General features: G+C 40.7%; 1 protein-coding gene and 2 long non-coding RNA genes across 6 annotated transcripts; 2 read left to right on the top strand and 1 right to left on the bottom strand.

Moving 5' to 3' along the window:
* The first annotated feature begins 72,371 nt into the window (after positions 1 to 72,371).
* LCLAT1 (lysocardiolipin acyltransferase 1) lies at positions 72,372 to 235,220 on the top strand. Of its 4 annotated transcripts, XM_064494635.1 has the most exons (7): positions 109,603 to 109,742; positions 135,852 to 136,020; positions 142,664 to 142,862; positions 165,705 to 165,851; positions 170,995 to 171,111; positions 179,465 to 179,609; positions 231,162 to 231,295. In XM_064494635.1, exons 1-7 carry the CDS (start codon positions 109,633 to 109,635, stop codon positions 231,163 to 231,165), a joined length of 891 nt encoding a protein of 296 aa, XP_064350705.1. In that variant the 5' UTR covers positions 109,603 to 109,632; the 3' UTR covers positions 231,166 to 231,295. The 4 variants fall into 4 exon arrangements, with proteins under 4 accessions (XP_010986062.1, XP_064350704.1, XP_064350705.1 ...); XM_010987760.3 differs by lacking the exons at positions 109,603 to 109,742; positions 179,465 to 179,609 and adding an exon at positions 72,372 to 72,536 and having other exon boundaries at positions 231,162 to 235,220; XM_064494634.1 differs by lacking the exons at positions 179,465 to 179,609; positions 231,162 to 231,295 and adding an exon at positions 176,041 to 176,946 and having other exon boundaries at positions 109,591 to 109,742.
* Positions 235,221 to 248,311: 13,091 nt separating this feature from the next.
* LOC116157437 (uncharacterized) lies at positions 248,312 to 264,911 on the top strand. Its single transcript, XR_010384240.1, has 7 exons — positions 248,312 to 248,551; positions 256,707 to 256,782; positions 257,113 to 257,174; positions 261,384 to 261,483; positions 262,988 to 263,165; positions 264,631 to 264,700; positions 264,854 to 264,911. It is a non-coding gene; the product is annotated as an uncharacterized LOC116157437 (long non-coding RNA).
* An 888-nt stretch (positions 264,912 to 265,799) lies between these two features.
* On the bottom strand, positions 265,800 to 277,502 carry LOC105095588 (uncharacterized). Its single transcript, XR_004141492.2, has 3 exons — positions 276,731 to 277,502; positions 275,191 to 275,332; positions 265,800 to 266,611 (listed from the first exon to the last, which is right to left on the bottom strand). It is a non-coding gene; the product is annotated as an uncharacterized LOC105095588 (long non-coding RNA).
* Positions 277,503 to 288,358: the final 10,856 nt, after the last annotated feature.

Raw genomic sequence — 288,358 nt, 5'->3', positions numbered from 1 at the left:
AGAGGGCTGTGCGTGGGCCGTGGCGGTGGGACAAGACTGAGGTGGGGTGAGGAGGGGCCGTGGAGTGGTCTGCCCACCTGGGAGACCCACAGGGACAGGAGCTGGTGTAGAAAACATGGTGGGAAAATCTTAAGAACCAAGTTTTCTCAGCTCATCACTTGGCTGCACTGGGACCCCATGTGAGTCAGGTCCTCTCCTTGGGCCCCAGTTTCCTTATTGGCAAAATGGAAGGGATTGGACAAAACGATCACTAAGGTTCCTGTTTGGGACTATAAATTCCCGTTTTCTTGCAAGGCTCACAGTTCTCCCATTAACAGGAGCCATAGGTCAGCATGTTGAAGTGGATGGGGGCAGGGGGAGGGGCAGATGGAGAGAGGTGTAGCAAGAGGTAAAGGCAGACGAGTTGGTTTTTCCAAGCAGAAGACTGGTGTGTACAATGCGATTTTCTTCATTTTTCTGTAAGTGGATTTATTTTCTATCTCAAGCCCCCTTTCTGGCTGTTGCAGAAATAGTAGTGTCATTACTTCCAGGAAACTCAGTCCCTTGAGTCATTCTCTCAATCATTTCAGCACTCAGCTCTATTAAATTCAGGATTTCCATCCTCATTCCCTCCCTGGAGTTGATGCCAGGAACAGGATCCACCGTATCTGTGGAGAGAGGGAGGCTACACCTCTGCTCAATCTGCCCCGAGTCCTCCTTTGAGATAGAATGTGCCCATGTCTGGTCCTCAAACATGCCCCCCACCCCAAGCTGGTATACACGCCTCTCCTGCCCCAGTCGGGTGCTCTGTCCTACTACATCCTCCCTCGCTCCTGCCAAAGGCCCCCCTTGCAGACCTGCAGCTTCCTTGTGGTTACTCTCCAGGCTCGTTTCCACTCTCCGTGCAGGAGACTCAAGGAATTTGTGTGTGCAGGGAATGGGGAACAGGGTGTGGGATGAGAGGGGGTCGGGGGTGTTCTCTGCCTAGACACACCACACTGGGCTTCTCTGTAGCTCACCAGGGTGGCTGAGAGGACTCCCTGAGGCTCACCAGCCTTCCTGGTCTCCTGGAGAAGTGAGGCACGGGTGCTCACTATGCCTGGACTCCATCCTTTAGACTGGTCTGTCATCTCTCCCACCCCAGGACTCGGGAAAGGACTGGCCCCTGGAGGTGTATCTAACTCTCCAAACTCTCTTCCTCTTCTCCAGGTTAGAGGGTATTGGTCTCAGGGTAGGAGGTAGGGAGGAATATTAAAAAAGAGAAGATTTTACATATCTCATATCCCCTCTTCTTTTTGTGTTTCCTCTTTCATACCTGGATCGAGGCCTCGGGCCTCTAAAGTCAAGCACTGGGTATCTTGGTTGTCTGGTTCCTTGAAGACTACTAGCCATTTAGTGTCTGAGTGGGAAAGAATGAACACTCCACATATCAAAGTCCCCGGAAAGGCTGGGCAAAGGGTCAGAACTGGTCCTAGGCTATGAAATGCCTTTGACAGTCATATGGAATTGTTGGTATCCTAAAAGAAATCAAATAATCAAAACCCTCTAAAGTAAGTACAAAGTACAAACCCTTCACCTGGGCTTTCAAGTCTTCCTTTGGACGGCCCGCCCCAACTTTCTTCTTCCATCACTCTCCTACATGTAACTTCACGGGCCTGTGGGCAAATTTCCATCATCTCTCTGAGCCTCAGTTTCTTCATCTCTAAAATAGAGTCAATCATTCATTTCTTATTGTGCTGTGGTACGAATTCTAAGAAGTACTATGAGCATATCAATTTTGATTTTAAAAAAAAGTAACTACAAGTGAATGCTTGCACAAGATCTGGCGCATAGCAGGTTTAACAGGTCTTAGTCCCCGCCTAGCCCCACCTCCAGCCAACGGAGCACAGCCTTGTCTTCATGGCTCAACTCTGCTGACTTGCCTTCCCCTCCAACCTCCGCTGGGCAAACTTTATCTAACCTCCACCCCTGAGGCTCCTTGAAAATGCTACCACCTTCTGAAAAGCTCCCCCAAACCAAGATGGTGCTCCTCAGATCTTATATGACTGCTTATGCCCACAACTCTTCTTCCACCCATGATGGTTCAAGCTTGTTGAGAGCATGAACTTTGTCCTGTTTGATACACCTTGCCGGTAGCCAATGAAACCAGCCTGATCCACCCAGGAGCACACCCCTACTGGCTTGCCAAGTGCTACTTGGTGTTCCAGGCAGCCGTCCAGGCCACAGGGGCCTTACCTCTGGCCTTCAAGCGGTGTTTATTCTCTCCAGCCTGGCTCAAACCTTTGGCTGCTAGCTGTCCCCACTCCTAGTGTTTATCCCAAAGACCCCAATCCCTGCCCTGGTGTCACATGGCCCTACTGTCCAGGCCTTTGTAACCAATACCATAGTGAACATTCATAAGTGTGTGTGTGTATGTGTGTGTGTGAATATAGATTCCAAAGATAGTGAGGTGTCCCCAAGTAACTATGGCAGAGAAATGAAACTCCACTAAAACCAACGTCTCCCGGCTTATAGTCACCATTTCCTGCCAAACAAATGTGATTGCCCACTGGCTGGGAGAAAAGAAGACAAGAGTTGTACTTTTGGTCCAAACAGGTCAAAAATGAGATACTGGGGGAGGGGCTTGCCAATATTTTGGGAAGATGGATACCAGCTGGAGTCCCTGAACTCAACAGGCTGTGACCAGTCCACAGATCTAAAGATTCATGATTAATTCTGAAAACTAATAGAGGGTTGGTTACAGGGTGAGCCAATGGCTGGGCTGTGAGATGCCCAAAGCCTTGACATATCCAGGCTCAGGGAAGACTAGTCTGGTACTCCGGAAGCCACAGGGTATGGAGAAGTGTGTTGTCACCATCCTGAATTCAAAGTGCGTAAGATAAAAGTGGAGGCTTCCTCCAAAGCAGGATGGGTCATGAAGTGAGCTGCTACAGAGCCTGCCTCCATCTGCCCTGGAGGAAGGTTTTTTCCCTCCTTCAGGACATCTTTATTGGGTCCCTTTTATGCCAGCCAGGCACTGCACTGGATACTGAAAGTACAGTGATGACTGAGACAGATGCAGGCCCCGCCCTCACAGAGCTTGCCAGAGTTACAGACAATGAAACACAAGCAACAACGATGGAGTATGATGGATGCTGTGACCTGGGGAGCATATGGGTGTCTAGGAATGCAGGGCAGGGTGGGCAGGTAGGGAGAGAGGCAGTTAGGGTTAGTCAAGGAAGACTGTCTGGAAAAGGTGACACTTTAGGGGGGACTGGTGTTTTAAGCCAGGAAACAGCAAGTATGAATGATCAGTGACCAGAGAGAGGACATCACCTGCTGGGAAATGAGAGCAGTTGATGGTTGGAGCACAGGGGGCAATGGGGTGGAGGAAGTTGAGGCTTGAGAGGTAGGAGGGTGCCAGCAGCTGGTGAGTGAATGCGCCTGGTTTGCTGCAGTCAACTGCTTAGTGTTCGTTTGCTTACTCCTTTCCAATCTCAACTCCTAAGAGAAGGCGTCTGCCTTTTTCACGCCTTCTACCGTATCTATACATAGATATGGCTTTGCATACAGTAAGTGCCCAACGAGTACTTGTAAGTAATTGACCAAGGATAGGGGTAAAGGAAAGGTTTAGGAACTTAGTTCTACACAGAGACCCTGAGAAAATTAGAGCAGGCACTGCCAATCACGTGATCGGTAAGTTTATGGTCCCCACAGTTGCAATTTTATAGCTAAGACAAAATACTTGTTAAAAACTAATAGGAATGTGTAAAATCAGCACTGGCAAATCTCACTTGGCAAGCAGGAAAACCTGGCTCCTTGAAGCCTGCCTGGTTCCATGGTCCAAACATGCCTTGGGGAGTGATCCAGAGGTGAAAAGTCATTCACTTCTGGGAGCAAGGAACTTACTCAAATCCCAAGTAACAGGTTTCAGCTCTCCAGGGCAAAGTGACATCGCATGCCTCAAATCATTAAAGATTGCCAGTTGAAATTATTTTGCAAACGTGCTCACTGCAATGGGAACTCGTAAGAGTCTGCCAGGCTCAGCCAGAGTCTTTAGGAGAAATGTGTAAACCCTGTGCTGTGATTGGGCCTCAGCCAGGTCAGAGGAGACTAAGGCTTCCCAGAGCCTGTCTGTCCTCCAGAAATCCACTGGCCTCCCAGCCCTTCCCCCAGCCTCCCTCTTCTGCCTGGGCCCCAGCACTTAGCTGGCATGCTTCCTCACTACACATTTGCTCTCACCTCGACACACACACATGGGCTATCTCCAAGCCACACACTTGCTCCTGTACCAAACACCTTTGTCAATTGATTTCTCAGCAATTTAGAAATACTGAAGGCAGAAAATCTTGTTTTCTGGTTAAACAACATCCTCAAATATTTTCTTCTCTCACCCCAGTTCTCCTCTCCAGCCCGTTCTCCCAGCCCTCAAATCCTCCATCCCTCCATTATTTGATTTAGGAGTTGAATGAGTTTTCTAGAAATGCACCATGGAAATAAATTCCTCAGAGACAAGGCAATAAATTATCTGAGATAGGCATGAGTGATGGGGCCAGTGAAGAATGCTGATCATGGAAAAACAAAAATCAGGAGGCCAAATTTTACAGGGAGCAATTCGTATTAAATGAGAACATGTCAGAGACACTGGGGGCATTGGAAACTGGCTGTCTCTGCCTCCTTTTGTAAATTGGGTTTACTAAATGGAACATAATAATATGTAACCAAAATACTGGAAGACCATTTCTTTGCTAGGGGACCCAGCCAGCAAACACAGTGAAAAAATAGGAGACATACCTTTCACTCTGAGAGTTTTTTGGTTTTGAGGGAGAGAGAGTAGTTTGTTTTATTTTTTAAACTTCCCTGAGTGTTAGAACAGACTGTAGAGCCTTGGAAAATCCTCACCAGTTGAAGGATTCAGTGGGAAGAGTTCTTTGACTCTCCTGCACTGGGTACAGATAAAAATGTCACTTTTAAAGAAAGAAAGCTAGTCATTGTTTGGTTAAACATTTGCATTTGCAAACCTTCTGGCCCATGTTAAGGGGATTTTTTTTTTTTTAATAAAAATATGTGTTGTCATCTCAATGATTGGCTGGTCTGTGCCCTCCTGGGGAGCCTAAAGAGAAAAACTATTTGGGGTTACTAAATGGGAAAAATTAGTCACCAGTGATTCACAGAGACTATAAATATGTGACTATATTGTTCTCTTGTTTATGATCCAGCTGGGATGAGCTGTTTGGGAGGAAGCAGGAAGAGACACAAACAGTGCCAAAGGGGAGCGGCTGCTCGGCTCCAGGTTTCGTGGAGTGAGCGCGTCCCCTGAACCTCCCCAACAGAGCCTCATTACTCTGTCTCAGTACTGGCTGAGAAGCACCAGCCCCTGGAGGGCTGTCCTGGAACTTCTGCGGGGACAGGAGAGAGAACAGGCGAGCACAACCCTTGTGTCTTTCCTGAGACTCTGAGCTGCCACAGGGCGACTCCAGGGTAAAGCTCATGTCCTGTGGGGGATTACTGGCTTTAAATAAAAGGAAGGATGAGGGGGACTGTCTGCTGGCAGAATTTCTCAGAATTATGGAAACTCACACCCGGAGTCCTCACACACACACACACACACACACACACACACACACACACGCAAACGCACACGCACACGCATACGCATATATGCATACATGCAGTTCATTCGTCTAAAAGTACACTGAGCCCCCATATGTGGAGTGCTGGGGAAATGATGGTGAGACGGACACTCCCTGGCCCTGCCTTTGAGCTGCTTTCAGCCTAGTGGAGAAGAAGCATATTTGCCCAGGGATTACAATGGAGACTGATGTGAGTGAGGTCAGGGAAGTTCTGCTGACGTGGAAGCACACAGTAGGTGCATCCAATCCTGTTACCGGTCAGGAATGGTTCTGCAGAGCAAGGAATGTTTAAGCTGACCCACGTGAGGGAAAGCTCAGACCCAGGCAGGGCAAACCTAGAGGTGCAGAAGAAAGCAGGTCTACAGAGCAGGTAAAGCAGATGCAGAAAGTGTTGCCTCATCAGTGTTGAAGCGCCAGGGTACAAATCAGTCCAAAAGTGCTCAGAAAGGGAGGGATGATGGCCCCAAGGTGAGGAAGATGAGGCAGCAGTGGTAACCTTCCCAGGGTCCCATCTTGGTGCTCTCCTAACAACTGGGGAACAAGTGTCTAGTATCTGTGGGCTTCTAGATCTGTATTTTTTCCTAAACCTTTTCACTCTGAGATGCTCTTGCAGGCCACTGGGAGTCCTGCATTCAGCACTCACGTGACACCTAAATGGGTCCACGCAGGAAGGCTTGCGCGCAGGAGTCAGGTTAGATCCTGATGGTGGCTGGCAGGTGGGGACGGGCTCAGGAAGTAGGCCTGAGACTGGGAGGTCAACTCAAGTGAATTTTTCCAGTTGTCATTACCATCTGCTCATCCTGAAACTGCTCCTAGGAACCCAAGCCCATGCCTTGAGGGGGCTAAGGCCAACCTGATTCTGACAGGTAGAGGGTCCAGGTCAGAGGGACACAAGGACAAAGCAGCCCCAAAGCTGAGTCTGAGAATTACTGGATTCAAGTCTTATCTCTATTGACAAGTGTGGCATAGAGCTTCACCTTCAGCTAAGGATTGGCTTGGCTTGTCCTCAGGGCTGAGAGGACTGTGGAACAAGGGATGAGGAAACCGTGACCCCCTCAGCTGACACCTCACTCACAGTCTCCCTCTTTGCCCCAATTCCTGCCCCAATCCTGGCTGATTTCTGCACCCCTACGGTTGACTTTCATAATTCCCTGGTCTCCCAGTTGATTGACACCATCCTCTCCACTTCAGGCATCCAAGTCTACCCCTATACTTCAGCATCGCGATTCACAGTGTGCGTTCAGGAGCCAGTCTGCCTGAATTTGAATCCTGGTTCTGCCATTTGCAAGTTGTATAACCTTGAGCAAGTCAAATCTCCACTCTGTGCCTCCATATGCAATAATATTAGAACCTGTATCGTTGTGTGCTATGGGATTAAAGAGCTAATACAACACATGGCACATAGACAGGACTCCATACATAGTATTATTAATAGAATGGAATATTAGCTCCAAGAAGGCAGTGCTGTGTCCCCAACTAAGTACAGTGTCTGGCGAAGCATATAGACTTAATCTTTGTAGAATGAATGAATTTTGTTATTTTGAGCTGCTCCACTCCCAGAATTAAAATAAAAACATCCACCTCTTCAACCACACCTTTTATTCTTCCCACCAGGCTATCTTTTAATCTCCCCCTACCTCCACCGTATTCAGTCCTGATCCAGCCCAGACCCTAGGAACTAGACTCTCAGCAGCCATCCTCACACACCGCCTCCTCCACACGCCCTACAGAGTCCCTTCCTGGATAGACCCTGACATCAGCCTTCCTCGCCCCTACTCTGCCCTGCCACTCACAGCTGCCCTCTCTCCGCCCTGCCATCTCCTTCCTCACTTTAGTTCTCAGGAGGTGACCTCTCCTCCTCTTTCACTGAGAAAAGAAATGTCACCAAACACAAAATCCCTCTACTTCCAGTCTTTTCCTCGCCTGTAAACTGGCCCACATCTGCCCTGTGTCTGCCTTTTATAGGAGACTTTCTCCATCAAGATCCCTTTTCTATCAACTGCAGCTTCCATTTTCCATCTCTTTTGGGTTCTGCTCCTCAGTGTACAAATTTAAGATTCCTGGGTAGAAGACAATCGCTCAGTGGTAGAATGCATGTTTAGCATGCACAAGGTCCTGGGTTCAATCCCTAGTACCTCCCTTAAAAAAATTTTTTTTAATGAATTCATTAAATTTTTAAAAATTTGGTTTAAAAACGAGGCATTTAGGTCAATGGGGGAGAGAGAGTTCTCTTAGAAGTCCTTTTTGTATAATTCTGACTCTTAGAACCAAGGCCATGCTCCACATGCCTTCCAGTAATACAGAAATAATATCAACCAGGATGTAGATAGAACCACAAATGGAATACAGACAACAATGAATGAATCTAACTATTAAAAATGAATATATAACCATGTTGAAGGGGGTGGGGAAGAAAATAACCAACCTAAGTAGATGGAAAACCAACATTTGACTATATACTCTAGGGCTAAAGGCAAGAAGAACTGTATACAGGTGTCCTCTAGTGTATACATTTCCCATGGGAGCATGGGTAGCAATTCTGAAACTCCTTTACACGTACGCTGGAAGTGAGCGGCATAAATAGAGTGCAGATCCTGAGAGCTAGGCTCCTCGCTCCTGGAGAGAAGAGTTACAGAAAAGGGCAAAGGCCAGAATGAACCCTGTGGTGTTAGAGTGGAACTGAAGGTATTAGCATGAACTTCTGGTTTTGACTATACATATGGGTAGATATAGAAATCCAAAAGTATTTCAGGATACATTTTTTTTAAAAGACTTTCCCATTCTTTAAAAAATAAAAGCCTCCATTCACCCCACATCTCTACCTATTTCTCCATCTCTTTCCTTCCCTTCCGGGTCGAATTTCTTGAAAGACTGGTCCACGTACATTGTATCCACTTTCTTTTCCCAATTGACTGCTCTTCTGGGTACGACTGGGCTTCCCGCTGCCCCTCGTGCAACCTGCAAAGGTCCCCAAGGACCTCCGGACTGCCGGTACAAAGAGTACCCTTCAGCGATGATTTCTCTCTCTGGGTCACCTCTCTTTCTCTCATCATTTTTTGTTTCCCCTTCATCTCTGTTTTTTGGTACTAAGTGTTCCCCAGGATCCTGATTCTGGCTCTCTCCTCTTCCCACTCTACGCTCACTTCTGGGAAATTTTCAGCTATTGCCAGAATTTTTACCCCACCTCAACACTTATGACTCCATCATCTTTATTTCTGATTCAAGCCCCTCTCAAGTTCCAGAGCCGAGGCTCTCCCAGGCCCTCAGACACAGCACAATCAATTTTAAACTCACCATCTTTTCCTCCGGATCTGACCCCTCGCTTAATTGATGGACCACCATTCCCCGAAGCTCAAAGCCAGAAACCTGCATTCCTCCCTGTCCCTCTCTTTACACATCTGACCACCCTTAGGCTTGCTGATTCTAGCTCTGGAATACTTCCCCACTCCTCTCATCCTCTGCCACCACCCAAGCTGAAGCCTTCCTCACCTCTGACGGGAATAGAGGGACAGCCTTCTATAGTGATGTTCCTGCATCTGGTGTCACCCACCAGCATGTCCCATCCACTGGGCCAAAGTTAACCACACACTGCCTTTCTCAAAAGCCTTCATTGGCTCTCTGGAGAAAGTCAAAACATCTTTATGTGACAAACAATGTTTTCCATAATGTGAACACTGGCCCCAACCCAATTTCTAGCCCCATCTCCCACCATTCTTCTCTTGATTTTGATTCTCTTAGCATACCCTTACACAACACATTGACTACGCAAAAATAAACTCCCCTAGCCACTCTGTCTTATTCCTCTGTTGTTGTTTATTCTCTATTGCATTTATCATAATCTGTAATGATTGGGTCTCTTATTTGTTTATGGTCTGTCTCCTCTAATGGAATACAAAGTCTATGAAAACAGGAATCCTTTTTAAAAACTTGTGATAAAATACACATAACATAAAATATACCATGTTAGTCATTTTTAAGGGTACAATTCAGTGGCATTAAATGCATTCATATTGTTGTGCAACTATCACCACTATACATTTCCAGAACTTTCTCATCATCTTGAACAGAAACTCTGTACCTGTTAAATACTAACTTCCCATATCTCCTCCCCTCAGCACCTGGACATCCCTGTTACACTTTCTGTCTTTAGGAACTTGACTGTTCTAAGTACTTCATATAAGTGGAATAGTGAGCAATGTTTGTCCTGGGGCCTGAGGAGTCTTGTTATGATTAACATCCTTTGAACCCTTTTCCATGAGCTCCATTCTCAGCCATCCCCATCCCCCACAAACCTCAGCCTTTCACCTGGCTACACGGTTCTTCCTTCCCAGGCCCGTTCCACCTTCCCCAGCTGTCAGGGCGGGGCTGAGTCACTAGTAGACTGGAGCAGACCTGGATCTGAGTGGCTGAGGCCTCCTGTTGGTCATGCCTGCACCCTGGACTCCAGTGCCTTTCCGGGTTTTCTAATCAGATGCTGCTGTGTCAAAATCCAATATCAGCTCAGTAGCATTCTGATGACTCACTCCAGAATCTGACTACAAGTGTCCACCTCTTTATCCATCCCACCAGGACCAGAGGCTGTGGGAATGGTCAGAGGAGAGGAAACTGCTGTTTCTCGGGTGCCCACTTAATATGTCACGGGCTCCCTGTGAGTATGGCCTGACAACAATCGTAAGAAGTAAATAAAGATTTTTATCTGCAGTAAAAGAAAGGAATGATCATTATAGAAATTTCAAAAAATATGAAAAAAAGAAAAACATCACTGGTAATTCTACCATCCAGAAACTATGTTCATATTGAAGTGGTGGTTTTTTGGCCTGGCTCTTTTTCCATGTGTATCCAATTGAAATCACACTCAGTGAAATCCTTTCCACTCAATATTAAAATAGAAACTTATCTGTCATGTTACTTCATACTCTGTGAATGTTAGGGCAGAAATGCTGGCCTCTGGCTTGTGCATTTTATGTGGTGGAGTTGGAGGATCTACCTGCTTCCTGAGGGACAGGCACTTTGGGAGGGAGTAATTCCAGCAAAGTGAAGTTGAGAAAAGATGCAGTGTGGGACCTAGTCTCTTTCTGGCCTCTTTTTCTGAGTTTAAAAAAATCAAGAAGTAACAATAAAATCTTACTATTTAGATATAGTAAAGAAAATGCCAAATAGTCAACTAAAGGAGTCAAAAACAGTTGCCTCTGGGAAGTGAGAATGAATGGGGAGACTTATTTTTCCTAGCCTTTTGCCATTTTTGTTGAACTGTTTGTTTGAACCGTTAGCCTCTTTAATCATCTTTGTGTAACTTTGATGAAAAATGCAACAACCGCCTCAAAGAGGGAGATAAGGCATGATTTATTGACGTTAACAGTAAATGGTTTTTGTCATAAACTTCATGAACGTCATTTTGATGGCTGTATGTTGTTCCATCACTTGGCTATACTACAACTTATTTATCTATTTCCCTGTTGTTGAATGCATCATTGGTTTTCAAATTAAGTTTAGGTAATAATATTGTGATGAGTGACCCCGTGCCTAAAGTGTTTTCTGTATTTGAGATTTTCTTTGTAGGAAAATAAGAGAGCTCTTTGTATGAGAGTTCTCATCTTCCCATCCCCTAACCAGCTTTGATTAAATGCCTCTCAAGAAGTCTCAAGTTATGAATGAAAAAATTATTTTCCCCTTTACCACTGTTGATAAAATGGAAGCTTCGAGATCTCCAACCTGCCTCAACATGTGCAAGGTTGGAAAGTGGTGGAGCCGGCTTTTCAGCCTGATCTGTCTGACTGCCAAGCCCTTGTCCACACCACATCTGGTAGAAAGAACTCATTGTCAGGAGAGTTGGATCCTAGGCCAGCCTTCTCCATTGACTAGCTGATGCTCTTTTAGTCTCAAATGCCTTGTCTGTAAAACATGGCTGCCCTGCCTACCCAGCCACCTTCACAGAGCTATCAGGACCACATGAGATCATGACTAGGAAGACTGGAGATTCTAGAAAGTTCCACTTGATTATAAACTTCAAAAAGGCATGGTCCCTGCATTCTTTTTCCTCCCAAACATATATCTAGATCTTGCCATTCACATAGGATGGTTACTGTAGATTAAGTGCTTTATATGGATTATCTCATTTAATCCTCCTAACATCTCGACAAGTTAGATATGATTGTTTCTGTTGTAGAGATGAAAACTTAAGGCTGTGTTTTGTAGCCACTAAATGATGGAGATGAGTTTGAATCTAGGAGACCTGACTTCAAAGTTTGAGCTCTTGTTTTTAAAATGTAGGTTTTACTATTCAGATATGATGGGGTCAACCAGACCAGGAGACTATTGCTATTGAAATGATAGTTTGTGACAGCTCTTGGGAGGAGGGGCACTCCACGCCATGCAGGGCCACATGGGGAGGCCCCAGGACTGCTCAGAAGGCAGGAGGAGTGAGGGGAAAGCATGGGCAAGAGGCTTTATTGCAATTTTCCTGGGAAGGAATGCATGAGACAGGTAAGCAGGTCTCACAAGTGTAGGATTGGCTAGTTTGAATAATTTCAGGGGGCCCCTGGGGAATACGGCTGCCCTAGGTGCCTAGGACCTGACCCTGGGGGATTAGGCAGGAGATAGGGGCTCAACCTGTGAGAACCCCATAAAGGAGGCAGTGGGCTGCTCTGGGCTCTGGATTGGTAGGTTTGCATATGAAAGACATACACACACAGGGGAATTAACTAGTCCTCCTGAAAGGCAGTCTCTCTTGGATCAGCATAGCCCCATATGCCAGAGCATCAGGAATAGAGAAAATAAGAAAATACAGTTAATACATGTGTGCACAAAACTGGGCTGCCTTGTGCAGCGCTCTCGCCATAGCTGGGATGATTATTTATCATCATCTTTAGGAACCATCATCACACCAGCAATGATGTCCCATTCTTTTCCTAACAAAGGGGCCATGTAGGACAGGGACCACATGGCATGCAGCACACAGCAGCTCTCGGGAGGGATTTGTTGAATGAGTGACTGAATGGTCCCCTGCCTGCCAAGCCCGGAGCTTCATGTACTGCAGGGGATGCATAGGTATAGGTGCTCAGTAAATATCGTATTTTCTTCATCAGGTAAGAAAGACAGTAGAACGCCAGGGGAAGGAGACTCTTAGCAGCCTTATTAGCCAAGATCTAGAACTATGTGCTTGTGGTGAGTTCTTCCTAGAGGAATCTAGGGAGTTTCCAGGTTTTGTCCAGTGAAGATCTCATGAATGCCATAGGAACTCCTGACTATGTCTTCAGAAGACATATGCTGACTCCTCACCTGACTAGTAATCTGATTTTAATCCTCTCTCCAGGGGCCAAATGTCTGCCTTACTCAGGCAGGCGCCTGGAGAACACACTCAGGAGGTTTTCATCCTCACATTCCTGCCCTCATCACCAACGTTATTCTGAGCATCTTTAGTCATTTACATTGATTCAGATGCTTAAGGATGTTTATTGTGTACAATGATTTGGAGTGGTCTCATTTATCATTTACAATTATCTTCAAGGAGGGCCTTACAACGGAGTCCTGCTTAACACATTTCAACCATCTGTCAGAACTGAGGATTCTGAGAGGTGACTGGTGGAGAGCTAAATACAGCTCTGGGGTAGCCGTCTGAGTCCTAAGAGAGTTTTATGCTGCTGTATCATGCAAGCAACACTGACAGATTGAAGGAGTGTTTTAGTGTATGAGGGGAATTAGAAAGGGGACTCCCTGCCCACAAAATGTTTACAAAGGATCAAAAGCAATAGAAACAAAGACAGACTCGGAGCATGTAATACAGGTAACATGAAGTAACAAGCACATTGTACGGGGATCATTGACAAAGGAAATATGCAAACAGCAAAACAGTATTGCATACATTAGATTCTGAGCCCAAGCAGCTTGGCCTGCCATCCCACCTCTTCATGTCAGTGGGATGCCTGACCCTACTCCCCATCTCCTCTCCCTGTCCAGCCCATGGGATAGGCACTAACTATGGATGCTATTTCTTCAGAGGGGATAAGAACCGATGACTGTGCAAAATTAGAAGGGCTGGGAAGTAAGAAAGAAAGATGAAGCTGCAGCTCAGGGGAGGAACAGAAAAGCTCACTTCTTACCCGGAGGCTGTCACATCCACTTCCTTTCCCAGCCCCATTCCAAAAACATCGCTACACATTTATTCAGGGATTCCTGTTGCCATGGCTACCAGATGACAGATGCTTTTTGAGTCTGGTATGTGAAGAGCTCTTCCAATTTGGAATCCAACCTGGAACAGGTGGCTATTTTTAGCCACATGCTGCTAATACATGCTTTAGAAAAGTCAGCTCTTTGCCTTGTACTTAAACATCACCTTTTCTTCACATTGCCTTATTTCTCTGCCCAAGTGGCTTGAGGCACTTGCAGGAGTTTTTATTTACCATTACTACAAGGTGATAGACGCAAAAGAGACCCCACGATTCAGGTCATAAATGCTATAGTTCAGACTCAGGACACTCATCAGAAAGCCAACACAAGCCCTGGGCAGCGTGTGTCAGTTTTCTCTTTGAGATGGAGAGCTGCCCTCTCCAAGGCAACCCTTGGAGTGTTGATTCCCTGTATGATGCTCAGAATGGCTGACACCACCTTGCTCAGGGATGTTTGTGCTTACCTCATCCTCTGTGATGGGGAAGTTCTCCATTTCACGTGCCTGAATCTGTACTATTATTTATAAAATGGCACTTCGGATTCTGTGTTTATCCCATGTATGTGTGTGGCAGCCTGGTCTAATGATAAGAGTTACAGACTTCCCCTCTCCCATCTCCAAGCTGGTTGGACATTGAAGTCCTTACATGATGTGGCCTAAGTTAACTCCCTAAAGTTACTTACTTCTCAACTCTCTCAACCTCCCAGCTTGAAATCCCCAGGGCATTCTTCAAACATGCAATGTCCTCCCACTGGAAATGCTTACTTGATTTCCAATGCCTAAATAGAACTCGACTTCCTCAAGAATTCCTTCCTGTCCATCTCTCCTTACCTCCTGGTTCAAAGCGTACAAGCATTCCCTCTTTCTTGTAGGTTCTCCTATTTCATAAGTAAATATATGAGAGCTTGAAGCACTGCACACACCACCCGGTGCTGTGTTATTTGGGCATTTCTTAACTTCTTCATGACCCCTGGAAGGTTCATGAATCCAGAGAGTGTGGTTTTTCTCCATGTTTCTATCTCTGGTGGCTGATTCAATGCTTTGTTCATAGTAGAGACTCAGGAAGTATTTGTGGGATTGAATTGTTAACTAAAAGTCTTCAGACCATGTTTCTAATATTGCTTCTGCCACTGACCTTGAACATAAAGTTTTCCAGATCTGTTTCCATGTAAAAAACAGAATGATGATACATTTTTCACTTCTCTAACAACTTCATCATTAGCACCAAACTGGCTTTGTCTTATAAATGGCACCTTCCCAGATGAAAACACATGTCCCCCAGAAATGATAAGAAAGAGAAGAGTGAGGAAATACTGTAGCAATACTGGAACTACTTAAACTGGACAAGAGAGCTATAGGGAACACCAGAGAAATTCAAGTAGGCTACTCTGTAAGAGGAATAATAAAAAGTGGGGGTGAGGCAGAGGGCGATGAGGAGGAACAGGAGAGGATAGGAAAGCATAGTGTGGCCACAGGCCATATACAGTCCACAGAGGGCAGAGTGTGGCCAAGCAGAAACAGCTACTGATAGGAGTGACAGTGTGGGGTCCTGAGAGGCAGAGCTCAGATCCAGTTTCTTGCATGCTGGCCAGGACTTTGTTGGAGATGGGGGTTTCCTAGTCAATAAGAAAGGAAGCCAGAAGGAGATGGGCCCCAGGCCAAGGCAGAAGAATCAGCCAGGAATGGAGCCCAGAAATCTAAATGTTAGTGATGACCACAGAGAATTTTGACTCACATAGACTCTAGCCATTCTTTGATAAACACTGAGCCAAATAAGACAAATTAAAACTAAGAAGCATATTGGTTAACTATTGCTGGAACCAAAAACCCAGAAGTTGGAAATGGCAATAGAAGTAAAGCATTGCATAAATCCTGAGAGGGAAGGAAGAGATAAACAAGGCAAAATTAAGAGAAAAACAAGAGTTGAAGGAGAAAAGACATTAACACAAGTATCGGTAAAATAAGACTGAAAGCAGATACCCATGGAACAAATGGCATAAATATGACGCAGGCTAAAGAGAAAAATTGCATGCAGGTTGAGTTTCACTTTTCAAGGATGAAGATGAATAGAAAAATTCATTATTTCTCGAGGACCTGGGTTTGATCCTGGATTCAAGGACAGCAATCTTACAGGGAAAAGTTTTCCTGGAGCATATATGGAGCTCTGGACCCATAGACACTGCTGACTGTGAAACTTGCAGAAATAATAACCAAGGAGAGAAATAGAGGCAATGTGAGACAGAATAGACAATGAGATTCAAAGAGTAAGTGGTGTAATAGTGGACAAGTAATGAAAAAGTCAGTGGGCAAGAGCCTAAGGGGTCAGCATGGGCTCAGAACAGAGGTCTCAGGACCATGGATAGCTCTGGGCCTGCCCTGTGTCTGGGACAAGGGTGGCCCTTAACCCAATGTTACCTTGATTGGCCTCACTGCCTGGGTCCCATTTTGGATGTTAAAAAGATCTTCTGGTGAGGAGTCTGTGGAGGTGGGTGGTGTGGAGGGTATAGCTCAGTTGTAGAGTGCATGCTTAGGATGCATGAGGTCCTACATTCAATTTCCCAGTACCTCCATTAGAAAAAAAAGTAAGTAAATAAATAAACCTTAAAAAAAAAAAAAAGATCTGCTCAGTCAATTAAGGTATGTCTTTCGATCTAGGGAATAGTTGTTATCTAGCTGGTGGCCTTTAATAACTATACCAAGATGTTATAGGATGTAAAAAGAAAGAGTGACTTAGAATCATGTTTGGAATCAAGAGCTTGGAATCAGGAGCCCTGGGTTTTCGTCCCATCATTGCCACTTGCTAGATGTGTGGTTTTAGTGAAGTCAAATTTGATGAAATTCAGTTTTCTTTTCTGCAAAATGGGGTTTATAAGGTTTTCCCTACTTCCTATAAAGATCTACTGGGAAAATAAAATATGATTTATTTGCATATGAAATTGTGCACATGAGAGCAATTTTAAGCTGTAAAATCCTAGTTAAATATATGTAGTTGTTCTAATTAGCTTCTTACAAAATGAATAAAAGTGTTCTATAGAAACTCTGCAGGGTCAGGAGACAGGGGTGATAGACCAAAGGTGTGTCAGAGTCCAACATCTCCAAAATTAGAGGGAAGGCCTCAGGAGAAATGTGGATTTTCAAAAGCTATGGAAGCTGGTTGGAAAGATAAATGAATATGAAAGAAAAAATAAAAGAGTGAAAGGGAAAGTAAAAGGACAGGCTTGCACATATTCATGACTTTCCCCCAAAAAAGCAAATGGAAAAGATGAGTTATTTTATGTCAATTTGTGAGTAATACCTGAAACAAGCTAAAATATCAAATAGGTGAACAAAAATTCTTGGAAATTCAAACCCATTTCTGTAATATTAAATCGAAAAGCCTCTGTAGTGAAACTGGAACTCTTTATTATTATTTTTTTTAAAAACCTTTTTTCTAATATATGATCATTATAGAAAAAAATCAGAAGAAATAAATAAGCCAAAAAGATAGTACTGAAAATACTCTCAATCCCACAAACCCAAAGACAATCTTCCAAACATCCTTCTAACTCTTCTGTGTGTATAGAAAAAACTAAGTTCACTCACCTTTTTAAAAAAATAAATATGGATTCATCTTCATGCTGTTTTGCAATATGTCTTATTAAAGAACCAATATGTCAGGACTATCTTGTAGATAACAATAAATAAATTTGAGCAACACAAATTTAATCGTTACATATAACAATATTTATTGTAATAAGTATATCATATTTATATAACCATTCATTTTTTGTTGCATAGTTAGGCTATTTTCAACATTTCTTTATTGCATACCGTGTTATAAGGAGTTCACGTAAAGGTTAAGCCTATGGGTTCTGGTGATAAACTTTCTAAGTTCAGCTCCCAGATTTCTTGCATGTTGACTGTCCATCTTTAGGAGAGTTAACCTCTTTAAGGTTCAGTTTCTTCATTTGTGGAATGAGTTTAATAATAGTACCTACACTAAAAGCTGTTGTTAGAATTAAGTAAAATGATATATTTTAAACACTTTATACAATGTCTGGCACATAGTAGACACTTACTAATGATGATGATAATTTTGTTAAAGTCCTTATAGCTGAACTCTGTCATCCTTAATTATTTCTAAGAGATAAATTTACAGAATTATGTTTTTATCAAAAGAAGGACATATCCAGCAAGACTCCCATTCAGATTTGAAGGAGAAATCAAAAACAGATAAACAAAAGCTAAAATAATTCAGCACCACCAACAAATGCTTTACAACAAATGTTAAAGGAACTTCTCTAGTCATCAAACTGTAAGAAAAGAGAACAATAAGAAGACAAAAAAAATGATCTACAAAAAATTGCTTTGGTAATTTGGGGTCTTTTGTGGTTTCATATAAATTTTGGAATTGTTTGTTCTAGCTCTGCGAAAAATGGTATGAGTATTTTGACAGGGGTTGCATTGGATCTGTAGGTTGCTTTGCGTAGTACAGCCATTTTGATAATGTGGATTCTTCCAATCTGGAGCACAAGGTATCTTTCCATTTCTTTGTATCATCTTCAGTTTCCTTCATCAGTGTTTCATGGCTTTCAGAGTATAGGTAACCTCCTTCGTTAGGTTTATTTCTAGGTATTTTGTTGTTTTTGATGCAATGGAAATGTTTATGCCAGTTACAAAATTCTAGTTTTTGAAGTGAAAAAAAAGTGAATGAAGGACTGCAAATGGCAAAATATTCTTCCTTTTAATGGGTGAGTTGTGTTCCATTGTATATATGTACTACATCTTCTTTATCCATTCATCTGTTGATGTGCACTTGGGATGCTTTCATGTCTTGGCAATTCTAAGTGGCGTTGCTGTAAATAGTAGGGTGTATGTATCTTTTTGAATTAATGTTTTCGTTTTTCTCGGATGTGTGCCCAGGAGTGGGATTGTTGGGGGAAAATGGTGGCTCTATTTTGGGGCTTTTGAGAAACCTCCATATTGTTTTCCATGGTGGCTTGGCCAATTTGCATTCCCACCAACAGTGTATAGGGGTTCCCTTTTTTCCACATCCTTGCCAACACTTGTTATTTGTATTCTTTTTGATGATGGCCATTCTGACAGGTGTGAGATGATGTCTCATTTTTATTTCAATTTGCATTTCCCTGATATTAGTGATTTTGAGCAACTTTTCATGTTCCTGCATTTTCTCTTTTGGAGAAGTGTCTGTTCAATTCTTCTGCCAATATTTTAAATGGGTTGGTTGGTTGGTTGTTGCTTTTTAGTTGAAGTACAGTTGATTTAAAATGTTGTATTAGTTTCTGGTATATAGCATGGATGGACCTGGAGGGCATTATGCTAAGTGAAATAAGTCAGACAGAGAAAGGCAAATAATGGAAGATAACACTTATGTGTGGAATCTAAAAAAAAAACCAAACTAGTAAATATAACAGAAAATAAAAAGACTCACAGATGTAGAGAAGGAAGTAGTGGTTACTAGAGGGGAGAGGGAAAGGGGAGGGGCAAGATGGAGGTGGAGGATTAAGAGGTACAAACTATCAGGTATAAAATAAACTACGAGGATGTATTGTGCAGCATGGGGAATGTAGCCAATGTTTTGTGTGACTATAAATGGCGTATAACCTTTGGAAGTTGTGAATTACTGTGTTGTATACCTGTAACATGTACTGTAGTACACCAACTATACTTCAGTTTAAAAATATGATATTGTAAAATAAATACATGAATAAATTTTGAAAATGAAAAAATAAACATAAAAAACAAAAAAAAACAAAAAACCTTTTATATGCATTGGGAAACCAAAAAAAAAAAAAAAAAAAAAGGAAAGACATATCTATCCGGACAATACCATATTTTAAATAGAGAAGAATTCAGTTGTCATAAGGAAGAGGGATAGCCAGATGTTAAAAAGTTATATATAGATGCAAGGATTTTGGACTCATTGCTATTAAACTAAGAGTGAGCATATCCTAGAAGCAGTAATCCTACATCTCGGAAAATATCCTACAGAAATAATTGCATGGATATTTATGTACAAGTACATTCATTGGAGTGTTATTTATGATAGCAAAAAAAAAAAAAACCCTGAAAACAATCTAATTATCTCATTTTTAGGAAATTTATTAGATATATTATGGTACATCCATACAGTTGAATATTATGCAGCCATTAAAAAGAATAAGGTAAAGATACACATGTTAACTTTGCAATGAGTTCCTGATATAATGTTATGGGGGAAAGTGGAGTGACAGAGATAGCCTAGCATGATCATAACTGACGTGATAATTTTTAAGGGTACAGAATGTAAGGCTCATTAATTACGTGTATTAGCAATGGGACAAAGCTAGATAATGCATGTGAAAAGTATTTGAACACTGTAAATGCTACACAAACTTCATTATCCCAATAATCTGACATAAATTTACTAAATGAAAAAAGAGATAATTGCTAATAAAAAGGACAGGATAATCACAAGATAAAGGTTATTACAAAACAAATGCTATCTCTTTTCCGATCATAGAAGTCTGGGTGTTAAAGCAGTAAGGGTGCTCGAGTAGTTACCTCACCCATCACTTTGCCTTTTGATAAAGTATGTTTATCCTTTTATGTAAATGAAAAGCAGAGGCGCACAGAGCCAAGTGATTGACCCAAAGTCACACAGCGCAAGGAAGTAGAGTAATGACCAAGATTCTCTCTCCTGATCAAAAATGGAATTCTCAAAATCATGGAAACTTGGCAAGATCAAATAGAGAATATGCAAATTCCTACTGGAACAGGAAGAAACTATAGAACTATAAAAGGGATCATTAAGGGGAGAGGAGACTTGCTCCCTTTTCAAGATGCCATGAAGAAGTAGGACATGTTAAAAAATATATTAAAAGGTATTCAAAGGGAGGCAGCAAGCCAAGGACTTTAAATAACAGAATAGCTCTCCCCTTGCTCAGGAGCGATCAATGCAGAGCATTTTTTCCCCTATAAAGATGAAGAAAGAGGAAATAGCAAAAATCAAAGAACAATGATGAAAGTTTCCATAAACAGAGTCATGAAGATGAGTGAAGACAGAGATTCTTAATCAAGAAAGGACAATACCTATGGATACCTGAGAGGACAAAGAGAAAGAGAGAGCATGGCACATGGGAGGGAGAGGTCCAGAATGTAGTCTGCCTTCTAAGAGCCACTCAAGGATCAGCCATGTAAGTGATCACAACAGATATCACCACTGAAGAAAGCAGCAACCATCAGGCTGATGAGAGGGGCTATGTGCCAGAATCCTGTAACCTCACTGCTGAGGACCACACAATTTCCCACAAATGTAGTGAATTATGGAAAAATGGTAAAATGACCAACGGGTGCAGCCAAGTGGTGTTAATTTAATTTAATGTACAGCTGTTGGGAAGGAAATCAACGGTCAAGAACGCTTGTGAGAACTCGAGGTGAACTCAGAATTTCTGCAGCCTTCCTTCCTAACCTCACAGTTTCCACATCTCTGTTCCAGCTCCACTGGCTCCTCCCTACTTCTTTGCCTGGGAGATCCATTAGCAGCACCATGCCTCTCTTCAGAGCATGGATTTTTCTCTTTGTGCAAAGAGAAACAGGCACTTTTCAAGTGAAGCCTATAAAGAAGACTAAGAATATATGGGAAAAGAAAACTCAATCCTCATTCCTCCAGTACTCACAAGTGCAGGAATTATCAACACAGGTAACTAAAGTTTAGTTTAATGAGCATGCATTATCCTATATCTAGAGCTCAACTTAACTCCATCTTGTCAAATCTTTCTGAAGTACCAGTAGGAGTTGGCCAGTCCCAGTCTTATTCTGCTAATCCATTGTTCTACACTGGTGTCTTAAGCACAGTCTCTAAAGGGTCATGTTGGCCATCTTCCAAGGAGCCTCTTGTCCTCAATTAACTCTTGCATGAGAGACAAACTTCTAATAGTCTTCTAAAGCTCATAGCCCCTTGGGAAACATAATGATCTCTGTTTTGGGTCCAGAACTACTGTTCAAATAGCCAACTCTTCCCATATCCCCAAGTGCCTCAAGGGTCCCCATTCTCAGGGAATAGTTATTAAATTAAAAATTGTTTAATACCCCTGCTCTTATATAACCACAATAAATAGCAAAAAACATTAAGAAAGCCAACTATGGCTTAAACAAATAGGAGATTCCCATTTCAGGTAGTGGAGATGTGGGAAGGGCAGGGGAAGAAGTTGCTCAGTCATTCCACTAGGGACTTGGGCATGTTCTTTCCTCTCCTCCATCTTTGGCCTCCTGGCTCTCATCTTCTTGCTTGTCGCCTAATGGTAGCTCCATGAGGGTGTAGCCTTGCATCCATGCTTAAGGCAGGGAGAAGGGAAAAGGATCAAGGGCTTTCTCCCTACAAGTCTTGTACCTTTACTCAGGAAGCTAAGACTTCTCCAGCGGACTTTCACCTACATTTCATTGACCAGGCTGTGGTACATGTCACCCCTAGCAGCAAGGAAGCTGGGAAATGGAGAGCTGTGTCTTCACCTCTACACTGGGAAAGGCAGAGAAGAAGGGAATTTAAAATGAAAACTGATAAGCTATTGAATGGTATCTGTCACAATTTCCCCTTCGGCTCTTTGGCACCCATGGGCTCCTTCTCACTCTCCATCACCAAGAAAGAAAACCCAAAATCTTGTCCAAAGTCCAGGATCTCTGGTTACTGTGCAGAGCTACCCATCAGCTCTGTGTGTGCCTCTCAGGACCACAATCTGTAAGTTGAAAAGACAGCTCGTCTGCCCCCATATACCTGCTAGCCAAAGGTAAGGAAGAAATCAATAACTGCAGTAAAGACTCGAACTCAACTCTAAGAAAGGGAAAGTAGGAAATGCACATTGGACCACAGAGCATGTCAAATCCTACGGATCATAAAGAGAGAAAACTTCCTGCCCTGGAAGTAAAGGAAAGTTCCTAGCCAACCAATCTGGCAAGCCCTAGATCTGCTTTCTGGGAGGAAATTCCTTATCGAATATTCTCAATTGCTATATCCTCACAAAAACTCTCTGTGGTAAAGATGATTGATATTATTATACCCATTATAAGGATAAGAAAATTGAGGCACAGAGAGTACCTTTGACCACAGTCATACAGAGCCAGGATCCAAACTCAGAAAATCAGACTACAGAGTCCCTGGCTCTTTTCCATCAAAGTTCCTCCAGCAGGATAGGAGTTCTACTCTAAGGGCCCAGGGAGAGTTCCTGGAGCTCACTTTGAAGAGGAGGCAAAAAGAAGTCAAAAACTAAAAATCAGAGGCATCAAAAAAAGGATCATCTAAAACTGATCTTAGAAAATAAGGCATCTGAACCAACATTTTCTGGCTGAGGTTTCCTCTTACAGGAGCTCGTCAGGGTCCCACCAGTGGAGCAAGAACTTTAAAGAGGAGGAGAGTTCAGAATGAAAGAGAAGCTGTTACTCGAGGATGCTCCAGCTCCTGGACCAAAGAAGGGATAGGCCTAGGGCTTGGGCCAGCCAGGATTCATTTAAACCATCCCAGGGTATAATGACTTATTTTTACAATAAGAAAGCAGAATAGATAACACTGGTAGCCAAATTCAAGTTCTGTTGTTGCAAAGGTATCAGGAAGGGAGAGTTTCCCTGAAAACAGTCTCCAGATGGCACAGGAGGGAATCCCACGATGAGGACACCACTGTGGGCCCATCTCTAGGCAAAATAGCTCCTTTTTATTTTTTTTAACTTGAAGTATAGTCAATTACAATGTATCAATTTCTGGTGTACAGCATAACGTCCCAGTCATGCATATACAGTTCGTGACTTTAAAACGTCGTCTGCTGGCTGCCCCAGCAGCAGCTCAAGGACCCCCACCTCAGCCTGGAGAGCTGAAGAAGGAAACCTCAACAAGAAAACAGACCTTTCCACAGCAGGCGCTGGTGTTCTACAGATAAGGACATTTAAAATGTTCCCTAAATCAGTTTCTTAGGATAAAAAAGTCCTGGAGCTTGGTTGCACAACAATGTGAATATACTTAACACTACTCAATGTACACTTAAAAATGATTGAGCAGTAAATTTTATATTTGTATTTTCTTGCTATTAAAAAAAAACAAACTCCTTAGGAAGCTACAGGAAATCTCTAAAAGTAGGACAAAATAGTACTATCTTAAGAGTATCTTATCAGTGATAACTTGTCAGTTTATTGCGTTTTAGTTTGGAAGGCACTTTCATACTCTTTCCATTTGATCCTTACGACCGGGTTGACTGATGAGTACAGAAGGTTCTCATTATCCCCATTTTAAGCACGTGCAAAATGAGACGGGAATGAGACGTCTGTCCCAAGAGACAAAAGCTGGAATTAAACGTAGGTCTTGTGATTCCACTGGCGAGCATTCTGCTCGTGATACTGCACTCCAAGTGAGTGAGAAAAGAGGGGAAAGGGCAATGGAGATCTTAGGAACTGACGTGTCCAGGCACCCACACCATGCCAGGCACGGGGCTCTGTGGTTTCATTACCTCTTTAAGGCTCAACCATAAGCCTATGAGGTCAGTTCTCCCAGGATCCTGATTTACAGTTGAGGGAACTGAAGCTCAGAGAGGTTAAGTAACTTTCTCAAGGTCACCTGGCCAGTGAAGGAAGCAGCAGATTCAAGACAATATAATACCTTGGAACAGAAGGCGGCTGCGGGGAGAGGAAGTAAGGAGGAGGACCTAATTCTGTGCCTCTAATTGTCCTCTGGTCATGAAAGAATTCGAAGACAGTTGGCTAAACAAACAGAGGAGGGGGAGGGAAGGGGGCCAGCCACAGGTGCAAAGAACAGAACTTCTTCTGAAGGTAAGTGGAAAAGGGAACAAAGGATTACAATCTTGGAGATGTTGACAGGAAGGCAAGATTGCAAAACCGTGTAATTACGGCATCAAGAGAACTGGCCAGAGGAGGAAAGACTGCTTTAGGAAAGGTGGAGAAAAAGGTGAAGGGATTTTTTTTTTTTTTTTTTGCATGTGCTGCATTTATTAGAAAGTGATAGACAATGTTTATGGAAAATATGTGTGTTGGGTGAGGAAAATTATAAATACATTCGACGTTAGCTAATTTTTAAACAGTTTTAAATGCTGAGGGCTTCAATGAGATAATGCGTGGGAAATGCTTAAATTATAAAGTGTTATACAAAAGTAGAGTGGTACTTATTTTTATGTGAGTGTATTTATAATAAAACTGGAAAGACGAAGGAAAGCCAGGCCAGGGGCCTGCGCTGATGCTCCGCTGGGCTCCGCTGGGCTCTCGTGGTACGTGTCTTGCCCGGGGCTGGGGGGCTCCTCTTTCTCTCATTGAATTACAGCTCTGCTCCTCCTCTGGCACAAGTGCGGACGCGGTCCAGCTGTTCAACAGCTGTCCAACACATTTACCCCAGGTGGTGGTATCTGAGGAATCAGTTGAGCAGTGGCTCCACTGTGTGTTGTTTGGGGTTTGCAAAACCCCTCTCAATCCTGAAAGACGGAAGTCATCTCACAGGACTCCCCAAGGTGGGTGGAAGAAACTACCTACTCGCGTCGCGTGTTAGAGAAGTGGATTCTGGGAGTGAAGGAGGGAGTGGAGAGAAGACCCGGGAAAGAGGAGGAAACTTAGGTTTGTAGGAAAGGCACTGTGTCCTTTCCTGAGGGATTTTTAAGGGTACCATTAGCTTTGTGGCCATGTCTCTCTCCCAGATCTGATTGTTTTCCAGGGAGCACTGATCATATGCCATCCAGACTCCTCTCCTGCTCCCTTGAGAGTCAGGCTGTGTGAGCAGAGACCAGGGGAGCAGGAGAGCTTTTTGCAGGAGCCATTCAATGATCACTTCCTTAAAATAAAACCCATCAGTCTCCCTCCAGGAGAGCCTTCCGGGAGCCCCAAGCTGGGAAGGACAGACCTGCAGCGAGGGTGTATGTTTTCTGCTCAGTCTCATCTAATGTGCTCAGAACTGCTTGCTCCTGGCTCTGGGATGGGCTGCTTTTGAAGAGGCTAGTTGTCCCAGAGACTGCAGGTTTAAAGGAATGATTCTCAATATTTTTGCTTCCAAGAGCCTTTCCTTAAACATTTGCTTTTGAAAGATTTGGTCTCCAAGCAATTAAATGACTTTTTTTTAATGACCCATTAAGGTGACTTTGTTTCTCCGTGTTCTAATTAATCATGGATGAGTGTGTTTGCTAGTCAGGCTTCTGAGGAGCACAGCACTCGGTGTCCTCACACGAGCAGGTGCAATGCAGCCCCACGCCACTCTAGTTGACATTTCAATTGACCTTTGAGGTCTGATGACTGATAAATGTATTTCTCCCCCTTGGCTTCCCGAAACGTTTGAACACCCTTGGAGACACCAAGACACCCAATCTGCCTTCCTGGAGAGCTTTGCTTTGAGCTGCAAAAGATGATGATTAAGGTGATGAACAAGGGGGACACTTAGGACCAAGAAACCTGGCATTTGAAGGGGCACGTTGGGAAAAATACAGTTATACTGGGGAGGTTAGGAGTGAAACAGTCCCAGGTTTCCACCTCAACTTGGTTACTTATTAACTGTATGGCACTGGGGCAAGATTTGTATATTTTCTGCAAAGCCTTATATGAGAATAGGAACAATAATAATATTCATATGGTTGTTTTGAGAATTAAATAAGACAATAACTGGAAGGGCATGTGCAGACATGTAGTAAACACAAACAACCTGGCACATACGTCTCTGCACAACTGTGCGAGTATTTCTGTGATATTAAGTTCACGAATTGCAACTGTTGAGACTGTGGATTTGCCTATTTAAGTTTTTCATAGGCATTGCCAGTTGCCTTCCAAGTGTGGGGTGGGGTGCACCACTTCAAATTCCCACCAGTGGTAAATAGATGTTTTCCCATCTACGTATTAACACTAGGTACTATCAATATTTTACACTCTTTCCATGAGGGCTTTATTGGAACAGAAAGGAACAAGAGCAAGCCCAAAGAGGGAGGTAGGGAGGCATAAGAAAGTACATCAAAGGGTTTAAGAAGTCCAAGGAAGGAGGAGGAAGGTGATGGCAGAGAGCCAACTGGCCCGTGTGCAAAGACACCTGTCTCTGCTCTGGTCCCTGCAGAAGGAAGGTGCTCCAAGGTCAAACCCCAGGAGTCTGCCCCTCTGCTCTGGGTACTGGGTTGCCAGGATGATGGGCAGTACCGGCGTAATTCCAGAAGCATTCATTGCCCAGGGTCTTATGATCTGAGTCCATGACACTAGGCCACACTGCCTTCCTTTTGAGGGAGTCCCACAGCATTTGAGTCTTCCCCAAACCTCTGAAGTTTCAGCCTTGGGCCCTAGCTGACGAACCAGTGATTTCCAAGCCACATTTTGAGAATACCAGCCTGTGGCACAGTTTTCTTCTGAGGGGTTTCCTGAATAGTAGACAAGTTCAACATCAGAGTTCAGAAATTTTTCTGGAACAGCTCCCATGCCGTCGTTTGCCCTCAGATGGCAGGAGAAGTTGCTATGGACAGAATGCCCGTGGATTCATATAGACGTGCATTAAAATCTCCAGTTCTGCCACTTACTGGCTAGATGACTCCATTTTATCTTACTTGTTTATTTTTTTAGCTGGGTGACTTTAAATTCAGTTGCTTCATCTGAAAAATGGGGATAACACCCTCCTCTAGAAGGAGATCATCTTTTGAAGATTACACAACAAAATCTGTATTGTCAAGGGCTGGGCTTATTAAGGAATGTGTATTCCCTTTCCCCCTAATCCAGGGTTTATGTTTGTGCCTGCAAACACAGCTGGACTGGATTTTATGTGGGACAGCATAATGTGTTTGAGTTAGACATTTTGTAGAATTAAAAATATATATATCGTTGCCCCAGTATCTACTCTCCTAAAGCATTGCTTGTATTGCAGGATTACTTGTGACAACTCTGTGAATATGATAAAAACAAATATTCAGTAGTTTCACTTTAAATGAGTGAGTTATAGGTGAAAAACATCACAACAAAATTGTTACAAAAAGGAAAGATGATCTGTGGAGGTTAGTTTTCTGCTACCAGATTGTCTGGCTGCAAAGAACCAGTGAGAATGAAATGTAATTACACATCGAAATCTTTTTGTGCTTTTCTCTGCTGCACTTTCTGTCTTAATTCTCAAGAGATCCATATCATTTGGGGAATGATTAGGATTGCTCAAACAAGAATGCAAAGGGAAAAATGCCAATTTTTGAAAAAAAATTTAAATTGAAAATTTTTTAAAAACCAAAATTTTAAGTTTATCTTCTTTGTTGAAAGAAGAAAAGGGGGCAGCCTTGAAGGAAACAATATTGACTGGGAAGAACATAGGGGAAGACCAGACCACCCCACTTCAGCCCCCGCCCCCAGGAAAATCAGTAAAGGTCCCCTGGGTTGGCAGCTGGCTGGGAGGGGGATGGAGCAGGAGAAGCCTGGTGAACTGGGGTGGTGTGAGGTGGGGGTGGAGAAGTGGTCCTGGGGGATTCATGGAGAAAGGTGGAGTCAGCAGTGACCCAGGGGGTGTCCTCCATTGATGGGAGCTACATGCTCCCAAAGCCCATGCCTGTAGGCCACCATCTCTATCGGGGTGTGCACGGCCAATTGAATGTACTGAAGAACAGTATGTGTGCATGTCACTGCTCCGTCAGGGCCTCTTCTCCAGAGCTGCCTGCTTGTCACCTGTGGATGTGATAAGCAACACTTGTCCAGACCTCAAGATTTTGCTGAGCCCCATCCCAACTGCCCTAATTACCTGATGGCATCACTCCCATTTCAAAGGCCCTAGGCCCAGAGAGGTGATTCTGTAGGCACTGACTGAGCACATCCTGCAGGCAGAGCCCTGCCCTGTAGGTCTTCCAGCAGCAACTAAAGATCCACTGTCATGCATGGCCCCCCACTGAGCACTTTTCTTAAGTACTTTGTGTGGGAGTCCTGAGCTAAGGTTGGGTTCTTTTTATCTTTTTTTTTTTTTTTTTCAGCTCAACTCCTACCCTGTCCAATTCTTGCATCAGCCACTGCTCTGCTCCCTGGCACCAAATGTGAAGCATGAAGAACCCATTCAGCTCACTTTCTGAATCATTTGACGCTTTCCAGACTCTAGCCTAGGGGTAGCCAAGAGTAGGAGGAGACACAGGAGTGAGACCCACATATGATTTGTCACCTCTGAATTTACTTTGTCAGGAAAGTTTCCAGCTCAAAGAGTGAAAGAGTTGAAAGGGAGGACAGAGAAGGACAAGATTCTTGTTTTCCAAAAAGAGGAAGGCAGTGTGCCCGGGGGCAGGGGAGATGAAGTCACTGAGCCTCTCCGAGAAGCCCCGCTCCCAAAAGGTACCCCTCTCCCAAAAAGCCTTCACAAGAGTGTGTTGAGATTAAGATCAGGGAAGATAAACAACTCAGCAGGGATTCAGGCTGAGCTGAGTTCGGTGCTGGCATTGACGTCCAAATCAGACCCTGGCTTACCAAGCTGAGCCAAGCCTTGAATTTTAAAATTATGGTGAGGCTAAGTTGTGATTATTTCCAGAGAAAGAGAAAGATGAACAGAGGCAAGATTGCTTAAAATGTTCTTTCTTCACCCCAGAAAATGCCCCCTGATGTTGGAAAGGGACTGAGCTAAAAGCAACATCCTGAATCTACCACACCCCAGCTGAGAAAGGGTAGGGATGGGATACCTTGATGACAGTTCATGTGCAGAGGACTGGGGTGGGGCATTGCCTGAGTGTCCAGGAGAAGTGTTGAAGCTTCAGAAGGGCATGTGTGGTTCAGACCTGGGTTTCTGTTAAAGGATGGGACCTGGAATGTGGAGATGGCCCCTTTGCGCCCCCTCACTAGTTGTGTCACATCTGAAGTGCTGGGCCAGGTTTTGATGAGAGGAAGTCTTCCAACTGGCAGATTCCCTCAACTCATTGCCGCAGCCAGCTCTTCTCAATGCCCCACCTTGGGCCTGGTGAGATCCAGAGCCAGTTTGGAGTGAGGCAGAGTGGTGGAGGTCCACCAGCTGCGCTTCCCCAGATCTACTCTCCTTTTCTTCCAGGAAGCCACTGCTCCATCATTCTCTGCCTTTCATGGTTAGACATCCACTTCTTTCCAGAAATGTGCACATGACCTAGCTCTGGTAACTTTTATTAGAATTCTTAAAAAATATAAGTTCATTTTCAGATGAATTTGAAACTGGGAGTTTGTGAATGAAAGTGGCTAGAAGCTACCCCTTGGAAACATCTGCCTGAGAGGAACATCAACTTGGAACTGAGAGGCAGAGTCACCTGAGGCCAACAGTTCCTGAAGCAGGAGCTACCCTCAGTACCAGTACTTTGCAGCTATATGAACCTTTGTGCTTAAGACAAATTCCTTGTGAGCAAAGGAATCCTGATAATACAGACAAGGGAGACGTCAACAGCTTTAGCCCTACCTTCTGTTGAAGCTTAGAATTAAAAAAACTATTATTGACTTTACTGCTCCTCCAGCTTCTTCTCTGAGCTTCCCTCATGTCAGTCAAATCCAGGACCCAGTATCTCCTAGGCGTGTGGCTTAGGAACTTGAGTAACCTCATGTTGCAGGTGACACCTTCCTCCTTTCACTTTATCCCAGTTGGTATCTCTGGACCTTTTCCTTGATTCTAACTCTGTGGCCTAGACTCCCAGGTTGTTCTGGACTCCCTGGTCTGGGGCACTGTCCACCTGTTGGGACTTCCCAGAGTTGGCCTTGATGCTGCCAGGGTCTAAACTTACTGTGAACCTTGAGACTGAAGTGCCTCTCTAAAGCCAGATCCATTCTTTATCATGGGAAGAAGGGTCCTGAGCCACAAAGACTTAGATCTACCCCTAAGGATGCTTCTTGATTCCAGTGTGAGTCAGACACACACCCAAATGGGAACCCCATAGGAGACCCACAAGGAAGGCAATGAGTATGGAAACAAGGTCTTTAAAGTCATATGTGGTGAAGTCATGGCATTTGGCCTGAAAAGAGAATGTTAAAGGAAAGGATGTCTTTCTGCAAATGTTTAGAGGACTGTTGTGTAGGACTAGGGCCAATGGATGAATGTCCCAGGGAGATGACTCTGGGAGGATTCATTGGAAGAAATTGCTTCAGATTATTTTTATGAACTTGAGAATTGCCCTTGACTTTAGCAGCAACATCCTTGTCATCTCCCAAATGCCAATCCCTGTGTAGGTGAGTGAACACTCATGGATGAATTCTGGGGAACAGCATCTGGGAAGAGCCTGGAGAAGGTAGAGAGAACTTGGTGAGCTTTATGAAGAACACCCACTTCCCAGAGCTGAAGCAAACTCCTGGACCTCAGGATTCTGGGAGTGAGAACCTCTGCCCGTGAGCCAAGCTAAGTTCCAGGGAGCTGAAGTATTTCCTCACTGAGGGACAAAGAGGGAGAGCCCCCCGTGTTAAGTCAGGAGGCAGCTATCTTCATAAGGCTGGTGGGAAATGGGGGACCAACGTTAATAACGGTAAATCTATCAAAACCAAACATAGCTCACATCCTGTGGGCAATAAACATCCACAGGTGAAATTTTATGAGGTTTTAAAGGGAACTTTATGAGTTTTGAGGGAGCCTTAGTATAAACTGAAACCAGCCATGGAAAAACAATATAATGTGAACTGTGGAAAGCAATATCTGAAAATTCTGTCACTATTACCAAACCAAAGAAACTATTTGGGGGAAGGAGAAAGACATGCTAGACTTCATGTCTCTCCCATGATTTCTGGTGAGGTAGACTGTCTTACCAGCTTGATTTGTAACTCTTTGAAAGAAAGGCTATTAAAGATCTCCCATTTCCCATACAGCGCCTCATACAACACAGGTGTGCGTATGTTCACATACAAACACAAGAAATGTTTTTGAGATGTCGGCAATAACCTTTGTGAATACTTCCACTGGAAGTCCCCACTGTTCTGGGGACTTTTTGAATCACAGGTAGGAAATTTGAACTCTGAGTGTTAAGAAGCTTTCCCAAGGTCACACAGTGAGTAAGTGGCTGAACCCTGATTTCAGTTCATGTCTCTCTGTCCCCAGAGCCCACAGCCTTTCAACCCACAGCCATGGTTGCCAGGCTTTGGGATTTCATCAACCACTGCAGTTTCAAAAACACTCAAGAGAACCCTGATTGGGTTGCCAACATTTTATTGAGAGGATATTGTTAAGAACTGAGAAAGTTATATTAACAATGGGCAAAAAGACAGGACATGATCTCAGAATAAAAAGGATAAATTGAGTATTATGAAATACTCCATGTCTTAATGTGCGTGTGTGCATTTTGTGTGTGGGGGTATGTGTGTGTATCTGTAAAAACATTGTCATTGAGAGGCACCAGACTGGGTCTTGGAACCACTACCTTCTTTATTCCTAAAGCACCTGGCACAATGTTCTATACAAAATAGGTACTGAAGACTTGCTATTGAATGACTAATATTATTTGCTCTTTTCTGTTTGATCCTCTGGAAAAAACCTCAATGATACAGGTTCTTAGCAGGATCCCAGACCTAGACAACTTGCTTCATCTTGTTTAACTTTGTATTTATGGCTTAGTAAAAGCTAGACTTTGCCACCACCTCCTCATCCTCTGCCCTCTACCACAGCAAGAATCCTCCTTTGGGCAGACTCTCAATACAGCTTCATTTGTTTTCACTAGAGAGTCCATCACTACCCCTGTAGCCTAGACTCCCATCCTCAGGTGTTCTTTTAGGAATGGGGTCAAGGAGGTCTGTGCAACCCTCAGAGGTGAGTGAGCACCTCGGCCTGGGGGATTCTGTGGTTCAAGAGCCCCATCCTCTTGTCTGAGTTCTTCCACTAGGTGACCTTAGGAAATTGTCTTCTTTTCCTTGGACCTCAGTTTTTCCATGTACAAAAGGAGGAGGATTGGGCCAAAACATCTCAAAGGGTGCTTCCAGTCTTGGCAATCTGCCTCTCTCCTCCATCTGGCTGATTACAGCTCCTTCCACATCAGGGCTCCTTTTGTTTGAGAAAATCTGGAATTTGGAGATGGATTCAATGACAAGTTGGCTCTTGAAGAAGTTTCTGTAATATGATCATGCAGCTGTTTAGTGATTCTACATGAGTGTACGATCTCTTTGGGGTGGAATGTCAAAGTTTACCAGACAATATCTTGGACAAATTCTCCTTTTTCCATGAGACCAAATCATTATCCTCAAAAGCATTACTAATTGTGCACATCCACCAGATGCTGGAAGGCCCTAGCTGGGATGCAGAGGACCCGTGCTGGGGGTCAGCCACCTCACTCGGGTTTCTCCTTGGCCAGGCTCACTCTGGAGGGCCTGGCAGGAAGCCAGGCTGTGCCCTGGAATAAATGACTTGTCAAGTCACCAGCCCCAGCCCCAGGAGGTGCTCTCACACCTACTTGGCCTTTCATTTATCTTTACAGCCATAAAACCAGCTATCCTAGAAGCCTGCCTCACTGAGGGAAAGGTTAAGTTACAGGGCCCAAGTTTAAAAAAAAAAAATTTTTTTAAGAAGACTTCTTTGCCCTTTAATTTTAGAATAGTTACTCTCTGACACCCATCAGAACAGGACTATTTGGATGTCATCTAGAAACAGAGAAGAAAAGGAGAGAGTAGCAGACTCAGCTGCCTGCTGGATTGACTTTGGTTGCTTTTTCACATGCAGATCAAAAGTCTCCTGAGCAGTTAACCCTCAGCAAGGGAGCAACTCCTACAGATGGAGAGGATTTAGCGAAAGCACCGAATGCAAAGGCATTGCATTGATCAGCACTGGAGATTCCTGGTCGCCTCTATAAATATCCTGAAGATGAGCTTTGACTCCACTCTGGAAACATCTCTGCGATCTATTAGCCATCTTAACCTGTCAGAGGTAAGGTTTCCCAGACTCTTGGGATTATGCTGTAACCCTTTCCATTCTGATAACTGTGCGGGAAGAGGGTTCAGGTCTGCGTGATTTCTTTCTCTCTGATGGTACCTCAGTGATGCTCTATATTTTCATCTCTGGTGATCAGTGTAAAAGGTAGAGTAAAAATAGAAAATGAAAGTCCTGGGAGAAGGGGCAAGATCAAAAAGGCAGAGATACAATGAGTCATATGTCCAAACAGGAATATTGGGAAGGGAAGTTTGAGAATGAGTTGATTCAGGAGAGGACTTCAGGGAGTGGCCACAGAAGAAGTTTGGAGAGCAAGCAAGGGCACAGAGGGCCTCAGAGAAACTGGCTTGGGGAAGAGATGTCCCAAACTAGGAACACATCTCTAAGAAGTGCCTGTGAGAGGGAGGTCGAGGAAGAGCTCAAGGGTCATGAGGACCTTCTGAAGTCAGGTCTGACCTGACCTCTATTGAAGGCCCAGAGAATCCAGAGAGAAGGCTCCCCACTTACTCAGCAGCCATGGCGGTCAGCGGGAAGCTAGTCTCAGGGCAGCTGGGCAGAGAAGCGGGAGGGAGGGAGACCTGTAAGGTGTTGGCTAGAATTTAAAGGGGATCTTACCACCAAGATGGAGGCCAGGTCCCCCAAGAATGAGTGCTTTTGACTCATCACAAAAAGTTATGGAGGAAGAACCAAGGAATTGAAAAGACAGAAGAAAGCCTTCTACTTAGGAACCTCCCACCACCAACCAGGTGAGCCACAGAGCCGTCTTTCACTGCCAGCTCAGGAGCCTCTCCTGGCCTTTGCTCTCAGGCCCATGTGGTCCCCACCTCCTTCCAGGACAGGCGTGTATGTGATTCCTGGGGAGGGATCAGTGTGTGGACGTGCAGGGAGAAGGGAAGCATGCAGGCAGCCACTAAGACCTGTCCCCAGGTCCCTGCACATTTGCAGACCCCCAGATGGGAGAGATGATCACATGCGGGTCTATGGGTAACCCGTGTCTGGGTGCTGGCTACATTCTGCCCTCGTCCAGCAATGAACAATGAAAATCTCTTGTTACTGAGAAATGTGAATTTCCTAGGTGCCTGATTGTGGGTTTACTGCTTAAGCCCAAAGTTTCTGTTATATTGTTTGAGAATCGGTGAAAGGTTAAGAGGATCTTAGGATCAACAGGGGGTCAAAAAGGTCATTTAAAACAGGTTCCATTAACCAAGGCTCCGTACAGATCCACGCAGAAAATTTGCAGTGAGACTTGGGGACCAGAGGAGAGGCTTCGCAGGAGGAGCTGGTTTCTGTCTGAAGGGAGTGAGCTGTCAAATCTTTGCTCTGGAGAATCACAGGCTCCCAGGCGGCACTGAGCTAGGATGGACTTGAGGCTGGAAGTTAGGCTCTGGGAAGGGAGCTCTCGAGGCCTCTTGTGTGGGCTTGGCCAGAATCTCCAGATACCAGAGGCCCTGACTCTGTTCCATCGAAGGTAAATGACTCTAGTTCTCCCCCTGAGAGCCTCTAGGCATTGCTTATTTCTTCCAAACCAAAAAGAACTCATCGAACACCTGTTCTGAGCCAGACACTGTGGTTGGGTTTCTGGGGATACAAAGACAAGCAGGATCTATGGCCTCACGGGGCTCAGAACAAGGTCAAGAGAAGTCTGACTGCCTTTAATTTTGGAAGTTTTAAAATGTGTTTCCGAAAGTGCTTTCCCTGCCTTGCTGAGAAGCCTGCTCCCCCCTGGGTCTGGGTGTAGGCGGCTCTCTGATGAAAGCAGGTAGCTATGAAGTCATCTGGGTCCCTTTCACTTTCCTTTCTACGGTCCCTACTGAGTGGCGACCTGAGCCAAGGGCTGGGCTGAGGCTGCTCCTGACCTCAGGGTGGGGGAGGGGGGCATTGCCAGCCTGGCATCTTTTAGTGGAGTCAGGGTGAGGACCCGTCTGTGCCTGAGCACGTCCCTAGCATCCCCTGGGGAGGTGCAGGATGCTTCTCTCCATTTCTATCCACAACTTTCCTTAATGTCAGTGAGAGGGGTGTTGAATGGACCCCCAGGGAGGCTTTAAAGATTGAAAGCCAGTCCCGACCAGGGCCCCCACCGGATGGTGAGAGAGCACAGGAGGAAGCAAAAGTGCTTGTGTTAACAGAATGTCATTTCCCAACATGATTCAGACCCCGACGCTGAGGCAGGAAAAGGAGAGCAAATGCCTTCCCATTCATCACTTTGGACACGGTTATTTTTAGAGCGCACACCAGCTCGCTGCTGGGCTCCAAGGGCCCTGCCGTGGAAGGAAATGAGGCTGGGCTGATAGAGTCAGTCAAGAGTAGAGATCTTGCAGGCATGCGTCGTGCGTGCGTGTGCGTGTACGTGTGCGTGTGCATGTGTAGGAAAAAGGAGGGGTGTGCAGGCAACCTTCTTCCCAAATTGCATCCCTGAGCCGGGCCCCTTATGTGAGCATGAAGAAGGAAACTGAGCATGGTGGTAATCGTGGGGAGATTGTTAAACAATGAGAAAGGCCCTGGGCTCAGAAAGCACCCCTGCCCAGCCCCGTGGGGTCTGACCTGCCCTTCCAGAGGCACACAGGAAACCCCTGGGTGAAGGGCAAAGCAGCCCACATCCTAGACTCAGCAGGATGTTGGGAGCCTGTAGGTGCCCTTGGCTTTGCTATTATAGCCTTGAGAACATCTGGCCAATGTGAAGTCCTCCTTGCCCAGATGAAGAAGGACGGGCCACCTGGACCCTCTGCGCTGGCATCTAGGAAATGGACTCTGCCCCAGCCAGCATTTACGCACCCATTTTTCAATATCACAAACTTTCACCTGGGCACACAGAGAGACTCCTTTCGGCAAGGGGCAGAATAGAGGTTTCCCTTCCTTTTCACCCATTTCTGGCCCTCTCCCTCTAGCTGAAGGGAAGGGGAGCCTGCCTTGAACTCAGCCCTGAGGCAAGATCTTAAATACCCTGCCCTCCTGATTTCTCTGCAGAGCTCTCAGCCCTGAAAGCGGTGCACAAGCTGGCCATCCTGATCCTAACGTGAACAGCCCAGGATGAGGCTAACGTCTCCCTTCCTTTTTTCCACAAGGCTCTCCAGATGTACTGCATGGTCCACGGAAATGTCGTTTATACTACGTGGGCCTCAGAGTTGATTCACTTTCCATTAATAGCTCAGCTGTCCCGGTGGTTCTGGCCAGTTTTGAACCTTCTTAGTGGCAGGGAGGGTTTAGATGACTTCCTCCATGGCCACTGGGTGGCTTCCCACAAGCCAAGGCTACTGGACAAAGCATCCCACTGTGGCAGGTCCCTGTTGCTGTGTCCTCCCAGGAACGGAGGAAAAGTGCATGTGAAGGCTTGAGGGAGTCACCAGCACATTGTACCCAGGAGTCTCTGTAGAACCCAAGAGATGGGGGAGGGTTATCTGCTTAGCATCACGACCTGGGGAAGTAAGAGGACAAGGGAGGAATAAGGGGGGGGACAGCTGGCTCATTTATTTTTACCTGTATCTTTTCCTCTGAAGAGTTATCACAAAGATGTACTGTCCACTTGATAATTTAGCAGGAAAAATGCACTTGACTGTGTTCAAGGACAACTAGCATCACCTGTACAAACAGGCAGGCAGGTGAGGAGGTAGCAGAGCTGCCTGGGAGCCAGGTGCCCCAGTCCCAGCTCTGTCACCAGTTTACATCCATTGCAACCCGTACTTCATTCTTCCTGTCAATAAAATTATTTATTATAGAAGAGCTGCAATGCTACCCACCTCAAGCTGTACTGGGAAAAGCAAGGAAGAATGTTGTTAAAGCACCTGGCCCCATATGCCACCAAGTCAGTCTTTTACAAGAGATGCTCAGATGATCTCATCTGAAAGCTTCTGTGTGAGCTGGGTGCTTGCAGTGTAGGATGAGTCAGATGCCAGCCCACTTCTTTTCCAAGGATGTGAAACCAACCAACTTCTGCTTTTCTTTCCTTTGAAGCTCTATGTTTGGTCATGCTTGAAAGTCCTCGGGAGGGTTAGGCCATTTGTCCAGCTCCGTCACGAGCTTTGTGATGTGGGAGGCACAGGCACCTCTGTATGTTCTCATCTCTCTGTTAAACCTTTTCCCCTTTTCCCTTTGACTTTCCCCGTTGCTTTCAAAACCCATTACCTACCTCCCCATTATGTTTGTTTCCATCTTTCTTTTTTTCATCTTTCCAGTCCCTCTCCCCAGTCACTCTTTGACTTCCCTCTGATCTCTTCAACTTCTCATTCTTTCTTCTCCTTGATAATCGGGTGACTAGCAAAACTGGGGGGACTCACAGCGTTATACACACAGCAGCTTGGAATCACCTTCCCACAACTGCAGCGATCTTCATGATACTGTGGTGCCAGGTGTGGGGGTCCTGGGGGGCTGACAAAGGAGACATTCCACTTGATGCTCAGCAGGGTCTGGAGCTGAAAGAACTACATCATTAAGAAATTGACACACAAATTGCAGTTGCTAGGCAGAGCCTTCAACAGGAGGAGAGACCTCAGCCTGCAGTGGTGACTGTGAGAGTTCTTATTTCTGCTCTTTCTCTTTCCTCCTCACATATCTGAGTTAGCCTTGGGGTTCTTTGGTCATGAGGACAGCAGAGGAGTCCCAGAGACACGAGACATTGGCAGCATTCCAGAATAATCTGGCACTCTCCTCTTGCTTCCATTCACAATAAGGTTTACTTTGGAGGAAACTTTCAAAGAGGCCCCAGCCTCCAAGACTGGTACCACTTTCCTCTGGGAGAAAGAAACTCTCCAGGATGAGAAACCAATGACATTGGCATGCTTTACTGCATGCTCAGCTCAGATAATTTCTTCCTGGTACGGGGGTGAATGCAATCATAAAGGATTGTTGGAAAAGGTAGAGGCAATATCTAGATACATTGATCTGTGGGTTAAAAGGCTCTCATCTTATTTCCAGTTCCACCTCTGACTCTCCACATGATCCTAAACATTCTTTTTTTTTTTTTTTTTTTTTTGTTCCTCTGTCTTGGTTTCCATATTTATAAGATAGGCTTGCAACAAGGAGAAACCAATACATAAGTGAAAAAAAAAAAAAAAAGAAAATGCTCTGTAAATAATATTAGAGATTCCCCTGCTGTTTGCTTGACAGCGGTTCACTTAGAAGGTTCAAGATCCTTTTGATCTGAGATGAGAGGGACCAGCTGCTGAGAGACAGAGTCTGATTTAATCCAGAGTTAACTTTCCAGAGGATCTTTGTAGATAATTTGTGATGCTTCTTTGTAGTCTAAATGCAGGACAAAGGTGGAGAATATGATTTGTGGCATGGCTAATAACCATAAACTGTAATTTTTTATCAAACCATGTTCTTCTTTCTGTCTCAGTTATGTTTCTCACGTCGGTTGTTCTGTAAAGACTCAGGTGATCATTCCCTCTGAACAGGTACTTCTGACTTTACAGAGACCATGCATCCTACATCTCTAAGGAAAAGTAAGATGTGGTAGCTCAGTATATCAGAAGCTAGACAAAATTCAGCATGGAAAGTATTTCCAGCATTTTTGACTCCCTACTTCAAGGGATGTTAAGATAATGTGGCTCAAGAACCAAGATAGAGAAGGGCTAGTTGAGGGGGTGGGGTGGGGGTCACCCAACGTACTTACTGGACCACATACAACTGTCTCCTGGCAATCCTCCCTCACTTCTCCACAGCCAGATTGGAGCAGCCTGTGGAAAAAATTCCTGTCTATTTTCAGAAACAGATAAAAGCATTCAGATTATGCAGTGCAAATCTCAGCCTGAAAGCGGCTGGAAAAATCTGTTCCTTGCCACTGTCACTAACCCCCCTGACCTCTCCAAATAATGACATTCAGGCCCGCTTCCCCCCCGCCCTTCCCTCACCCGGACCAGTACAGACTGACCCTTCCACTGCACATCTGTTCCTTGTCTCCACTGTCAGAGTGTGCATGCCTCAGAGAACTGGAGACAATGGAATTGAAGTTGGTAAAAAAAAAAAAAAATTATCAGCTGGTTCAAGGAGAAGTCAGGTTAAATCTACATTTCTTTTTATCAGGATTTTGGGGGAGCATACTTACAAGGCTACCTGGTCCCCAACTCCCTGCCTAGGGTCACAGGGCAGGAGCCCCAGTCTCAGACAGGCACACTGGCTGCATTTGCTAACAAGATCCCCCCTGGGGAGAACAATATTCTATCCTGAGCAAAGCTGCCCGAGACCAGATGTCTCCGTGTCCTGATCTCCCCCAAGCATATGAGGCTTGGGAACACGGAGTAGTTCATCAGACTGGATCTCTGGTGCAGGGGATTATTCCTGGCTTTAGGGAAAAGCCTGTTCAGAGATGCCTCCGCTGTCCAGTGCACTCTTGTTGGCTATGAATCAGTTATGCTCTGCAGATACAAAATTGTAAACACAATAAACCAGGCTTATGCTTAGTGTATCAGGGAGCAAATATCAGTTATATATACACTCAGGAGGACCATTGTGTTAGCTGCTCATCTGGGAAGTATTGGGGGTCTCGGGGCTCCATACTGAAAATGTCTTTCCTTCCAGAATGCTTTGTGCTTAGCACTCCTTGCTGAATAATTCATTAAGCACCAAACTCCCCCTACAAGAGCACTTGTTTCCAGTGCTTGTTTTCCCATTTTCACCGAAGCAATGGGTTCACAATCCAAATAAAAGCCAAATAAAGCAGCTGCCGAAGGAGCCAGATGGGATGACTCTTCCCAAGGGAATGCGATGGGCCTCTCGTTTCCTCCTCCCTGTTTTCTCCTCTGGATGCAGCAGAGGGAGGGCAGGGCTGGAGTGGAGAAGCCACCATTCAAGCAAGAACAATTTCAAGAGGGAACAAGGGCTCATCCATCTAGCAGATGGATGGAGCCAGACGTTACAGCCATGATGGGTTCTTGAGTTGGAGAAACAGAGGGCAGCAGAATGCCAAATAGGGTCCAGGGGCTCAGACAACCACATGGAGGATGTGGACAGAGCAAGGGAACTTGGGGGACCCTGCAAAACCCCACCAAGGCTCAAGATCCACATTTATGTTTCTCTGTTTTAAAATCAAAGTCTCATGTTCTGTGAGGCAGGAACCAAGTATTAAAGTGGACATGGTTGTGATGTTTAATAAAAAGCAGTGGCAGAATACTAGGAGAAAAACCATAGCTCAAATTGTGCCATCTGGTGTGTCTTTGAATGCTTAATTCAACTCCAGGCCTTTGTTCAAGTTGGTCCCTCTGCCTAGAATGTACCACCTTCTCTGCTTGTCAAACTCCTATTCATCCTTAAAAACCCAGTTTGAATATTTTGTCTTCTGCAAGGCTTTCCTTTGGGCTGAATAAATCACTTCTTCCCTTGTGTTCCAGCAGAACCGTCTCTCTCCACTGTGGTGCTTATTATCTTCTGACTTGTGTTCTAGTTAGTGAAGTATGTGTCTGTATTCTCCAACAGGGTATGAGCACCATAAGGACAGAGCCTGTGTCTGATTCATAATATTTCCCACCCACTCCTGGAAGCTCGCATAAAAGTGCTTGTCAAATCAAATGATATCACTTATGGTCGCTGTGGAGTCCCAAATGCTAGCTTAAAACCAGAGCAATGACATGGAAAGGACCCTCCTGATTTTTTTCTTTTTTTTTTCTTTTGAAATGGAGGTACTGGGGATTGAACCCAGGACCTCATGCATGCTAAGCATGCTCTCTACCACTGAACTATTCCTCTGCCTCATTCTTATTTTTTTTTTTTTGAGATAAAATTTACGTAGCATAAAAGCCACCATTTTAATCACTTTATATAGTGCGGTGGTTTTTAATATAGTCACAATGTTGCAAAACAAAAACACTAATTCCAAATACTTAGTCATCCTCGAAAGAGATCCCATGGCAATTAAATAATCACTTCCTATTGTCCCCTCCCCCAGCCCCCAGGAACCACAATAATCTTTCATCTCTATGGATTCGCCTATTTCTGGACATTTCATATAAATGGAGTCATACAGTATGTGGCCTTTTGTATGTGGCTTCTCTGGTAACATAATGTTTTCAAGGTTCATCCATAGTGTGGCATGTTGTCAGTACATCTTGTTTATCTAGTCATCAGTTGATGAACATTTGGTTTATTTCTACTTTTGAGCTATTATGAATAACACTGCTGTGAATCTTTGTTTACATGTTTTTGGGTAGACATATGTTTCCTATGAGAGGAATTGGTGGGTCATATGGTAAATCTATATTCAACATTTTGAGGAACTGCCAAACATTTCCAAAGCAACTGCACCATCTTGCATTCCCACCAACAATACATAAGGGCTCCAATTTCTTCACATCCTTGCCAATACTTACTATTTTCTTTCTTTCTGTTGTTGTTGTTTTGTTTCCAGTTTTTATTATAGCTGTCTTCACGGGTGTGAAATGGTATCTTACTGTGGTTTTGAATTGCGTTTTCTCTAATGACTAATGAGGTTGTGCACCTTGTCAGGGGCTTACTGAGCATTTGTGTATCTCCCCTGATGAAATGTCTGCATCCTTTACTCATTCTAAAATTGAATTGTTTGTCTTTTTTTAGTGAGTTGTAAGAATTCTTTACATGTTCTGGATACTAGACTCTTATCAGACGTGTGACTTACAAGTATTTTCTCCCACTCTATGGGTTGTCTTTCCAGTTTCTTGATAGTAGCCTTTGAGGATGAAAAGTTTCTAATTTTGATGAAGTCCAATTTATCTTTTTTTCCTTTTGTTGTTTGTGCTTTCAATGTCATATCTAAGATACCATTGCCTAATCCAAGGTCCTGAAGATTTATACCCATATTTCCTTTTAAGAGTTTTATGGCTTTGACTTTTATATTTAAGTCTTTGGTTTGCTTTCAGTTAGGTATTGTGTATGGTGTGAGGTAGGAGTCCAAATTCATTCCGTTGCATGTGGATAGCTATTTGTTCCAACACCACTTGTTCAAAAAACTATTCTTTCCCTACTGAATAGCCTCACACTCTTGTTGGAAATCAGTTCCTCATTCATATTTTACAGAGTTAATTTCTTGAACTCATCAGCTGAAATAGGTTATTTGTTCACTCCTGGGATATACAAAACTTGATAATACAAAGATTTTTTTCTTAAATACAGCAATTACATCAGTCTGATTTTTCCCTACACACCTCAGAATCCATTCCAGGAGAACTTAACAGCATCCAAAGTTAGCACATTTTTACAAGTGGAAACCACATGGACTTTTTTTTAAATACACTTTATTCTTTTAGAGCAGTTTCAGGTTCACAGCAGAACTGAGCAGAAAATACAGAGAATTCGCGCATAGCCCTCCCCACTCACACTTATATACTCCCCTACGCTCAATATCCCTCATCAGTGGGCATATCTGGTACAATCGATGAACCAACATGGGCACATTATTATCAGCCAAGGTCCATAGTTTACATTAGGGTTCACTCTTGATGTTGTACATTCTATGGGTTTTGACAGATGCATGATGACATGTAGTCACCACTATAGTAACATACAGATTAATTTCATTGCCCTAAAAATCCCTTGAAAACCACATGGACTTTTAAACTAATAGTGTAAAACAAAGGTAGTTAGAAAGTAAATCTCACAGGTTGTTTTTGGTAAGCAGAGCACATGGACAGATAGGAAGAGGTGAGCTGACTTTAGAGCTCTCCATCCTTGGATGCATCTTATTAGAATCTGTCACAAATTAAGCAAAAAGGAGAACCATTCCTTGCCTGTAAATGATTACTCAGCATTGACAATGGAAGCAGCTTCATAGAGAATTCTTTCCCCTCCCTAGCCCTGCCTCAGTCCAGGGATAGACAGGGGACTGAATGCTGGTGGGAAGGTAAATGTGGGGAAGAGATGAAGAGGTAGCAAAGGTAGGGACTCTTAGGGAAAGTAGAGAAGTAAAGAGCAGTGACAAAGCAGTAAGGAGGAGAACAGAAGTGAAAGGGTGGACCAAGGATCAGGGGTCCCCAAGAGTGATGTTGGAGAGAAGGGCTTCTCTAGCAGACCTGGATGATGAAAAGGAGTGGATCCTGTCTCTGACACTGAAATAACTTGCTTTTTTAAAAGCAGCGGAGAGGTGAAAATTACTTCTCCTTAAGCCCACCATGCTCGCATTGTTCAGGCTGGTCTTAGCTAATGCTGTTGCCTCTGTCTCCAGCATCCTCCACCTCCTCCCACCCCACCCTACCTGATCCCACCTCGCCCTTCTTTGTCTAGCAAACCCTGACTCACAACATCTCTGAATTTCCAGATTGGGCCTGCATCCTCTTTATGTTTCTCAGATGTCAGACTTGGGACTCAGCATATTTAAATAGGGAAAATTTGGGCTTAATATCTGTCTTCCCACTGGATGTCAAGTTCCTTGAAACCAGGAGCCATGACTTATCTTTGTAAGCCATGGGCTTGGAACCGTGTGTGGCACTAAAAGATGCTGACTTGAGTTGCAAGTGAAAATAGGGTCAGCCTACAGAAAAGAACAGAGATTCGGGGGTGGTCCTAAAAAGGGGACTAGAAAATGGAAGGGGAGAAGAATGAAGGAAAGCACTTCATTCCCCCTGGTAGTCTCTTTCAGCCATTCCAATTAGTTACAGACGTGGAGACTGTGTACTTGCTGTCGGCTAGTCTTCGCCTTCCTCTCACTCTAGAGAAAGAGCTGAGTGCAGTCCAGGAGGTGGAGGTGTGCGTTCTCAGTGGGCACGGTGGGGCCAAGAGAGATGCTGTTCTAGAATACAAAGAGGAAATCTGGGAGCCACTGTGACTGGAAGAAAACATTTCTTTCATTTCTACCCTGCTTTCTGCCAAGGTAGTTTTGACACAAAAATCTACATCAGAAAGCCACTTGGCAGCCAGGAATTTGGAGTTTGCCCCTAGTAGAGTTAGGGATGGGCGAGGGGGGATCTGTCTACAAGGAGCAGGTCAAAATAGTTGTCGCAAGAGTTGGGCTAGGAATATTCCCAGAATTTAAGTTCAGTCAAAATGGGGAGGTTTTTTTCTTCTTTTTCGTATTTTTTTCCCAAAATAAAAATCAATACAGCAAAATTAGGGAAACTTTTTTAATTGAAAAAGTTACAATCTTAATACCCTAATACAAATATTTTCATACTTTTCCATATCTTCTTGTTTTGTTAAAACAGATGTTTCATTCTACATCAATTATAATAACTATATTGATACAATATTAAATTTCATATTCCCATTTTTGTCATTTTATCATACACATTTTCTATACATCAGCTTTTTATTATCATTATTTTAATACCTGCATAGTATTCTTTTTTATGCAAGATGTATTTTTAATTGAAGTATAGTTGGTATACAATGTTGTATAGGTTATAGGTGTACAGTATAGTGATACACAATTTTTAAAGGATATGCTCCATTTATAGTCCTGCGTAGTATTCTAAAGGCTTTATAATCACCATATTTTTCTGTACTGTGCCTTTTTGGTGAGCATTTAATTTATTATCAATTTTGATTTTTACACAAAACTGAAACAACATCGATCATACAGCTTTTCCTTGTTGATTTCTGTGTTTGGGATAAACTGCTAGGGGGGCACTGTCTAGCTCAAAGTGTGCAAATATGTTTGTGGGTTTTGAGATACATTGTCATGTTACTATCAGAATGGATTATAACAATTCAGATCGCCACCAGTAACATAGGGCTCTCCAATGTCACTTGCAACCTGACCAGCATTAGAGATCACATTCTATCTTAATTTCTCCCGATTTAACAATGTAAATTGATGTTTCAATGTTGCTTAATCTACATTTATTTAAGTATAAATATGAACTTTTTCCTTTCAGTTTATAGGCAATCTAATAGCTTCTCTTGTAAATTAGTTTCCGTCTTTTCTTACTCACCTATGGAGATCTTAATGTTTTGTTTTCTGTTTTTAATGAGTAACTTATAAAGTATCAGCATATACTCTTTGCCATGCTTGATAAAATTTTTCTCCAGCCTTCTCTTGGCATTTTATATTAGAGTTAACATTGTCCATTATTTTAAAGCTCTTAAAATATTTATTTGTGCCTGTCAGTCTTGATGACTTCCTTTAGTGCTTCAAAATTGGCAAAGCCTTTATGCTGAATTTTTGGTAGTTCTGCCCTACAATTTGCCTATTTATATATAATTCTTACCACAACTGGAGTTTCCTGTATGATATGATATAAAGTATTGATCTAAATAAATCATTTTCCAAATTTATGGCCAGTGATAGTGTAGTTGCTAAAGAAATCATTTCTTACTCTCTTATTTGTCACTTACAGAGTGAGATTGAGTTCTGGATTCTCTTTGCTTCTGCATGGATCTATTTTCCCTATTTTTGTAACGAAAGACCACCCTGTTTTAATTATTTGTTTTTCTTGGTATCTCTGGTGTCAACTATGTTGACTGCCATGTAGTATGTGTTAAATGAATCTTTATTGACTTGTATTAAATTTATAGTATATACTAATGCCATCCTAAGTTTCAATTCAGAGTACTTTTTAATGAAAAAAAAAAATCCGTTTTCACCTGTCTTGGCTGGGTGACTGCGTCACACCCAGGAGTCTTCTTCTTTATTATCTTCAGAGTATCTTAATTCCTTCCCACCTTCACTTCTCATCATGTTCTTTTGAGAAGTGTGAGCTGAAATCACAGAATTAGGGAAGTTTGCAGACCACTTGCACACATGCATGGTCTCCTTTCAGTTTTCACCACATCCCTGGGAGGCAGGAATTCTCTGAGTGGAGGAAGGGGAAGTTCTGAGACTTTCACTACTAGCCCAGGGTCACACAGCTTGAAATTTTGGTTCAGACCTGGATCATCTGGTTCTAAGAACAGTATTCTTTTTGGTTTTTTTTTTCTTTTTTTATATATAGATTTTATAGATTCTAAGGTTTTGTGCCTTAGTTATCTCAGCTGTACAGCTTGTGAGCCAGTCACTATTTTCAGGCCAAAGTCTCACATGATGAGATGTTTAGAAGGAATATTCTGGCAGGTCACCCACAATAAGATGGAAGAGACACAGCACAACTCCCCACCCAGAACTAATTCTGACCACAGCACAGGCTGCGGATACAGATGCAGGACAGGGCTGAGGGAAACCAGACACCCAGTCTGACACATGGCATGCCGGGGCGTGGGGAGGGCACCTGGGGAACCCTTGTCGCTGTGTTTCAGATGGCAGACAGCTGAAGGAAAGCTGCAGTGGTGGGCTTGAACTTGAGCATAGAACAGCTCTTTTTAAACAGGACTTGAGCTGACCACAGGGGTCACAGGCAGAATGGCAAACAGAAACAGAACTATAAATAGCAGCTGCAGCTAGAAAGCAAAAGACAGGCCTGACCTGTGCGTAGGATGGAAAGGACCTCAGGCGAAGCATCAGCCTTTCAGGGTTGCTCCCTCCCCCTGCATAGGGCACCCCTCCCCCAGCAGGCATCCTCCCCTCCCGCGGAGGAAGACTGCGCGGCAGGGGAACTGTGAGCCCAGAGAGGCTTCTCCATTCCAGTCTTCAGAGTTAAAACTTAAAATGGCAAGTCGGCCTGGGATCTGGGGACAAAGCCCCTCTGAGTCCGTCCCGCAGGGCCATGAGCTGATCCTTTATTTATGCGGGGTTGTCTGTCTTTGTTCAGTTCTGTCTGCTTCGCCAGATTGGAAATGGTTTGCTGGAAAAAATTATGGTGCTGTCTAACATGATGTAACAAGATGTCATCTTCTAACTCCAACGCATAAAATGGATTTACAGGAAGGAGAAGGGAAAAAAAAACAAAGCCCCAGGGAGCACTTGACTCAGATAAAAACCACTGGGTTTTGTTTGTGAATGTCAAAAGGCTGCATGTTATTTTACTTAGAGGAACATGAGGACAGACTGGCGTTTCAGGGGAAAGCAAAAGATACGTGCTCTCCAGCCCAGAGGAAGTTTGCTGAGAAAACTTAAACTAGTATTCATTTCACATGGCACACATAGACAAACACACCACAAACCCTACATACAAATCACACAGACACACAAAACATGTGCCACAAATACCACACACACACATACACACACACACACATACACACACACAAACAAATGTCACCCACGCCATCTAAACCTCACCCAGACACAACACGCACTCACCACCCACACACTTCAGCACACATCCTCCAGAATTACCCCAATGATGTTGCCATGTTGCCGCAAAGGCAAATACAGACTGTGTTTAATTGAGAATTCTGTAATTCCTATACCCCTGGGCCCCAGGAGTGAGCACATATTCTGGGTCTAAGCTTTTCTAATGAACATCTGCAAGGCTTACAGAGCTCTCTTTTACGAGGAAGCATAATGGAAAAGACAAAGTGGAAAAAGGGTCAAAGGTTTTGTGGTTCTTTTAAAATATACAATGCTTCTAGAAAGGCACATTCCAACCCAATCTTTATATAGTGCAGGGAAGTAACATGAGGAGGAAAGGCTATGATAGCTTTCCTTGTTTCTGCATTCAGAGCAAGTTCTGGGGGTGGCCTCTGGGGACTGTCAGCCCTACACACACACACACACACACACACACACACACACACACACACACACACACACACACACACACACACACACGTTGATACAGAAGGAAAGGGACTCATAGGGCAACCGGTAGTTCTTTTTCCTTTTAGTCCTTCCTCACCCATCAGTAACCTGAAGACAGAGTGTTGGTAAAATGTCATGTATTGAAAAATGAAATTAAAACAGTTGAACGAGTTTTATGCATCATTTCCACTGTTCTGGAAAAAAACCTAAGTAGATATACAGTATGAGCGATGAAATATGCATTATGTAATTCACAATTACAGCTGAGAGTTAAATGCTCTTGCATTTAAAACTGACACTGCACAATATAAAGATGAATGGTAAAATTCATGCAGATAATTTTTACATGATCATTTTCTTGGAATGACATGATATTGTAAATAAAAAGGGCCACGACAAGACAAAAAGGAGACTGCAGGAAAAAAAGCATGGAAAAACTTGATAATTTTGTACCTCTCACAGCACTTTTTCCTGCTGCTTGAACAAGCGGCCCCACAAATTACATAGCTAGACGTGATTGTAAGTCTCCTTCACTAGAATATAGAACTCTGGTACATCACAGGTGAGATCATCTGAGCTCCCCTGAGAAGCATGTGTGGGCCCCGCTCCCCAAACTCATAGGCTAGAAAGGCCTCCAGGTCTGATGCCCACATCTTTAGGGAAGAATAAGTTAGCCCTGAGTCAGCCCAGACAGATGTGGGGTCCTCTTATTCTAAAAGCCCCAGCCAGACAGGATGGGACCTGCGCTGGCAGGTACAGCGACCTATTAGCACTACCTAGGAAACGTGTAAAAAGTGAATCCTGGCTCTGAGGTTCCTGCCTTCAAGCCACGGTGCTAAGATGGAGTCATCTGATGCAGATGAAAAAGCTATTAATTAGTGAACCCAAAGCTCTGTTTCCTCTCTGGCTAGCCTGGGCAGATGTTCATTCTGGATTCAGCTTTTTCCACAACAATCACTAAGGGTGCCAGGACACCGAGTCAAGCTGGCCTCTTGCATCCAAGCCTCAGCATTCCCTCTGCAGCTTCACGTAAAATACTGAGTTGCTAGTAGAGAGAATTTACCCCATGCTTCTCCCCACAGTGGGTCACACTCAGTCTGGGCTTGAGGCTTGAGAAGTGTTGCTTTACACAGCACAAGACTAGCCGGGTAATTGTAGGACACAAGCTGAAGAGGAAGTGATCAAGATTAAAAGCCTCTGTAGAGACAAGGGAACCCTCCTACACTGTTGATGGGAATGCAGTTTGGTGCAGCCGTTATGGAAAACAGTATGGAGATTCCTTAAAAAAACTGAAAATAGACTTATCCTATGATCCAGCAATCCCATTCCTGGGCATATATCCAGAGGAAACTCTAATTGGAAAAGATACATGCACCCCAATGTTCATAGCTGCACCTTTTGCAATAGCCAAGACATGGACCTAAATGTCCATCAACAGATGATTGGATAAAGAAGATGTGGTGTATATATATAATGGAATACTACTCAGCCCTAAAAATAAAACAATATCATGTGCAACAACATGGATGGACCTGGAGAATGTCATTCTAAGTGAAGTAAGCCAGAAAGAGGAAAAAAAAATACCATAGGATATCATTTACATGTGGAATCTTAAAAAAAAAGGACACAAATAAATTTATCTACAAAACAGAGACAGACTCACAGACATAGAAAACTTATGGTTACTAGAGGGGAAAGGGAGTGGGGAGGGATAAACTGGGAGTTTGGGATTTGCAGACACTATTATATATAAAGTAGGTAAACAACAAGGTCCTACTGTGTAGCAAAGGGAACTATATTCAATACCTTGTAATAGCCTATAATGAAAAAGAATATCAAAAGGAATACACATATATATGTATATCTGAATCTCTATGCTGTATACCAGAAATTAACACAAATCAGCTATACTTCAATTTAAAAAATATATGTATATATTAAAACCCTCAAAGGCAGAATCTGTGGGGCTGGTGGATTTATAATGCAACTGTGAGCACCAGTGAGCTCAGGTCTTCCTTGTTTCAATTAAATTGAACATTTATTGAGCATCTACTGTATACCCAACTTAAGCCTGTAGAGAAATTCCTAACTTTTTTTTTTTTGCTAAGAAAAATAAGATGTGGAGAAGTAGAAGATTATAAGCAGTAGTGAGCCTAATGGATAAATGCAGGCTCAGGATCTGATTGTCAGATCTGCCCTCCCCAGATGCTTTGTCTTGGACAAACTAAACCTCAGTTTCCTCATCTGTACAATGGGGATGTGCTTCTTCATAGTATTGAGTGCTTTCTTCATAGTATTGAGATAAAGATCACATAATGTGTTAAAGCTCTTAGCCCAGTCAAGCCACAAGCGCTCAATATCTCTTTGGGTGGTGATGCTGGTGATGATGGTGACAAAAGGAGGAAGAGGTCTTTGATTTCCTGTGAAACATGGAAGAAGTATCTGTTTGCAAATATATTTTTCCCCAGCCTTAAGTAATTTTTCTCCTATCTCAGAGTGCAAAGAGAAAGGTCTTATACCTGGTGGTGATCCGGTAAACATTCACTGGCGTTGGAGATGCTGAATTGATGATCCTGGAATAGGACAGCAATGTGCTACTGAGAGCAGAACCTGGAAGGCAGGTTTAGAAGCATGGGGTCTACTGCTTGTGTAGGAAAACCGTGTCCAGCATCTAGCCAGGGGTCTGGCAAAAACCTAAATGAAAAAGGCATGAGGGTCAAAATCTAGAAAACACCAAGTCAGATGCATGCAGAGTTCAAGACAGTGTGAAATCTCGCTAGTTTAATTTCCAGGAATAAAAAAGGCCTATTTAAAAATTCCACACTACTAGAGTTGATTCCTCCATGTCCTCGCATGGGAACTACAAAGCTTTGGGATGTCAGAAGCTGAATTCCTCTGTGGCATTTGGCAGGACTATCACTGAGTCCTCTGAGTCATCCCTGGCTTATGAGCCCCCATGTGTGTTCACAGACAGAGCAATAAAGAACAATAGCATTCTTTTCTGGAAAAGAATCAAGACCCCTGAATGCTTCCAATTTTCCAATGTCTTAGAAAATTTTCTTATTCCTTGTTCAAATTACCCATTCTAAGCCCTTGTCTTCCTCTGTCCTGCTTTGTGTAATAGGATTTCCTATTTGGTTCACACATTTTCCCATTTATTCCATCACATTGGTCTCCATTTCTTTGCTGGGCAGCACACCTGCCTCGGCCAATCGTAGTAACTAAATAAAATAAGTATTTTTTATTTAATTGTTTTGTCCTTTATTATTGCTTTGCCTTTGTTGTTACTCTACGACCCGGAAACTTGGACATGATACATTGGCTGTCAGCATCCGAAAGTAATAAAATGTTGCTCTCCCAAATCTCTTTCCGGCAGTTCATCACCAACAATCTCTTCCTACCTTGAAACATTTGGTTTTATTGCTCCCCTTTATTTCCTGCCCTGAGGCCAATCCATGGTCAGCTGGTGCCAGTTTTCCTCTTGCCCCTCAGACCTAACCTTCAAAGCCATTGTCATCTCAGGCCCTGATACGTGAGTCACAAGCTCTGTATTTTCTGAGCTCCAGTCTTTCTGGCAGAGACCCTCAATAAGCTTCAGTATTTTGCTTGTAATTTCCCTGTGTCCCCACCAGCCTTTATCTCGATGGCCGATCCCAGGCAGTAACTACCCTGTCTTCTTTATCTAGAGCCAGAGCTGTCTGTCTTGCGAAGAGAACACTCCTGCACATGTTATCTGAGTCCTCCATCTCTTCATCACTTGTAGAATTGCTTCTGTTTATGTTCAGCGCCCTGTCTCATGTTCAGATTCTCTCTGATAGGATTATTTTGGGTTTTGTTTTTGTATGCTTCGGAGTCTGATGAATCAGGAGACAACTGTTTGGTTATTTACATATCAGTGCAAATGACAGATAATTTCATAGCTTGTTTTTATTCTGTCTTCTTTCTGATTTTCAGAAGCAATGCCTGATGCTTTTGTTTTTTACACCTGAAATCTTCCAGAGTTCCACCCTGTCTTTTTCTATTTACTCCTGTCAATCTGACACCATCTCTTGGGACCCGAGAGCTTAGTGCCAGATAGTATCTGTGAAGTAATTGTATCACTTCAGAACTCAGCGTTCCAATTCTGTCTCCTTGTCCCCATGAAGGTGTTCTGACAGACTGGAACTTTCCACTTCTCTAAAACAAATTGAAGTAATGGTAAATGTTGGCAGCCCCCAAACATGCTTCTCTCCTTCCTGAGTCTCTGTGTGCTGTGTGTGGGGTGCACTTCCTGTGTACAACAACTTTAAGGAGCAATAGTGTGCTTGAATGTTCAAACCTACTCCATAGAGAACTTGTTCTCAATATGAGAAGTCTCTGTTTCCAGGACTCCCTGGAGGTCACTTTACTCAGTCTCAGTCTCTTGTCTTGTTTGGAGGAGTGACTTTGGATTGCAGGAAGTGATCTCCAGGGTTAGGTGTTTTGAAAACCTCAAGGATAGTGGCAACCTCAGAGGTTCCACACAGACTTCATTAACAAGGAAATTGGCTCTCTCTTTTTTCCCTTAAATCAAATATAGCATTATTAAGTCTGGCATCTCCAAAGAACCAAAAAGAAGGAGACGGAGGGAGAGGGGGAGTGGAAGGGAAAGGAGGAGGAGGAGAGGGAGAAAGGAAAGAAAAAAAGGAAGGAAGGAAGAAAAAAAATGGCTAAAGAAACAAAAGAAGAAACTACCTCTGTACATTGGAGTCCTCCCCGCCCCCCCAACCCTGATCAAACTACCTATCTCCCTTGCAGTAAAGTTAATGAAATATTTCATACACTTGAAAAATTTAAGAAGACAATAAAATATAAGGGAAAAAATGAACTTCAGCCAGAAGATCTGATAGTATGAATCTGATAATAAGATTCTGATATTAATATCTGATAATAACAATTTGAGTAAATAAGTTGGCCAGATTTAGCAAATAAAAATATAGGATGCCCAGTTAATTTTGAATTTCAGATAAACAACAAATAATTATTTACAATAAATATGTCCCAAATACCACATGGAACATAGTTACGCTAAAAATATTACACAGAACATATTTATACTAAAAAGTTATTTGTTGATTGTCTGGAATTCAAATTTAACTAGACGTTCTGTATTTTATCTGCCAATACTACCAGTAAAAAGAGAACAAATAAATTAAAAGGAAGGAAATTGTTAACCAAATAATGCAATAAAGTTCCTTGGAACTAAATAATATAAATGCCCAGATTAAAATATCCCATTGAGCTTGGGAAAAAAAGTGAATTTTAAAAGACCCACAGAATGTCATTGGATTTATCAACACCAACTGGGAAACTAGAATATGATACATTTTTCAAAATTTGGTGATAAAATTATTTTTATTCTAGAATTCTATAACTAGGCAAGTGTGAAGGCAGAATAAAGATGTATCGAGGAATTGCAAACATTCAGAAAGCTTACCTCCCACATACCTTTTGTTAGGAAGTTACTATTAAGGTGTACTCCACCCAATTCAAAAGTAAACCAAAAAGAAGCAACATAGGACACAGGAAGTAGTAGGTCCACCCCAGAACTGTAGCCAAAAGAAAACACAGGGGGAAGGCTATGTGGTAGACTTATTCTGAATCCAGGAAAATGGAGGATTCTTAGAGGAGATTATCAAAACAGAAGCAGATCTGATAGAGTGGTTAACAAGTTAGATTATTTGATGAACTATAAAAAAAAGAATTAGAAATTTGTTTATGGAAAATTATAGAAATAAAAATGAGGCAATTGTAAACTTAAGAAAAACCATAGAGCTGTTCAAAACATTTTTTTTTTAGTATACTACTTGGTTCTGTGTAATTATGTAAAATACTGATTGATTATTGATATTACTGAAAATAGAAGTAGGAGGTTCAGAAGGGAGTAAAGAGGCAAAAATGTAAAATCCTCAAGGGTCAGAAGACTTAACATTTCAAGGTGTTGATTCTTCCAGATTGATGTACAGGTTCAATGTAATTCCAATCAAAATCATAGCAGAATTGTCTGTAGAAATTGACAAATTGATTTTAATGGAAATTCAAAAGACATGGAAGAGTCCAAACAACTTTGAAAAAAGGACAGAGTTAAATGACTAATATTACTTGATTTTAGGACTAACTATAAAGCTATAGTAATCAAATCAGTTTGACATTAGTGTAAAGATAGTTGGATGGATCAATGGAACAGAATACAGAGTCCAGAAATAGACCCCAACAGCTTTTGAACAAAGTTACCAACACAATTCAGTGTAGAAAAGGTAGTCTGTTCAACAAATAAGGCTGGAACAACTGGATATCCATGTAACAAAAAATAATAACTCAAATGGATCACAGACCTAAATGTAAAAGGTAAAATTATGACACTTCTATAGTAGAATGCATAGTAGAAAAACTGTAGACTAGGGTTAGGCAAACATTTCTTAGACAGAACATTAAAAGCACAAGTTGATAAATTGAACTTCATCAAATTTTAAAACTTCTTCTTTCTAAAAATACTAATAAAAGAATGAAAAGATAAACCACATAGAAAATCTTTGCAAACCATTTATTGGATAAAGGGTTTGTACCTAGAATATATGAAAAACACTGCAAACTCAATAGTATGGGGGGGAAAACCAATTTAAAAAATGAGCAAGAGATACTGTTTTGGGAAATATCCCCAATGTTCTCCACTTGCTGCAAGTAACAATAAATTCTTCCTTCTCCTGCAAAAAAAAAAAAAAGAAAGAAAGAAAGAAAGAAAGAAAGAAAGAAAAAGAAAACATTTGAACAGATACTTCACCAAGAAAGATATAAGAATGGCAAATAAGCACATGAAAAGATATTTGACATCATTTGCCACTAGAGAAATGCAAATTAAAACCTCAATGGGGTACTACTATGTCAGGATGACTAAAATTAAATAGACCTATCAAATGTTGGCCAAGATGTGGGGGAACTAGAACTGTCACACTGTTGGTGGGAATACAATATGATAAAACCGCTTTGGAAAACAGTTTGGCAGTTTCTTAAAAAGTTAAATGTGTACCTACCATAAATTTCAGGTATTCCACTCCTAGGTGTGTACTCACTAGAAATGAAAGCAGATGTTTGTACAGAGACTTATACAGGAATCTTCATAGCAACTTTATTTTGTAACAGCCCCAAACTGGAAACAACCCAAATGTCCTTGACAGATAAATGGATAAACAAACTGTGGTATACCCATACAATGGGATACTACTCAATAACAGAAAGGAGTAAACTATTGACACAATCAACAACATGGGTGAATCTCAAAATCATTATGCTGAATGGAATACGCCAGGCCAAAAAAAAAAAAAAAAAAAAAGAGTACATACCATGTGATTCTATTATATAAAACTCTAGGAAACACAAACCACTCAATAGGGACAAAGAGCAGATCAGTGGTTTCCTGGAGATGGTGGGTTTGGAGGTGGAAGTTTGGAGTGGTAGAAGGAGTCGGAGGAAGGGATGGACAGGGGGCATGAGGAAACTTTAGGAGTGATGGACATGTTTATGATTTTGATTGTGGTGATGGTTTTGTTAATGCAAATAATCAATATGCAATCTAAAATAGAAACAGAGAAGAGTTTTATTTAAGCCAAACTGAGGGCTATATCTGGGGAGCAGATTCAAGAAGCACTTGTTCTGATGGACTACGAAATAGGGGAGGCTTATATAGTCAGAACCTACAAAGTTACATAAGTAGTTTGTCAAGAATTAGGATTGGAATTGGTAAGAAATAAGGGGGTTTGTTAAGCAAGGATTAGTTGGGATCCAAAATGACTGCATAGTTACAAAGGGAAACCTTAACGCCATAAGGTTGCAGCTGGTAGCTGCCAGCAGATTTTGTCTTCAAAACACTTGGTGCCCTTCAGCGTGATACAATTTGGAAAATTCAAGTTCTCAGTGATCAGGAACATGTCTGAAACCGCTTCTACAATGGCCACCAGGTTCCATTTCGAATGCCTGAACCACAATTACTCTATTTTGATTTTTAGATGCATTCTTTTCTTTAATGGTTAAAGCAGATGTACAATCTATATTTGACAGGCCATAAGACAGGCTGTTCTAGTTAGCATAAAATTCAAGCCAAATCATGTATAAGCCAGAATGACTTCCCCATACCTCAGCACGTGAAAATTTCTTCCACCAGTCTCATGGATGGACCTATGTTGAAATTTATCAAATCGTACACTTTGAATATGTGCAATTTATTCTTTGTCCAGGATAACTCAGAAAAATGTTTGTGAAATTAAAAAATAATCCTCATCTACGTAAAAAGGAGACAGTTATAAAGTTTAAAATTGGTGGGTCAGGAAATAACAATAAAAGAATAATATTTAGAAATATGGAACTAAATGTCAGAATAATTCCCCCCTCAAAACCCCAAGTGTTAGAAGTAGTTGCCTCTGGTAGCAGAGCTAGGGCAGGGGTGGTGGGGAGGAGGAACAAGTGACTGATGTTTTCCATTATGGATCTTTTGGTTCTATTCAGTTTTTAAACAATGTGCAGGTAGTACTTGCCTTTTGCAAATATCAGAAGAGAACATTTTAAACAAGAATGGATATAGTTAGACAGATTATGAACATTACCCTAGGTGGCATTTTGGTGAATGGATCATAAAAATGGCGTCAGGAAGCAAGGCAGCCCAGTTCAGAGGCTTCTGCAGTACTCTTGGTGAGGGGGATGGCCCTAGAAAGTACCTGAATGCAACCTCTGCTTGTTTGCTGCGTAATGGGAGCGATACCGCCTCTCTTCTCTGTCTGACTCCTATCACTCGCCCCACAAGCCTTCACGCTCTCCCCTCCGCCAGCCATCATTCTTCTCATTCTGAGGCGTAGCTTTTATAGGAGGTGCCCTGAGGTGTGCACATGTGGGCACTTGGCAGAGGAGTAAGATCGGGGGACCAGGCCTCAAGGTGGGGGGTGGGGGGGCTTCCCAGGAAGCTGTTAGCCAGTTGCATCGCTGCCAGAACCTGAAAGCTAGCCCAGGTTTATCCTAGGCACAATTACGTGGTACATGCCTGCTGCCTTACTTGCTCCAGGGAGGGTCAGTGCCCATAATCTAATTTCTGGTTGCTGATGCTGGAAGTCAGCACCTTCTGTTCATTTTCAGAGAAATTTTGCCAGTTACCCATAGCCTCTCTTAATCAAATTCTTCCCTTCCTTTGAATTCCTACATTCCTTTCTTGCCTGTGCTGTTGACATTGGCCGTGGCGATGGAATTTTCCAGTTTCATAGAAACTGTAGCAATTTTAAGGTTATGGCTGCTCAGTAAACTCTTTGTTTCCATTATAGCCTGAGCCCTGGAGCTCTTGATGAAACAAACATTTTATGGGATGTAGGGTTTCTCTCCAAGCAGACACCACTGGTCAAAGCACAGATTATCAGTTAACTAGAAAAGACCTCCATGTTGCCAACTGATTTGGGTTATTTTGAGTTATGTTGCTCATTTTGTAAACAACTGTAAGCAACTAATGACAACAGAAGTGGATTTTTGCGGGGTGGGGATAAATAATAGTTCAAGATGACCGTGTAAGTCAGCAAGACATTGTTATGTGAACAAAGCTGGTTACAAATCACTAAGTCCAGGATGACCCCGTTTTTCTAAATACGTATGAGTGTATGTCCATGCACATGTGTGTGCACTGCATACCCAACACTAGGAACACTAAATAACAATTCTTTAGACTGAGGGATTTATGAAAGATTTGTACTTTCTTAATTTTTGCTTGCCTGGTTTTTCCAAATTTTTTTCAAATGAACATGTGCTATTTTGTAATAATAAGAAAAACAAGTTATTTAAAAACATAAATAAAAACAGCAAGATCCTAGGCAAACACCATATGTTTTGTCTGAATTCCAAATACCCCTTCATGGAGGGCCAAGGCCTGGCCTGGCTGGTGTGGGGCCCACAGAGCTGTGGGTGGTGAGGCAGATGCTTCTCCCATGTGGTAGGTGGGGACATCCAAACTGAGAAGCTAGCAGATTCACGTGCCTTTCAGGAAACCAAGTCCACAGCCATCAAATGGGTGGCCAAAGAGCTGACAAAGCAAAAGACAGGCACACATTAAAACTTCAATCAGAGGCAGAAGTCCAGACATAATCATTTGTTCATCCTCTGAGCATCTACTTTGGGCCAACAGTGTGCTGAGAACCAGGGAGCTGGGAGCAAGGGCAACCAAGGACCGCCCAGGCAGGGTGGCCTGCTCGAGCTGCAGGGACATGGGGCAGCCAGCATGACTTCAAGATCCCCAGGAAGAATAGCCATGCTGGGTTCCAACTAAGGGGAGCAGAATTAACTCTGCTGCAGTAGGGGGATCTGCTTCCCACTTGGACCCCCCAGACAGCCTCCACACAGTTTCTGTATTAATCCACCTGTTTCCAGTTTTGTTAGAAAACGCAGTTGGCTAGGATGAGTGCTATGTTTGATTTCTAAAAATTTCTTAAAACTACACAATGCACAAATATGGAAAGCACCCTTACATACATTATCTTCACAATGATGTTGTGAATACAATAAAGCAAGTAGCATCACAAGAGAGTAAATTGAGGCTTAAGGAAAATAATTGCCCATTTTTACATAGTGATTGGATCAGGGTGGGTCTGATGTGGTTATATCAAGCCATCAAGCAATTAATTCTGACACTCTCCACTTGAAGATAGCATCTGATCCCACAGGTTAGGGGCTCAGCCTCACAAGACAGCCCAGCCGCCCCCATTTCAGATGCCAGTTGCTAATCACTAGTCCAGGTTGCTACTTGTGTTTCTGAGCAACTGGCTCTAGATCGGAGTTCCCATGATCCCCTCCTCAGGTTCGATTAATTTGCTGGAATGGTTCACAGAACTCAGAGAAAAACTTTACTTACTAGATTACCAGTTTATTATAAAAGAATATAACTCAAGAACAGCCAGATGGAGGAGAAGCAAAAGACAAAGGATGTGGAGCTTCCATGCTGTCTGAGGGTGCCACTCTCCCCACACCACCACGTGTTCATGAACCCGAAGTTCTCTGAATCCCATCCTTTTGGATTTTTGGGAGGCTTCATTATACAGTCATGATGTATTAAATCATTGGCCACTGGTGATTGGACTCAGTCTCCAGCAAATCTCCCCTCCCCAGAGGTTGAGGGGTGGGACTGAAAGTTCCAACCCTCTATTCACCAGGTTGGTTCCCCTGGCAACCATCCCCCATCCTTAGGTGACCTAGGTGCTTTCCAAAAATCACCTCGTTAATGTAACAAAAGACATCTTTATAGCTTTCTTCACTTAGGAAATTCAAAGTGTTTTAGAAGTGGTGCCAGAAATGGGGATGAAGACCAAGTACATATTTATTATTATAAATCATAATACTGCAACTGAGAGCATAGTTTTCTGGCCTTTGGTCCAATACTCTTTCCACCCTAGTATCTCAAGTTTATTTGCTCATTCATACATTTATCTGTCCAACAAACATTTATTGCCTACCTACTACAGGAGAGGCCCCATGCTAAATACTGGGGATTCAGGTATAGTCACTCTTTCAACTGGGCTCCATCAGGCCTATGGCTGTGCTGTTGCAGGTGTGTTCAGAAACCCAGGTACAGGCCCCAACAACTGCACTCCAGCCTCTGTCCTAGATCGATGATTCTCAATCTTGAATGCACTTAGAATTGCCGGGAGAGCTTTTAAAAAATATCAGTGCCCAGGCCCCACCCCAAACCAATACAATTATAACCTCTGCTGTTTTAAAAGCTCCCTGGGTGATTCTAATGTGTAGCCAAAGTTCAGAACCGCAGTTCTTGGGAGTAAGCACAAAGCGTGAGCACTTCAGCTACTTTATGGGAAGCAGCAGCTGCAAATATCTGATGATAGACTGATGGTAACAGGGCTCTTCTGAACTCTGGTCTTGAACAGCCTGAGCCCAGAGATTCCTCTTTTGTCATCAGATGCTCTCTGAGGGGTGGGAATTGAGTGTGGTAGATGACTTTGTACTACATTGGTCTAGGATAGTGAGTGTTCCAGGCACAGCCCCGATCTCTGCATCAACCTCATGCTGGAGAGAACTTGCTCTAAATATAAGGGCTTTGCTTAGCTCTCCATCACCATGACTATTTTCTGTGTATTTATTATACAAGTAGAGGTATATGGGTAGAAGGAACTGAGAAGAACTAGAGGATCTTATCCAAGCTCAGGCTTGAACTAGCTAAGAAACAGAATCCCAGAGAGGGGAAATGACTTGAAACAATTAAGGAACAATGCAAAACAGGACATGATTCAGTGCCAAAACGTGGCTGCAGGCCAACACTGCCTACTCCCAGTGCTTTTGAGGACTAATGGTTCTCCATGGATCGTGGCGTACTAGCACTTTCTTTCTAGGTTGATTGACGTTCACATTTTCATCTCCCCTGAGGCGTTTAGCTGGAGCAATTTCATAAGCCAAATTAGATAAAGGTGGGCAGGAGAGGAAGAAGGGAAAAGAAAGCAACGTCTATATGCCAAGCATCTCTTGCGTGTGTCCATGCCTCGCAACAGCTCCACAAGGCACAAACTCTTTATTACTCTCATTAGGAAACTGAGGCTCAGAAAAGTTAAACTAATTTGCCTCAGATCCTGGATTTTGGGGCAGTGGAACTTGACTGTGTCTGGCTCTTTCTGCTATGTTTACCATTTATGAAAACATTACTATAAATCTTAAATTCACTTTATGTTGGTAGCTTGTCTGTAGTTCTATGAACTGGACAGGGCTTTATGGTGACACACTGAGGACTACAGCATCTGTGACCTGCCTCTTTTCTTTCTCATCATACTTTTGATTTATTTATTTCTATTTCTCTAATTTAATTGTGGTGACCGACATAAGCAGAATATAATCATCTAACATGCCTGGCCTTGGGTGGGAGAGATAGAAGGATCAAGAAAGAGGAAATGAATCCCAGGTGAATACTACAACCTGAGTCAGAAGCGTAGGACAGCCCCATCAAGGACACGGTATCCCATGGAGAATTCTGGTGGAAATTGTAAATGTGGACCTTTATATCAAGACATTTTCTCTAGGAATGGAAGACGCTGTCTTCTAAACACACAATTACATAAATGCTGGAAACATGGGTACATTTTCTTCTTTTAAGGAAACGCTGGAAACAGGTTTGGGTTTCCTGGCCAGCTGGAAGAACTGTCCTGTTTTATCTCACCACTGCGGACCAAGTGTGGTACATCAGTCAAAAGGGCTTTGTGACGTTGGGTACAACAATCATTATTTATATCATTGTTAACAAGGTTGGGGCAGCTTCCACACACTTGCCTGCTCTTACGTATTCATGGGCATTTTCTCGCAACACCAGGCGACAAAAGGAACCAGCCTAGATTTCTGAGAGATCCAAATAATACACTTAGGGCTGATCCTGTGTGTTGATTTGCATTTTAAAGTCTGAAAAATTCCTGGCTGAGAATACCTGATGGAGAGATCTTTTGACTACCCTGTTGGATTCATTTGGTATCTTTCTCTCTCTCTTAGGAAGAAAATGGTGATTTTCAGGTTCTGTGAAACAAAAACTCTGGCTAATCAGTAAGCCTAAAAGGAGAAAGGGAAGGAAATGACCATTTATTGAGCTTTACCATGTACTCATAGCTCTAAGGGGCAAGTCTTAGCTGGGGGGAGAGTATAGCTCAGTGGTAGAATGCATACCTAGCATGTGCAAGGTCCTGGGTTCAATCCCTAGTACTGCCATTAAAATAAATAAATAAATAAATCTAATTACCCCCTCCCCCCATTTTAAAAAAAATCCAAATATAGGGAAGAGAGGATGAAGGAAAGGACACTTGATCACAGGCACCTGTTTCGGCATCAGACGAACTGACCTGGGTGTGCATATTGGTTACATCATTGCCTAGTTCTGTAAACTTGGCCAAAGTCCCTGAGCCTCAAGGTGATTTTCTCATTTAATTTTTTAACAACTTTATTGAGGTACAATTGACTTACAGCTTACTGCATGTATTTATTTGAGGTATACAATTTTATGATAAATTTTGATATATGTATAGTATACCCAGAAAGCCATCACTCAATCAAGATAATCACATCACCCCCCAAAATTTTCTCATGCTCTTTTGCAGGACCCTCTTTTCTACTCCTCTCCACCCTGGTCCCCAGCGACCACTGAGCTGCTTTCTGCCTGAGTCGGGTAGGCAAAAATAACAGACCCCTCCCAAAGACGTCCATGTCCTAATTCCCTGAATGTGTGAGTCTGTTACCTTAAAGGCAATGGGACTTTGCTGATAAGATTCTCCTGGGCCCAATGTAATCCCAAGGGAAAGAGGGAAAGAGGGAGGGAGGTAGGAGGGTCAGAGTCAAAGGAGATGTGATGATAGTCAGTGAGAGACCTAAAGATGATACGCTGCTGGCTGTGAAGATGGAAGAAGAAGCCACAAGCCAAGGAATTTAGGTGGCCTTTAAAAGCTGGAAAAGGCAAGGAAATGGATCCTCCCTTAGATTCCAGAAGGATGCAGTGTGCAGGAATATTGACACCATGATTTTAGCTCAGTGAAACAGTGTGATAGGCTGGATAATGGGCATCAAAAATACCCAGCCCTAATTCCTTTTTTTTTTTTTAAATGGAGGTACTGGGGATTGAACTCAGGACTTCGCGCATGCTAAACATGTGTACCACCACTGAGCTTTAATCACCCTCACACCACCCCCCAGCCCTAATTCTTGTAACCATATGGCAAAAGGGACTTTGAAATCATAATTAAATTAAGAATTTTGAATTGAGAAGATTATCTTGGATTGTTTGGGCAGGCCTTAAATATAATCACAAGTGTCTTGAAAGAGGAAGGCAGAGAGAGATGTTTTTACTACAGAGAGGGAGAAAGTGATGAGATATTGGAAGCAGAGATTAGAGTCATGTGTTTGAAGGTGGAGGAAAGGGCCAAAAACCAAGACAGTCACTAGAAGCTGAAAAAAGCAAGGAAACAGATTTTCCCCTCAGATCCTCCAGAAGGGACCAGCACTGCCAGTAAAAATGATTTTGGACTTCTGATCTCTAGACTGTCAGAGAATGATTTTGTGTTGTTTCAATCCACTAAATTTGTAGAAATCTGTTAGAGCAGCAATAGGAATGAAAGCACTGAGCCTAAGTTTCACTGTAAAATGAGGACAGTATATCATTTCTGAGGTTATAATAAAATTACTTCAGGGCAGATGGAGTTCTTTTCCTATAACGCCCCTTATTCCCTTCCCCTCAACCTCAAGCATGTGGTCTTTGACATAAGTTATACAAACAGAGGTGGCCAGTACCAGCGGGGAAAGGTTGGTTTGTCCTGTAGGAGCTCTAGTGGGGAGACCATGGGACATACGAGCCTATTGTAGGAAGGACAGTAAGACCTGACCAATTGTAGTCCAGGACCAATATGCTCACAGAACTTGTCCCTGGGTAAAGAGGGCAAATAGAAACTCACTAAGGGAAGTAGATCATGGGGAAGGGTTTTGTTATAAAATGTAGGTTTTGTTATTATTTGGGTAAGGTGAGGTCAAGATAAGAAGACTGCCATTGAAAAGATAATTTCTTCCTCACAGTTCCCAAGAGGAGAGGGCACTGTGTACCACAGAGCAGACACATGGGGAAGCACCGGGTTCAGTCAGGAGGCAGAAGGAGTGGGAAGAAAACATGGAAAAAAGCTTTTATCGTGGTTTCCATGGGAAGGAAGAGAGGTTGAGGAGTGGTTTAGGACTGGTTGGTTTGAATACTTACAGCAGGCTCTGGGGTACAGGGGCTGTTCCAACTTGTCTGGAACCTGGCCTTGGGGAGTTAGGCCAGATAAAATTGCCTAGAGCATCAGAGCCAGATGGAAGAGGTGTGTGTGTTGAAGGAGGTGGTGGGTGAGCTCTGGATGATTAGTTGCATAGGAAAGAACACACTCCCAGGCAAGTTGTTTGCTTTCTCTAGGAATGAGGATCCAGATGCTGGAGCATGAAGAATACAGAAAATAAGAAAATATAGTTCATACAGTTTTCTGGGTGGCCATCCCAAACCATTTATGTGAACATCAGGGGAGATGCACTGGGGTCATAAATAGGTGTTGAAAGAATTTGGGTTGGGCCTCAAAGTTTATTACTACTTAGAAAAATAATAGGGAAGAGGTAACAGACAGTTCTCAGTGGAAGACAGCATGAGTAATTTCTCAGAGTGACAACTGGGTAGAAGGTTCACCTATAGCATAGAATGGGACAGACCCTTGGTTGGCTACTCAATTTCTATTCCCAATCCTCCTTTCTTCTGACAACTCCCCCTACAAAGTCTAGAAAGTCAGATGTTTCCTTTCCCACACTTCTTATAGATGTGGCCATGTGACTTAAGTTCTGGCCACTGGGACAATAGTGGACATTTATTGGGGAGTTTCTGGGAAGGTTTTTTTCTTCCTGGGTAAAAAGATAGTCTCACAAGGAGAACGCCTTTTCCTCTGTTTACTGTTCCCTGTCTTCGGATATGATTGTGACACCTGGAGTTGTGGCAACCATATAGTGGCTATGAGGTAATGAGCATGACAATTTAAAGTCAACATACTAAGGAAAGCAGGGCAGAAAGATGAAAAAAACTTGGGTCCTTGCTGTCATCCTTGAGTGACAGAACCAATTCTGAGACTGCCTACCTCTACACTCTAAGTAATAATAAATATCCTTGCAGTTTAAGCCATTATAACTTGAGTTTCTGATGATACAAAACAGCTGAAAGCACTCCTTACTGATAAAGAGGGTTTACGTTAAATAGTAGTAGGAGAAAGGTTTATGACTATGTTGGATGAGTGGCTAGATTTGCTTTCTGGCATTTTAAATCTTTTCAGCCTAAGTGAAATTTTGGTCCATCAATGTATCAGTCAGGATTTTGGCGTATAAAACATTCAGAAGAGATGATTAGAAAGAGTTAAAGGGATTATTACAAAGCTGGAATCAGGATTAAGGGAAATTAACAGAGCATGATGAAGTACCCTGGAGCTAGATATAATAAATTAAAAATACATTATGCTGCCACACAGTGTGTCCTGCCCAAGGGGCAGGAAGGGAGAGGGTCCCAGAACTCAGTGAAAGCTGAGATGTCCAAGAGGAGCTATGGCCTTAGATGGAGTCTAAAGCCACGGCCATCCTGAAATCCCACAGGGAGGGAGTCAGGGGAACATCACCTTGATCTTTTTCTCAGTCCATCCTGCAGAATTCTTCCAGTGCCTCCTGCTGGCTAACTGCCAGGGACAAAGGGCCAAGGAGCGAGGAGATGCAAGCTGGACCAGTCAGCATAAAATGTGTGTGTGCATGGAGTGGGAAGCAGTTTGAGGGGCAAAAAGAGAACAATCAGAATTTGACTGCATCACTGATTTGCGTTAATGTCACTTTTAAGCTACACATTCTAGCACCAAAATTCCTGAACTAGTGAACACTCAGTTGCCTTCTCAGGAAATCAAAACCTTTGATTTCAAATATCTTTTGAATTCTGGAATGTCACTGGGTAACAAAGAGTATGCTAAGTCTCAGCCATAGGGAACCTGTGGGCTCTAAGAAATGGGTTGCTCCAGGTCTCCAGTGAAGTATCTGTGGCCTCTGCCAGCACTGGGCTGCCTGGTCCCTCCACTCATTACCACGGAGAATTGTTCCAGTGTTATTGGCAGCAGCTTACTTGGCTCTCCTCTGAGGTCTGTTATTGAGGACAGATTTTACCTTATTACTATCACATTTTGAAGAGGTGGAAGCCATTACATAGGCATGGAGAGTACCCCAATAATAATAAAAGTACAGTGAGAACAAGGGCTTGGGATTTCCTGCTTGTCACAGTGCCTCCCTGAGCACTGCAGAGTGTGCCCTATTAAATGTGACTGTGAAGGTGATGGCGCATGAGGTTGAGCAATTCATCAGCTGTGAAACTCTGCTGCTGGAGGCAGGGAGGATTCAGGGACTTGCGGGAAAATTACCCTTGTGGGCAGCTTAACACCATCTCTTAAGCTCATGGGCACATCAGCGGGGCTTGTAATATTTTTCCTGCCCCAAATTAAAACGGTAATATGTACATCTGGCTCAAATTCAGTCAGTATGAAAAGGAATGCGTTGATGTGTCAGTTGACTGGTGTCTCATTTCTCCTCCCAGAGGCAACTCCAGCGATGGTTTCTTGCATAGCCTTCCCAGATATTCTAGGCATGTATTCTCATATATGTATTCTTTTAAAAAGCTAACCTTTACTTAGTACTTACGTTGTGTCTATAGTGGATGCTGTCAGTGCCCCACTTAGAGGGGGCGCTGATCTCCCTGTTGCTGTGAGCACTGGCAGCTGAGGGGTCAGGGCTTCCCTCTTTCTCCAAGGACTCTCCTCAGCCAAATAGGAGCTGCCTTACCAGCTGGTTATGCAGCCCCACTCTCAGGCAGCCTGCAGTCAATAACTGACTATGTAGGAAAACAAGAGGCTGGCCCCCTTGTGTCAAGGTTGAATACTCCTGTGGTATAATTCATGCTCCAGAGCTTCTGTGAGATCAGGCTGAAGCTAATCTCCAGCTGAGACCGTGTTCTTACTTAATTTTTCCCTCCTCCTCTGTACCCTGCTTTTATTACTTCCCTTCTCCTGAGAGCACTTCTTCAAAGAATCATCTACACAAGGGTCCTTGTTTCAGGTGCTGCTTCTAGGAAGCCTTCTTAAGGGAGTTGGTTCTAGAAAACAGACTCCAAACATGGGACTCTGAAGAGAAACCATTTGATGGTAGGATGGTGACGAGGATGCATCCGTCACTAGTTACAGGGGGAATACTGACTGCTCCTGATGTGCTGTGGTGTGGCAGATTACTTCCGGTGCACCAGGAAAGGATGCAGATGAAAGAGGATGTACTTGCTGGGGCATCATCTCTGGTGTTTGGGAGATATGGGGCAAATTAGTATCTATAAGGATTGGAACTGGGTGACTGTTGCTAAGCAAGCTCCTTGTGAGAATTGGAAGGCTTGTTTAGAAACATTTAAAGAGATTCTTACCTGCGGCCAGGGGATAGCCAGAGCCAAAGATCAGACTTAGGGCTTAGCTGTAAGAGTGGCAGAACTTCAGAGAAGGCTGATTCTCAGCTTAGGCAAATCTCCAACGTCAAGGTCGGAGTCTTCATACGGAAGAAGTAGAACCCCGGGAAGACAAGGGATAACATATGCTGGCCAGGCTGTGAACTGTTGTACTGTTGGTGGGGATGTAAACTGGTGTAGCCAGTGTGGGAAACAGTATAGGGATGACTCAAAAGATTAAAAATAGGACTACCATATGAGTCAGCAATTCCACTCCTGAGTATATATCCAAAGGAAATGAAATAACTATCTCAAAGAGATATCTGAACCCCCATGTTCATTGCAGCATTATTTCCAATAGCCAAGACATGGAAACAACTTAAGCGTCCATCAACAGATGAATGGATAAAGAAAATGTCATATTAATATTATCCAGCCATAAAAAGAAGGAAATCCTGCCATCTGCAAGAACATAGATGAACCTGAGGGCATTATGCTAAGTGAAATAAGTCAGACAGAGAAAGACAAATACCGTATGATCTCACTCATATGTGGAATCTAAAAATAACAAACTCATAAAAACAGAGAGTAGAATGGTGGTTGCCAGAGGATGGGGGAGGTGTGGACTGGGGAAAATAGATGAAGGTGGTGAAAGGGTACAAACTTCCAATTACAAGATAGATAAGTTCTGGGGACCTAATATACAACCTGGTGACTATAGTTAATAGTACTGTGCTGTGTACTTGAAAGTTGCCAAGAGAGTAGATTTTAAAAGTTCTTACCACACAGACACACACACACAGACACACACTCACTCGAGATGATAGATGTGTCAACTAACCTTCTTGTGGTCGTCATTTTGTGATATATATGTATCACATATATACACACGTTGTATACAAACTTACATAATGTTATAGGTCAATTATATCTCAATAAAGCTGGGAAAAAAACCCTTGAGACTTGGCGTTGGGCCACCTGAGTAGATGCACTTGAGAATCTTGAAGCCTCAGATTCCCTGAACTATCTGGGCCTGCAAAACCTCTCTGCCCTGTTGGAAGATAGAGGCAACCCTTCCTTAAAATGGGCCAAATCGCCCCTTGACCTGCCCAGGAAAGTTCTGGGGCTATAAAAAAGAGAAAGGATTATGTGCCACAGGGGCTGTAGGACCTGACTCACAGAAGGGAAATTCTGCCTATGTGTGGATACTGAGGATTGGATTAAGGGATTAAGGGGACAGAGAATATAAAGCTGGTTTAGAGAAATTTGCCTATAAGAGGCACATTCCTATGGAATAGTATTTACTAACATGGCAGGAGCTCTGGAGCCCAGTTCTAATATCTTTCTGGGATGGTTCTTGGAAGTTGGGAGAAGCAATGACCACATTAAAAAAAGCAGAGATACCAGAACCTTCATGGCAGAATGTGGACCTAGGAATCAAAGATCTCCAAGAAGTAAGCATGCTAAAATGCATCAACCAAATAAGACCAGAAATCTTTCAGCAGGCTATGTTCTTCAGATGACTTCAGAGACCTGGATGACTATTAAACTGATAGAGAATGCTCTGGAAAGAGCACCAGCATCATTGAGAAGCTTGGTGGTATTTGTCCTCTGCAGACGATGGTTCACAATGGAAGAAACTGTTACAGAACAGGATCTTCTAGGAGCAATGGAGATGACAGGATCCTAGAATTAGCAGAGACAACTGTGAGAAGCAATGGAGACCTGGTTACCATAATGGACAGTAAGGGTGAAGTGGCAGGCAGGGAGACTGACCTGACCTGTGGCAGTGTCTAGTGGTACACAGTATTTCTAGGGACAAGACCGATGGACAGCCAGAAAGGGTCCTGCTAAGCATGTAATGGGAAGAGACTAAGAAAGGATGAGCAGAAGGCTGGGGTCAACATCGCTCCATGGGAAAGTCATAATAACTTGCCTGATATAAAGACCTGAGCCTATTCTCAAACCTAGAATTTACGGACAAAGGGAGAGACTAGGTGTCTAGAAGGAAGAACCTGGAACATCAGGGCAAGTATATACAGATTTCTTCAGTCCTTCTCCGAAGTGATTTATGATTATTTTCCTGGATAACTATAGACTGGGGAGAGAGGTAAACCCTGATATTGTGAGGGATGTTGGATACGGGGTCTAAGTTGATGGGGATTCCCAGGAGTCGAAAGCACCATCGTGGCCCCCCTGTTAGAGGAGGGGGCATATTGGAGTCAGATAATAAATGGAGTCTTCACCCAGGTCTGTCTCACAATGGATCCACTGGCTCCTCTTACCAACTTAGTGATTGTTTCCTTGATTTCCAAATGTATGATTAGAACGGACATAGTTAGCAGTTGACAAAATCCTCACATTGGCCCTTAGTCTGTAGAGTAAGAGCTATTGTAGTAGGAAAACCAAGTGGAGCACCTGGAACCACTTCACTCCCACCCCAACCAAGATAGTAAACCAAAACAATATCACATCCAGAGGAAAATACCATTCACATGTGACAAAACATTATACTTTTACAGTCTTGCTCTAGGGCTATGTTTATTTTCCTGTTTTCTGTCATCATATATTCCAAAGGGACCTGGACCATCTGGCCATTCCACAGATGGTCTGTCATATTGAAATATCATGTTACTTGGACCTGACAAGTAAGAAATGCAAGTAATCTGGATGTCTCATTGAGACACATAGTTTCCAAAGGATGGATAAATGCCATAGAAATTCAGAAGCCCCCTGCATTGATGAAAATCTTAAATGACAATTATTACTTTTAAGATGTTGTTACAATTTTAGATTGACGAGACAGATGCAAAAAGAAAACTGAGATTTTCCATACACTTCACCCAGTTGGCCCTAATGTTAACATTTTGTATAAGCGTAGAACATATATCAAAGCTAAGAAAATAGCCTTGGTACAATACTATTACCTAAAGCACAGACCTTATGTAGACGGTGAAGTGGTCCATTGGTCTGGGGCATGCCAGGACATTTCCTCCAAAATAAAGTTTATGCTAATGAGTTGACTCTGGGAGAATGGAGGCTGGTTGCCAGAGGAACCAACTCTGAGATTAGAGGGTTGGAACTTTCAACTCTACCCTTCAATGTCCAGGGAGGGGGTTGAGTGAATCACTGATGGTCAAAGATTTTATCAATCAAGCCTATGTAATGAAATCTCCGTAAAAGCCCCCTAAACAACGGGGTTCTGAAAGCTTCCAAGTAAACATTGAGGTGCTGGAAGGATGACACACCCAGAGAGGGCAAGAAAGCTCTGATTCCCAACTCTCCAACCCATCCTTTGCCCTGTGCATCTCTTCCATTTGGTTGTTCCTGAGTTGTATCCTTTACTTACATTTACTGGCTTTCCAGTAATAGTGTTTTCCTGAATTCTGTGAGTTCTAGCAAATTAGACCCTGAGCAAGGCATGTGGGAAGCCCCCATTTACAGCCAGTTGATCAGAAGAGGCCTGGATTGTCCATTGGCATCTGAAGTGGGGAGCAGTTTTGTGGGACTAAGCCCCTAACCTCTGGGGTCTACATTAATTCTCAGTAGTTAGGGTCCAAACTGAATTACACTGTAGGACATACAGTTGGTGTCCACAGAGAATTGGGGAATTGCTTGGTGGGGAAAATCCACACATGTGACGGGTTTCAGAAGTATTCCGGGTAAAAAGGAGCTAATACCCTCAGAATCCACAGTTTTGACCCTTTCCTTAAGGTTCTACCACTCCACTCCTCCAAAAAACCTAAAGATAGACAGTGAACTAGAGGTGAATCCAGGATGATTCATCAAGTCAGTTAACCTTTCTTCAACATCAGCTATATTCAAATGTGTAAAGTTCTAGTCCTCAGTTGGCACATTTGTTCTAGGGATTACAGAGATGCAAAGATAAAGTATTGCATAATACCTTCTTTCAAAACCTGTCTCCAGTGCCTTCAGGGTTTTTCCCCGGTCTCTGACATCGAGAAGCTCAAAAACTTGTAGGAGTCGGGGAAAGAAAACATTTTCTAGATTTTTTTTTCCCTAGCAAACTTTCTTTGTGTGTGTGTGTGTGTGTGTGTGTATTTTAATTGAGTATAGTCAGTTTACAATGTTGTGTCAATTTCTGGTGTATAGCACAATACTTCAGTCATATAGGAACATACATATATTCGTTTTCATATTCTCTTTCACCATAAGTTACTACAAGATATTGAATATAGTTCCCTGTGCTATACAGTATGAACTTGCTGGTTATCTATTATATATGTATGTTAGTAGCTGCTAGCCATCTTATTTTAAAGATGAAAAACAGGGGTAATTGGCAGAGTTGGCTTTTGTATTGGGTTTCCCTTGTTTATCTTCATTTTCTAACACAATTTCAGCATATCTTAAATATTTCAATATTTCTGAACAAAATTGGAGAGGTTGTGAAGCTGATTTAGATCAAGAGCACAGGAACTTTTGATTCACAGAGAATTCTGAGGTATAATTTAGCTATATGGAAGCTATGCATCCAAAACCTAGATGTCTATTATTATTACACTACAAATTTTGTGAGGGCAGGAATCTTGTACTTCCAAAAAAAAAAAAAATATTCACACCCCTCCCCCGCCATGCTTTGTTGAATAAACGAATAAAATACATAAATACACGTGAATAACTGATGAGTGGCTATGTGTGAGTGTGGCTATATGCATTTTGTTTAGGATTTTATTTCAGTGAGTCTTTGTTGAAGGTTAATAGGAGGAAGGCACTGTATACGGAAATCAAAGGAGATTTAACCACAGTCCCCACCATTACGGAGCTTTAGGAGGTTAGGAGACAGACATACCACAGTAGAAAGTGGTGAATGCATTTTCTGAGGGTTATGATGCAAATGTTGAGGATGCTCAGAGGAGGGAAAGTCTCCCTAGGATTGGGGAAACATTTCGTGCTAGGGGAGAGCTCGGGGTGGCGCATCAGGAACCTGAGCGCTAGAACTGGTTCTACTACTGCTTTTCCTCGTGGATTAGGTTTGTAAATTAAACTCCCCAGATTTCTATTTTCACTCTGATATCCTAGGTGTTGGTCGGATCACTAGGTTCCCTGGGACAATGCCTTCTGAGATTTCCTATTTCTATTGTTTCTCGCCTTCCACCCGCTGGCTCTCTCGGCCCCTTCTCTCCCGGAGGCCAGACGGGGAAATGAGCGTGGCCTCTTTAAGGGAGCCCTGGACGACTGGCGCCAGGGGAGCCCCCAGCAGGGGAGCAAGGGCGGGGCTCCGGGGACCCGGGCTTCCCACGCAGCCGGGGACGCCACTGCGTCACGGCGCTCGCAGCCAATCAGGATGAAACCTGACAGGACGCATTACTAGGGCGACGGGCCGGACGCCTCCTGCTTAGAGATGAATTAGCGGCGGGTTCTGCTTGGAGGTTGTGCCCCCACGGATTCTCCTGCTCGTCCACGCGCTCCTCACGGCGTCGCGCGTCATCCTCTGCTGGTCACAGGTAGGAGGCTGGAACCATCAGGTGGGGGTTATGGCGTGGGGAAAATGGCGGCGGCGGCCAGGGAATCCCGGTGTTGGCGAAGGGGGAGCAGCCCCATGGGCTCTTCCCCCTGAGCGGTCGGCCTCCCACGGCTGCGGCCCTGATAACGGTCTCTTGTCGCGGAACTGGGGTCCCGATGCGGGTGGTGGTGCCGCTGGCTCAGGTAAGAGGAGGCGCGGGGAGGCGACTCTCGGCAGGCTGGCGGGTGTTAGGGGCCGCGGGGCCGCTTGGGCCGAGCCGAGGTGGCTGCTGGAGGAGAAGGACCAGGTGTCCGGTCGGTGTTTACAGATGAGCAGTAAGCACTTCCTGCTCCAGACCTGCGCGGGTTCGGGAGAGGCACCGCCACGAACAGAGTCTGAGCTCTGACACTGTTAAATCAGATGTGCAAAAGGTCCCAGGTGCCCACCACGTGCGAGGCTTGGACGTGAGTTGTAGAGGGCAGGGACTGGAGCTGCCTTATCTGTGTGCCCTCTGGGCGCCGAATTCCTGCCTCTCGGTGTCAGAGAGGCAGTGCCACGAAAGGAAAGGTAGGCCCTAGCCAGTGTCTGATGAATTAATTCTTATCATTAAGTCTTAACATTAACGTGTATCCGAGCTCCAACTTGTCCATTTGAAGAGAAGAAATAAAAGGATAGGGCGCTTAGGTGTTGAGTAGACGTTTTGCTACCTTGTACTTTCTTAGTTCTGATGGATTCCCCCGGAGCATTGCCTCTGCCTTCGAAGTTCATTAACTGTACTCCATGTGCACGTGGCTGCTTGTAAGACTCAGGATTGATATTCAGTTTAAGCCCCGGGATGTAATGAAGATAAGTATTGGTGAAGGTCTTACAGAGATGAAATATTGTCCAGTTGATTATTTGGGGAGAGACTTGTCATGAAACATAACTAGTGGGTTGGTTTTCAACAAACTGTCTTGATTTAAAGTCCTTTTTTGCAAAACTGTTATATTTTTGAGAGTAAGAAAGTTACTCATTTTCATTTTTTGTCCTTTTTTTTTTTTAAAGTTTCTATTGCTACGTTGTACTTTGATGTGATAGATAAGTACATTAAATGACTTTTGTTGGTAGCAGTCTTGATTTTGTGGACTGCCTGGTTCTGTTATGGAGAAATCACAGTGGCACTTTGTGTTCCAGGCACCAGTTGTTGTCTTTGGAGTGCGTGCTGTGTGTCAGGCACTGTGAAAGTGGAGCTTCTCCTACCTTTTAATTCGAGCAAATGGTAGTTCTTGTGTTCCCACCAGCTGCTTAGTCTGGCAGTCGCTGACACCAAGGGTAAATAATGGGGAAAGCCCAAAAGACTTTTTATTCCAAGCTGCATCCATGGAGATTTCGTCAGTTGGGGCTGGGAAAGGTAGGACTAGGTATGGTTTCTCGTTCCTACTCTGCCATTTAAAATAGTTTAAGTAAATCATATAACCTCTCTTATCAGTACCTTATTACTGAAATGGACATTTCTGCCCCAAGCAATCTCTCTGTGCTGTTGTTAGAAAAATTTAAAAGGCAGTGTTTAAAAGGGCTTTAAAAAGTTAAAAGCTCTGTGGTAACAGTTGACATGTATTACTGTGCATTTGCTTGTTAGGCACTGTTCCAGGAGCCTTACACAGGCTCATTCATCCAGTGATATTGTAAAGTGAGTACTACGCTCACTTTACAGATGAGGAAACTTGAGGCACCCTGAAGTTTTAAGTTATTTGCCCCAAATCGCACAACTACCGCTATGATTCCAGTCTGTGTTCCTAAGTACCATGCATAGGATCTTCTTGTGTCATGCAGATGTGTTCTGTGTTAAGGGGATATATGTGAAGGGATTTTTCAACGAAGTAATTTTATCTGTGGTCTTTTAGTTGTATGAATAATAACTTTCATTACCTTGACATCCAATTTTTATGATTTATATGGTGATGACTACAGTTACTTTGGTTAAGTGGTATATTCATCCTGTCTTTGCCCATTATTTTAAAAAGTATTTTGAAACAAAGAGTTGTGGCTAATTTCTGACAGGAAGCACAAGTCAATTATTGAGAAAGATTTTAGCTCTTATTAAGACCTTAAAAGAATAATTTGCTGGGTGACTTTTAAAAGAAACCTTGTGTTAGGTTCATTGCTTTGACATATTTGTACTAATTTTTCTAGTCTCTATAGTAAAAGGTGACATGAATAAAAGTGGGTGGGACACTCATTCTTTCTTTGAGCCTTCATAGGATTGCCTTGCCAAGTCCTTGGGATGTAAAGATTAGTTCCTGAGCTTATCCTTGAGGAGGCCCGGGAGAAGCCTCAGGTCCAGAATGTTGTAGACTAGTGAATGAGAAAAATAAGTGAGTCACTAATACAGGTGATAAGAATTCGTACAGTTCTGGTGTGTACAGAGAGCTGTGGGAACACATACAAGGAACAGTTGCTTCTGTTGGGGTGATCCTGCTGACTGCAGGAGAAAAGGAGAAAGGGGCTTCTAGCCAAAAGAGGAAGCAGTTCCAAGGCAGGATAAGAGAGCATGCGTGCCCAAGGGTCAGAGCAGAGTTTTGCACAAATTACTGAGAGAAGTCAGGACAGGTTAGGGCCAGCTTGTGAATTCTCAGGTTAGAGAGTGACTGTCCTGTGGGCAGCGAGACCTGTAGAAGGATCTTAAACAGATGAGTAACGTGATTAACTTGATGTTCTGGAGAAGTGACTTTGGTGGTGACAGGGTCAAAGACAGAATGTAAGGAAGAGACTGGTTAAGGCAGTTTCCACACTCCAGACAAGAGATGTTGCAGGAGTGAGCCAGGGCAGTAACTGTGACTGAGCAAAGTTCAGTCTGCCCTGCACATTTTAAAGGAACTGAAGATTGGGTGGGAAGAATAATGGGGTAGGGGAGGGGAGCACCTACTGAGAGAGTAAAAAGAAAACTAAGGTGTTTTGTTTTGGTTTTTTGGTAACTCTGGTTGGAGATCAGAGACAGTGTTAAGTAATTTAGGAAAAAGGCTTGAGCAGGGAGTCCTTTGTAACTGATTTCAGGAGAATTGTAAAACCTTGGAGGTTGTTGGGTCAAATAAGATGTTATAGAACCAGGTTTAACAGATTTGTGGCTTCAGATTCCTGAGACTACAGAGCACTTAATTACATCATTAGAGTCAGCAGGTCTGGTGTAAAGATGACTCACTGGAGGAAAGCCACTCAAAGGGAGTGGGAGGAATCATCTAAGGTATTATTTGGGTTAAACTGTTAGAATTAGAATAACGGTATTAAAGTTTTTTTCCCCTTTTTTAAACATTATGTTTTTAATATATTTGTACAGAAATCATTATGATATAGAAGCAATCACAAATGAATTCTCTAGTTGTAAAACTGATCTCCGCTCAAACATTCATAACTCTGGAGTTGTCTAGCACCAACACAACATAAATGCGTTCCACATTGACTGCATGGTGAAACTGCAAACCTGGCTAAGACACTGCCAAGTTGATGGACTCAGAGAAAGGCCAAGAACTGCTCAAACTATAAGCACAAATCAAAGAACTAGTGAGTAGAATAGGCAGAGATTTCTAGAAAAATATTCTGAAAGCAGTGACAGTAACAATGATTGATAAATTTGATTTCAGACTTCATTACATTTGAGAACCTCTATCTAAAGACACATGAAGAGAATGAAGGGCAAAATACAGACTGGAAGAAGCAATTTGCAATTACTGTCTGACCAAGGACTCATATCCAGAATGTACGTTAATGTGTGTAAAATTAATAAGAAAAAGACAATTTAATTTAAAAATGGACTAAAGTTTTAAATAGGCACTTTCTAATAAAGGGTCTCTGTATGGTCGGTATGTATATAGAAAGGTGTTCAACATTATCAGTCAATGGAGAAATGCAAATTAATTAATACAGTAATGAAAAACAGTAATGAGATACTACTACATACTTTCTGGAATGGCTAAAATTAACACTACTGTCAGTGCTGCTATTGGGAAGGATGTAGAGCAACTAGATCTCTTGTATATTTTGGTAGGAATGTAAAATGGTACAGCCATTTTGGAAAACTGGCTATGTCTAATCCTATACATGATTCATCAATTCCATTCTTAAGTATATACGTAAGAGAAATAGATGTATTTGTCTACCAGAAAATAAAGTAAAAGAATATTCATGACACCTTTATTCATAATAACCAAAAATTAGATAAAACCCAAATGTACATCAGAAGTAGAATGGAAGAATAAATTGTGGTATATTTATAAAATGAAACATTACAAAAGCAATAAAAGAGAATGAACATCAACATGGGTGGATCTCATGGACTTAATGAGCCACATAAAATATTGCATATTATGTGAGTCCCTTTAAATGAAGTTCAAAAACAGGTACAGCTATTTCCTGACGATAGACCTCAGGATAGTGGTTCCTCCAGGTTGTGGTGGTGGTAATGACTGGAAGGGGCATGAGGGAACCTTCTGGGATGATGGAAATGTTCTGTATCTTAAGATGGTTGGTGGTCACATGGGTGTACATATTCAAGTTGCTCATCTAAGATTTGTATACTTTCTGTTATACTTTAATTTAAAAAGAGGCACTAGTGAGAATTTGGCAATGGCAGACCAGTTAATGTTTCATGAGGAAAACCAGCAGGAATGATGATGAGAGAGGTGTTTTAAAAGAATTTTAAAAGAGTAGGAAAGACTCAGGGATTAAGTAATGAAATTTAGATCTTTTTTTTTTTTTTTACAAAAATGTCTTTTATATAATTGTCTTGCAAAAGGCAAATGTGAAACTAAGGCTGTCATATTATACTGTTTTACAGTTTGGTCACAAAATTACGTTCCAAACTCTACCAGTTGATTAGTTCCTTATCCTAAGAATTAGTGCATAGTTTCAAGTGTAGCCTACATTTTGGTAAATATAAGATACATTATAAAAATAAATTGATTTGTATTTTGTTTAATTTTGGGGGTAAAATTCTAATCAAATCTCTTTTTCATTAATATGAAATGTGTTTAAGAGAAATCACTGTGTGACTTTTTCCCATCTACACTGATTGCTCTTGGATAATGAGCATTAGGTGTGATTCCTTTGGCTATGAGGTTTTGAATGTAATGATGGGGCTAAGAAGAGCCTTTCGTAAGTTCCTTTAGCAGTGAGGTAAAGCTCAAAAAAGGCCTTTGTGAGCTCCAGTCAGATTTGACAGAAAGTGTTCCTTACACCTCTGCGTAGTCCTCTCTAACTGGCAGTAGGGACAGGGGATCCTGCTGTGGAGACCTGGGAGGCAGATGGAATGGAAATCGGCAGGGCAGCCACCAGGAAAAGCTGGAGATGATTAACCACTTTTTATCAGCAGTCTTTCACAGTTGAGGTTTCTGAAAACTTAAGTTGGTTCACTTCTTCACAGGAAGGAGATTACTCTTCTAGCAATGATAGAGGGGAGACTTAGGCTTAGTTTTTCATCTCAAATAAGAGATCACCTCCATTTTGTGTTTGTAAGCGAACGTTAATCCTTTGGAGCAGGGATAGCACCGTCTAACCGTGTGGGGAAGCACATGGTGGGTACGAGCTAGGAATAAAGATGGCGATGCGGGGAGAGAAATGAGAGGTGGCAGCCTTTCTTAGACTCTGTGTGCCTGGGAGTGTGGAGCGAAAGGGCTGTTTGTAATTCTGACAGCGACTCTTTCCCCAAAGGGATGTTTAGGTATCTTGGGAAAGGCAGTTTTGCCTGCGGTTCTTACTATTTCTGCCTTCCTGTTGTGATAGAAATACTTCCTTAAAATTATTTTTGCTTTAAATTGTGTACCTTTAAATAAAAATTTGCCTTTTTGGGGTTAGGGAGGAAAATGATGGTAGGAGTGGCTTGAACACAAAAATGTTTATTTGCTTAACTTGAACGTTTTTGGACACTTACCATGAACTGGGTGATGGACATGGTTGAATAGGACATGGGTCTTGTCCGTGAGCTTACTGTTTAGAGAGGGAGATAAACGAGTCAGTGCCTTCAGTGCAGAGATTATTGAGATTTTGTCACCTCTTGTCACCTCTAGGTTTTCTAAGATGAAAGGTAAGCATGGCAGCTGTGAAACTACTGTGAGACCCACAGACAGTCATGGGGATCTGCTCTTTTAACAGCTAATAATAATAATAACAACAACAACTAACACTAAGTGCTAAGTTCAGCTCTAAGTGCCTTAAGTTTTTAATTCCTTTAGCCCTCGCCACTTTCCCTATGAGGTAAATGCTAATATAATCTTTATTTTATCTCTGAGGAAACTGAGGCTCAGAGTGATTAAGTAACAGGGATTTGAACCTAGGCAGTCTAGGTACAAATTCTGCCATAATGTTTGTTTTAATCCAGTTTAAGTTTAAAGTATACTATACTTAATGTGGCTTTAAGTGTAAGAGATTGATTATTTGGATAAGAGTATGCTTTATAAGTACCAGTTTCTAAGTTCCTGAATATCCATGCTGAATGTAATTTACTATAGCTGCTGAGGGTGATTCTATAATGTGGGAGTCTCAGGTGAGATCCTTTTGGCCCTTTTCCCCTTTCCTGTGTTATGATTGTTTTGGCACTCTTAATACTCTTGCATGTGCCATTATATCATTCTGAAATTCAGTAACAATATATTACTGAGTTTTTGTTGTTTGCATTATAAACGTATACATAATGATATTTTATGATGTATTCAAACTGGAGAGTTTGCGAATTACTAGAATAACATACTTGTTAATGTGAATAACTACAGATTTAAACTTAAGTTGTATTTTCAGCATGGCTGTTCATCAGGACCAGCTGATGAAAGTGAAGGAAGACTTATGTTTGCTTTGTTCTCTGTAGGAATGGAGAGAAGTGTAGAAGCAGGATTCAAATAATCTAGAGAAGTCCAGGGAGTGCTAAGTGGCCTCATTTTGCTGAGATTTTTTTATGGTAGTAAGTGAACCGGCACAATTTAGCTTCTCTTTCCTTCAGAGAAGAAAGACCTTAGAAGTCAGAGTTAATCAAGATTGAATCTTTGCTAAAGCTCTTATTATAAACAGTTCTTCTGTATTGAGTGGGCTCATCGTCCGTGAACTGAATCTAGATTGGGCATAATTATTCCTACAGTGATATTTACTTCTCTTTTTATTAGAATTTCTTTAACTCGAAATTAGGGGTGTTATATTCTTATTTTGAATTAAGAACTCTAAAATTGTATTGAGTCTTCTCTTTTGTGATTGGACTTCAGACTTTTCAAGGGCCTTTTTTTTCTGATACATATTTTTTAGCTCTTTACAACATTTCTAGATGGGTGAGTATTTGTATTAGTTTCTGTGGCTGCTGTAATAAATTACCACAGAGTTGGTGGCTTAATGCAATAGGAATTAATTTTTTCACATTTCTGGAAGCCAGAAGTCTGAAATCACTATCAGTGGGCTGAGGTCAGAGCATCAGAGGGCTGTACCACCTCCAGAAGCTCTAGGGAAGAATCTGCTCCTGGCCTCTTCTAACTTCTGTGACCACCTGTGTTCCTTGGTTTGGGGCTACATCCCTCCATGCCCTGCCTCTGTGGTCACATTGCCTTCTCTTCTGTCTGTGGTCAAATCTCCCTCTGTCTCCCTTTTAAAAAAATGTATGTGATTGTGTTTACGGCCCACCATGATAGTTCGGGATAATCCCCTCATCACAAAACACTTAATTTAATTGTATCTATGAAGTCTGGGTTTTTGGCCACTAAGGGAACATTTACAGGTTCCAGGGATTAATACATGGGTATCTTTTGAGGGGGTCACTGTACAGCCATGGTATTTTTTAATCTATGTATTGCAGGTGAAGAGATTAATTACTTAAAATCACAAAGTTGGACTCAATCTCTTCCTCTCTCCATATGTTTGTTTCCCTACTACATACCTTCTTTTGGAAAAAGTTATATTCTCTGTTTATGTAGATTTGTTATTCAGCCAAGTTGCAAGTTTAAGGATTACTTTTTTTTTCCCCAAAGACTTTATTTTGAGATAATTGTGGAGTTACATGCAGTTGTAAGAAATAATTTTAAAAGATCCCATGTACCCTTTAACACAGGTTTTCCCAATGGTAACATCTTGCAAAACTGTAGTACAATATTACAACCAGAATATTGACATTGATATAGCTAAGATACAGAACAGCTTCACTGTAAGCATTCCTTATGTGGTCCTTTGATAGCCACACACGTCCTTCTCTGACCTCTGGCAATCACTAATATGTTTTCCATTTCTATAATTCTGTCACTGCAAGAGTGTTATTTAAATGGAATTATACAGTGTGTAACCTTTGGAGATTATTTTTTTGTTTGTTTGTTTTTTTGCTTAGCATAATTCCTTGGAGACTCTTCCAAGTTGTTGCATGTATGGATAGTTCTTTTTTCTTGCTTGGTATTCCTTACAATCCTTAGTATTTTTTGATAATGAAGGACATCTTGAGTTTTCTAGTTTTGGCCGTTATGAATAATGCTGCAGTGTACAGGTTTTGTGTGAACGTGAATTTTTATTTCACTGGGTTAACTGGCCAGGAATGCAGTTGCTGGGCCATATGGTAGTTGTATGGACGTGTGGGTTTATTTCTGAACTCTGAGTTCTGTTCCTATATTCCTGATGCCAGTACCAAGCTGTCTTCACTACGGTCGCTTTGTGGTAAGTTTTGAAAATGGGAATTATGAGTCCTCCTACTTTGTTATTTTTCAAAATTGTGTTGTCTATTCTGGGTCTGTTGCAAGTCTGTATCAATTTTAGAATCAGCTTGTCAGTTTCTACAAAGAAGTCGGCTGTGGATCTGGCAGTCAGTGATTTTTAATACCATATTCATTGAGTTGTATAACCATTACTACAATTAATTTTAGAATATTTTAATCACTTCAAAAAGAAACCCTGTGTCCATTAACAGTGATACCTCCTCTCCCCTCACCTTCCCCTCCTTTGATCCAGGTGGATACTAATCTACTCTCTATCTGTAGAATTGCCTATTCTGAGCATTTCATATAAGAAGAATCATACAATATGGTCTTTTGTGATTGGCTTCTTTCACTTAGCATGCTTTCAAGGTTCATCCCTGTTGTAGCATTTGACAATACTTAATTATTTTTTATGGTTGAATAATATTCTGTTGTATGGATATGCCACCTTTTATTTATCCATTCATCAGTTGATGGACATTTGTGTTGTTTCCCCTTCTTGGCTATTACGAATAATGCTGCTGTGAACAATCATGTGCAAGTTATTGTGCAGATGTATATTTTAATTTTTTTGGTATATACCTAGGAGTTGAATTTTTGGGTCATATGGTAATTTATGTGTTTAATCTTTTGAGGAACTGTGAGGCTGTTTTCCAAGCTGTCCCATTTTACAACCGCATCACAGTATGTGAGGGTTCCCATATTTTTACATTCTCACCCAACACTTGTTGTTTTCTGTCTTTTTGATTATAGCCATTCTAGAGGTGTTATGGTAAAATATCCTTGTGATTGTGAGGTGGTATCTCGTGGTTTTGATTTGCATTTCCCTGATGGCAAATGATGTCAGATGTCTTTTCATGTGGTTAAGGCATTTGTGTATTTTCTTTGGAGAAATGTCTATTCAGACCTCTCACCCATTTTAAAATTGGGTGATTTGCCTTTTTACTACTGAGTATAGGTACAAGTTTCTTATCACATATATGACTTGTAAAAATCTTCTTCTATACTGTAGGTTGTCTTTTCTCTTCAAATGCAATTTGTGGTTGCTTTTATTCTATTTTTTTAATTTTAATTTTTTGGTATATTTATCTTGTATCTGCACCCTTACTGAACTCACTCACTAGTTCTAGCATGTTTCTGGGTATGCTTCTTGGATTGTCTGTGTAAACCATAATGTCATCTGCAAATAGGGACAGATTTACTTCTTCTTTCTGTATGGCTTTTATTTCCTTTTCTTACCTTCTTGCATTGACTATGTTGGACATCCTTGCCTTGTTTTCAACATTAGGGGCAATGCATTATTCATTTTTTAATTTTATGATTAGGTATAAAATGTTTTTTATAGAAGCTTGTTATGTAATTGAGGAAGTTCCCCTTTATTCCTTTTTTTCTGAGAGTTTTTCTCATGAACATTGAATTTTATCAGATAATTTTTCTGTTATAGATTGCTATGATCTTGTGAACATATTTTTTCAGTTTGTTAATGTTGTGAAGTACATTGATTCTTGAATATTGAACTAAAGATTTTTTTTTTTTTGGTCTGTATTCTTGCATTAGTCTATAGGTTTGTTTGTTTCTTTCTTTCTTTCTCTCTCTCTCTCTCTCTCTCTCCCTTCCTTCCTTCCATCCTTCCTTCCTTTCTCTCTCTCTCTCTCTCTCCATGTTTTCCTGTTTTTTTTTTTGCATCAAGGTAATAGTCACTTCATAAAGTGAATTGGTAGGTGCTTCCTATTATGTTTCCTGGGAGAGATTGTGTTAATTCTTCTCTAAACATTTGGTAGTATTCCTATTGAAACAATCTGGGCCAGGAGATTTCTTTTTCAGGAAGTTTTTAATTACAAGTTTAATTTCCTTAATAGTTACGGGGCTATTCAAATTATCTGTTTCATTTTTAGTGAGTTGTGTGCTTTTGAGGAATTGGTCCATTGACACTTGCTGCTGGGCAGAGGTGGGAGTTTCAGCTCCTCTCTAGGTCTTCACTGATACTACTCTGCCTTCTTGCTGTTCCCCACTGGAAGAGGGGATGGCCTTCTTACCCCTGGAGGGTGGAGAACATCCTGACCCTCTACTAGGCCTTGTCTCCTAACACCCTTATGGAGATGAGAAGGGCTGCCTCTTTACTGTCATAGGAGTAGAAGTCCAGGCTTTCCAGGTGGTCTTCACGTGTGTGGCAGGAAAAGTGGTATTACAGCTACCTGGCAAGGAAAGAAAGTTCTGTCATTGATATCTTACCTACAGGGGTGAGGGTGCGGGGTGGTAAGAGGAGAGGGTAAGGGTGTAACCTCTTGTAATGTTGAGGCACAACAGTACAGCCTGGTGAGAGTGAAAGTTTAGGCTCCATACTTGGCCTGTCTTTGTAGGTAGGGGTGAGCCACAGTTTCTTCTATGGTTTTTAGCTGGAGAGCAGTGATTTTTGTCTGCAGGTTTTCTGTTTTGCCATGCCGCTCTTGGTTCTCTGAAGGCACAGGAACTTTTTTTTTTTTTTTTTAATATTTTTTATTTTTAAATTTTACTTACTTATTTTAATTTTTAATTTTTATTGAAGTATAGTTGCTGAACAATATAAGTTACAGGTGTACAATATAGTGATTCACAAGTTTTAAAGGTTATACTCCATTTATAATTATTTTACAATGTTGGCTGTATTTCCCATGTTGTACAATATATCCTTGTAGCTTATTTTGTACCTAATAGTTTGTGCCTCTTAATCCCCTACCTCTATATTGCCCTTCCCGTTCCCCTCTCCCCACTGGTAACCACTAGTTTGTTCCCTGTATCTGAGTCAAGAGCAGGAACTTTTTTTGTCTGTCTCAGTGGGCATTTCTGGATTACTGGCTGCTTCAGCTCCAAGTCCATGTGGTACATGAGGCAAAAGGAAAACCTAGGGAACTCACCACCATGTTATTCCATAGGTCCTGAGGTCCCTAGCTAGTGCGCCTTCTCTGTACCTTCAGAGTCTTCTTTTGTTTGATTTATATATAATGTCAAGGGATTTTAGTTGCGTTTAGCTGGAGTAGTAGGAGCAGTCCATCTGGCTGATTTTACTGGAGGCTAAAGTTGGACCGGGATTGATTTTTTTTTTAATGAAAGAAAACATAGGGTGGAACTATATTCAATACCTTGTAATACCTATAATGAAAAAGAATATGAAAAGGAATATATATGTATAAATGAATCACTATGCTTGCTGTACAACAGAAATTAACACAACATTGTAAATTGACTACACTTCAATTAAAAAAAAAAAAGAAAACACAGAGTGGAAATTAAGGTGCATACATTGGCCAGTTGGACACCTAAGTTAATTTTGGGTCAGTTACTTGGAAATGACATTTAATCATGTTTTGTTTTTTTTTTAACTCCAGAGAGTAATTCTGTTTGTCATTGTTCAATAAAACCAAACCCTCATTAGTTTCAGATCTCTTAAGCAGCTTGACAATTCAATTAATTAATTTATTTCTGCATTTATATAAATTCATTGTAATTCTAAATTTCTGGCTTAGTATGTGATAAAAAATTTACTAGAGTGAAAGGTTAGTTTTAATGGAGCAGGTTTTTTTTAGTAGTTGTCAGATCTTGAAGCTGTGGATTCTCTTCTAAAAGAAGAAAAAGCCAATGTGGTGTATATATACACAATGGAATATTATTCAGCCATAAAAATAATAATACCATTTGCAGCAACATGGGTGGACCTAGAGATTATCATACTAAGCGAAATAAGTCAGAGAGAAAGACAAGTATGATACCACTTACATGTGGAGTCTAAAAAAATGATGCAAATGAACTTATTTACAAAACAGAAATAGGCTCACAGACATAGAAAACAAATTTATGGTTACCAAAGGGGAAAGGAGAGGGAAAGGAGGATAAATTAGTAATTTAGGATTAACAGATACACACTACTATGTAAAAAACAGATTAAACAACAAGGAAAAAACTGTATAGCACAGGGAACTATATACGATATCTTGTAATAACCTATAATAGGAAAGAATCTGAAAAAGAAAAAAAGTAGGTATAACTGAATCACTTTCCTGTACACCTGCAACGTTATAAATCAATATTCTTCAATTAAAAAAAGAAATAAATTCTAGGATTTTGAAATAGCAAAATGTTCCTAGATATAGGAAACATAAGGTCACTAAGATCTCATCATATACCTTAAATTTATAAAAGAATCCAATGATTCAATATGGTAATTCAAATAGAACAAGTTTTATACTATGAAAAATACACTTTTTCTTTGTTTTATTAAGGAAGATCTCTAAGAAAGACTAACAATAATGAAATATTAATCCTTACAAACAGCACTGTTGAAAAAAGAAACTTAAATGTGAAAATTGGATCCAGGGGACTTTGTATATTGATTAGCCCACTCTTACCAAGCTTTCTACCTCTCACAAATACAATGCAATCATCTTTTTAAGGTCATTAGTAACTTAAGTCTTGACAAAACATGTAGTCAATTTTGACTTCTCACTGTAATGAATCTTTTCAAGGTCTTGCATAGCTAATTTCACCTTCCCTCTTGAAACCCTATCCTGAGTGACTTCACCAACATCGCACTCACCTAGTAGTTTTCTTCTTACCTCACTTGCTCCTGCTGCTTAATCTTCTCTTACTCAGTCTGAACACTGGAGGACCAGAGTCTGTCCTCAGGGTTCCTTTCATCTACTATCTTTTTGTAGATTATCTCATCCAATTCCATCTGTAGATTAGTGAGTCTTTATTTAGATATGCCATATTTCATATGGTTCACAAAGAACTATTGCATGCTCCTCCTCTAAATTGTCATTCTTAATCACCATGTCTTCCCTATCTCAGCAAAGAGCACCATCATTCATCTGTTGCTTGGTACAAACACTTATGAATCATCCTTTATTCAACAGAAAGTTCAAGCACCACAATCTTCAAAATGTATTTCAGGTATAACTTTTACCATCTTCTGTATAATAACCCTAATCTAAGCCACTATTGTCAGTGTTCTGGACCATCATACCAGTCTTTTAAATACTCTCCAATCTTGCTTTTCCTGCAACTTTGTTTCCAACCAGCAGTCAGAGTTTTCTAAAGACATTCTTATGTTACTCGACTAAAAACCATGTAAGGACTTCCTATTCCAACGAGAATAAACAAACCTTTAGATGATCTAGCTCTTATTGGCGCATTTTCTTTCTTTTCACTCTTCCCATTGTTCTGTTCTCCAGGAACATTGGCCTTCTTTCTGTTTCTCAGACACTCAAGAGAAATTTTTAACTGTTTTCCTCCCACACTGAAAAAAGAATACCACAAGTGGCCATCTCTGTTTGGGCCCTGAGTTGTGATCTCCCATTTTGCCAAATGATGAAAGCTCCATATTGTACGACTGCAGGCAGAGTTTCCTTGAATCTGACCAGTATATAGCACTGTTCCTCCTCCTTTGAGAGAAAATGGAGTTTGGAAGGGGTATGGCCAATTTTGGTTTATGTGCTAATTATCTGTGTGGCAAATTAAAATGTATATCATGGTGCATATATGCACCAGAAGTCAATAGAAGGCAAGTTCATTGTTGGTGATGAGGACCAGAGGCCTGCTTTTTCAAGAAGCCTTACAAGGAGGGAAAAATAAAACTTACTATATATTTAAAAAAAAAAAAAAGTAACAAGAAGAAGAAAAAAAAGCATTGTGTTTGATAGTTAATTAAGAACTATGTAAGGAACATTTGTGAAAATCTTTGAAATGTACAAAAAGGATTTATAGGGTGTCTTCAGTTTAAACTAGGTAGTCTAGAGCATTTTTCTTGCTTTGGGGTCTCAGCTTTTATTATTTTTTGGTTTATTTTATAACTTTGTAAATTGTGAATAACTGACAGCAATGCAGATTACTCTTGTCCTTAGACATGCAAATGAATTTTGTTAGTTGGAGGTACTATTGATTTTTTTTGTCCTCTTGTGGGAGAAGCCAGTTTTGGATTTATTAAGCAAATCCATTTTACCATTCCCAATTGCCTATATGTTTGTGTTCTTTGGATTCACTTTTGAACCAGATGAAACATCTTATTTTTTCCATAATTAATGAATTAAGTAAAATCATAGACAAGTGTTCATTTTACATTTGCATCGGAGACACAATGTTATCTTTTTGTTTGAATTATCCTTCTAAGGCTTGAACTCTGATGTGCTTGAATCCCACTGTAGCATTTTATGTCATTGTGATTTGGAGCAGGGAATTTTATTTTTTAACCTAAGTCTGTTTACCCACTATAAAAAGGGGTCATGGTGCTATTTTTCTGCTGTGGTTTTTGTGAGGATTAAAGGAGATGTTGCAAGTAACACCCTTCTCAAAATACCTCATATATCTTAAGAACTCTACTTTTTATTATTAGAAGGCTTTGGCAACTAATTTTACCTTTCCCAAGACTTAATTTCTTAATCTGTAAAGAAAAAAAGAGGAGACTTTTTACATGGTTGTTAGGTTATAGGTTTCACTGGCAAAAATGGAAGAAGTAACAGTAGTTCCTTTTGGAAGGGAGGACATTTTAAACATGCAGTTAGCTTTGCTGCTCTGAGAAGAAGAAATGTAGAGTTTGATCTGGTGAGCCATTCATTAGAACAGCAGTCTGGTACTTCAGTTCAGTAAACATTGACTAAGGGGACCCAGATCTGCTTGCTTTTGTACTAGGAAGAAGCACTCAGGCTGGAAGTGTGGCTTACTAGGGTAACAGAAGTATTCTTTGCCCCTTAAAACAATTTGGAGGGTGGTTCCTGATAGATGAAAGGCTTTGGAGCTCAGCACCTTGATACATGTGGACATGCTCACCAGGGAGTCAAACTGGAAAGGGCTGCATTTTGCTTAACTAGGAATAACCATTTGTAATTTTAAGAGCTATGTTTGGGTGAGTAGGACGTGGGATGATTGAAGAAGAGGGAGGAACTGGAAAGATGGCTCAAGGATATATGTTATTTAAATTGACCATTCCCTCTGACCCTCAGTATTTACAAATGTTTTACCTAAGGTTTTCTTGGGGGTTCGGGTGATGAGGGTAGGATGGAATTGATGAATTGGTTGAGTTTAAAAAGGGGATCCTGAGGCTGAGGGAATTTAAGCCCCCCAGAAATTAGTGGTGGTCTGGGAAAGACCTTGGCTTTCTGTGAGTTATGTAGTTGGAGAAAGTTGGGGGATGGTTCAAGCAAAGGGCATCCTCAGCTAATATTAGCTTAGGATAATGAAAACGACCCTCAGTGCACTACCATGTGTATGTCAGGGAGGAAGAAGACTTTCCTCTACTCCTGTCAGTTCTTCTAACTGGTCTAAGAATTAAATTGTCAAGAGAAACCAAACCTAATTTTGTACGGGAATCCCACATACATGAGGTCAGAGAGTTCACATATAGGAGAGGTTCAAAGATGGAAAGGTAAGATGAGGTATGTATGCCATTCCTGAGCTAAGGATTGGGACAGGGGCCTGGGGCTTCCAGAGACAGGAGGGTCATCACAGAACATAAGAAGAAGAGCAGATGTTTGGTAATTAGATGTTTTGCCCTGCCATACACGTGGGGCCACTTAGATAAAATTAATCTCTGGTAATGACTCTTTTCCTGGGGAAGAACCCCCAATTTAAATTCTTCTAGGTGGTTAAGGGAGAGGCAGTAGTCTCTCTTCAGCCCACAGGGTCTGGATTGCCTTTAGCTCAAAACAATCTTCACGCAAAGGTGACACATTTTGGGGAGGCTTGTTCTGAACCCCTACATGAACAGCAAGGAGTTTATACATCAGTAGATAACTACAGTTATAACTGGTTTATACATTGATTTTGATGTAACAGAATTAAGTACTACTATAAACAAAAGCAAGAGTCTGCCTGATACAAACATTTTAAAGTTTTATACAAAATAAAATAGTCCTTGTAATTTGACTTCAGCCTCAGGGTCTAGGAAGTGGGAAGGATGTGTCATGCCTGCTTACTTTCTTAAGGGTTAAGGTTAGGGTTCCTCTAGCCATCTTTGGAACCTGAATATCCCAAATATTGTGGAGTGTGGGGAGGGGAGCGGCTCCCCACCCCATTCCTTCTGGAGGTTGAGATCTGGGCTCAGACTTTGCCTTAGCTGTCCATATTCTGGCTAAAGGTGTTTTAACTTTGCTTCCTCCTTCTTTCTGGAGCCTGAGGGCATGGGGCACTTATTGGAGTCTCACCGCACTCTTCTGACATTCCTACCCTCAGCACCGCGGGTACAGTCCTCCAGGCTTGCTGAGTTAATAAACCTGTTCATTAATCCAGTCAGCACCTGAATGTCTCAGTTCCCTGGGCCCCTTATGTAGTCCTTTTATACTGTGAACCATATGACTAGCCCAGGACACTGTCCCCAAACTCTGCTTTCCCTTTCTTCTCCCATTTGTCACTTCACTGGCTAAAAGACAGAGTTGAGACTCTATTCTGAGAAGATAGCAACAAAAGGATGAGATGATATATGCATTTTACGGAAAAATAAACTGTGATGCTTATGAACAATGGGCAGTGAGCAAGGCAGTTTCTAGTCATTGCATGTAGTTTCTAAAAGCTGGATGGTAAAAGCTGTGAGTAAGTCTGTGTAGTGGTTTCCCTGCTTCATGTATCTGAACAGGAAGCTTTTCTGAATTGATCATAGTTGTTCTCTTTATGTTGTATTTTTGAAGTATTCTGTGGTTGTTCCATAAACTTCTTTGAAAAATAAACATTTCTGTCAGAGAGATGTATTTAAAGTTTCCTGTTGATAGAAAATAAAATGGTCCTTTTCTGTCAAAGAACAAAACTCAGCATTTCTGTTTAGCATTTAGTCATGTGATTCTTTTTGAATCTTTATGTTAAAAATGAAGTACCATTTTGTTTATAGAGTTCAAAATATTAAATTGAATATCTTCTAGAGTTTAGCCCTTACATTTTCTGCTGTGTGTGATAACTTGCTTTTATTTGAGTTAGGTAGATGGTTATGTGACACCATTAGCTAGTATCCTTTTTTGGGTAGTGATGGCTCTTTTGAGGGTGGGTGAGTGGGAGATTCTATCTCTGTGGATAACTCTTGACAACTGATTCTGACGATGTGCTCCCTCATCACTAGGCTCATGTTCTCCATCTGTCTAGTGTCCATTTGAAATCTCTGGTTATTGGCCTCAGCCTCAGTTTGGCTAACACTAAATTCATTCTCAACGCCATCCTCTCTTCTCTACCTGGGTATGTCCTTGGAATTTCCTGAGTGATACGAGTATCTTTGATTAAGCCCCTTTTTGGCCAGTGAGCATTTTTATACATATTTTTTTTCTCACTTTTATGAGTACTTTTGTAGTATAGAAGATTAGAAGTAGAATTATTGGGTGTAAATTTATTTGCCTTTTAACTCTTGCCAGCTATGCTAAATTGCCTTTTTAAAAGGCTCTATCAGTTTATCCTCTCAGTAATAGTATGTTTAGGAGGCCTTGTGTCCCCATACCCTCACTTTTGCTAGATTTTATCATTGTCAACTATGATAAAGTAGCAGTTGGAAACATGGCATCACATTGCTATAATTTGATTTTCTTTTCATATGTGACTGTTTTGAATCTTTGCTCATTTTTTCTATTGTTAGATTTTATTCTAATTCTTAATGCTTTCATATTTTATAGATAACTTTAATTCATCTGGAGTTTATTTTGATTTTATGGAATGAAAACTGCTTGATTCTGAAGGAGATTCAGGGGCTAGTGGGCCTTGTAATTGTGTATTGGAAAAATTTAGACAATAAAAATAAATTTTGCTGTCTTTGGAAAGTAGTTCATTTCAAATTCATTTAAAAATTTAATTTATTATTACCCAACTCTATAAAGTGTGTTGGGAAAATAAGAAAACCCTGCCAACAAAAAGACCTCTCCTTTCCAGTGTAGAAGGGAGAAAAAACTCGATGTATTTGGTATGCATGTCAGATACATGAATGTAGATAGTTCAAGAGAGTCTGTAAAATTTCACTCATATTTACAGTAAAATAGACGTTTAATATTTCTATTATATTTTTGAGAGACAAATAAATGCTCCCTTGATAGCCTACTGTACACATGGTGACAGATTCCTGAGTTAATTCCAGAGGTATGTGTTTATAGGTCTGAAAGTCAGAAGGCCTGTGACCTTGCATGGTTAAAATCTGGAGACTAAGATTATCTAGTTCCTGACCAAAAGATTTGGCCCATGTTTTTAAGGAAACACACTTTGGTAGGCTAAAAATGACTTTCCAAAAGAGATCCACGTCCTGATCCCTGGTAACCTCTTTTGGCCAAAAAAGGTCTTTACATTTGTGATTAAATTGAGGTGGGGTGGTTATCCTGGAGTATCTGGTTGCGTCCTAAATGCAATCACGTGTATTATGAGGGAGGCAGAAGGAGATTACACACACACTCACACACACATAGAAGGAGGCAAGGTGATCCACCATGGAGGCCAAGATTGGAGTGATATAGCCACAAGTCAAGGAATTCTGGCTGCCATCTGAAGCTGGAGGGGGCAAAGAATGGATTCTCCTTCACTCCCTGAAGGGATTGTGTCCTTGACACCTTGATTTCAGTATTGGCTTACTAATACTGATTTCAGACTTCCAGACTCTGGAACTGTGAAAGAATACATTTCTGGTGTTCTGAGGCACCAGGTAATCTGTTACAGCAGCCATAAGGAGGAAAAATATATTCCCTAAGGAAAGGAGAGAGTTAGCTCTCCCCTCTTTATTAAACTAAGAAAATTTCATTTTATTTACCCTTATATTAATTATTGGTATAACACTTGGCTGTTGACTTCTCTTCACTAATGAGCATCATTTATTGGTTCTCACTGTTGAATAATAGAGATTAAAGTTAAATAGGCTACCAAAGTGACTTTAAAATAAAAATGAAAGTTTAACCTCTGGTATTTGTAAGGTTGATGGTGACATATTTTGATTATTTTTAAAAAATCTGAAAAGTATTTTTCCAGAGTTTGCCCCCAGATTTATTATTTTTCTTGTTTTATTTTTTTAAAGAAAATGATTAATTTCTTTTCCCAATTCTACTTTTGTCTATATGAGAATTTTTTATTTTATTAGAATTTCCAGGGTTTTAACCAAACTCATTTTAAAGTTCTTTTTTTGTATATTCCCTAATCATATAGTTTTACTTTCATTCATATTTCTGTTCTCCTGTTTTCTTTAATATCTTTATTTTAAAATCTTAATTTGACTGCTTAGTTTATGTTCTCTTTATTATTATTTTATACAATGTATGAGTATAGCTCTGTATGAATCCCATAACTTTTGATTTGTAATATCTTTAGATTTTTTCCCGTTAATATTATTGTTTCTAAACTTTGGTAGAGGGCTTATTAAAAATATATATGCTCTAACTCCACTCTAGACCTATTTAAATGAGAATCTCTGGGTGTAGGGCTGAAGCTTCTGCGTTTTAAACAAGCTGCCCAGGTAATCTGGATGCACACCAGAGTTTGAGAACTATAAGTCTTGTTTATCCTTAATTTAAAAAAATTTAGTTCAATGTTATTTGGGAGTTTAAAATTTTCAAATTGTTAAGAGTCTTTGTTTTGAATTTATTATTAGTTCTTTGTTTTATTGTGTTATAATCAGAAAATATGCCCTGTAAATTAATTGAGATTGCTCTTATGTCTTAACAGATAATTGATTTTTGTAAGTAACCTCCACTGTGGATACTTGAAAAAAAGACAGGTTATGACATTTGGTTTCTATCTATTGATTTTTTTAGAAAAATTGAGGTGAAAGTCACAAACCATAAAATTAGCTATTTTAAAGTAAACAAATCAGTGGCATTTAGTACATTTACATCATCATGTCACCACCACCTCTGTCTAGTTCCAGAGTACTTCATCACCCAAAAGGAAACCCTGAACTTAGAAGCAGTTACTTCCTTTATTCCTCCAGTCCCTGGCAACCACCAACTTTCTATGTATGGGTTTACCTATTCTGGATATTTTATATAAACAGAACCATATATCACCTTCTGTGTCTTGCTTCTTTTACTTAGAATACTGTTTCCAAGGTTCATCCATGTTGTAGCATGTATCAGTACTTCATCCCTTTTTAACGCCAACTAATATTTCATTGTACATGTATAACACAGTTTGTTTAGTCATTCAACAGATGACTATACATTCTCAGCAGTGTATGAGGGTTCCAGATTTTCTGTCTTCACCAATACTTGTTATTTTCCATTTTTAAGATTGTGGCCATCCTTGTTGGGTATGTAGTAGTATCTCATTGTGGTTTTGATTTGTGTTTCTCTAAAGACAGTGATATTGAGCATTTTTTCATGTGCTTATTGACCATTTGTGTATCTTCCTTGGAGAAATGTCTATTCAAGTCCTTTGTCCATTTAAAAAGTTGTTTGTCTTCTTTTTTTTGTTAAATTATAAGCATTCTTTAATATTTTGGATACTAGCACCTTGATTTGCAAAAGTTATCTCCCATTATGTGGGTTGTCTTTTCACTTTCTTGATAGTCCTTTGATGTATAGAAGTTTTAAATTTTGATCAAGTCTAGTTTATCTAGTTTTTCTTTTGTTGCTCATGGTTTTGGTGTCATCTAGGAATCCATGGCCAAATCTGAGGTTGTGAAGATTTACCCATATGTTTTCTTCTGGGAGTTTTATAGTTTTAACTCTTACATTTGGGTCATTGATCCATTTTGAGTTAATTTTTGTCTGTGGTATAATACAGAGGTCAACTTCATTCTTTTGCATGTGGATGTCCAGCTGTTCTAGTACCATTTGTTGCAGACTATTCTTTCCCTATTGAATGGTCTTGGCTCCCTTGTCAAAAATCAGTTGGCCATAAATGTATGGGTATATGTCTGTGTGTGGGTATATTCCTGAGCTCTCACTTTTATTCCTTTGAGCTACATGTCTTTTCTTATGCCAGTAACACACTGTTTTGATTATTGTAAGCTTTGTAGTAAGTTTTGAAGTTGAGAAGTGTGAATCCTCCAACTTTGTTCTTTTTTGTTACTGCTGGCTACTTGGGACCCCTTGGAATTCCATATGAATTTGAGGGTCACTGAGCTTTTCCATTTCTTCAAAAAAGGCTATTGGAATTTCAATAGAGATTGCATTAAATCTGTAAATTTACCTGGTGGGGGAAACTTTTGGTCTTTCGCTATGGGGTGTGATGTTAACTGTGGGTTTTTCTTCAGTCTTTGACTGTTGAGTGTGATGTTAGCTGTGGATTTTTCTTAAATGCCCTTATTTTTCTTTTAAATTTTAAAAATTTCTCTAATTGGGGTTCATTGCAAAACCTTAAATAAGCTAACTTAAAAATTTTGCCAGTTTATGGGAAGTAGTCTCAAAATTGAGAACAGAAGAAATTTTTAGATAGTAATAATTTTTGTGCTTGGTGATTACTATATGGTCAAGAATATGCAGAAAGCATTTATGGAATAGGGGTAAAAAGGTGAAAGGACCTTCAGACCTCACTGAATACAGGATTTTATTCTCTGAACTGTTGCAGTTGACAATTACATCTACTTCTAAGGCTACACTGTTTAATATTGGCTTGTGGAAAAACAAAGTTTGCCCAGATTGAGCCTTTTAAAATTAAATATTTTTTTCATGTGTTAATTTCTTTCTTGATTTGTAAAAAGTGTTTATGAATATCAGTCAGTTTCTTTTTCTGAGGCCTACACAGGAGGAAAGAACCATGGACCAACAACTTCATCAGAAGTTGCTCAGGAAAATGGAAACCCATTTTCTTATAAAAATGGAAGTACCCCCAGAGTCAGAATGCACATTGTTCTTGCATTTGGTAAACTGTCTTATTACCTGTCTTCCTTACAGGTATTTTAATGGCATTCAGATAGGTTTTATACAAAATATTTTTGGTAGACCAGGTCTTAGAAATATTTTTTGCAGAGAGACAGGAGGTGATTACCTTTCATACTCATTTCCGTTATTTTCAGTTATCCTAAATAGTTTTGGGAAAAACCCCCAAACCCTACTAGAATAATTTTGCTTCTTTGAGTCTTGCCAGCATTCCTTCCTTGACCCCACCAACCCTGTCCCCTCAACTTGTAGTGGAATCTTTTGTGCCATGTTTAGCTAATGCATTAAGTGAGACTTTTAAGTCACAGAGATGAGGAAGAGAAAAGATTAGCTGTGGATCAGGTGTTGCCTAAAACATTTTGCATTAAACAAATCACAGTTGTGCCTTTCTTTCCATCCTCTCTGGAGTTTAAAACATTGCGTAATGATTTGTTGTCTCTGAATATAGTTGATGTTTGTGTACAGTTTACCCGTGGCCTCACCAATTAACAGAGAGCAGGTGTTTCCTCTTGGAAAATAGTTTGCCTGGACTGGACATTTTTTATTGTTCATTCATTTTATATATATACATATACATACATACATACATACATACATACATACATACATACATACATACACACACAGATCCAGGTTTGAATTTTCTTGTAGAAGTTCATAATTTTCATTTTGGCATTGGGTCTTTGTATGGAAATCTGGTGGTGACTTTTTGGCTTGTGGCTGCAAGGGGCAATAATAAATGCACTCTGGTTTTGTGTGCTTTTCTCTTATTATTATTATGAAAACTGCCTAAAAATTTTGGGAGGCCTTATTATGGGGTTGGAAAGAGCCCAAGCTTTATAATAATCTGTATTACTTACCTTATACACAAGGATATGTAAATTATGATTTTATAACTGGCTTTCTTTTAATTCATTCTGAACATTTTAATGTATGTTTAAACAGAATAACTTTAAATTAACATACATGTTTTATACAGTTGGGTGTAGTATTTCTCTATTAGCCAGAATAAATGTTGAATGATTCTTTCCTTTTCATGATTTTTTTCTGATAGATGATTTCTTCTAATATTGTGATGCCCTCTAGTGAATTCAGACTTTCAGATAAAAAGTTATGAGAGGCAGTAATCAGTACAATGAAATCTTTGAAAGGAACATTCTTGTAATTAGGCCTGTTTTTACGTCTTGTTGAGAAGACAAGTTTCTTTTCCTGGAAGTGTTTGAGCGAAGATTTGATAATATCCCATGAGCCTTAGTATTGAATTAAGTGAAATTGTTCCAGATGACTTCTAAAATCTCCTTCAGCTTCAAGGTTCTAGATTCCATATGAGTTATTAGTCTTCAGTCAATAAATAATAAGCATCCATAGTGTTTAGCACTGTCTTGAAGGTTGTGAAGGTTTCAAAGGTAGTATTAAGCCATGGATGTGACTTCAAGTAACTTTTGTATGCATCAGTTTGGAGAAAACAATAGTAGTGTTAGCAGATGGGGAAGCCCCCCTAAAAGGGGGAGAACCCCAGAGAGTAGGTTCTTGTCTTCCAGCCGAGAAAGAATTCACAGTGGAGACAAAGGGGCAGTGTCAGAGCTGCTTTACAGCTCAAAAAAGGAAAAGAGGAAAAGATACTCAAGTAGAAAGACACTCCCACGGGGGAGCCATAAGCCCAGGTGGCTTGACGTAAGATTTCTTGCTTTTGGGGTCCCGACTGGGTCCTTTTATCTACCTTCTTGCCTCCTTCTCACTGGCTACTATTTTCCTGCTTGCTTTTCAATTTGTTCTGCTCTGTGGAACAAACACTCTACAAAAACAAGATTAGGTAACTGGGGACCCTTAAACAATGTGGTCATGCTAGGTTGGGCAACTGAGTCAAGCAAGTGGGCCCCTTAAACAATATGGATATATAAATTAGGTCATGTCAGGGCTTCATGTTTCCGCAAGGTAGCTTTTTCCATTAGTCAAGCAGAAGCATTTTCTGGGGCTAGCCACAGGCTAATTTTAAACTTTAAAGAAGTCTCTAGTCAATAGGTCCAGGCTTAGTTCCCTTTCTCCCTGCCTCCCTCAGTAGCTAAACTTTATTGAACACTTACTCTGTTTCTGGAGCTGCTCAAAACAGTTTACTATGTCATTTAATCTTCACAATCATTGTCAGGTAGGTACCATCTTTAGTTCTATTTTACAAGTGTAGAAATTGAGACCCAGAGAGGTTAAACAACTTGTCTAAATTCATACAGTAAGTGGTGGAACCAGGACCAGCTTATATAAAATAGTAGTGGCTAGGTTAAGGTAATTTTTAATTGTTTACAGGTTGGCAGCTCTCTGACGGGATGATTAGTTGTCCCTGTCAAGCTAGCTCAGATTGCTTTTAGATACATTATTTTTACATTGCTACTCTTAAGTGTGTGGTTTCTTGTTAGCTTTATTCACAGAAGTGGTAGTTTACTAATTTGTACTTAAATATTTTAGTCTGTTAACAAGTTTTGGTCCATAGATACTTATTTTAAAAAAGACTTATTTGACAGAATGATACAGCCTTACCTTCCTGGTTTTATTTCTCTGGAACGTCCACTGCTAAGTCCCGTGCTTAAGAACTCTTTGAGGGCGTTTATGACTTTTGGCTTTCTTTTGGCTTTCAGAGTCATTTACCATCTTTTTCATTGGATTTTGAGGCTCATATATCTCTGCCCTTTTGATTTTCATCACCTAGACCAAGTAGACATTGATTTCTCCATTTATTGCTATTAATTTTATCAAATTGGTAGTGCTGGCTTTTTGATCCCCTGGATTCTACCTATTTGTGGTATACTCAAGTCAGTGTTGGTTGTACAGGGACAGTATAGGATTCATCTTCAGTGTAACTGTTGGAAAGATAAGGTGAGCCTTAGAATGAAGGAATATTGTATTGTGATATATAAGGTAGGTTTTTCTTATTTCTGGAAACTAGTCTGGTGACAATTTGTAAAACTGTTTCTTTGCTTCAAATCATTTGTACATAGTTTCTAAATTGTATTTAATAAGTTACAGATTAATAGTGACTTTAATAGCCTGACTACTCCTTAGGCTCCATCTCTCCTATATTTTTCAATTCTGTGTTTACCTAAAGATTTCTTAACAACATGCTCCTTTCTTTATTTTTCTCCAGTGAGAAATGAGAGGGAATGTGAGAAGGAACAAAATAACAGCTTTCCAAATGAAAGGGGAGATACTCAGAAGTGCCCAGCCTGGGATTTTAAAAAGTCTAGAAGGATTGAGCTAAGCTCTAGAGAAGACTATTTCCAAAAAAAATAGGAGCTTAGAAAAAAATATACCATGTGACTCCATGTGCCTTTTGATACATCTTGAAAATAGAATAACTACTTTTTAGGATTTTTGACACTTTTGTGACCGCCCCCCCCCATTTGTTTTTTATATTTCTCCCTGTCTTTCTTCTTCCAAAGGTTTTTCTAGTAGTGAAAATCAAGAAGAGTTATTTAAGGGGTAGGAATTGTGGGGTAAGTTGTGGTCTTGAATTCTGTGGCCCGGGATCTGGGAGCATAAAGTACAGTGTTGGTGAGGGATTAAAAAATAGGTATAAGCTGGTCACGTTTGGAAGAAAAGACAGGGGGATAGAAGAGGGCATCCCACAGTTTATGAGTTAATACAAGAGATTGAAGTGTTAAGATATAGTGTTATAAATCATTATTCCAAGTTAGGTGTTTATTCACAGTGGTTAAAGACTATGTTGTTATTAATGCTATTTTTTAGTTATGTATGAGTGAAATTGGCTTTTTGTAGGATGACCTAAAAACTTGATCATGTATGTATCATATAATTTCTTTGAGAAAATGCATTCTGAATTCCAAACAGCTGACTTATTGCAAAGTTTTGGAATGCTACTTGCTCATAATTTGGGACTCTAGTCTCTGTCCATATTTTGATGGAATTCCCAACTTGGGACCCAGAATTTTATTTTACTATAAATTAGATAAATCTCTGTGGAGTAGTGATATGTATGAAAATAAAGTGGAGGTTATAGATCAGTGGTAGAGTGCAGGCTTAGCATGCGCAAGGTTCTGGGTTCAATCCTCAGTACCTCCATTAAAAATAAATAACCACCCCCCCCACCAAAAAAACCACCAAGGATAAAATACTGGGCTTAAAAGAAAAAAAAAAAAGAAAAAGAAAAAAAGGGAAAAATGTTTAAAAAAAAAGACAAAGAAAATATTTTTTTCCCCAGACATCTTGATCTCATTCAATACCGTACATTAGGAAAAAATTACATTTATTGTAAAAGTTTTTAAAGAAGTAACTTTGGTAATCAGAAACTACAATAATATTTGGCATAGTATTTGTAATTCAGAGTTGGTTTTGTATTTTATTTTCCAAGCATTGAAAAATCTTTAAGATTCAGATGGACTTTTGACTGTTGATTATATCACCGTAATGGGGAAATGAGGCCTTCTGGAATCTAGTTGGGTGGCACAATTGCTGTTTTCTTTGACTTAGTCATTTTTCCCTTCTGGGTCTTAGCTTCTTCATTTACAAAACAAGAATGTTCATAACAGTGTTATTCATAATAGCTATAACCTGGAAAATACTCAAATGTCTACCAGTAGAATAGAAACATTTTGGATATATTTATACAACAAAATGCTATACAGCAATGAAAAGAATGGACCATTGTTACACTTATTAATATGGATCAATCTCACAAACATAATTTTAAGCTTAAAAAACAGATAGTATGGAGGAATAGACACTTGTTGATTCCACTTGTTGATAAACTTTAAAAAAAACAAGTAAGGCTAACTCTCAAGAATATAGTCCTGGGAGTCAGATTAGTGGTCACCATTGGGGAGAATTAATAACTAGCAGGGAACATGCATAAAGGAGGCTTCTGGTCATAGGTAATATTCTGTCTTGATCTGGGTATACCCACTTTGTAAAAATTCATCAAGATGTGCACTTAGGATTTGTATATTTTATTGTATGCTTCAGTTTTAAAAAGGCTGAGAGTGTGTACCAAAACAAAACAAACAAAAAAAAGTAAAAGAAACAAGGACTGACTGGATTGGGAGCCAGGAGAACTGGGTTCAAACTTCAGCTGTACCTTTAAAAAACTGTTATTTTAGGGAATTCATTGACCTCTCTGAGCCTTAATGATTTATATAAAATGGAAATAATACCTGTTTTCTGTAATTTAGTTGAGGTAAAAGTTTGAAAGCACACTTTCAAGACTAGAAAATGTTCTATGAATGTTAAGGGAGACTTTTTTTTTTTTTATACTTTTATATTTGTTTTATTTTTACTCTCTTAAAATAGAAAGGACCCCATATAAATTCAAAAATAGTAAAAGGACCAGAATTGAAAGACATTTTGATCAACTGAACCATGTTTGTTTATACCTGCTTTTGAATTCCTGAAAACAATATAAAATGGTAGTAGCAATTTATCAGACTTTCCTCCTTTTTTATACCAGGCCTTTTCACAAATAATAATAGACCTCTTTCCAAGTATACTGGGTTTTATGCTGAGGCTATAATAGTGAACAATATCAGCATGGTCCTCAAAGCTAAAGAACTGTAGAACTAAAATTCTGGAGGGAGTGACAGGCTGAAAACAGGAAAACAGAGAAATGAAGAAAATAACTGTAAGTTGTAATGAGAGCTATAAAAGCACCAATTAGGGCTGAGGAACAGACTGACTACGAAGGGTAGATTTAAGCAGTGATCAGCCTTAGTGAAAGCTTCTCCTAGGAAATGACATCAACCTGACACTTGAAAGGAAAACAGAAAGGTAGTTAAGCAAAAAGTCTAAGAAGACCATCAAGGCAGCACAGGCAATTTGTACAAAGCCCTGAGGCAGAAAGTGGCCTGTTGGAAAACCTGACAGGAGTGTAAGTGAAGAGGGTTGGGAGAGGATACATTTGGAAAGACATGTGAGAGCCAACTCATGTAAGACTTGTAGATTTTGGTGGGAATTTGATTTTTAATCTAGGCTTAATGGAAAACCATTAAAGGCTCTTAAACAGGGAAATGATATAATCAGATTCACATTTTAAGATTTTTTTTTTTTTGCCATAGTATAAAGGACTGGTTATGAGTAGGTGGGTGGCAGTATGGTTCTGCCAAGAATGAAAGAGGTGATGTCAGAGTAGTCCAAGCAAAAGATTATTATAGCTTCTATTAAGCTGCTGGCAATGCAAATTGATGGAAAGTGGTGGATTTAGGATATATTTTGGAGATACAGTTGACAGATCTCTTGTTAAGTGGATTTTGAGAGTGAGGGAAAGGAAAGAATGAAAGATAACCCCTAGGTTTCTTGGAAGAGAATCTGGATGGTTGCTGATACCATTTACAGAGGTGGGAAAAACAAGGGCTGTGTGGGGAGTAGAGGAAGGGGAGGAATAATCATGACAGTTATTCTGGATGTGTTGTTTAATAAAATTGTTAGATACCCAGGTAATCAGCTGAATCTGTGAGTTGAGCTCAGAGGAGAGGATTGTATTGGAGATATATTTTGGAAAGATCAGCATGAGGATAATGAAGAGGAAGAAGGGAGGAGGAAAAGGATAGAGAGAAGACAACCAACTTCTGAATGATGGGAAGCCCTGACATTTAGAGGTCCAGTAGAGGAGGAGGAGCCAACCAAGAATACCCTGAGAGAAGGAGCAGTGATATCAGAAGAAAACCTGGACAGTGGTATCACAAAAGCCAAGACAGGCGAGTGTTTTAAAGAGAAGGTGGCCATTCATGTAGAGTGCTACCAAGAGGGAGAGTAAAATGAGGCAGTGTGAAAGTGGGTTTTTTGTTGACATGGTTTCAGTGGAGTGGTAGAGGCAACAAGCTGGACTGTAGTTGATTGAAGAGGTAGTGGGAAGTGAGAGACACTGTGTTCTTATGCATTTCTCTGTTGGGCAGATGTTCACTTAATGTACATGAGGAATCTTCAAAACCTATTCAATAAGCTTGGGGGTTTGCATTATTCATAAACGGCTGTAGGAAGTAGCATTGGCCTTTGTCTCCCAATAATTTTTCTTTGGTTAGCTTATGATTGTTAATTTAAAAGGTTCTGAATTTCATAGGCAGCTTCCATTTTTGAGTAAAACCGAATGTTCAATCTGTGTTAACTTCTAGAGTTAGTATTATATTAAATTAAAACTTAGAGTATTTACCTTTTCAGGAAAGTAATTACATGTCTTGAAAATTATGCCAGGACCATTTCATCTTGAAACACTTGGAAATTCATTCTGGTTTTTTGTAATTGCAGTGTTTCAGTAAGGGCAACATCTAAACAGGGATTGCATTTGGCAGTTATGTACATATACTTGTTCTAAACTAAGCACTGTTTCTGTGGTTTAGATTTTTCCTTTATAAATAGAATTTTAATCAATGTGGTTAATTTTTTTTCCCAACATGTTATAATTAGCACTGGCTAAAATTTAATCCTAAAATGTGTGTAATAAATTTAATAATATTTTATAAACACTCCTCCTATTAAATGAAGGTAAATAGGAATTATTTGAATATTTAGAAAGTTCTCTAGTTTACATTTTTCTGTAACAGTGTGGAAAGCAAATGTGGCTATTTAAAAAGAAGTTGATACATTACCTACTTGGTCCTGTCATTAGAAATGATGTTACCCCACTCAACAACCTGGGCAGGCTCTGATCACCACAACACCAAATGCACCCCCAATCAAGGAGATAACAGCCAGCACACATGGGGGAAAAACATGGCAACCATCCATACTAAAAACAACCCTCACAACAAAATAATTAGATGCGAACAGTCTACACAGGGGCACTCCCACTTAAAAAAAAAAAAAAGCCCCTCAAGACCACAGTAGATAACTGTTACTCCCAAATTCGTAGAGTCAGCAAAATAAAAGTAAAATGAAGAAGCAGAGGAACCACTCCCAAAGAAAAGAACGAGAGAAGTCCCCTAAAAGAACAAACAATGAAACAGACCTTGACAATCTATTAGACCCTCACTTCAAAAAGGAGATTATAAAAGCAGTGAAGGAAATAAGAGAGACTATCAGTAGAAACGCATAATACTGTAAAATGGAAATAGAAACTATAAAGAGGAGCCAGTTAAAATCAGAAAACTCAATTGCTGAGATAAAAGCCAAGATAAAGGCAGTCAAAAGCAAACTAAATAATGTAGAAGAATGAATAAGTGATTTAGAAGACATGATAATAGAAATCACCCAATCAGAACAGCAGACAGAAAAGCAAAGGAAAACCAATGAAAGCAATATAACAGACTTATGGGATAATATGAAGTGTGCAATCTATGTATAATATGGGTTGCAGAAAGAGAAGAAAGAGGAAAGGGGATTGAAAAGGTATTTGAAGAAATCATGACTGAAAATTTCCCAAACCTAAAGGAAGAATCAGATATCCAAGTACAAGCACAGAGGATCCCAAACAAGATGAACCCCAACAGACCTACGCCAGGACATACTATAATTAAGATGACCAAAGTTAAAAGATTTTAAAGGCAGCAAGAGAAAAACAAAGCATTAGTTACAAAGGAACCCCCATAGGCTTTCAGCTGATTTCTCTACACGAACACTGCTAGTGAGAAGGGAGTGGCAAGATACAAAGTCCTGAATGACAAAAAGCTGCAACCTTCGTTAGCAGAGGAGAGAGAATTTCACAGACAAGCAAAAACTAAAAGAATTCAGCAATACTAAACTTATCCTAAAAGAAATATTGGAAGTTCTACTTTAAATAGAAAGGAAGCTATAGAAAAGAGAAAAAACCATACTTGGAAATGCGTTAACTACAATGAGCTGCAAGAGAATAAACATGAAGATGTAAAAGAGGACATCAAAATCATAAAAGGTGGGAGAGGGGAGCAAGAAAATGTAGATTTTCTTTTCATTCTTCTTAGGATGTATTTGAGCCTATATAAATACCAGTCTAAAACAAACAGATCTAGTAATGGATTAACATACTTAAAAAACAAGGTAACCACAAATCAAAAGCATACAATGGAGTCACAAAAACTAAAAGGAAATCAACCTAATACAAAAGAAAATTATCAAACCACAAAAAGAAAAAGAAAATGAAAGGAACAAGGAAGAAATACCAAATCAACTGGAAAACAAAGTTTAAAATGGCAGTAAACACACATCAGTAATTACCATGAATGTCAATGGACTAAATACGCCAATCAAAAGACAGAGTGGCAGATTGGATTATAAAACAAGAGCCTACAATATGCTGCCTACAAGAGACCCACTTTAGGGAGGACACACATAAATTAAAAGTGAGAGGATGGAAAAAGATATTTCACACAAATGGAAATGACAAGAAAATGGAGGTAGCAATACTCATATCAGACAAAATAGACTTTAAAACAAAGGTCATAAAGAAAGATAAAAATGGCCACCATATAATGATAAAAGGAGCAATACAAAAGAGGATATTACACTTGTTAACATATATGCACCCAGTATAGGAGCACCTAAATATATAAAACAAATACTAACAGACATAAAAGGAGAAACTGATGGGAACACAGTAATAGTCGGAGCCTTTAACACCCCATTAAAATCATTGGATAGATCTTCCAGACAAAAAATCAATAAGGCAACAGAGATACCATATGACACCATAGAACAGTTGGACTTAGTTGAAAATTTTAGGACATTACATCCCCCAAAATAGAATATACATTCTTTCCAGCTGCTCATGGAGCATTCTCTAGGATAGATCACATACTCGGACACAAAAGAAGCCTCAACAAACTTAAAAGGAGAGAAATTATTTCAACTGTCTTTTCTGACTACAATGGCATGAAATTAGAAATCAACCACAGGTGGAGAAAAAAAAAAAGACAAAACAACTGCATGGAAACATGCTATTAAAAATCCAGTGGGTCAACAATGAAATCAAAGAAGAAATTAAAAAATACCTTGAGACAAATGACAAAACACAACCATACAAAATCTATGGGATCCAACAATAGCAGCCCTAAGAGAGAAATTCATAGCAATACAGGCCTTAATCAGAAACAGAACAAAACAAAACAAGTACGATCTCAAGTAAATAAACTAACCTATCACCTAAAAGAATTAGAAAAAGAAGGACAAACAAAACCTAAAGTCAGCAGAAGGAAAGAAATAATGAAGATCAGGGAGGAAATAAATAAAACAGAGATTTTAAAAAATTGAAAAAAAATTCAAACCAAGAGCTGTTTTTTTGAAAGAGTAAACAAAATTAACAAACCTCTGAACAGACTGACCAAGAAGAAAAGAGAGAGGAAACAAACAAAATAAGAAATGAAAATGAAGAGACTACAACCAACACCATAGAAGTACAAAAAATCATAAGAGAATACTATGAACAATGGCAATAATTTGGACAACTTAGAAGAGATGTACAAGTTTCTAGAAACATATAGTCCACCAAAACTGAGACAAGAAGAAACAGATAATCTGAATAGATAATTTGATCATGAGAACTGAAATAAAATCAGCAGTAAAGAAAAATCTCCCTGCAAACAAAAGTCCAGGACCAGGTGGCTTCACTGGGGAATTCTGTCAAACATATAAAGAACTCATACCAATCCTTCTCAAACTCTTCCAAAAGATTGAAGAGGAGGGAATACTCCAAACTTCATATGAAGCCACCATTGCCCTGATACCAAAACTAGACAGACACTACCAAAAAAGAAAATTACAGGCCAATATCGTTGATGAATATAGATACAGAAATCCTCAACAAAATATTAGCAAACAATCCAACAACACATAAAAAAGATCATACACTATGATCAAATTGGATTCATCCCAGGGACACAAGGATGGTTCAACATACTACGCAAATCAATCAATGTGATACACCACATCAACAAAAGAAAGGACAAGAATCACATGATCATCTCAATAGATACAGAAAAGGCATTTGATAAAATTCAGCACCCACTTACAATAAAAACTCTTACCAAAGTGGGTATAGAGGCACCATATCTCAATATAATGAAAGTTATTTATAACAAACCCATGGTCAGCATAATACTCAATGATGAAAAGCTGAAAGCCTTCCCACTCAAATCTGGAACAAGACAAGTATGCCCACTCTCACCATTTCTATTCAACATAGGCTTGGAAGTCCTAGCCATAGCAGTTACAGAAGAAAAAGAAATAAAAGGGATCCAAATTGGAAGAGAAGAGGTAAAATTGTCACTATATGCAGATGACATGGTACTATATATAGAAGACCCTAAAGGCTCCACACAGCAACTACTAAAGCTAATAAAAGAATCTGGCAAGGTAGCAGGATACAAGATTAACATACAGAAATCAGTTGCATTTCTTTACATTAACAATGAAATATCAAGAAAGGAAAGAAATAATCCCTTTTAAAATAACATCCAAAAAAATAAAATATTTAGAAATAAATCTGACCAAGGAGGTGAAAGACTTATACATGGAGAACTACAAAACACTAAGGAAATTAAAGATGACTTAAAGAAATGAAAAGATACCCCATGCTCTTGGATTGGAAGAATTAATATTGTTAAAATGACCATACTATCCAAAGCAATCTACAGATTAAATGAAATCTGTATCAGATTACCCAGGACGTTATTTACAGAACTAGAGCAAATAATCCTCAAATTTATATGGAATCACAAAAGACCCAGGATTGGCAAAGCAATTTTGAAGAAAAGGAACAGAGCTAGAAGAATAACCTTCCTAGACTTAAGACAACACTCCAGAGCTACAGTAATCAAAACAGCTTGCTATTGGCCCAAAAACAGTCACATGGATCAATGGAACAGAATAGCCCAGAAATAAACCCACAGATCTATGGTCAGTTAATCTTTGACACAGGAGGCAAGAATATACAATGGAGTAAAGACAGTCTCTTTAGCAAGTAGTTTTGGGAAAACTGGACAGCTGCATGTAAATATCAACTGAGTTAGAATACTCCCTCACACCATACACAAAAATTAACTCAGAATGGCTTAAAGACTTTAACATACGACAAGACACTTTAAACTTCCTGGAGGAAAACATAGGGAAAACATCATCTGACATAAATCTTAGCAATGTTCTCCTAGGGCAGTCTATCTAGGAAATAAAAGCAAAAATAAATGGGACCTAATTAAACTCATAAGCTTTTGTACAGCAAAGGAAACAATAATCAAAATGAAAAGACAACCTATGGAATGGGAGAAAATAGTTGCAAAAGATAAGAGTTACAAGGGCTTAATTTCCAGAAAATATAAACAGCTCATACAACTTAATAAAAAAACAAACAACCCAATCCAAAACTGGACAGAAGACCTACACAGGCAATTCTCCAGTGAAGGCATACAAATGGCCAATAGGTACATGAAAAAATGCTCAATATCGCTAATTATCAGAGAAGTGGAAATCGAAACTACAATGAGGTATCACTTCACACCAGTCAGAATGGCCATCATTCAAAAGTCCACAAATGATAAAGATGCTGGAGAGGGTGTGGAGAAAAGGGAACCCTCCTATACTGTTGGTGGGAATGTAAATTGGTGCAGCCATTATGGAAAACAGTATGAAGATTCCTCAAAAAATTAAAAGTAGCCTTACCATATGATCCAGCAGTCCCACTCCTGGGCATATATCTGGAGGGGACTTGATAATTTAAAAAGATACATGTACCTCAATGTTCATAGCAGCACTATTTACAATAGCCAAGACACAGAAATAACCAAAATGTCCATCAACCGATGACTGGATAAAGAAGCTGTGGAATATTTATACAATGGAATACTACTCAGCCATAAAAATAATAAATTAGTTTTATTTGCAGCAGCATAGATGGACCTTGAAATCGTCATTCTAAGTGAATTAAAGAAGAAAGAGAAAGGAAAATACCATATGATATCACTCAATCTTAAAAAAAAAACAGAGACAGATGAGTTTATTTTTGAAACAGAAACAGACTCACAGATATAGAAAACAAACTTATGGTTACCAGGGGAGTAAAGGGGGGTGGGATGGGAGTTCAAGATTTGCAGATGCTAACTATTATATGTAAAATAGAGAAACAAGTATTTCATACTGTATAGCACAGGGAACTATATTCAGTATCTTGCAGTAACCTACAATGAAAAAAAGGTGAAAACAAATAGATGTATGTATATGTATGAATGAAACATTATGCTATACACCAAAAATTGACACAACATTGTAAACTGACTATACTTCAATTAAAAAAAATAAACTAGCTAAAACTAAAACCCTTAATGGATTTTAAAGCCAATTCTTCTTTCCTCATGTGAAACCTTGAAGATCATAGGCAGTGTAATATATGAGAAAGAATACTGAACAGGAATTAGGATACCTGACTTTTAGTTCTTAGTTTGGCTCTAAATATTGGGATGATTTCTTTCACTTTTTGGAAAGTTGGTTTTCTTATTGGTGAAATGACAGTGTTGGACTGAATGATACTTAGTTGTAAAAGTTGATTCACATTGACATCCAAGTGAGAAATGTCCTTGGAGCAGTCACTTTGGGATGCTTTACCTTTCCAAGATGGCCTCACAAGAAACTGTCATTGCCTTATGTTTACATCCTATTTTTGACCAAATATATATTACTCTGCTTGATAATGTATCATATTCTCTATAGCAGGCCCATATGACTCTTTTAATTGTTTCCAAAACTCAAATATGCTTTCCAAGTTTGAAGATTCATTAAGTATAATCAATAGAATATGCTAAAGGTTCTGTAGGGATTTTCTAAAAGGGAATTCTAGATATATTATAAGTACTGACAGCATTGTTAGAGTAAGTATTGCAGCTTTCCAAGTCAGTCTTTTTCAAGCATACAGGTCTCATTTGGAAATCATGAGTCTGGTATTTCTTTTTGAGTTGATTGACTTTGTGGGACTTCTCATTGTACTCTGTGACCCTAGATTTGAGACTCTTGTTTTAAATTTCTAATGTTTTTTCATTGTCATGTAACTCTTAGCTTTCCCATTAACCAACATTCTTGTATTGTCATTTAAAGATAATAGCGCTAGACGAGTATTATGGGCAAGAACTATGTTGCGCAGAATAAAATCTCTAATGCAGATCTAGTGTCTGTTTCTTGTTTATACTTTAGGGGAAAGCTAAAGCTTGATTATCCATGTAATAAATCTTAGCCATCAAATTTTAATATGACTAAAACTGGTATGATCAATGTGTATAAGTATGTAAATGTTTAAGTATGTAACATTTAGTAACATGTTGCCAGACATTTTAAAAAAGTGATTTTATTTTTAAATAATTGAATTGAACTATTTATCAAATACAATTTCATTTTTCCAAATATATGGTAAATTGAATTTCAGCGAACTGAAACTCTTTTTATTTGTATAAATAACTTTTCAGCTCTTTTTATCATGGTAATGGTGTGTGTGTGTTAAATTTTTAAAAAGTAGTGACTCTCCATTAAGCAGAAAGTTCTTTAGAACCTGACTAATTAAATTATCCAAACATTAACAGACTGCTATGTGGTAGAAGTAGTTTTTGGTAATAATTCCACTTAGGCTGATCTTTTACCAACAAATACTTGAGCATTTTCCATGGAAAGCACTGTAATAAGAGATACATACTACTATTGAAAATTATTAACTTGAGAAATTATCAACAGATGTTTTCCTTGCATGGTTGATTTGGTCACCCCAGAGCTGAATAATTCTAAACTGACTGGAAAGATGCATGGGCAACATTTACTTGGTGTTTGGAACTTACTGAAGCACATACCAGGTTTCCAGTAAGTGGAATTTGCACCATTTTTATTTCTCTGACAGCTTTTTTCTCTCCATTTTTATGAAGGCATGTTGTGCAGTGTCATCTTTTCAAGGCTTGCCATTCGTAGTATATAGGAGAAAAGGTGGAAAAGTGATTTTTATAGAACTGTGGTTCTTTGAGAGAATTAGCTTCTGTTTTTAATAAGCACATATTTCCATTTGTTATAAAGAGTTCCTAGGTGTTCACTTTAATGTTTCAATTTAACACTCCTTTATTCCAAATAAAATTTTTATTTTTATCCCAGAGTTGAAAGATGCTGTTTGAATTTCTCTAGCAAAAAGAGCATTTTACTTTTTATTGCTATTTTTAATGGTAGCTAATATTTTCTATGCTAACCTATGGTAAATAATTAGAAAATCAATATATTGTGCCATTTTTAGATTAAAATAGTTATTAATGCTATAGCAGATTGTTTTTTAGTTTGCTAATTTACTGCTTTCTTAAAGTCCCCTTTTGAGTTTAATATTTGTCTTACACATTATATGTTGATATGAGTTTAAAATTGAGTCCAGAAGAGTCAACTATTTTTTTTCAATCTTTAGGGCATATATTTTGAGTATAATTTATATATGTAAGACATTTTGTCCACTCTTGGGTAACTCTTGTTTTTTATATTTAAACCTTAATGACTATTTAGAACTCATTAAGTCTTTTCTAATTTCCACAGCAATACAAGTTTGTTAGAAAATATAAATAATTAAAATTATATAATAAACTGAAAAGTGAAAGTAAATCCCCCCTTTTTTTTGTTCCCATTTTTTTCTGTCCTATAGGACAAAGTTTGACTTTTTTTTGTAGTCAGGAAAGGGCATTGTCTTAGAACTGTTGGTAGCCTTAACTGCCATGTTTAAAAACATGTTTTAATATAAAAATTAAACCATGAAAATTTAATTTTATGGTATCACATTATATGTAAGTTATAGGAAATTGAATTACAAGTATATAATAATAAAATAAACATTATTACCAAGTTATCAACTTATTTTTCTAACTTCATTGCAGACGGTAGAAACTTTGAGATATATTGGGATTGGTCTTCAGTTTTACTTTGGGGAACCATTGACCTAACCAATCTTCTGTCACTAGTCTTCAGAATACAGCAGACTTGCCCTCTCACTCTCCTGGCATACAGTTGCTTAGTTCTGATTTGCTTGTTTTTATTCCTGTTTTTCTTCCATTCTTGGTTATATTCCACCTATCCTTCAGGGTTCATTTCAAATCTTACGTGTGGCAGAGACTACCAGCTGTCCACCAAAATTTGTTCTCCTCCTTCCTGAGCCTGGAGCTAGCTCTTGTTTTCTGTATGACTGTATTCTAGCCACTGGCCGTGAGCAGTTCTCCTTGTTACCTCAGTGCCACCTGTGATCATGCTGCTTCCTCTGGAAGGTGGCTTCTGACTACTCCAGTGTACTTAGATTACCACTTTTTTCTCCCTAGATTCTTCGGTACTTCTTAAGTATTTGCTAGTCACATGCTTTTTTTTTTTTTTTTTTAATTAAAAACAAAAGCAGAAAAAAACAAAAAAGGCAGCATACAGTAATTTGTGCATGTCTTACTCATATAGACTGTAGGCTTTTGGAAGAAAGTGATTTTGTCTTTTGTATTCTTCACAGCACAATGTTTAGGCACTCAGTAAACACCTAAAGGAACAAAAAATTGGGAATGAATCTTTAAAATAAGGCATAGATGGTGCATCTGTAGTGATGTTAAATTTAGTTACCTTCATTTATTTTAGGTTTCTCTGGTTAGACTTTCATTCTAAAGGAGAAAAGTGTTATAAAAAAAAAACAATAATTTGATAAATTAGAAATCTCACAAGCTAGTGAAATTTGTAGTAGTGAGGCAACTTCCTTTTCTCTTTTTCTCACTTTTCTCTTCTGCAAACATGGAAAATTTACAACAATGTCTTGTTGTAGGTCCTGGGGGTACAGCAGCAAATAAAACATAAAAATGGTTTCCCTCTTGGAGTTTACAGACAGTCAACACATGAAACATTTAGAATGCTAAATGTGATCAGTATCTGGAAAAAAAAGTGTGAGGAGTTGGGGGGTGGCAGGTGATAGGATGCTTGAAATGTGTGCTGCATGGGGTTGGTGTTACAGGTTTATACTGGGAAGTCAGGGAAGGCCTCTCTGAGAAAGTGACCTTTGGGTTAACACCTGAACCAGGTGAATAGAAACCATATGGCTAACTGGAAAAAGAGCTATTAAACAGAGGAGACCATAAGTGCTCTTCAGTCCAAGGTAAGAGTGCTGAAAATGTTCTCAAATTGATTGTGGTAATTGTTGCATTACTCTGTGAATGTACTGAAAACCACTGAAAAGTACACTTTAAATGCGTGAATTTTATGGTATGTGAATTATATCTCAGTAAAGCTGTTAAAAAGAAACAAGCTTTAGAGATTTTTCAGCTTCAATCGAGGGAAAAACCTTCTTTTCCCTACTGCTCTCTTTAGAAATGTTCAGGTGTGTGGTAGTAGTTACTGCAGTAAATCACGTGAATTATGTTCCAGTTAGACCTGGATACGGTGAAGCACAATAATCATTATGAATGTTAGGGAGTTCACATCAGGTTTACTTTGTAAGTTGTAAAAAATTTCAACACTAAAATCCGGTCATATATTTGCAGTCTTCGTAGCTTGCTGCTGAAGTAGCAGTAGATTATTATCTACATTTTGGAGGAAAAAGGGTAATGTTGGCCTCATGCTCAGTGAAGACTGACTTGGGATGGAGTTGTGCCATCCCTCACTGGCATGGCAGCTGCCCGAGAGCATTGCCCTTAGAATCACGCTTGCCTTTTGTTTCCTTTTAATGGTTTATATTCAAAACATCGTGGGCCATCTTAGGCTGTTTCCCTGGATCTTGCTTTTTCAGATTCTGGTTCTTAGATATTATCTTTCCTTTTTTATCTGGAAATGATTTTTAGCACTTAATAAGCATTTCCTTTGTACTCTGCTCCACCTAGATCCCACCCACCTGGGCATATGAATTTAGACCTGTCTTCCTAGATACTTAGGATTTTAGAGCTAGAAAGGGTCTAGAGTTCAGAGTTAAGTAGTCATTGCAAAGCTTATATTAGATTCTCAATAACCCTGAATTCTGTCCTCGATGTCTTTTCCCAGTGCCATTACTGTATTTCCATAAGGAATTAATAAATAATACTCGTAAAGGCAGATTCCCATTAACCCTAAGGAGATTCTTTAGACTCTGTTACAGTGTTTAAAATTGTATTGGCTCCAAATTGTGTTTTACTAAATAAAGCATCAAATCATTTTGTCTCAATCTGTAGTAACTATTGGCCACAGGACCAGTTTTCCCTTATACTGATAAGCTTTCAAATGGCTTCATTATGGTTTGGAATTGAACAGTTGACTTCCACAGTGATTTCAGTCCTGGCTCTACCATCTGCTCACTCTGACCTTGGCAAGTAGCTTAATCTGATTAAAGACAAATTTTATATTTCAGATAGATTTGATAAGCAAGATTTTTCCTCCTCCAAGAGAATGGATTTTATGCAGAGATTACAACTCATAAGGTGTGAGTAAAAGAAAAGCAAATGTGGTCTTAACCTTTTTTACCTTCTTAGACCCAGTGTGGAGGAAAGGGAGGGCTTTCTACTCCAAAAATAAGTGGAGCTTTACAGCTGCTTCCCACACAGGCCAGGCGCAGTGGGGAAGGAACCAGTGGTCAAGAAAGAAAGGGTAATTCTGCTTGCAGGTCTTTGTAAGACAGGGGTGAAGGAGTGAGAGCACTGTGGCTTCAGCCGGGCCAGAGAGAGCCAGCCAGGGCTCTAGCTGCTTGTGGACAAGAGACCCACCAATGCTCTTAGAACATTGGGAAAAGTTGGTCACACTCTTACCTTCAGATGAGGCATTTGTATCTAAATTCAAACAGGTGCACCTTAATCTAGCTACATCAATCTGCTGTTAATAGCAATAATAAAAACAAGTGTTTAATAAGTATGTAGTATGTACCAATTGCTGCTTGAATCACTTTCCATGTATTAACTCATCAGATTTTCACAAGTCTGTTACCTGCTGTTGATCTGACTTGGTACTACCATTACCCCTATTTTTAAAATTGAGCAAGTAACAAGTTGGAAGTTCACAATTAAGTGACAGAGCTGGGATTCAAACCCACAGCCTCTCTGACAGCAGGCTTTGGTTTGTTTAGGGGGCTAGCCTGATGCTGAAGAGGAGTAAGTTTCATTGTAGAGACCTAGGACTCAAAAAGGAGACTTTCCTGGGAGCCCCTGCTGGTACCACCAAATTACTTTACTTCTCTGAGTTTCTTCATCTGTAAAATAAAGAGTTTTAAGAAATTGGGCCTTTGAAGTGCTTCCTGTTAGAGAAGACTTTAAGATTTTGAACTCAACTTATAATACCTAAATACTTCTTTTCAACAAATTTAATACAGCGTGAAGATTTTATTATAGATTTAATCTTACCTTGTTATTCATCAGTACGCGCTATGCATTCCTCTGTGCAGAAGTGTATTAAGCTGTACTGGTCAAGATGATATTCACTAAATGCATATGGCTTTGGGCACTTGCCATGTGTCTAGTGCGAATTGAGATATACTGTAGGGTTAAAATACACAGCAGAGTTCACAAACATATTGTGAAAAATAAAAGTAAAGTATCCTATTAGTAATTTATTTACATTTGATTACATATTGAAATGATAATATCTCATATATATTATGTTAAATCTATTAAAATTGTTACCGGTTTTTCTTTATTTTTTTAATGTGGCTGCAAGAAGATTTCACATTACATGTGTGGCTCACATTATATTTCTGTTGGACAGTACTGTTGTAGAGGGTCCTAAGTGAGAGAAAGAAGATGTGTTTCCTGTGGGTAGGAAAATAATTTAGTGAAGTAGCCAGGAAAACAAGTGCGTATCTGGTAAATCTGAAGGCATCTATAAATATCTTGTTTTCTACTTGGCCTTGGATGAATAATACATATTTGTTATACCTTGAACATGTTTGATAAAATAAATTGAAAGAATAGATATATTAACACTATGTATATGACAGTAGTATGCTTAGGAGTACTTACCATATGCCAGGCACTCATCTAAGCACTTTACATACATTAACCCTGTTAATTCTAATAGTAACACTATTGGGCAAGTTCTGAAGGGGGCGAGGTGGGGTTGAACTAAGGCCGCACAGTACGGTAAGTGATTTAGTTCAGGTCTGTAGAGTTTGGTTCCAGAGCCTGTGCTCTTAATCGTTTCTGTTGTATTGTCTTTTTAAACTACGTGGCCTTATGATTTGCTGTATTTTTGAATCTGATGATTTAGTAGCTGGTATGTGCATGGATAACCTGTGGGATTTTTTTTTTTTTTTAAGCTTAGCAGGTATCCTTAGTGTCAACTTGTATTTATATTTTGTTTGTAGATTTATTTTTAATTTCCTAAGAGTGAATAATTTTTGTTTATTTTCCACTTGCAAGGTTAATTTTAGCATGTTAATTGTATCTGTGGTAGTATTCCATAAATTTTGTGTATTGTAAAAGGTCTCCCTGGACTTTCAAGGGAGAAATGTATATGGTCAAATGATAACCAGTAAATTTCATGTACTTTAAATGAATGGTATCAAAAGGAAGTACAGGAATTTGCCATTAGGTTTTCTCTGCTTAGGGGCTGTTATTGAGGAATTAGCCTTAGGAAAGATAACAGAAGTTTTAAATGTTTTTATTCTGAAGGGGAAACTGTAATACTGTGTCTAGGTTGAGCATACATTAGATATTTCTATCACATGTGTCACATAAATATATTTAAGTACAATTCTAAATTAGTTTGTAACCTAAACTTAGAATTTTTTTTTTCTGGCTGCCAAGTCAGTGTGAGATGCTCCAGTTGATACAAGAATAAATGTCACAGGTCTTCTGTAGAAATAAGACACACGTGAAAAAAATGAAATAACTATCAATTCAATACATTAACACATTGTACATCATGAATGGACAAATAAGTCATAGGGATTCTGAGAAAAGGAGGAAACTGTTTTGAACTAGTAATTTGGGAAGGTTTATTGGAGGAGGAGAGAATTGAGCTGGTCTCATGGGATGAGCTGAATTTCCTTGAGTGAAGAGGGTATAAAGTTAGACGTGAGGAGGTACATGTTGAGCTTAGGGAACAGCCATGGCTGATGAAGACTTAGAGAATTTCAGAAATTAATTTGGGCCAGACTGTAGAAGAACCTGAATTTCAAGAGTAGGAATTTGGATTCATTAAAAAGTTTAGAGTTAAGGGGAGAAAAAAAGCTTTGGATATGATACTTTATCCTTAGTTAACTGCTTATGTGGTGGACATCACCTAATAAGTTATATTCTTGACTAAAAATGCTAGATATTTTTAGTTGTTGGTAATAAGAAATACTGAAGAGCTTGCTTTCTTGGTTACTAGTCAAGTCTAGTGCTTAAAATAAGCGTGTTAGCATCATCTCAGGCTCACAGGTTGGAAGAGGTTCAAATCACTTAGCAAATACTTGACAGTTGTCATTTTTAGATATGACAAACCATTGTTTTGCACCGACTGTTGATTTTGTTGATAAATTTCCACATACTGTAAGTTTCTACCCTTATTTACAGGCACACTAAAACTTGCTCTTATTTTAAAGCTCTGGCTTATCTTGGTCCCAGTATCTCATTAGCCCAGCAACTGTGGGCTACATTGTTTAACCTGCTGAACCCCATGTTCTTTTTTTGTAAAAAATTGGAAAAATGTCTTTCTCCCAGGTGTGGGGGAGATTGTTTACTGAGATAAGACTGTTTAAAAAGAATGCAGTAATGTATGGCACATTATGAAGGTAGATACTGAGTAAATTTTCTCTCCCTCCATTCTGATTTTGAAATGGTTATGAGTCAAGACTTCTTATTACTTAGTTTAAATATAGACTCATGTAATAGAACTCATGAAGAAATTTGGAAGGCAGTTACTTTTGTAAAGTCTGACTTTATTTGTTATATAATAACTTGAATTTTTAAAATATTGATATACCAAGAGAACTTACTGATATTTTAAAAAAGCTAAATTTGCCATTGTTTGACTAGAAGCTCCATAAAAAACCTAAGCTATCAAAGGACTGAAGTGTTTCTACCAGGTTATTCCATGAGCTGAAAGCATCCTTTGACTGTGGCATTGAAAGGAATTGAAGTCCAGGAGAAATATTCTCTATCAGCCATTTTCTATATTATGCTATTAAGGGAATGCAGTTAAACTTTTTAAAAATTGACCTTTCTTTTTTCTTTTGGTGTTCATCTGTGAGTGTTAGTATACGTACAGATCTGTGTATCCCCCACCACAATCAGGGCACAGAATAGTTGTGTCACCCAAAAAAACTCCCTTGTGCTATCCTTTTATAGTCACAGCCTCTCCCTGTTCTCTGGCAACCACTGGTCAGTTTTCCGTTTCTTCCTTTATGGATGGATTAGTGGAGGCTATCAAATGATAAATATCTTATCAAATATGATATCAACTAGGATAAAATATGAGAAATATCAAGATAATGTATGTGACAGTGCTTGGAGTATAGAGGTACCAGGTACTTAATAAAAAATAGTTTCATATGTAATAGTAGGTCAGTAGGTGAAGCTCTAACTGGACTCCAGAGTCAGATTCTGTAGAGTCAACCCCTTTCTACTTGCTCAGAGGCTTTTAGGCTTATTTTTGAAAGGCTTTGTTCCACATGGTCCTGATTGCTGGAAATCTCTGTGTTACGTAATGTCTTAACCTCCTGTTTTTCATTAAAAAAGTGGAAGATAGTGTCAACCTTGAAGGGTTGTTACAATAATCAAATGCGATGATACATATAAATCTATAAAATAAATACACGTGTACACATGCACACACACATGTGCATGCCTGGCCCACAGTAGGCATTCTGTCAAGTAAAAAAATATTTTATGAATAATATAGTTTAAAGTAACTTCGAATAGCTTGGTAAAGGAATGTCATGTCCTCAGTTATCTGGCGTCCCACCCTCCCCTCTATGCTTCCCCCGCCAAAAGCTCCTGAAATAGGAAGGTCGATCCTCAAAACAGCACTTTTCTGTTTTAATAATTTTTCATAAGTTTTTTCAGAAATATATCACCAATTTCTCTGTTTTGGGCTGGAGGGGAGAACACCAAGTTTGTTTAACTTTATCTTAATATTTCAGGGTTCATTTCACATTATACCCATCACATAAAATGTGGTTTTAGAAATTAATGATTAGGACGTGTGGGCTGAATCTTTGCCAAACTCCTCTTTGAACATGTATTCCTAAACTCCTACTATAATAGTAGTTTTTCTGGCCATTTTAATCTTTTCCTTGTAAGTAAAGCATGCATTTTTTTTTTTATATATACCATCCTAGGCAGTGGGATGAAATTGCTTTTCTACAAATTTAATTATTTAATCAAGCTCAGAGCTGATTTAGAATTTTTTGTTGCTGCTCACAAATAATCATCTATACTCCATCAGTGCGTTTTGTCTCATTATTAGTGCTCAACATATTAATAGACTCAGTAAATTATAGGACTAGAAAGAACCTTTGAGATCTTCTAGTCAATTAATTCTTAATTTTGTCTAACCCAAAGCCCTCTTTTCATAATAATTATTTTGTAATATTCTCTTTAGTGTCCTGAAATGGAATTCATAGTTAATGAAATTTTTTTACCCACTTAATTAAAATAAATCAGTATAATCCCCTAACTATAATGTAAAGGAAAAATAAAAGGAAAATAATTTAAAATGTAATATGAGGTATGATTATGCTAGAATGCAAAAACCAAAAAAATAAAGAACAGCCCAACAGATTTCTGAAATGCTTTTGGGGGTGGACTGCCCCACGGAGAACCATGATCTAGATTCGGTTTTCTCATTTCATAAAGAAAGTAAAGGGTGAGTGTGAAAGGACAGGGAGGAGGTATTGGATGGGGCTTGGTATTATTTTCTCAGAATTACACAAGTGTAGTTAATGGCGGTTGGACTGGAATTCCAGGTTTTGTCATTTGCTCTGCTCCTATTGTTATTTAATGCTTCTGAAGCTACCCTTTATAAGAGGAGAAGGAATTCAGTGGGCAGTGAGTCCAGGGGTGCTACTCTCAGTAGTTGGTAGGTACAAAACTTTGCTTCAAGGTTTTTCTGAAAATTCGTATGGAAACACACCCCTATGTTACTCAGAGACAGGAATGTCACACATACTGTCCTCTCCCCAGCTCCCGTCTCCTCCTGCCGCCAGTAAACACACAAACAAAAAATCAAAACTTTTCTGTTTCAGCTCCACTGCTGTTACTACTCAAGAAGCTGTCTTGAAGAGCACATAGCCTTTGTTAGGTCTTCCATGGCATTTATTGTACTATCATTCTTTACTTATTTGAATTTTTGATTCCCTGGCTCGATTATAGGTTCCATGAGAATTTTGTAGTCTACCCTATGTGCTTGTATTGAAGGATAAAAGTATTATTTCCAAAAATATAGTAATATTGACACTCAGGGAAGATGTGCTGTGTTTATCTTCCAGTCTCAACTCTCCGATATTCTGGTGTTTCCCGAGATGCTTGGAGTAGAACCCAGTATGAAGCAATCCCAGCACTAGTTTAAGTTCCTTTTCCCTTTCATCCCATTAACTCATTTAATTTCTTGGATGAAGCATTGTCCCCTCTAACTTCTGAAAAGTTGCTTCTGCAGTTTACCAGTTACGTGGAATTCTGTAGTAACGGGACTTTGATGCTTTTGACTTTAGCCTTAGACATTGAGTTCTTTTTTAGTCAAGGTTCCGGATAGTCAAGAGTAAAGATGAATTAATGAAGAACTAATACTTTGGTGGTGTTTTGTTAAACATCTGAAAGACATTTAACTCTTCTGTAAATATTTTTGTTTAAAGTGTAATTTACTCTTTTGTGGTGGCTGTCTAACTACTTTTTTCCTCAGTATTTTTGGTTAAGTGCTGCATGCTGTTGCTTAAGTGCAACAATTCCATTTCCCATTGTTGACTTCCTGAGTATGTGCTGGTGAAACTTTATTTACATTCAGCATCTCTGCCTCATTAAGTTAAACCTGGCTTTGCTTTGTTGGCCTAATGGTCACGTTGTTTCTTCTTTATCCTGATGTCTGTCAGCCATACTTTTCACAACCCCAGTTCAGTGCTGCTAACTTAGGGTGCTCATGTTAGTAAATACCTATCACTTTCATAATCTTTTGGAGACCCTGTGGTGGTTTTCTTGGCCTGGACCATGGATTCCCCTTTCTTCAGTAGTCTGGCATTTGTGCTACACAAATGTAACATAGTTTATTGCAAAGGGGACAGGCTTAGGAGTTAAATGAATGCAGGTTTTAATTCTAGCTCTGCAACCTGTCAGTTATATAGTGTGGGAATGTTTGAATGCTTTTGAGGTCACTTTCTTCAGCTGTAAAATGGGTATACTTTTACCTGCCTTTCAGAGTTGTGAGATTAGGAATGTTGTATGTAAAATACTTTGTACAGCCTTTCTCTCCCATGTCCCTTAACAGCCTCTGAAAAGAGAGGTGGAGTAAACTAGAGGGAGACCAGACTGAAGGTGAGACATCCTAGCCAGGTCTACCCTTCTATCTCAGAAATTATGTGAGTTTGTGACTGAATTTATGTGACGCTCATCCGAGGACTAAACAAAGCCACCAGGCAGTCTAAGTGAGTTTGGATCTCTGTTGCCTCCGCTGGAATATGAAGGGTTTGCCTGGGGCTGGTTTCAAATGGTGTTCTTTCTTAGGAAAGAGAGCTCCAGGCTAAGGTGAGGCATTGGGTCTAGGGTGGGGCCAGCTCTTAATTAGAGCTTTCCTCTGCTTTTGTTTTACATGTGAAACTTCTTGGTGAGACCCTTGAATGAGATGTTCGAATAGGTTTGCAAGCCAGTGGACTGAAATATTTCTAAAGCCCCTTTCAACTCTGACTTTCCATGATAGGTGATTTTATAGGCAGTATGGCTTTTTAAATTGAGTTTTCAGAGATGTCTTTCATAATATTTAATGCATGATATAACCGAGCAGAGGCTCCTGTGCCCTTGGTATAGAAAGCCAACTTTTAACAGCAGTTGTTTGTAGCAAAGTGAGGGTTTATTTGCAGGGCAAGGGAGTGGGAGATAGTCTCAAATCCATTTGATCTTTGAGTTAGGGATGTTTTAAAGGGGATGGACAAAGAAACTGGGATTAGTCATCATCTTGTGACATTTCTGTGACATTTCTTAACTGTGGTTTTGGGAGTCAGGATGTCTCTGGTGTACAATTCTCTGGCCAGGTGGTCCATGTCTGTGAGTTCATCTAGTCCTGGAGAAATTACCTGAGTTTGTGAGTTAAGGGTGATATCTACAGTAGCAATTTTGGTACATTAATGATATTATCGACAACAGCAGTTTTAATCACACTATTCTGGTTGATTAGTGCTCAGTTAGCACCGGATTGAGATCAGAGGGGACAGGAAAGGGATTGAGGTCAGAGGAGACAAGCAAGGGAATAGAGAGATTTTGGATAAAGAGAGTAATTATAAACCCATTAGGGAAACTTGATTTTAGGGGGCTCAATTTTAATACTATTCTAAAAACTACCTCCTTTTGTCTATCAAGTAGAGTAGTTACATTTATAAGTTCCATAAATAATTTGTAAAGTCCTATAATTATCAATTGCCATTCTTAAATCTTCATGAACTTTTGTTACCAAATGAAATATTTTTATTGGCTATTCAAATTTCTCCACCTATGTTTTTATTTACTAATGATGAGAATATGCTACATGAAATACCTTAAAATACATAGAGTTCTAGAGTTAGTTTCCATTTTTAATTTTTGCAAGTTTAGGAGGAATAAAGGTTGCAGAAGTAGTGTTTTAATAGCAAAGCAGATTTTTTGGATATTAACACTGTTATTATTTGTATAAAATTTACTTTTACACATGAACCAAAACCCAGTCGTTGTCTTTCAGAATAAGTCCGAAAAAAAGTTTTGTACATTTGTAGCATTCACTCAGAATTCCATGCTGTTTAACAGCAGTTAATGAATTTCAACCTGAAATACCTTGAATCAAAAATTATTTGATTCGATTCATATTATGAGGTATTAAATAACAAAGACATTTCAAATATTTTTAAGACAAAGTCTAGTACAAATAAAGTTATGATATGTAATATTTCTACCTTTGCCTGCAACACTTTGTTGGTTTTCTTCTTAACTTTAAAGTTTTTGTCTAGAATAGTGATTGTATATAATTTATCCTTGGTTTCTACCTCATTTGTCTAGATGCTTGTGTTTCATGAAAGAAAATTACACAGCATAGTTTCTTGAGAGTTAAGCCTTGCAACAGAAGGCCATTTTAGGCTGCCATTCAACTATTTCTCTAAAGCAGTAGTGTCTTATCTTTGACTTACAAAAGTTGGGGATCCTCTCTATAGGAAGAAATATATATATGAAATGCAGCTTATCCTACAATTTTAGGGGGTTTATGAACCCTTGAATACATTCCATGAATCATCTCTGGGTAAACTATCCTTTGCTCTATGAAGAATAGATTGTAAAAAGAAAACCAGTTTAAGTATATTCTTCATTTTGTTTTTATTAAAGGAAAAAAATACTATGAACGATAGTTGACTTTATTTTATTTGACAAAATGGTGGCTTTTGCGTTCAGTTTGTATTAATCTGTAACTTAAGTCTTTCATTAAAGGTAATAAAATAACTATTTTAGAAATAATGTGATTAATTTGTTTTATTTTGAAGAATTGTAATATGAAACAGGAAGAAAAACATTTTATTCCTTGTCCAGTCAAATCACGTGTTAGATGTTCCCTTATAACAGTGGTATTTTATGCTTTCCAGGATACCAGTAATTTATATTAGAAAAAAATTATTGATGGCAGAATATCAGCTCTTTGATCTATGAGAAACATTGGACCAATGTCTTTAAAAATATTGTAAAATTCACGTTTTATACTTTTCATTAGTGGTTAACTCTACTTTTACTGTTTTATTAGTGATGCAGCCTATCCAGTCTCTTAATATAAGAAATCTTGGCTCCTGATTTTTCCCTTTGAAATAAATGTTGTTGGGATTCTTAATTATGTAAGAATAATACTCTTTGTACACAATTTGGGAAAAAAAAATCAACTATAGTCTCACTATGCAGGGGCAGTCACTGGTAACATTTTGATGTATTTCTGTCTGGTCTTTGTTCTCTGATTTTATTCTGTCCCTTTTGTTCTTTGGCTTCACTTGTATGTGTTTTTGTTTTTAATTTCTGAGGTGGCAGTTATCATCATAATTTCTCTTTTCCTTCAGCATTTCATGAGCTCCAGGGTAGGGCTGGTTATTCATGTCTTGGTAACCTCTCAGCTAATTAACTGTTTTGTTTTGAGATGTAATTCACATACCATACAATCGAGCCATTTAAAGCCTACAAGGCAATGGCTTTGAGACTGTTCTGAGTTGTGCAGCCATCACCACTGCCTGATTTTAGAACTTTTTTTTTAGCCCCAAACTTCATACTCTTTAATAGCCACCTCCTATTCCACCTGCCTTGAGTCCTAGTGAATCACTAATCTACTTTCTGTCTCTGTTGTAGATTTGCCTATTCTGGACATACCATATAAATGAAATCATAGAATATGTGGACTTTTGTGACTGGCTTCCTTCGCTTAGCATAAGTTCCCATCTGTGTTGTAGCATGTATCAAATACTTCATTCCTTTTTTTTGTTGAATGATATCCACTGATGTCTATACTACTTTTGTTTATTTATCAGATGAAGGACATTTGGGTTGTTTCCACTTTTTGGCTATTATGAATTATGCTCATAATGCTCCCTTGAACATTCTTGTATATGTTTTTGTGTGGCCACATATTTTCATTTCAATTAGGTCTATATATCTAGGAGTGGAATTACTCAGTTATATGGTACCCTATATTTAACATTTTGAGGACTACAGTAAGTAATTTGAACAGGAAGGTAGTCTCTTGAATAACAGGTAAGAGGTATAATAGAGTTATACTAACCAGTCTTTCTGAAAGGATTTCATGTAGTAGTGTTCTGCTTAGTGTGGGTGTATGTGGTTTTAACATTTACATCTTATAAGGAAACCTTGTGTAATAACAGGAAATTGTTGAAATGTAGTGAGTATGCTTGCCATTTATGCAGAAAAAAAATTGGTGACATTTTCATATTAAAAAAATGCTTGCTGTTAATAATTCATATTGTTTGAAACAATTTCAGAGAAAGAGAACCGAACAGAAATCCTGGGACTTTGGAAAAACTTCCCCATGAGTAACCAATCACTGTGCAGTGTGCACCAGAAAGAATAGTGTTAAGAAGTTGGCCTTATTTTCTCTCTTTTTTTGTTCTAGCTTGAGTGCTATTCTTCCTCCAGGCCCAGGCTTGTTTGCGTCTTAATTCCTTCTGCATGTTTTAGTTGATTGCCTCAGACCTCTATGATCCCTTTTGTAGTGGAAAGAACGCTGAGCTGGTAACTGGAGATGGGGGACTCTTAGCCTAGTTCCATCATCGCTGGCTGTCCCACTGTGAGTGCAAGTCAGTTCCCTCAGCTTTTCTGCTCCTCACTTTCTTGGTGATCTTAATTCTAGCTCTAGATTTCCAAGGTTTTACATTAACTGTAAAACTTCTAAGGTTTTACAGTGATTGTCACACTTACTGATTTTTTCATGAATTTGGCATTTAATAATATGCTTCCTCGCATTGCTTCCCTCCCTCCCTCCTTCCTTTTCACATTTGTTCTCTCTTCACCTAGATGATATGCCCTAGGAGGGCAAAGACTGTTACTATTCTTTGTAGGACCTTACCTGGTTAGTGTTTGAAAATGCAAATATCATGAGTTTTTAATGACTGTGGAATGACTCTAATTGGTACATATTCTCTGTTTAAATGAAATGATTGAAAAAATTTGGTAAACTTAGGTATTCTTTTTTCTCTTTTTTAAGAGTATACTTTTGACTAAAGTAGACATGGGTAGAGTCAGAAATGAACATTCTATTTTTGGTAACTTTTTAAATAACTTTTCTGCTTGAACTTTATCCTTATGAGACTTATGTATATGTGTATATATTCGTGGGCTCATACTTTGTGTATAAGAAGAGTTTCAGTAAACTCCTTGCTTGCTTTGACAGTCTGTGTACCTCCATCACTTAGTTCTTTAATTATACATTTTACTGGCTAGCTGTGTGTCTCATGAAGGGAAAAGCAAAACATGAGCTTAAACTTCAAGTTAATGGAGATAATTGCTATAAAGTAAATTGATTGGTGGTTTTGAGTGACCTTTTTTAGGCCAAGGATCCTTGGGGGTGCCAGGGTAGGTTTAGATTACTTAGGGTGCTTTATCATTCCTATCTCAGTTTATATTTTTAGTGGTTTTTAAGTTGTCTGTAAAAATTTACTTTGCGTTTAAACTATGGCAGACAGTAATTTGGCTAAGCAGTATGGGTTATTTCTACCTCAACATTTAATCATTTTTACTTTGATTGATTATGGGATCATGGAAGAACTGGCATTACCAGCAAGCTGACTTTTTTGGGCTATGCTTCTTTATACCTTTCTCTTTCCTTCCCTCCCTTTGTTCCTTCCTTCTTTCCTTTTACTGTTTAAGTATCATATGGAAATGTTCTCTTTTTAAAAAACATTATAGGAAGGTCTATTCCTCTTGGACCACCATCCTTAGTCACAGCCTCTTCCATCTTCACTGAGGCCACCATAGTATCATGGGCATGTATTCTTCTAGACAGATTTCTGTGTATTTACATTTACTTATGTAAGCCATATAATATAGGGTTTTGTGGGGAGAATGTGGTTCCCCTCCCCTACTTCCAAAATGGTATCTACTTTTTCACTTTGCAATACCTCTTGGAAAGCTGTTCACATTAGAAAATATAGCTTGACCTCATTCTTTCTAGCTGCTGGCATAGTGTTTCATAATAATGTTGAATGTACCACAGTTTATTTAGTCCTTCCTCATCAATGGACATTTATGTTTCTGGTTTTTTGGGGGTTTTTTTGGTTACAGACAATGCTACAATGAAACATCTTTGTACTTGGAGTTGAGTGTTTCTCTAGGATAGATACTGGAAGGGATTTATGATGGTAGGCATTCAAAATTATAATAGCAACTTATCAGTTTGCTTTCTAAAGTTTACATTCCCTCCAGTTATGAAGGCAAACATACTACTAAATGATTTTTAAAATATCAAAGGCAAGACTTAAACATTTTCCCCAGCCTTTAAGAAGAAATAAAGGATGTTTTATTATTTTAACTTGCACTTTGCTGAAAATAGTGAGGTTGAACTTTATGTTCATTGACTTGACCATTTGTATTTTTTTCCTGTAAACTGCATACATCAAATTGGATTACTTAAGTATCCAGTTTAAATGATAACTTTTGGGGTAAATATTGTTAAAATATACATGTAGAAAAGTGCATAAAACACAAGTATACGGCTCAGTGAATTTTCATAAAGTGAATACACCATATGTAACTAGCACCCAAGTAAGAAACAAGAGTGTTTCCAAAACCCTTGAAGCCTCCTGGTGCTCCTTCCAGTCACTGCCCTGGCTCCACACATCCCAGGATAACCATTCTCCTTCTAATGTTATAAATTAGTTTCTATGTTTTTGAACTTTGGATAAATAGAATCATACAGTATTATACTTTATGCTTTTCTTAGTATTAACTTTTGAATACATTTTTAAGTAAAAGAATTGCATCAGAGTGTAGAGCTCTGTGAATATTTATACAGATAATTTCTTCTCTCATAAACTTCAAGAGAGAAGTAGAGATAAACAGTGTCATTTTATATAACCCCAGATGTCATCGTACAGTTCTAAGAACTCAGAGTGGACTCCCCCGCCAGGGAGTTAACAGACTCGTTTACTGAAATCCAGTTAATAGTTGAAAGTTCTTCTTGCTTCATTTTGGTTAGATCTGAAGTTTGATCACATTCTGCTCTTTGTGCTTTATCAGAATTTGTAAACAGGTTTTATTTCTTCTAAGTGCCCCGTAACTAGAATGCTACTTACCTTGTGCCTTCTTTTTGTATTTGGGGAAGTATTGTTCTCTTGTGCTGCTGCAGGAAGAATGAAACTGTAGTTTTTGTCCCTTTCCTGCTATTGTCTGTTGTTTTCCTAAACAGGTACGGGTGCCAGAGCAAACATATACATTATCCTTTCAAACTTTATACATTATCCTATTCCCCTGGTTGCCTTGTAAGTGCTTCATTAATAAGGAAAGGTATTTTAAGTTCTGTCTTCTTGACTTATTTTTATTGTTTCTTTGGGTGATTTCCTTATTATAGGACTATACTTCTTTATCTTCAGAATATATTGAACATAAATTCTTAAATACAAATTTCTAGTAGTTTCCTGACACTATGCTTTAGTAGAGACTTAGATTTTTTTAAATTAGTAAAATATGTAAAGATGAATAAGGTCACTATAGATGACATTGTCTAAATTTATTTTTAATTAATAATCTGCTTCCCAGAAGAATTTAAAGTGATTTACAATAAAACACATATGCAATAATGCCAATAAGAATAAAAATACAGGATTGTAAGAGGAGAACGAGATAATAATAACCATAATCTTTGCTCTTAAAAGTGAATGTTAAATTTAGCTATGAGCCTGTCCTATGAGACTCGAAAAGAAAACAAATACAGTTGTCATTGGGGAATAAAGCAGCACACCATTTCATCAGGCAAGACAGACGTGTTTATGTTACTGAATTCTGAAAAATACAGAAATGTTCACCAGAATCAGGTCATACAAATTAACATACATCCAGGGATTTTAAAATGTTTTGGTGGATTTAAAAGAAATTAATTAGCTCATAAATATTTCACTTATGTTTGTGAAAAAACTAAATCCATGCAGTTGTGTCTGGTTGTGAAGTATTCATCTAGCTTATAAGAGTAGAGCATAAAGAGCATCTGCCTTAAATTATTTAAATAATGAACAGTTAAATTCTTCCAGGTTGTGGAATAATCTCAATAATCAGGCTATGATTACTTTAGCTGTCTGTTAAAACATTTTCATTTTCATTGCAAAGTGATCATTTTGCAATAATAACTATTACATATATGTAGTAATTGACATTAGTGTTCACACTCATTTTATCTGTTTGGTTTTGTCATTTGAATCAGGATCAACATGTTGATTATTTATGTTGGAGTAGTCTTAAAAAATTATTGACTTGTCTCATATTTGTCTCAACTGATTCCCAAGGATTACCTTTTCTGGCAGAGTATTTGATTAGGAATTACAACAAAGAGAAATAATCCTAACCTGGATTAATTAACATGTTCTTAAATTTTTTATAGTTAAAGTATTTTCATTGTAAAGTGATATGTTTATTTTTATAAAATGAGAGTAATACAGAAGTACATGAATTAACAGGTGAAAGCTATTTTCCTTCCCTGTTTCTACCAAGGGTGGTAATCACAAAAACCATATCTGCTATTGTTGCTAATATACTGTGTAATTAGAAGAATGTATGATACACGGTGTGTGTGCAGACTGGTAAAAATTTCCATTGATAGACTATTCTAAAAGTCATTGTTGGTGAACATATAAATAGCCACCATACTTAAGTAGAATATTACTAGTGCCTTAGAAGCCTCCTGTGTCTCCCACCATGATAACTGTTATCCTTTTATGTTAGTCATTCTTTTACTTTAAAATTTTACCTATGTATGTATCCCTATACAATATATTTATTTTTTATTTTTTGAAAACTTGAGAAGTAAGCATAATCTATCAAACACTGCTGCCATTAGATGAAGGCTCTTAAAAGTACAGTGTCTTTGGATGATGGTCAGACCTCAGCTTCTCAGAGGGCTGACCAGATAGATCCTTTTTGGAGGAAGGAAGATTCAGTGAATCCTGGAAAACTACAGTGGAGGGCTCCCCACAGTCAGACATCTGGCGGGACTCTGTGCTTCTAAATTCAGCACATCTTCCCTCCATCTCTCGGGGGTAGGTCAAAGCAGAGTACTTAGGATAGATGAAATGATCTGTCAGTTGGGTGTGGAAGGGAGACAGGAATTCTACCAGCACATGTTCAAGAAGCCAGGTACAGATTAGTATCTGTGCCAGGTTCACCTGCGCGTTCTGTTCTTGGCTCAGAGATGGTTTGTTTGGCAGCAGGGATTTTGTTGATACAGCTTTCAAAGAGTCTTTCTCTTGAGTACCCCCGTCCAATTTGTTTACACTGGATGCCTTCCCTGTTTGGTGCATGACTGTCATCCTGCGAGCTCCCTTCACGATCATCTTGGAAGTTCCCTTGACGTCTCATGTGTGTTAGATCTCTTGTTTCCTGAATTTCAAGTCTCCCTCAGTCTTTTTTACTGTTTTAGTGGAGCCCTTTTTCCGGTAGCTTCTTAAAAAAAGATTGTATGAGGCAACTGAGACCTTGCAGTAGTGTTTTTACTATTCTTACACTTGATTGATAGAGTGACTGGATGGGATAATTTTCATGAGAATTTTATAGGCTTTGTTCTGTTTTCATCTTGCTTCTGGTATTGTTGCTAAGTCCAAAGCCAGTGTTAATTTTTGACCCTTTGTATGTCACCTGTTTTTATCTCCTTCAGAAGTTTTGTAGAATGTCCATTGTCTCTTCTATTCTGAAAATTACAGTATGTGCCTTGGTGAGCATTTGTTTTCCTCCACTATCCTAGCTTTCAGTAGATTCATTAATATGGACTGTCATGTTTTGCTCTTGGGAGTTTTTTGGAATTATTCTGTTGCTGATTTCCTCCCCTCCAATTTCTCACTTTTTGGAGTGTGTATGATTTGCATGTGGGACCTCTGTCTTGGTTGTCTAATATTCTTTCCACTTTCCACCTCTTTATCTTCTGCTTGACTTTTTGGGGGATTTCCTCAGTTTTATTTTCTAACTCTTCTGTTGAGTTTTTAATTTTTGCTCATGTTTTTACTAAACATTTGCTATGTTTCACACTTCCAATAGCCCTTTTAGTCTCTGAATGCCTCCTTTCTTCATTTTACTTAAAAAAAATTTTCCCCAATAACATATTATTCTTGTCTTTCTGAAAATGTTAGTTTTTTTCTACCTGAATAGTTTTTCTTTCAAGTATACTTTTTTTCCTATTTATTTTAGTATCTAGTGTCATGTTAAATTCTTTCCTCAGATGTCTTGTTATCTATTCACAATAAAAAAATAGGGGGCTTATAAAGCCAATTACATATAGGTGAGGGTTATGTGAACTTTGGGCTTCACTGTAGGGTGACTTAGGTGGACTTTTTATTAGGAAACCCCCAGTGTTTCTTTATTTTCATCTTTCCTCATGGTCTGGTCAGATTCCCCACGAAAGTGCGCTCCAGTAAATCTGCCTAGAGCTGTGCTATTCATGTTCAATACAATAGCCACGTGTAGCTAATGGCTACCATATTGCAAAGCACAGCTATTGAACATTTCCATCACTGTAGAAAGGTTTATTGGAGAGCACTGGACTAGGACTGAAAAATCTTGCTGCAGCCATCTGAGCACCCAGTGAGGATTCAGGATTCAGTAGGTATATGGTTACTTAATCCCACTGTTCTTAGAGCAGTGACTGCCCTCAGCTGTGTATCCCCTAGTCCAGAAACTCAGCTTTACCTTCTCCAGAGAAGACAGTGTCTTAAACAATATGCTTAACTATGTTACTTTTATTACTCATTATTTACTTTTTGGTTTTTAAATTTTTTACTGGTCCTAGTTTTGAACTCTCCTCTGCATTCTCTGGGAATGCCCCTGGTAATAGGCTCTTTTGGAATAGGGGAATGGGGAGGATAATAGATTTGTTACCTCACCTATCTCAGTATAAACAGTGTAGACACTTTTCATTAAGAGAACAAGTCCCAGGGGGGAGTGAGGGTATATACAGCTCAGTGGTAGAGTAGATGCCTAGCATGCACAAGGTCATACGTCAGGTAAATTAAAAATAACAATAATAAATAAATAAACCTAATTAACCTCCCCCCAAAGAAAAGAGAACAAGTCCCATATTTCTTCACCAGTAAATACCACTGATATAACTAATATCTTATTTTTGAGGCTTTTGTTTGAAGTGGATGAGAATGTTTTTCAAGTGCTGATTTTAGGACACATTTGACATTATCAAGGTTTATAGCAAGGTCTTTTTAAAACCTCCAATTTGCAAATTGGACGCATGCACCATGATGCATATGAGGTAAGTAAAACAGACTAAAGACCCATTGAGGTTAGGTTACTGGATAGTTGGTCAGATTATTACTACCTAAATGATTTGGTTTTTGACAGTAGCCTTGCAGTATTCAAATTCCAGCATTGAGTTTCAGCAAAATTATAGATTACTTATATGTCATGAACCTTTGGGTTGTTCATAAATTTGCATCTGTAGGTGTTAAATATGTAAATACCAAGAGCCTTCTGTAATGTGGCAAATATTAGGTGCTCAAAAGGTAGTTCCTCACCTGTGAGCATCCTGGTTCAGTGACGTCTTGATCATCAGACTGTTGAGTGGTGGAGCTGGATCAGATGCTCCTGGCTCACAGACTTCTCTGATATCTGGTTGGATTTTTGCCAGCAGTCCCACGCAAAGAGCAGAGAAGCTCTTTCCTCTTAAGACGCTTAGTCAATATACAGGTTGGTTTTATTGGGTCTAGGCTTACAGGCACCATGTCACTTTTAACATTTATCCTAAAACATGAGTCATGTACCCATGGTGACACGCTGCTGGTGGTACTCTTGCTATCCTGGCCTGGACTGTGTGCACTTTGTCCCTAGGACCTATGTCTTTCTGACTTCTTGCAGCTCCCCGATGTATACTCTGTATCTCATTAGTAGGTAATGAGTTATAGTTCCTTGTTTAAGCCACGCTGTTTCAAGTTTCTGTGACTCTGCATATTTTGTTCTACTGCCTGGACTAATCTCTCCCCTCTCTCAATCTCTCATCTTCTAAGAGTCTAGTGCCTTCTTTAATCCCTTTTAGCAGAGCTCATCTTGCCTTACTTTCATCTATCCTGAACACCCCTTCGCACCTCTGTCGTAGCATGTATCACACCAGATTGCAATAATTTCTTAGCATAGTTAGCTTCCCTACTAGACTGTAAGAGCGGTAATAGTTAATTCATGTAACAATTCAAATATTAACGAAATTTTATGCAGTAAAACATCTTTCCTTCCTGAGCAAGGAACTGTAAGTATCCCTAATAGATTCCATTAATCCTTGTCAGGGAGTGTCCTCCCACACTGTCATACTCCAGGAATAATATATGCAGCTGAGGAGGAAGTCCAGGTGGGCTCTGTTTCGGTTCCTGCCTTTGCTTGGCATTGCAGTCACTTGAAGTGCAGGTGGCTAGACAGCCCAGGCAAGCATCAGAATGAGATTATGAGCTAAAAGTTAGTGGGGTAAGAGACCTTACTAACTCACCAGAAGGAAAGCGGTATTCAGGGAAAACGCTCCTGGGATAGTGCAGTAGGCATAGCTTTTCAAGAAGATCTACAGTTTGGTTCTATATCTCTGTATTTGGCAATAAAATGGATATGCCATTTTAAAACTATGGTTATTTCTTTTCCAGATGACTTTTCTTTTTTTGAGAATGCTATCAGTATTATACAAAGAATGCACAAAAAATATTAAATTACAGTGTTTGTAATTACTTTTCAATGATGTGGCCTTTATTTTTTATTTTAAAGGATTTAAAAGATTAGATGTTTAATTTACCAGTTATTTAGCCAGACTTTCTGCCAGCAAAAGCTGGCAACTCCTATCCCTGGCTCTCCCCAAGTTTTTGTGTGCTATATGTCAAGTACTAGGGACACTAGATTTGCTAAGTTTCTGTGAACTTCTCTAACATTCAGAGTAATTTTTGCATGAGGTATTAAAAATTGGTTTAGATTTGTGACATCTTGATTTTATATATTGCTTATTTTAAAGTGTGTATGTTTAATTACAGAAGCAATATATTTGAAAAAAACAGTGTAACATTTTAGACTGAACACATGCTCTGACGCCGTAATTACTCGGATTCAAATCCCAGCTCTGCCATTTACTAGCTGTATAATCTTGAGCATGTTTTTTAACCACTTTGTGCCTCAATATCCTTACATATGAAATGTAGGGTAATGAAAATATCTACACCAGGGTTAATTGTGAGTGTTAAACAAGTTCACATGTTTAAAATATATGAAACAGTGCCTGGCGTATTCTAAAAGTTTGACATATTTTAGATATTATTATAATTGAAATAATCCAGACATGTAGAATTCCCCACATCATAAAAGCTTAATGAATATTCTATCAGATTTTATCTCCTATAGCATAATCTTCTTAATTTAATTCTTAATCTACATACAGTAAAAGATCAGTAAAAATAAAATGCACAGCCGTATAACCAGCACTGCGATCAGGAAATAAGAACTGTTTCCTCAACCCCTAAAACTTCCCTTGTGCTGTGCCTTCCCAGTCAAACCCTCTCCCTACCCGTCACCTTTGGCAACAACTGACCTGTTTCCCTTCTTACAGATTTTCCTCTTCCGGAATGTCATATGAATGAAATCATACAGTTAAAAAGAAATCATACCTTTTGAGCCTTGGTTCCTTCATTCAGCATAATGTGTTTGAGATTAACCCCAGATGTTGTATGTATCAGTCATTTGTCTTTACATTGCTGAGTAGGATTCAGTTCTCTGGATACAAAAGCATGTGTTTATCGACTCACCCCCTGACTTGACATTTGGGTTGTTTCCAGTTTTTTGCACTTATGAATAATGCTGCTCTAAACAGTTGTGTACAGGTTTATGTGTCAACGTAAGTTTTTAATTTGTCCTGGATATGCAGTAGTGGGGATTGCTGGGTTATATGGTAATTGTACATTTAACATTTTAAGAAACTGTAAAGCTGTTTTCTATCATGGCCATACCATTTTGCATTCCCACCTGCAGTGTATGTGATGTCTGATTGGTCTGCATCCTTACCAGGACTTGGCTTTGTCAGTTTTTTTTTTTTTTTAATTTTAACTATTCTAAATAAATGTGTAGCTCATATAATTCTTAACTAAGTTTTCTATCAAATCCTTGAGACTTGGAAGAAGAGAAAGAATAGGGCTAGATTACATGCAGAGTTCATAAGGAGGAGATGGAGAGACCATTCGGTTTGTGAGAGCTTGGTATGTCTGTCATAGTCACTGTTGTATCTCCAAATGACCAGCACTGTGCCTGACACACAGTAGGAATCTCTCTGTATGTTTACTGAATCATTGAACAAATAATTGAGAGGTTAGGGAGGAAATAAGAGTAGAATGGAAAAGTAATTTTGGATTAGAATTGGTCTGAGAAATCCCAGTGTATTCATGATCTCTTTATATCTAAGTTTATGTTTAAATACATGTTTAAACGTTGACTCAGTTCTCTGATTCCCACATCCTTTACAGGAGAGAGGTAGCATGGTATATACTGGGAGGAGCAAAAGGCAAAGAAGATTTGATGCTACTAACTGGTTATGTGGATTTAGGAAAGTCAGCTTAACTCGTCTGGTCCTCAGCTTCATCACTGTAAATTCAAAAATTTTATTAGATTATATCTAAGCTCCTTCAATTATAATTTTTGTTTCTTTTAACGATGTCAAATGAGGAAGACGCGTGTCAGAGCCTTTGATGAGGAGGTAGTTGTACATGGAAACAGTGTGTAGTGCAGCCCTTTAGGGAGTTCAGGGGTGAGTATCTAAATGGAGAACTAGCTCATGGCTAATTGGCAGAAACAGATTTTTAAAAGGTAGTTCTGGGGATGAGGGGGTGGTTTCAAACAGAGTAGCAGCATTGCAGGGGTTGGGGGTTATGAAAAGAAGTAAGGGTTGAGGATACTGAATTTAGAAGCTTCTATTATTATTACTATTATTAAATGCTTTAAGTTAGACTGGAGAGAAGCTGCCTATAGTATCTTTTAATGCAAAGAGGAGGAGCTGAGCCTCAGAGAAAGCAAAGCCAAGGGTGTGTAGGAATACGGACGATCCTGGGCCTTGTGTGTGAGCATACTGGCCACTGTTTTCCAGTGGTCTTTTTCTCCACCCTCACTCCCCTCAACCCATTTCTTAGAAGTTCAGATCTAGAGGTTAGTAGAAAGCCAGTTCTTAGTAGATATTTGTTCTATTTGTACCTTGAAGGATTTTGTACGTAACACTGTCATGACATTTGAAATTTTACTTCTTTTTCCTGTCGTGATTCTTTTCAAATAATCAGAGGTCTTGATTTTTAAGATAACTTTTTTTAATAAATAAATTTTAAGGCCATTATTATTTTCATGGTTTTAATGTTTTCCAACAGTTATTGTCTTCAGGCAAACTATATTTTTGCTCTAATATAGTTTAGGTTGTAAAATCAGATATTCATTTTAGACTGTTTCCAATAGTTTATTTTAAAACATCAATATTATGTTCATCTGGTTATAAGGATTCTCAAAAGTAATCCTTTGGCAAATAATTTAGGGAAGTGAGTGTGGAGTCTGGCTCTTTATGAGCTAAAAGGTTAAGCAGAAGTCAGTTTAAGACCAATTGCCCAAAGATACTACTTTTAGATTCTAATGTAAAGAATTAATATTTCTAGATTAAAAAAATTTTTTTAGTGCACTCTGTAAAAGTGCCATCACTTTTAGGCATAGTCACCCTTAGGAAGCTGTTCTGCAATTCTTACTCCATTAAGCCTACTTTTTATAGTAAGAGATTTAAAAAAAAAAAACTCTGTAATATTTAAAAATTTTGTGTTGGATAACATCTTGGAAAAAAATATACAGTTTTATGTTAATACTAATAACCAGAAAAAAATCAAAGGCTTCTTAAACTAAACAGCTTTTTTTTTTTTTTTGAGGTCATTTACTCTGTTGAAAGCATCCATTTCTAATGTACTGACAACTTGGTAGACTGGTAGGACATGTAAGAGGGTTACTGCTATAGTATTCAAGCTCGTATCCTTTTATCAGAGCCATTTTTGTTGCCCCTTTAAGAAAAGATTATTATATGTATCATTCTGAAATTGAATTTAGGCAGTTCTATGTATAGTAACAAAATATATCCTTTTTTTGTGTCTTTCAGAATCATGGTGTCATGGAGAGGGATTTACTTTATACTTACTCTATTTTGGGGAAGCTTTTTTGGAAGCATTTTCATGCTGGGTCCCTTTTTACCTTTGATGTTTATAAACCCGTCTTGGTATCGCTGGATCAACAACCGCATTGTGGCAACCTGGCTCACGCTACCCGTGGTAAGTTACACACCAGAGAAGGAGACCTTACCAGGGTGGCCTCGCCTATTGATTTTTATTTTGTCAGAGTCAGATTAGTCAAATTAGAAGGGACTGTAGCATACCGGTATATAAATATCTGTGGTATAGTGTAGCATATTTAATTCAGACATAAGGAGAAGAATTAGGAGGTTTTGTTAAAAGAGAAAATCGAAGTAAAAACCCAAGGATAATTGTGATCATAGCTGTTGACCACTTATGTGGCAGATATTGTACTAAGTGCGTTAAGAGGATGGCTTCATTTCACGTGTCACCATTACCCCACTTTACAGAAGATGAAATAGAAGCTTTGAAAAGTTTAATAATTTGCCCAAGTTCACACATTTAAGCAAACTATTTAAGCAGAATTAAGAGTAAACCCAGTTTGTCTGCTGCCATTAAAGCCTTAGGTGATAGGAAAACCTTCAAGGATTGGTCAGAGTCACCTGGCACTTTTTTACCTGAGGCACCTCATGATTGTTTCAAAAGAAGGTTTGGAGTTCTTTCAGGCCATGGGAAAAAAAAATCTGAGAAACTGACAACTTGTAATAAAATCAGTTTCATTAGTGTGATGATTCCCTTGTAGTGGAAGAGGAAAGTTGGCAAGAAATACTTTGCACTGAGTATTTGTACAATTCCTACATTATCAGTATGGATCTGCCTTATTCTTTTCGGCAGAATTTCTTTTTCTTAACAGAAGAATGACTTGTTTTGTAACTTGTGTTTGTTGAAAAAGTAGCAGCAGGATCCTGTACATTCATTGAGCGATTACTTATTAAGTGTCCACCATCCTAGCTTTCTTCTAGGATGTAATGATCATCAGGACGGATATGACCGCTGTCCTTGTGGAGATAGTAGTTTTTTACCTACACTGTCTTTTCCTAGTTGTAGATTTGCACAGCTTGACTGGTTTCTTTTCTGGCTTTCATTGGACTGAAAGACTACTTCCTTTGCTAGCGGGCAGAGGTTGACTTGCTGGGCCATGACTTTTTAAGAGTTAGATTTTTAAATCATCTTTAAAGTATTGTTGCAGCCCTCAAACATATGATTTAATATAAAATATTCATTTTGTAGTGTTGCTTTAATCAGTATCACTTGCCTATTTACAAAGCATTTCTCCATGAAATATCATATATATTAAGTAAAATAAGCATATTGTTTAGTTCACACAAAATCAACCATCACAAGTAGCTATTTCTAAAAAGTCATCTACAAATTGTCTAGATGTTAATTAATTCCATTTACAGCCTTTATAAAACCAGAGACACTTTGTATCGAACATTATAAATTTTCAAATCACTTATGTAACTTTTTTAAAGGTTTTTATTTCATCATCTGTAAAATAAGGAAATTGGAGTAGATGATCTTTGGAGATCCATTCCAGATTCAGCAGTGTATGTCTGATACTAAAGCCAAACATTTAGAGGTAAATGATTTTCTTTTATAAGTTATAGGTTGCTGCTCTACTTTTCTTTAATATCATAAAATTTATATAGTTTATAATTTTTGCTTATGAAGCACATGTTTTTGGCTGAATCTCTCTACCAAAACCTTAAAAGTTTTGAGAACTTTTTGAGATACCACATTGGTGGAAATCATTGCAAATGTTATGCTTTCCAGTGTCCAATCAGTATAATTTGTTTGGAGAATCATATAAGCAGGGTGCTTATTGGTAGAGATATTAGAGACAGACATTTGGTTTCACTGTTGGCCTTACCACCTTCTAAGTCATTTGAACCTGGCTAAGCTATTTAACTTCTCTAAACTTCTCTTCATCTGTAAAAAAGGAGTTGTAACACCACCTACCTCAGAGAGTTATTGTGATGACTAGATGAGATCATGAATACACCCTTTGCAAAGTAAGCAGTAAGTGTTTGCTACTATGTAAGTTTTAGGGGGTAGGCTAAACTGCATTATCAAAGAAAATTCTAAACATAGTGGCTTAAATAAGGTAGAACTTGCTTCACTCTCAGGTCCAGGTTGGCAGGATAGCTCTGCTCCCTGATGTCATTCAAGGACTCAGATTCTTCCCACCCAGCCTGGCATAATAACCTCTTCTGTATGAGCCACTGTTCACCACCACTTTTTTGCCCTAGTCAGCAGGAAGTGGAGACGGAAGGAAGGGCAGAGCCAGCACTTTTCCTTTAGACCAGTGAATTACAAGTTGCACCTAATCTCTCTTGCTCACCCCATTAATGAGAACAGCTAAAAGCTGTAATAGAATCTGGGAAGTATAGTCCTTTCTGCACAGCCACGTACACAATTGAAATCTATTATTCTGGTAGAAATGCTGGATTTTATAGTAGCTGATTCTACTAGTACCAATACTATTATAGCAGAATTATGTCATACATCTGTTTATCGTATACTTCATTTGCCTGTACTAGCATGGATGAGGGGTGAGTGGAGACATAAGAAGGAATGTTTGAGATGTGAGTGGTCTGGTGCTGAATATGATTCTTGTGTTGAAAACAATATGCAAACCAGTCACTTCATCTGATGGTCAGTTAGAGAAATTGGTCCACCATTCAGAAAAAACTGGCTAAGCTGGACTTACTGATAGGTGCTGGTCTGTTGTAGGTACTTCCCTGTGAAATTTTCAAGGGGGAAGTAGGGAGGAAGGAAGGACGGACAGATGGATGGACCAACCAGGCTGCCCAGAAGGTTGTATGTAACTTTTCAGGCACAGTGCTGATACAGTGCTGGATGGCAGGGAAGACATACCTTGTGATATGTTTATCCTGGACAAACAAAACAGCCTGGGATTTCATTATTTTGACATTTTCTTCAATGAAAAGCTGAAGATTATTTTGGGATCCATAGGAAACATGTATGAGAAATTGCACATGCAAGGTTAGAGTTGAGGTTTGGGATTCATAGGCTTAAGATTTTTATTCTATAGTACAATGCACAATTAGTAGTCAACTTGCTCTTTCTGCTAGTTAAAGAAAGGGCATCCTGTGTTTTAATTTTTTTCGGATTTTGAGTATATATCATAGTTGGAATGCAGAGTGGGGCTGATGTCACATTGGATAGTGACTTCAGACATATCGTCTGGGCCAAGACACATAATTCACTGATTCATTTTGGTAGGTGATGGCCCTTTATACTTGTATTTCTTGCTGCGGGTCCAAGTTTAGTGGACTCCTCCGTGATCCTCTCCATCATGAAGTCTCTTCTGTATTGGAACTTAACTTCCCAGACTTTGGAGAAGGGGTTATAATTATGAGTGGTCATGGACACTTTTGAAAATTTGATGAAAACCACAGGCATTTTGTAGCTACTTTAGCCCAAATGATCATGTTTTACTCTGTTAATATGTTAATACTCTGTAATACTTCAGATATTTCAGCCAGCAAGCCACCTAGCTTCTCAATCACAACACCCTCCTATTTAGTAGAAGAGCCACTAACCTGACTTGTAAGTTAGTTATTGCCTTGCTGGTCTTTATAATTTTACTACCTATATGTATTTACCCCCAGAATATCTTAACTACTGTCTGTTTTAGAAAGTTTTAAATGTGGACACTTAATGTACATTTATATATTTTTTTAGTTTATATATATATATATATATATTTATTGAAGTATAGTCAATTTATAATGTGCCAATTTCTGGTGTACAGCATAATGCTTCCATCATACATGAACATACATATATTTGTTTTCATGTTCTTTTTTTTTACCTTAAGTTACTACAAGATATTGAATATAGTCCCTCGTGCTATATGGTATAAACTTGTTCATCTATTTTATATATATATATATATTAGTGTCTGCAAACCTTGAACTCTTAATTTATCCTTTCCCCTGACCCCCATAACCATAAGTTTGTTTTCAATGTCTGTGAGTCTGTTTCTGTTTTGTAAGTAAGTTCATTTGTTTTTTTTTTCTTTTTTTTAAGATTCCACATATAAGTGATATCATATGGTATTTTTCTTTCTCTTTTTTAAGATTCCACATATAAGTGATATCATATGGTATTTTTCTTTCTCTTTCTGGCTTACTTCACTTAGAATGACAATCTCCAGGTCCATCCATGTTACTGCAAATGGCATTTTATTCTTTTTTAATGGCTCAGTAGTATTCCATTGTATAACTACACCACAGCTTCTTTATCCAGTCATCTGTTGATGGACATTTAGGTTGTTTCCATGTCTTGACTATTGTAAATAGTGCTGCTGTGAACACTGCAGTGCATGTATCTTTTTGAATTAAGGTTCCGTCTGGATATATGCCCAGGAGTGGGGTTGCTGGATCATATGGTAAGTCTATTTTTAGTCTTTTGAAGAATCGCCATACTGTTTTCTATAACAGCTGCACCAAGCTCTACACCAAGGTATAGGAGGGTTCCAGGTAAAATTGTCCTTGTATGTGGCTGACATGATAGTATATATAGAAAACCCTGAAGCCTCCACACAAAAACTACTAGAGCTGATAAAAGAATTCGGCAAGGTAGCAGAATACAAGATTAACATAGAGAAATCAGTGGCATTTCTTTACACTAACAATGAAATATCAGAAAAGTAAAACAATCTCTTTTAAAATTGCATCCAAAAAAATAAAATACTTAGGAATCGATCTGACCAAGGAAGTGAAAGGCTTATATGCAGAAAACTACAAAACATTAAGGAAATTAAAGATGACTTAAAGAAAAGGAAAGATATTCTATGCTCTTGGGTTGAAAGAATTAACATTGTTAAAATGGCCATACTACCCAAAGCAATCTAGAAATTTAATACAATCCCTATCAAATTACCCAGGACATTTTTCACAGAACTAGAACAAATAATCCTAAAATTTATATGGAATCAAAAAATACCCAGAATTGCCAAAGCAATACTGAAGAAAAAGAATGACCCTGGAGGAATAACCCTCCCAGACTTCAGATAATACTAGAGACCAACAGTAATCAAAACAGTACAAAAACAGGCATATGGACCAATGGAACAGAATAGCGAGCCCAGAAACAAACCCACAAACTTTTGGTCAATTAATCTTTGACAAAGGAGACAAGAACATACAATGGAGTAAAGACAGTCTTTTCAGCAAATGGTGTTGGGAAAACTAGACAGCTGCATGTAAATCAGTGAAGTCAGAACATTCAGACCATACACAAAAATAAACTCAGAATGTCTTGAAGACTTAAACATAAGACAAGACTTTTTAAACCTCTTAGAAGAAAACAGTCTCTGACATAAATCTTAGCAATGTTCTCCTAGGGCATTCTACACAAGCAATAGAAATAAAAGCAAAAATAAATGGGATCTAATTAAACTTATAAGCTTTTTGCATATGCAAAACAAAAAGACAGCCTATGGAATGGGGGAAAATAGATGTAAAAGATGAGACTGACAAGGGCTTAATTTCCAGCTTATATAGACAGTTCATACAACTTAATAACCAAAAGGCAAACAACCCAGTCCAAAACTGGGCAGACCTAAACAAACATTTCTCCAGTGAAGGCATACATAGGGCCAATAGGCACATGAAAAGATGCTCAGTTGCGCTAGAAATGCAAATTAAAACTATGACGAGGTATCACCTCACGCCAGTCAGAATGGCCATCATTCAAGAGTCCACAAATGATAAATGCTGGAGAGGGTGTGGAGAAAAGGGAACTCTCCTAATTTTAATGTATATATTCTTATTTCTTTTGTTTCTCTCAGTATTATGCTTGTATGTCATCCATGTTGCTGTAGATACCCATAGTTCATTTATTTTTATTGTTGTATCATATTCCATTGTCAGACTATACCACAGTTTATTTGCTACATTTGATCAAAGTTTTCATGATACTGCCAAAGGGAACCTTTGATTTTCTTATCTTTTATCTGCCTTGGACCAGTTTTCTCTCCTGTAGTCATATATTAACTAGTAAATTTGTTACTTGTAAATTATCAAAAAATTTAAATGGGCATTAAAATCAGTAATCAGGGATTCTTACTATCAGTTATTGTTCTTTCAAGAACTTTTAGTCTGTTATATACTTCAGAATATTTTATATATATTATATGCCTGGCCACCAGAAAAGTTAATTAAGCAAATTCAACAAATATTTGAGCATCTTCTACGTCAAGCACTCTTGTAGGTACTGGGGCTCCCGCACTTTAGTAAACATCTAGTTATTCTTTGTATATTTTAAAAAATAAACAGATAAGTGTATTTGTTTTTTTTTTTGAACAGTCCACAAAGGTCTAAAATGAAAATTTTGACTTTCTGTTCCCTCAGCCCTAGATTCAGTGTTAAATTTCTCGACTATCCTTTTTATTTAAAAAAGTAATCTTATGTATCTATGACGTTACAAAATATACAGTGGAATCTTGTATGCCTTTTGCACTTTTTTTTGTTTTAATAATCTATATTGAAGATTTCAATGAAAGTTAGCATTTTTAAGTTAGGAAAGTACCAGAAACTTAAATTAGTAAAACTGACAAGAGAAACAGTGCCTTTATACTTTTCCAGGTTAACTTCTTTTCCTGATTTTTTATTATAGAAGCAAGAATAATGGGAAACACTATGTTTTGACTTATTAGAAAGTAGATTTATTTATAGGACATGATAAAATTTACCTATAGGAAATCATAACTTTAAATTGTTATGTATCTATATTGTTTTTTCCTTAGGCATTACTGGAAACCATGTTTGGTGTAAAAGTGATTATAACAGGTGATGCATTTGTTCCGGGAGAAAGAAGTGTCATTATCATGAATCATCGGACAAGAATGGACTGGATGTTCCTGTGGAGTTGCCTGATGAGATATAGCTACCTCAGATTAGAGAAAATTTGCCTCAAAGCCAGTCTCAAAAGTGTTCCTGGATTTGGTAGGTTATTCACAAGTTATTTTCAGTTGTTCACGTATGTCATAGGTGATGTACTTACTCACTTTAGAACTACAGAATTACTTACTAAACTCCACTTAAGTATCACAGCCATTCCTTTTCTCCTCCCTAGCCTAAAAATAATCAGCAGTATCTTTTTTCCTTAGGGAGTCATAACAGATTAGATGTTTCAAAAAAATATGTTAACGTTGAAAGAGAATAAACTATTCTTAAGGAAGTAGATATGGTTCCAGAGGGACCAAAAATTTGAAGGATATGAATGGATAGTTCAGTAGCTGCCCCCTGTCCTCACCTAAGGTTAAATGCCTTTTTTTAAATTAAAGTATAGTCAGTTTACAATGTGTACAGCATGTTTCAGTCATACATATACATATATTTGTTTTCATATTCTTTTTCATTATAGGTTACTACAAGATACTGAATATAGTTCCCTGTAACTTTTTATTGCAAGTCATGCTTGTGGTAATTTAGACCCAGAAACTCATCTGGGCTGATGAGGTACTTGTATGGAACTGATTCACATTCATCTGATAAATATTAATTGATTACCCATTGGTTCCAGGCATTATAGTAGGTGCTGATGTTTTCTGAACTTACCTAATCCATCCTTTTTTTTTTTTTTAAAGTCTTTTCACTGTACTTGTTGTATACTATAATATTAACATTCCTAGAAATGTTGCTTTTCACAGTTAAGAATGCAACACATTCACTGAGTGGTGATAGGGATACTTCTGCATTGCATGTTAAATCTTAATTGCTCTACACTTCTTAATGTGAAGTAGTGGTAACAGACTAAAAATATATTCAAAACTAGTTATTCACATATGAGTATGTGAGGCACCCACTATACTGACAGCCTCATCCATTTACATCTACACTTCTGTAGTTTCCTGTGTAATATTTCTTATTTGAATTCTTTGCCCTCTAAACCGTGTTTCTGTCAGTGTACTGAAAATGTTCAGGATTTGTGAAGGCAAAGTGCATGCATTGTCCTCAGGATAGACTAGTAAGAAGCATGGTGTGTTTGTGTTTTAGTTGCCTTCATGCTTATAGTGTTGTCTTTCTTTTTGCCACTTTTACAGTATTGTGGTCTCAGGATAGTCAGATTTCTTAAAATGGCAGCTGACTTTCCCTGGAGCAGACATCCCCATAGAACCACCAAGAAACCACAAGGCATTTTATAACTTAGCCCCAGAATTCATATAGCACCACAACCAGAGGACATTATTGGTGGAAGAAGTCACCGTTCTCAAAAATTCTAGGGGAGGGAGCATAGACTTCACCTTTGGTGGGAGAAATGTCACAGGTTTTGTCAGTATTTTAAAAAGACTGATCAAGAATGATAATCTTAGTTATTATTCCTGATTCTACATAAAAGTTAGTAAAAGAATATTAAGAACATTATGTGAATGAGCTTGAAAATATATATGAAATTAAACAAAAGAAAATATGTATGAAATCAACAAATTACATTCAGAAAAATACAACTGACAAAACCTGACAACAGTGGAAGCGAAGAAGAAAATTAAAACCTTGTGTCTAATAAAGGGATTTAATCCATATTTAAAAGCCTTCTTACAAAGGTTTTTGGAGGACAGTGGCAACTCCCTGGGTTTCCTCATTCTTAAAAAAAAAAATCATCCAATCAATAATCAGAAGAAATAAAACCACATATCACTCATCTCTTCAGCATGACTAGGAGACAAAGAAAGCAATTAGAAGGTTATAATATTAAGCAGAGAAATAAGGTCCAAAAGAGTTCTTCTGTCTTCCCACCATTGCAGACCTGTGGGTTCCCAGAGAGAAGAGAGGCTTAAGAGTAGAGGGCCATGGACAGATGAGAAGAAGAAGCACAAACAGAAGCATCCCCAGAAAGATTAAAGCCTATTGCTAAATGCCAAAATGCTGAACACAGGTCAGGACATAGTAGTTCACAGCACAATGTATAGGGAATTGATTAGAAAGACAATGGGACCTGAAGTGGCAGCATCAGAGAAGCATTGCTTCTGAGGGAGAATGAGATATACAGAAAAGGGATAGCTCCCCTTAGAAGTGTGACAGTGAAGGAAAACAAGGAAATTCAAAAGCCTGCAGGAATAAAAAGGGAAGCAAGAAAAAACAATTTTTGCTCACTCCCACCTTCCCCCCCAACCCCGAATTAATCCATTAAAACCCAGTAACCATAAAAGGATTTTAGATCCATAAAAGAAACTTAAGTAGTGGACTGAACTGAAAAAACAAAAGCTTACACTGTAAACACTCTAAACTGAATGAACTATCATCAAATAAGCATAAAAACACTTTTGAGTGAGAAATACAAAGAATAGTGATGGACAAAAAAACAAGAAATGTAATAGGAGTCAATTGAATTCAAGCCAAAAAGAAAAAAAAGAAAAAATTACATGAGAAATGAGTAAATTATAAGATGCCCAAGAGGAAGTAGAGTAAAGTGAAAATTTAATAAAGAGCATTATAGGAAAACAGAATGGAAAGGAAGAAGAAGAAGAAAAAAAATTGTCAGAGAAATAGTAGTTGAAATGGAAGATAATCAAAGGAGGTCTAACATCTATATAATTTGAACCTTTAATGAAGCCAGTCAAAACAAAGTAACCTAAAATATTCCAAGGGTAATATTTAAAACAATAATCAAGAAAACATCTTGGCCATAAAAAGTGAACTGAGAGGCACATCCAGCTTGACAGTAGGAGGAGCTCTGTAAATCTACTCCCCAGTGAAACTAGTGAAAATTCTGAAATCATAGTCATCTAGTGTCTAGAAATGGTCCTGCAGACATATAGCAAATGAAGAAACATATATTCAGGAAAAATTTGCCAAGATTCATAAAGAACAGTGAGAATCTGCAGTATTTGAAGCAATGCACACTCCTTTCCTCTTCCTTCCCAGCAGTTCAGCCAGACAAAAACTGTTCTGGACAGGTACAGCCAGGAACACAGGGCAATTGGAGGAATCTGACAACTCTGAGCTTCTCCCTCAGGAGTGAAGGTTTTGAAAACCCCACATCTAGCACCCCAATTTTTAACACCTGCACCTGAGACATGAGCCTTCCAAACATCAAGCTTGGAAAGCCAATGGGGTTTGTGTCCATGAGACCCATAGGCTATACACTAAACTGAGAAATAGTTTTTAAAGGGCTCTTGTGCACTCACCTGGCTGTACTCCAGGACCCAGTGCAAAAGCAGCTGACTGAAAAGTACCAGTTTTTCTGTGAAAGAGGCCTATTTGCTTATCTTCCTGGCTGTGGCCCAAGGGGCAGGCTTCTAATTAAACATACACCTAAGGGACTGTAATCCTCTTCAGAGACCTTGGAGGATAGGGTGGGCATATCTTTTCACTTACTCTCTGGTCCACCCCTGGTCACCAGTGTCTCTGAGAAAGGAGCTTGTATACTTGTCTGGCACTCTGGCTTTTGTAGCTGTCACCCAGAGAACATATCCCTTGATGATTGGCTCTTGTAGCCAGTGGACTTGTGTTCATGGGTTTAGTGGGACAGTAGCAAACAAAGAAACAATTCTTAACCAACCGTCACTGTAGGACTCAGTGTGGAGGGAGCGGACAGAAAAGCCCATCTCCAAGTCTTCCCTTAAAAGAGGTATATTTGCATTCTTTAAAAGCTGCTGCCCGAGGTTCTGACTTCCAGTCAGCCTGAATCAAGGTGCTGAGATCTTCCCCAACAGCACACTCTCAACTACGGAGAGCCCCTAAGAATAAAGTAGGCTGCTTAGACAATCCTAGAAATTTAAGAGATAACTAAGGGTTGAATGATAAGGTTCATCTCCTACAAGAAGGCACTCCTTCAAGATTGGGAGAGGCGGGTGTTTTATCTAACGCATTAAAAAAACCAACACAGAGTCAAGGAAAATGAAGAAATAAATGTATATTCCAAATGAAAGAACAAAGTAAAACCTTGGGGAAAGACCTTAATGAAACAGAGATGAGTGATCTACCTGATAAAAGAGTTCAAAATAACAGTCTTAAAGATGCTTACTGAGCTCAGGAGAACAATGCATGAGCATAGCGAGAAGTTTAACAAAGAGATAGAAAATACAGGAATGTACCACACAGAAGTCACAGAGCCGAAGAATACAATAACTGAACTGAAAAATATAAAAGGGTTTAACAGATTTGATGAAGTAGTAGAAAGGATCAGTGAACTCAAAGACAGGGTGGTGGAAGGTATCCCACCAGAGCAGCAAGCAGAGAAAATGAAAAAGAGTGAAGATAATATAAGAGAATTATGGGACAACATTAAGTGGTCTACCATTTACATTATAGGGGTCCCAGAAGGAGAAGAGAAAAAGAAAGGGGCAGAAAATACATTTGAAGAAACAGTGGCTAAAAACTGCCTCTGCCTGCGAAGGAAACAGATACCCAGATTCAGGAAGCCCAGAGAGTTCCAAGTAAGATGAACTTAAAGAGACTAACACCAAGACACATAATTAAAGTCTGAAAACTTAAAGACATGGAAAGAATTTTAAAGGCAGCAAAAGAAAAACAACTTGTTACATACAAGGGAACCCCCGTAAGACTATCAGCATATTTTTCAGCAGAAACTTTGCAGACCATAAGGGAGTATCATGCTATATTTCAAATGCTGAAAGAAAAAATACCTGCTAATCAAGAAAACTGTACCTGGCAAAGTTGCCCTTCAGAATTGAAGGAAGAGAGTTTTCTGGACAAGCAAAAGCTCAAGGAGTTCATCACTTCTAGTCTGGCCTTACAAAGAAATGTTAAATGGACTTCTTTAAGCTGAAATGAAAAGGTGCTAATTAATACCCAAAACATATGAAAGTATAAATCCTTGGTAAAGGTAAATGTATAGTAAAATTCAGAATAGTCTAATGTTGTAAAGGTTCTGGGTTAATCACTGCTAAATCTAGAATGAAGTTTAAAAGACCAAAGTATTAAAAATAAGTATAATTTTAAAGGGATGCAGAAGCTAAAAATATATAAATTGTGACCTCAAAAACATAAAACATGAGAGAGCAGTAAAAATGTACAGCTTTAGAATGTGTTCCAATGTAAGTTATCAACTTAAAATAGACTATTACAAGTATACTTTGTTACTTGTTACAAACCAAAAAACTGTAGTGGATGCACAAATGATAGAGGAATAGGAATCTAACCACACTACTACAGATATCATCAAATCACAAAGGAAGTGAGCAAGAGAAGAAAAAAGGAACAAAAGAATTACAAAAGAGCCACAAAACAATTAACCAAATGGCTATCAAAATTACTTTAAATGTAAAATGGATCAAATTTTTCAATCAAAAGACAGAGTGGCTGATGGATTTAAAAAAAAAGATCTATATGGTACCTATAAGAGACTTCCTTCATATGTAAGGACGCACACAGACTGAAAGTGAGGAGAGGGAAAAAGATATTCTATGCAAATGGAAACCAAAAGAAAGCTGAGTTAGTCATGTTTAATAGCCAACAAAATAGACTTTAAGACGAAGTCTGTGATAAAAGACAAAAACAGTCATTATATAATGATGAAGGGGTCAGTCCAACAATAGGATATAACATATGTAAATATTCACCCACATAGAAGCACATAAATATATAAACAAATATTAACAGACCTAAAGGAAGAAATAGCAATACAATAATAGTAGGGGACTTTTATATCCCACTTTCATCAATAGATGATCATCCACACAGAAAATCAATAAAGAAACATTGGCTTTAAGTTCATTTGGTCTAACATGTAGTCTAAGAGACATATACAGAACATTTCATCCAAAAGCAACAAGATACACATTTTTCTCAGGTGCACATGGAACATTCTTTGGGATAGGTTATATGTTAGGCCTCGAAACAAGTTTCCTGAAAGTTAAGGAGATTGAAATCATGTCAAGGAATCTTTTCTAATCAACGTTATGAAACTAGAAATCAATTCTAAGAAGAAAAACTGGAAAATACAAATATGTGGAGATTAAACACCATACAACTGAACAACCAATGGGTCAAAGAAGGAATCAAAAGAGAAATCAAAAAATACCTTAAACAAATGGAAATGGAAATATAACACACCAAAACTTATGAATACAGCAAAAGCAATTCTAAGAGGGGAGTTCATACTGATAAGATCTCAGTAAACAACCTATCTTTACAACTCAGGGAACTAGAAAAAGAAGAACAAGTGAAGCCCAAAGTTAGAAGAAAGGACATGACTAAAAAGGGAATAGAAAAGATCAGTGAAACTAAGATCACTAACTAAGATCAGTGAAACTAATTAATAGAAAAGATCAGTGAAACTAAGTGAAACTAACCCTAACCCTAAACAAAATTGACAAACCTTTAGCTAGACTCACCAAGAAACAGAGGACACGAATAAATAAATCAGAAATTAAAGAGGAGATGTACAACTGATACCACAGAAATATAAAGAATCACAAGAGACTAATGTGAACAATTATATACCAATAAATTGGACAATCTAAAAGACATGGATAAATTCCTAAACATACAACCTAGCAAGACAGAATCATGAATAAATAGAAAGTCTGAACAGACCCATGACTAGTAAGGAGATTGAATCAGTAATCATAAACCTCCCAACAAACAAAAGTCCAGGACCAGATGGCTTCAGGGGTGAATTCTTCCCCACATTTAAAGAAGTGATACTAATCCTTCTCAAACTCTTCCAAAAGATACAAGAGGAGGAAACACTTCTAGAGTCATTTTATAAGGCCAGCATTACCCTGATATCAAAACTAGACAAAGATGCCATGAGAAGAGAAAATTACAGATCAATATTTCTGATGAACATAGATGCAAAAATCCTTAACAAAATGTTAGTAAACCAAGTTCAGCAATACATTAAGAGGATGATACTCTGATCAAGTGGGATTTATCCTAGGGATGCAAAGAATTTTCAACATCTCCAAATCAATCAGTGAGATATACTGCACTGACAAAATGAAGGATTAAAAACTATATGATCATTTCAAACAGATGCAACAATAACAAATTTAACATCCATTAATGATTGAAACTTTCAACAAAGTAGGTATAGAGGGAAAGTATTTCAACCTATTACAGGTCATATATGACAAGCCCACAGCTAATATCAGACTTAATGGTGATGAAAAGCTGAAAACATTCCCTCTAAGATCAGGAACAAGACAAGGATGCCCACTCTCGCTACTCTTATTCAATGTACTATTGGAAGTCCTAGCCAGAGCAATTAGGCAAAAATAGATAGCATCCAAATTGGGGAAAAAAAGAAGTAAAACTGTCAGTATTTGCAGATGACATGACATTATATATATAGAAAATCCCAAAGACTCCAGCAAAAAACTGTTAGAACTAACAAATGAATTCAGTAAAGTTGCACAATACAAAATTAATATACAAAAATCTGTTACATTGCCATGTACTAATAACAAATTTTATTAGAGAAATTAAGAAAACAGTCCCACTTACAGTTGCATCAAAGAGAATAAGATAGGAATAAATTTAACAGAGGAAGTGAAATACTTGTGCCTTGAAAACTACAATATTGATGAAAGAATCTTCAGAGACAAATGAAAGATATTCTGTGCTTATGCACTGCAAGAATTAATACTGTTTAAAAGTCCATATTATCCAAAGCAATCTATAGATCCAATGCAATCCCTATCAAAATTCCAATGGCATTTTTCTATAGAAATAGAACAAACAGCCCTCAAGTTTGTATGAAATCACAAAGACTTGGAATAGCTGAAGCAATCTTCAAAATGAACAAGCTAGAGGTATAATGCTTCCTGATTTCAAACTGTATTAGAAAACTATAGTAATCAAAACAGTATGGCATTGGCATAAAAACAGATACATAGATCAATACAACAGAATAGAGAGCTCAGAAATAAACCCACATTTTAATTTATGACAAAGGAGCCAACAGTATACAATGAAGAAGGAACAGTCTTTTCAATAAGTGGTGTTGGGGAAACTGGACCACTATCTTACACCATATACAAAAGCTAACTCAAAATAGATTAAAGATTTGAACATAAGACCTGAAATCTTAAGAATCCTAGAATAAAGAAATAGGTGGCAAGTCCTTGATAATGGTCTTGGTGATGATTTTTTGGATTTGATACTAAAAGCAAAGGAAACAAAAGCAAAGATAAAAGCACACTGAAAAACTTCTGAACAACAAAGAAACCTATCAACAACATGAAAAGGCAGCCTATGGAATGGGAGAAAATATTTGCAAATCATGTATTTGACAAGGAGTTTAATACCCAAAATATATAAAGAACTCACACAACTCATTAGCAGAATAACAAACAATTCAATTTAAAAATGGGCAGAGGATCTAAATGGACGTTTTCAAAGATGATGTACACATGGCCAGCAGGTACATGAAAAGGTGCGCAACATCACTAATCATCAGGGAAATGCATACCAAACCCATGAGATACCACACCACACCTGTTAGAATGGCTACTGTGAAAAAGGTGAGAAATAACAAGTGTTGGTGAGGTATAGAGAAAAGGGAACCCTTGTGGGTGAGAATGTACATTGGTGCATCTGCTGTGGAAAACAATATGAAGGTTCCTCAAAAAAAAAAAAAATAGAACTACCATATGATCAAGCAGTTCTACTTCTAGGTATTTATTGGAAGAAAATAAAAATACTAACTTGAAAAGATACCTGCACCCTCATGTTCCTTACAGCATTAATAGCTAAGACATGGAAACAACTTAAGTGTCCATCAGTGGATGAATGGATAAAGAAAATGGTAAATATATACAGTGGAATATTACTCAGCTATAAAAAGGACATCCTGTAATTTTACCAATTTCAATGGACCTTGAGGGCATCATGCTAAGTGAAAAGTCAAATAGAGAAAAATAAATACCAGGTGATCTCACTTACATGTGGAGTCCCCACAAAAAGTTAAAAACAGCACAAAACCAAACATACTGAACTCAATAGATATAGAGAACAGATGGTGATTGTCAGAGGCCAGGGTTTGTGGTTGGGCAAAATGAGTGAAGTTGATCAAAAGGCACAAACTTTCAGTTATAAAATAAGCAGGTCATGGGGGTGTAGTGTATAGCATGGTGACTATAATTAATAATACTCTATTGTATAGTGAAAGTTGCTGGGAGTAGATCTTAAAATTCTCATCGTAAGAAAAAAAATTGTAACTGTCGTGTTGGATGTTAACTTAGACATACTGTGGTCATTTTGTGACAAAAAACTTTGTGTCTTATGATGGATGTTAGACATATTATGGTCATCATTTCATTCCATATACATATATGGAATCATTTTGTTGTACACCTAAATATAATGTTATGCATCAATTACATCTCAATTTTGAAAAAGTACTACAGCTTTATTGGGTGGTTGTGAGGATTAAATTAAATGCCAGTAGTGTTATTTGCTGCTGCCTGTTATTTCTGTAGTTCCATTTGGAACATCTACTCTCCCACCTTTCGCCTTTCAGAGACACATATTAGACCTCTGGTTTTCCCCGTGTCTCTCAGACCCATATTCTCTTTCTCTGACCACCTAATTTTTACTTTCTCCTACTTTGCACTGGTATAGTCATTTTAATCATTGTTAAATTGTCTCCTTTTGTCTTGAGTTCCTATGTAGCTTTCCCATTTTCTTTTCCCGCAAGTTATAAGCTCCTTACAGTGTCTTCCACATTATAGACTCTTAAGTTTGAAGACTTGATAGGATTTCATGAAAATGCAAACTATAAAATGAGAACAGATTTTGAATTGGAGAACAAGACCGATTTTAAAACCTCTAAAGTGAATAAGTGCAAAGTAAATTAAGCAAGGCAGAGGTGTAGGCAAGAAAAATGGAGTGTGTCTGCAAATGGGTGTATTAAAGTCTGAGTCTGCAGGGGAAATGAAGGAAAAGAATGGATGTGTCTTAGTAGTCAGCATTGCCCTGCTTCAGCCTATGCTAGGCTTAGCTTGTTGATAATTTGGCATGACCTTAGGGAGTATTTAATGTTGCTATCTCTAATTATTTCTAAATAAATACTTGCTTATCAGATGTTTGCAATATAATTATCTGGTTCTTGTAGTTCATTTATGAATGACTAAAGGGAAATAGTATTTTATATCTGTAGTGCCAGTTTGGAGAATGGACGATAATTTAGAATTTGAAAGTTTCTTCTTAAAGTATAAAAGCAACAGACTTATGTAACAGGCTAGGAAAGAAACCATTAAAAGTGTTTAGATTCCAGTTCAAATTATAAGTTTTGTTAAGCTAACTAAACTGCAGAGTTTGCTAAGATACATGAAATTAGATTTTAAGAGAAAAATGTCTGACAGTTAGACATCAGCTATTTCTAATGGTGGTACACATACAGATTTTTATTTTTAGCCAACTTTGTAACCACTTAGTAACAACAAAGGAGATACTAAACTCAGAGGTGTCATAAAAAGTCCATTTGCCTGGTGATTTTTGTACCAGGAAATCTGTGTGCCATCTGATCCACCAAGATCATGGCTCTTTGGTTTTTCTGGATTGTTAATCAATCACACTTGAGTGGCAGAAGGGTTTGAATCTTCTAGAAAGCACAAAAAGTGGAGTAAACATTAAGAGATAGTGATTTTAAAAGTGGCCAAGTCACATATTAAACTAAAAATCTCCCTGACATGAATTCATGATTTCAAAGTAAATTGTCATATAATTCTGCAGTTCTCAAACTGCAACACAAGGTAGTGGTGAAAACTACAATTTGCGAAATATATCTCAATTGTTCAGAATGAGATCAGGGAGAAGACAGAGCAACAGCTTGGCCTCTGACAGGTACTTTTTATCCATTCTCAGTCTTGTTAAAGGCATGCAGAGACTGAGTATATATTCAGAGGCTCCTGCAGTAGTCCTGCTTAGCAGGATAATTGAAATTGGGTCAAAGGCTGTTCCTAAGTCCAGCCTCCCTGAGTATAACCTCTCTGCCAAAATATTAAAAATTTTTTGGTCAAATTTGATTTATAGAAATAACTGGAATTTTTAAAAAATGCCTTTTGTGCTTTATAAGCATTTCTCTTTTTAAAGCTCATGAATAAAAACCACTCAGTTAAAGCTATTGTACACCTTGCCCAAAACACTGGAGAAACAGTGATTATAGCACATGCTACTGTTACACAGGAGCATGCTGCACAACATTGACTGGAAAGCTAATCTGTTTCTTGTGGTCAAATTTTCAATTTTAACTGTTTCACTAATGAATTTATATGTGTTAAGTGTAAGTTCGTTTAATAAAGATGTTGCTCACACAGTTTTAAGAATCACTAAATTTATCGAAGTCATCTTAATTTTATTTAACTCTCATAATATTAAGTACAAAGAATGGATATTTTTCTTTTTGAGATATTTACTGTTCATAATACCAGACTTTATCTCCAGTAAGAAGGAAAACTCTCCCTTTCCTACTCAGCTTCCTCCTACTTAAAATGGACATTCACTAAAACCAGAACCACCTTTAAATCATGAATATCTTTGATGCCATCCAATTTGTGGACCCTGGTTTTATTTAAACAAATTTCATGCTACTCTCCTGTTTTACAACTCAGAAGGATGAGATGAATACATTTCTAGATTGAAGACGACTCTCCACAAGACTCTGTCTCAGTAACACTTTACCCTTGCCGGTTTCTTTGGTATACTCAAGGCATCAATTTTATTACCTGCATTAGGGTAAGTGAGCCTAGTCACCCTGAGTAACAACTGCTTGGGACTTCCTGGAAGGAATCTCCACAATAAATACATTCGAAGCTCCCTCTGACCCTTTCTTCAAAGGGGGCTTCTAGTCAAGGATTCCTAGCTACTTAATGATTATACTGTAGTTGGTACTCTTACAGCAAATTTTCTCGTCACCTAGCCACAAGAGATTAGTTTATTGCTTCCTACTGAATCTAAGTCATGGAAGCTTTCACAGCAGCCTTCTTCCCTGTGTTGTTGTATTTATTACTAAATACCCAAAGGTCAGAGAGGATGCTTCACTACTTCTAACAGTGAATCCCTGTGATATACACATCCCATGACAGAGGATGAAAATATTTCATATTGCCTTTCTCGGCCTATCAGCCAGTCCCACCAAAGGGATGTAACGGGGAGGCTCTGGGAAAGACTTTCCTTCTTAATAAGAGAAGTTCATGAAGGGATGATGCCATGCTGCTCCTTTCCTGCTTTGAGGCATTACTGTGAGAGCATATCATACTTGGAGCTGCTGCAGCCATCTTGCATTAAAGAGGATGGCAGAACAGAATGTGAGAACCTGACTTCTGAATCAGCCTTGGGGTCAGACTTTATATTATGTGAGACATATCAACCCAGAGTGTTTACATGAGATTGATTCACTCATTCAGTAAATTTCACTAAATGCTTATCATGAATTAAGATTTCTATGAAAACTGTCAAATGAAATATAGACAGTATATTAAAATATTTTAGTTCTGTGACTAGATACCACATCTAACTCTGTGTATTTTCAGGTACTTAACACATGAGTTTCATCTTAGCTGTTCTACTGCTAGTTGAAAAGTAAGTTCTTGAATTGTTGATTTATAGCTTCAGCTTCAGTTGCCAGAGTTGTTTCAATCCTTTTTTTTTTTTTTTTTTTTTTTTTTTTTTGCTGGAGAGGAAGGGAAGCTCTTACTTTGACTGTGTTAGCTGATTTCTTAACAAAGCTCAAGCCCCCAAGCTGTGTGGAAGTTGATAGAGTCTTTGGTTAGGAAAATAGTTCTGGGCTTTAAGGTTATCCATTCAGTTACTTACTGAAGTTAATACAGTTGGTTATCCAAACTGGATATCCCGTTGACGTGTACCATCTCCAGTACCTCGGTTAGTTAGTTGTACTGCTTCAGACTGTGAGGCATCCCAGAAATGAGTTCTGAAGCATATTTTGACTGTAGGCCTTTCAGTGTCCTCATGTCTACTGAAAAGTAAGGAATTTCTTTGCCTAAATAAGTAGATTTTAAAAACTATCTTAAATGAATGCTTTTATGATAACAGGGTGATTTTAGGAGAAAGCAGTAAACAAATTTGGGGGGAGCTTTAGGGTTTTTAGTCCGCTTCACATTTAGTAGAGAAGCACAAATAAAGTCAATTTGAAATGATCAATTTGAGCCAACTCTGAGAAGGGTGCTTCACAATAACAGTAAAATGATAGGAGAGATGACTCCAATGTACTTTATGTTTTTTTTTTTTTTTTGACCTTAATTTCAATAGATAACTTGACTCTAGTGCCTTCAGTTGTCCTTTCACCCATGGCTAAGTGAGGTACCTGTAAATTGTGATGGTATTTGCAATACTGGGGGGAAGTGAATTAGCTGTTGTACTTACTATATATGTCATTATTAGGGGAGTTTACAAAAACCTATTGACCTTTTTTCTTATTTAGTCCTTATATATCTTACAGAATATATTTTCCTTATGCTTGAAGTCAGATATTTCTGAGTGCTGCACCATTGTGTAATGAATACCAGGCAGGAACATACCATGTAGCCAAGATTTAAAAATGTTCTCCCACAATAAAAATAATACCCAAACTGTATCTTAAAAATGTTGTTATTGATAATCTTCAACTATTACAATCAAGTAAATGGCATAGTAAGTGAATCCCAAGTAAGAACACGTAGGTCTTCAAATTTAGACTGCAAAGTAGTTGTTATTCGTATTTTTTAACTAAACAGAAGTTTATGCTGACACTGGATGTTCTTAAATACCTTTTTATATCGAATAATTTTCAATGTATTGAAAATGTGCAAAGATAGTACAGAAAATTTCCTTGTTTTCACCCATCTTCCCCTGATGTTCACCTCTTCCACAGTCATGGGACGTTTGTCAAAATAAGAGATTAACATGTTTCATTCAAATTTCACCAGTGTTTCCACTAAGGTCCTTTTCCTGTTCTGGGGTTTAGTTGAGGATCCCATGTTTCTTTTAGTCACCACATGGGTCTCCTTAAGTCTTCCTCCATTCTGTGGCAGTCTGTCTTTATTTTAGTGCTTTTGAAGAGAATTGGTTGACTATTTTGTAGAATATCCCTCATTTTGAGTTTGTTTTGCATTTGTTTTTTATGACATTTCCTCATGCTTAGTTGGGGATTATAGTTTTGGGGGAAAGCACCACAAATGTGAAGTGCCTTTCTCATCTCATCAGGAAGGTTCATGATAGCAACCTGGCTCACTACTGGTAATCATTTGGTTAAGGTGATGTCTGCCAGGATTCTCCACCACAAAGTTAGTGTTTTCTCCTCTCTCTGTGTATTTTATCCACTAAGAACAGTCTACATACAAGGGCTTGGAGTTAGGGGGTAGGTGGAATTAAGCTTTACCTCCTGGAGAGGGGAGTATTTCTGTATTTCATTTGCAATTCTATAAAGATTTGTCCCTTCTCATTTATTTATCCAATTATTTATGCCAATATGAACTGTCAGTATTTATTTTATTCTTTGGATTATAATCTAGTACTACTGTTATTTATTTTATTGCTGAAATTGTCCCAGCTTTGGCCATTGGGGGTTTTTGCAGGTTGGCTCTTAGGTCCTTTTGGGTCCCCATTTTCATATTTGTTTTGTTTTGTTGTTGTTCAATGATTCTTATTTTTCTGGTGGTACAAGATTCTTGTATTTTTTCCTGTCCCATCCCTAGACCTAGCATTTCTCTGAGGAACCCTAAGTTGCTTTGATTAAAGAAAGGCATTAAACTAAGATCTGGCCACTGATTATACTCTGTATTAGTCTCCTGTTACTGCTAATACCATGAATGGAGTGGCTTAAACAACACATATTATTTCACAGTTCTGGAGGTCAGAAGCCTGATGTGGGTCTCACTGGGCTAACATCAAGGCATCAGCAGTACCAGATCCTTTCTGTAGGCTCTGTGTAGAGTCTGTCCTTGATGTTTCCAGTTTCTATTGGACGCCCACATTCCTTGGCTCCTGGCCCCCTTCCTCCATCTTTAAGGCCAGTAAGGACCAGTCAAGTCCTTCTCACAGTGCATCATTCTGAGTCTTTTCTTGCCTCCCTCTTCCACTTTTAAAGACCTCTGTGATTACATTGGCCCACCAGGCTAATCCAGGATAATCTCTTTATCTTAAATTCAGCTGATTAGCAACTTTAACTCCTCTTTGCTATGTAACATATTCACAGTTCTGGGAATTAGGTGTGGTATCTTTTGTGGGGGACATTATTCTGCCAGCCACATGCTAGCTGCTACTGGCTCTCTCAGTGTATAGAGCTGGTAATATACTTAGCTTAGGAATCAGTTTTGCAACAGAAAAAGGTATCTCAGAAGGCACTTCATCTAGAAAATTGATTAAATAGCAAATCTCACATGTTATAAAAGATAGGTTTTGGTCCTACAGTAGGGTGAATCCCCAAATTGTAATTATAACCAAGAAGCCTCATATTGCTAACCAAAAGCATCAATAAATAGACATATTTCTTCAATATTAAGCAAGACTTTTTACTCTCTGCAGATAGATATGATCATCTCTTTGTGGAGTCTAATGAAATTTGCAGTAAGGGTGATTATATCCTTTTTTTTTTTCTTTTGTGGCTTTTCAAATTTGAAATTATATTTAGAATTCAGTTTGCTTTAGGATATTATTTAATTGCTTGCTCATATTTTACACTTTGATTTCTGTCTGTATTTTCAGCACATTTGAAACCTAATGATATAGGCATGCAACAAAAGGATTATTACAGGACAAAGTTATAAAATTGATTATCTGTCTCCTCTCAATATTTTTAAAAGTCAGAGCTTCGTAGAAGTTAATTATCTTAGAGGAGGGATTTAGAGAGCATTACCTAATTTTAAATGTGAGTTCAAAGAAGACAGAGCTTCTCTAACTTTGTGTGGCATTTAGCACCCTGACTTAGGTTGAAATTCTAAGAAATAGAACTTATTTGTTCTGGATTTATTTGTATAACTGTTGCTATGCACAACCACACACTCAGTAAATTTAGTATTTGCTCATGATTATTGTGATATGAGTGTATACAAAATTTGCATCCGTTCATCTTATCATTCATTTGCATTTAATAGAGGCCTATGGGTAACTTTTCCTTGGTTGCATCCACACTGTCTATTCAGGATTGAAAATATGCTGAAGAGAACAGTTTATCTTATCTCTTCTACACTGCTTTTTGTTCCTGGTGTTGCATTCATAATCCCATAGTAGATAACATAATGAATTAATAAATACATAGAGAACAAAGATAAATTGGATTACTCTATCTTGGAAGTTCAGTTTTTAGCACATTAGGTGAGTAGTATAGATATTTTTATGATTCCTTTAACTACAGTTGACCCTTGAACAATACAGGTTTCAACTGCATGGGTCCACTTATATGTGGATTTTTTTTCAGTTAAGTATGAATTACAGTACTATACAATTTGTGGTTGGTTGAATCCACAAATACATAACCATGGATACAGAGGGGATAACTATAAAGTTATAAGTGGATTTTCGACTATGCTGGGGGCAGGCACCCATAACCCCCATGTTGATCAAGGGTCATTTGTATATTCTTCTACAATAAAGTGGAAAAAGGAAGAATAAAATGCTGAAAAGGGCTTTTTATGGAGAAAGAATGCATAATGTTAAAAATACACTCAAGTAAATAGTCCCCCCTCCCCCGCCGCCGCCAACTCTAAAACTTGACAAAAGAGAATTTAAGCCAAAGAAAACAAGGTTTTAAAATTATAGAATATTTTTGGACAATAGAGTATTCTCAGGGATTACTCCTGTCTGCTTGAGAAGGCCATGCTGAGCATATAAATGGGGTTTTTTGAAAGAAGGAGCAGAGCCATGCCAGCATCCACAGAATCTATCTTTATAAACCTGCCAGACTCCCAGTCCTTGTCTGAGAAATTCAGGTGATAGACAGAATGTCCTCCAATGGAAAAAGTATGAAACAGGAAAGTTATACAGACTAATTTCAAATGACATGATCAGCTGCACTGTTGTTTATCAGTCCATAGGCTAATGAAATAAATGTCATAAAATTGTATGTTTGAGGATCTCAAGAATGTTAAGGAAATCAGGATATTGCTTTAAACATGAATAAAATGTGCACTGATGGCAGTGAAATGAGGAGAAAAAACCACATTCTTCCTGTGATTTTTATGAAAGGGAGAAAAACATTTACGCTAAAGGGAGTAAAAAACATTCAAAAGCACTAGTGATGTATAAATGGAACATGAGAAGGCAAAGTGCACAGGGAAGAAATCATCGTATCTTCAGAGGAGAGATCCAAGAGGCTGATTAAGTCATCCAAATGGGATTTCTGAAACATATACAAAATATTAGAAAAGTTTTATGTCACAGCTCCACGGGTCTTCCTGCTGCTCCCATCTCCCACGGGAGCAACAGATATTCTTACTTGGAATGGAGAAATACACTCAACCTGTCTGTATTTTTCAGTCTAGAACATCCTTTACAGATATGAAGACAATGCAGAATTAACATTGGAGGAAAATACACAGCTTTAAAGTATGTCTAGAGATAAGACTCTCTGAGGAATAGCTAATCTTCTGAGGAGAATTTATACTCTGTGTAACTAACACCCTTAGGGAGAGTCAAGTACATATTGCAGAGAGGCCCGTTAGTGCAGGTTAAACACATCAGCTTTGGAGCCAGACTGCCTGTATTTGAAACCTGGTTTCATCACTTACTAGTTCTTTTGAGTCTCAATGTGCCTCAGTTTTGTCATCCATAAAATAGGAATAATTTTACCTAATTCATAAGGTTGTCTTGAATTAATTAATGAAAATGCTTAGAACAGTACCCAGCATATAGTAACCATTCAATAAACATTTTTATTAAAATTACTGCTCTTTGTATTTGCCATAATTTATAGTTTTGCTGTTTGTTCATAAAAATTGGCTGCTGTGATAAAGAACCAGTTGTAAATCTTGATAATTAAAGAGATGATTGATGAAATAAACTCAGTTAGTAGATCAGGCACAGCTGAAGATCAAATTAGTGAGTTGGATGACCAAGCTAAGAGATTTTCCTTCAACAGAGTCAAATGAAGGGAGATAAAAAGTATGAGGACAGATCCAGAAGTTTTAACATCTAAGCTCCAAATAGAAAGTCTGAAAGAATGAAGAAGAGAAAAAAATAATATTTTCTTAACAAATGGAAGGAAAATTTCCAATGTTAAGGAGAGACTCATATTGGGAGAGTGTACCAACTCCTGAGCAGAATTAGTGAAAATGTTCCATACCTAGATTCATCCTGGTGAAGTTTCACAAAACCAAGGATAAAGAGGAAATCAGTAAAGCTTCCAGAGGGGGAAAAATTAGATTGATGTCAGACTTCTTATTAGCCGTATCAAGTGACACAAGACTGTGGGAAAAATAGCTTTGAAATTCTGAGGGGAAAATGATTTGGAATCCCAAGTTCCATTTTAAGCCAAACTAGTCTCCAAAATTGAGAACCAAAAAATACATTTCAGGAATGTGGAGACTCAAATATTTTTTGAAAGAAATTCCTTAAAGAGGACTAACGGAAAAGGACATAGGATATAAAAAACAATAAGCAGAGAAAGCAGCAGACTTATTGAGTCAAGTCTAAATGATTAAAAATATTTCTGTGAAACATAAAGAATATATTAAAAGTAGTAGTAGTAGTAATAATAATAATAGCAATTTGGGGAAACTACTGGATGATTTCTACAAATCTGGGAAGAGGGACAAGAGGAAAGCAAAATTTTTTGTTTGGGGGAGGATTATTTATTAACTCAGTGTTGAGAGAACTATTTTTAAGTTTAAATGTTTGTCAGAAATGGAAAGGTGAAAAAATTTTAAGCATGACTATTAAAAGAATAAAACAGTTTGTAATTTCCAAACCACTAGAGCAAGGGTGGGCAAACTGTTTCTGTAAGGGGTTAGGAAGTAAATATTTTGGAGTTTGTGGGCAGTACTGTTTCTCTTGCACCTGGTCCACTCAGCCACTGCTGCACAGAAGCGGCCGTAGACAATAAATATTAACAAATGGGTGTGGCTGAGTTCCAGTCCAACTTTGCTTTATTAAACACTGAAATTTGAATTTCCTATCATTTTCACATATTACAAAATATTCTCCTTAACTTGTGGCCCATACAATCACAGATAGTGCACTGGATTTGGTCCATAGTTTGCTGACCTCTGTGTTAGAGAACAAAGGAACAGGCAAAGAAAACATAATAATTTCAACTAAAGACAGAGAAAGGGAGAAAAGTGGAGAAAGGTGGGCAGGAAACCATAAAGAAGTATTAACAAACATGAAAACATAAAAGGAGATGTCAAGCAAAGAAAAAACATTTCCCCTAATAAATGTGGAAGGAGTATTTTCATGTTTTAGTCTGTGTACTTCTGAGCTGTTTGACTGTTTTACAGCCAATATGTTTTCATTTATTTTCTAGTGCTTTAAAAATATTTTATTTAAATTAATGATCTCTTGGTCTTTTCAGTTAATGGCATTTGTCAATTGAACATCTATGTGGAAAACAAGAGCCTTTGATGTCTACCTCACCCAATATACAAAAATTAATTTGAGATGGATCATAAACCAAAATGTGAAAGTTAAAACATTTAAGCTTCTAGAAGAATACATGGAATAGAGTCTTCATGACTTTGGAGTAGGCAGAGATTTCTTAAACAAGACCCAAGAAACACCAAGCACAATGGAAAAGATTTATAAAATGGGCTTCATTCATATATTACATGTTAGGTTCATAACAAGACACTTTTAAGGGAGAGAAAATGCATACTACAAATTAAGAAAAGATATTTGGTATATATGTAAAACTAGGATTATATATTCTCTGTGTGTGGGTGGGGGGTGGGTATCTGACCTTGTATCCTACTAGTTAATAAAGAGAGAGAATCCAATGAAAAAATGGGCAAAAAGTTTGAAGAAGCAGTTCACAAAAAAGATATCCAGGTGGCCAATTTGTATATGAAAAGATCCTCAACATCTTTAATCATAAGGGAAATGCAAATTAAAACTACTGTACCTAGATTAGAATGGCTAAAATTAAAAGGAGTCATAAGATCTAGTGTTGATGAGGCTGTAGACAGAGGAATTAGAACTCGTACATTGCTGGTGGGAGTGTCAGTACAATCAAAGAAAAACATGCCATTTACTGAAGCTGGACATACGTAAATCCTAATATACAGCAGCTCCCCTCCTGAGGATTCATTCAACAGAACTGAGTGCTTATGTTCAACCAAAGACAGGTACAAAGATACCCATATTGACTTTCTTCCTAATAGCCAAGACATCGCTCCATCAGTAGTAGAAATGTGTTGTAATATATTCATGTAATTGACTACTACACAGCAATGCAAATACTTAATATGGGTGAATCTCATTTGACATGATATTGAACAAAAGAAGCCAAAGGCAAAAGAATATCTACTGTGTGATTTCATTTGTATGAGTTATGATGAAGTCACAATAACGGATGCCTTTGGAGCATATTAACTGGCAGGGTGGCACATGGGAGAATTCTTGGATGCTGAACATATTCAGTGCCTTAATCTGAATGGTAGCCACTCAGATATGTGTAACAATTCATTAAGCTCTGGACCTATACACTTAATATCTTCATACTTTAAGTTATACCTCAAAAAATATTTTTAAAAAGCCCATCTCATTCTTTACCTTCTGGTCTGAAATGCTGTCATTATCATATACTTAATTCCTAACATATTCAAGGGCCTTTTTCTGGGTCTTGCATTCTTTTCCATTTGTCTGCTTTTGCAGATACACTGTTCTGATTTAATGATTGTTGCTTCATAATATATTTAATGTTTAATGGTTCACACCTTAATAAGTCTTCCCTACTTATTCTTCTATTCAGAATTTCCTTGGATAGTCTCACCTCTTTATTACAGATTATGTATAGAATTAAATCCCAAATTTTCACACACCTTCATTTCATTGGAATTTTGACTATAATTACATGAAACTAAAATTATAAATTTGGAGATCATTGGCATGTTGGTTGAATTCAGAAATGTATGCCTCACCATTTCCTTCCAGGTGTGTAGTTGTCTTCATGAGGCTCCTGTGGGATTTTTTTTTTTTTTTTTTACTTTTGCATATTTTTGTTTTGCAGTCATGAATGGGAACTTTTTTTGTTAGATCTTTATGTTCCTTGATATAATATCCTTGGTATTATTGTAACTTCTTAATCATAATAATGGTAATAACTATTTATTGACTACTTTGTGTGAAATAATCTTATTTATTTCTTACAATAACTCCTATCAGGTAAATACTATTGCAGCATTATGTTTATCTTTACATTTGGGGTCTGTGAGGGACACAGGCTTACAGTTGAATGGCTGGTTTCTGGTGGAGCTATGATTCTAACCCAGGCAATCTCACTCCGGAGCTACTTTGTCGGCAAACTGCACTGTGGTAGTAGGTGTCCTCTGGTGAAAGAGAGACATGTGGGAGGGGGCAAGTGTGGGATCTGTTCCAGGACAGATGGATGACTGACAACAAATGCAGTAGGTGAGGAGTGATTGGATGCATATCAGCAAGTCCTATACTGAAGTAGATTTTTTCGATGTATTTGTAGAATACAGTATTCTAGTTTGTACATATTCAAACCCAATAAAGTCCTACAGTTTTTTTAACCACTGATGAATAATTTACTGATAATTTTATGTATTTTCAGGGTACCACTGTATTGATTAAGTGATGGTAACTCTTGTTCTAGTTGTGTTTGTTGGCAAGGAACTACCACTTATTTCCTCTAGCTGAAAAAACAAAAGTAAAGATACACATGGCAGTAAGGGAATGGACTCTTGGGTATCCAGCAGGTGGACCCATAGACTGGCCAGCACTTGTGGGAGACTGGCTGTCTTTCGTTCTGGATCAAAATCAGCTTCAGGTGCCTCAGCAGCAAGAGTGGTTTAGATCTTCACTACCATATGCTACCTGTGTTTTGCCTCAGCTGCTACTGTCTCTATTACCTGCTTTTTTGTCCATCCATTTGTCTTCCATACCAACTTGCTTTCTCCATGGTCCCAGGTAAAATTTCTGAGAGAGAACATTTGACTGGCCAAGATAGTTACTGTGTTTGGGCCAAGGGTTTCATGCTTCATGGACTGTTCAATAGCCTACTGATTGGCTGCCTTAAGCCAGGCATTTACCACAGTAGTTCTAGGCATTTCTGGCCAGGGAGGGGTGTCAGTGGGTAAAACATGGCTCGTCTGAGGCTACCTCTTCAGTAGCAAGGTGAATTTGCCTTAGAGACAGAGAACATGATCACAGTGTATATACTCTGATTAACGTATTTAGTAGCCATTGCATATTTTCTCCTTTAAATAAAATCTAAAAAAGAGGCTATAATTGAAAATAGCAATTGGATTTAGAGATTGAGTAATACAGAAAAGAAAATATCAAAGAGAATTCTTGAGAACAATCCTTTGCTTTCTGTTTTATAAGCCTGATAACACACAGTCATGTATCTTTTGTAGGTAACCTGGTAAAAATGTCTGATTAGTTAGGATTGTTAGAAATTTGGATGAGTTACTGATAAATATTAAGGAAGTTTTTTTCCTTGGTATTTTAATAGCTAGGTTTGGTCTGAAAAGAGGTTTTTGAGAATTTTGCAAATCCTAGAATTTAGTAAACTCCTTTAAGAATATTCTCTGGTATGTCTGTTATTTAATCCCAGATCAGTGCTGAATTTAAGGTATATCATTAGATGCTAATTATGAAAGTAAATTATAGTAAAACCAAAAAGCTCTGAAATATTTTATTCAATAATATGGGGGTATTGGTATTAAAATTATATGTAAATACTTGTTAAATTGATTCTAGGTTGGGCCATGCAGGCTGCTGCCTATATCTTCATTCATAGGAAATGGAAGGATGACAGGAGCCATTTTGAAGACATGATTGATTATTTTTGTGATATCCATGAACCACTTCAACTCCTCATATTCCCAGAAGGGACTGATCTCACAGGTAAAGTAGCCTGAGTTTGGATCATGGAATTTTAAAACATAAAGGAACTTAGAAATTGTCTTATCTAAACTTCTTAGACTTCAGATGAAATAACTGAACACCAGCAAGATTAATGGCCCGCCCTTAAGGTCATGCAGTTAATCAGTAGCATATCAGAACCCAGAACTCCTCGTTTCCAGCCCACAGAATTTATGATGGTAACCCCAAGAGGTATTATTTATACTTGCCATCCTAGAGCTTTATAGTTTTAAATTTCAGTATATATTTTAAGTATCAGTCTTTTACTTCCTGTAATTTCTATGGAATCACCAAAAACCCCAAATAGCCAGACCAGCCTTGAGAAAGAACAAAACCTAGTTTTAAAATCCCCTTCCTGTTTTATATATTTTCGTCCTGTTCTAAGATCCATATTGATCCATTAGACCTTTTTTTCTCAATTTCTTACTTACAAGAAAAGGATCGAATAGTAACCAATTTCACTTATTATTGATTTAAGTTAATATGCTGACTTTCTCCTGGTATTTTAAAGCCTTATCCCTAGTATGAGAAAAGAAGGCTTTGTCCTTTCCTCAAGACAAGTCAGCCATCATTGAGTTGTAGAGGGGACACAGGAAAATGTACTTAGCACTTTCCTGCCTTCCCACATACTAAATTACACAAGCCAAAAATGCCAGTGGATCTCAAGGGGTTCTTTAAAAGATTAAAAACAAAATATAGTCTTTCATTCTCTAGCGGGTTTCACATTTTTTTGAACCACAGATCATTGCTGCAGATGAAACCTGTTGCAATCTAGGATTTAAGACAGTGAGAGCTTCCCTGTTTGAATATTGGTAGAGGAGGGTATAAGCTTGGACATGAAACAGTTTTATAGACTCCTTCAACTCAAAAGAGCAAAATTTAAAAATTTTAATACCCTAGTTACTTCAAGAAAATTACAGCAGAATTTGAGAAGGATTCAGTGGATGAAGGTCTAATGTATGAGGGACGACAGACTGAAGCAGGATAGAACCTAAAAATCACCAGGATGGAGAGATAGAACATGAACGTGTCTTCCTAATCTTCAATACCAGATCGAGGCAACTAAGAGCTACTAAGAAGGGCAACTCTTAGAACTTGAGAGAACATGTAAATGAAAATACTAATTCACTCTCTGGACATGGTAATTTATGGAACCCATTACCCAAAAAGAGAGTTGAAGATGAAAAATACAAATTGCATTACTACTGAAGTAAGGGAATGGTTGACTAAGCCATAATATGTTAATGAGGGAAATTAAGGTGTTTGGGGAAACATTTACCACTGATACCAAGGAAGAGACCTTTGAGTAATCTGTGACAGATGAAACTGAGCTAAATGAAGCATGGTAATTTTTACATACTAGTATTATGTTCTAAAATACATACTTACTGTATAGTATGTGTTTGATTTTTATAGTTAAAATTTTTAAAGTAGTTGGATCACAGAGAGTAATACTAAGAATCATATTGGCTGCATATTGCTTAAGCTTGAAAATATATTGTAAATTGTAAGTTGATTCCCAAAGCTGAACTATAATTAGGAAATTATAATGGAGAGGCAGCCATATTTATATTTTATAATACTTAGGATATAGAATACTTAATTTGGGTTGAAATATCAGCTATATTAGAGTATAGAAAGTCATTTACTGAATTAGATTTATATCTGTGAATGCCAAAATGTATACTAAAGATCGGCAACTTTGGAAGTTATTTAGTAATTGAAAGATAATGGAATAAAAGGTCATGCTTTGCTCCTACTTTAGTTTATTAGTATTAAAATGTTCACTCATAAGACCTTCAGAGGCAATTAAGTGTATATTTAAAGCTTTTTTCAGTCTATATACTTCTCAGGTGTATTTTTTAGGTGATGACCTTAGCATCTAGGTATGTGTTTTCAAAATCCAGAGTACTCACAATTACATGGTGTAGTTGCCTGTTTTTTAAGTTAAAATAGTATTTACATTTTAAAGCCAACTTGCAAAAAGCTAGACTATTTGCCAAACAGAGAAAACAGACTGATCCTAAAACCCTAAAAATTTGGGGGGTGGGGGATAAATGATGATTGTTTTTTTTAAAGTAGGCAACCAAAATACCTTTGGTTTGAAAAAGTATCTGCTAACTCAAAGGTGTTTTTAGCTACCAAATTAACTTTAAACTTTTAAAGCCCAAAGAGAATGTTTTATAATCCTCTTTAAGTTCTGAATCCAACTTGCTTGCACATTTTCAAGTTAGTGCATTTAAATGTAACTTTAAATATATTCTATTTTCATGTTATTGTTTATAGCTTTTTTTTTTTTTTTGCTTATGGAAGCAATATATGTTAATTTGGGGAAATTTATAAACATAGAAGGGAGCACAGAAATTACTCTTATTCCATTGTCTCTAAAGAAACCCTGTTCTGGGAGTGGCTTAGTGGTAGAACCCATGCTTAGTGTGCAATCCCCAGTACCTCCAAAAAAACCCCACCACACTATTCTAATTTTACTCTGTTGCTTTTGGGTCATTTGGTCACACACATATACACGTGTATATACACACACATACACAGGCATGTATGTGTGCATTCATACATATAATTTTAAAATTGGAAATTAGAGTTACACTTTTCTTTGTACTTAATGTATTATAATCTCTCACATCATTAGTCAGGTGTTGTCCAGATGAACAGAACAGGGTGTGTGTATGTGTGTGGGGAGAGAGAGAAAGCAGTGGGGGGCAGATGATTTTCAGGAATTGGCTCACATGATTGTGGAGGCTTGGCAAGTTAAAAGTGTATAGTGTAAGTCAGCAGGCAGGAGACTGAGGGCAAAGTTGGAATTCGAGTCCAAAGGCAGTCTGCTGGAAGAATTCTTTCTTGCTTGAGGAGTTCAGGGTTTGTTTGTTTGTCTGTCTGTCTGTTTGTTTGTTTGTTTTCTATTAAGGCCTCCAGTTGATTGGATGAGGCCCACCTATATTATGGAATGTAAACTGCTTTAGTCAAAGTCAACTGATTTAAATATTAATCTCATCAAAGAACACCTTCACAGAAACATCTAGAATAATGTTTGGCCAATATCTGGGTATCTTGGCCTAGCCAATTTGATACCTAACATTAACCATCATCATTGGTATACCATGATTTGGGGTCCTGTTTTCCTGATTTGGAAAGGAAAGCCTTTGTAGGTTTTTAACAATTATAATATTACATGCAGTTAAACACCCCTGTGTATAAAACTTCATTTAATAAATATGTGAGTTCCTGGAGCTTTATATACAAAGCAAAGTCTCTACTTTCATGAAGCTTACATTCTGTGAGGAAAGACAGGTAAAAAATACTAATGTTAATAAAAATATGCCAGGTATTCATAAATGCTGTACAGAAAAATAAAGCAAGATAAGGAGAGAGAGTTTTAACAAAAGAAGGGGGGTGTAGGGTGCTGGGCATTGGGTGGTTAGAGAAGACCCTTCTAGTTTTTATTTAAGTAGAGACTAACTGACAAAGCAGGAAGTCATGCAGCTGTCTGGGTAGAGGGCACATACCCTGAGATGGGAACACACCTGGCTGGTGTGAGAACATCCCAGCGGCTGGGTAGTCTCCCTGGAGCAGAAGGCATGCTGGCATTGGAGTGTTACAGGGAGCCAGCTAACAAGACAGGCAGCTGTGGTCAGCAAGTGGGATGCTAGTGCAGTTAGTCCCAATAATCCCAGAGGCTGGGGGTGGGTAGATGAAGTGGGATGGAGGGGGAAATCTGCATCTCTGATCGCTCTGTGTCTCTGATTATTTCTGCCTTCCCACATCATGACTGTACCTTTTAGAACTACTTAATACTTGTAGTCACATTCTACAACAGAATTCAGTTTTGTCTTCAGATCCCTCAAGTCTGTGACGAACTGGAAGAGTAAGCTGAACAGTGGTTACCTACTCATCTTTAGTGGCTCTGGGATTCCCCATCCCATGTAAGGTCCTGCCAGCTGTCTAGAAAATACTGTTTTGCAGTTCCATGCCCAGAATATGTCCCTCCAATGAATATGAGAAGAGCTTATTACTTTTTATGTTTAAGGCTTATACTTTTGACTTGCTAGGGATCTGTGGGTATTTAATTCTTTGACTCAATTCCTCTTGTATAAAATAATGTACCATCTTTTTTTACAGGAGTGTTCCTTGAATATTTTAGTGTTGTGGAATCCATCTGTAGCTTTTTGAGATTTTGAGGACTCCTCAGAAAGTTGTGTTTATATGTATGTGTTTTTCCCTGGTGACTTGGAATAGTCTGTAAATTGCAGGATGCATCTAAGAATTGCAGGTTCTAACATCTGCTGTCATCAGAAGGTATTTCATGATCTCCCCCAGCAACTGAGGCCAAATTTCTGAACGCTTTACTTTTTCCAAATATAATTGCTGAATAATGAGTTTGGTTCTTCTTGGGACTTACCAAGTCACCTCATGGAATGGAAAAAGTTTTTGCCAACAATTGGAACATATACTTGACTCTGTAACTATATTCAGCCAAACCATGTTCAGATGTTTGTACATGATGTGCTAATCATGTGCCCATTCTGTTGTGGAGTGGTTTGGGTTAGTAATTATTAGTGTGCTCTGTGCCCGAGCAAGGCAGATATTTGACTTTGCACTGAAGCCCTAAATTATTGGGTTAAAAAAAATGTTGATCTGATATATTTGGCAAATTGTTAGTTATTTCTTCTAGATGTCTAGAGCTTTACATCTTATTACTATTCTAGTTTTATTTTACTTTATATTTTAGTATTTCAATTTGTATTATGTAATGACTATTTTGTGAAAATTTTAGTTTATTAGTATTTTATTGTATTTCAGTTTTCATTAGATATTGACTATTTTATGAAATTTCTTAAAGAATTTAAAGGATTTGAATATGAATTTTTAAACTGTTATAAAACATCTATTAGTACATTATTATAAAATTTTCAAAATTCCAATAAGTAGATAACTCTAGGATCTTTGTTAGGGGTTTACTATTTATATCTTCTCACTTGACTCAGTAAGCTGTATTCAGTAATTACAGGAAAACAAACTGCTATTTTTATCAAAGAAATTCTGCACTATTTCCTTACCTCACTTATCTTCCTTTATTTTGTGACTTCTAATGGTTTATTGTTTTGTTTAGAAAGTACCACAGCCCGAAGTAATGATTTTGCTGAAAAGAATGGACTTCAGAAGTATGAGTATGTCTTACATCCGAGAACTACAGGTTTTACTTTTGTAGTTGACCGTCTAAGAGAAGGTAAGCACCCATCTCAAAGGGTACTTTTTTAATATAAGCGGCAAAAATTTCTAAACTTCATATATAGCTCTTTAGAATTTACAAAGCACTTTTTCATATTTTATCTCAAGAAATAAACAAATAAGAAATACCTCTTTGTCAAAAACAAAAGAAAACTTTTTCTTCCTCCTTTTTTGGAATAGATAGAAAATGATACATACAGTTAGACTATGATTCCAGTTTTAAATGTTTCTCAAAGAAGCAAAACTGTCCTAAAAGTATCTTATCATTTATACTATAGTTATTTATGGGTTAAAGAACATTTTTACATTCATTATTCCACTCACTTCAACAAATGATTCTAGTTGGTAGGAAAGCAAGCACTGCTACCTCTATTTTATAGTTAAATACAACTGGCATCCAGGGTGGTTAGTAAATGTTCATGGGTCACAGACAGAACCTCATTCTTTTGCTTCCTACTTTGTGGCTTATATTACCCCCTCACACTTCCTCTAGAGCCATGTCTGTTGAAAGGTATATTGGGACAAGGTGATTCCGTTCACGGTGTCACACCCATTTAAACGTTTATGTTTTGATATTTTTATGAAAAAAACCCAATTGTACCTTTTATTATAGCTGCATATTTATGTTTATATATTCATATACACAAACAAGTAAATAAAAGACATATGAATATATACCAAAAAGGAACTATCCAGAAACATGCTGAAGTATAATTAATTTTACAAGAGCAATTCAAAACCCAGAGTCACCTGGCAGAAGAAAAATCTTGTTTGCATGTTTCTGCTCTCCACTCTGATTTCTGGCAAGCCATATTGTATAAAGGTGACATCTGTGACAAATTATCACCTTCATCTGATAATTGCTGCATTGTCATAAAACTGCTTGTGCCTAACATGAAAGGTCTTGAAACATGTAAGAAAAGGTATAAAGTTTTTTCTTTCCATAATTGGCATCACTGTTGTTCGTTTAGGGCTTAATGTACTTTAAGATGTAAAGTTAAAAGAAATGTATAGTCAATCCAGAATCACACTGGCAAATTAAAAATGTCCATGTTAGTTTGGCCTGCTTTTGGAATTCTGTGCTTGTAGCTAATACAAAATGGAATTGTGGGCTTGATGGTCTTACTGTATGTGAATAGCAAGTGGCCATCTACTGATAGAAGCTCACAGAGAACAATTCTTTATGCCTGTAGAATAGGACAGGAAGGCGCCAAGACATTAAAGCAGTGGTACTGCTGCTGCTGTTTGTTTTTAAAGTGGTGCCACTTACTGTGGCATTCAATTTAGACTCACCCTTCTTGTTCAAAAATATGTGTTTATTATTTAACAATCTGATATTATAGTATTTAATGATTACTTTAAAAGTATTTCTGACATCATGGAACATGCTGTTGGAACACATCTTTTGCTAATACAGATCTTTTCAATTGTAGGCAGGATGGTTGAGACTATTTTAGTGGATAAGGATATATCTATAGAGCTCTCTGTTCTGAAATCTGGAAAACATTTTAGCAGCAAGCTGATTTATAACTTTGGGGAACATGTATTACTTAGTCATCATTCAGAGTACTAGTCAACAACCACAGCATGTAATTTTTCATGCCAGAATTGGCAACTGGTTACACACCCTACTCCCCACCATATCAGTAAAAAAAAGAAAGAAACACAGTCAGTTGACTCCATTTGCTTCAGCTAAAAAAACAGTTAGATGATTCTGTTTACTTCAGTTAGAAAAGCAGAACGGGACCTGTACACTGTAGTAGCAACAGAAACAAATATGATGATGATAATTATAGTAGTTAACAGCAACTAACATTTATTGAGCATTTACTAAGTACCAGGCATTATGCTATGTGTTCTGTATGCATAAGATCAGTTAATCCTCACAATGACCGCACATGGCCACGTTACCAGTAGTTAACTTGCAGGGCAGAACTGAAGCAGACATTGAGGTGAAGAAGCTTAAAGTATTGGAGTGCTGTTTGTCTGACTGAATAGCCTGTGTTCTTTCTACTGTAATTTGATACCTCTTATATGAGATTTTAGTTAGAGCACCTTTGTAATAGTAGTGAGCTGGATGGTTTTCTTCAGGGAAGATTTTAAAAAAGAAAAAAGAGGCTAAACAGCCAGATCAGAGGGATAGTGGTCGGTCGCAAGGGAGGTGGTTCTGAGGCTGCCTGAGATGACAGGGGAGGCCGGCACAGCCTGGGTAGGGGTGAGGGGTGTCAAGTGAACAGAAGGAGAAACAGTGTCATCAAGAATCAGAGGTGAAGAGGATCTTAGACCATCCTCTGGTCAGAGAAAAAGAATGTTTGAGAAAGGAAATCTAAGAGTCAGAAAGGGCCCAGCACAACTTTCTGATCTTTAAACCCCTGAGACCTGCTTTTGTTAATCAACTATGTGAAAAACAAGCTTGCTGTTAAAACAAATGACCATGATAAATAAACACTCCAATGGAATCTGGAGACCACATATTAAAACCCATTACTATTAGGTAACATCTTTACGGCTCACTCACTTACGTGTTTGCTGTTGCTGGCATCTAATAATAGCACAAGTTCAGCCAAATCAGAAGTTCAAGACATCCAGAAATTAAGGATAAGTCTTACCAGGAAGCACTGAATAAGAGAAAATGCACTACAAGGAAAGTCATTTCTGTGCCTATGTTTAGAATATATTTCACCAAGATTAAGAATATTTTCTTTTGTCTGAAAAGATGAGCATAGTGCCCTACCATCATCTTCCCAGAGTTTTATATATTACACTGACCAATATCTGTCATGGATGATTTATTTCATATGTACCCCTAATCACAGGACATTTCAATATATGATTATGTAACTTTTTTTGGTACTAGATTAACACAAACCCAAAATGAAGTTGTTAACTTAGAGAAAGGAAGCTTTTACATGAGAAAGTTTTTTTTAAAGTTATAATAAATTTGTCACAATTTTAAACTTTTAATGTACCAAAATTTAGTTATATTTATTATCTCTGCTGCTATATTATTTTTAACAATAGTAACTTTATTCTTCTTTGCTTTTAAACAAGTAATAATTTGGTCTGACCATTTGGTTTTCTTACATGTTTTGTAAGTCAATAACTGAGTTGTAACCATGCAATAATTACCTTCACCATTAGGCGGCACACGTGTGCACATTAAGACAACATGAAATTAGGTTAAAGTAGTTGGGAGTGAGGGATAAAACCTCCATATTTGTTTGAATATGGCCTTGCCTTCAAGAAGTTTACAATCTTCATGGATAGATAATAGTACACAAGGAAAAATGTAAAAAAATTATATGGCAGTATAATTACACACTAAGTTTCATGGTATATAGTACAAAATATTATGCTGAATTACATTACACAATTACAGATGTATTTAGTAAGGAGAGATCATGTAGTGCTGAAATACTCAGGTAAGGCTTCTTTAAGAAGCTGAATTTCCCTTGGACCTTAGAGACTATGTGAGATTTCTATAGGCAGAAAAAGTAAGGGTAGGGTGAGGACAGGAAAGGAGGAGTACTAGAAAGGGCACAGAGTTTGGGCCAGTGTGGCACTGAGTGGTCAGCTAGGCAAAACCAGTCTTACTGCGCTGAAGACCTGTTTTATAGAGTAACAGACAATATTTGAGAAGGTTGTATGGAGCCATTATTGTTGCAGAACTTAATTCTTGCCCCCAAATAGTCATGTTTTCATTTTTTCCATTTCTAGATCAAGTCACTTAAGCAAACAGCTCATGTGTTAAGACTCTAACACATATGGATATGTTTAAGTTTGGGGTTTGAAATAAAATGTTTTTGAATTCAAAGTAAAACAATCCATATTTTAGTCCATATTTAGCTCATATGCCTAAATTCTAAATATGAAGGAATGAAGGATACTATCTTTCCACTAATCTAGGGGATATAGGGTTAATCATTAAAAAAACAAGTGAAATCCCACTAGGTAATTTGGATCAGCACACCTGAATAAAACTCTTCAGTCTGTATTCAGGGAGAGAAAATCACTAACTTAACACCCAGAGTACATATGTACTATCTGATAGTCCTGTGTTTGGCTCCCTAACTCGGTCTATAGTAGTTCTCGTTTGTTCTGAGCGAGCCAATGGTTTCCTGGGAAGTAAGAGCAGTGTACTGATTCTAGAGAGGTCAGTCTGCAGTGGTGTTGTAGACCATTTTCATGTCTTGGACTTCTTGCTTAGTACACAGCCATCTACTGGTAATCCAGTCTGTTCTTGTCTGAAGTGGCTGTATATAGTGGGGGACTAAAGACGGCCAGCAGGAGCCATCACTCTCTGTGGCTCATGTTGCATTTTTCTCAGTTGGTAAGCCTCCCCCAGGACTGCATTTTGATGACCCTTCCTAACAAACAGCATGTTCCAGGAGGCCAGGAAGAAAGGCAGAAGTGGAACACTGGGTGCATTATGTGCCATGCACTCTGCCCTTCTCGTGTGACTTTTTATTACTGGAAACTATTTATAAAATGGGGTAAGACCTTTCCCTCACGTTAAAAAATGTAATTGTAAAGTAAATCTTTGACATTTACTAGAATATTTTTCTGAGACCTTTTGTGTTTCCCCAGATTTGCAGGTATCTTTGTAGTCTAGCAATTGACTCTTTAGAGGCCAGTTAGACCCTTACAAAGAATAAAGCTTTTATCTATTGATGGTGATGAATAAAATACAACAAAATCTATAGGAAATCTGGGTGCTGATCAGTGAGAAAGCACACAGATCAACTAAGTGACTTGGTCCTAACACATCATGAAGCAGAAATGATTCAAATTTGCCTAGCAAAATTATATATAACCACATGTTAAAGACCTTTGGAGTCACTCACGTCAAATCTTTAAATGCTTTAGATCATAAATGGCATTACATTGTTTTCTTTGTTCATTTTAGTTTTCTCTTTCTTTCTCATAGCAAAATATCTGAGATGCTCACTTAGGACAGCTCATGTCGTTGTGTTTAATGAAGAAAGTCATTACGGCCTTAATGAAAAACGATGGAACCCCTATGTTCTGTCCATAAAAACAACCATCCAACATTTATCAAGTACCTGCCATATTCCAGGCACTGAGCTGTTCAGTGTTGCTGCCCATGCAGCAGAATGACCCAGGCAGCTTTTAAAATCACAGATACCGGGTCCATGCTCACACCTGCTGAATCAGTGTCTGGTGGTGGGCTCCTGGGATCATAGCCACCCTACTAGCCACTTTCTTGCAGATCACTTAATTCTCCTAACTGCACCAGGTGATGGTTTGCCCTGAGCTACACCCGAGGAGACTGGCTCACATTACTAGATGGCCCAGAGTTACATAGCTGCTGAGTGGAGGTACCATAGTCTAAACTCAGGTCTTTTTGATGCCAAAGCCCATGTTCTTTCCACTATGCAATAAGTTAACAGTTTTTCTATTCCAGATGGTACAAAAGTGCCATCTTTGTAGATTTTTTTTTTCCTCTCTCTTACTTAGATTTCTCTCTGGTATCCTTGGCTGTACTGTGTGTTTTGTTTAAATGGAAAAATACATCAAAGATTTCCTTTTTGTAAGCACCTCTTTAATTTTTCTAGTTGCTATATTTACCAGCTCCTCCTCCATTTTCTCTAATCCTTAAAATAAAGCAAAACAAAAATGACACTCAAAATATCTGTCCTTTCAAACTATGGTTCTTTTTTTTTTTTGCCACTGACTCTCAAAACGTCCTGACAACTTGATTTTCTCAATACTAGCTCACTTCCTATAAAAACAGGGATGTGTATTTTTATTGTAAAAACAGAATATATTTATTGCAAAAAAATTAGAAAATTAATTATAAAGAAGAAAACGGCACCCATAGTCTGGTCAGTCATTTCCCAGAAATATCCAGTGCCTTTTGACATATAGTCTTCCTGTGTTTTCCCATGTTTTTATACAGATCAAACAAAATTTGGGTCAAATCCTATTTTGTAAGGATTTTTTAAAACTTAGTATAATGTACATTTTTTCTCACTGCCTTTACATAGTTTTTTATAATATGATGTTAATGTATGCATGGTATTCCATCAGATAGAGGTACTACTATTTATTTGATGTTATTCAAAATTAAAATTGTTTTCCATTTCCCACTTTTATAAATAATGCCAAAGTATGTGAAAATCTCTAGTTGTTTCCTTAGGATATGTTTTCAAATCTAATTACTGAACTGAGGGTATATTTTTTTTAAAGGTTTTTAAAAAATGTTAGTCTTACGCTCTGCCCCCTTTCAGTGGGTCACCAGATTCTATCAATATTGCCTTGGAAGCATCTCTTAGAGAAACTCCCTGCATTTCTACAGTGGCCCCATTTGATGGGATCCCGTTACTTCTCCTTTTCATTCTTCCTGGCTTCCTGACTGGTCTGCCTCTAATTTCTTCTTTGTTAATCCATACAGCACACAGCTAACAGTTGGTCTTCATAAAGTACCACTCTAAAATAGTTATGTATGTTTATTTGTTCAGAAAATGTCTCTTAGGCGCATACGTTGTTTGACTTCCTGAGACATTATGACACACCCCATTCCCTTGAGTATCATCAGGTTTAGGAAACATTAAAATGCATTATCTTAGAGATGAACAGACAGTAACTTAAGGACATAAAGAAAGGAGAGTCTTCCTTAAAGTGACACTGGAGAAGTGGCACGTGAGCTGAGAATTAAACAATAATTAGGCATTTTCCAGAGAGGAAAGACATTTAAAATATTTGCATTACTTCCATATTCCTTGGTCAAGATTTTTTATAATATGGTTCCAATCTGCTTTTAAAATTTTACCACTCATTCATGCAGTGTGAGCCAACCTATTTGAATTAATGAACTATTCCTGACTTGTGCCTTATGCTTTTAGAATTTTGCGTCTAGTTATATCTGTCCAGCCTAAAACCTGCAAGGCTTTGCTCTTTTCTTTAACCTCCAAATGCAATTCTTCCTTTAATGATCTTCTAAGAGTCCATTCTCATTTCCCCCAGCTGGCAGTCATCTGGACTGAATGTCTTTTTCCTCTCTAATAGGTCTTAGCACAGATCTCATATTAATAGCCACTAATACATTTTACCTCTTAAAAAAGGGGTAAAGGGCAGCAACAGCCATGTCACCCAAACCATTCATGGCAGAAATTTTATTTCTAAATCTAGTGAATACCTTCCCATTCTTACTTTACTTTCCTCTTGGCAACATTTGGGACTGCTGACTCTTCCTGAAATACACTCTCCCCTTGGCTTTTCTTTTTTTTTCCTCTTACTTCTCTGGCCACTTCTCAAGACTCTTACAGATTTCTTCCTTCAGTCTGTTGCTCATAAGGCTCTCCCAGGCTCCTTTCTTCTCTCATTCCATACTTTCTCCCTCGGACACGTCATTTGGGTTGGGGGCCCAAGTGAACGCTCACGACTCCTGAGTCTAAATCCTTAGACCAAAAGCCCTTTCTTAGTTCAGAGCCATACATGTGACCTATGCCACACCTGGAGGTCCTGGGGGTACTTCAGTATGTTCAAAATTGAATTTGTCATTGCCTCCAAGGGCTCATAGTCAGCAGACCATTGCCCAAAGCTTAGTCCCTGTCTGGTCTTGTTTCTTGCTGTAACTCCACACCTTTTCTGTAATTCCACAGCCATGTGGAATATGCTTTTCTCACGCTATTCCTTTTCCTAAACTGTTCTCAGTCATCTGGTAGCTCCTGTTGGTCCTTCAAGATACTTCAAATGCTATTACATTTCAAACAATCTCCTGACCAGGTTACTGGGGTTCTCTCTTCTTACTCTCATCATACTCTCTGCATTTGTCTTAATCATTGCTTTCATTTTTCTTTTTTTTTGGTCCTTCTCTCCCTTGGACTCTGAGCTCCTTAGGGTAGATACTGTGTCCTGTTTGTTTTTATATTTGAGATCCGAGTGTTACTAATATAGGTACTCAATAATGGTCTGTACAAATTTTTAGGCCCTATTTTCAGCATCTCACACACATATGCACCTCCCATGCTTATTAATGCCCTTGTGATTAGTAATGCCCTCTACCACCTTCAACAGACACTCTGCAGATATTAACCCATACGGACCCTTTCATTGCATCTGAGGTGAGATTTATGGCAGTGCTAGAAGGCCACATGAGGCAGGTACACAGTTGATAATAAAGGCTATCTTAAGATGGTTGCCTTTTTTTTTTTTTTAATTACTGAAGCATACAAGTTAGACTGATTTTTTTTTTCAGATTATCTATACTATTAGAAGGGACGTACAGAAGCATGTTGTTTGTAACTTAAATGAACAAGATCTTGGCATTTGACCATGTGAAAGTCAGTATGGAATTGTGGTCCTTAAGTATTTCCCTTGTTTATTAGTGTTTCTGCTCAGAGTTTCCGCTTCTGAGATATTACTGATGAGACCATCATTGCAGCCTTGTGCCTCTCTGTACCTCTTGACTTCAGGAGAAAAATCTTGTTCTGGGGCTATGTACTATTTAACACCGGCCAGCTGGTGTGAAAGGTAGGCCTGAGTGATGAGTGCATGTCTTCTGGCACCATTAATAAAAACAATTCTCAAAGTATATATTCTTCTGTTGGTTAGATTATCATTTTCATAAATGAGTGAAATGTATATACAAGTTGTATTTTACTCATTCAACAGGTTTATCTTTGCCTGAGTGTTGATATGCTGTTATAATGTTTATGTTATTTTCTTAAGAGTAATACAGTGAAAGATGCTGATAACTGTGACACTTACAAAATATTTATTTTAAAATTTAGAATTGTGGAAGCAGCTTTGTAAGTAAAGTTTGTGGAACTGCCTTTGAGTGATAGCTTCCTGTAGACTGTCTACTGACTGTACAGAATATTGTTCCATACATGAAAATGTTCTTTCCGTTTTCCCTCTCAAGGCATAAGTGAGCATTATGAAACCACAGTGAGAACGGTGGTGGCTGTGCCCTCCTGGTGTTAACTCACTGTGCAGTGGTTCAGCACTAAATAAATCTCTTTGTCCTTATCATGTTGTTTTGAAGCAGAGTACGAGTTTGAGTGCATATGCATAATGTATGCAACAATATGCTTTAGCTTCCTGTTCATATGAAAATCAAAATTTATTCTCACCAAAGTTGAGAATCTAACTGCTGTGGCCCCCTTAATCCAGAAATTCATCTGAACGGGAACTTATGCCCACCTTTTCATTTTATATATTACATCCTTTCATCATGGATGTATTATTTTTCTTTTTTGGGTTTGTCCAAAAAAGCTTTAAAGCTTTAACTTGTTTCTGTTTTTGTTTTTTTTTTAGGCAGTGTCCATTTCATTATTTATAAAGGCTGTGCCTTTTCTCTTTTAGCATCAGATATTTTTCTTTATTCAGAATATTTTTTCTCTATTTTTTCCAGTTGTTAGGACATTTTCTCATTTTGATTTTGTTTTGTTTTGTTTTTAAATAAATTGATGTTTGTGCTGAGTATTGCAAAGGTATTGTTAAAACAATACTGAGCTTGCTAGTGTGAGTGTGTGAGTGCTTATGCATGTGCACATGCAAACCAAGTTCATGTGCCTTCACTTTTTAAAACAGATTCTGATCAAAAATCAATCCCACAAGAACATGAAACTAAATGTAGAAATTGTTTACTTATTAATGTTTATTAAGAAATTATTTACTTATTAATTAACATTACTAATTAATGTCTGAATAGCTTTCTAAATGAAAGAATCATTTTCTCCATTTTATTTCACGTAATTATATTTTCTATAATATAAAATGATTATATTTATATGTAATATTGTTTATTTTATAATATAGGCATCCCTGAACTTACCATCTGATTGCTAAGAGCACCCAAATGCACTTTGTTATACAATCTGGACTAAGCCAAACAAGCCCTGGTGCAGTTGTCAGAGCTGGCTTATCTGTACTCTGTGAGGCGTAAGGTGTTGAAAGTATGTTAGTAACCTCCTCATTCACCTGCTTTCTCCTAACAAAGTTATGCGCACGTATTCTCAATGGCTTCCATTCTCTTCTCACCCAAGTATTACATTTGACCACATAGAGTAAATTCCAAGTATTCTCCATCTTATAATATTGACCTGCAGAATCTGTGAGAGCATGCATGTACACACAACATGCCTATTTTAGTGTGTTTATTTTGTGATATTTAGTAACTTAGTACAAAGAATTTTCGTATGTGGTTGAGTTATCTTTTTCACAGGGAATAATAATTAAAAGAGAAATTAAGTATAACCACTCACTTATTTTTATTTCTTCATCTTTGTTTTATAAAGTGCCTTTTCCAGGTATAGTCTCATTTGGAGGTAAAAAACTAACAGTAACCTACAATGCGTTGGATTCTTTTCATTCTAATATTTTACGTGAATAAAAATCGCTGGCATAAATCTTTGAAGAGCAAGTTTCCTGTTAGCGCTCTTCTTGTCTTTGTTGTTCATGGTACCTGCCTGTTTGTGTGACCAAAATACTTCTCTAACAAATACTTGAGTACTGTTCAGTAAACAACTGCCTGTAATTCCTTGTTAATTTATTGTATGTAACACATTTTAAAAGAATCTACAGCACATGGTTACTTGTAGACTTAAACAACTATCCTTTGACACTGTGAGGGCACTACACAACTTTTTAGATGTTAAATATGAGAAATTTGTGTTGAGAGTTGTCTTATCTGTAGGTTAATAGCTGCTTTCTTCGATTTTATCTCCCCAAACTACATTCTTTGAATTAATCTTGCATTGTATAAATGTAGTCTGAAAATAGTTTGGGGTTCCATATGGAAACTTTGAAAGCACTTTTTGAGACTGGGGGACTAAAGTTTAAAAATCCTTTATTCATAGTTTATTTATGATTTACATCTTCCCCATTTCCTCATAGATTTGAAATGGCCTTTCGCAGAAGATGAAGTAAGAAAAACATGGCTTATGTTGCCAGTCAGGTATTAAAGTGTGTGTGTGCATAGGGCTTGAGGGGAAGGCATCGTGTTATTCAGGCTAAGAAAAACTGCTCTAGTCAAACATGAACCTTAGCAGTGACCTTCTTAGAAGTCAAGTCATAAGGAGTCTTCCTATATTTCACTTATTGCGTTAAATTCTCGGTGATTTACAATGGAGAGGAGCTAGTTAATAGCAGTAAAGAAGGTACAAGTCAGTGTCTTTTCTATGCACAGTTATGACTACTCTTTGGTAACAGATCTGACTGAGTTGGGTTAATCAACACTCGTCAAAGCTGGACAACAAACCATTCCTATTTTTGCAGACTGCTTAGCTATTACTGTTATAAAAGATCTACTACTTGGCCATGATATGCTTCCAGTTAAGAGAGGAACTTCACACTGTTGGTGTGTGTACATGGAAACTACCTTGAACATTCTTTTCTTTGCCAGAGGACTTAGTTGCTTTCATCCAGAATAGAATTTTAACAACCACAATAGGTTCGTAATAGTAATCCAAATGGTTTCCAAATAGTTTATGAATTAATTTTTATTAAATAAATTATTAATAACCTTTCTGATCAGTAAAAAAAAATCATTAATATGTTGGTTCCAATACTAATTTCCTTAGTAATTCAAGTAGACTGTGCCACCTCTTATGTTATTAAATCAGTCATAATGAAGGCTTATATTTTAGTACTTTAGGGATGAATATTGGTAAGAACTAAAATTAGGAAAGACTTGATGGGAAACACTGACTTTTGTTTAGACTTGACAAATGAATAGGGTTTATGCAGTGAGAATCATGTTATAAAAAGTTTCTCCTGCATGCATTATCATTAAAATTGTGCTTATTAAAGGTGTTTCTATTTAAATATTATAAAGAAAATATCTTTTTTGTAAGTGCCTATCATCTGAATCTTAGGCCTGCGTTTTATAGTTAATACTGTAAGATCAAGGTATGCTGGTAGCAGCATGAGAATAAAAATTTATGATGAACACCTTTCTGTTATATGGAAAGTTAGTATATGATCAAGTACCACGGAAACAGTATACAGTAGCGCAGAAGAGGGTCACAGTGAACTAGCAGAGCAAGGGGAAAGTTCAGAGAACCAGATCTTGATTTAGATTTTGAGGAACAGTAGGATTTGATTTGGTAAAGATACTGGGAGTGTACACTCGGGTTGGAGATCCAGTGGTGGAGACTGGCCTGACTGGAGTCCAGAGTTCATCTTTTTTTAGTGTTAAGTGCTCAAGTTAGAGGGGTAGTCTTAGTTGTCATGAAGCCTCACTTCTAACAAAGTGACAAATAAAAGGAGTCAGAAATAATGGGAGTTGTGAAGGTAGTATTTATGACTTTATAAATATACTCTGGGACTGCTGAGTAAATTGTTCCCTTCTTAGTATTCTAAGAGAGTTGATTATCTTCCTAAGCAGTTTACTACTTGTTCTCAGATAAAATAAGATCCGCTGGCTTTCCATCATCATAGTCATTCCAAAATAGTCTTTTATTTTGAGATTTCTGCATTAACTATGTTCAGTTTAAAGGAATACTCAGTAAAAGTAATTGCTTCTCATGCTTTTTTACATCTCTTTTGCCATGAGTGAGGTATTTGCAGACTGTGTGATGTCTTATAATAGGAAAAAAGTATGATTCATCCTAATTACAAAGCTGTTTTCTGAGAAAGAATCATTGGAGAAATGTCTTATTTGTGTTTTTACAAATGGTTTTGAGACTTTAAAAAAATCTTGCCTTTTCTGTATATGTATGTAAATGGCCATAATTTTATATTGGCAAACTTTTATTTAGCAGGGGGATTAACTTAGTGCTTGTCACCCCTAGTGACCTACAGAGTTAGCCATAGAACCTAAACCCCACCCACTTCTGCCTTCTACCCCACTCCAACTTTAATAGCTGTGCCTTAAACAATATTTTTTAAATTGGAAACACAGATTTTATATATAATGTCCCTTGATGGTCCCAGATGGTCATTTGACATATATTGGCAAATACTGATTTCATCTAAATCAATCTTTTTCAGCAGTTGTTGGCCTGCTAGTAAGGTTCAGTACTCATGGACTCTGATGGATTCATTTTCTAAAACATTAGCAACCTGAAATTTGAGGTGCCAGTAGACTCTTTGGACATAAAGTCTGAGAAGAGTTCTTTGGTTGCAGCAACTAGGATGTATTTGTTGACCTTAGAGAATAGTTTCACAGGCATAGGGGTGCCAGACACCAGATGTGGGTGGAGTGGAGGCTGATGTGGGTGAATGCAGATAGCAAGTTTAGGTGATTTCTGCAGGGAGTTTGCTGATAAAGGAGGGCAGAGAGCTGGAGCAGTCAGTAGAAGGGGAAGCCATGTCAAGGATGACTAGGGGAGTTGAGTATTCCTAAATGCTGAGAAAATTTAATAGAGGAAAAGCTGAAAGTGAAAAGCATTAATGATGGAGCAGATTTTCTGAGAAATCAGGAGGGGATAGGAACAGAAACAGAGTTAAGGGGATTTCTCATTTTCTAAGGCAGGAAGCAAGATGGGCCTTGAGTATATATTTTGGTTTGGAGAGTAAGGGCTGAGAAAGCAAGGGGTGCTTTGATGAAAGCCTGTTCTGTCTGTCAGGTCAGAGGTTAGATAACACAATGATTGTTGCAGTGAGAAGAGGGGACACAGGTGATTAGTGACAGTTTAGAATAGTTGCTGTGGAAGGTGAGAAAAGGAAGCTGATAGAAACAAATAAAAGCATTGCTGAGCTCTCCAGCCTCATGCTGTAGGCCCAGCCTGACTTCTCATGGTAGCTTTAAGCTCCATCTGAAGTGGAGACATCTTGCACTGGCCTCACTCCTTCCCTGCACCTCCTGCAACGCACTTGTCTCTTCTGCCTTTCACCATGTCTACCTGTTCTTTTATGCCTGCCTCAGATAGATCATTTCCTGGTCTCTTCAGCCTGCAGTGCTGTCAGTTCCCCTCCAGTCTCCTGCAACAGCTGAACCACTCTTCAGAATCACATCATTTGCAAATATATTCTACCTTCTCTCCCAGATTGTAGGTTCCTTTGGGGCAAGAATCATGGGTTTGTCAGTGTCTCTGATTCTCTCTCTCTCTCTGCATGGGGCAGTGCTGCTTTGTTCAGTAAACAATGAATGAATCAATTAATGAATGGAGCAAATCCACTACAGCCAAATTGTATGAGAGTGGTGGATGGGCTTCTCGAGGAAGGTCAAGTTTGTCAGAATTCTTTAACAGGCTAATAACCCTCAGGCATCAACTTGGAGAATATTATTTTATGTATATATTTAACATCCATTTCACAATAGCAGTAAAATACATTGTATTTGTAGGTGATTACTCTAACTTGGTGGCTAAAGTTACTATTTTTAGTATTTGGCTTATTTGTACTCTCCTCGGCAGTAAGAGGTCTCACCGAGCTGTCTCTGTTGTATCCACCTTTGTTCATCATGCAGCTTTTACCTTGGGTTTTCTAACAGTAAGGGTGCTAACAGCATAATGTACCACATACCCAAAGATTAGGCTTCCCTTTAAGTTTCTCACTTAGTAACTTACTGCTATTTTGAAAGAACCAACTTGAGCAACTTATGCTATTGGCCCTGCAAGGTTTGGCTAGGAGGATAATGATGAAAATGACAAAGCAATTGCAAAAAAGTGGCAGTATTAGACTCAGTAAAGTATGATGGGGCATGCCTGAGAAGTCCTAGCTTTGTGAAGCCTTGATTCCTATTGGCTAGGAGTTCATAACATTTCCATAAATTGAAGCAGATTACCTTCTCTTACAAAGGTCACCCTCTTTAATGTCACTTCATAATTTTGAATTCAGATCTTTGTATTCTGCTGACCATTTTTTCTACCCTATGAGCCAGTTAATTTTATTTTGTATTCTTATTACTCTTTTTTCTAAGAGGGTAGCAGGTGTTTTTATCTAAAGTGTTGACCCACACAAATTTAAGATAGAGCTAAGTTAGCTAACAGACATAACTAGCCATTTATTGGGTATTAGTATGACATTATTATGGCTTAATAATAAAATTCAGTATTTAGATCTTAATTTGCATTACAGAATTTTATTTGGCATTATTCATTTGAGGAGCTAAACCAGAAGTTCCTCAGATGCTTCTAATTGCCTCTTTTGCTGTTTGGATATAGAGGTACAAATAGCAGTCATGACTAAAATTCCATTTCTGCAGACTCCAAGATCATAGGCGTCATTGTTGTATTAAAGTGCACTAAAAAGTCGTCTTCTGTGTCATCAGAGTAATAGCAGCATTTCCCATTCGACTGACATCGTCCCTACCCACAGCCCAGAGAATTTTTTCCTTATTTCAGTGATACCTGTCCATCCACTCATATTCAGGTTTCCCCACCACAACCCCAGTGCAGTCTCTGGCAAGACAGTGCTAAAACATCATACTTTCACATTGGGAGAGAGTTGTCAGAACAGATAAAACCCTCAAGTTCTAAATCTGTCTGCTGAAGTTGTCCGTAATAGGCCAGTGGATTATCAAGTGAAGTGGAAAAAAATGCAGAAGAAATAGGAAAAGAACTCTTGCCCCAAAAAGCCATCATTTTTGTGCCAGTTTCTGTCTGTAATGTTAAATTTCCACTCATTGGGTTTTTCAGGCTCTATATATTGGTGTGTGTGTATGTGTGTGTGTGTGTGTGTGTGTGTGTGTGTGTGTGTGTATCATATGTGGTGTTTTCTTGGAATAATCACTCAGATTTTAGCTTTGTTCTGGTTGTTTTTTTTTTTTTTTCCTGCTGAAATTATTACACAGGGATATTTGAAATGGGCAAGAAGATGAGAGAAAAAAGATCATTACTAGTTGTGTCCATCTCGTCCATGAAGCTTTCTGATTCTATGAGCTAGAAATAGTCTTTCCTTCCCTAAATTTCTACAGCCAATTAACTATATTTGTATTAAGACAACTCAGTTTTAGCCAGGATACGGAAGCAACCTAAGTATCCATCAGCAGATTAATGCATAAGGAAGATGTGGTATGTATACATATGTGTGCATACAGTGGGATATTACTCAGCCATAAAAGAGTGAAATTTTTCCATTTGCAACAACATGGATGTATCTGGAGGACATTATGCTTAGTGAAATAAGTCAAAGAAAGACAAATACTGTATGTTTTCACTTATATGTGGAATCTAAAAAATAAAATGAATGAATATAACAAAACAGAAACAGACTCATAGATACAGAGAACAAATTAGTGGTTACCAGTGGGGAGGGAGTAAGGATAGAAGAGGTTGGGGGAAGGGGATTAAGAGGTATAACTACTAGGTGTAAAATAAAAAAGATACAAGAATATATCATACAACACAAGGAATGTAGCCAATATTTTATAATAATTTTAAATGGAGTAAATCTGTAAAAATACTGAATCACTATGTTGTACACTTGAAACTAATATAACATTGTAAGTCAACTACAATTTGAAGGAAAAAAAAAGACATCTCAACAACTATATGGAAACAAATTGGACAACCTAAAAGAAATGGACAAGTTCCTAGAAGCATATAGTTCATGAAGATGGAATCAAGAAGTAGACCAGTTGAACAGACCAATCACTAGAAGTGAAATAGAAGTAGCAATAAAAAACCTCCCTGCGAATGAAAGTCCACGACCAGATGGCTTCACTGGGGAATTCTACCAAACATACAAAGAGGAAATCATACCAGTCCTTCTCAAACTCTTCCAAAAGATTGAAAAGAAAGGAGTGTACTCCCAAACTCATTCTATGAAACCACCATCATCCTGATACCAAAACCAGACAAAGACAATACCAAAAAAGAAAATTATAGGCCAATATCACTGATGAACATAGCTGCAAAAATCCTCAACAAAATATTAGCAAATAGAATCCAACAGCACGGAGAAAAGATCATACACCATGATCAAGTTGGATTCATTCCAGACATGGTTCAACATATGCAAATCAGTCAATGTGATACACATCAACAAAAGAAAGGACATAAACCACATGATCATCTCAATAGATACAGAAAAAGCATTTGATAAAATTCAACACCAATTTATGATAAAAACTCCTACCAAAGTGGGACAGAAGGAACGTATCTCAACATAATAAAAGCTATTTATGTCAAACCCACAGCCAGCATAATACTCAACGGTGAAAAACTGAAACCCTTCCCACTAAAGTCTGGAACAAGACAAGGATGCCCACTCTCACCACTTCCATTCATTGTAGTCTTGAAGTCGTAGCCACAGCCATCAGGCAAGAAAAAGAAATAAAAGGATCCAAATTGGAAGAGAAGAGCTAAAATTGTCACTATATGCAGATGACATGATACTATATATAGAAAACCCTAAGAGCTCCACACAAAAACTATTAGAGCTGATAAAAGAATTTGGCAAGGTAGCAGGATACAAGATTAACATACAAGACCAACATAAAAATTGGTCTCATTTCTTTAAACTAACAATGAATTAGCAGGGGGGAAAAAAAAGTAAAGAAACAACCCCTTTTAAAATCGCAGCCAAAACAATAAAATACTTAAGAATAAATCTGACCAAGGAAGTGAAAGACTTATACATGGAGAACTACAAAACACTGATTGAGGAAATTAAAGATGACTTAAAGAAATGAAAAGATATCCCATGCTCTTGGAGAATGATTTATATTATTTAGGTTTTTTGGGGGGCTGGAGAGGGAGGTAATTAGGTTTATTTATTTATTTATTTTTGGAGAAGGTACTGGAGATTGAACCCAGGACCTTGTGCATGCTAAGCAGGCATTCTACCATTTCAGCTATACCTTCCCCCCTCATCCCATGCTCTTGAATTGGAAGAATCAATATCCTTAAAATGGCCATACTGCCCAAGGCAGTCTACAGATTTAATACAATCCCTATCAAATTACCCAGGACATTTTGCACAGAACTAGAACAAATAATTCTAAAATTTATATGGAATCACAAAAGACCCAGAATTGCCAAAGTAATATTGAAAAAAAGAATGAAGCTGGAGGAATAACCCTCCCAGACCTCAGACAATGCTACAGAGCTACAGTAAGCAAAACAGTGTGGTACTGGCATAAAAACAGACATATGGATCAATGGAACAGAAAAGAGAGCCCAGAAATAAACCCACACACCTATGGTCAATTAATCTTCAACAAAAGAGGCAAAAATATACAATGGAGAAAAGACAGTCTCTTCAAGAAGTGGTGGGAAAACTGGATAGCAGCATGTCAATCAATGAAGTTAGAACACTCCCTCACTCCATAAACAAAAATAAACTCAAAATGGCTTAAAGACTTATATTTAAGACAAGACATGATAGACCTCCTAGAAGAAAACAAACAAAACATTCTCTGGCATAAATCTTGGCAATGTTCTCCTAGGGCAGTCTACCCAGGCAATAGAAATAAGAGCAAAAATAAACAAATGGGACCTAATTAAACTTACAAGCTTTTGCACAACAAAGGAAATCATAAGCAAAACAAAACGACGACCTACGGAATGGGAGGAAATATCTGCAAATGATGTGACTGACAAAAGCTTAATTTCCAGAATATATAAATAGCTCATACAACTTAATAACAAACAAAAAAAAAAACCCAACAACAAAAAAACTCAGTTCAAAAATGGGCAGAGGACCTAAGCAAGCAATTCTCCATTGAAGACATACAGATGGCCAATGGGCATGTGAAAAAATGCTCAATATCTCTAATTATCAGAGAAATGTAAATCAGAGCTATAATGAGGTAGCACCTCACACCAGTGAGAATGGCCATCATTCAAAAATCCATGAATGATAAATGCTGGAGAGGGTGTGGAGAAAAGTGAACCCTCCTACACTGCTGGTGGGAATGTAGTTTGGTGCAGCCATTATGGAAAACAGTATGGAGATTCCTCAAAAAACTAAAAAACAGACTTAGCATATGATCCAGCAATCCCACTCCTGGGCATATATCCTGAGGGAACTCTTAATTTAAAAAGATACATGGACCCCAATGTTCCTAACAGCACTATATACAATAGCCAAGACATGGAAGCAACCTAGATGTCCATTGACAGATGACTGGATAAAGAAGCTATGGAATATTCATACAATGGAATACTATTCAGCCATAAAAAGAATAAAATCATGCCATTTGCAGCAACAAGGATGGACCTAGTGATCATCATTCTGAATCTGTTGTAGTTTTCTAGTTCACTGTCTATAATTGGACAGTGTCCTTTCCAAGTAACAGAATTTGGTCATAGTTGATGACGCAGCTTAGAAAAAAAACTTCCCATGATGATAATTAGTCTGAATTTTTTCTATGTTAGGGTCACGAGACCTCTGTAATGATTCAAATCCTTAAGAACTGGCTAAGATATTCTGGACTCTGATACTAAGGTTTTATGTCTTCAGTGATTGTCCTTTGCTTCCCAAGCACATCATGAAGTATCAGTGATTGTTCCAACAGTGTATTTTGATGCCCATGAGAAAGGAAGAACCAAGTGCTGTCCTGATAAGGAACCAACATCACTGTATTTTTAAAACTCTAGTATTCCTTAAAGGATATGAATACAAGTAAAGTTTCAGCTATCAGAGTGACTTTGTAATAGCTAGGTTACAATCTCTGTAAGAGAAACATGAGGAAAATAAGAAAAATCGTCTCTGTCAACATAGGGGTGGGCCATTTTTCCAACCACCACCTGTGTTGAACATCCTGTCTTCCTTATTGCTTTCATTAAAACAGCCATCTCCTGATCTTACGGTACTTTCCTGTTGCTCTCTCAAATGAAAGCTGTTTATTGTCATATCTTACTACCTTAGATGTTCTTAATAAACCCTGACTTAATGAACATTGGGGTTAAAAAACTTGATTTTTTTTTTTTTGAGCCTTTCGTGTCTACATACAGCAACTTTTACTCTTCTCAGATATCATTCAAACCTTTTCTCCATCCTCTGCCTCAGCCCTCATTTCACTGGAGAGAGGAGGCTTAGCACCTGGGTTAGCCTTCCATTCCATCCCTGGTCTAGCCATCCTCTTAGGTAACTTCATCTACATGATGGCACATTTAGCTCAGTTTCTTTATCTCCTCATCATCCATGCTACTTCATACTTTGAATTTTGTCTTCTGGAATTGCTCCACCTGTTAAACTAACTTTAAACGTCTCATTGTCTGATCACAGCCTCATATTACAACTGTTAGTAAGTCAGTCCCCCCCATAGCTGTTCTTTACCCTCATTAAAATCTCTCCTCCCTAATGGCTTTATTCTTTACGTATTTGTAATCATCCTCCTGCCTTCACTCTTTTCTCCCATCCCAGTTATACTCTGTGGCCCATCCTTTAAACCATATTCTTGCCAGTATCCTCAACACCTTAGCCCTATAGCCCACACTTGGTCGAGGTGCAGTCCTGGGTCCTGCCAGCTGCCCGCCTTTGCTACACCTGCACTGGCTTTGAGCTCTGCTGGAGAAGTTCCCCAAACCATGCAGATTGCTGCCAGAATAAATGCTTGGTTTCTGGGTTAGTTTCCTAGGGCTGCTATAACAAATCACCACAAACCAGGGTGGCTTAAAACAATAGAAACTTACTCTCACAGTCTGGAAGTTAGAAGCCTGAAATCAAGGTGTCCACAGCCATGCCCCCTCTGAAGTCTCTAGGGAAGGATCCTTTCTTGACTTGTGGCTTCTAATGGTTGCTAACAATCCTTGGCGTCCCTTGGTTTGTGGCAACATAACTCCACTCTCTGCCTCTGTCTCACATGGCCTTCTTCCGGGTCTCTCCTCTTCATAGAGGGATACCACTCATTTTGGATTTAGAGCCCAGCTTAAGCCGGTAAAACCTCATCACAATTTAATTACATTTGCATTTGCACCCTATTTCCAAATAAGATTACATTCTGAGGTTCCAATGGAGAGGAATTTGTAGGGGGCAGGGTGGGGTGCAGACACTATTCAACTCAGTATAGTTGGTGATCTCAAAAGGACTCTCAGTGCTGGGTGGTTTTCTGTGTTTCCCTAGTAAGTCTTCCCATTCTGTACAGTAGCAATTTCAAGCCTCCCCTGCCCATCCTCAACACTCCAGCACCCACCCCCACCCCCACTCCCATTTCTTTCACAGAGAAATCAGACACCAACCAACCAGAACCCTCTTCCTCTTTCTTTCCTCAAACCTAGAGTTTATCTGCGTCTACACATTATTTCCTTCTGTTGTAATGAAATAGCTCATCCTCCTAAAATTTCATTTCATTTTTTCTGCCTCCACACTGTATCCCTCCTGCCCCCTCAGGAAACCTTACTCTAAACTTTGTCCCCTTTCTTTACCATGTTTTTAAACTTTAACTTATAATGGTTCCTTGTCTTCAGCATTTAATGTCATTCAAATGTCTTCAGTGTTTAAAAAGAAAAAAGAATATACATCTGCAGAACACTTTTTTAATCCCCACCCCTAGTCCAGCTTTCACTGTGCCTCTTTCTTCCCTTCAGACTCAAGCTTTTTAGAAGAGCTGTCAACTCTGTCACCACATCCTTATCCACTAACAAATTCACAAGTCTCTGTAGTCAGTCTTCCACCGCCTGGATCCCACTGAACTTGAACGGTCTCTCTCCAGTGATGTGAAACCCAGATCTTGTTCCTTCTTGTCCGGTCCCTAACACTGGACCCTGACGGACATGGCCTTCCTCTAGAAACATCCCCTGCCTTGAAGGTAGTTTAGGGAGAACTGGGGAAGAGGATAAACTAGATAGAACTAGAAGACTTCTAAGATCTCGCCCAATTCTAACTGATGATTTTCTGAGATTTCAGGAATATTCAGTTTTCTTTGTTTATAAAACTTCTAGACTATTTATGGTTTAAACATAGCAGTGTTTTTTAGAAAAACAATGTTGAGACTGCAGAATGCAACATCTTTCTCATGCGGTTACTGTAATTTCAAAGATTATTTTTAGTAACTATTTGTTATTATAAAATTTCTCAGAAATAGAAAACACACTAGGGAAACTTTAAATAGAAACTGGCTATACTGAATTTAAAATTCTAAGATCCAAAGATATAGACTTTGATGCATTAAGTTATCTTTTGAAGTTCTGAAGTCTAAAAAGTCCTCTTGCAATACAAGGTTTTTATATCTATTATCAAATTTAATTTTTCAAAGAGAGCAGGATGGCAAACTAATAATATAAGAGAAAAGGGAAACTAAATGGTATTAAAGAGTTAATAGTTTATAATTTTCACCCTTTCCTAACAGTATCTGTAATATGAAGAACTCGGTTGTTTACAGTAACCTTTTTTAATAGCTCTCCCTTTAGACAAATAGTTTGACTCTGTTAGAAGTAGACCAACTTGATTTTAATTTAAGAATGATGTTTAAAAGATAATTCCAGATGTCCCTGCCTAAAGATGCAGATGAGCTCATATTAATACCAAAAAAGTCCCATGTCAGAGTCCCCTCCAGCCTGGCTGCTGAACCTCATCATCTCCCTTCAGGTGTCCACCAGGCATTCCCAAGTATCGCCACCTCGTGGGCTTTGACCTTCTGGTAGAAGTCTATTCTGCAATCCATGCAGGGAATCCACCTTGACCAGGTCATTGCACGGCTGCCATGGGCCATGAGACACTGTATCACTGCCTAGGGCTTGGCTCCATGTCTCCTCAAGCTGCCAACCACAACCCCCGCCCCCCACCAAGGGCCAGGCAGCCTTGTATTCCCTCATCCAGACTGAAGTCCCTCCAAGAAAGAGTTCCTTGAGCTTTTAATCATAATCTTCTCTCTCCCTGAGACTCAGACCTTGGAGACTCAGTCCTTGGGGAAAAGTACCTTGCCCTCCTCTTCTGCTCTCTTTTTCACTAGTTTCTGCTCCTGTGTCTGGACCCCAGACATCCTCTTCAGAGGGCCTCCTTACTATACCACAGCATTCATGCACATAGATGAGGGTGGATGCAAAGTCATGTTGGAGATGCCGGTACAGCTGTTGGGAGCCTGAACTCCAGGACTCTTGAGACGTCAGTCTCTGCCTTCCCTCCCCCTCAGTTTTGTCCAGCTATAGCAAATTAGTAAAATACACAGTGAGAGCCAATCAAATGAAGTTGCAGAAATCTTCAAAAGTTGTTAAAAATATTTTTTCCTTTCCAATTTGAATTGCTGCTACAAACTCAATGATTAAACAAGATTTTGGTAAACAGTACATTTTGTAAATCCTGCAAATTGGTTATTTAGCAAATTGAACCTCTAGCAAATTGGCCTGCTTTCCACTTCATCAGATATTAAATCTCAGTTAGGTTCACTTGGGACTTCCTACTGCCATAGCTCTTTCATGACAGCTTCAGGACACTTAAAAAAATATTATGTCTTCAAATTGAAATATTGTTCCACATTTATTTCTATTGAGAACAAAATGTTGTCATCTCTCTGGGGTTTATAATCAGTGTACACAACACAATAACAAGAGTTCTTCTAGGATATCATGTTAAAGTGTTCTGCAACATGGCTGGATGCTGACCTTGTTTCTGTTTATTTTTAATTGGATGAATTGAGGGAGGGGTGGTACTGGAGTGTGTTTATCCTAAGCCTGGAGAATCACTGAGGGGTGGCATGTTGAGGAGAAAAAAGTAGAGAAAGGAGATAGTGTATTGCCATCTGCTAAAAGTTTAAATTAGACATACAGCTGAATAAGAATATATTTTTTCTCCTATTCATCTAATTCCCAAGTTATAAAACTACTGAAATTGGATGTCTGCTCTTTAAGCCCTAGTGTTATTAGAGTGAATTGATTTTAAGTGTTACCCTGTAAAAAACAAAGCAACAAAACAAAACACAAATGTGTACTCCTGTAGATTGATACAACTGTAGATAAAAGCGATTTTACCTTTGTTATTCAAAGCATATCAAGGTATCCTGCTGTAAGGGATGGACTTTCACCCAGTAGTTCCCTTTGGGCTTGCTGTTGCTCTTACAAGCTTTTGTGTCTCTTTTCCTGTCTTTGACAATATTTACAAACAGGCCAGGATTCTTTCTTGCTGTTTTTCTAGCATTTGAAAAGGGTCCCTTGTAGCAAATTCCAGCATCCAATAGGTGATTCAATCTAAGTTTTCTGCCTTCTGTATGGCATTTTCAATTTTGCTTTATTGAATTGTTTGTTTTGAAGCAGAAGTGATAATTATGTTTCCTCATGACAAGAGTTCAAGGATATCTGCCTTCAGCTTTGCTCTTCTGGTGCCTTTGATTCACTCACATAATCATTCTACTCCTAGACTATCTACAGACAATTTCTGCAAGCTGCTGCGTCTATAAGAATTCTGGATCCTTCTGCATAGGAAGGGCCATCACCCAAACTCCTTGTAATTCTACAACATTTGTGAGTGAAGATGTGACTTAAAACATCACTTAAAAATCATTTTTGTCAGCTATTTAGTTTAAACTTGTATCACTGATCTTATAATACTCTAACTAGAGCTTTTGATAGACTGCTTTTTAGATCAGGAAAAAGGAAGTTGTCTAGCTGAAACAATTTTATAGGTTGTAGGGAAATCACTTGATTTCTAAAAAGAAGTGGAGAATGCATTAGAAAGAATTAAGTGGTTTGATTTTCCCTACCGAGAGGCAATAAACCTATTTATTAGCCACTCTTTATGTAAAGGTGAGCCTAATATGTATTCTGGGAGTGATGAGGCATGACTCCTGCACAGAGGAAGGAAATTATTAAGGATATTAATAGGCAAATTTTCAAATTTGGAATGGCAATCTGACATCGAAACAGATCACCATATGTTTCACTGTTTGAAACTCAGTAAGAGTTTCAGGAACTAATTATTTAGCAGCAAGTAGTAACATGGAAATAACATTAAATATACATAGAAAACTCAGATACTTGAGCATGCAAAAGGACCAGATCAATTTTTTTTACCCAAATAAAACAAGTTCAAGGGTACCAAATGTCACATTAAAACAAGAAAAAGGAAATACTTATAAACCAGCAAGGATATGCCTGCCAAGGCTAATGCATGTGGCAGTCATTACTTGTCTAGATATCACTAATGAAATACACTGTCTGATTTGTAATATCAAAGCATGCTGTGATGCTACAAGTTTAATGTTCTAAAATGTTCCCTTCTTTTCATTCCTTTAACTGAAGAGGTAAAAATTGAAGAGCTGATAGCAGTTTGCTTTGCATTTGTTCATCAGCAGATAAAAGGGTGATACTTTCACAAATTAGGGCATTGGAAAAACAATCTATATAACTAAAATGTATATATTACAATTATAGAGGGGAAAAAAATGTTACTTTCCAAGCTAGAGTGTGATGATCAACTTGCTAAACTATCCCCATCACATTAGTAAAATGAGTATACCTGCCTTTTAAGGATTATTGTCAGGAACAAATGGCATCATCTGTGTAAAGAATTTAGCTCAGTACCCGGACCACACTTAAGTGTTTCATAATTACATCATTATAATTATTACTAATTATCTATTCAAGTACAGATTTCAGCAGCTCAGTTTTGAGTTCAACATTGAATTAAGAAGCAGAATATTTATTTTGCATCCTTTAAAGTCAAAAAAAAGAAAGTCCTTTTTGGAACTATTTTTATTGCACTAAGTAAAATAATATATTTAATTTTAAAATTTAGATTACTATTATGTACAAATGTTAAAAAACAAGTGCTTTATATTCATGTGTTAAATTTGGAATGTTATGATAACAGGTAGAGGAAATAATCAGTCCTACAGAAGTTTTATTAAGCACCTCCTATAAGCAGACTCTGAAACTACAATAATTAATTAAAAAAAAATAGACCTGTCTTCCCTAATAACCTAAAGTCCACAGGCTATTAAGGGAGACAAATGTGGAAACAGTTAATAACACACTATACCATTTCATCTTTCTTGTCTTTCTCTTTGCTTTAAATACCCCAGCTAGTCTAGAGGTGAATACCTATACACCTTGAAAATGGGGCTTGGCTGTTGCTCTTAGAAATTTCCCCACCTCACCCTCTCCACCATGTTCATTCCTTCCCTTGAATGTCTCTGTATCTCGTACATTTTTACATCGATAACACAGTAATTTGTTAATTTACATGCCTATCTCTCCTACCAGACTGTTAATGCCACATCATCTTTGTGATCCCGGCTCTCAGCACAGGGCTTAGCACCTACCAAGCACTCTATAAATGTGGATGAATGAACTGCCTACTCTTCCCTGTCCAAGCCCTCTCCCATTTTCCAACATGCATCTTGAAGAGAAGTGATGAAATATCAAAGAAATGAACCAAACTCATTAATAGGAAGGAATATTAAATAATCTATTTGACTGATAGGGAAGGTTTTCTTTCCTAGCTTAATAGTTGTATTTTTGTATAGCGAAGCCCTATTAATATGACTTTCTCAATTCAGAATGAATGATTTTATAGGACAGGACTGAAATATATCATTATTTCATGTATGTGGAAGGGGGTTGCCAAGCAGAGAACAGTGTGAATGAAACTGCTGGAGGATTGTTTAACCCATTTCTTACCTTTTAATAGCATCAATTCATATATATTCATTCAGTTACTGGGTTGATTACAAATGATAACAAAAGTCATCTGTTCATTAAAGTAGGTCCAGTAGGAACTACTATTTGCCAACATGCTACTAGCAATTTCCCTTAACAAAATATACTTGAAGCAACAAAAATGCCATTCTTGAAGAAATCTGAACTGGAAAATAGGTCTTCTTCTTCCCAGTGACTCTAAAGAGCTCCTGGATTCCCTGCCCTCAGTGTTGAATGGCTATAGAATAAAGGCTTAGTTGAAGGACTTTTGTAATTCAAAATCAGATCCAGCTGACCACTGTATTCTAGCACTTGGATCATAGAGTCTGTATATCCCTTCAAAACTAATAGTATTTATGACAGAGCGTTCACTGGTGGCTAATCTTACCTTAAGGATTTTAGTAGATATATCTCATAAAGCTGTTATTATTCAAAAATCATTCTCGACACTTGAAAATCCACTTTTTGTGAGATGAAACTAAACGACGAGCTAAGTCTAAGACTCCATTAGGAAGAAGAATTGCATTTCCTGTTTATGCCAATTTTTGTTATAATGGTGCCCTGACTTAACCTTTCTTTGATTCTATACAACCAAATTAAATATTTTAAGGTAATGTTCTAAGTCTCTAAGTCTTAGAACAAATATGGTCAATCACATTTGTTATTTGAAAACTAAGATGTATTTTACATTTATAGTAAATCAAGTTTGTTTTGTATGATAAAGTTGGACTAGATGAAAACTTAACAGAGCTGGAATCTATTTTCGATCTCCAGGACTTCCGTTAGTGTTACTAATTATCAGTCTGCTTGCCTGCCCATCATCGCTTCACCTTTTGATCTTTTTTAACTCTTTGTGCTCATATAAATTAACTGCCAAGAAATCTAATGTTGTTCCCAGTTATCTAAATTACTTAAGACAAAAATGAAATGAATAAATCTTAAACTTAAAAACTAGTAAGAGGATACCAACACTATTAAGAGATACATTGAAACTTCAGTAAAATATCAAATTGATTATATTTTGTCTTTCCAAAGAAAGTCATGTTCAAAATACCTTTCCTGTGTTTGGTAAACTGTTCATTTTAAATATTGGCAGAATGATTTAATTAGATTTTAACATCGCTTTTTAAAAACAGTGTCCCTGGCCGGCTAATCAAGAATTTAAGCATACTACTTAAATCTTAGTATGTCTGCAAACTCCATATGAAAATTCTTTAAAATCTAGCAAAATGGCATATCACCCTAATATTTTATCTGGGATTGATCCTAGTATCTGTCAAGTTGGGGAATAATAGAATATTTTTCCTGAAACAGGCTTCAAGGAGATATAATCCAGTCCTCTCCTGTTTCACTCAGGTTGGGCTTTTAATCAGTGGACTGGACAATGATACAAATTTTCAGATCTCAATAACTAAATTGTTTTGGGTGCTTAATCAGCTGAGTTTTGTCCTCTTTCTCTTGTCTAAGGTTTAAGCAACACTAGACTCCCTGCGTTTTACTGATTTTTTTTCACTCCCTCTCCCGTCACATTTCTGTGACATCATTTTAGAAGACAACTTCCTACGAGTTTCATCAGAACATGTAAATCCTAATTCTAAAATTGTCATTCCATGACTCTCCATTTTATTCCTCCCACACACATTTTCAAAAAAACTCACACAAGAAATGTAATATAGGTTTTATATTTTAATGGTTTTTATAGCTTCATGCTTGTGTTTTTAGGACCTGGAAACTTAGGGATATGGTAGGTATAAGCCTTATTGTGCTATTGGATTTTTTTAATCTATATATGTATGTTACTCTAATAAAAATAAAGGAAAAAATAAAAAAATTTATAAACTTGTTCATGCCATAATACATGTTTTTCTCTGTATTCAAATACAGATTCACCCTGCAGGTTCACCTAGTTGATGTTTATCCAACATTTCATTATGAAAAATTTAAAACAGAACACAGTTCAAAGAAGTTGACAGTGAACACCCATATACCCTCCATCTAGATTCTCCCCTGAAAGTTTTATTGTATTAGATCATGTATCTGTTAGATAATTGATTGTTAGATAATCCCTGATTAGAGCTGTTTTGTGAATTCCTCTGTTGACTTGTTTTCTTAATTTGCATCAAGTTGTATTGCTGTTTCATTTACTAAGATTCTTTTAATAACATGTTGGGGGATGTCCATACACGTGTTTTCAGAACCAGAGCTCCCAGATGTTTATACCAAAGTGGCCAGTTATTTCTACTGGATTACCTATCATGTGGGAAGGTCTCTTATTTCTTAGCACAATGTATAAAATAGTAATTTCCCATCTTTCTCCTCTTGCCTCCAGAATTCCATTTTAATTGAAATGAAACAGTACATAATTAATACTTCCTTAGGAAAAAAACAATAAAACAAATATTTGGACACTTTTAAAGGTATTTGCAAGTTTATGCCATATTGGAATCTTGTTATGTAATCTTCAGATATTTTAATCAAGCATAAAATGAGCATTATATATATATTTCTCCCATAAATCATGAACCTAAAGCCTATCACCTTGATTGTGCTAGTTTTCAGAAATGATTGCCTTTAGATTGTATTGGTTTGTCTTTGACCTTTTCCCCCTCTCTTTTATGTTCTTTAAAGATCAGTTTTAATCAGAGCCTTTTTGTGAATAAGAAGCTTATTATGTATCTTTTATTCCCTGAAACTTAAAGAGAATCACTTTTCATTGTGTTGTCTGGTATACACCCATTTCTTAGCACTGAATTTCTCCCATCTTGTGTCTCTTTTCTTTCTAGGTACTGCTCTGTAATACATTATTTCTGGTGTACAGCAAGCCCTCCTGACCTTCTTCCTTCTTGCCTGGTTTCACACCCACCCCTCGTCTTTCTCTTAGGCCCCAATCTCTTCCTGATTTTTATAGTACACCCAGAAGTTTTCTTCTCTTAACTTTCCATCATTCATTCTAATCACTAATTTATTGAGTGCAGTTACGTGCCACCACTAACTTGAGCTATATCTGCACCTCCACCTTATCTTTATTCTGCAAAACATGGATTCTCAGTGCCTTCTGAACACATTATGCTTGTTCTCAACTGGAACATTTGCCCTTGTCTGCAGTGCCATTCCCACCCATCCTCCCTGTTCCATTCTTAACCAGCATCCATCAAGACTCAGCTACTCTGAGCTTTTGCTGACCTTAATAGGTACATTTAAAAATAGTATGTCAGAAAGTTTTGTTTATATCAAGGTGATATTTATACTGAGATTTCAGATAATAGGTCTGCATAGTTTTCCAGGAGAGAGCCTGAAATTAGGGATTCTAAGTTCGAATATGGTATGCTATCACTTTTCAAATATTTTTACTACATGCCAAGAACTGTTATAGTATTTCTGGGCGATTTTTCAACACTAAAGTTGCTCTGTAGCTGAAGACAATTATTGAAGTGGTAAAACAACCAAAGTAGAACACTAACTTTACTTCAGTATATTATTTCTTTTGGTTAAAGACCAATTAGACCAAGATTGTGGGTTTAATCCCATGTGGGTCAGTTAACTTCCCACTAACAAATACTTTCCAGTATTCACATGAGTATGACTAGTTTAGCACAAACCCATTTATCATGGTCAGTGGTGCAAGCTTCATAGCCAAGGGTTAGCACATACAGAAAATAATACATTTTAATGACAGCATTTAAGTTATTTGGCAAGGTTTCTGTTGTTGTTGCTTTTTTAAAATGCAGGGCCAGAGGGACATACATGCAACATTTATATCACTTGTTGGTAACTTCTTTGTAAATAGTATAATTCAATATCATGTAAATATAAAATGCAAAAATGCAGAAGAAAGGAAGGAGCATTAAGTGGGGAACCAGATAGATTCGGGGCCAACTCCAACAGTAGGCTGTTAGGGTGAATATAGTGGATAGTGGGAAAGAGACAGTGTGTTAGGTGGGGGGACTGGTTTATTGTTATCCACCCAGCTTCTGTCTCAAAAGGGTTTCCAGTGCTCGGCTACAGTAAGTAGTTAGATTTAATGAAACAGACAAATGGAAAACCTGTAGTATTTTTACCAGGAAATAATGGGCTGATAAGTGTGTGTGCAAGACTACCCTCGCAGCTGTGCTAATGGCACAGCAGAGTGGATTGCTGAGCTTGTGAAACCACGAACACTTGTTGCTATGGTGAATCTTACTGGATCTCACTAGCTGCTTGGAAAATGCTCCTCAGAAGAGTGTGCAGTCCATTCATTCTGTACTAGACAACTAGGTCCAAAGTATTTCATCCCCAAGAGTTAAAGAGAACCTTGAGAACTTCTTTCGTGAAACCAGCCTTTGGCAAAATGACTAAAGAGGTGAGGCTGGTGTCAGAGGTCACCTCCTGCCCTTTGTGTACTCCCATCCTGGGCTGAGATCTGCTCTTTGGCCAACTTAGGCTTCTACCTGGACACACATGCACTGGGGACTCTTCTCAACTCTGGACTTGTCCAAAATTATTAGTTCTGTGTCTCATTTCTTTAAGAGCTAATGAGTTGTTTCTCCTGAATCCCTGTTTTTTTTCTTCCTTTCTACGTATTATGCACATTCAATACAGAAAGCTTTTATTTTAATTCTCCGAAATTCAGGAGTGATTCTAATGGCGGAAAGTTCGAGCACCATGGCCGTCTACTCTGGAGGCTGTGTCAACACAGTGATGCTTGAGTGGTGCTCTTTCAGCCCCCCTAACGCAGTGTAAGGTCGGCTCCCATTTCCCATTGCTTGTCTGTCTTTAGGTTGATCACGTGTAAATTTAGAGAAAGGTGAGACCTCTAGAAATGGAGACGGTACAACTTTCTTTCAGAGAAATAAAACATAGTAACTGAGAGCATTTCAATTAAGAAAGAATTGAGCTAGTTACACAAGGTAACTGTGTGACCTTGGTAATTTATTTGACATTTCATTGGTGAACGATGATAATAAAGCTTTACTTAACACTTACTGTGGTGCTTCAGTGAAATGAAATATATGTAAGAAGTTTAGCACTAAAATATAATGCAAAACATCTGAGAAACAAAATACTTAAGAAATAGTATCTGACACAGTAAATACTCAAAAAATCATTTCCTGAAAGTTGTAGTCTTTGGCACAAAGAATAAATCATCAAAGAAATTATTCAAGAAATGATCCCAGAATTTTTTAAGACACATGAATGTCTGGATGGGGGAAGCCCAGTAAGTATACAAGATAATGAAAACACCTACCACAAATCATAATCATTACTGAATTTCAGAATACTAGCAACAAAACAAAGGTCCTAAAAGCTTCTACAGAAGAGAAATAAAAAGGTCAAAAATCAGAATAGCATCACATTGCCCAAAGCAACCCTGGCAGAAAGAGTAGAGAAAGTCCTTGAAGTTTTGAAGGAAAATGGTTTCTGAGAATTCTGCATATAGCTGAATTCTCCATCAAGTGTGAGGACAGACTAGGCATTGTCAAACATTCAAGATCTCAAAATTTACCTCTCAGGCACCTTTCTTATGGTGCTACTGGTGGGTGAATTCTAACAAAAAAAAAAAAAAAAAAAAAAGAAGAAGAAAACCAAAGAAGCTATAGATAGAATATTCTGGAAACAAGGAAAACAGCCTAAGAAGGGAATCTCTGGGATGATGATGAAGGAAGATCCAGGATAGTAGCTACAACAGGTCTCGAAGACTGTAGTTTTGATCAGAGCAGGAGCATGGAGGGTTCCAGGAGGAACGTGTCCAAGAAGATGAAACTGATAGATTGGTGTGTGTGAATGTACAGGAAGGAGATTTGCACTTCTAGCTGAGTTTGGGGAGGAACTAGTGGCAGGTCTCTAGAAAATTAAGCAGAGAGAAAAGTGAGGCCATTATTAATTAACTCCAGGGAAAATGATTCGTAGCACAAGAAAGAAATATAATAGCTGTGAATATCTACCTTGGTTTTTAATGTAAACACTAAATATTAACCTTATCAAGATTCTGGCAGAACTATATTGGGACCATGGAGGAAGGGAGGAATGGGGAGAAATGCTACAAGAGCAAAACCATCATTTTTAGTAATAGGAAGTTGATAGCTATCAGGGAAAATGTAAAAAAATTAGGAAGTGTCAGTGTCAGCATTTTTTGTACCTATATGGAGGTAAACATGAGAATAAACAGCTCAAAATATTGGAAATGATTATCTTTGGGGAGTGGCATTCCACATTATGGAGGAATTGGGCAGCAGTTGCTTTTTGTATAGATCAGGAGCCATGATAATTATTAATGTTCATCAGTACGGTTCTCCTCTCATTTCTGGGCGAACAGAAATGTATGTGTCCAGGCACCTCTCCCGCTAGTCAGGGCCTTAAGACACTTTCTGGCCCAGATGTGTGTCATTTCTGCGCTACAGCATTGTGACCTTTCTGCTCCTTCCCATGTCTCAGCAAACTTCAAGGGACAAGGACAAACTGAAATGCATCAGTAGTGTGGAAATCTTTCCTGTGTTCTTTACAGCTGTGACTTCTCAGCTTAGAGAAGAGAAGACTAAGAGAAGATTTTGCAAACTCTTTTGGAGAGGGCCAGATAGAAAATATTCTGGGCCTCGCAAGCCATATGGTTTCTTTCGCAACTACTTAACTCTGCTGTTGTGCAAATGAACAAGGGTCTGTGTTCCAGTAAAACCTGATTTATGGACACTGAAATCTGAATTTCATATGCCTTTCACATGTCTTAAAATACGTTCAAAATTTTTTCCCAATCATTTAAAGATGGAAAAAACCATCCTTAGCTCACAAACTGTACAAACATAGGTAGAAATGGCCCGTAGTTGGCTGACCCCTGCTCTAAATATTCTAAGAATTGTTACACACAAAAGCTAATAGTATCATACTGTTTGTTTTTAGAGGACAAAACTAAAACTAAAGACTGGGAGACCCCAGGGGATCAATTTCAGCCTCAAATTTCCTCACATAATGAGAGCATTTCTACAAATCAGAGCTGCCTGCAATGAAAAAGGCTGCCTCAGGGTATCTCTGTGCTTGAAACGTTCACACCGGGGTGGGAGGGTGCCCTTGGTGACCACTCAGCCCCTTTCATTTTTACATTTCATGGTCCTGTAACACAGTTAAGATGAATCATTCCGATAAAGCTGTTTTAATGTTTTCCAAAGTACAGTCACTTCCCACAGGTTTGAGGACAGTGCTTAGAAAAAGTTAGACCAGAGTGTGTGCGTGGGGAGGATGGGGGAAAGAAGCCTTAAGTATTTTAAATTAAGCATTTGTGGTGCCAAGGTTTGCAGAGTCTACTTGCTAGCCTAAACATGTTTGCACACAGCAGTATTTTCTAATTTAAATTCAATCATAATCTCCAAACAGCCCTAGCCTAGACTAGCTAAAGGTATAAACTTCATTTTCATCTCATTAGGCCACCTGGAAGCTGCAATCAGTGAGTAGTCTTGACGTCCACAGTCTGTTTGCTTCATTAAAATGTTAATTTCATGGCTTTAATTCTCTTTGTGAAATTTACCACTGCAGGACACTATATGCAGATTTATTCTAAAGCAGTCCAATTTGCATGTCTTATTTTAGTATATTTATTTCTCCAGATTTCTTTGTGTATTGCTATTCTTAGGAATTGCTTTCGTGTTTAAAAAGTGTTTCAGTATCTAAAATATTTAGATATTTAAGGCAATTTCAGCCTATTCAACCTACCAACATTAATTTTTAAATAATTCTGAAAGCTGTTTTCATCAGTAACATAAATCCCACTTCCTAGAGTGAAATGTACATCCCATTTAATCTCCATCTGTAAAGAAAGATTCAGTAACAGTTTCAGTGAACAATCAGAATGAATCTAGATATTGCCAGGTAGAAAAATGGATGCAAAACCTTTTGTCTTATGAGCTCATCTATATTATCTTTTATGTTTTGAAAGTGCCAATTTAAATACCAAGTTCACATTTTTACCCCTCCAAATCTTGAGTTCTGATTTCCCACAAGAGAAAGTTAGTCAAGGGATAACCAAGGAGCTCCTGCTGCATTGACAAAACTAAGGATCTCCCTCCCAGTCAGTGCCCCAGGAGTGAACAGAATGATTGCACTACAGACATGCACACAACAGTGCTTTAGGGCTGAGACCCCTGTGGGTGTCTTCGACTCTTCCTTAGACACATGTTCGGGTACCTTTACATCTTGCTGATTTTCCTCACAATTGTTTTCTCCTTTTAAGTCTCCTTTGCTGGCATCCTTTCCTTTCCTGGTCTCCAGTGGAAAGACTGTTCCACAAAGTTCTGTCCTTTACTGTCAGCTTTTCTCTCATTATAGTCTCTGCCTTAGAATAACCTCCATGCTGGGACTGCTACTATCATCTGTTTGCTAATGATTCCCAAATTTATGCTTCTGACTAACCTGTCTCCTGAGGTCTGACCTGTGTCTCCAGTAAGTGGAGACATTTTATTTAGATATGTGTCTGTCACTTCAAATATAATATGCCTAATACCTACTTTCTTCTCAACTTCTCCATTTCTATTCATCAGTGCCACCATTTTTATATACTTTTCAAGCTAGAAATGTTCTAGGAGGTGGCCCACAAAGATTTAATGTAGGAAATTTAAAAATAGTTCATCTATTCCTTTTGATGAATGCTCAAAATTTATCTTGTTGTAGGCCAATTGAATAGAGTTAAGTTCTTTTCAGCTCAAGCATACCCCTAAGAGTCTCTTCCCATTAATAATGACCCAGTGAAATTATAGTTCTACCTCCGTCATGTGCCCTCAACTTCCACCATGGCCAGTGTGCAGAGGCGTGTTACTCCTCTTTAGGCATGGAGGATGGGGGATTAATTTGATCAAAAGCTTCCAAGTCATTTGAAGTTTTTATCAAAATGAACATAATTCCCAGAGGGTCCTGAAATTACTCTGTTCTCAAGCTTCATAAGATGAAAGGTAGCTCAGGCCATCACCCCAGCAAGTGGCATTTAAACTCTTTGAAATAGTTCAGCAAGTGGCATTCCACTCTGCGTTTCTTAGATGAGAAGCTCGTGCAACTCTTTTCTCAGCTACATGACTAAAGATTAAATACAACTAGGCTTATAATTCAGATCCAATAAGAAAAGCAAGCACCCAATTTTCTGGCCATTCTGATGTCATCACTGATTGTCTCAAGTGACTGGGACGTTTAAGTCATGGGTCTAAAACCACATAAGTTTAAAGTCACTGTTTTAAGACATAATTTAAAATCTCTTATGGCTATTTTAATGAAAATGACTGTTAACAAGGCCAAGACACTTTTATTAAGCCAGTTGTGACAGTTATCACTCAGCAGATTTGTATTGAATGTCTGTAGTGAGACAGCATTGAACTAAGTGCTGTGTGACATACAGAGACATCGTAATACTCAAACATTTCTCTTGAGGAACCTGTACAATCTGGTAAAATTCTGACTGAGCTGGTGAGTTTTAAAAAACAACTTTAAAAACTATGAGATTAAAACCTTTCTGCTTCCATATGATTCAATGATGAATTCCTAAGGTCTGTGACAATTTTGGGGAGTCTCAAGCATTAGTTCTTATTTAGGTATATTCATAGGGGTTGAGAGCTGATTCTATGACTACTTTTGAGCCATTCTAGGTACCTAGTAGGTTCAAGAATGATGTCTTCCCAGAGGACACCCCTCAGAGGAGGTACAGCTTACTTTGACTTTAAAACTGACTTTGACGTTGGAACTTAAGGCAGGATACCCCTGATACACACACACACAAACACACATACGCAGCTAAGTGAGCTCTTAACAAGCTGCAGCTGCAGCAGTATATGAGCCAGCCTCAGAATGACTGAACTGTTTTCTAAGACACTGGAATGTAAGTTTAAATGTGCAAGCTAGTGTTTCTAAGTGAGTCTTATTGAATACATTTTGCTATCAAGTCTGCCTTTCCTAACGTCCTCAGTGTGGCCAGTATTTTTGTAAATATGCTTATGGTTCAGAAAAGTGGAGGCCTAGAGAGAGCCTTGAGAGTCGAGTCAGAGAGACCACAAGCCAAACTGTAACTCTAGCTGAGCCAGCTCTAACACAGTATTTCTGTTTCTTTGGAGAGAAAAGGAAATGTTGCCCCAAGACTCACTGATGGATTTTCATGAGAATGATGGATAGTAGCACCACGAGAGATAGAACTATAGACAGAGATAAATGAACCACAAGAGAATATTCATTTATATGGCCATCCTACTCACTTAGAAACCTTTAGTTTCCTCTGTCAGGCTGGATATAAAAGATACTTTACTAAAACGAGGTTTAGTCAGATTAAGTAGCAAATTTATTCCAAGCAATATACATTCACTGGAATAAAAGATAACCTAGTTCACTCTAGGCATGTGATGGACCACGTTATTTCTCACTTTATTACAGGTCAGTGAAGAAGCCATTTAAAAATTCACATATGAACCCCAAATTCTTTCAAATAGAATTAGGTATTCACAATCATACCTAGAAGAGTAATGGAAAACTTTTCCATTTCAGAAACACATGGGAGAAAATATACCATAGCTCAGTCCTTTTCCATTGGACACATTCTCAATTAGAACAGTGTGTTTCTTCTGCTGTGGGTAAATGTTGATTAATTGGTGTTTTGTTTGTAATATGTTTCAGAAATGGAAAGAATTTCAGTTATATTTGCAATGTAATAAAATTAAGATATTTAAGTTTGTCTAAAAGGCTTTTGCTGCCAAACTTAACATTCTGAGAGACTTTTAAAAAGATAATGTAAAGACCAATTATATTCTGCCAGGTTTTAACTTTTAAAAATTGTCCTTGAGCACACCAAAGTACAGTTTTGAGGCCTGTACTCCAGTCCTTTCATGCAATGAAAAGAACTAACTAAAGCTGGGAGGCAGGAAACCTGGCTTCTAAATTTAGTCCTTCTATTAAGCCAACTCTAAGTCTCTCTGAAAAATTACTTAATCTCTCTGATCTTCAGTTTACCAAACTGAAATGAGAAAATTCTGAACTGTCTCCTTTATTAAATTCTCAACCCTGACCCCAGGGCTTTAGAATCAGAGTGATGTAGGTTAAAATCATTGCCTTGTCTCTTACTAGCTTTGTAACCTTGTACAAATAACTCAGCCTGAGTCTCAATACCCACTGCATGGGGTTATTGTGAGTACTGAATAAAAATAAAATAGTATGAGAAAGTACATAGCATACTGTTGAGCATTTAGTTTGTGTCTTTTTTTTCCTGCTTAGTCTTCATAGTACAGAAGGCACCATTTCTCTAACAGGCATTTGTATGAGTAGTAATATCCAAAGCAATGTGGAGAATATAACGAGAGACATGTAGCCTGCCTTTGAGGAGTATATAATCTAATCTAAAAATAAGATTTGGACAAAAACACTTAGTATAATCTAGAAAAATGGCAAGTACTTTAAGAGAAGTTCACATAAAGAGCTATGGGGTTTAGAAAAAGAAGACAGTGTATACATTCTCAAATCCCAGAGTTAGATAACCAAGAGAAAACAAAACATAACCTTTGAATGTTATGAGACATTATAATCATTAACCCAAACCATGGTGAGTACATAGGAAGTGAATGTTGCCCATCCACTTTGCATCAACTTGTATTAAAAATACAGTGGACACTGATATGATTCACTGAGAAGGGCAGGACATCATCACTGCTGAAGTACCCACGCCAGGTATGCATAACTTTTGTTCACTCATGAGGAAACATCAGACACACCAAACTGAAAGACTTTCCAGAAAATAACCATCAACACTGGTTCATGGATTATAACAATTAGCAACATTTGAATAAAATTTGATCAGTAGATAACAGCTAATAGTAAAGTATCAGTGTTAATCTGTTTTTATTTACTTGTACTATGGAGGTATAAGACGTTAACATTTGGGGAACGTGGGTAAAGTTTACTGGAAGTCATTTTAGTACTTTGCAACATTTTTTATAAACCTGAAATCAATTCAAAATAAAAATTTTTTTAAATAAAGAGAATGGGTTCTCACATAGTATAAATCCTTTGCAGATGAAGATAGCTCAGTAAAGAGCTGTTTTAGATTCATATGTGAGAAGGGAAGGGGAGCAATCTCACCTAAGCTGTTTCTAAATTTAAAAATATTTTGCCAGGTTTCAGTCAACCCACAACCCAAAACTAAAATGATGCATGTAAAAACTAGAGATTGAAATAATCTTGTCCTCGCAATTTATAGTACTCCAGTTTAGTATAAGTTTTACTTGGCAAGACAAACCATCCCCTCTCTTCTCCCATCCCATGATGTGTATTAAAATTACAGTGTTCCATGGCAGTGGGCACTGACCTTTAAATGATGCTTCAAAATATTTGTTAGGTCTTCCCTTCTAAATGTGCTGTTTGTGTAAATATGGTGGCTAATTTAGATTTAAAAATTGGAGAGGGGGCTGTTATTTTAAAGGGCCTGATTTGTGTTTTCTAGTGTGTGTTAAGAACACTTATTAAAGATCTGGGGTTCAGAGGATTGAGTTAATCATACTCCTTAGGACATACAGGACATTATGACTGGTCTTGGGTAAAGCTTCTCTTGTTTTACTGTTTTTTATTTAGTCCACATTTCTGCTGTATCCTGCTCCCATTTCTTCCTCCTTCCATAGGCATTCTGATATATTTAACATGTATCATTTTGCTTCTGTGTGTTCTTATAAAATTGTTTCGTTTTATATTTCTGTATTTTAAAGTTTATGCAAATGTTATATATTGTTTCTATTATATATCTCTTTCTGTTTCTTGTTTTTTCCACTTAGCATTTTGCTGTTAAAATACATTCATATTCATAACCAAAGTTGTAGAAAAGGAGACCTGATTGAAATAAGAAGGGGTTTATTTGGGGATTATTAGGACTGCAGCCCAGGAGACACAGATTCAAAAAGCACTTAAATTGTGTTCCACCGGGCTACAAACTTGGGGGAGGTTTACAAAGGCAAAAACCACAAGGTTACAGTTAGTTACATGAGTTGTTTATCAAGAATTATAATTGGAACTGGCAAAAAGTAAGGGTGCTTGTTAAGTAAGGATTGGTTGGGGTCCAAAATGATTGCATAGTTACAGGGAGAGACCTGGAGACCATAATGGTGCAGCTGGCAGGTGTTGCTCTGAATATGGCTGGTGGTGTCCTTGGGTCTGGTACAGTTCAAAGAAAGTTCAAGTTTTCAGTAGCGCAGAGACATGCCTGAGACCAGATCCTCAATTGCTGCACGATTCCAATTTTGTGTGCCTGATCTGTGATGACTCCGTTATAATTTCAATTTGTCATCATGTTGTTATGTGTGTATCTAGTCCCTGGCTTCTCACTAGTTCCTTCTTCCCCATGGTGTGTCCCTTCCACATCTCAATTATTGAGGCTCCCAAAGACAGACATCCAAGGTCTCCTACAACTCTCACCATCACAGAAGCACCGCAGTTAATATCTATATCTTATAGGTGCTCTCTTTTGTACCCCTGTGAGATTTCTGTCGGCTATATGTCCAAAAGTAGAATTGCTGAGTCACAGGATTAGGTAGTCTTAATTTGACTAGCTCCAAATTGCTCCAAAGTGGTTACTTTCCTCTAATCGCCCACTGGCAATGCATTAGGGTACCTATACCCTCTCCCTTTCACTGCCATTTAGTATTATCCAACTTTCTACCACTCAAATGTGTGTAAAGTGTCACCTTGTTGATTTTTGTTTGCTTTTGTCTGATTACAAAGGATTTTCACATGCAAGCTAGGTTTCTGTGTTTCCTCTTTTATGTTTATGTCTTGTTTTTCTATTGAGATTATATTTACTGTAGTGACTTACTGATTTGTATTAGTTCTTTCTGTGTTATAGATATTAATCCTTTGTTCACTTTTTAGACAGTGCAAATATGTTCTTATTCTATTATATATTCAGTAAACAGAAATTCTTAAAGGTATAGAATGTAGTTCCCTGTGCCATAAAGAGGAAACTTGCTGTTCATTTATTTTATATATAATAGTATTTGCAAATCTCATATTTATGTTTAAGATATCTGATGTCTGTTTTCTATAACTACTTGATTCTTTTAGAATGTATTTTCCATATTGAAAATGCTATTTCTTCTAACTCTCAAGAAACTAGTTCATGCATGTGTTAAACCAGAATAGCTTTCTTGCTTTGAGAACTGTTAAGGCATTTCAGCCTGCAGTGATCTTGTCCTTCTCTGAACTCATGGTATTCAGTTTCCATTACGCTCACTTCATGTCTCTTAAAGTTTTGTATTTTATTAATTTCCTGTGCTGTTACTTAACTTTTCACATGTTTGTGTCTTATATTTCCATGTCTTTGAGTCTCCCACAGTAGCTGTAGCTAGCACAGGATCTGTAATCATCATCATAACCATGATTTACTGAGCATTACCAGACTTCTCATCAGTGCCTTTGATTTGATAGATGTATGTCTTCTTAACTGAATTGCAAGCACATAAGGGCAGTGACTGACTTAAAGGATGTCAGACAGACATCCAGTTTCTAGATGTACTAATTGAACATAGCCATATCTTCTGCAGCAGGACTTTTCCCCCAACCATTAGACTTTTTATTACATCTTAATTTCTCCGTATTAGAAAAAAAAGTTTTAATTTACCTATTATTTTTTCTTTCCCTTTCTATTTTTAGTAATTACATTTTATTTAGTTTTCCTTAATGATCAGAATGAAAAGCAGTTGTAAATAAATCATGTACAGGGGAAAAGCAATATATTATAATTAGGAATCCATTATCATTTAATTAGGCATTCCATTATTGAATTGGTATCTCTGGCTTGTCCTGGTCTCTGACTAATCCTGAAACAAATTCATCTTTGTGAACAAATATTAGCCTGCAATAATTACAGGATTCATCTGCGCTAAGGCTTTTCATTAAATCTCTTTCTGATTAAGATAGCTCAAGTACAGACTGATTTAATTTAATATGATTTATCCACTTGTGTATCAAGGTCTGGTGGAAATTGTTTTTAACACCAGAGCACTAAGATCATCCTTATATTCACAGATCTCTCAGGTATTTAAGACCTTGCTGTTTGAATAGTTCTGTAAACCTAGGTCTGATGTCACTCTCAATAAATTCAAGAGTATCACCAGTGCTGTAACAGCCCGTCATCAAAAATAATACATAGATTGTGCTGTATATTAAGATACTGACCTTAAAGTTATATATTCTTAGGTTCCTTTGATTCAGGAATCAATTTTCATTCCAACTAATTGGTTCAATACATTACATGTGCTTTTTCTGTTTTACCGGAATTTCAGTGTTAATAGAAACAAGCATGTTAGGTATCCTGACTGTGGTGGTGGTTTCATGGGTGTATACATCAAAATTTATCAAATTGTACAGCTGAAATAAGTGTAGCTTAACTGTACAGAAATTATACCACGATAAATTTGTTTAAAAAAATTAAATAGAAACAAGCATTGTAGATAAATTTTCTAAACTGAGGGGCTCCATGGACATGAATATATAACCTGTTTTATTTTTTTTCCTTAATTCCTCGGATTTGACCATTATTGCTTCATCACCTTTTATGGTCCATCTGCTTTTCCTCTATTTTTCAGTTATGGACATTTAATAGATATTAAATATTGAATTTAATTTTGCAATTTTGCTTGGGTCTTTTAATTGTCTTTCCCCTAACATTCCTCTGTTACTTTATTCAAATCCGGCCTCACCATTCGCTCTTCTACTTATAGCATTTTTCTTCAGACCTTTTTGTCCAGCTTTTCATTTTTATTTTTTATCCTTTTAGCCCTTCCTCTTCCCCACTACATGTGCATGAGAAAGTATTGCTGTCTGCATGCGAATATGACTAAAGCTACGTGAATTAATTATATGAATCTGAACCATATATTCTAATTTGCTGCAGCCAAAGAACCCAGAAAATACTGTCCTTTTTTGTGATATCAAGAAAGCCCATTATGAAGCAAAATGATTTGTCCTCATCATAATTTACCTCCAGTTTCTGGAAATCTAGGGAGGGGTGAAAGAGTGCGTGTGTGCGTGTGTGTGTGTGTGTGTGCACGCGTGCGCGCACACAGTCTCAGTTGAGGGTGAGAGGGACGGCGGGCCATGAGAAGGGAAGGGAAGGCAGGCTAGCATCCTGCACTTTCTGAGCTCCCATCTCCTGCCCTGTCCCTTTAGTTACCAGCTTCCTGAAAGCTGCTGACTCTTCCCTTACTCTCCCCCTCAACCTCCTATGCCCGCATGAACTATCCTCTGTTTGAAAACAGTGGTTTGGTAGAAACCTGATTCAGTAGGGTGAAGGCTGATAGAAGGTGCTTTGGAGCAGAGGGAACTCAGATCAAGTCAGGCTAATTTTCTTAACAGGTCTGGGCGTGGTTTGAGCTGCTCTAAGCAGCTTGTCTGGGTCAACAGGGGGAACAGATTGATGAACTGGTTAGCAGGCCAGATGAAATAGTAGCATGAAATACTGTGGTCATTTGCAGAATAGACCCCCCTAGGAGGAGATCAGAGTAGTAAATGATGTGTCAGGTAAGTAAGGCAGCAATTACTGGTTTCAGAATAATACTATGTGCACTGATGGAAATGCCAGGTCTGCGATATTTGTTTCAAGCTAGTGGGAACCCTGTGTGTCTCGTGGACAGAATGGGGGGGAAAAAAAGGCAGAACAGAATCACAAGGCTTTCTTTGAGACTGGTGGTTCTATTTAAAGACATATTTTGGAATTGATTAGGAAACAAATGCCTGTGCAGTAATACCTCAATTAATGACAAGGCAGCATTCTAGCGTGCTTAATGAAGTGTCCTTTGTTATCAGAGAGAAATGATACAGAAGGCACTTGGCATTGCATTCCAGAATTTCAGTTTAAAAATAGCATTATATACTTAACATTGTCAAATATGCCATAAACTAGAAAATATTCATCCAGAGGGTTTGAAGGTAGTGGGAGAGGGGGAACATCAAACTCAGCTGTCTAAACCTGCAGTCGGTGCCTGTCCATGCCAAGCAGACCCCCAGCCTCCTCTCCGTGTGGCACCCCACAGGTACCCAGATGTTAGTCAGTCAGCTCCCCTGACCTACTCTTACCACCCCACATGTGACCTTGATTTCCCGGCACATCACCTGAAACGTTCCATCATCTCAGGTTGCCCAGTATTCAGGAAGAATACCGGAGCTTTAACAGTAATATCGCAGTGACTGCACAAATAGAGGCTGAGAATGGCAGAACTGCAGCCTGTCTGAGGGCTAACCAAGAACGTCTGATCCCACAGAACAGAGGCATAAATTCCTGTCTGCCCCCCCTCCTATGGTCTGGAGGACCATTAATCACAATTAAATTCCAGCGACAGTCTCACAGTGCCCCTTTCTACTGCAGGCTATTAGCAAAGGCTCGGTTCTCAGGTGCGCTTCCAAGCAAAACTGCACCACAGAGGGAAGCTCAGCTCAGTTTCCCTTTTTCTGTTCATTCAATTTATTCAGCAAACAGATATTTATTGAAGAAGCACTGGGGATACGCCAGTGAGTAAAAGAGACAAAAATTACTACCCTGTGGCACTTCCATTTTAGCAGGAAGAAAACAGGCAATAAACAAGGAAGTGAAAAATATTTTATGACCCATGGTAAGGCCTGTAGAGAAAAGTAAATCAGAGAAGAGGACAGCCTGCCGCTTTAAATAGGGTCCTTGGGGCCTCCCTGGACAGGTGAGTGTGGGGAAAGAAGATCTCAGGCAGAAGAACAGCTCAGGTGCTGGAATGGGAGTGTGCCGAGTGCATTCAGAAGAGAACACAGAACTCGGTGTGGTGGGAGCAGCGTGGGCCAGGCGGGCCGTAGAGCATGAGGGCTGCAAGGTAGTGGGTTGCTGGGTGGTGTGGGCCTTGTGGGTCATCGCACAGGTTTTGGCGTTCTGAGTGAGATGGGGTGAGGAGACCAAGGTGGTTCATGACTAGTGACTGACATCCTGAAAGGATTACTCTGGCTGCTGTGTAGAACCTGTAGGAGGGAGGGTGGTCAAACAGGGAAACCAATTAGAAAGATATTTGCAGTCATCCAGGGGAGAGGTGGTGGTCTGAGGTAAAGTTAGTGGGGTGGCAAGAACTGGCTAGACTCTGGATCTGTTTTAAGGTGGAATCAATAGAACGCGGTGATGGAATGGAGCATGAGAGGGGACAAGGGTGACGGCACGGTTCTTGGCCCGAACTGGAGTCAGAGACTGTGGGAAGCACAAGTTTTGGGGGAAAGACCAGGAAAGAGTTTGGTTGAGGCCATGTTAAACTTGAAATTTAATTAGACATCCAAGGGGAGATATGATTAGTAGTCAAATATGTGAGTCTGCAAGGGAGAGGGGCAGGCTGGGGATACAGATGTGGGGGGCATCAGCACATATTTGGCATTTAAAGCTTTAAGGCTAGAAGAGCTCATCTAGGAAATGCATGCAGATAAAGAGTAAAATCAAGCCTTGAGGTGCTCCAGTACTTAGAGATCAGCTCGCACAGGAGACATGGCAGTGGCCAGAGAGGCTGGAAAAGCACCAAGAGTAACATGGGCAGGAAACGAGGTAAAATCATTTTTCAAGGAGGGAGGGAGCTGTTGGATTTGGCTTTATGAAGGTCATTGATGACCTTGATGAGAATAGTCTTGATAGAGTAGTGAGGGCGTTGCTTGATGGGCACGGGTTCAAGAGAGATAAGAGAGGACTGAAGATGACTGTAGACATAAGATGCTGAGCTGAGTGGGTGAGAGAGAAATGATTGGGAGCTGGGAGGATGCGGGGCAGGAGGGAGTGGTGGGAGGGATTGTAAGCACGCTGACAGGCGAGATAGGAGTGACCGGTTACACGGGAAACTGCTGGAGAAGTACCATCGAGTAGACAAGACAGAGCACACAGGCGGAGGGACTGGCCCTAAACACGAGTATGGACAGACCGTCCATATAGAGAAGAGAAGGCGAGTGTGCGCACTTCCATGCAAGTAAGTAGGGAGGTGGGGTGGTAAGACCTTGTAGAAGTTTCTTACGATTTATTTTCTCAGAGAAATAGGATGAAAATGAAGGTTGATAAGGAAGTAGTGGAGGTGTGAAAAAAAGAAGAACAAAGGCATGAAATATTCAAATCTGGGTGGTTGGGACACAGAATAGACTAAAGAAATATGTGTGATTACCAAGCAATACTGAAGGCCCACTTTTGGCTAATAATCAGAAATTTACCAAGGACTCCCACTAGCCTCCATTCCCAGCTAAAAACTCAAACACGCCCAACAGAACAGGTATCCATATCCAATAGGCTCAAGTGAGTTTCTGGGCTGGGGGAGGCAACAAATAAAACCTCCAGCAGTCGGAGGGGTTATGTCAGTGGTGCCCTGAAGGGGGGGTATAGAACCTCAGGAACTGGGCATTCAAATTCAGTTTCATTTGTTTGCTTTATGGAGGTATGGTGGAGAATTTTTACCAGGAAAAGGTAGATTATACATCAGAAGGGCTAAGTCACATTTTTTTGTGGTTCTGTCTAAAGATGAGTTGAATGGTTAAGACTTCTTGAAATCTATTCATATTGGAGTATAATCCGTCAGTTGATCAGTTTGTGTAAAGTACTGAAATGAGACTCTTCCCTGTTGGGTAAAGGGGGCAAGGGCACTAGATTACAGAGCAGGAGCCTCTGGACCCTCAGAGGGAGAGGAGTGACCACCTCCCTGTCAGCCTGCCTCCCAGTTCTGCCCAGGCCCGGCCTCATGTACAGCCATGATGCCTGAGTCATTCAAAGCTAGCAAGGTAATTTTGACCCAAGTGTCACACCTTCTGTCCTGCTGAGAGTCCCAGTGCTGAGTAGCTGTGGTTTGTGATGAGATTGTTGTTTTGTTTCGGGTGGTAGTAGAGCAAGTATTTGGCAGGGGGAAGGTTACAGTGGGTGTCAAACTGGTTCCCAAATGTTTTATAACTTTCTATGTCATAGTGTTGATTAAAACCAGAAATATATCCCAAAAAATCTGAACTATTAAACAGATTAGATTCTATTCTGCTGTTGTAATATTGACGGGTACAAGGATGTGTGTGTGTATGTTTGATAAACCTGAGGCCCTGCCACCATTGTGGTAACCCAATAAATCAGATACGTGCTTCTAAAATATTGATCTCAAGACACATTGTCTCCCACCTGCCTTGTTATCGTGATTCTTTGTCAATCCTAATTGAATTATTTGTAACTGCTTCAGAAGTATGTTGATTCAGCCTTTTTCCTTTCTAGATAGTGGCAAGAAAACCTTTTAGATATTGTGACCCTGAAAGAAATTAGGATGGTAGAAATTTTAAAATGTCAGGTTACACTTGGAATAATCCCTTAATTACAGAATTATATTGTGTATTAGCCAAGAAAGTTAAAAATAGTGTAAAACAGTAACACAAAGCTTATGGGCATGTTAATGTTTATTTGAATGAATAGGAAACTGTTCTGTTTCAAATAAAATGCTAATACAAAAAAAATCACTAAAACTCAGTGCATGTGAATGGATTTGTTTCAAACTTTAAATACTGTGTTTTCTAACATTTTAGTGTAACAAGAATCCAACCAGCCTAAATAAAGCTCTATTGTGACTATATATAGCAGGTATTACAGATTTGTTATATTATCACTTTAAATATTTTTGAAGCACATATTTGAGAAGCTTTAAAAAATAACTTTTAGAGGTAAAATTTATTTGCTGTAAGTTTTTAAGTGTTTGCACATTTGCACATTTTAAGTGTGCACATAGATGCATTTTGATAAATGCATAGTCACATGACTACCATCGTAGTCAAAATATAAAGCACTCCCTCACCCCTGAAAGTTCCCTCATATGCCCTCCTCTGTGCAATCAAATGTCTCCCCTGAACCTCAGTCCCTAGAAACTGCTGATCTACTGTCTGTCACTGTAGTTTGGCCTTTGCTAGATTTTCTTAAAAGATTGAAGTATAGTTGATTTACAGTGTTTCAGGTGTTCAGCAAAGTGATTCGGTTATACATATATATTCTTTTAAAATTTCTTTTCCATTATAGGTTATTACAAGATACTGTGTATACAGTAGGTCCTTGTTGCTTACCTATTTTATATATAGCAGCATGTTATCTGTTAATTCCAAATTCCTAATTTATCCCTCCCCCACCCTTGCCCTTTGGTAACCATAAGTTTGTTTTCTACGTCTGTGAGTCTATTTCTTTTTAAAAATAAGTTCATTTGTATCATTTTTTTTAGATTCCATATATAAGTGATATTATGATATTTGTCTTTCTCTGTCTGACTTACTTCACTTAGTATGATAATCTCTAGGTCCATCCATGTTGCTGCAAATGGCATTATTTCATTTTTATGGCTGAGTAATATTCCATTGTACATAAATAACACATCTTCTTTAGCCATTCATCTGTTGATGGACACTTAGGTTGCCTCCATGTCTTGACTATTGTAAATAATGCTGCTATAAACATTGGGGTGCATGTGTCTTTTTGAATTAGAGTTTTCAGCTGATTTTTGCCTTCTTCCTTTTAAACTTTTTCTTCTCAATCCTAGTCATTTTGTTCCCTCTTGGTGTCCCCACAGTTATCAGAAATCCTATCCAGCAAGATCTCTCTCTAGCCCAAAGCAGGGAATAAACTCTTTTCAATACCCTAATCAAATCTCCCACTATGTGAGGACAGCCATGGCAGTTACTGTTTAATTAAGTCAGTCAGTATATAATGTGAATTAGAGCAAACTGTTTTCACCTTAAATAAATTTTAAAACAATTTTAATAGGCAACATTCATTGATCACTTACTAGGATGATCTCAGATAATCCTCCAAAGGTGTGTGTTTCCAAGGCCACATGTAAGCAGGGAGTGGAATTAGACAAAGAACCCACAGTCTTATCTGATTCTAAGAACCCAGCTCTTAAATGCAATGCCCCATGGCCTCCTCTGCTTAGAACCATCCCTGTAACCTCATGTTCCCTAAAGTGTGGCCCTCCAGCCCTCTCTATCAGATCAGAATCTCCTGGAGTGCCTGCTAAAATATGGATTCCTTGATCTCACCCATACATGCTAGGTTCACAGTCTGACTAAGGAACAGATCTCTGCAGTTTGCAGGAACTGCCCTAAAACAGCAGCCCCGCATTCCCTGTGAGCACCTCTAGTCAACCTGTTCAGATACAGCTAGAGAATCAAATCTTTGTTCCCCACACAGCTGTCCCTAACAGTTTGGTGACCTCGCTCTTTATTCTCAAAATGCCACTTGGTAACTCAAAACTACAATAAAACTCTAGAAGAAATGTCCGTCCCCAAAATAAAGACTGTAAAAGAAGCAATCCTTGACATTCAGTATTTCTTAATGTATATTGTATTGGTTTCCTAGGCTGCGATTAAAAATCACCACAAACTTGCAATCTTCTCCAGCATCTTTACTTGACCATCTACCTTCCCTCTGTCTCTGTGTGTCCCTTTTCTGTTTTATAAGGACATTTCCCCTGACACTTAAGGCCCGCCTTAATCCAGTGTGATCTCATCTCAGTCTTTACCTTAATTACATCTGTGAAGACCTTATATTCTGAAGTTTTGGTGGAAGTGAATTTTGGGGGAGACGCCATTCAACCCACTACATACACTTATTCATGTCCCTATTTTGTTTAATTTCAGGATCAGTAGCTATTATCCAGATGTTAACTCCTCATATGTTTCTGAATGTAAATGGAAAGTTCAGTTATTACTCTAATGACTGTTTTTATGTGAATTCATAGGATCTGATCCCAAGATGGAAGCACTTTTCTCCCTCTACTCCCTGTCTCCTAATGAGTATTTCCAAAGAAAGTATCCACTCTTTAATTCTTAGTTTACCTCATTGGTCCCCCAATCCTGATTCCATCCCTCTGCTGCTCACAGGTAGCAGTTATTTACTAAACAGTTGGACTAGATCATCAGCCCTGACCTCTGCTTTCTGATGAAACTCAACAAAGTTTACTAGAAAATGGATGCATCCTTAATATCTCCTGCCGCCCTCTAGTCTCCATCAATACTGTGGGGAGTATTGCTTTGAGAAGTTTGTCAAAACTGAGAAATTTTGGATTGATGTTTAGGAAGTATTTAGAAGAGGCTTTGACCCTGTCTACTAGGGAATAAAATACACAAGAAGAACATTGTTACATAGAACTTTCCCTCCCTTATATCAGCAGTCGATTCTAGAGTCCTCTCCGTGCAAGAAAATGAATTTTCTGCCTGGAAGAGCATACAGTAGGCCACAGGTGTTTAAAAAGTCTAAGTCTGTGAATGTAGATACCTGTGTGGTATTCTGGTCACTTATGAAGCTGTAGACTGCTTGGGTTAGTTTCCAGTTTGGTGTAATGTTAGCATCTGTCTTTGAGCTTTATCCTCAAACAGTTTGAAAAAAAGAAAAGAAAAAAGAAAAAGTACAAAAACGAAAGAAAATACTAAAAGAAAAAAACAGGAAAATATAACCTCTTCCAGTCAGAAGGATCAAAATGGTGTACAATATTGTTACTAGCATGTCTGCACCATTCTTTGAAATGCATCTTTCTCAACTACGTAGAGCCCCTTTTCTTTTCCTCATTTTTTTTTTTAAACTTCAAACGATACTCTATAATAAATACTCTAAGAATAAAGCCTCCTGTTCCTTTGCCATCCTGGAAGAACCTGAGACTTTCATTCTTCTGTTGAGCTACACACAGCCTGCTTCTTTATCCTTTCAATAGAAAAGAAGTTACAGTCCCATCACACCACCCCGTCTTCCCAGCAGTGGCGCCCTTTGCAGAAGACCTGCATTTGTGAATTCAGTGTTTGAAGTTTTGAATATTCCCTGTATTGATCCATTTTCTTTACTTCTACCACCACCTCACTTTGTACTTTACCTGACAGGACTTATTAACACAAAGGACAAAGATAAGGAAGAATGAATTATGACTGTTTCTACTAAAGAGTACAAAGGCCAGAAAATATATTCCCTGGTGTAATTTTTAATTTGATCTTTTGGGGGAACAGAGGATGAGCAGATGGTGGTGGAGGGAAGAAGTAGGAAACATATCCTTCAGAACAGATATATCTTCTGCTCAGAAATATCTCCCCACGTGCCCTCCATCAGCCAGGGGTTCTTTTTGGATTAATAAGCCCCTCCTGCAGGATGCATACAGCGGTGGTTGGATCAGTCCTGGTTGGTCAAGAAAACCTTGCTGTAGTAAGATCCTCAGTCCCCAGTCAGGCTGAGGTCAGGTTTACTGAGTGGGAATTCTGATTTCTGTGTGTTTGGAAGCAAGGTAAGTTAATTCTTGGGTCACCTACAGAGAAGGCTAGCAAGCAGGTGTGGTACAAGCCTAAGGCAATTTGACAGCCACCCTGAGACCCATCAGTGTGGCTCCCAGTGCAGAGCCCAGGGCCAGAGTGGTCAAGCTGTCATCTGCACTCAGAGACATTTCCCTTCTACTCTGTCTTCTACTTCCTCTTGAAGACAACAACTGGCCCCCCACCCCATTAATAATACCTCATCCCCGGCCAGGCTGACTTTTCCTCTCAGGGAAGAAAATGACTGAATTTCAGAGAACTCTCTGTGTTATATTCAAAACCACATATGCAGTAAAGATATAGGGAGGGCAGTAACATTAGGCTTTGATTTAGGGGCATATGTTTTACAAGTTTAAGCTGTATTATTACCATAAATTTTTTAGATTTACAAGATTATGACTTAGACACTCTGCTGTAGTTAAGATAGCTGCCACAAAGTGGATGGTAGGGCCTACCTTGTGATCTGGTGGACCAATTAAGCTGAATTCAGGAGTGGATAACAAATTTACATAATATCCAATAATTTATACTTTGTATAAGACTATAGCAAATCTCTTAAGCAGAATATAGGCATGATATACTTAAAAGATGAGAATAAAATAGTGCAAGATTAAAAGAAACCTGAAAAACACCAAGATCTGTCATTTGCATAGAACTGATATCCTTACTAATAAGCACAGTAGACTGCCTTACAGACTGGCTGACAGACGGACACCTTTTGTTTCTTCTAGCCTTCCAAGGAGAGCGTCATTCCCAGGCTGCAGATGGGGAGCCTGAGGCCCACGGAGGTTAAATAACTTGCTCAAGGTCACATGGCTAATAAGTCACTGTGCCTGGATACAAACCAGGTCAGCCAGACTATAGTCCCTGTTCTAAATCTGCAGTTCTTAGAGCAGCATAGTGGAAAGGCTCTGGAGTCAGAGACAACTGATTGCTAACTGTGATCTTCAGCAAGTGACAACTTCTCTTTGCCTCAGTTTCTACAACTGCAGAAGAGGGATACTGTCACACAGGTGGTTAAATATCTAAAAGTGATTGTGTCCTGATAAGCTCCACCTGGGGGATCTTCCTTGTGTTCACCAGAGTACCCCAGCTATGTCTGACATAGCAAGTGCATGCTTAATAGAGAACTTGTTGAATTAAGAATGCCTGGCACTTAGTAGGCTACTTGGTAATACTCAAGAGCATCTTTAGTCACCTTCAGTCCTAACCTCTGATCAGGGGGACAGTCACAATGTGTTGTCTCCGACCTTAATTCAAAGACTAGCGAATCAGAGTATGCAGATGCCCACACTTCTCATCTTTTAGTCCCGTATTGATTCATGTCCAGGGGTTTTAGAACATCTAAACAAATTTGTTTAATCCAACAGTAACATAAATTATATTTTGTTATTGTTCTTGTTTTTCACATTGAAAGTTACTTTCTTTGAATAGGGAAAAAAAAGCTAGATTATAAGATTAAATTTTAAAGAGTCTTTCACTTTGTTGAAAAATAAAATATACCAGTCTAGGGGCAGGGAAGACAAAAATAGGAATCCAAAGTTTTAACAGAAAAAGAAATGAACAATGAACTTGTATAGACATAGACACACAGATACGCCATGTACACATGTATTGGAAAGATGCTCATAAATAAAGGTAAGTGATAATGGATTTGTAAAAATATTTGCAGCAAAGAATATAGACAGAGGACTAATAATCTATAATAAAGAAAGAGCTTTGCAAACTGACTAGAAAGAGACAACTCATAGGAACTGGATAAAGAACGTGAAGCTGCATTCACAGCAGCAAATCCAACAAAATAAACTCACTAGTGGTCAGGGAAGCACCAGTGGCCAAATGACAAAGTTAATGTAAAAGATTTACAACATATGTGATAGAGGGTAAATATCTTTACTATATAAAGACCTACAAATTCATAAGATGACAAATAACTGAATTTTCAAAATACGCAGGGATATTCCCATTGTGTATATCCAATGAACTTGTTTTATCTGGTCAAAGACATACTAATTAAAACAAAAATGACACACTTCGGCAACTTTCTAAAAATTACAGTCCCAAGCATTAGTAAAAGTGGGTAAAAGAAAGCACCAGCATAACTTCTTGCTTTTTTTTTTTTAATTGACCTTTCTGGGGAGGATCAGTTTCCCGTACGTAGCAAAGGCCTATTAAGGAGTTCATATTCTTTGATCCAGCAGTTCAACTTACTGGAATTTATCCTAGAAAATCCTTATTATTAGTTACAAAGGTATCAATTTAAATGTTATATGGAAACAACTATCTGAAAAAAGAATTTTTTAAATGTGTGTGTATTTATATTACATGTATAACAATATGTACAAAATCAAATGTGCATCCATAAAATTGTATTTTAGAAAATCTTTAATGACATGAATGGGAAATGCATGAAAAAACAAGTTATAAAACAGTGGGTACAGTACGGTCCTATTTTTGAAAGTTTATAGATCTCTTTTCTCAAGGCTATATGTTTTACAAGTGTGTGTGTGTGTGTGTGTGTGCGTGTGTGTGTATCTGGCCTCAGCAGATACATACTGTTATTCAGGTCTTGCCTTTGTTGATCTATTATTCCAATATTGTCAAATTATGGAAAACGTCGACATGTTTTTATTCTGTCTAGAAAATGAAACTTGTTTTGAAGATCCAGAGAACCAATGCTCATAAGAGAGATACTTGTAACTGAAAGTATTCGTGCATTTACACAAAACACAAAAAGTTCAACAGAATTAGGGTAGGAATGTGAAAATATTTGTCCCTGAAATTATCTAAGAGCCAAATTTGAGCTGGATAAGCAAGATTGTTCACAAGGATACCATTTTTAGTTTGACCTTTCAGCTGAATGTTGATCTTTAAGCCCAGGATGGTTCTTTCTTTGAAAAAGAGTAGGCACTAACTTTGACTTATTTAAAAAAAAAAAAAAAAAAGTTGGGGCAGAAGGCACAAATCATCACCTTCTAATTCTGAAAGCCAGCTGAGGATTTAATACCTGTGCTTAGCTTAAAATGTCTAAGGCATGAGTTAGTAGGGATGGAGGGGCATATGTATTAGGAGATAAACTGGGACCTACCCCTAAGCCAAGGTCAATCCCCTGAACTTAGGCTTTGCTTCTGTACCAGGGAGAGGGTGGACAGCGTGTTAGACCATAGACCTCAGTGTCACTGCAACGACTTGGTACCTGTCCCAAAGGAAGAGGAAATCAGAGAAGGAAGGAAACACTGGGTAGCAGCCTAAACCTAACCTCCCTCCAGGTGCTGCAGGTGATCGTCCCACCTGGAAGAGTAACACCAACAAGAGTCCAGGCACACCCCTCAGACCATGCACTTCTTAAGCATTTCCTTCTCCCAAGCGATCTTCACAAAACCCTACAGGGTAGGGACTGTTTAATCTACGTTTACAGATGAAGCTTATAGTGAACACGCAAAGTCAAAGAGCTGATAAGAGGCAGGGCCGGAAGCAGGCTGACTCTACTTTCTGTTCCATAAGTATCCAACTTATACAGAAGGAAAAATAATGTACCTAGTAGGAAACAGTAATATTACCTCTAACAGAAAAAACCGCACTGTTTGAGCCTTAATACCAGTTGATTTTGTGGTTCATGCATGTCCTGTTACTTTGAAGCTGAAAGGTGTCTTGTTATTTTTAGTCTAAATATATCCAAATCTGTCCACTCAAAGCTGTTCTTTCAAAGTGTCCTGACAGTGCCAATTTGTCAGGCTTATTATTAGCCATGTACTATTAAATGTCAGCGTCAAAGCGGCACAGTGAATGTTTAGTTACTAAATCCAACTTTTACTCTCTTGGGGTATTTTTCCTTTTTTCAATCTGAAGAATAGTGCACAAAACCAACGACCTCAGCATTTTCCTTTAACACAGACACATCTCAGGTGACACGCTGCTTTATCTAAAAACCCCTAATGTATATAGTTAGATTTATGGATTTAGATCTGGCTAATAGAAAATAAACTTAAATGTAATTTTTAAAAATCAATGTTAAAATGAATCCAAAATAAATTATATTTTTGCATATTCTGCACACAATTGATTATGGAATGGGGAAAGAAAAGATATTTCAGTCATTATCAACTCCTTTAACAGATCACTTTGGGTTAAGAAGAAATGAAAAAGCTTCATTTCTAGTATTCTGCCACTGAACTATGTAATTGGATCGGGGCAAACCAGGATTTCTTCACTTGGTTTCACCTTAAACATCCGTGTGTGAAGTCTTGGCTATCCCCCATTCTGGGAGAGGTTTTCACAGGGAGTAGGGCTCTCTTAACAATCACGCGCTCAGCCTGATCGCTGGGCGACGCTCCCTTCTGCACGTTACATCTGTCACGTCTTTTAAACTTCTGTTGGTTAAACATAACTAAAGTGTTAATAATTCCCTCAGCCTCAGGCTGAGACTAAAAATTAAGATCTGAAATATTAAGCAAGTGCTTTCCCTGTTCTTCCAGGGAACAAATATCTCTGGGCCTAAGTGAGTGTGGCTGTTCTAACAGAAGGGGAGCTTTATAGAATAATAGTGAAGTATCCGAAGCAGAACAGACTTCATTTTCTCCAAGCCCTTTGTAGGCAGATGACAAGTGGTTAGTTAGCATCTAGATTTGTAATTTAAACTATCTGCACAGAAATGCAATCTTTTAAAAATGGCTTTTACTGATGACAGCCATCTTAATCTGCATATTTTAAAGTCTGTTATTTTCATACCACAAAATTTTAAGACAGTAAAACTTTGTAATTGCAGGAATTTATCTTTTCTTAATCTGTTATATTATTACTTTAGCCCTATTGTAAGTTGGTAAATGAAATGAAGGGACATCTCAACTTTTGAATATTCATTCCATTATTTTCACTTACTTATGAACTAAGCCGTGCAAGCCTGGCGACCCCTGACCTGGTACCTCCTGGGAGGAAGCCAGCTTGGCTGGCAGGAAGGGCTCCCCTGGGCTAGAGGCCTCAGGGCCAGGAGGTCTCAGTGGGATGCTGTGAAAAGTAAGCTCTTTTATTAGCAGTAAAGAGTTGTATGTGGCTTTGTGTTGTCTAGAGACATTCGCTAACTATAAAGCTTAAAAACTATCAAGACACTGCCAGGTGTAAAAGTCTTTGTCCATTTTCCCCTCTTGCCTTTCTGAGCCTCTGATGTTAAGGACCCAGCTCCGGGAAATGAGTGACAAGGTGTAAGCTGTGTTTCTTCTCCTCTCTAGTTCTCCCTTTTTCACTTTACTGTCTTTATTTTCTAACATTACAACGTTGCTCTTGTTTATAAGTATAAAATAGGTAGTATTTTAAGTATGTTGCGTTTTATCATTCCAAATTTCTAAATTCCAAACAAGCAATTTAATAGAAACTTTTGGAATATTGCCTTTTGGACAGTGATGACCAACACCCCTGCCCACAATTGTTGTAATCCTTTCAGAACCAAGAATTCATGGAACCAAGTTGAAAAAAACCCAGTGGAGCAAGTTAGTCTCATTAACTGAATGTAGAAATCGTAGTAGATGCTAACCTTAAGAACTTTTTGTTTGCTAGTACTATGCAAAGAGCTTTACGTACATTAGTTCACTGAATTGTAATAACAACCCCATGTAGAAGGCATTATACTTCCCTCCTGTGTTTTTAGATGAGAAGATAGTACATCATAAATATTGGTCAAATAAGCATTTCTGGAACCTCCTTAAGTGCAGGGTGTTGCTAGGTACTAAGGTGAAGAGGCAAGGACATGGTTCCCAGGATGCTTTGGGTTACATGGTCCAGGACGGCAGGTGAGTGTCGGATGAGCACACCGGCACACATGCCTGCAGCACTCACCGGAGGCCGGGCCACGCAGCCTGGACGCTTACAGAAAACTCTTCTTAGAACCCTTAGGATCTAAGCTGGTCTTTGAAGAGAGTTAAGATAAAACATTTCAGGGAAAGAGGTGAAATATTTAAGGCAGAGGAGTGTTCTTGTCCATTTTGTGAAATTATAGTTTGAATGTTTGTCTTGAGTGGAAAACACAAGGTCTGGAATTGGGGTCTTCAGGGCCCAGGTGAGTAGTGCCCTGGGCAGTGGGACAGAGAGGATATTTCAGTGCAGTATTTCCCCTACTAACCATGCTGGCATCTATGGACTAACAGAAGCTCAACTTAGATAGGTGAGAACCTAACATGCTGATATGATTTGACAGTAAGAACAGCCGCAGCTAACATTTATTGAGCACTTACTATGTATCAGATCTTGTTTTGTGAATTTACACATATTATCTCATTTAATCCTCATAGCAACCCTGTGGGATAGTTTATGGATGCAGGAACTAGTAAGCCACAGAGAGGTTAAGGGAGTCATTCACTTAGTAAGAAACAGAGCTAGAATTTGAACCCAGGCAGTCTGTTTCCACAGCCCTCATGCTCTGCACTGGATGGAGTCAATCTAGAATTTTTCACTTAGGAACATCTCTGTCTCAAAACTTGCTATTTACATATTAAACAGACACACACGTGCGTGCACACACCACCCCTTCCTTGTCAAGAAGAATGCAGAAAGGGGCAGTTTAGTTTCTTACTAGTATGGTAAGATTTTGCTGCTGATTTGTAACAATCCACTGCTGTGTTTGCTGGATGAGCATTAAGAACCTCCTGCAGGAGGAAGGCTGGGCTAGCTGAGCAGCTCTTCAAGATAAGCTGCAGAAAGAGGAACAGAGGGATTGGACAGACAGGAAGAAAGATGGTGGCGTTGCGTGGGGAAGGAGCCTGTCTCCAACTGGTCCCGTGAGGCCGATGAGGCCAGTAACTCTGACTGAGGAGATGGGTGTAGGCAGAAGGTGGAAGCAGAAATGTTGACTGCAGAGGAGGTTTAAAAGCAAATGAAATGTGAACTTGGTTCTGAGTCAGCGATTAAATGGCACGAGTGACAAGAGTTGAAGACATCTCATTTCCTTCGTTAAGAGAGAAAGTGGCGAACGGGAGGGTGTGAGGTGAACAACTGAACAAGGATTATGGCTGCAGTCTGTGAGCATTCGTGAACAGGTTCTGAGGTCTGCAGTGGAGGGTGCACTAAAATGCCAAACTAGCTCGTCAAGGAAAAGTTTGATCTCTAATGGAGCAGGCTAGTCATGATGAATGCTAAACTGACAAAAGGTTGCTGAGTTTTAATGCAAGTGAGTTAACAAGTAAGACATGTTATATTACCGTCTTAGTTGATGGGTGTGTCATGCTGAGTGTTCCAGTGTCTGATACTTGCTCAGACAGCCCGCCTTCCAGTGTGCACATTCCCACCACAGCATACCAGGCAGTGGTCAACCAGCCTTTTCTCAAAGGGTGACTAGGTTACCTCTTGACAGCTATTAAAGGCTTTTTCCCTGTGGCTTATAACCACTGGACCCAGTTCTCTCCTCTGCAGCCGCACAGATCCAGCCTCATCTCTCTTCTGGGCCTTCAGATACAAGTGCTTGTGAGCCAGCCTGTCATGGCCCCTCCACTCTCATGTCCAGAGTTTACAGCATCCCTAAAGGACTGTCCCTCCAGTTTTAAATGTAAACCTTGCTGATACGAGTATTCTCATTTTTTATAACATAGCTCTTTTTAAGGGCTGAGTACTTTATAAGACAATTTTGAAACCAAATTGAAACGTGGTCTTTACCCTAAAGGAAATCACAGAATACAGAAGACCGACAATAAAAACAGAAGACTTAAACTGTCTTTTTTAAAAATGAGTACAACCTAACAGGAAGAGTAAACAAGGTGAGGTAAGGTGGGGACGTTGCTTCATACGTGTTATTAATATCGAGGTGAAATTTGGAGATGCACAGGTCTTAAGTGTACAATTAGACGTAATCCACACCCTCACAAAGATAGAGAACGTTCCTGCCACCCAGAAAATTTCCTCATGGGAAAGGTAGCCTTCCAACCAGTTCCCACCCCCACAGGCAACAGCTGTTCCGATATCCGTCCCCACAGATCCATTTTGCCTACATCATTCAGTTCTGTAATGCGTCAAAGTTCACATCAAAGTCTTTCGCCAAAGATAAAGTGATGCAGAAGAAAGCATTCAGAGACTATGCACCAATACGCTGTGTGCCCTTGGGCAAAAAACTCAACCTCTCTGGGCCTCGTAACAGTTTGATAGGTGATCCTTATGATTCCTTGAAGATCACACCTCCACGTACTTTTCTAACCTCAAAGACCCTGCCATCCATTCAAGAGCCATGAGCCAGAAACGAACCTGGGCTCATTCCACCCTCTCCAGTTGACCGCTCTACCACGTCATTTCTTCCTTGTCATCTTTTTGGACATGTCACGACTTCCTTTAGTCCCTACCTCCTCTTTATTTCCTTTCTTGCCTTGTAATAACCGTCAAGTTACTCTTCTGGCCTCTCTTGCCCCAGGTCCTCTCCAAACTATTCTTGTTACTGCCCCCACGGTAGTTCTTGCTAAAATGAAACATACTCTGGTCCCTTTTGCTTAAAATCCTTAAGTGGTTCTCCGCCATTTAAGGTGCTTCTGTACCGCCCACAGAGTTCAGGTTCTGGAGTTTGACCATGAGGGCCTTTACCCTTTACCCAAGGCCTCCAGCCTACTTGCGCCCTCAGCCCTCCGTGCTCTCCTGGTGGCTTCGCTCTCCCTCTGCTCCCCCCGCCGCCGGCTCCCTCCCCCTTCCTTCACCTCCCTTCCTCCATGTGCAGGTTAGGTGCCTGTCTGCCTGATTCTCCTGTGAACTCCTGAGAGAGGTTAGGGGCCATGTTTTATTCACTTCTCTATCTCCAGCATCCGGAATAGGACTTTGCTGAAAACACTTAACCCCAAAGTAATTAACCATGAGATCTGTAAGGATGATAGTATAACGGGTCAGCGTCTTCCTCAGGCTTCAAAATGATGTTTCTAAAAATAATCACATGGAAGTTCTTATATGTGTCTGACCACTTTATCAGGTCTAATTCTAAGTTTTTCTTTCCAGTAGCGTTCATGGTAATATTGGGTTAAAGGTGAGAAAGTTTTTATTTGGCAAGAAGGGTATATTTATTAATTGGAGGTCTCAAAGCAGTGAGTCCTGTTAGTGTAAAAGAGCTCGTCTGTGCTCGAATTCCTGTCTCAAATCTGACTTAATGTGCTTATTCATTTAGTTCTAGAATGGCAGATTACTCTATGAATGAAGATAATTCCTTTCCAAAGGTCTTTGTGGTAATTAGCAAGCAGATAAAAAACTAAAAATGACTGGTAAATATTGACCCAGGCGCCCAGGAACACGAGTATTTATAGCCCTTGTTGTTCATCTTGGTTCACTGTGTCCTGATTTTTTCCTGCCTTGCAGTGTGAATCAACATTGCTGCGCAGATGATCATTACTCAGTCTGTATTTTTATCTTTTCCAAAACCTAGGTAAGAACCTCGATGCTGTCCATGACATCACGGTGGCCTACCCCCACAACATTCCTCAGACAGAGAGCCACCTCCTCCACGGGGACTTCCCCAAGGAGATCCACTTCCACGTCCACCGCTACCCCATAGACACCCTCCCCACATCCAAGGAGGACCTGGAGCTCTGGTGCCACAGGCGGTGGGAGGAGAAGGAAGAGAGGCTGCGCTCCTTCTACCAGGGGGAGAGGAATTTTTACTTTACTGGACAGACTGTAATCCCGCCTTGCAAGTCTGAGCTCAGGGTCCTCGTGGTCAAACTGCTGTCTCTAGTGTACTGGACCCTGTTCAGCCCTGCAATGTGCCTGCTCATCTACTCGTACAGTCTTGTCCAGTGGTATTTTATAATCATCATTGTCATCTTCGTGCTGCAGGAGAGACTATTTGGTGGACTGGAAATCATGGAACTTGCATGTTACCGTTTTTTACACAAACAGTCACATTCAAATGCAAAGAAAAATGCGTAAGATTGTCAAGCTCAGAGTGTAAAAACCTGGGGATATTTTCAAAATGTTCTAGTAAGCCTTTGTAAACTGAGATGCATTTTTGCATGACTATGTCAAATATTTCTTACTACCATCATTGTTTGTTAAAGATATTTTGCACTTAGTTTTGTGGAAAAATATTGCTACACACACAATTTTTCTTTTTAATCTCTGAATGTAATTTCAACACTGTAGCAGGAAGGGATCACCGTGAAATAACTCGGGCCAGAATGTTATTAAACAATCACCAGGCTGTTAGCAGACGAGATACATCCGAGATTTTCTTAAAGACCCAACTCCTTCTTCCACACAAATCCCACATTCAGGAGGCAGAGCTGGGGCTCTTATGTGCCGGCCCAGATCCAGCACTGGCACCGACTGCGGAGGCGAGGGCCCCTCCCCCTGGCTCCCTCCCTCGCCATGGGCCCCGCACAACCTTCTTTGCCGATCAACCCCTCGCATCCCTCCATCAGGTCAGAAAACGAAACCCCTTCTTCTTAACCTGAGCGGACATCTTGGTAGGAAGCCCTTCATCATTCATAAAATCTTGGCATTAGCCTTGCAATGACCAGACGTCTGAAGACCACCAGTGCCCTTTTCTCACGTTGAAAATAAGACCTGGACGTGTCTCAGGGAGCAACCACTTAGAAACCTTAGTCTGAATTTTTAAAGCTAGAAATTCCTACCGTTTAGTTCTTCACTTCCGCGTAACCTCACCTGCTGAGTGCTGGTTTCTTTATAGCTTGTCAGCAGGTGTAGCCTTTTTGCATTAAAAAGGGTATAAATCAAGTCACTTACCTTTTTAAACGAAAGTGTAGAAAAACGTTGTTGCCGTCACAAACTCTTTTGAAGTTGTGTCTTGGTTGAAATATTTCTTTAAAACCTGCCACAAAAAAGGAAGGTTACTATATCTTCTACATGCACATGGGTGTCTTAACATCTGCCTTTAAAACAACAAGATTGCTTGCCGACAGGACAGTCACGGTTTAGCCTAAATTATTCAACCCCTGTAGCCTTGACACATCTTTCTGAGAACCAAAATGGTCACACAAAAATGAATCCTTTTATAGTGACAGTGAGGGCTTGCTTGCCCTCTCTCTGTCTCTCTCTCTTTTAGTCCCAGGTTTCCTCCTTCGGGAGTAAAAGTTAAGCCCACTTTTGACCAATTGTGCGCCTAAATATTCTTGTCATTTGGAGTCAATGGAAAATCCAACAAACCAATAGCACTAGTCTCCTTTTCAGGTGAAAGAAACGTGTGGTCACTTCTTCACCCCACTGGAGGCTTTTTTGTCGTACTGGGGGTGCCGGTCAGAGCAGCAGAAAATAGGGGGCAGTTAAAAGTTTTTAGCTGTTAAGCAAAAAAAAAAAAACACCTTACTTCGGCCTTGCACCAGCCTCAAAAGCCATTTATTGCTTTGTGTCCTCTTTTGGCGTGAGTGCCTTCTCCTTGACTACATCTCGTCTTTGATGGAAGGCGACTTCCAGCCAACAGCTGGCGCGGGCATTGCTGGGAGAGGCAGGCACGCCGGGGGCAGGACACCAGAGCAGGTTCTCAGGGAGTCGGGCGGCCCTGCTCTGTGGACATACCCCTGTTCCGTGGACATACCCCTGTTCCAGGAAGAATACTAACTAGTGCCTCTCCTGAAACCCACCACCCTGTATTTAACTCCTCCCTCACGGCTGTTTTTAATCCTGCCAGGATCTACTAATTAGTAATTACGCACATCTGCTCCAAACCTAGCTGTTTTTAAGGTGGTTTCTTTTTAACCTTTTTTTCCCCTTAATAAAAGAAGTTTACAGTTTAGGCTTCTCTCAGACTTCTTTTGGTTATATTTGGAAACAAGAACTAGTTAACAGTCAGGATTGTGTTTGTCCTGGGTGAGAGGGAAGCGCTGTGTTTTCTGCCCCGCAGGTGTTCGTAGTGTAGTGTAGCCGCCCTTCCTCCCAACTTCTTGTGGCTCCTCCTTCAAGGTCTAATTGCCTTTAATGGTGTGTCCTCTTTAACCCTCTGAAACCTGTAAAAGGGGAACTCTTTTTTTTTTTTTTTCCTTTTTAAAACATGTTTTCTTTTGATCGTGAAAAACATGTTTAAGATTAAATGCAAACTCCTTTTACCTACCCAGAATTCGTAAGCACTGAAACTGGCAAATATAGACACTGTATTTGCTCTAAGAATCAGAAATATTAACTTCAAAAAGAAAAAACTTGCTGGCGGGTGGGATTTGGGTTTGTTTGCAGTAAGGCTTCTTTTAAAATTGTAATTATTTGTGTCTCCTACACAACTTTTCCTTCGCTTAGTCAAAAAAATTAAAGACATATACAGTTCATGACTTGGAATCTAGAAATTGATAAGAAAGTGTCAAGCAGAGGTTAACGCAGCTTCAGTATTGCGATTGGCCCCGGGAGTGGTCTGCTCCCCACCTTCCCACTTGACTCCCGAGTCACGCTGGACTCGCAAACACTGCTTGTCTGGCTGCATCAACACTCACCTCCTACTTAACGCCCTTTCAGTGCATTGAAAGCAAACTCAGTGGACTTCGACATGTTTGCAGGGCTGTCTGTCCGATTGTTACATCTTACGGTTCGGACACATTTTAAATAAAACCAGTGTGGTTTACATGGGACATGAACCATTATACTTGAAATAGCAACCTCCAGGGAAGGGTGCTGATTAGGTCACAAGTCTTTCCAGCTGCATCTGTGATGGAACAAGCCCAGGTACTTGTAAAATTCAGCAGAAGCACATGGTAAGAGACTGAAAAAATGAAAGTTAGGACCCTTAGTTGAAAACTCCTGATAAAACCCTTCCTTGTTTGCGGTGCTGCTAGAGCACAGGTGAGGGTGAGATCCCGGCTCCCACTCGTGTCCCTGCGGGTTGGTTACCCCGCAGCCCACAGCAGACGTCAGCCGTGGTGGCCGAGACCGAATTCCCCAGGAGGGAGGTGGCCCCGTCTCACCCGGACTTCAAGCTCTGGCCCGACCACGATGCCCTCGTGCACTTTTATAACAGAGACTGGTGGAGGGAGACTCTTGGTATCAAGTTGTTTACATTTCTTTATATAAATGATGTGCTTTCAGTGCCTTAGTTACGGGTTCTTTTCTTTTTCTCGTTCCAAGAATTGTGCAATGCGTCTCTTAGGTAAAAGTCTCTTTTTGCTATTCACTAGGAGACAAACAGCTCATAAAGCACTGGTCACTGTGGTAAACCCTACGTTGTGATGACATGGGGAAGGGAGCCTGCTGCTGCCGCGGCGGTTGCCTCAGAGCTGTTCCTCATGCTGTAGGAAACTAAAACGGTCTTGTCAGCTGGCGAGCTTCAGATTAGATACGGCCCTAAAGTTGTCTTGTGCCGACCTTAAATTCTTATTTCAGAAGAGAGTCTTGGTTTGGGTAATTCATTTTTTAAAAGATCATTATGTACAAAACACTAAGTTTTAAAAATAACTCACGGAACGGCCTTAGTTTTCGGTGTCCACTGGTATGTTTGTGAGTCGCGTCTCTGTAGTACCGATCCCAGAATAAAGTGGAGAGAATTAAATAGTTTACACGTGTGTTGCTTCTGTTTTCCCAGGAGTGGCTGGGCGCCACTTTGCCCACACTGTTATATCCTTATGACGTGTCGTACTGAGGAAGAGCTGACCAGTTAGGATTCTGTCACAGATGTTTTTAAAAAAAAATGCCACAACAAAAAGGGAGTGTGCTGTTTTCATCACTGAAAAAGTCCAGGGGCCGCAGCTGAATTCAGGGCTCACTGACTGTCTTCAGAACTTGATTTTTCTCCATCTCTCAGTTCAGCCTCAGGACAATGTGCTTGTTCCACAAGGTGGGGGGTCTTCTGGGAAACACCAGCATCACCAGCTGTAAGAGGTAAATGGGACTCCGTGCACCCCACCCCCACTGTCAGAGCTAGAACTATAAGACTAAGGTCTGACAAATGCATGAAAATGTACTTTGCAAACAGACACAAAAATCATGGACCTGAAGGGTAGCAAAATATGCCACCCCAAAATATGACTGAGAGCTTAGGACATGTCACCCCCAGTATGCCACACTGATACACTATTTTGAGCTGTAGGCACTTGAGAAACAGGGAATGCAGGGAGGGGCTGTCTCTGAACTCCCCCTTTTCTGCCTAAAGACAGATCCTCCAGAAAGAACTGAATTGCCCTAAACCCCCTCCCTAGGAGTTTCGTCAGGCAGAGAGGATCAACTCTTGTCACAGGAGAGAAGACTAAAAGTTGACCGCACACCAGATACACAGTCACAAAATGTCATACCCCCATCTATTCCAAGGGCCCCTTCATCTTTCATAAAACTCATTCACTCTCCCCCGAGAGGTCTGCTCTCCCCTCCCCTTTTTCCAGTGGGATGGTATTCAAGCCTGAGTTCTAAGCCACCGCAGGGACTTACTCATTTTACCCTGGGTATCTCCATGTGTACATGAGGTGTACATGTTAATACGTTTCTGATTGTCCTCTTGTTCATCTGTCTGATATTACAGGGATCTCAGCCAAGAACTCAGAAGGGCAGAAGGAAAATGATTTTCCTCCCCCGCAGAACCTAAGCTCCGCATTGGCCCACTCTGCCTTCAGGCTCTCCAACGAGCATTTGCTTGGAAGACTCACTCTTAGGGGAGCCCCCAGTGTCACTCACTGGGAAAGGGGCACACAGGACCAGAGGGGCAGCTTTCAAGGAAGGGGCCATCGGGCTGGCAGGATTTCTATATTCTGTTCAAGCAAAGGGGAGAGAGAAGCACATAGTTGTTGTAGCTACCCACTTGCTTCCACATCACTCACTTCACTGATAAATTATACAAAGGGCTTCACCAACTCCCTGTGAAGGGTGGGCTTCTGATGAGAGTACTTCAAATGCCAGCTAGTGAGCCCTGGGATGTGCACAGAATCTCACCTACACTCATACAGATGCACGCCTCAGGCCAAAACTTGTTCTTAAGGTAAATTCCTAAAGGACACCTGTGCTCTCCTGACTGTGTTGACCTGCCTGCAGTCACCTCAGCCCTGCATCCTCTCAGGTTCAAATCCAGTAAGAAAGAGCCAGAGAGGCTGCTTCCTCCATGGCTGGACGCAAATCCTAAACTGGGTTGCTGAGCTCATTCCTGAACACTTACTTGCCCAGAAATACTAAGTGGGTTACATGCCTGGGTTACTCGCCACCCCCCTGACCACAGGGACCACGTGTGGGGGAGGAATGACCTTTAAGAAGACTGCTATTGAAAATAGGATAAAATGATGCTGATTGGCCAGATGTCCACCTCGGCTATGTGGAGTCTGGAGCAAATCAGCATGGTTTCCAGAGAGGGTCCCTGACCCTTACCAGTGAGGGACACAAAGGGGCTCGGCAGCCCCCTCCATCTACATCAGGATATTTGGGAGCCCAAGTGTTCTTCAGAGTCATGCACGGACAATCTCATCAATGACTGGTCCATCTGAATTCTTGAGTCATGACCTCCTCCACCCAGATCACCCAGATTTAAGTGAGACAGTATGGACAGCATTTTTCTTCCCATGGGAAATCTGTTGAAGTCTAAATCCCGCAGCTCTGATGTCTCTCCATATGGATGACATGAAAAGGATGATGCAGCTCCTTTACTCCCAGCACTGCAGGCCGAGTCACTCATCCCTCCCTGGCCCGCCCTTAACAGTCAGGTCGTCACCCCAACCTGTACCTTCCTCCGCAGGGGCAGCCCTTCCTTCCTGTGGCATCAGATCTCGCAAGTCTGGGCACTGCCTACCACCTCTCCCTGCACCAGGAGGCTGACGCCAATCTCTGTCCACTGGACCCAGGTGATCTCCCCACAACCCCAGTTTAATCACAGAACCCCCCTTCTCAGCATGCTCAGTGGCTTCCTGCTGGTGTCGGGCAGCCCATACCACCGATCCCGGTTCCTTCCAACCCAGCCTAACCTCACGCGCAGGACTATCCCCAGGTGTGGACGTTTTCACACCAACGCAACTGGTTGCCCAGACTTCACGTGCCCCCTGCCCTTTCCCACCTTCACTCAGAAAGGTGCCTCCTTCACAACCCAAATCCAGGCAAATCCCACTTTTTCTCTGAACCTTTTCCTGATCAATCTAGCTTGAAATGTTCTCCTGTTGTGGTGATATTTCTCTGCAACTCTCGCTCGACTGTACTACGTATTATCTTATGTTATAGTTATTTTTTGGTCTTATCACCTCAGCTGACTTATAAGTTTCTGGAAAGTCAAGATAAGAATGTCTCATATTTTTCTTATCCCAAACAGTGTTCACCCCAGCATCTTACCAATTTCTTTTGCACAATAAATTCTAAACGATCATTCCATGGAAGTCATTCAGAAAGGATCTTGTACTAAACTCAAGCTGGGGGCAGAAATTTACAAATTTAATATAACAAAAACAAATATTTGAAATGCAAACCCATCTACCTCTGGGAAATAATTAGTTTTTTTGACAAGAATCAAATCACTTTTGATTGATGATATGATTTACCAAAATATATAAGCATCTGAATACTTAAAAGTAGAAACTTGGCTCAAAATATGCACCCTTAAGAAGTCTTGCCCATCTAATCTCACCTTCCCCCAACTACAGCTATGGAGGAGAATTTGCCAATCGTGAACATGATTATTATGCATTTACCCTTAAGCAGCAACCCCACTTTGAGAGATCTATCCCCAAAAATATACTGGCCAAAAAATTGTAAGAGACATGCACAAAACTCTTCATTGTAGCTCTGTTGGTCAGAATAAAACACTGGCATTAACCTCAATGTCCATGGTGGGGGATGACTGAATACTCTATGGTCTAATTACGTGACTGAGTTCTGTGCAGCCAGAGAGGCATGACGAACACCTACATACACTGATCTGGGACTTTTCTCCAAAATATTAAGTGAAAAAAGAAAGATGGAGAACAATGTATATAGTTATGTGACTTTTTTTAATCAAAGAAGATGAGGCCACACACACACACACACACATGTTTATGTTAAACTCATGAAATTGAAATCTCCACTGTTTCCATGATGTGTGAGGCACACTGCTTCTTGCCTGTGTGTACCATAGGAAGTTCTTCCATGTTTATTTCTGTGGAAGTCAGAGGTTAGGAGCCTGCCTCCCCGATACTGTGGTGAGGCACAGAGTGGGGGAAACTTTCCAAGACCCCAACAGTGCTCAGAGAATTTGAAGGTGGTAGAGGGTAGGTCTTTCTTTTTTTTTAAGTTGTTATAGCCCATTTGGTCAGAATATTCTAGAAGAGCAGAAAACCATTTCTAGGATATTCTAGAAAAAAATTTTTGGTTCTGAGACTTCTTTGCACTCTTTAACATTTTACTATTGCAAAGACCGAAGTACTTTGTAGGAGTTCTATTTAGCAATATTCACTGTGACAAATATTTAAAATGTTCATTTGTCAAGCCTTTAAAATAATAAACCTATTGCGTATTAACATATATAATGTATTTCTTATGACAAATTACTATAATTTCTAAGAAAAAAAAAACTAGTGAGAAGCACGGCATTGTTTTATTTTGCCAGTTGCTTTAAGGTCTGGCATTAAGAATATAGCTAAATTCACATGCTGCATCTGTGGTCAATCTGTTGAAAATCTCCCATCACGTAGCCTCTGGAAAATTGCATTCACTTGTGAGAGAAAGAGAATTAAAAAGGCAGATAGCATCTTTAATGTGGTCTTCAGACAGCACTCGCTTAGAGGGCAGGGGATATAGGGAGTGACAGAGTTTTGACTGGAAGGACCCTCTGAAAGGACTGCCAGGGGTTCCCAGATGTAAGATCCACTGTCTGGAACCCCCATATTCTCTGGCATACCATTTGGCAGCAGGACTATGACAGATGGGGACCAGGGAAACCCAAGCCTGGAAATCAGGAGACAGGGCTGTGGTCCCAGCCCCATGACTATGGCTGTAACTCCAAGCAAGTCCCTTCCCCTCTCTGAGCATTAGCTTCCTCATTTGTCAGTTGATGGCTTTGAGCTACCTGGATGGATCTCAACCCAGGCTACACCACAGAACCACCTGGAGGACTGCAGGAATGCCCAAAAACCAGGCCCCAGTCCAAAATAATCACACCAGGATTTCCACCCGAGGAGCCTGGGGTCAGCGTCTGCAAGTAGCTCCCATATGGCAGGTGAAAGGACACTGGGGCCAACCTAACAGAGCACCGAACATCAAAGCTGAAACAACCAAACACTGACAGAAATGGACCACACCCACAGGACAAAATAAATAGCCATGGGCTCATACTGGTGTAAATAATTGAATGCAGAAATAAGGGAGAGGGGATCACTCTTCTTTACAGTAGCATCTCAATTAATAAATGTAGAAGAAATGGTGGAAAGAGCAAATCGCCCTTTGGCAGACATCATGGCAGTAACTGTTGCAGGTGAGAATCACTGATGGCCCCTAAATGTAGTGCCTAAAAGTACGCGATAAGAAAGAGGGTATTCACAGAGCCTCCCAGGATCTCTCCATGAGATAGAGATTAAATACAAAGGGCACATGCAGTAACTTTATAGTGGAAAAGTCTGGCAAACTTCACCTTAACCAAGCCAACTAGACCATCACTAGGCCTGAGGCACACAGACACGAAGCACCCCTGGGAAGTCACAGCAGCCTTTTTGGCAAAAAGGCATAACCTTAATCTAATCATTAGGACAATCCCAAACTGAGAGCCACTTTGCAAGTTAACTAGCCAGTATGTTAGGATCAAGGTCATGAGAGACAAAGACTGAGGGCCAGTTACCGACTGGGGAATGAGATTAAGGAGATGTGGGGGGATCCCGGACTGGCATTGAATACGCCCTACAAATTAGTTAACACTATTGTCTCAATGTCCGTGAACGGGTTTGGTGACTGCACTCTGGCTGTGTGAGACGGAAGACCTGGGGGGCTGGATGAAGCGCACTTGTCGGGCTCTTTGCCCCGCGGCTCCTTCTGCCGAGAGGCTGTTCCCCAGAAAACCACATGGCTTGCTCATTCCCTTCCTGGCTTTACTCAGACATCCTGCAGCCTGAGATGTTGTCAGTTTTTCTGCTGCAGAGACCGTCATTCAATGAAGCCACGTGCTCCCCATTCGCTTTTTGGGAAATGTCCCCACAATCTTCCTACTGAGACTGGGAAGGCAAATATCAAGGACGGGAGAGGCCGGGCCCGGGCGTCATCTTTCTTGGCTGGATGAAAAGAAGGTCAAAGGGTAGGAACTGTAAGCGGGGCCTGCTAATGTCCAAATGGGGGGTGTTGCCGGGCAGGACGAAGGGCAGCTTCTGCCACCCCTCCTCTCGCATAGGCCCTGGGTCAGAACCCAGGCTGGTCAGTGAGGGGGCCAACGGCACCCCTTCCCCAGTCACCACAGGGAAAAGGAAGTTCGCGGACATGATGTGATCAGAGGGCGGGGCATGCCCCTAATTATCCGGTGAGGGACGCATGCCTGCTGTGAGGATGGGAAGGGGCAGACCCTGTCCGAGAATTTTGCAGAAAACTCCTGAAAACTCATCCCCCTTTCCACACATGCTTTGATTTGAATTTCACGGCATTCAGTGCTGGAAGAAAGCCGGCCCCGGGCAGTACCTCCTCTTTGGAGCCTAAGACTTGCTTCACATATTCAGCTTATGATCACACAGTAAGGAAGGGATCCCAAGTCAGCTTTTTCTACAGGACCGCGAAGTCTCCATGCTGTTGCACTTCTTCCGAAGACCAGCTGTTGCTGTGTGGGCAAGTGTTTGGTGTTACGTGGCACGATGCTTGTCATATGGACATGGGAGCTTGAGTCCAGCTCAGCCGTGTAGGAGCGGAATTATCTGCGGCACGGCCCTGAATCCTTTAAGGCTTTAGGGCTTCATGTTGTCCTACCACAGATAAAGCAGGAGAAAGTGCTTTGCAAACTGCCTGGTACTTATTAGTATCTGTGTGTGGAGAGTGCTAGGGGGTCACATTCCAGGGCTTGCAGACTACAGATGGCCCCAGCACACGTCACCACTACATGTACGGAGCTGTGCGTCTCCCGTGAATGATCCTTTCAAACCCTCTGACTCCACAGGACCGTGTGTGGGTTTTCCACTGCCGTGTTAAAAACCCCCCAAGTCTTAGAGACAGACAATAACGACCATGCAATCTCTCGTGTGCTTCTGTGGGCGGCCAAGGCCCTTCTCCTCATGCGGCGTTGAGCGGGGCCCTGGAACCACTGGAAGGTCCACGACGGCCTCAGCCACATGGCCCCTCCGCACGGCTGCCAGGCGTCTCAGCACAGGGTGGTGGGGGGCCGCTAAGAAGAGACGCTCCAACGTGCGTGCAGTGCTCGCCAGACCTCCGCTTGCTTCAGCCTTGCTAATGTCCCTTTGGCCTAAGCCCGTAAGTGCCACCCACAGGGTCAGTATGGAAGGGACTTCACCAGGGCAGGGCGTGCTGCATTGGGGGCCACCAAATAGGAGTCGACTGAGGACAGGTCCTGTTGCTCTCCCCACTTTACAGATGAGGAAACTGAGGTTTAACAGGGTTAACTGACTTGGCCAAAGTCTTAGAGTTACTAGTTGGCAGCGGCAGAACTGAGACTGGAAAACTTGGCATGTTTGGCCCCAAGGCCACTGCTTTCAGCCCCTCCTGGTGGGCTGTAAGTGTCTGTCCCATGACTGGGCCTCCTTTCCTCCCCCCTGCACTCCAACACCCTCTCTTCCATTGACCGTGAAACATTCTCTCTGGCAACATCCTTCCCTCCCAGCTCGCAGCGACCTGAGATGACCTGCCCTTTCCACTGTTCTCCTCAGCTTCCTCCCTGCTTCCCTCGTACTCCGAGAACAGTCAGGCCATCCTGGGGCTGACTCAAGATGCTCTCAGAGGCCCCTGCAGGCAGCCGGCATTCAGGTTTGGTCAAGAGACAGTTACGGAGTGACCAGGGCATGCAAAGGCTGGACTGCATCCCACCTTGGGTCTCAGCCTGGCAGGAGTCCAGAAGAAGGATGGGGCCACTGACTCCATCTGGGGGCCCTGCATGGCTGCTCTGAGTTTTGGTGTTTTCTTCCTGATTTTGCAGCCCAGGCCCTGCAGCCCAGCAGGCAGCTAGTGCTAGGCCCTACTCTTTCCCTCCCCAACCTTGGCCAGGTCACTGTCCCTTCTAGGGCTCCACTAATCACTGGTTCAGTTGGGCTGAACCAGCAACTTTAAGAGCTTCTTCTAGATGCTGGGAGGAGCAAGTGGGAATTTGGTCAAAGCCAATCGGAGAAAAGTGGAAAATTGGGTTACTCCAAAGTCAAGTGCCTTTGCTCAGAAGGAGGGAATTGGAAAAGATTGAGGGGCTTCTGCACAACAAAAGAAACAATCAGCAAAATAAAAAGGCAGCCTACAGAGTGGGAGAAAATAGTTGGAAACCATCTACCTGATAAGGAGTTAATATCTAAAAAATATAAGGAACTCATATAACTCAATAGCAAAAAAAAAAAAAAAACTGATTAAAAAGTGGGCAAAGGACTTAAATAGACATTTTTCCAAAGATGACATACAAATGGCCAACAGGCACAAGAGAAGATGCTCAATGTCACTGATCATCAGGGGAAACGCAAATCAAAGCCACAGTAAGATAGCACCTCACACCTGTTAGAATGGCTATCATCAAGATGATAAGAGATAAGCATGGGTGAGGACGTGCAGAAAAGGGAACCCTTGTGCACTGTTGGTGGGAATGTAAGCTGGTGCAGCCACTATGGAAAACAGTAGGGAGGTTCCTCAAAAAATTAAAAATACAACTACCATATGATCCAGCAATTCCATTCTGGGGTATTTATCTGAAAGGGAATGAAAACACCATCTTAGAGAAATATCTGCACTCCTGTGTTCACCACAGCATTACTTAATGATAGTCAAGACATAGAAACAACCTGAGTGTCCATCAATGGATGAATGGATAAAGAAAATGTGATGTACAAATAGAATAGAACATTACTCAGCCATGAAAAAGAAGGAAATCCTGCCATTTGCAACAACGTGGATCAACAGAGGGCATCATTCTAAGTGCAATAAGTCAGACAGAGAAAGACAAATACTGTATGTTCTCACTTACATGTGGAATCTAACACAGCTGAACTCATAGAAAGAGAGACTAGAATGGTGGTTGCCAGGGGCTGGGTGGAAATAGAGAGATGTTGGTACAAACTCCCACTTGTAAGATAAATAAGATCTGGGAGTCTAACGCACAGCATGGGGACTGTGATTAACAACTGTATCACATATTTGAAAGTTAAGAGAGTAGATTTTAAAAGTTACCACCACACACCCAGTCGTAGTTATGTGAAGGGACAGACGTGTTAACTAGCATTATTGTGGTCATCATTTTGCAGGGGACACGTGTATTTAATCTCCTGCTGCACACCTTAAACTTACATATGTTCTATGTTCATAATATCTGAATAAAGGTAGGGGAAAAAGACAAGATCAAGGGGGAGACATGATCCAATTAGCAGCTCAGGCCTGCTTGCCCACTTGCTCAGTCAAGCGGCGTGGATTGGGCCTACCCTGGGCTGGGGTGTGCACAGGGGCGATCAGGGGCAGCAGTCCTGCAGCAAAGAAACTGAGGTGCAGTGGTAGTAGGGGAGGGGAAGCAAGGTCTTAAGGGCCACAGCGTAAGATGCACATTGTAGACGGTATGTGTAGTGGAAAGTTGTCACGTGATCTGATTTCCGCAGTGAATGATGCAATCCCTCTAGTGCTGTGTGAAGGATGTGCTTTGGGGTTTAGAGTGGAACTGGAACATAAAAGCATGTAATTCTGGAGCTATAAAGGCATAATTAGGGTCCGAGAGGGAAGACATCAAATGTGGAATGTAAAAAATACCCACTGCCACTGTGATGAATGTCACATACACAAACACACCTGGTGGGTAAACACAAAAGGCCAATGTTTGTCCCCCAGCTCGCTCCATCCTTTCCCCTCTCAGTGTAGGAGAAATTGAAGGCCGTGAACAAAACTTCCTCTTCCGACTCAGAAGGGCCCCATGAGAACATGGTTGGGTGAAAGACACTAAACCGTCTGGTGTGACAGCAATGATCCTGTAAAGCAGAGAGTGAACGGCCAGCACGAGGAGATGCTCAATAAATCGTGATGTTATCATAAAAAAAAAAAAAGCAGAATCAGAGAGATCAGCTTATCAATTCAGGGCAGACCCCTGGACGAAGGCATCTGTCTGCCCAGGGAAAGGGAGCACCCGCATGGCACACTCGCCCGTCCTCTGCCACACCCGCTCCCCGAGACTGCTCTGTGCCCTGGTGACTTCACCCACCTCCCAGCCTTCCACCCAACATTCTGCTCTGTGTCAAATATCAGCTCTCTGCAGACCCAGGTAAAGGCATGGATTCTCAGACCCCAGACCCTGACCTCATACCCACAGTGGGTCTCCACCCACCCCCAACCACTGTGGGGACACACAATATGGCGAGTATCTCTAAAATTCTAGGAAGTCTTGGAGAATTAAAGGGGAAAGAATTGTCCGCATTTGCAAAACTTCCGATGATAGGGCAAAGCTTTCAGGGAGGCATGGGGAACCACAGAGCCAGCTCCAATGCTGGCTTCCTTCCCCGTTTCCTCCCTCAAGCCACTAAAGATAGAAAGTGAAGAGCCCTCTGCTTCCCTTGGAGCCCTAATGCTGGTGTTCACTAATTAGCTAGCACGGTATGATGAGCTAAGCCTGGCTCTGGTCTCTACCCTTATCTGCACCCTTGACATTCACCGCAGTGACCTCCAGTGACCAACAGCTCTCTTCCCTGGCTGGTCGGTAAAGCTCACACTGGAGTTATCCATCTTCAGCAGAGACTCAAGATCATTCCAGTCTAGGGGTGGAACTTTGGGCTTTCCTGAGGGCACCCTGGTGCTGTGGAGGGAGCACAGGCTCTGGGCACAGGCCAATCTGGGTTCAAACTCAGTGTTACCACACTGCTAAACCTTCCTGAGCCTCAGTTTCCCCAGCTGGAAATTACGGATGATAATACCCAATTCAAGGCCATCATAAGGGTGATAAAATGATGGATGTCAAACACATGCTACACAGTAGCTGATGGGAATACATCACTTCCCCCTTCCCCAGCCCTTGGGAGCTAACATGGGCTCTGGATCTACCATCTTGCATTTCAGATTTACTCCTGCACTTAAGATGTGGAATGGATGCATTGTGAAGGTTAGTTTGAATTGCACATGCACAGTGGTCTCAATTTGAGGTGCAATAATGGCCCTTCTAGAGTGGCCTACAGTTTCCCAAACTGCGTGTCACCTCCTTCAAGTGGTCCCTGTGGAAGGAAAGCATAGGAAGGCCCTCTGATCATCTGGTCCGGCTGCCTCATGCACAGATGGGAAGACAGAGACCCACGGCAGATAAAGGGCTCACTTAAGTTTATAGAGTAAATAGTGGCAGAGCTGGAACCAGAACTCAGGGTGTCTAACTCTCTGACATCCTGGCCTCCTGGGCAGACTTCATCTGGACTTGGAGAGTGAACTGATGGATTCATGTGAAGTGGGACTGAATTCCCAATCCTAGTCTCTGATTCTTAATGCCAGATGGCCCAGATGATGTCCAGCCGACATTTTCTAGATTTATTCTGGCTTCAAGCTTCCCACAAGAGGCCCACATTGTTCCAGCTTGGCCCTGAAATCCCGGGGCATGCCTTATTTCCTGCCCCCTTTCTGCCCCTCCAAAGAGTTTCAGTTCATTCATCCAACAAGCATGAACGGACTTCTTCTCTAACAAGCAGCATGACTAACGTGCCTTAAGAATTTAGAATATGATAAACTATGCATGCATTTCTCATTGAATCTCTCAACAATCTGAGTTTGGTAAGGATTATTTTCCCTATTTTACTAACAAGGAACCAAGGCTCAGAGGAAAGCAGTTTGCTAAAGTGCTGGATGGTGCTGAGTCAATTTGGTTAAGCTGGGAGCTACACTTGCCAGAATTCCCTCCCCTACCTGGCTGAAAATAACGATTGTAATCTCTCTCATGACTGTGTTGGTTGCCTGGGCTCAGCACTGTGGTTCTTCTGCTCCCTGCGACATCGGCTGGAGCTGCAGCCCTTGGGGGGACTCCAAGGAGTGCTCCAGCCCCAAGAGCCATGTCCTAAGAGGGAAGAAGCAGAATATGCCTGTCCTGGCGCGTGGCGTTTCCCCAAAGCAGCCACAGGCCCAGCAAAAACTCAGGGAGAGAGGATGGAGGTGCTAATTCTCAGTGGGGCTCAGGAAAGTATGTACAGGAAGAGGTGGAAATGTTTGGGATCGTTTTCAGAGCTCAGCCACCCGCTGTCAATCAATCCGCGGTGATGATTGTCAGAGAGGGTGGGCACACGCCGGCGGGTCACAGAGGGCCGGATGCTGCTCTTGCCTGCTGTGGCTCTGGAGGCAAAACGGGACATGGACATAGGTTCCAGCTGTGTCCTGAGAGGCAAGGGGGTGCTTTCCAGGAGGAGACGGAGTAGAAGGGGTGGAGAGAGGGCACACAGCAACAACTTTTATTGAGGTCCTACTGTGTGCCAGGCATCCTGCCCCTTGGAAATGTGACCCCGCCTCTTGTCACACCCCTTCTTGGACATGGCCTGTTCCCACCCTAAACATCCTGCAGACAGAATTGTGGAGGCAGGATGAAGGGAGATTTCCCAAGGCCACTAGGGATGCTGAGAGCATATATTCACACACATAGAGAGTTTCCCACTGGTACCTTGTAAACTAGAGAAGTTAGGGCCTGAGTGATGAGAAGAAAAAGGACGGGGGGATGATGGTTAAACTGGAAAAAAATCACAACAGGTATGGTTGGATCAGGTGGGCATAAACTGTTCACCAGCAGAACCTGGAAAGGAGAGAAAATAGAAGACCCCCTTCCCTGATGTGGTGCCACGTGGGCAGCCAGGCTCCAGCTCTGGGTGTCCCCAGAAAGCGAAAGGAATGAGAAATGGCTCCTTTCACTAGAGGTCCTCAAGTTGTTTGACAACCATCCCTTGGTATCATTCCAGGGAAAGGTCCAGCCCAGGCTTGCGGTTTTATTTGTGGCCTGGGTTCCATGGTGCAGCCCCAGACCCGAAAAGGAGCATCTGGCAAAGAATATGACTGGCAGGAAGGTGGGGAGGGCCGGCGGATGACGTCCACGGCCCCTTGGGCTCACACAATGATCATGGCAGCGGGCCAGCCAGCCCCGAATCTCAGTCACACACAACTCTACCTGGGGAAGAGGTCCCAGTGTCACTCACTTCTCCGAGGGTACGGGGGTCGTTCTGAAAAGCATGTGGTCTCCCTCTGATGTGAATGTTCCATGGGGTTAATCATTCCAATTGAGGAGTGGTGCCAAAGTTTGCAGTTGATCACCCAAGCAGTTAAGCAAGGTCTAGAATGTTCTTAGCTTGAAATAAGAGATCTGTGTAGAATACAGGCCTCCTCTGGCCAGACAGCTGTTGTGCTGGGTGAGTGAGCCCAGGACACATACGGCTTCTCTCTGGTTAGAGCTTTTATTAGCAGAGCTGGGAGGCTTGTTAAGTAAAAAACACGGACGCTGCCTGAATCATGAAGCTGTTCCTCATTAGATGTGTGGCCCGGGGTCAAAGTCGCGCCTGATCTGCCAACCTGCCCAAGAACTCTGGCACAAGGTGAGGGGTGAGCAATGGGAGGAGAGCTGAATCCGCATAAACCTCCTAGGCCTTATGGGAACTCTTGGTAAGGAATCTTTGAAGCAATAACTAAACGCTCTAATGCCCCAACAAGAGTCAGTCCTCTAACTGGTGGAGATGGGATATTTTCCAGAGAAGACAGGAAATCCTCACAAGGGTCTGGGGGGGAAGGGGAAGACCTGCGCCTCGTCCTGTTCAAGGCGGTAATTGCTAGCCCTCAAGGAGGATCGGGGTAAGTTTTTATTGTGGAGCAAGAGCCCTGACCCTGAACAGAGGGAGGGACGTTAAAATGATCCAGGCAGAGGCTCAGCTCCCATACAGGAATGGGTGACTGAGGTTACAGAGGCTCTGTGGAGACCAGACCGTTATCTGCTTGGAGGGAAAACCTTCCTCTTGGAGCAGAAGGAACTGGCAAGGTTAAGGCCAAAGTCATGAAGGAGGAGCCTGGCAGTTGACCATTTCCCAAAGGAGGAAGCTGCAGGGCCTAGCCTTGACCTTAGGGTCAGCAGCCTGGTTCCCAAGGGGCTGGTGTAGGACCCCAAGAAGAAACTGCTGATGGGGTCTGAGCATTGCATTAGCCCCTGTCTGGGTGGTGATTCCACATCAGCAATGAAATAGCCTCTGGACCCAAAAGGAGGAGACCTCACTCTCATCAGCCAACTCCTTTATTGACCACCAGCTCCTGTCTGTGACTGTTTAGAGAATCACATGAAGCTGGACTCCCACCAACCCCCAGAGACGCAACGCCATCAGCCAGGTGTGCCTGGAGAGGCGGCCTTCTCGGGCCTTCTCCTGCACTCAAACTCTGCCCCTGCCCTCTTCCCCATCCACACCCCCTGCCATTCTGCCCTCTTCTTGCTGAAGACATCCCTCCCCAACCTGCACACAAGGCTCAGACTCATCTGCTGTCCTCCCAGGTGCCCTCCCTCCCCTTCTGAGCTCTTTCCTTACGGCCGGTAGCATGAAGCAATTGGTATGTTTTATCTCCCCTAAGGGGTGGCAGCACCTTCTGAGAGGACTCCTGGCTTGCACCTTGTCTCCTGCAGAGCTTCGCACCAGGCTCTGGCTGCAGGAGGGGCTTGTTGAGCGAGAGATCTGAACAGGCTCGGAATAAGAGTATTTGCTAGTGGGTCCTGTCCCTTAGCAGGTCGTCTCTCCCTTCTGGGTAACCCCTTGGCCTCTGACTGCAACCACCAATCATGAATAGCGCCCCTCAGTGCCCATGGGCCAAGCCTATCACTTGGACCTCACAACAGCCCTTCTCACTAAGTGTGAACCAAGCGCGGGGGTGGAAGGGGCCCCGCAGGGGAGCTGACTGGGCGAGGTGTCTGCGTCGCAGGTGCTCACGTCTGAACGGCCAAGGCCCGCATGAATGTGCAGGGCCCAGGGCCGGCGGCTGCTCACAGCGGCAGCGACCGCAGCCCAATCTGAGCGCAAAGAAGCAGAGAAAGCCACCTCTTCCTGACAGCCTCTCTGCTTCCCACGGGGAGACCCCTGAGAGCTCAGCCTCGGACTCTCGGGGAGCTCTCGGCCCCACATCTGGAGGCCATTTCACACCAGCTCACACCTCCCGGAAAAGCAGCCTGCGTTTGACTGTGCTCCATGTCCTGCCGGGGCTGCTCCAGCCCACATTCCACAATCCTCGGGGTCAGAATGAGAAACAGGCCCAGGGACTCTGTGAACTCCTGTGCTCTCCCAGTTCCTCGGCACCTGCTCCCTCCTGGGCCACGAACCCAGCCGTTTCCACAGCAAACAGTCGTCAATGGCCGGAAGGGGACCAGGACTTCAGGTGCAGAGGGAGGGGTGGGGCGGAGCTGCACGCACTTTGGCAAGGCCCATTTCCATCCAGATGTTTTTCCCCATAAACCGGCGGGGCCGGGGGGAGGGGGCTGCAAAGCAAGAAGTGGGCCGGGTTCCTAACGACGAGGCCTGCGAAGTGCATTAGGCCGAAGCTCAGATGGTGACTCAGAACTTCCTCAGGTGCTGCGCTCCATGCATGACGTGCCGGGCGGGGGCTGAGGGCCAGAGCCCCAGAAGGGTGGGTGTGCAGCCCAGGAAGCTATCCAAGGGCCAGGCCTGGGAGTGCAACAGGCTTGGGACACAGAACCCCCAGGTTCCCCAACCCGCTTTGTGTTGTGCTGTCAGTCCACTTTCTTCAGTTCTAATTAGCGCAAGTCCTGAAACTCTGGAGCGCCTGCTACGTGCAGGTTCTAGGAAGAAGAGAGTGTCTGCATCCAAGAACCTCCGGTCATGCAAAGACGATGAGGGTACACGCAGCTAGTGACACAGGTCAGCATGTGGCTTGTACCATGACAGTGGGACAACGTGCAGGGGGACAGAGTAGTCGGACTTGGAGCTGAGGGATGGCAGCAAGGGGACCCTTCGTAGGTGGATAGGGTAGGATTTGGAGCGACATCGAGAAGGAAGCACAGGGCAACACAGGAACAGGGTCGGTGTGACAGGCCAGGCGTGCCCTGGGAATGGCAAATAGCCTAGAGTCTGGGGCGTGCTACAGCTTTGGCCGTAAGCACAGAGGACAGCGGCCGTGGGAGACGGTGCTGGGATCCAGACGGAGGAAGGTCTGAAATGCAGGAATAGGGAAAGTATTTGGTGTTTCACATGTGAATTCGTTACCAACTTTTAGAAATTAAGAGATTTCATAAACAAAGCTGGTTTTTGTGAAAGTCCAAAAGGTCTGGCAATTTGGGGCCGTGGCTCTGTTGTGCTTCACCCAGCTGTGGCTGGGTGGTGGCCGCCCCCGGGCGGGACAAGCATTCTCCCATCTGCTCTGGTCCTCACCACTCCCTACTGTGGCCCTTTATCGAGTGCCTTTCAGCAGGCCTCCCTCTTCTGTGTCACCTGCCTGCCCTCCATGTGCCTAGGAGTTCAATCTTTGCTGCAGACCCCGAGACGGCGCCAGTGGAGGAGAGGGGTAGACTGCCACCGAGATGCATTTAGGAAAATATGTTGAGGGCAGTGAGAAAAGTCTGCAGTCCCGAGTCAGCAAGGCCAGAGAGGGTTTCCTGAAAGTTTTTGTTGAGGATAGGGCACAAAAGGAGACAAAAGCAGGGAAAGGCAGGCAGGGGCAGACAGGGCTGGATTAGGTGAGGAAAGTGCTGGAAAGGGAGAAGCTGAAGTCAACGCCAGGACTTCAAGACCAGGGTCCAGGGCGATGGTGGCGTAGTAGTTCAAGGAGGCAGCTGCCAGAGGCAGAGATGGGCTTCGGGAGAGGATGGTGGGCTCTGCCTGGGTGTTTAGAGACTGAGGTTCTGGGGCAGGGTGGCCCTGTGCAAATGTGTGGACACACCAGCCTGGGCATGCAGGGGACCAGACACCCCGATTTGGGACTCTCTGCAGACAGGCGTGGTCAGGGAGGGCCCTGCAGAGGCCGGAGGTGGAATCGAGCCATACGTCCTCACCTCTCCCCTAGCCTGCTTAGCTCCTGCTGGGGAGACTAGTCACCACTTGTGTTCTGAGGACCCTCGCCAGGAGGGCACTGTCCCTCCATCAGCACATCCCTGAAAATATGCGTCACTCAGAGGCCAGAGCCATGCCCGTCTCCGTTTTTCAGGCAGGAAGGGAGCAGTGGGCGTGAACAGGCTAGGCTGTGTCTCTCTGCCTGAATCATTTTGTCTCTTGTTCCTCTGAAGCCATCCTGGGGGACGGGGTGGGGTGATGGCCGTGAATCACTGGAGCCCTGTGCTGCAGATGGTGAGGACAGTGAGTCACAGCTCTGGTTCTTCACCGGAAGCACATAAGAGACTCAAAGAAAATGTGTCCATGGCCAGGGCTGGGGTGACTGTCCCTCAAACACTGACAGATGTGGCTGTCACCTGCAGGACACCTCAGTTCAGATTTTGACTCAGTTCAGACTTCCTCACTGAATCTGTTTCTAAACATACTTCATTTGTGTGGTCCTTTGGTGACTGTCTGTACCTGCCGCTGGACTCTGTGACAGCAGGGGCTGGGTGCTTAGCATCTAGCCTGCTGCAAATAAACAACTGAAAGGGGCGGGTAGAGCTTGGGGTAGAGCGTGTGCTTAGCACACATGTGTCCTGGGTTCAATCCCCAGCACCTCCGTTAAAATAAAGAAGTAAGTAAATAAACTTAATTACATCTGCTCTGCAGGCCCCCCAAATGAACTATTGAATGAACAAATGCATGAATGGCTCCAACTGGCATTAACATTTGTAGAATGTGCAAGTGTGCATGTGTAACCTATAATATATGTATATACACTATTTTACGTATGGAATACCTTTGGAAGAATACGAACTCACAAGATGTGTAACAGAGCTTACTTCCTGGACACAGAGGCGAGGGATAGGAGTCTGAGGTGACAGGAAATTTTATTTTCACTTTCTATGTTCATTTCTCTCTCTCTATTCTGCTCTTACAGTGAGAAAAAAAAAATTCTACAAAGGGGCTCACACTAATCACACTGTTCTACCCCTGTCTCTTTCGCTGTGTGACCCACAGGGGACATCTTTTGTGTCTGTCTGCACAGATTTTGTACCTCTGTGGGGCTGCCATTCCACATTCAGGGCCTCTGTTGGGTGGACTCCACACGTGGGCTCGGGGATGCTGGTGTGACCCCTTGCCTTCCGGGTATTGTGTCAGGTTCTTGAGGAGACGAAGGCCGCCATGGTGGCTGGCTGGGCTCTGGCCCCCAGATGTAGAAGTCAGGCGGAGCAGCAGCAGCCCAGGCAGAAGGAGCGAGCAGTCCGGGCTGAGGGAGAGGGGAGGTCAGAGTCAAGCTGGGCCAGAGAGCCGCGGTACGGGGTCCACTGTGTGCTGCGGGGTCTTCTATTCCCAGTGTGCTGGCTGATCCTGGTGAGCAGGGCTGGGGCTTCCATAAAGAGGGGGACCCGGCCTGGCTGGGTATTTTGCTTCCCTGGGACGACGACGGAGGATTGACTTCACTGGCTCTGCGAACCTACAGCCACCTCTTCCTGCCCATCTCCCCTCTGGCAGATTCTGGGCAGGACCCAGACCTTCCAGCCTTTGGCCAAGGAGACTCAAGGCAGGAAGCAGGAGGCAGTGGACTTGTCGGAAAAGCCTTGACCTTGGGGTTCCAAGACTGGGGCTTAGTCTTGGCTTTACCAGTTACTCATGCAACTGCTCTGAGACTGAATTGACTTCCATTTCATGAGGTTTCAAGATATGTTTACTTAATAGTTGCACAAAACTGCTTCATATGGTTGTTTTAATTTTCTCTTCTGTATTTACTCCCCTGGTTTCTTGGTTTGTGTTTTTCCTTTAAAATTTTTCAATTAGGTAAACTAATGTCTTAATATCTTTCTGAGTTGGATTTAACTCATCTGTTTAATTCTTCTTTTTAAAACGAATGTATCTATTGAGGAATATTAATTGTCCTCTGGACACTGCTTTATTTGTACCCCTGTTGGATTTATATGTGTACTTTTCATTATTTTCTAGAAATTTTATTTGTTTTCATTTTTGTCATTAACCTAAGAGGAATTTTAAAGGAAGTTTATGAATCTCCAGATGAAGGGGATTTTTTTCTGATATTGTTACTAATTCTGTTTTACTACATTGTGATCAGAGAATATCATGTAGACTCTACTGAGGTTCCTTTGCTGAGGTGTAATGTAAGGATTTCATGAACGTTCATACACACGGGGGCATCGGAAAGGTGTGTTCTCTTTTATTAGGGTACAAGGTTTGCTCTATTGTTTTACTAAGGTTGACTGTAACTGGCTCTATTTCTTTTTATTTTCTGAATCCACCCTGGACTGAGAGACAGATTAAAATATCCCGCTGTGTCTTTGTCAGTTTCTCCTATTTCCTATAATTTCTGCAGTATAGAATTTGCTACTATGCTAACTGGCATATAAATATTATAATTCATGCATCTGAGTTGTGAATTACAACCTTTGGCATTATAAAGTGTCTTTCTTTGACTTGTTTAATGATTTCTTTAGCCTGAATGCTCCATTCCTTCTATTAGCCTCATAACTCTTGATTTCTTATTGGCATTTACCTGGCATGACTTTGCTCGTTCTTTTATTTCCAGCCTTCTTAAACTTTCCTAAATCACTTGGTTTTAGGTGTGTCTTCTGCAGACAGCACAGAGTTGGATTTTACTTGGGAGCCAATCTGAACATATTCTTAAGTGTGGAATTTAGTCCACTTACAATCATGGACGTGACGATATATTTGTTCTGAGATTTGTCATATGATTTAATGTCATGTTTCTTTTTTTGTATTTTTTTTTTTAGAAATATAGTCAGTTTACAATGTTATGTCCATTTCTGGTGTACAGCATAATGCTTCAGTCATACACGAACATACATATATTCTTTTTCACCATAAGTTCCTACAAAATATTGAATATAGTTCCCTGTGCTATACAGTATAAACTTAATTGTTAATCTACTTTATATATATTAGTTAGTATCTGCAAATCTTGAATAATGTCATGTTTCTTCTTACTTTTTATTCTCCTTTTAGTCTTTCACACTGTGGTTTTCTTTTCTTTTTCCCTTCTTGGCTTTGTTTTTTTCTGTGTGGTTCTTCTCATGTCAGGAAGGAGATTTTTGCTTGTTTTTCTAGTGTTTATCTTTATGATTAACTTTATGTAAAATCCTTAGCTTTCTTCAGACAGAATGTATTAGTTCCCTTCTGTAAACAAGAACAAAACTAGCACGCTTCCTCTTCCTGGCTGCTCTCCTGGACCCTTTCCTCTCTCATGCTACATTGGTTCATCAAAGTAGCATTTTGTATTTATCTTCATCATGTTAAATATGTACATAACTTCTATTGCTTGATTCGTCAGGTCTTCATTACCACATGTTACTGATAAGGCAATTAGCAAACTCACCTCTGATCTTTTTTACCCTTTCCCTTCAAATTAAAATAACTGTATCAACCAAATACTGTCAGGGGATATATTATTTAAATTTTGATTTGTGACTCAAATCTCCACTTTTTAAAAATAGTGATTGCTCTAGGGTTTACCATAAATAGCTCTCAAATAGTACACAATTACATGTAGGTAACATCACCGTATACTTCCATTTCCTGCTTCCCATCCTTGGTGCTATTGTCATGCATACTCATTGTAAAGAGGTAAAAACAAGAGCAAAAATTCTTTTCTGTTTCCTCTTATGTTTACCATTTCCAGGAATCTTCATTTCTTTGTTGAGATACAAATTTCCATCTCATACCACATTCCTTCCAACTGCAAAACTTCCCTGAACATTTTTTTGTAGTGCAGACCTGCTGGTAACTAATTCACTCAGGTTTGTCTGGAAAAGTCTATTTTGCTTTTGTTTTCAAAAGATATTTTTACTGGTATAAAATTATGAATGGACAGATTTCTGCCCCCACCTGCCATACTTTACTGTTCTACTAGCTTCAGGGTTTGCAGAATTTGTGAGAAGTCTGTTGTAGTTCTAATCTTTTTCTCCTCCATTTTCTCCCTTTTTGTTGCCTTCAGCATTTTCCCTTTATCTTTTGGTTTTAGCAGCTTGACTATAATGTGCCTAAATTTTTTATTGCTCATTTTGGGTTTTTTTCTTTAACCACGCTGGGGTTCTTTGAATTTCATGGAATTATAGTTTGTTGCTTTGAATTAATTTTGGAAAATTCTTGGACATTGTATATTCAAATACTTCTTCTGCCCCATTCTTTCTCTCTTCCTTCTGGAGCTCTGATATTAGATCACTGACGTTAATATTGGCCATATTTCTTGGATTCTATTTTGCCCCTTTGTGTTCCAGTTTGGATCATTTCTATCGATTGACCTGTCTTTAAGTTCACTGTTTCTTTCCTCTGTTATATATCTACTTAAAAGCCATCAAAGGAGTTCTTTATATTTTTTATTTCAGCATTCCTATTTGACTCTCTTTATAATTTCCATCTCTCTGGTGAAATCTCCATTTGCTCACCTATATTGTCCTCTTTTTTCCACCAGATCTTTTTCCATAAAATGATCATTATTTTTAAAGCCTCTGATAGTTCTGACATCTGTAATCTGAGTCTGCTTCTGTGAAATGTTTTATCTCTTGACAATAGGGGTTTTATTTTGGTTTTTTTTTTTTTTTTTTGGTATGTCTTTTAATTTGCATGTGTTTGTAATTTTTTATTGTGTTCCAAGCACTGTGAGTAGAATAAAGACTGAGGTAAATAGTATTTATGCCCGGAAGTGAGTATCTGTCTTCCGTAAGGCTGTTAGTATCCGGGGTTGAATCAATTATAATCAGCAGTCGTGCTGAGTCTGAGTTTTGTAATTGTTATAGTTTACTGCACTGCAGCACAGACTTCAAATTCCTCCAGTGGTGGGCTGCTGTTACTTGCATTTGGTAGGGGTCTGGGGTGCCAGAAGGTTTTTTTCAGTGTTCTTATGTTCTTCCATTTTCCAGGGCCCTGCATGCCTGCACCACGGAGGAGATTCTCAACATTCTTCTGCAGCTGTAGCCCGCTACTGCTCGTTTCTAGGTGTGAGGCTTATGTTGGGGCAGATGGGGACCTCAGGTTTTCTCTTCTAGCCTTAGTCTTGGGCAGTCTCTGTGCACCTGGCCCTCATTCCTGCATCTCACTTTTGTGGGCCCAAACCCTTTCTGGTACCCGTGGGACATCTTGGGCAGGGGAGGGCCTCCTGCCTCACCATCCCTCTCCTACTCCAGTGATAGCAGACCTCTGCTTTGGATCAGTGCAGGACCCTGGAACTGAATTCATTTCTTACCACTCACCAGCAGTGCACAGGGAACAGAAGGTTTCCTATCCCTCTTCCAGCGTTAAATGGTTTTTGTTTCTGTTTTCCTTCAGAGGTGATGGATTTTGCCTAGGCCCTGTTTCCTGTCATTCCAATGGCTTAAGGCTTTTTCCTGGTAAGAGAGAAGGATGTAGGACATGGGTGGGGTTTTGCGCCTGCCCTCCAGTGGCAGCCATTTACTTGCGTTTCTTGCCTGCTGCCATCAATGTAAGGTCATCTGCCTTCCCTCAGTCTTCCTTGAAAGCCCTTGGTGGAATGTCATGGTAAAGAGCATGTGAGTGCTTCCAGACTGAGCAATAGGAACAATCCAAAATTAAACAGGTGAGAATAAAGACTCTCCTTTTCACCTGTGATGGAACAACTGCATATCCACATGCAGAAAACAAATAAACAGACAAACAAATAAAATTCAACCCATGCCTTGTATCATATCCATACCTTAACTCAAAACAGATCACAGACCTAAATGTAAAGTCTAAAACTATAAAATTTCTAGAAGAAAACTTAAGAGAAAAATCTTTATAAATTTGGGTTAGGCAAAGATTGTTAAAAGTATGGCACTAAAACCACAACCCATGGAAAAAAGCACGAACAAATTTGACTATCAAAATTAAAAACCTCTGCTCTTCAAAAGATTCTGTTAAGAGACTAAAGACAAACCACAGACTGGAAGAAACTATTTGCAAAGCATAGATCTGATAAAGGGCTTGTACATATAAAGAACTCTCAAAGCCAACAATGAGAAGTCAAACGACCTAATTAAAAAATGGGCAAAAGTCTTGAATAGATACTTGACCAAAGAAGACAGATGGATGGCAAGTAAGCATGTGAAAATGTGTTCAGCATCATAAATCATTAGGAAAATGCAAATTAGAACAACTTCACTGAGATACCACTACACATCCAATAGAATGGCTAAAATTAAAAAGACTGACCACATCAAGTTTTGGTGAAAATACGGAAAACGTACACTGCTGATAGGAATATAAAATAGCACAGCCACTCTGGAAAACAGTTTGATAATGTCTTAAACATTTGGTTGTCTGAATGGAAAAATATTTTTTGCTGTACCAAATATTTCTGCTACACCAAAAATAATTTCCAAATGTGAAAAGCAGAACTTGAAAGGAGTGTTAGAATTTTATGTCAGATAAAACAAGATGCAGCACAAACTTTAGAGAAAAGTTGAGAATTCTGACTACATTAAAATCAAACATTTCTGTTGCTCAAGAAACACCAAAACCAAAGCAAAACACATTACATATCAGGAGAGGATAACGACTACCCATAAAACTAAGAAAGAATTAATATCCAGAATATAGAAAGAACTTCCACATATCAATAAGAAAAACATAACCCCCTAGTGAGCAAAGAAGGAAACCCAAATTGCTATAGGGATATAAAAAATACGCAGCCTCTGTATGTTAAGACAAATGCAAATTAAAACCAGGAGATATTCTTTTGCACCATCAGAGTAGGAAAATTTTAAAATTCTTCTAATATCACGTATGGGAGAGGATGTGAAGGAAAGACAACTCAAAAACATTCACAGCGGAGGCGCAAGATGATACAAAATTTGGGGAGAGCGATTTGGCACTACATTTTGTAAAACTGAAGCAGCATGTATGTCCTGACTCAGCAAGTCTGCTTCTGAGCGTAGCTCCCCCAGAAACTTGGCACGTGGACACCGAGAGACACGCACAAGAACCTTCCCAGCAGCAGTAGGGCAGAAACCTGGAAGCAGCCCAGACGCTCACAGCCGGGAGAACAGGTGAACGAACTTAATGACTAGTTTACAGCAGTGAAAATGAATCAACTACACCACTCTTTAAGCTGGATGAGGCTTAAAACCACAATGTTGAATCAAAGAAGAGAATGACAGGAGAACTTACATAAAATTTAAATATGAAAGTTTTACTTTTTTAAAATAGCATCAGCCCCTCCCAGCTAGGCTACAAATAAGGTTGGCGAACATTTTCTGTAAAGGGCAGTTATAAATATTTTAAGTGGCGCAGACCACTTACTCTCTCTCTCTCTCCCTCTCTCTCTCTCTCTCTCTCTCTCTCTCTCCCTCCCCACCCCCACCCCTCCCCCCAACCCTTCAATATATCAAAACCATCCTTACTCTGAGGGCTGGAGTTTGTCCATCCCTGGGCTATATCAACCCTCTTTCCCATTGGGTAGCTGGTATCTCAGTGATAACTTGGCCAGATGTCGTTTCTTTCTGGCATCTTTGATGACCAGAGCAGTCTCATTTCAGTATTTTAGACTTAATTGTATTTATTTTAAAACTGCAAATCCGGCTTATGTCAGAGTTCAGCTCCCCACCACTGTTCAAGGGGGACTGTGTCTGCGCCCTCACTGGTTGGAGAGGTGGAGGAGGGCCTGCACCTCACACTCTTTGCCTTTTGTTCTCTCTTTGAATGTCACTCTCTGCTTCCCACTTCAGACTGTAAACTCCCCAGGACTTATCGCTGGTCCCCTTGGCCAGGGCCCCCCAGGAGGGCAAGGAGGTTCTGGACATATGACTGGCCTGTCCTCACTGGTGGGGAGGGGTGCCCCTGACTTCATTCAGGTTCTTGGAGGTTCTGGCCAATGCTGGTGATGCTGTGAGGCGGCGGTCTTTGCAGAGATGGTGCCCCAGGCATCCTGGGGCTCGTGGTCAGCTCCCACAGACCCTTCTGTAGCTGAGTCCCAAACCCCTCCTGTGGGCAGCTGTGTCTACCTTCAACCCTGCCAGCAATGTATACTCACAAACCCTGCTCCAGGTCAGGGCAACATCACTTGTCCCAGCTGCCTCCACTGCTCCTGCTCCCCACTCACCCCAGTGCTCCAGGGATTGTGTAGACCCCTGGGGACCTCCAGCTTGTCCATCTGGGCTCTCTGGGTGCAGGAGCACTGGTGTGAGGTGGGCTGCCCCATCTTCCTCACAGACACGCTCAGCCTCTGTCGCCTGGAGTCCTCCTGGCAAGACCTCTGCCTTCAGAAATCTCTAGAGCAGAGATAGACACTGATCTTGGGAGTTAGAAGAACCTGTCATGCACCCTCTTCTTCCCATGGTGAGGGAGAACCTGCATCAGACATATTTTTCCAGGATGCACCTGAGGCTCCTCTTGCTGCGGCTCCAGCAGCAGCCCCAGGGCTCAGTGAACATCCAGCCCACCTGGAACAGGCCACCCTCTCCCCTGGCTGCAGGCACTAGTATCTAGGAGTCTCTGACGCTCCCCTCCCCAGGCTGCAGGGGAGGAGCCTCTGGGTATGAGCCCCACCTTCCCTGGAGGCTCTGCCCCACAGCCTCTCTGGCACGGCCAGTGGGGAGGGTGGGCAGAGCACCCACTATTTGGTGGGAGGCAGTCTCTCCTTGAGACCTCAGAGAGGGTCTGGCACCACCGCAGGTGGACTTCTAAACTGAATATGGGACACCAGAAAAAATCCCACTCAGCCTCCTGATTCAACATCCCATCCACTGGCAGCTCATTCCCTTGTGCCTGACTCCGTGCCTCCTGAGTTGTTCTCCCCGGTGGTGACAGTGGGGTCAGTGTAGGCAGTGGGAAGGGCACCCCAGGCCCCAAAGGCTGGCTCTGCCACGTGTTAACTGACAGATAATAATGCCCCCCCGCAGAGATACAGTCTGAGGATGAAATGAATTAGTATTTGCCAAGAGCTTAAAACGATGCCTGGCACAGGTAAGTGATTTCTAAAAGTTTCCCGTTGATCTCTCATCACACTGATTAATCCACCTCACCTCTCTGAGCTGCAGTTCCTTCCTTGCCTGCAAACGAGGCCCTAACATGCCACGGGTGGGATTTGAGGACTGGCCGCAATAGCACGACACCTGACACATAGCGAGCTCCATGCAGAAGCTGGTTCCCTCTCCTCCCCTTCTGCTTCCGCTGCAGTCATTCAGAAGGCCATGCCTCGGAGCAACAGGGTTTGGGTGAGAGCGCCCAGCAGAGCCGCTGTCCCTGGAAGGCACTGTGCTAGGCACCAAAGCAAGATGTGGGGCATCTTCGCTTGACTGGAAGCAATGGGAGAAAGGCATATTGCTCCTAGTGCCTTCCTTCCACGTGCGATGAACCCTGGGCCAGGAGGCACAAGGCTTGGGTTCCCACCCAGCTTGGCCTGTGAACCACTGTACAATATTCAGCACCTCCGTCTGATTCTGGCCAGTCACTCCCCCCGGACCTCACCCAGTGCCCATTCCCCCTCCTTCTCATTCTAGCACTCTCTCTCATTGACCTTTCACCTCGATTATAGTTATTTTTGCTCATGGCACCAGATTTTGTTATTCTCTGGCACAGCTCAGTATATTCCTTCCTCCCAGATGCACTTCTCTGCTCTGCCTGGAGAATGGCGATGAAGTGACATCTCCATGGAAACAGATGTTGATCCCACAGTTGCTTAGCGATGTGCTGCAGGACGATGTAAGCCACACTCCGGTTTCCCGAGGGACTTGGCATCCTTTGATGTGTCTGTACTACAGGGGCTGGGATGAGTAGGAGGTTTTTTCCCTTGCTTTTACCATTTTTATGTAAAAGTAAAAAGCAAAAAGAACTGGAAATGTACCTTCTTTGGGAAGACCACTTTTGTAAGGTGAACAAAGTGTTGGGAGTCAGAACTGGGCTTGACAGAGGTAAGATGATGAACGTGACGTGTTCCTCTGGAGAAACAGGCTGAGGAACCTTGGAAACTGCGCCCAGAGCAGGGCACTGCTGGCCAAAGAGGAGTATCAGCTTCCCCACTCCACCCCAGGGGGCTGCAGACCTTTCAACTTAGACAGCCACTGTTCCCACCACAGCAGCCCCAATATTCGCAGGGCCGGGGGCAAAAGCACAAACAGAGGCCACACCCATGCCTCTAAATACTTAAAATTATAAACCAAGTCAAGAGATTGTTCAATAAAATATATTCCATCCTCTGACTTTTGCAATTATTGTAGGCAGAATAACGGCCCCCCCCAAAGATGTCCATATTCTAGTCCCTGAAACCTGTAAATATGTAATGTTGCATTAAGGTCATAGACAGAATTAAAGTTACCAATCAACTGCTTTATGACTATACGTTATATCCTGGATTCTCTGTGTGGGCCCAATGTAATCACCAGTCCTTAGAAGTGAAAGAGAGGGGCAGAAGAGAAGGGCAGGGCGATGAGATGTGGGAAGTACTTGGCCAGCCATCAGTGGCGTTGGAGGAGGAAGAGGCCACAGCCAAGGGAGCTGGAATTCTCCCTCAGAGCCTCCGGGAAGGAGTGCAGCCCTGTTGACACTCGGTGAGACTTCTGACCTACAAACTCTTAGACGATACGTGTGTGTGGATTTAAGCCACTCGGGTTGTGGGAAGCGGCCACAGAAGCAACAGGAAACTAATACATAGTCACGCCATGATGGCCGGTGGGGAAGGGAGGGGAGGAGCACACGGAGAAGGGCCCCAGCGGGTCCTGTTAACTGGTGTGGCTCTGAGAGGGGCCTTTCACCTGCACCTAAGGGCAGAACTGGTATATCGCTGGAGAAAAAAGAAGAACACTTCCTCCCTCTTCCCTTCTTCAGTAGCCCTTTCAAAACAAAACTAAGAAAAAGCCCGCACAAACCAAGCTAGCCGAAGCCTTCACCATAAAGCCCAAGCCAGCTCCCCAACTAGCGGGAGGCAGGAGGGCAGTTCTTCTGCGTTAGAAAAGACGGTGGGGCCTTGGGCCCCATTGCTTATCTGATTAGGGAACCAGCCCAGACCTCGTTGTGCCTCAGGGTTTCCCCCTGTGAGATGGAATTCAGTGAGTCCACCCGGCAAGGACTACTTCCCTCCCTCTGCTCGGCTCTCCTGCAGTTTAGTAAATTGTCTTGCTTAGCTCCGAGGGGTGTGTTCTGAGCAGTCAGGAATTGCAAAGGAAATAAATGTTCTCCCCTCTTTATTCTGATGTCCTATGTCCTACAGGTCCAGGGTGCATCCCACCTCCTCCAGGAAGCCCTCCCTGACCGCTGCCACCCAGGCTCATCTGCAGCACTTCCTGGCTGTAGCCCTTGTTTTCTTCTCTGTGAACAGTGACCCATGATGCATACTTTGCATAAACACGTCTGTCCGGTGCCTGGTGCATGCCTCCATTCCCTAACAGGTAAAGCACATTGCAGGCCTCCCCAAAGCACTGTTGGTGAGGTGATGATCAGTTAAAGTATTCAGGGCCCAGAAGACCTGGTTACATGCTCAAATCAAAGTCTGAAACAGTTGGTAACGAGTAGGCTTACCTGCCTGCTGAGTGCCATGGCCTGTTTGACTTCCTGCTTTTATAGCCTCCCAGACTCCTTCCCTGGGACGACTCGATCATCTTCATGTGGTCTCACCCTGGCTGCAGCCTCGGGGTAGACCCTTTCCTAAGACAGGGAGAATTTAAGAGTTCAGTGGCTCAGGGGATCTGTCCTTGAGCCAGCCTGGCTCGTCCTCCTCTGGCCTTGATCTCAGGTCTACTAACAGGCTTTCTTCTGGGGGCCACGCCCTGCCTCCAGCCCCTGTTCTAGGTGCTTCTGGGTCTCCTGGGCCCTGACACCAGCCTGGCCCAAGTTCCGCTCCCCCTACATCTCACCCTGGATAGGGTCTGGGGTCCTGCCTCTAAGGCCTGTGTCCACTGTGTGACTTTTACATGTCTCCTACTGACCTACCTGCCAGGACACCCACTCCCCACCTCTGGCCCGGCCACCCTGTTTCAGCCTCCTGCCTGCCCCATCTTCTCTGTATACACTGGGGCTTCCCATGAGGGTTGGCTATCCTGCCTGTTTTGAGTCGGCCCCTTCCAACCTCACCTTACCTGGTGCGGTTACAGCCTTCAGGTGCCGGCTCTTCTGTGCTTGGCTCTGGCTGACACATTTATTCATTTATTCGTCTGTTTAGACACTCTCACATCCAGCAAATACATGCTGAAGCCCTGCTCAGTGGCAGGCAGCATGCTGGAGGCTGGGCTCTGGGCTCCAAGAACTCCCCAGACCCTGAGCCCGAGGCTTCACCCCGTGCCCCTCCCTGAGGCTCCATGTGGGGAAGTTACTTTGACTGGTGGGTCTGATTGCGGCCACCTGTAGTGCTGTGTGTTAACAATTAAATTGAGAACACAAGGCAGAATGAGAGATGAGACTGAATTACAATTCTAATCCTGATAGAATTCTTTGGTATAATATGCACTCATAATAATAAACAAATTAGCCCACACGAGCGCCATTTAATTTTTAGTTCTTTAATTTAACAAGTGCCTGGAGTCTTTCAAGAAGTCCTGGTTGAGCCTTCTTTACACCCAGGAGCCCAGGAGGAACTGTCTTTAGTCAGTTACAGCTCGAGATGGCCTGGTGACGTGGCCATCACCAGCAGCCCGTATTGGCAGAGTGACCTTAGAAGGGTGCGTGTCCAGTGAGCAGTGCCCATGTGTGTGACAGTCAGACGGCAGGAGCCATCTCACAGCAGACAGCGCTAAGGCATTATTGTTCCTGCACTGTAAAGTCAAACTTGCAATCTGAACTTTAAACATTTTAATAATAAAAGTGTAGCACTAATTATACCCCTATATAAAAAATTATATTTCTTGTTGTATCCCAAAGGACATATGTATATGGCAAAATTTGGCTTCAGCTCAATGTTTAACACGTGGCCATTCTACCTTTGGCCGAGGTGAGTATTCAGTGCACCTCTAAAAGGATCCTGTTGCATTTTTTGTCTTTCCTTGACTTTAACTGGGATATTTCATCTCAGTTAAAAACAGTGCCTCACATCAGAGCTGAACACAGGTTTCTTCTCTAACCGCTTCCTCACGCCGGTTCTCAGCCTCCTCCTGAACCATCGTTGTGGAGCCAATTACTGTGACCTTGTGGAGATGGAAGCCAAGAAATCCCACGTTTCCTCTGGGGAAGCAATGTCAGCGGGTGCCCGTCCCACTGGTGTCGAACCACTGAAGTCAGGTGCTATTAAACCACATGGTGCTGCCCCTTCCAGACCCCCTCCCGGTCTTCCTCCAGCAAAGAGGAAGGGCCTCAGCTTCTGTCCTGGTTGCAGGAAGCCTGCAGTCGCTGTCGCTTCTCTCCTGAGCCACACGTATTAACACCCAGAGCCAATCCGGAGCCCTCCTCACTACTCCATGCTCCGGGTGGGGTTCTCAGCTCTCGTGCACTGGTCCAGGTGGTGTGTGAAAGGAGGCAGAGGAGTGAGGCATCAACAACCCACACTGATGGCAAGTGTCTGCAGCTGGGAGAGCCCACCATCCCCCACAGAATCACAGTGAATGGGTGAGCCCGGATTTCAAACGTCCTGCCACTTGCCCGATGAGTTCACGGCACTCCTGTGAACCAGACCACTTCTCCATTAGTGTCACCTCGCTGAGTAAGGACACAGGTCCCTGAGCCATCAATGACGTTCTCTCCACGCTGGGAACCTCCTGCAGGAACTTGCACACTTCCGCTCTGGCCACATACATATTCCCTGCCTTCATGGTAACCTCCATCTTGTCACATTTCAGAGACCAGTTTGCTGTGTTTGTCTGCCCAAAAGGCTGCCTTGGTTATAGATTATAAATAATTTCTTTCCAGAGTTTCAAGCTTTTCTTTAGGGTTACGTTATGTATGCTCCCTGCAGTGTGCCTTTCTGGGAGAATGTTCCTGGGGATGAGTAACTTTGGTTTGCCCAGATGGTCTTCCTTTCAAGCATTTTCCATATTTTAAGGATCCCTTATTCTTATATATGTATGTTTTTTCAAAGAAGTGTGTTTGATTTGAGATTTTAGGCTGAAACACTGCTTTTTACTGCAAATTCCTGCCCACATGCCATTGTTTCATCTTCTGAGGTGATTGGGGGAAATCGGCCAGTTAGCGGAGATCCTCAGGGCACTGTTTCTCAAAGTAAGGTCTGTGTCCACAGTGTGTTCCCTGAAAACACAGGCTGCTGGGTCTTGTTGCAAACACACTGGTGAAACATTTGGGTGGGGCAGGAGGAGGTCCTGGAACCTGCATTTCTCCCAACTGCTGTGGGTGATCCTTGTACGCTGCAGGGTTTGAGAACCACAATCCCAGCTGAAGGAGCAGGTTGGGGGGTGAGCTTCCCAGATGTTTTCAGAGGCTGCTTTTCTCTGCACATCCTCTCAATCCATGGGACTCTTGCTGTAGGAAGACCCTGGGGGTGGGTCTTCTTGCCTGCCCTTGTAGCTGTCAGTAACTTTCACATGGTGCAGAATCCTGATGGCCGCTCTGAAGGCAAGCTGCACTGTCCTAGTTGGACTCCACGGAGATTAATCTGGCCACAGTGCCTAGGATGGGTCTGAATGGGCAGAAGAGGATGCTTGGGAGATTGGTCCTCCCCACATTTCTCACATGGAAGCAACATGAAAAATGACGACGTTGGAGCTGCCTGCTGAGATTAGCAGATGAGGTGTCCTTAGGCTGCAAGATGCTGGTCCAGAGGCTCCAGCCTCCACAAGCCTGGTCTGGCCACCCTGCGGGCTGAGACAGAACTCTTGGCACACCTGTTGCCTGTCTGTCTGGAGCCCTGCAGGGATGTCAGTTGCTCTTGTCCATGTAAGAAATGGATGATGGCCTGCAGGGATAGAGAGGAGAGGGCTCAGCAGCAGACACTGAGGGTAGGGGATTTTAGACTTAACAACCAACTAGATGTGGGGAAAAGAAAGGAAGGCGTCAGAGCCCAGCTGGGATGCAGGACGGTAAACAGAGTAATGATAGAGCCTGGCCTTGTTGCTGTGGGAGCTGTGCCTTTCGGTCTCACCTCTCTCATCTGTGTCCTGCCTGAAACCGCATGCTTTTCCCTGGTCATCTGTTCCAGCGGCTCCTCAGGGGAAACTGGAGAATAATACTGCAGACATTGGAGCCAACGGCTGCTTTCTCCTCCCAGCCCCTGCGCTCCTGCTAATGATGGTGAGGGGAGTATTTGGCATCGCCCATTTTATTTCTTGGTCGAATAAGGTACACACAAGCTAGGTACCTTGTTCCATGACTCACCCACCAGGGGCTGAGGTAGGGAGTTTATCTCCAGCCCTTTTCATCCCTGAATCAATGTTTTGCGTGTTTTTGCAATCACCACTGACACCACCATCTCAGCACATGGACAGGTGATCTATTTGCTCTTTATATCAATCTCAAGCTGTGGGCAGGGCAGGCTTCTCAGTTGCATTTCACAGTGGAGGATTCCGAGGCTTGGAGGCTGCTAGGCTGCACTCAAGGCTCCCGGCCAGTAGGTGGCGAGCAGGGATCTCTGGCTCCCTGAGGACCCAAGTCCCGGGTTCCTTTGGGCTCCAACAAATTGCCAAATTCTTTGGCTCATGGTGCAGCCCTCTCTATGACCTGCACCCCCAAATCTGCCTGCTGGTCCTCAGCAGCAACACTACATGGGGTTGGTTTCCAGGCAGGGGAGACCCAAGAGACAACTTTGGTTTAAACCCAAGGGTGGATTATGTTTTGTGGAGCCTGGCGTTTATACAATTTTGCAGTGTCTTTAGGAAAAAAAAGGAAACATATACTACTCACGAAAAATTCAAAGAAAACCTGGACTATGCAATTGAGGGGCCCTGAAGATCATGTTCCGTTAGCTCCCCAGGCACCTGCCTCTGCTCAGGGCTGTGGAGGGCACGCAAAACCTTGGATCAGTCTTCCTTTTTGCTCACATCTTGCCCAGCACAAGTGCAAAATCACAGTATCCTTGCCTTTGAAAAAGGCAGTGTCACCCCAAGGCCCTTGAGGCCCCTTTCTGTATGTCAAGCTAATTATTAGATGATTAGATTATAGCTACAGTGTGTGCCGTCTGGGTCAGCTGCTGCTACTGCTACCAAAACACCCCGCAAGCGCCACATGACATGTTTGCAAAGATGGGAATGACTAAGTGCTTCAGGCCTGGACGGTGAAAACAAGCTCCCAGGTCACCTCTATCAGGGAGGCACCTGGAGGCAGCGGATGAGTGGGGTGGGGGGCGTGGTGGGAGGAGGCTGTGGCAGGTACAAATCTCTTCCTCAGAGAAAGGGGAGCAGCAGAATTTCCTGAGCCAGCTATGCTCCTCACGTGCATCATTTCCTTTAATCTCCCAACCAGCCTTTTAAGGTGGGGGCTATTATCCTCACCAATTAACAGATGACTGAGGCTAGCAGGTGGTAGAACGAGTATTTGAACCCAGAACTCATGGTGAACAGCACCCTGGGCTAAGATCCCTGCTCGCTTCCCTCCTTTTCACATACATGGGAGGCCTTCTCCAGTATTTGTAAGTGACACCCCCTCCCCACTACCCCCAAGACCCGCCCACAGTCAGGACTTCCCATGGGCAGGGCAGTATGAGAAGTTATGCTGCCAACAAGGTGAGACCGTAGCGCTGTTCCTCTGGTCCCCAGAGAGGGGTTACATTGAGTTGATGATTTGCAGATGCGCTCAGTGGAAACCCTGGCACTCCATGGAGACTTCCTGGGAGAGGGGAAGGGAAGGAGGGCATCTGATGGGCAGGGGTGGATGGAGTAGTGAGGCAGCTGCAAGAAACTCCCACTCCCAAATCCAGCCAGAGCAGGTTCCTGATAAACTTTGTGTTTGAACAAAAGGATCTTCACCCACAAATGTTACAGGGTCCTCCCAGCCCCACACCCACCACACTGGCTGCTGGGGTGAAAGGATGATGCTGGGTTCTGCAGGGAAAGCAGATCCTGAACTTCTCTGTTGAGCAATCTGATGAAGCCTCTGAGCAATGTTTTCAAATGCATTAGAGAAAATACATAAGATTACAAAGGAAACCAATTGCATTGAAATACAGTTATCAAAATATTTCTGAAAACCTCCAATTTGCAATAAAGTATGGTGTCTGCCTCTTTGTTAACACATTCAACAAGATCTAGTGACAAGTCTAACAGCCACCCTCATTCCCAAGCCATGAGGAGCTTCGACAGTAATTTAAGATATCCGCCACCAGGGCAACTGCGATAGGAAGAGTATCTGTGATTTCTATTGGTGACAAATCACCGACGCTGCTAAAACATCTGAGGTCTGTTGCCTACATTCCAAGTAGCAGGAGATGCTAAATTTTGGCTGAAGGTTAGTGAAAATAAAGATGGAAAATTTTTTTCCCATCCTAGTTCCCAGACCCCTTGAATTCTGTCCCCACAGCACATGATGGAAATCCATCAGGACAGTGCACACCAGCCGTCGAGCGCTTATCCCTAATGCTCGGTGTTCGTACGTTCTTCCTCATGGGAGCAGCTGGCGCAATTGGTGCTCATTCTCTGCTCTAGGTCCTGGTGATCAGTGAGGGGGAGTGTTTCTGCACATCTTTTCTCACTGGACTGTAACTAGGTGCTTCTTTAACCATCCCTCCCCTCCACCAAGGAAAGCTGCAAAAGGAGGCCTGTAGCCTTCCATTCTGGGTCCACACGACGTTATCCATCGGCCCAAGACCGGAACACTCACTCCCAACCCAGCCTGCCCTCCTGCGCACACTGCAAGCTCACTCCCCAAGAGGGAGACTCCAGAAGGGTCGTCAGGTGGCCTGCTCTGCTCTGTCAAAATAACAGAATGTTTCTGCTGCAAAGGCATGCGATTAGGCAGCCTTCAGAGAGCTATTTTGGGATGAGAGAATTCTTTCCTCTCCCTCCAGTGGTTTGTTTTCAGACTCATTCACAGAATGCCACAGGGGTCACTTTCCCCTGCGCCTGCGGTGGGGTGGGGCGGGGGAACAGGGAGCAACATGCCTCCCCTGCTTCTCAGGGAGGAACTGCTATTTGTTTGCAACTTGTCAGAAATCCCACAGCGGTGCCCAGTCACCTCTCGGGGGGCCCACTGTTTGGCGGTCTCCCAGCTCCGGCAGGAAGATGGAAAAGCCAGGACGGGGCCTGGATGAGCCCAGACAGCACCAAGAATGTCCAAGTGGAAGGAACCACGGAGGGTGTGCCACCCACCCTCCTTGTCACCAGATAAGGAGCCCAAAGCCGGGTCTCAGGGGGTCAGGGGCAGAGCCAACACTGGCAGCTCTCATCCCCTCTCCTCCAGCCTGACCCAGTCTGAGCCGCAGGTGGTTCTCACCCTTGAGGGCTCAGTGAACCCTCTGGGCTGTGTCATAGCTCCTGCCACCCAGTCTGTAAACAAGGGGACCACAGATCTCCTGCCTGCAGGCTCTCTCTGCTTCGCCTGCCACTGCCGAGCTGCAGTGAGGAGTCTTCCCACCTTGGTGTCGGAGATGCTCCCCACCGCTGCCCTGGCAACCCCAGAGGTGGTCCATGGAAACGGCCCCCTCCCAAGGGTGACCCTGCACTGGGGCTCTATGGATTGGTGTGTCCTGAAGTGGACTAGCACGGGCCTCTCCAGCCTGTTTCCCAAGCTTGCACGGACCATACTGGCCTTTGCTTCAAACTCTTCCATAAGATGTCCCCTCCAGCCCTCCACTGTGGGCCACTTGCAAATGACTGCAAATCCGCCCTCTGCTACTTCCTTGAAGACACAGAACAAACTGCTCATCCTGACCCAGCCTGGCAGGCGCCTCCGGGCCTTCGCTTCGGCCCTTCGCTTCGGCCCTTCGCTCCGGCCCTCTCCCGGCTCCTACAACCTCCTTATGTTCTTACTGATCTGCAAGCAAACAACAAGCAACTTTTCTCTCAACTCTCCCCAGCCTCTGGGGCGAGGCCAAATCTGATGCCCCACGTCCGGTGTCTGTGCACACCCTCCCACAGTGAGGCCTGAAACCTCAGGCCTGGGGCCCCAGGCAGAGGGCAGAGCACACAAGTTCTCCAGGCCCAAGGCCCTGGGCTGCACCGGGGAGGGTGGTGTGGGGGCCCTTGACTCCTTCTTTATGGCTCTTTTCCCTGTGGGCAGCCCCCAGTCTCAGCTTCAGGGGTTCAGTGTCCTCACAGCTTTCTTCCTCTGGCCTATGAAATACTTTCCAGTGAAAGGGTTAAAGCTCCTTCGCCCAAATCGGACATGCCCAGCTCAGCCTGGAGCTCTCCCTGCTCTGGAAGATTGTCCAGGGAACCCCGCCTTCAGCTGGAAGAGCCCCGGGCCCCCACCTCAGGGAGCCACGGACTCACTGGAGGGTGAGTGGAGGCACTGGCCCTGAAGCAGGCCCCCCATGCAGAGCTGCGACGGCGGTCAGAGGTGCCCCATGCTCAAGCCACATGAAGCCCCAGGGTGGCTTCACAGGGCAGTTAGCTTTGCGGGACTGGTGGGCCAGTCTGTGACTAAAACCCTGATCTCCAGCCCCTCTGGTTTTGGCCTGGGCCCATTGCTTCTTGGTGCTGGAGATGGGGCAGGGCTGAGAGGGCCTCTCTGTTCCTATGCAGTTTTGGGTGCCTCCTCCAGAGCCCTCTGGTCCCTGGAGAAAAGGGTACTCTGAGTGGGCCCGAGGGTGGGAGAGCCACATAGGCAGGACTGCCCGCACACTCTCCCCACCTAGAACCTTCGAGGTCTGCCTCCTGCCTAGTGCCCATCTTCTCCTCACTATTTCCTTCCATTCCCTCCTGAGTTCCAGCCAGAACCACCCAGTGACCACACCCAAACTCCCAGGCTCCTACAGGCCTTGGGCCTTTGCACATGGCCTCACATGGCCTAGTCACCCCCAAGAACAGTTCAAACTCCACTGCGCCGCAGAGCTCCCAGGAAGGACTATGACTTGCTCTTTGAGCCCCTAGTGCCTGCCACAAAGCTGGGCTCAAAGTACATCTTCAGAAAATACTTAATAGACAACTTAATTAGGCACCGGCTCTGCACCGTGCACTTTGCACCATCCAAAAGCATCAGTGCTCTTAGTCCTTGGTAACTTTATAAGCCAGAGACACAGGATAGCAAGCCTGCCTGGCAGAAGAGGGGCTCACTGAAATGAACACACGAACAGGCAAGAGTCACGGAGACAGAAGAGCACCAAGGTGCAAGTGCGGTTCACGCGATGTCCTAAGTGGGCACGCCCACCGATCCAGTGCGAGATCAACGTGGCGGGCTCCTCTTGGCATTTATTTTTAGCTTTTTAGTTTGCTGAGTTTACATTTTTTGAAAGTTTTAATGTGCATAATATATTTGGGCAGTAATTTATGCCATATAATTTAGAAATAAATATGCATTTATTGGAGGGCATGCTAAAAGATGTTTTACTGATAAGAGTATTGGATTCAATACACATTAACATATTTAAGACAGATAAACAACAAGGTCCTACTGTACAACAAAGGGAATTATATTCCATTTCTTATAATAACATATGATGGAAAAGAATCTAAAATAAAAAAGTATGTATATGTATAACTGAATCGCTTTGCTGTAAACCTGAAACTAACATTGTAAATCAATTACACTTCAATAAAAAACAAAATTAAAAAAATAAAAACCAAAAACAAACAAAGAAAGAGTATTGGATAAAAATGGGTTTAGACTATGCTGGCTGAGAGCCTTCTGGTACAGGGAGAATCAGGGGGGCTTCCTGGGGTGCTGGCCCCCTCCCTGTCCTCTGCCTCCCCCATGAAGAACACAACATCCTCAGTGCTCTGAATTCCTTCCAGAATATGGGGCCTTCACATCTGTGCTCCTAGACTAGCCACCTGCTGCTCCAGCCCCTGTCACCTGCAGCTATCACCCCCCCCCCGCCCCATGCCTGGGTAGTGAGCAAGGATGTGGTGCTCTGTCTGCCCTGCCCCCTCGCAGAAGGCCCCACCGCTGCCTCCAGGGAGAGGTGCTCAGAGCTGGAATGGGTCTCAGCCAAGCCAACCTGGGAGAGCAGTTCTGACATGGGGAATGCAGATGGAATGATTCTCTGTTCAGCTTTCCCAACAGAAACCACTTGGAATTGATGTCCCTGAACATACCGTTCCATGTTTCTGCTCAAACTCTTCCCTCTGCTGCCTAGAAGCCTTTAAATTTGCAAACAGCCCTGCCTCAGCGTTTGGGAGGTTAGAGCCATCCATCACCGCCATGTCTTATTTCAACAGGGATTCCTGAAGCCTCCACTGAGAGCCAGGCCTGGGAACAGGCACCAGAGTTTCCAGGAGGGAGGAGGGCAGAGATCTCCTTTTCAGGACCTCGTTTTAAACTTTGTGCCAGGCACTGGGCTAGCCACTTTGTAATGTAATTGGTCCTCCCAGCAGACCTGTGAGATACCGATGACCACCCTCTTTTTACAAATGAGGAAAGTGAGGTGTGGCAGGCTGAGTAATGCTCCTCCCCTCCCTTGAGATGATCATGCCCTGATCCACAAAACCTGTGAATACGTTCCCACACATGGCAAAGGGGCTTTGCATATGTGATTAAGCACTAGGGGGTGGGGGTGGAGATTATCCTGGATTATCAGAGAGACCTCAGGTAATCACAAGGATCTTTATAAGAGGGAGACAGGAGGGCCGGAATTGGAGAGAGATGCAGTGATGGAAGCAGTGGTCCAAGTGATGCAGGGCCACGAGCCAAGGAATGCAAGAAGCCTCCAGAAACTGGAAGAGGCAAGGAAATGGATGTTCCCCTGGAGCCAGAAGGAGCGCAGCCCTGCAGACACCTTGACTTTAACCCAGTGAGACTGATTCTGGCACCTTTCCTCCAGAACTGTAAAATGATAAAGTTGTGTTGTTTAAGGCACTACATTTGTGGTCATTTGTTTCAGCAGCAATAAGAAACTAATATAAAGGCATTACTGTTCCCAAGGCTGCAGAGCTGGGGAGTGGCCAAGGTGGGATTGGAATCCCAGTCGGTTTGAACATCATCCAAAAGATGTTAAGAAACTTCCCATCGGAGCTCAGAGCCCATGAGCTGAAGGTGCTATTGCTTGGCCAAGTAAGAGAAGTGTCCCTGGCCTCCAGCGGGGTTGGAGGGACAGATGCTTGAGGCACTGGAGGGGGGCTCCAGGCTGAGTCAGGAGGTGAGGGGACTGCTAGTTACCAAGAACCTCACAACTGCAAAATCGCCCCATCGTTCCTCCTAGAAGACCCACAACGATCGGACAACCCTCTGTTTTCACAGGGCTTAGGACCCAGGTGCTGCTCCTGCAGGGACCACAGCTGGCTGAGGCTTCTGCGGGCGGGCAGGGCTGGCATGGGAAGCCAGTGGAGTGTCTACTCTCCCCCATGTAGAGGCAGGTGGCCTCCGCTGACACTCTGGGTAGACAGTGCAGCTCTGCCAGGACCAACCACGGGACCTCAGATGGATCTCCAAATCACTCCTGTCCTTAGTCTCCTCATCTGAAAAATTGGATGCCAATCCCTACCTCATAGGGCTGCTGGAAGGACTGACTGCATGTGGGTCTAAGGGGAGTCTCAGCTAGTATGCAGGGCGTGGTGACCATACCTCCCCTTTCTCAAGGACTGGAGTCCATTCTGGCTGGTAGGTGCCTCTGTTGTACTGGTGGCCAAATAATTTTAATGACATCCTTGAGTCTGAGTCATGGTTTCTTAGTTTCAACTACCTGCTCTAGCCTGTGGGGCTGCCCTCCTGTTCTGAGCTTTCACTCCCCTGTAACAGAGAGACGTGTGCTCCCAATACAGGAACATCTGGCGACCTGGCCCCTCTGGCCAGCAGCCCTTTAAGGAGCACCGTTTCTCTGGCTACTCCTCCCCTTCACAGTGATGCAAGGGGAGGCTGGGCGCAGACCTCCCTCCTTGCTCTTCCTCCTGCCTGTGGTCAGGAGCATGGGGTCGGCGGGGTGGGGGACATGGGGTGGAGGGCACGGGGGGCCAGTGGAGCAACAGGGGAGAGCCAGCAGTGGCAGCCTCTTCACGTGATTCTTCCTGGATTTGTTTTGCAAGTTTCATTTGGTGACACATCTACCCATGTCGCTATATTTATCTGTGAGAGAGGCAGGATATTTTTCAACGGATGTAATTTCTGGCTCTTTCCCTCCAAGAAAAAAAGTTTTTCAGTTTCTCATTCCTATTCATTTCTTCCTGCCTCTGCTTCTGCCTCTCACACACTTCTGTATATACACACCCATGCACATACACACGCAGATACACAGACCCGTGGTTCAACAGCTTCCACTCTGAGATTCTGTGGTTGACTCAGGCCTAGTTAACGTGGTAGATAAATGGACAGAAAAGCAGACAGAGAGAATAGAGAAAAGTTGAATAAATGACTAAACCCCCAGTGAAGAAATTGTGGGTTTGGTCTTTTTCTTTCCCCCTTCCAAGTTCACTGAACGCGCGCTAATCAGGAAGAAAATCAGGTGAGCCGTACCTGCCAGGGTGGGGGGCTGGAATGAGCAGCTGCTCTCTGGCTTCGGTGACGTTTCCGAGCAGACGTGTCAGGCTTACAGCTGACCCAAGGCTGAGCATGGGGGTGAGAAATCCGAAGCAAGGTTCAGGCTGGCTGCGCAAGCCTGAGAAACACAACAGAAGGAGCTGCTACAAGGATGAACACCTTCGGTTCTGCATTTACACGAAAATAACCAATAACCTGCAAAGGTCTCCACGCAGTAAATCAGGGACCTCGGGAGACAGGACCTGGGGCCCCTGTGGCTGCATCATGCACAGATCCAGGGTGTGAGCTACAGGCAGCTGGAGTCATGGAGATTTTCTTTGTTTCTTCTAGAAGCTTTATAATTTTAGGTATTACACTTAGGTACCTTTAGATCCACTTTGAGGAAATTTTTCTATAGTGTGAGAATTATGGCTCAAGGTTTGCTGTTTGATTTTTTTTTTTTTGCATATGGCAATTCAATTGTTTCAGCATCATTTATGAAAAAGAACATTCTTTCTCCATTGAATTCCTTTGGACTTTTGTGAAAAATCAGTTGGCTAAACATGTGGATCTACTTCTGGATTCTTTATTCTGTACCAATGAGATATATATATGTTATACATATAAAATATATTTTTATATTACATTAAAATATATTTTTATCCAAAAGTATACATATATAAATATATTTATTCACATACATTATTAAACGGTAATACTAATATTTTTAATATATATTTTCCTCCAAAACCACACTGACCTCATGATCGTGGCTTTATAGAAAATCAAGTCTTGAAATCAGATAATGCAACTTTGCTCTTCTTTTTCGAAATTGGTGTAGCTTTTCAAGTTCCTCTGCCTTTCCACATACATGATAGCATTAGTCTGTCAATTTCTACTAACAATTTTGCAGGGAGTTTTATTGGAATTGCACAAAACGCACAGATCAACTTGGGGTGAACTGACATTACAGCAAGCCCTGACTTTAGAGCTGCCCTCTGTGCCTGTCCCTTTGGGGAAACTTCTCTTCAGGCCATCCCTGCAACGGACTGCTGTTAGCGGTTCCTCGACACTAATTAGCCTGGGGTTGGGTGGGGTGGGGGTCGGGAGGGGCGGCCTCTGCTGCTCTGCTTCTGTTTCAGTCTTAGGCAGGTGCTGTCTTGGTACGGGGATGTTTCAGGGATTCCGTGCCCTCCTCATCTGTAGGGTACTTACTGGTCTGTCTGTAGTTTTGCCCCCCACACCCCGGGGTAGAGGCTTTAACTCTTTCCTTCTCTCAGCTGCCAGATTGTCACCTGTGCCCTACGGACAGCATGGTTTGCTGCCCTTTTCCCAGTGGAGATATAGATATAGATATAGATATAGATATAGATATAGATATAGATATAGATATAGATATAGATATAGATATATATTCTCATTAGGGATATAAAGAGAAGAATTTGTGTGGGACTTCATGCTTTTCTGGTAGCATTGCTCCCCTCCCCAAGACCTGAACCGAGAGAGAGGTCTTCTCGGTCTCTCGCCCTCCCCTCACCTTTCTCGTGAGCATTCAGTGTGTTCCACGGAGAAGAGTCTGCGAGTGGGCGTGCGTTTCCCTGAAGCCTGCAGCCCCCATGCGGTCTGTGCGTTCATGCAGGTCCCACATGTGGCCTTTAGCGATTCATTGCAAGGTTCGGTTGGATTCTTCTTGCCAGATTGTATGGCGTCCAACATCTATCTATAACAGGTAAGCAAGGACCTGTGTCCCAGCTCTTCCTGGAGGTGCCTGTTTTTCCTTAAATTTCAGCTTAGTTTATTTCCTTCCATTTCCGTTCTTTGATGAGCTCAAGAAAAAGTGTCATTTTGTAAATTATTCAGCCTTTTTTTTGGTAAGGGTGAGAGCAATGCTATTACACTCTAAGCAGGAGTCAGAAATCTGACAGCCTTTTGTGTTTAAAGTCTAGAAGCTTACTTGATTGAGCAATGCTAGGAAATCTTTAAAAATAGAATTTGTCTCTTGACTTTGGATTCTTTGAGAGTACAAATCACTCTATGCCTAGTTAAAGCAAGAGACTAACACAAGTCTTCGTTTTCTCTCATGAGACAGTTTTCTGTGTGTTCTTTGTTCTTGCATGTATTTTTAAATTTAAGTTTTGAATAAGATATACTATCATATGGTTTGAAATTCAAAAGGCTACTTAATAAAAAGTTTCTGTCCCGTTCCTCTTCCTCCACCACCCAGTTCTCACTATAGGAAGTCAGCAATACAAGGTTCTTGTTATTCTTTCAGAAATATTTTATGCAATTGCAACAAAATACCTCTATTCTTTCCCCACTTATCTTTACACAGATGGTGGCGCACTTCACACACTGTCCTATCGCCTTGCTCTTTCCACCTAGCAGTATATGTTTTGGAGATCTTTTCCTGATCTTTTCCTATTTTAGTGGCTACAGTGGGCCCGACTGTATGGGCTGCCGTTTCTCTAGTCACTCCCCGTTGACGGCCATGTACTTGTTTCCTGCCTTTTACGTTGTTTACGAACAATGTGGTAAGGTCATTTCCCTTCTGTGCAGAGATCAGCTGCAGCAGAAATTACTGCTCATGGACTATCCGGGTCTCAGGATACGTGTATTGGTATTCGAGGTAGTGCCAAACAGCCCTCTACATCAATTCACAGCCTTACCTACAGTGCATAAGAGTGCTGGTTTTCCTCACCTTGGCCCAGATAGAGCGTTCCCATACTTTTGGGTCTTTAAAATCTGATGGAGCAAAAACAGTATTTCAGTGCAGTTTTAATTTGCATCTGTCTTAGGAAGAATTAAGGGGACGTACTTATCTTGGTGAAAGAGACATCTTAATTTTCCTTTCTGCTCTCGGGAGCCTGGGGACCTTTGAGCCCGGTGAGGGTGGGGGAAGGGTGGAATTAAGCCCAGGATTAGGGTTATTTCCTCTGCCTCCTCCAGAGTCAGCCAAGCCTTTCTCTTTTCACCGTTTTTATACGTATTGGGTTCCTGCATGAAGTTTTATTGTGAGCAAAATGTTTCCGTTATGTTACAAAAGTATTGATTGAATGCCATGCATTTTTTTTTTCTTTTTAGTGGAAGTACTGGGCATTGAACCCAAGACCTTGTGCATGCTAAGCACACACTCAAGTCACTGAGCTATACCCTCTCCCTAATGCCATCTACTTTAATCCTAGGAACAAAGACCCCATATTGTATCCCTTGCCTCTTTATATGCCAGGCTCCTCGGAGAAACTCCAGTGAACAGAATGGTGAGGACTTCCAGGCTGAGAGGAGTGAGAGACACCGTCAGTAAGACACACTTTGTAGGATGGGAACCATGGCCTCTGTACCTGACACATGAGCTGCCAGGATCCTCTGGGCCAGGGTAGAAGCTAACGCCGTGTGTAGCTAGACTAGCATGGCAGGGGTCTCCGTGGTGGAGGCGGCTCTTGGCTGGCCAAGGAACAGCTTCTGCACTTTGGGCTAAGCAGGGCATGATCCCCGAGAAAGGCCTGGAAACTTCTATCCTGAAAAGTGTGAGAGATACTAGTTTTTACCTTTGGTTTTCAGTACAGCATGGACACAGGGAAAGGAAACAGGATTCCATGATGAGACCAACACCTGGGAGGAGATGCCGGCACACCTGGGAGCCCAGGGCAGCGGTGGAAAGTGGGAGGCAGGAGGTCAGGAGGTGGGATTAGGTCTCCAGGAGGGAGCGGAACTCCCACAGTGAATCTGAGCCAGTCTTATCTCCTTCCTAAGGGTGGGGGCACCTGCTGACTTGTGGGCTGCAAAAGATACTGTAAATTTGCCTGAAAGATTAAATCATTTATCCTAGTTCATGCAGTTGCCACCTGCAATGTCTCTCTGTAAACTCCCTCTGCCTGGGCGGTGCTGGGCACCACCCTGTCTGTCTGGCTGGGCTGGACCATTCCTGCCAGGGATACGGAGGCTGCCCCACCCCAGCCCGCCTGCCTCCCTGGCCCTGCACCCCTACATCTCTCAAGAGCTGGAGCCCCAAACTTGACTGTGGCCACACCAGGCATCTCTCCTGCACTGGTGCACTGTCTCAGAGCGGCGGGTCCTTGGGCCTCTCCTCAGCACTGGAACTGCTGCTGTGTCCCCTGGACCCTGCACGGCCCACAGTGGCTCCTCCACCCTTGCACCGCTCGGCCTGTTTGGGGAGCTGCCATCCTGGGGTCCACGCCGCCAGAGGCAGGAGAGAGAGAGGAGGGCCGAGGTCGTCACTGGGGTGCAGGGAGACACTCTAGGTTAACCTTACCAACCAGCTCTGATGGCTTGTTAGCTTTCAGGCTCTGCCTTAAGCTCGTTAAATATGTTACCTTTGTAAACTCTCCTTAGCATCCCCATGAAACGACTATTTTTATCTCCATTTACAAGAGGTGGAAACTGAGGCCCTAACTTCAAACAAGAGCATCCCGCTGAGAACCACGCAGTCTGGAGGGCGGGGGACCCCGGCTTCTCAGTGGCTGGTCAGCTACCCTGTCCAGGCACCACCACGCAGACCCAGGCTTCTCCTGGCCTGCTGCCCAGTGAGACTCGTAGGAGGGAGAAAAGAAGGTAGGTGCTGAGGGAAAAGTTGGTGGTCCCAGGTATGCCCAGCCCAGCCCCTTGGCCGCCAGGCCCCAGCAGGACACAGGTCTGCATGTGTGCCTCCCCAGGAATATTTGGGGCCGAAGAGATTAAAGGCCACCAGCCTCAAATGCAATCACTAAAGAGTTCAGTCAAAGAAGGATTAGCTGGAGATTTGGAGGAAGTTTTCCACAAATCACAGCGGCCCCCAGGGGTGAAGATTATTGGGGATCAGAAGGGGTCCTGTTGGATGAGACAGAAACATGAAATCGGGTGTTTGCTTTCCTGGGGTTCCCAGCAGCCCCCAGAGAGCCCGGGCTGAGCCTCACAGCAGTGGGGGCGTTGGCCAAGGCGACCCTCCCTGGGTCGTGTGAAAGGGCGCCTGCCTGGGGTCGGGGCCCTGGCTTCCAGTCCCTCCTTGGGCCTCACTGTCCTCATCAGCCAGTGAGGCTCCTGGAACCTAGCGGAGGCTACCAAGCACAGTGGGCAAGTGCCCACAGGGGAGATGCTTGATTCCAGGCTCTGCCCCATTACAGATCCTCCTTCCTGAGCCCAGGATCCCTCCCCTGTATGAGGCAGGTAACTGAACCTCCTTCCATATGAGCTCACCAGGGTTAAAGAAAGGTGTTTGTGAAGTGCCCCCCATAACCCAGCACCCAGTGTGGTAAAAGCTCAGTAAACAGTCTGCAGTTACTGTCACCCAAGGGTCCCTGCCAGCACTCACCTTCTGTGTGGTGACTGAGAAAGAGGGCTCTGTCCCACAGCCCCATGCTGCCACCTGGTGGTCACAAGGAAGGAAACAAAACCATCAAAGAGGGTGAGGAAAAGGATGTGGCGTTCTTACCCAGGCACCGTCCTACACTTTACGTGGATTATCTCAGGTAAGGGCAAGACACCTAACAGCTCATGTTAAATAAATGTGTACTGCTATTTACGTGGCCAGAAACATTACTTGTGTCATTTTATGCAATCTTACAAGACACTTTCAGGTAGAGATTTATTTTCTCTACCAAGTAGACAGCAAGGTTCAGAGATGTTAAGTAACTTCTCAAGATCACACAGCAAGGAAATGTTGGAGCTAGAACTGGAACCCTATCTGTTTGGAGCCGAGCTCATGCTCGTTTGAGCATCATGTGCTTTCCGCAGAGAAGCTCTGGATCCTCTCACAGGAGAGGGGATTTGGCAGGGAGGACAGGTGTGACCCCTGAAGACTCAGGGGGAATCAAGAGCTTTGGTCAAGAAGCATCCAGTTTTGTCCAGGATCAGCCCTGGACAGCTAGTGAGGGCAAGGGCACAGCCCTGCAATCTTCAGAGTTATCTAAGCACTTTGCAAACAAAGGTGGGCACAGAAGTGGGGATTCAAAAGGCAGAGCATAGAAGGAAATGCACATCTCTGGGAACCATGATTAAGGAGAACTTTCCATTTTCACTTTTATACTTTGTGCCCGTGTTGTGTATTTCTTCCAGTGCATTTGAACTACATCAAATAAAACATAGTATCATGATAGGAAGGACTTTAGAGATTTTATCATGCTCATAGTCAGCACTCAGTAGTGTATTCAGTGAAAGAAGGGAGGAAGGCATCCGATCTGGGGGAACCGAGGCGCAGAGAGGAGAATAGGTGCTCCCAAGGTCACACAGCTTCCACAGAGTTGGGTTGACAACTTGGGTCTCCAGACACCTGTCCATTCTCTTTCTATACCACTAAATGCTACTCAGAGAGGCTGCGGGCAGAGGAAGTGAGGGAAGGCCTATGTGCCAGGTGAAGGCACTGGGGAGCAAGTGAGGACTGTAGAGCACAGGAGAGGCCAGCCAGATTTATGCTTTTGCCAAAGAGCCAGTCCCTTCTGGTTCCTTCTGTTGGCTATGAGGTTTATCTGGAGAGAAGGAAGCAGAGAGGGAGGGACTGGTCCTCCAAATCCTAGACAAGGGTCTGTTATCATATCCAGACCTGGGCCATATTTGTTGTCCTGTCTCCTGATTTATTAAGGACACTTGGCTCAGTCTGGTCCTCAATTCTTACACCTGCCCCCAGCCTGCAGGGGGCTCCCCGAGGGAGATGGGGTGACAGAGATGAGCAACACGCTTCTTCCACTGTTTCAGGGTCCTTCTGGGTCTGCACCAAACTTATGAGGTGATACCCAACCCTGCATTCATCTGCCAGGGACCCGGCTGTGCACCAAAGCCTGGGCTGGGCCATTTCACAATGTTACCTTATTTAATCATTCTCACAACCACATTAGGAGGCAGTAATTTTTTTTCTCTTTTAAATAGGCTCATTTTTAGAGCAGTTTTTGGTTCACAGAAAAGTTGAGGGGAAAGTTATAGATAGTTCCATCTACCCTTATTCACCCACTCCTACCCTCCAGCCCCACAGCATCCCCTACCGAGTGGTACACGTGCTACAATCAGTGAACCTCCCCTCACACGTCATCATCACCTACAGTCCACAGCTTACACCAGGGCTCCCTCCCAGTGTTATAACTCCATGGGTTTGGACTAGAGGCGGTGTTTTAAAATGCTTGTTTACAGAGAGCAGCTAGGCTAGAGGGCTAGGGCCCAGGCCACAGCCCAGAGGTAGTGGGGATCTAACTCTATACAGGGTGGGTGGGGGGCCGCCACGGGACAGGCAGCAGCCGGCCGCTGGAGATCACCCTGAGAAGGCAGAGCTGGTGGGGGTCACAGACACGCCTCAGCTAGTGTTTGCTGTGTATTCACAAGGCCCAAGTCAGACGATGTTGAGGTTTTCTGCCTCTGGGGCTCTGTGACAAGGAAGAGTCTAAGCTGTTTTCATGCTTTTGTAGAATTGAACAGACTGAACTTGAGACATTTCTGAATTCTCCCTTCCTGGACGTGATTTACAGGTGGCCATCTCTACAGGGACTCAGGAGAAATGATCAGCTACTGTAACGCTGATGGGGCCCCAGTCACTGGTGAACTGGATTAGTGTTCCCTAAAAAGGCCCCATCCCTGGCTTCCCCTCAAACTCTCTCACCTCCTACCGTGTCTGGTGGGGTCAGGGTGTGGGCTTAGCCTCCCCTTCTCCCTGCAGGGGCACTTCTGGAATTTCCTGGCCTGAGTTCTGGTTCAGCACCTTACCCCTTACCACCTGCCCCTGCCCGGGAGCAAATGCACAGCCCCTCAGGTCTGGCCCAGCTTTCTGCCTACAGGGGCTTCAAATCCGGAGCCTGGATTTCAGCTCCACCCCGTGTCTGGGTGCCCTTGGGCGGACCCCCGGTTTCCTCATTGATGGCCCTTATTTCCGAGCAGATGGGACTCCCAGCATGCTGCAGTGCGGAAACACCCCCTGCCTGGGGATATGCCTAAAGGGCGGCCCGGCAAGGGGGCCCGGGGTCCTGGTGCCCATCTTCCAATTTTCCAGCTGATAAACAGGAATCAATGTGGCCTCTTAGAGCCATCATGACCTCATCACCCGTGAAGCAGATCAACATGCCCTATCTGATTTTCATTTCAGAGGCCAGGTATCAATACTGAACTTCCCGCAGTGCCCTGGGGCTAGAGGAGCTTGTTAGCATGAAATTCCCCCTCCCTCAGCTATGGCCAGGTAACCCATCTCACTCTCCACTCCCAGCCCAGTGGAGGTTGCTGGTCTTCTCTTGGATGCATCAGGATTCCAGCACCCCCACCCCCGCCCCCAACCTATCACACTGGAATCTGCACAGAAGGCCCCAGAGCCTCCATATCACCAAGCTCTCAGGGATTCTGGTTTGAAAATCAGCGCCTTAGGGCACTCCTAGGGCATCTGCCTCTCCAAGGAGGAGAGCCTACAAAGCAGTGCCGGGAGTGTGGACACAGCTCAGTGCTTGAGGTCCTGGCTTCAATCCCCAGAACTTTCGCATTAAAAAAAAAAAAAAAAGCAGCAATGCTGGGAAGTCTTCCGTGAGTTCATGGGGGAGGCAGGTGAGGGAGAAGAGCAGCATCTTACTGTCCTTCCTCCTTTACAGAGAGAGGCACTGTTAGCTGGAGTAGGAACCCCAAATAAGTCCCGCACACATCATTTTAAACCCCAGCTCAGCCATGTATATTAGCTTCATATCCTTCTCAGGTTACTTCCAGCTTTCAGTGTCTTCCTAACACTAAAACAGGACTTTTAATATCTATCTCAAAGAATGATGCTTGAGATTATATGAGATTCATGAAGGAAATGCATAGCCCAGGGCCTGGTGCAGAGTAGGGGTGCCTGTCATCAGTCGGTTGCCTCTCAACTCCAAATTCACTCTTCTTTGCCTTGCTTTGTAATACTGTAGATGGGCCCTGTCAACCTTTCTCCTTTTCCGGCTGGTGAAATGTTAGGCTTGGTTGGTAGAGGGTCCTAGAGAGATACCACAAGGCATGGAGAGGAACAGCACCCCTTCCTGGCTCCAGTGTGCCTTTTTCTTCCCACTGTGTGACTGACAGCAGCATCGGGGTTCTCTCACCTCGTGGTGCTCCTCCAGGGAGTTTTTTCTGGATCAGAGCAGGGGGACCTCCAGTGCTCCAGCTCCAGCTGGCTGGTGCTGCAATGAACTTCACCATCCAGTGGGCTGTAGCCACACCCTCTCCAAAGTGGTCTGAATCTCATCCAAGTTCTCTGTTCCATCTTGGGGTAACCTCCCTCATCCTTAGCGGTGGCAGCTGCTTCCTGCATTTTCTATTCCCGTATTCCTTAGTGTCCTCTGTTTCCCCCTTTAGTAGTGAACTACCTTTCACTAGTTAATAATTCATATTCAATTTTCCCTATTCAAATAGCTAGTTTGATTTTTGTCTCCTGACTAATACACAGTAGGTGTTTTTAAATGATAGTTCACCTGCTCTCCAGCTCCAACAAAGTATTTTTACACCTACTATTTAACAGCAAGGGGGAAATCATGCACCATCAGAAGCTGTGGTGACTCTAGAAATCACATCCCCAACCTGAATGAGTGACTTCCTTCTTCAAGGGATTCCAGAGAGTTACCCTTGTATATGTCTTGGGGAAGCCATAGGAAGTGATGGTGACATGAACAGAGCCATACTGGAAAGCACCATGGTCCTCTGTGGAAGTCGTGCAGAACTCAAAGATTACACTTTGAGAAAGACTAATAAATAACCAAAAATGAGGTATAAGGGACGTGATTCAAGATGCAGGAACCCAGTTCTTCTAGGACAGGAAATGATGTCGGACCAGGAAAGACCTGAGAGCTCAGATCCGGTGTCCTCAGCTGTGCCAAAACACCGTGAGTGCCTGGCCCCGAGGGGAGGTCAGAAGTTTCAGGGCACAACCCTCTTTCCACTCCTTGTGGCTCGTGGGGTATCAGTAGAGGGAGGCAAGTTGTTAAAAAGAACCTACCACGTTGTTCCTTAGGGATATATGAACCCTAAGGATCCCACCAACAGGGCAAGATTCTGGTACCCAAATCGGCAAGCACAGGTGAAGTCCACCCACCCCCAACAGAAAGCTGGCTCAACGAGGCTCCCTTCTGGCTGGCTGTGTCACTCTGTCCCACCTCAGCGCTGGCAGCCGGCAGCCGGCAGGGAGGCGGGCCTCGGCGTGGACCATCAGTGGCCTGGCTGTGTGGTTCTATTGAAGGCTGAGTGGAAGTGGGTGTGTGGCAGGACTGTGCATGACCACGTGGGTGGGGCCCCAGGCTCTCAGTGGTGAACGTCTTCTCAGTAGGGATATCCTGTCCGCTGCATGGACCTAGCATCCCTGACTGCATGCCATAAGTCACAGCAGTCTCAGAGAATAAGGCAGTTATAAGGGAAGGACTTAAGGGCCAAACCCCCATTTGAAGAAATGGAGTAGGATCAGAAAGCGAGAGTGCAAGGCTGGGATGACAACAGTTACTCGCACTGAGAATTAATGCTGCCCTTCTAGCCTTGGGGAGGACGGGGCTTTGGCAAGGGCTGAGAAGCAGGGCTGGGCTGTGATTAGCTGAGGTGGCCACGGGGTGGCACTGTCTCACCACCATCGGTGGCTGCACTGTGGCCTGATTCCACCTTTCCAGGGCAATGTCAAAGCTAATGATCAACCCCAGATGTGTGAAGGGGCATTGTTTTTTCATTCCATGTATACAGTATAATTTCTATTTTTTTAAATTGAAATATAGCTGACATGCAATATTACGCTATTTGCAGGTGTACTGGAAAATGATTTGACATTTGCATACAGTATGAAATGGTCACACGGTAAGTCTAGTAACCATGTGTCCCCATACAAAGTTATTACAATATTAGACTGTATTCCTAATGCTGTAACATACAGTGAAGAGGCTTTTGAATTTCCATCACTGAAAACATCATAAAAGGAGCAGCAACTCCCAGGCTGAGGGAGAGGAGCACTCTTTAATTCCCCAGAGAGTAGGTCTCAGTAAGAGCTGATGCTGCTGCATGGCTAGGGGATCTTTTTTTCCTGCCTAATTGCTGCCTCTTAATGATGATTTGGCTTATAAGCCTCAGGACCTGCCTCCCCAAGTGTGTGCTGTGGAAGGGACCTTAGAGATCTCCAAGTTCAGCCCCTTCATTTTAGAGAAGAAGGTATCCCGGAAAGAGAAGGCCATTCCTCAAAGCACACAGAGCCGCATGGAGGCAGAACTGGGATTTGCACCTGAGACTCCAGAGTCCTTGCCTGGTGCCCTGTCCACTCTGCCACACTCCCCATCTTTACACTACGCATGCTCATTCACTCATTCCCTTCACACTATTGAACACTTACTCTATGCTATTTTCTTTCCTTTGTGCCTGAACAGAATTGGAAACTCTTAAAGACGTAAGATGATGTGGCATGTCAGTGACCCTATGAGTGTGGCACAGCTGGGGGTCAGTTTCCTTCCCCTGGCTCAAGAGTATTTACCAATATCATCTATTCTTTATGCAAAAAAGGGGCAGGAATGAGATGAGAATTCAGATGAAGACAGAGTCAGACAGATGATAGGGCGATTCCGCTGAAAAGGCAGCTTGGACAAATTGCAAGGTGGATGCTTCGAAGCTGCAACAACTGTGACCATCAGGGGGCAGTGTTTCACCACATCCTGCTTGGTCAAAGAGACTATTTTTCGAGCACTGAAAAAAGTCAATCTTTTAAGGGAACAGAGGAGTGTTTAAAAGGAGTCTAAGTGTGGAAAAAAGAAGATATATCAGTCTGAACTTGAAACTGATCTCTGGAAGGCAGTCATTTTTTCTTTTTGCCTATCTCTTCTGACTCCGGCAGCTATGGAGCTGACGATAGCTGTAAAGTTGGAGAATTATGTCTCTGTATCCAGCTCCTTTCACATGGCCCTTCTCCCATGGTCCAGACTTGTGCATAACCTTAGAAGCCCTCTGGGGACTTCTGGCGGTCTCAGAGAGGATGGTCTAGAGGGATGCCCCAGCCAGTACAGCCTCCAGCCTGTCCATCCTCCTCTCTACTGTCCTCCATTAGGCTGAAAAGTCAGCCAGACTGCCCATTCCACATCTGTCTGCTCAGATTCAGACATCACCTGCTCTGCTGTAGCCCAGTGTCGCTGGTGTACTCATTATGGACCACTCCGCTGGGATGTTAAGCACTTTTGGCTTGGCTGAGGGATGGTTAATCAACAACCTTGTCAGAGTGATGGATTCTTCTAGGATTATTGCTTAATTAGCTTGTTTAGAGGTAAAAATCAACCAGGACATCAGTTCTTGGGGAGCTGGAAGGAAGGGGAGCAGTGAGCTGGGCAGTGGGAGGACGGGACCTTAGACATCCCAGGTAGCAACTTGTGGCCTCAAGTGGGATGGCGGGAGGCCTCTGACTAGAGCAGACCTTCAGCTTGAACGCATTAGCCATTTCATAGCCACCCCAACTGCTGTTGTTCAGAGCATTTCCATCATTCAGTGGAGCTGCAAAGCAGTGATTCCTGAAATGTCACCCAAGGACCACAGGCATCACTTGTGAGCTTTTAAAAAAAAAAGCAGATTCCCAGGTCTAGCATCAGACTTTCTGGATCAGAATCTCTGAGGTTTTTTTAAAAAGTTATCCCAGGTTTTTAATGCACAATAAAGTTTGAGAGCCACAGCCCTGACGAGCGTTGGGCAAGTCAACATTTCTGCTGGCAACAGACCCAAATGAGTGGGCTCGATGGCCACCCCTCCCCCCAACACCCACAGACCCAAGTCTCCCTCCTTCCGTTTTAGTCTCCTGACTTCTCTCACATCCTTGGTCTCTCCCATCTTATTTTGTCAAGATTGCTCCCTGCCATGTCTCATTTGTCTGCCTGCTGTCATGTCTGAACCATCCTTCCCCCCGCCAGCTCTCCATTTTCATCTTCTGTCTTTCCCTCTCCCCTTTTTCTCTTTCCTCTGTGCTGACTATTGTATGGGCACCCGACACTCTATATACCCCCTTCTATATTCTGTCCCATCTGGCAGGGGCTGGGAGCTTAAGAACTACCTTCCCAGTAGAGTCCCAGATACACTTCAAGTCCCACCAGTGAGAAGCACTTAGGGTTCGGAAGGCAGCAAAGAGACAGAAGCCTTGTCATTCTGTCCCTGGCTGGATGGGCAGACATGGGGCAGGTGGGAGGTTCTGTCCTGTAATTCACCCACTTAGGGCCTCAGGCAGCTGTGATGGTTCTGGCCGTTCCCTAGA

The sequence above is a fragment of the Camelus dromedarius genome, chromosome 15 (assembly GCF_036321535.1).
Source record: "Camelus dromedarius isolate mCamDro1 chromosome 15, mCamDro1.pat, whole genome shotgun sequence".
Lineage (NCBI taxonomy): Eukaryota > Metazoa > Chordata > Mammalia > Artiodactyla > Camelidae > Camelus > Camelus dromedarius.
Note: the sequence above shows the minus strand (reverse complement) of the source record. Positions and strands in the feature narration are given on the sequence as shown.

Coding starts and splice junctions, on each gene's coding strand:
- LCLAT1 (XM_010987760.3), top strand. CDS start 135,856: ATGGTGTCATGGAGAGGGATTTACTTTATACTTACTCTATTTTGGGGA. Junction 136,021..142,663: donor CCTGGCTCACGCTACCCGTG/GTAAGTTACACA, acceptor TTTTTTCCTTAG/GCATTACTGGAAACCATGTT. Junction 165,852..170,994: donor AGAAGGGACTGATCTCACAG/GTAAAGTAGCCT, acceptor TGTTTTGTTTAG/AAAGTACCACAGCCCGAAGT.